The sequence below is a fragment of the Pleurodeles waltl genome, chromosome 3_1, assembly GCF_031143425.1.
Source record: "Pleurodeles waltl isolate 20211129_DDA chromosome 3_1, aPleWal1.hap1.20221129, whole genome shotgun sequence".
Lineage (NCBI taxonomy): Eukaryota > Metazoa > Chordata > Amphibia > Caudata > Salamandridae > Pleurodeles > Pleurodeles waltl.
In genome coordinates, this window is record NC_090440.1 from 8,103,220 (window position 1) to 8,391,577 (window position 288,358).

Below are 288,358 nucleotides of genomic sequence, written 5' to 3' on the forward strand. Positions count from 1 at the left end.
TTCACCCTCACACACACACACACACACACACACACACACACAAACCATGTATAATACAGGCAGCAGCCCTGCAATGTTCACACTCACACACAGACCATCTATAAGACAGGCAGCAGCTGTGCAATGTTCACACACACACACAGACCATGTACGACACAGGTAGCAGCCATGTAATGTTCACACACACAGACCATGAATAACACAGGTAGCAGCCGTGCAATGTTCACATTCACACACAGGCCATGTAAAATACAGGCAGCAGCCGTGCAATGTTCACCCTCACACACAGACCATGTATAACACAGGCAGCAGCCGTGCAGTGTTCACCCTCACACACAGACCATGTATAACACAGGCAGCAGCCGTGCAGTGTTCGCTGTCACACACAGACCATGTATAACACAGGCAGCAGCCGTGCAGTGTTCGCTGTCACACACAGACCAAACATACTAAATGTGGGCATGCACTATGTAGATAGTACGGCGACTCTTATTGTTTTACAGGGGTAAGAGTATTTGATCCCAAAAGCTCTCTTGTGTGGTAGTGTGGTTGAGCAGTTAGGCTTATCGGGGGGCAGTGTTCAGCATTTGTTGTACTCACAGAGGCAATAAAAGAATCACATACTGAAGACGGGACCCCCCCACACACACACCATGTATAACAGAGGCAGCAGCCCTGTAATGTTCACCTACCCACACAAACACACCACGTATAACACAGGAAGCAGCCCTGCAATGTTCACCCTCACACACACACACACACACACACACACACACACTCACACCATGTATAACACAGACAGCAGCCCTGCAATGTTCACCCACACACACACACACACATCATGTATAACACAGGCAGCAGCCTTGCAATGTTCACACACACACACACACTTCATCTATAACACAGGCAGCAGCCCTGCAATGTTCACACACACACACACACACACACACACACACATACACACCATATATAACACAGGCAGTAATCCTGCAATGTTCACACACACACACACACACAGACCATGTATAACACAGGCAGCAGCCCTGCAATGTTCACCCCCCCCCCCCACACACACCATCTATAACACATGCAGCAGCCCTGCAATGTTCACCCCCCACACATACACCATGTATAACACAGGCAGCAGCCCTGCACTGTTTACCCCCACACAATCACCATGTATAACACAGGCAGCAGCCCTGCAATGTTCACACTCACACACACACACCATGTATAACACAGGCAGCAGCTGTGCAGTGTTCACACTCACACACAGACCATGTATAACTCAGGGAGCAGCCCTGCAATGTTCACACTCACACACACACCATAACCGTGAGTTCCACACTCACATACACACATACACAGACCACGAAAAACACAGGGAGAAGAAGTGCAATGTCCACACTCACACAAATACCTTATATAACACAGGCAGCAGCCCTGCAATGTTCACCCCGACACACACACACACCATGTATAACATAGGCAGCAGCCCTGCAATGTCCACCCCTCCCCACACACACACACCATCTATAACACAGGCAGCAGTCCTGCAATGTTCACCTCCCACACACACACACCATGTATAACACAGGCAGCAGCCCTGCAATGTTCACCCCCCCAAACACACACACAATGTATAACACAGGCACCAGCCCTGCAATGTTCACCCTCACACACACACACACACACACACACACACACACACACACCATGTATAACACAGGCAGCAGCCCTGCAATGTTCACCCCCCCAAACACACACACCATGTATAACACAAGCAACAGCCCTGCAATGTTCACCCCCCCACACACACACCACGTATAACAGAGGCAGCAGCCCTGTAATGTTCACCTACCCACACAAACACACCACGTATAACACAGGAAGCAGCCCTGCAATGTTCACCCTCACACACACACACACACTCACACCATGTATAACACAGACAGCAGCCCTGCAATGTTCACCCACACACACACACACACACCATGTATAACACAGGCAGCAGCCTTGCAATGTTCACACACACACACACACACACACACACACACACACACACACACACACACACTTCATCTATAACACAGGCAGCAGCCCTGCAATGTTCACACACACACACACACACACACCATATATAACACAGGCAGTAATCCTGCAATGTTCACACACACACACACAGACCATGTATAACACAGGCAGCAGCCCTGCAATGTTCACCCCCCCACACACACACCATGTATAACACATGCAGCAGCCCTGCAATGTTCACCCACCACACATACACCATGTATAACACAGGCAGCAGCCCTGCAATGTTCACACACACACACACCATGTATAACACAGGCAGCAGATGTGCAGTGTTCACACTCACACACAGACCATGTATAACACAGGGAGCAGCCCTGCAATGTTCACACTCACACACAGACCATAACCGTGAGTTCCACACTCACATACACACATACACAGACCACGTAAAACACAGGGAGAAGAAGTGCAATGTCCACACTCACACAAAGACCTTATATAACACAGGCAGCAGCCCTGCAATGTTCACCCCCGACACACACACACCATGTATAACATAGGCAGCAGCCCTGCAATGTTCACCCCCCCACACACACACACCATGTATAACACAGGCAGCAGCCCTGCAATGTTCACCCCCCCAAACACACACACAATGTATAACACAGGCACTAGCCCTGCAATGTTCACCCTCACACACACACACACACACACACACCATGTATAACAGAGGCAGCAGCCCTGTAATGTTCACCTACCCACACAAACACACCACGTATAACACAGGAAGCAGCCCTGCAATGTTCACCCTCACACACACACACACACACACTCACACCATGTATAACACAGACAGCAGCCCTGCAATGTTCACCCACACACACACACACACACACACACACACACACATCATGTATAACACAGGCTGCAGCCTTGCAATGTTCACACACACACACACAGACACACACACACACTGCATCTATAACACAGGCAGCAGCCCTGCAATGTTCACACACACACACACACACACACACACACACACACACACACACACACACCATATATAACACAGGCAGTAATCCTGCAATGTTCACACACACACACACAGACCATGTATAACACAGGCAGCAGCCCTGCAATGTTCACCCCCCCACACACACACCATGTATAACACATGCAGCAGCCCTGCAATGTTCACCCCCCCCACACACACCATGTATAACACATGCAGCAGCCCTGCAATGTTCACCCCCCACACATACACCATGTATAACACAGGCAGCAGCCCTGCACTGTTTACCCCCACACAATCACCATGTATAACACAGGCAGCAGCCCTGCAATGTTCACACTCACACACACACACACCATGTATAACACAGGCAACAGCTGTGCAGTGTTCACACTCACACACAGACCATGTATAACACAGGGAGCAGCCCTGCAATGTTCACACTCACACACACACCATAACCGTGAGTTCCACACTCACATACACACATACACAGACCACGTAAAACACAGGGAGAAGAAGTGCAATGTCCACACTCACACAAATACCTTATATAACACAGGCAGCAGCCCTGCAATGTTCACCCCAACACACACACACACACCATGTATAACATAGGCAGCAGCCCTGCAATGTCCACCCCTCCCCACACACACACACCATGTATAACACAGGCAGCAGTCCTGCAATGTTCACCCCCCACACACACACACCAAGTATAATACATGCAGCAGCCCTGCAATGTTCACCCCCCACACATACACCATGTATAACACAGGCAGCAGCCTTGCAATGTTTACCCCCACACAATCACCATGTATAACACAGGCAGCAGCCCTGCAATGTTCACACACACACACACACACCATGTATAACACAGGCAGCAGATGTGCAGTGTTCACACTCACACACAGACCATGTATAACACAGGGAGCAGCCCTGAAATGTTCACACTCACACACAGACCATAACCGTGAGTTCCACACTCACATACACACATACACAGACCACGTAAAACACAGGGAGAAGAAGTGCAATGTCCACACTCACACAAAGACCTTATATAACACAGGCAGCAGCCCTGCAATGTTCACCCCGACACACACACACACACACACCATGTATAACATAGGCAGCAGCCCTGCATTTTTCACCCCCCCACACACACACACACCATGTATAACACAGGCAGCAGCCCTGCAATGTTCACCCCCCCAAACACACACACAATGTATAACACAGGCACCAGCCCTGCAATGTTCACCCTCACACACACACACACACACACACACACACACACACACACAAACCATGTATAAGACAGGCAGCAGCTGTGCAATGTTCACACACACACACAGACCATGTACGCCACAGGTAGCAGCCATGTAATGTTCACACACACAGACCATGAATAACACAGGTAGCAGCCGTGCAATGTTCACATTCACACACAGGCCATGTAAAATACAGGCAGCAGCCGTGCAATGTTCACCCTCACACACAGACCCTGTATAACACAGGCAGCAGCCGTGCAGTGTTCACCCTCACACACAGACCATGTATAACACAGGCAGCAGCCGTGCAGTGTTCGCTGTCACACACAGACCATGTATAACACAGGCAGCAGCCGTGCAGTGTTCGCTGTCACACACAGACCAAACATACTAAATGTGGGCATGCACTATGTAGATAGTACGGCGACTCTTATTGTTTTACAGGGGTAAGAGTATTTGATCCCAAAAGCTCTCTTGTGTGGTAGTGTGGTTGAGCAGTTAGGCTTATCGGGGGGGCAGTGTTCAGCATTTGTTGTACTCACAGAGGCAATAAAAGAATCACATACTGAAGAAGGGACCCCCCCACACACACACCATGTATAACAGAGGCAGCAGCCCTGTAATGTTCACCTACCCACACAAACACACCACGTATAACACAGGAAGCAGCCCTGCAATGTTCACCCTCACACACACACACACACACACTCACACCATGTATAACACAGACAGCAGCCCTGCAATGTTCACCCACACACACACACACACACACACATCATGTATAACACAGGCAGCAGCCTTGCAATGTTCACACACACACACACACTTCATCTATAACACAGGCAGCAGCCCTGCAATGTTCACACACACACACACACACACATACACACACACACACACACCATATATAACACAGGCAGTAATCCTGCAATGTTCACACACACACACACACAGACCATGTATAACACAGGCAGCAGCCCTGCAATGTTCACCCCCCACACACACCATCTATAACACATGCAGCAGCCCTGCAATGTTCACCCCCCACACATACACCATGTATAACACAGGCAGCAGCCCTGCACTGTTTACCCCCACACAATCACCATGTATAACACAGGCAGCAGCCCTGCAATGTTCACACTCACACACACACACCATGTATAACACAGGCAGCAGCTGTGCAGTGTTCACACTCACACACAGACCATGTATAACACAGGGAGCAGCCCTGCAATGTTCACACTCACACACACACCATAACCGTGAGTTCCACACTCACATACACACATACACAGACCACGTAAAACACAGGGAGAAGAAGTGCAATGTCCACACTCACACAAATACCTTATATAACACAGGCAGCAGCCCTGCAATGTTCACCCCGACACACACACACACCATGTATAACATAGGCAGCAGCCCTGCAATGTCCACCCCTCCCCACACACACACACCATGTATAACACAGGCAGCAGTCCTGCAATGTTCACCTCCCACACACACACACCATGTATAACACAGGCAGCAGCCCTGCAATGTTCACCCCCCCAAACACACACACAATGTATAACACAGGCACCAGCCCTGCAATGTTCACCCTCACACACACACACACCATGTATAACACAGGCAGCAGCCCTGCAATGTTCACCCCCCCCAAACACACACACCATGTATAACACAAGCAACAGCCCTGCAATGTTCACCCCCCCACACACACACCACGTATAACAGAGGCAGCAGCCCTGTAATGTTCACCTACCCACACAAACACACCACGTATAACAAAGGAAGCAGCCCTGTAATGTTCACCCTCACACACACACACACACTCACACCATGTATAACACAGACAGCAGCCCTGCAATGTTCACCCCCACACACACACACCATGTATAACACAGGCAGCAGCCTTGCAATGTTCACACACACACACACAGACACACACACTTCATCTATAACACAGGCAGCAGCCCTGCAATGTTCACACACACACACACACACACCATATATAACACAGGCAGTAATCCTGCAATGTTCACACACACACACACAGAGCATGTATAACACAGGCAGCATCCCTGCAATGTTCACCCCCCCACACACACACCATGTATAACACATGCAGCAGCCCTGCAATGTTCACCCCCCACACATACACCATGTATAACACAGGCAGCAACCCTGCAATGTTCACACACACACACACACACCATGTATAACACAGGCAGCAGATGTGCAGTGTTCACACTCACACACAGACCATGTATAACACAGGGAGCAGCCCTGCAATGTTCACACTCACACACAGACCATAACCGTGAGTTCCACACTCACATACACACATACACAGACCACGTAAAACACAGGGAGAAGAAGTGCAATGTCCACACTCACACAAAGACCTTATATAACACAGGCAGCAGCCCTGCAATGTTCACCCCCGACACACACACACACACACACACACCATGTATAACATAGGCAGCAGCCCTGCAATGTTCACCCCCCCACACACACACACCATGTATAACACAGGCAGCAGCCCTGCAATGTTCACCCCCCCAAACACACACACAATGTATAACACAGGCACTAGCCCTGCAATGTTCACCCTCACACACACACACACACACACACACACACAAACCATGTATAATACAGGCAGCAGCCCTGCAATGTTCACACTCACACACAGACCATCTATAAGACAGGCAGCAGCTGTGCAATGTTCACACACACACACAGACCATGTACGACACAGGTAGCAGCCATGTAATGTTCACACACACAGACCATGAATAACACAGGTAGCAGCCGTGCAATGTTCACATTCACACACAGGCCATGTAAAATACAGGCAGCAGCCGTGCAATGTTCACCCTCACACACAGACCATGTATAACACAGGCAACAGCCGTGCAGTGTTCGCCCTCACACACACACCATGTATAACACAGGTAGCAGCCGTGCAATGTTCACCCTCACACACAGACCATGTATAACACAGGCAGCAGCCGTGCAGTGTTCGCTGTCACACACAGACCATGTATAACACAGGCAGCAGCCGTGCAGTGTTCGCTGTCACACACAGACCAAACATACTAAATGTGGGCATGCACTATGTAGATAGTACGGCGACTCTTATTGTTTTACAGGGGTAAGAGTATTTGATCCCAAAAGCTCTCTTGTGTGGTAGTGTGGTTGAGCAGTTAGGCTTATCGGGTGGCAGTGTTCAGCATTTGTTGTACTCACAGAGGCAATAAAAGAAGCACATACTGAAGAAGGGACCTTTCCAGTTTTTGGAAAATAGTTACTTTGTTTATTTTATGTTTTAACACCAGAATACTTAAAAAGAAGTTAAGTAGCGCTGCAGTTTGCATTGTTTTAGCAAGTAACACTTTTACTTGGTAAAGGTTCCAAAGTAAAAAGCTGGCATTGGGGGGCTCTGTGGGGAGTGCGGGTGTTCTGGGATCGGTGGTGGGGGTCCTGGGAGAAAGAGCACTGTTGGTTGTCATGGACCTGGGCCGGGAAGCTCAGGTGCAGCGGGTCTTTGTTGTTGTTGCTCCTGCGTCAAGGCGCCCACTGTTCTGTGGTGGACCTGCAAGAAGGCAGCTGGACTCCGCTGGATGGTGCCCTCTGTGATGCAGATGTCGCTCGATGGCTGGTCTCAGGATGCAAAGATGGCTGCAGTACCGGTACTCAAGGTATTGGTGCAAGACGGCCCCAGTTGGTCCTGATGTTTTCTTGCTTGGTGGAGAGACGGGACTGTCCTCTTGAAGCACAGTGTACTCCTCCTGGACAGCTGTTGTGTCGGTGCACACGGTGGTCAGCAGAGCCGTCTACCAAGCGGTTGGTGCCTGCAAAAATGTGGAAGTGGCTCCTCCACTCCAAAGGAGATGCTAGCGAGTGTAGGAGAACCACCAAGGCTTTTGGAGTACCCACAGCTGCAGGACGAGTCGGGTTGCTGCGGATGTCGGGACAGGAGGAGGTAGGCAGGCAGGGCTTTGTGCCAAAAGTCCACCAGTTGTCCACAGTTCTCACCTCTTCGGCTCTTTTTGTCCTCTTCTTCTTGGGTCTGATGAATCTGTTCAGCTGATGTCAGACGGTCACGTAAATGCTCAATTTATGGGGGTTTAGGGGAGTGTAGAGTAGTAGCCAATGGTTACTTACCCTTGGGGTGACTACACCCTCTCCATGACAACTTCCTGTGGGGAGCAGGCATAACCCTGTCCTGCTTGGACCACACTGCTGTCTCCACCACCCATTCAACAAGGAAATGAAAGTCTGAAAAATCGAAGCAGCCCATCGGCATCGCTTTGTCGATATTCCTTCACAGTGGATCTCTAATAGGAGAAACGTGTCCGGGTGAACTGGCAAGATCCAAATGCCAATGTAATGTCTGATTTGCCATCGTGGCTTCTACAGCATTTGAATTCCATCGCAGTTCCTTGTCGAAGACACAGAACAAAGCCGAGCACCCGCTCCGATCAAAGCAGTCATTCCCTGTTCACCATCTGCCCCTAACACATGCTAGAGAAGCCCGAATGATCCTTTTATCGTATTTGGTATGATGTTTAAAGGTCATGTGATAAGGTTGGGAATCCGGCTCGCCAAAAAGGGCCTTGCCACACTTCCTCCTCCAGCTTCCTTCTGCAGCTTCGCCTTAACTGCCTCCGTCATGGCTTTTCAGGGACTGTAGTTTTTTTTTTTTATGTATCAATGATTTTATGGATAAAAGTAAGAATTGAGAAGTAACAGCATATACAGTGACATGCAAGTCTAGCTCATACCCATGTAGAGGTACAAATGTTGATTGTGGTACATGCAGCAATAGCAAAGTTTTAAGCCCAGTGACCCAGCTTTGGTTTGTCCAGGAGATCTTGTACCCAGGGTCCAATCCTTGATTCAAATGCTGGGCCGCCAACACATCCGGGTATTGTCTGAACACAGCTGCATTGTCTCCATACTAATTGGCATTCTGGCCCTCGCCGACAGTCCAGCTACCGTTCCCTCTGCCACAAAACCTTCCTCCTGTCCCAGAAACCACTGGACCAGTGGATGTTTCCTGTAACAAGTGGTAGCTCTCGTACCTGAATTTGTAAAGTTGTCTAAAGCAAGATCCTTTGTTAAAGTTCAGGCATAGACTGACCGTTCTGGGTTTGCTCCCGGGGGGGCCAAGCCAGAAAGGGCCCATGTGGCACCCACAGGCCACTCAGATGCACTGCTGGGAGGGGCTTAGTTGAGTCATAAACTGCAACCATAATTATTTGTCAATCTTGGTTCTTGGCTCCAAGACTTGGATGGGTTCATCCCCCTCGTCGCTGTGAACTCCTTCTTGTACATCAACCTTGCCAGTCATGGCAGCACCCCATAGCTTATGCGGTAACCCAGATCACGTCTGGGTATTTAAACAGAGCTTTGCTAGTCTCTTGATGTTTTTCACATAAATGGTGAATGTGGTTCTTCTCATGTCCATGTTGGTGTGCGGCCCAGGTACCCTCACCAACTCTTTCCTAAGTCTTCAAACTACACCTTGTCTCCTTGTGCAGTGATGTGTCCCTTCCTGTACATCAAAAATCTACAATGGCGATTTAGCACGTCTATGTGTGCTGCAGAGACACCATTATGCACATAAACAGTCATTCATGGCCTTTTGCTCTTTCTATGTGTGCTGCAGAATATAGAAAAAGCAAAAATGAGGAAAAATATTTCTCCTCGTTACGCCATGGTAACGCACCCCTGGGGCCACATATTCACGCCTTCTTGTAAATCTGTGGCAGCGTCAAAAGCAATGCGTGTTGGGGTGGAACACCCACAGCAACACCCATTGCATGACACTCTGATGCAGAAAACTGCGTAGGAGGGGCCTACATTTACAAGGTGGCATTAAGTGCACTGTACAGCGCCACCTGAGCGTCACGAAAAGTGACGCTACAATGGCACTAGGGCCTTGTAAATTGGGCCCTTTGTGCCATACTTAAAACAAAGGGAAACTGGATTTCAAAACAATTCTTGTGTAGCCACTGGCTGGTTGCAACAATTCCTATTTTGTTCTACTATATCTCTGTCTCTGGGTTTACTGTGGGTACAATGACTGCACCAGGATTACTATAGTACACTTCCCACACACACTCCCAGCACTCAGAGCCCAGGTTTAGTGTGGCAGAAGACCTTAGCCATCTTAAAAATGCCAAAAGTGGGTAAGGTTGGCACCGGGAATTTTTACCCCAAGAGCTAGGGCGCGCCCAGGAGTCTTTCCCAGCAATTAGCTCATGCCAGGCATTAATGTGGCATCTCCAGACACCTACTGCTAGATCTGAGGTAGAACAGAAGTGGGCTGGACCTGCTCCTTCTTGTACCCAGGACAAAGACGTGGACTCCAAGCTACGGACATGCAATAACCTGCAAGCCAGTGGCACCTGGACTGTATCCTGCTGTGTAGCCTCTGCCTGGCATTCTGCGAGCCTCCGAATGTTCCCTTTGAGGTCCTGTGGAACTTTAGAAACTTACTCAGGTGGTAGATTAGGACTAAAAGGACTAAGACAGTACATAACATCTTTCACCAGCATGAACATGGCTGGTGTATCCGAATTGCTGTCTATTGTGACAAGCCTTCAAGTTCCACCTAAGTCCCAGTCCACTGTGACCATTGACTATCATTGACACTTTGGGCCAGATTCAAAAGGCCCTATCGCCACCGAAGCATCACTTTCAGCGATGCTCCCGTGGCGTTATCCTCTGCGCCATATTTACAAGGTGGCATTAAGGACTTTGCATCAGAGGGGCATGCAACAAGTGTTGCTATGGGTCTCTAGGGTCTCTCTGGTGCTAAGACCTCCTTAGTGTTAAGATCTGCATAGTGCACACTCGTCACTAGTGCTAAGGTCTCTCCAGTGAGAAGTCCCCACTAGCTCTATGGTCTCTCTGGTGCTAAGACCTCCATAGTCTTAAGAGCTGCATAGTGCACACCCCTCACTAGTGCTAAGGCCTCTCCACTGAGAAGACCAGCCTTGCTCTATGGTCTCTCTGGTGCTAAAACCTCCATAGTCTTAAGAGCTGCATAGTGCACACCCCTCACTAGTGCTAAGGCCTGTCCAGTGAGAAGACCCTACTAGCTCTATGGTCTCTCTGGTGCTAAGACCTCCATAGTCTTACTAGCTCCATAGTGCACACCCCTCACTAGTGCTAAGGCCAGTCCAGTGAGAAGACCCCACTAGCTCTATGGTCTCTCTGGTGCTAAGACCTCCATGGTCTTAAGATCTGCATAGTGCACACTCGTCACTAGTGCTAAGGTCTCTCCAGTGAGAAGTCCCCACTAGCTCTATGGTCTCTCTGGTGCTAAGACCTCCATGGTCTTAAGATCTGCATAGTGCACACTCGTCACTAGTGCTAAGGTCTCTCCAGTGAGAAGTCCCCACTAGCTCTATGGTCTCTCTGGTGCTAAGACCTCCATGGTCTTAAGATCTGCATAGTGCACACCCCTCACTAGTGCTAAGGCCTGTCCAGTGAGAAGACCCTACTAGCTCTATGGTCTCTCTGGTGCTAAGACCTCCATAGTCTTACTAGCTCCATAGTGCACACCCCTCACTAGTGCTAAGGCCTCTCCAGTAAGAAGACCAGCCTTGCTCTATGGTCTCTCTGCTGCCAAGACCTCCATAGTCTTACGAGATGCATAGTGCACACCCCTCACTAGTGCTAAGGCCTCTCCACTGAGAAGACCAGCCTTGCATTATGGTCTCTCTGGTGCTAAGACCTCCATAGTCTTAAGAGCTGCATAGTGCACACCCCTCACTAGTGCTAAGGTCTCTCCAGTGAGAAGACCTCTCTAGCTCTCTGGTCTCTCTGGTGCTAAGACCTCCATAGTCTTAAGATCTGCATAGTGCACACTCGTCACTAGTGCTAAGGCCTATCCATTGAGAAGAGCAGCCTTGCTCTACGGTCTCTCTGGTGCTAAGACCTCCATAGTCTTATAAGCTGCACAGTACACACCCCTCATTAGTGCTAAAGCCTGTCCAGTGAGAAGACCACACTAGCTCTATGGTCTCTCTGGTGCTAAGACCTCCATAGTCTTAAGATCTGCATAGTGCACACTCGTCACTAGTGCTAAGGTCTCCCCAGTGAGAAGACCCCACTAGCTCTATGGTCTCTCTGGTGCTAAGACCTCCATAGTCTTATGAGCGGCATAGTGCTCACCCATCACTAGTGCTAAGGTCTCTCCAGTGAGTAGACCTCACTAGCTCTATGGTCTCTCTGGTGCTAAGACCTCCATAGTCTTACTAGCTGCATAGTGCACACCCCTCACTAGTAATAAGGCCTCTCCAGTGAGAAGACCAGCCTAGCTCTATGGTCTCTCTGGTGCTAAGACCACCACAGTCTTACAAACTGCATAATGCACACCCCTCACTAGTGCTAAGGTCTCTCCAGTGAGAAGACCCCACTAGCTCTATGGTCTCTCTGGTGCCAAGACCTCAATAGTCTTACGAGCTGCATAGTGCACACCCCTCACTAGTGCTAAGGTCTCTCCAGTGAGAAGACCTCTCTAGCTCTATGGTCTCTCTGGTGCTAAGACCACCATAGTCTTACAAGCTGCATAGTGCACACCCCTCACTAGTGCTAAGGTCTCTCCAGAGAGAAGACCTCTCTAGCTCTATGGTCCCTCTGTTGCTAATACCGCCATAGTCTTATAAGCTGCATAGTGCACACCCCTCACTAGTGCTAAGGTCTCTCCAGTGAGAAGACCCCACCAGATCTATGGTCTCTCTGGTGCTAAGACCTCCATAGTCTTACAAGCTCCATATTGCACACCCCTCACTACTGCTATGGTCTGTCCAGTGAGAAGACCAGCCTTGCTCTCTGGTCTCTCTGGTGCTAAGACCTCCATAGTCTTAAGATCTGCATAGTGCACACTCGTCACTAGTGCTAAGGTCTCCCCAGTGAGAAGACCCCACTAGCTCTATGGTCTCTCTGGTGCTAAGACCTCCATAGTCTTATGAGCGGCATAGTGCTCACCCATCACTAGTGCTAAGGCCTCTCCACTGAGAAGACCAGCCTTGCTCTATGGTCTCTCTGGTGCTAAAACCTCCATAGTCTTAAGAGCTGCATAGTGCACACCCCTCACTAGTGCTAAGGCCTGTCCAGTGAGAAGACCCTACTAGCTCTATGGTCTCTCTGGTGCTAAGACCTCCATAGTCTTACTAGCTCCATAGTGCACACCCCTCACTAGTGCTAAGGCCAGTCCAGTGAGAAGACCCCACTAGCTCTATGGTCTCTCTGGTGCTAAGACCTCCATGGTCTTAAGATCTGCATAGTGCACACTCGTCACTAGTGCTAAGGTCTCTCCAGTGAGAAGTCCCCACTAGCTCTATGGTCTCTCTGGTGCTAAGACCTCCATGGTCTTAAGATCTGCATAGTGCACACTCGTCACTAGTGCTAAGGTCTCTCCAGTGAGAAGTCCCCACTAGCTCTATGGTCTCTCTGGTGCTAAGACCTCCATGGTCTTAAGATCTGCATAGTGCACACCCCTCACTAGTGCTAAGGCCTGTCCAGTGAGAAGACCCTACTAGCTCTATGGTCTCTCTGGTGCTAAGACCTCCATAGTCTTACTAGCTCCATAGTGCACACCCCTCACTAGTGCTAAGGCCTCTCCAGTAAGAAGACCAGCCTTGCTCTATGGTCTCTCTGCTGCCAAGACCTCCATAGTCTTACGAGATGCATAGTGCACACCCCTCACTAGTGCTAAGGCCTCTCCACTGAGAAGACCAGCCTTGCATTATGGTCTCTCTGGTGCTAAGACCTCCATAGTCTTAAGAGCTGCATAGTGCACACCCCTCACTAGTGCTAAGGTCTCTCCAGTGAGAAGACCTCTCTAGCTCTCTGGTCTCTCTGGTGCTAAGACCTCCATAGTCTTAAGATCTGCATAGTGCACACTCGTCACTAGTGCTAAGGCCTATCCATTGAGAAGAGCAGCCTTGCTCTACGGTCTCTCTGGTGCTAAGACCTCCATAGTCTTATAAGCTGCACAGTACACACCCCTCATTAGTGCTAAAGCCTGTCCAGTGAGAAGACCACACTAGCTCTATGGTCTCTCTGGTGCTAAGACCTCCATAGTCTTAAGATCTGCATAGTGCACACTCGTCACTAGTGCTAAGGTCTCCCCAGTGAGAAGACCCCACTAGCTCTATGGTCTCTCTGGTGCTAAGACCTCCATAGTCTTATGAGCGGCATAGTGCTCACCCATCACTAGTGCTAAGGTCTCTCCAGTGAGTAGACCCCACTAGCTCTATGGTCTCTCTGGTGCTAAGACCTCCATAGTCTTACTAGCTGCATAGTGCACACCCCTCACTAGTAATAAGGCCTCTCCAGTGAGAAGACCAGCCTAGCTCTATGGTCTCTCTGGTGCTAAGACCACCACAGTCTTACAAACTGCATAATGCACACCCCTCACTAGTGCTAAGGTCTCTCCAGTGAGAAGACCCCACTAGCTCTATGGTCTCTCTGGTGCCAAGACCTCAATAGTCTTACGAGCTGCATAGTGCACACCCCTCACTAGTGCTAAGATCTCTCCAGTGAGAAGACCTCTCTAGCTCTATGGTCTCTCTGGTGCTAAGACCACCATAGTCTTACAAGCTGCATAGTGCACACCCCTCACTAGTGCTAAGGTCTCTCCAGTGAGAAGACCTCTCTAGCTCTATGGTCCCTCTGTTGCTAATACCGCCATAGTCTTATAAGCTGCATAGTGCACACCCCTCACTAGTGCTAAGGTCTCTCCAGTGAGAAGACCCCACCAGATCTATGGTCTCTCTGGTGCTAAGACCTCCATAGTCTTACAAGCTCCATATTGCACACCCCTCACTACTGCTATGGTCTGTCCAGTGAGAAGACCAGCCTTGCTCTCTGGTCTCTCTGGTGCTAAGACCACCATAGTCTTACGAGCTGCATAGTGCACGCCCCTCATTAGTGGTAAGGCCTCTCCAGTGAGAAGACCAGCCTTGCTGTATGGTCTCTCTGGTGCTAAGACCTCCACAGTCTTAAGAGCTGCATAGTGCACACCCCTCACTAGTGCTTAGGGCTCTCCAGTGAGAAGACCAGCCTTGCTCTATTGTCTCTCTGGTGCTAAGACCACCATAGTCTTAAGATCTGCATAGTGGACACCCCTCACTAGTGCTAAGGTCTCTCCAGTGAGAAGACCCCACTAGCTCTATGGTCTCTCTGGTTCTAAGACCTCCACAGTCCTACGAGCTGCATAGTGCACACCGATCACTAGTGCTAAGGCCTCTCCAGTGAGAAGACCAGCCTTGCTATATGGATTGGTCTCTGGTGCTAAAACCTCCATAGTCTTACGAGCTGCATAGTGCACACCCCTCACTAGTGCTAAGGCCTCTCCAATGAGAAGACCAGTCTTGCTCGATGGTCTCTCTGGTGCTAAGACCACCATAGTCTTAAGATCTGCATAGTGCACACCCCTCACTAGTGCTAAGTTCTCTCCAGTGAGAAGACCGCTCTAGCTCTATGGTCTCTCTGGTGCTAGGACCTCCATAGTCTTACAAGCTGCATAGTGCACCCCTCACTGGTGCTAACGTCTCTCCTATGAGAAGACCCCACTAGCTCTATGGTCTCTCTGGTGCTAAAACCTCCATAGTCTTAAGAGCTGCATAGTGCACACTCCTCACTAGTGCTAAGGCCTCTCCATTGAGAAGAGTAGCCTTACTCTATGGTCTGTCTGGTGCTAAGACCTCCATAGTCTTAACATCTGCATAGTGCACACCCCTCACTAGTGCTAAGGTCTCTCTAGTGAGAAGACCCCACTAGCTCTATGGTCTATATGGTGCTAGGACCTCCATAGTCTTAAGAGCTGCATAGTGCACACCCCTCACTAGTGCTAAGGCCTCTCTAGTGAGAAGACCAGCCTTGCTCTCTGGTCTCTCTGGTGCTAAGACCACCATAGTCTTACGAGCTGCATAGTGCACACCCCTCACTAGTGCTAAGGTCTCTCCAGTGAGAAGACCCCACTAGCTCTATGGTCTCTCTGGTGCTAAGAGCTCCTCAGTCTTAAGAGCTGCATTGTGTACACCCCTCACTGGTGCTAAGGCCTCTTCATTGAGAAGACCCCACTAGCTCTATGGTCTCCCTCGTGCTAAGACCTCCATAGTCTTTAGATCGGCATAGTGCACACCTCACTAGTGCTAAGGCCTCTCCAGTGAGAAGACCCCACTAGCTCTATGGTGTCTCTGGTGCTAAGATCACCATAGTCTTAAGAGTTGCATAGTGCACACCCCTCACTAGTGCTAAGGTCTCTCCAGTGAAAAGACCCCACTAGCTCTATGGTCTCTCTGGTGCTTAGACATCCTTAGTCTTAAGATCGGCATAGTGGACACCCCTCAATAGTGCTAAGGCCTGTCCAGTGAGAAGACCAGCCTTGCTCTATGGTCTCTATGGTGCTAAGACCTCCATTATCTTAAGAGTTGCATAGTGCATACCCCTCACTAGTGCTAAGGCCTCTCCAGTGAGAAGACCAGTCTTGCTCTATGGTCTCTCTGGTGCTAAGACCACCTTAGTCTTAAGATCTGCATAGTGCACACCCCTCACTAGTGCTAAGGTCTCTCCAGTAAGAAGAACACTCTAGCTCTATGGTCTCTCTGGTGCTAAGACCTCCATAGTCTTACGAGCTGCATAGTGCACACTTCTCATTAGTGCTAAGGCCTCTCCAGTGAGAAGACCCCACTAGCTCCATGGTCTCTCTGGTGGTAAGACCTCCATAGTCTTAAGATCTGCATAGTGCACACCCCTCACTAGTGCTAAGGTCTCTCGAGTTAGAAGAGCTCTCTAGCTCTATGGTCTCTCTGGTGCTAAGACCACCATAGTCTTAAGATCTGCATAGTGCACCCCCCTCACTAGTGCTAAGGTCTCTCCAGTGAGAAGATCCCACTAGCTCTATGGTCTCTCTGGTGCTAAGACCTCCATAGTCTTACGAGCTGCAAAGTGCACACCTCTCATTAGTGCTAAGGCATCTCCAGTGAGAAGACCCCACTAGCTCTATGGTCTCTCTGGTGCTAAGACCACCGTAGTCTTAAGATCTGCATAGTGCACACCCTTCACTAGTGCTAAGGTCTCTCCAGTGAGAAGACCTCTCTAGCTCTATGGTCTCTCTAGTGCTAAGACCTCTTTAGTCTTAAGAGCTGCATAGTGCACACTCGTCACTATTGCTAAGGCCTCTACAGTGAGAAGACCAGCCTTGCTCTACGGCCTCTATGGTGCTAAGACCTCCTTAGTCTTAAGAGTTGCCTAGTGTACACCCCTAACTAGTGCTAAGGCCTCTCCAGTGAGAAGACCAGCCTTGCTCTATGGTCTCTCTGGTGCTAAGACCTCCTTAGACTTAAGAGCTGCATAGAGCACACCCCTCACTAGTGCTAAGGTCTCTCCAGTGAGAAGACCCCACCAGCTCTCTGGTCTCTCTGGTGCTAAGACCACCACAGTCTTAAGATCTGCATAGTGCACACCCCTCACTGGTGCTAAGGTTTCTCCAGTGGGAAGACCCCACTAGCTCTATGGTCTCTCTGGTGCTAAGACCTCCATAGTCTTACGAGCTGCATAGAGCACACCCCTCACTAGTGCTAAGGTCTCTCCAGTGAGAAGGCCCGACTAGCTCTATGGTCTCTCTGGTGCTAAGAAAACCATAGTCTTAAGAGTTGCATAGTGTACACCCCTCACTGGTGCTAAGGCCTGTCCAGTGAGAAGACCAGCCGTGCTCTATGGTCTCTATGGTGCTAAGACCTCCATTATCTTAAGAGTTGCATAGTGCACACCCCTCACTAGTGCTAAGGTCTCTCCAGTGAGAAGGCCCGACTAGCTCTATGGTCTCTCTGGTGCTAAGAAAACCATAGTCTTAAGAGTTGCATAGTGTACACCCCTCACTGGTGCTAAGGCCTGTCCAGTGAGAAGACCAGCCGTGCTCTATGGTCTCTCTGGTGCTAAGACCACCTTAGTCTTAAGAGTTGCATAGTGCACACCCCTCACTAGTGCTAAGGTCTCTCATTTGAGAAGACCCCACTAGCTCTATGGTCTCTCTGGTGCTAAGACCACCATAGTCTTAAGATCTGCATAGTGCACACCCCTCACTAGTGCTAAGGTCTCTCCAGTGAGAAGACCTCTCTAGCTCTATGGTCTCTCTAGTGCTAAGACCTCCTTAGTTTTAAGAGCTGCATAGTGCACACTCGTCACTAGTGCTAAGGCCTCTACAGTGAGAAGACCAGCCTTGCTCTATGGTCTCTATGGTGCTAAGACTTCCTTAGTGTTAAGAGTTGCATAGTGTACACCCCTCACTGGTGCTAAGGCCTCTCCAGTGAGAAGACCAGCCTTGCTCTATGGTCTTTCTAGTGCTAAGACCACCATAGTCTTAAGAGTTGCATAGTGCACACCCCTCACTGGTTCTAAGGTCTCTCCTGTGAGAAGACCCCACTAGCTCTATTGTCTCTCTGGTGCTAGGACCACCATAGTCTTAAGGTCTGCATAGTGCACACCCCTCACTAGTGCTTAGGCCTCTCCAGTGAGAAGACCAGCCTTGCTCTATGGTCTGTCTTGTGCTAAGACCACCATAGTCTTAAGATCTGCATAGTGCACACCCCTCACCAGTGCTAAGGCCTCTCCAGTGAGAAGACCAGACTTGCTCTATGGTCTCTCTGGTGCTAAGACCTCCATAGTCTTAAGAGTTGCATAGTGCACACCCCTCACTAGTGCACACTTGTTACAGTGCCAAGGTCTTTGCTGCACACACTGCCCCCGATGCTAAGACCTCCCTAAAGGTAAGGGCTTCATGGAGCGAGACACTTTTCTAGGGCTTAGGCTTCCTTTGGGTTAAGGACTCTCTTTGCTAAGGGCTCAACAGTGCTAAGGCCTCCATAGTGCTAAGACCTCTACAGTGCTATGGCCTTCTTATTGCACCCTCCTCACTAGTCTTAAACGATCCGTACTGCTCATTTGTGCAATGGCCTCCATGATGCACGAGCTTCACCAGTGCCAATGTCTCTGTAATGTACATTAGTGCACGCTGCTCATTAGTGCAATGTTCTCCATAGTTCTCCATCTTCACCAGTGCCAATGTCTCTATAATGTACATTAGTGCACGCTGCTCATTAGTGCAATGTTCTCCATAGTGCTCCATCTTCACCAGTGCCCATGTCTCGATAGTGCACATTAGTGCACACTCCTCATTAGTGCAATGGCCTCCATAGTGCACCATCTTCACCAGTGCCAATGTATCCATAATGTACATTAGTGCACACTCCTCATTAGTGCAATGGCCTCCATAGTGCACCATCTTCACCAGTGCCAATGTCTCTATAGTGCACATTAGTGGACGCTGCTCATTAGTGCAATGGCCTCCATAGTGCTCCATCTTCACCAGTGCCAATGTCTCGATAGTGCACATCAGTGCTCGCTCCTCATTAGTTCAATGGTCTCCATAGTGCTCCATTTTCACCAGTGCCAAAGTCTCTATAATGCACATTAGTGCATGCTGCTCATTAGTGCAATGGCCTCCATAGTGCTCCATCTTCACTAGTGCCAATGTCTCTATAGTGCACATTAGTGCACACTCCTCAGTAGTACAATGGTCTCCATAGTGCACCATCTTCGCCAATCTCTCTATAGTGCACATTAGTGCACACTCCTCATTAGTGCAATGGTCTCCATAGTGCCCCATCTTCACCAGTGCCAATGTCTCGATAGTGCATATTAGTGCACGCTCCTCATTAGTGCAATGGTCTCCATAGTGCTCCATCTTCACCAGTGCCAATGTCTCGATAGTGCACATTAGAGGTCACTCCAGGGACATCTATGTTCTGTGAACACCCAAGTGAAACAGGCATCTGAGACCCTGAAACTCATGTTCTCGATCGGTTTTATCGGAGGCATCCTGTTGTTGCCCCCTCGCCCATTACTTGTCCCCTCTGACCCCCACCTAGGCTGATGCACCCTGTTGTTGCCCCCTCTCCCATTACTTGCCCCCTCTGACCCCCACCTGGACTGACGCACCCTGTTAGTGCCCCCTCCCCCATTACTTACCCCCTCTGACCCCCACCTGGGCACTGGTGCACCCTGTTAGTGCCCCCTCCCCCATTACTTGCCCCCTCTGACCCCCACCTGGGCACTGGTGCACCCTGCCAGTGCCCAGCCCCGTGGTTGCCTCCCTCCCACTGTCACACCCCGGCCCTGTTTATGCCCCTTTGTGGTCTTAACCTTCCACCCTTGCTGCCCACAAGTCGGGCAGACCACTGACAGGCTTCCACCCCCCCCACACCCCAGACATGATTGATACGTCCTGGGAGGCGTGGTGACGTCACTTGGGCTGAGAGAAGCTCCCTTCGTGGTGCTCTGAGCCTCGCAGAAAAGAAGGAACTTGGTGGAGAAACAGCGTCTTCCGTCTGAATCACTGAAGAGAAATAGAGAAGAAGAACTCAGCTCCCCTCCCCCACGGCACCAGCATCGAGGGGGGCCACTGGGCCTGGACCTCACGCTTTAGGGGTGCTGCTAAGCTTTCTCAACCTCTGGGGTGCCCTTCTTGGCCTTTGTGGTCATGAGGTCATGAGTGGTGGCCTTTGAGGTCTGGGGGTGTCCCATGGTCCTTTGAGGGTCTCTCGAGCCCGGTGAGGTGCCTCTTGTGGAGGTTTGTGGGCCTGTGGAGGTGTCTTCTGGGTCCTACAGGGCTTGTCTCAGCTGCAGTAGGGTGTTGTTGGGGTCCAAAAGGGCGCCCACAGAGTCCTGGATGGTGGTGTGGAGGTCCCGTGAGGTGCTTTTCAGGTGCTATAAGGTGTCGTTGAGGCCTTGTGGAGGTTTCTAAGCGATAGGTGGTGTCTCTGAGGTCCCATTGAGGATTCTACGCATAGATGGTGTCTCTGAGGTCCCATTGAGGATTCTACGCATAGGTGGTGTCTCTGAGGTCCCATTGAGGATTCTACGCATAGGTGGTGTCTCTGAGGTCCCATTGAGGATTCTACGCATAGGTGGTGTCTCTGAGGTCCCATTGAGGATTCTACGCATAGGTGGTGTCTCTGAGGTCCCGTGAGGTGTTTTTGAGGACCTGGAAGGTGCTGTTAAGGTCCTGTTGAGGTTTCTACGACATAGGTGCTGTGTCTGAGATGCATTAAGAAGTTGTTAAGGTCCTGTGGATGTTTCTACGCCATAAGTGGTGTCTCTGAGGTCCTGTAAGGTGTTGTTGAGGTACTGTGGAAATTCTGTAAGGTGTCGCTGAGGTCCTGTGGAGGTCCCATAAGGTGTGGAGTTCAGCAGAGGTTACTGGACTTTTCTGTAAGTTTTATCCTAGGTACCGTGGTCTTTGTGGTGCCTTTAAGCTCTAGTTACCCTCCCTCCATGGAGTTTTAGCAGCAGGGTCTCCGTGCCACACCCTGAAGTTCGCTGCGCGTGCTGCTCTACGTCGTCGCAAATGTTACCAGCTCACTCGATGGAAGGGTTCACTATCATCTCACCGGTAAGTGCCACAGTCTTTCTTCAGCCAGAATCCTTGTGAATTTTGGAAGTGGGGGAGCAGAATGCCTTAAGATTACTATGAGTTCTCAAAATGTATCTTTTCTTCCACTAGTGTGTGTTTGTGGGGTGTGTGGATTAACTCAGAGTGGGTTCTAGTGAAGATCTTGAAGGTGTTAGTCTCTCACTTGGGTGTTTTGAACATGCTGTGTCTGTTAGTGGATGCACAGTAAGTGCTGTTGGCTTTTTGGGTGTGTTTACGTACGTTTGTGAATACCTGGTGTGTTTAGATAGACGTTTGGTGAGTGTTGGTGGTTTGTGGCATGAGTTTAATGTAGAGCATGTTGATGATTCTGTGGGATGTGTTACTGAGCATACAGTGTCAGTTTCTGGTGGTCTTAGTGAACACAGTCTGTGTTTTGTTAATGTTTCTGTGTATGTTGGTGACTCTAGGACATGGTGGTGGACATGGGGTGACTTTTGGTTGAGGAATGGTAGGTGCTGATGACTCTGTAGGGTGTATTAGTAAAGAAGTGGTACATTTGTTGAAAGGTGTTGAGGAAACTGTGGGGTGTGGTAGTAAACCTGGGGTCTGTGCTTGGCGATGTATGCTGTCAAACACGCTGCATGTTTTGTGGTTGTGGTGGGGTGTGCTGGTAAACCTGGGGTGCGTTGTCAGTGATGTATGTTGTCAAACATGCAACATGTTTTGTGGTTGTGGTTGTGTGTGCTTGTAAAGCTGTAAACCTAGGGGTTTTGTTTGGTGATGTATGTTGTTGAACGCACAGCAAGATTTGTGGTTGTGTTGGGGTGTGCTGGTAAACCTGAGGTGTGTAGTTGGTGATGTATGTTGTGAAACATGCAGCATGTTTTGTGGTTGTGGTGGGGTGTGCTGGTAAACCTGGAGTGTGTTCATGGTGATGTATGTTGTCGAACATGCTGCATCATTTTTGGTTGTGATGGGGTGTGCTGGTAAACCTGGGGTGTGTGCTTGGTGATGTATGTTGTCGAACAAGCTGCATGTTTTGTGGTTGTGGTGGGGTGTGCTGATAAACCTGGGGTATGTGGTCGGTGACGTATGTTGTCGAACACACATCATGTTTTCTGGTTGTGGTGGGTAGTGTTGGTAAAGCTGTAACCCTAGGGTGTGTGTTTGGTGATGTATGTTGTTGAACTTACAGCATGTTTTGTGGTGGGGTGTGTTGGTAAACCTGGGTGAGTGTTTGGTGATGTATGTTGTCAAACATGCAGCATGTTTTGTCTTTGTGGTGGTGTGTGCTGGTAAAGCCGTAACCTTAGGGTGTGTTTGGTGATGTATGTTGTCGAACTTGCTTCATGTTTTATATTTCTTGTGGGGTGTGCTTGTAAATCTGGTGTGTGTGGTCAGTGATGTATGGTGGCAAACACACAGCATGTTTTCTGGTTGTGGTGGGTAGTGTTGATAAAGCTGTAACCCTAGGGTTTGTGTTTGGTGATGTCTGTTGTTGAAGTTACAGCATGTTTTGTGGTGGGGTGTGTTGGTAAACCCGGGTGAGTGTTTGGTGATGTATGTTGTCGAACACGCAGCATGTTTTGTGTTTCTGGTGAGGTGTGCCGGTAAACCTGGGGTGTGTGGTTGTGATGTATGTTGTCAAACAGACAGCATGTTTTGTCTTTGTGGTGGTGTGTGCTGGTAAAGCCGTAACCTTAGGGTGTGTTTGGTGATGTATGTTGTCGAACATGTTGCATGTTTTGTATTTCTGGTGGGGTGTGCTTGTAAATCTGGTGTGTGTGGTCGATGATGTATGGTGGCAAACACACAGCATGTTTTGTGGTTGTGGTAAGCAAGGGGTGTGTGTTTGGTGAGCGTGCGGTTGTCGGTGACTCAGTGGGGTGTGCTTGAGAACACACAGTGTGTTTTGGTTGAGATACTGTTGATGTTTGTGGATGTGGGGTGTGTTAGTGAATGTCACGCAGCTGCACCATTAACTCTGTACTGTGAGGTGCAGATGCATAGCGCCCCCTCCTGGCTGTGAAGCTCTGGCTCACAGTATTACAGCAGTAATGGACAGTAAGTGATAGGATGCATTGTACCAGGGGAAGCAGTGGTCATCAACCCCTCAGGCAGGCCACCCCACCATAAACACACAGACACAACATGGCATACCTATAATTATGAGGACCGGCCATTGACCGTAATGAAGAGCGTATTTACTATTCTAACTTCACACGCGCTTTGATAGTAGGGAAGGCTATAAAGTGGACCGAGGCAAATAAAACACACTATGGGGACCAGTCCTCCGAACGCACTGATCCTCACAAGGATAGTATTTGTCTGGAACTGACAGTGTTTACCCACGCTATGGGCTATACATGCCCACACGACACGCACACCCCACATATGCACCCAAACACACACACCCACACCACACAAACACCTCACATACACACACACACACATACACACACACACACACACACACACACTACACAAACATACAGCACGCACAGACACACCCACACACTCAGTCACCCTCCCACACACACACACACACACATCCATTCACCTCCTCACCCCCACACACATACATGCACACACACCATACACACCCACCCACCCCCACACAGACACCACCCCACACCACCACCCACTCACACCCACCCATCCACACACACACAGATACACACATACACACAGACATACATACATTCTGATACACACATGCACACACATCCACACACATACCATACACATGGTCACACCCATACACCCACACCTCACAGACAGACACACCCACACACCCACCCACCCCCACACACACCAACACATACACACACCCGCACATCTACACACACACACACACACACACACACACCACCCACACCCACATACCCCTTATCCTGTGGTTCCAGGCACAAAGGACAACAATGAGAGCAGCCCAGTGCACCTACCCTTCTCTAGTAGGCACATCCTGAGAGGGTAAGTGCTCTAGAGAGGTAAGTGGGTGTCAGTGCAGAACCTACTTCGAGGAGGGCCCCCCTTACAGTTGAGGCCATATAGGAGCTGCATACTGTGAGCTCCTGTGGGGCCTGGATAAGCCGTGCAAGTCCAAGGGCTGACACTAACTGACCATCAGATAGGGTTTGGCTGTAAGTTGAGGCCTTACATGGGCTGGGACAAATCCTGATAGCTGGGTAGAACCTTATAGGGACTGTGGCTGGTGGGGGGTATGTAAGGTTCCTTTAGGGCATCAGAACCCTGATAGCTATCTGAAGGCCTTATGGGGGCTGAAGCTGGTGGAGTCTATATGGTGTTCCTTTAGGGTCCGGTGGACCCCTTATAGCTGTCTGAGTTGGGAGCTTATAGAGACTGAATTTGGGTGACACCTTACGGGAATTAAGGCTAGAGACTGTTAGGGCTTGGGACCTAGAGACCTTTAGGGCTTAAAAGTAGGTGGGTGCCCAGGTAAGAGATAAGGCTGCATGGAGACTATATAGGGGATAAGGTGAGGCGGAGACCATGTAGAGGATAAGGCTGGATGGAGACCATTTTGGGGCTGAGACTGGTTGAATACACTATAGGGGCTGAGGCTAGTGGGGACCTTTTAGTGCTTGAACTTGGATGGCAGTACAAATAAGGCATAAGGCTGAGAGGAGACCCTAGAGAGGCTGAGACTGGGTGGAAGCCTCTAGGAGCTAAGGCTAGGTGGAGGCCCTATAAGGTATAAGGCTGGGTGGAGGCCCTAGAGAGACTGAGACAGGGTGGAGACCCTATAGGGGCTAAGGCTGAGTGGAGGCATTACAGGGGCAAAGCTGGGTGGAGTCTCTATAGGGGCTAATGCTGGGTGGAGGCCCCAAAGGGGCTAAGTTTGGGTAGAAGCCCCATAGGGGCTAAGGTTGGATGGAGGCCCTATAAGGGCTAAAGCTGAGGGCAAGCCTTACAGGGGCTAAAGCTGGATGGAGGCCCTATAGGGGCTAAGGCTGGGTGGAGGCCCTGTAGAGACTAAGGCTGGGTGGAAAACCTTTAGAGATTGAAACTGGGGGGCAGCAGAGATAAGGTACAACACTGGGTGATGAAATGTAATGTAAAGTGGATTTGTAGAGCGCTGCATATCATCCGTGAGGGTATCCAGGCGCTGAAAAGGTGATAGTACGGGTGTGGTGAAGCTGGACTGGAGTACAAGCAGTCACGATGGACGCGCAATAAGTCAAATTGAAAAGTCAGGTCTTCAGATACTGTGGAATTCAAATGAGGGGAGGCTCTGTTGCGGTGGGAGAGATCAGAGGCTTGGTAGCAGATGCTATAGGGTATGAGGCTGGGTTAAGACGCTATAGGGCATGAGGCTGGGTCAAGACACTATAGGGTATGAGGCTCAATGAAGACACTATAGAGTATGAGGCTGGTGCTATAGGGTATGAGGCTAGGTGGAGATGCCATAAGGTATGAGTCTGGGTGAAGATGGTATAGGGTATGAGTCTGGGTGGAGACGCTATAGGGTATGCGGCTGGGTGGAGATGCTATAGAGTATGAGGCTGGGTGGAGATGCTGTGGGGTATGAGTCTGGGTGGAGACGCTACAGGGGATTAGGCTGAGTGGGGACACTATAGGGTATGAGGCTGGGTGGACTCGCCAGAGAGTATGAGACTCCGTGGAGACGCTATAGGGTATGAGGCTGGGTGGAGATGCTAGAGTGAATGAGGCTGGGTGAAGACGCTATAGGGTATGAGTCCGGATGGAGACGCTCTAGGGTATGAGTCTCGATGAAGACGCTATAGGGTATAACTCTGGGTGGAGATGCTATAGGGTATGAGGCTGAGTGGAAACGCTATAGGGTTTGAGCCTGGGTAGAGATGCTAGAGGGAATGAGTCTGGGTGAAGACGCTGTAGGGTATGAGTCTGGATGGAGACGCTCTAGGGTATGAGTCTGGATGAAGACGCGATAGGGTATAAGTCTGAGTGGAAACGCTATAGAGTATGAGGCTGGGTGGAGACACTATAGAGCATGAGGCTGGGTGGAGACGCTATAGGGTATGAGTCTTGGTGGAGATGCTATAGGGTATGAGGCTAAGTGAAGACTCTATAGGGTAAGAGGCTGGGTGAAGACGCTATAGCGCATGAGGCTGGGTGGAGACCCTATAGGGTATGAGGCTTGGTGAAGACACTATAGGGCATGAGGCTGGGGGAGATGCTATAGAGTATGAGGCTGGGTGAAGACGCTATAGGGAATGAGTCTGGGTGGAGATGCTATAGGGTATGAGGCTGAGTGGAGACGCTATAGGGTAAGAGGCTGGGTGAAGATGCTACTGAGCATGAGGCTGGGTGGAGATGCTATTGAGCATGAGGCCGGGTGAAGACACTATAAGGGTATGAGGCTGGGTGGAGATGCTATAGGGTATGAAGCTGGGTGAAGATGCTATAGAGTATGATGCTGGGTGGAGATGCTATAGGGTATGAGGCTGGGTGGAGGCGATTTAGGGTATGAGGCTGGCTGAAGATGCTAGAGGAAATGAAGCTGGGTGAAGACGCTATAGGGTATGAGTCTGGATGGAGACGCTCTAGGGTCTGAGTCTGGATGAAGATGCTATAGGGTATGAGGGTGGGTGGAGACGCTATAGGGTATGAGGCTGAGTGGAGACGGTATAGGGTATGAGTCTGATTGGAGATGCTATAGGGTTTGAGGCTGAGTGGAGACACTATAGGGTATGAGGCTGGGTGGAGACACTATAGAGTATGAGGCTGAGTGGAGACGCTATAGGGTATGAGGCTGGATGGAGGCAATTTACGGTATGAGGCAGGGTGAAGATGCTAGAGGGAATGAGGCTGGGTGAAGACGCTATAGGGTATGAGTCTGGATGGAGACGCTATAGGGTATAAGTCTGGTGGGAGGCGCTATAGGGTATGAGGCTGAGTGGAAACGCTATAGGGTATGGGGCTTGGTGGAGACACTATAGAGCATGAGGCTGGGTTGAGACGCTATAGGGTATGAGTCTCGGTGGAGACGCTTTAGGGTATGAGGCTAAGTGAAGACTCTATGGGGTAAGAGGCTGGGTGAAGACGCTATAGCGCATGAGGCTGGGTGGAGACGATACAGGGTATGAGGCTTGGTGAAGAAACTATAGGGCATGAGGATGGGTGGAGATGCTATAGGGTATGAGGCTGGGTGAAGACGCTATAGGGAATGAGTCTGGGTGGATATGCTATAGGGTATGAGGCTGAGTGGGGACGCTATAGGGTAAGAGGCTGGGTGAAGATGCTATTGAGCATGAGGCTGGGTAGAGATGCTATAGGGTATGAGGCTGGGTGAAGGCACTATAAGGGCATGAGGCTGGGTGGAGACGCTATAGGGTATGAGGCTGAGTGGAGACGGTATAGGGTATGAGTCTGATTGGAGACGCTATAGGGTATGAGGCTGAGTGGAGATGCTATAGGGTATGAGGCTGGGTGGAGACATTATAGAGTATGAGGCTGAGTGGAGACGCTATAGGGTATGAGGCTGGGTGGAGGCGATTTAGGGTATGAGGCTGGGTGAAGACGCTATAGGGTATGAGTCTGGATGGAGACGCTCTAGGGTATGAGTCTGGATGAAGACGCTATAGGGTATAAGTCTGGGTGGAGACGCTATAGGGTATGAGGCTGAGTGGAAACGCTATAGGGTACGAGGCTGAGTGGAAACACTATAGAGCATGAGGCTGGGTGGAGACGCTATAGGGTATGAGTCTTGGAGACGCTTTAGGGTATGAGGCTAAGTGAAGACTCTATAGGGTAAGAGGCTGGGTGAAGACGCTATAGCGCATGAGGCTGGGTGGAGACGCTATAGGGTATGAGGCTTGGTGAAGACGCTATAGGGAACGAGTCTGGGTGGAGATGCTATGGGGTATGAGGCTGAGTGGAGACGCTATAGGGTAAGAGGCTGGGTGAAGATGCTATTGAGCATGAGGCTGGGTGGAGATGCTATAGGGTATGAGGCTGGGTGAAGACACTATAAGGGCATGAGGCTGGGTGGAGATGCTATAGGGTATGAAGCTGGGTGAAGATGCTATAGGGTATGAGGCTGAGTGGAGATGCTATAGGGTATGAGGGTGGGTGGAGACACTATAGAGTATGAGGCTGAGTGGAGATGCTATAGGGTATGAGGCTGGGTGGAGACACTATAGAGTATGAGGCTGAGTGGAGACGCTATAGGGTATGAGGCTGGGTGGTGGCGATTTAGGGTATTAGGCTGGGTGAAGAAGGTAGAGGGAATGAGGCTGGGTGAAGACGCTATAAGGTATGAGCCTGGATGGAGACGCTCTAGGGTATGAGTCTGGATGAAGACGCTATAGGGTATGAGGCTGAGTGGAGATGCTATAGGGTATGAGGCTGGGTGGAGACACTATAGAGTATGAGGCTGAGTGGAGATGCTATAGGGTATAAAGCTGGGTGAAGACGCTAAAGGGTATGAGGCTGGGTGGAGACGCTATGAGGTATGAGGCTGGGTGGAGGGGATTTAGGGTATGAGGCTGGTTGAAGATGCTAGAGGGAATGAGGCTGGGTGAAGACGCTATAAGGTATGAGTCTGGGTGGAGACGCTCTAGGGTATGAGTCTGGATGAAGACGCTATAGGCTAAAAGTCTGGGTGGAGACACTACAGGGTATGAGGCTGACTGGAAACGCTATGGGGTATGAGGCTGGGTGGAGACACTATAGAACATGAGGCTGGGTGGAGACGCTATAAGGTATTAATTAGTCTTGGTGGAGACGCTTTAGGGTATGAGGCTAAGTGAAGACTCTATAGGGTAAGAGGCTGGGTGAAGATGCTATAGCGCATGAGGCTGGGTGGAGACGCTATATGGTATGAGGCTTGGTGAAGACACTATAGGGCTTGAGGCTGAATGGAGATGCTATAGGGTATCAGTCTGGGTGGAGATGCTATAGGGTGTGAGGCTGAGTAGAGACGCTATAAGGTAAGAGGCTGGGGGGAAGATGCTATTGAGCATGAGGCACTGTAAGGGCATGAGGCTGGGTGGAGATGCTATAGGGTATGAAGCTGGATGAAGATACTATAGGGCATGAGACTGGGTGGAGACGCTATAGGGTATGAGGCTGAGTGGAGACAGTAGAGGGTATGAGTCTGATTGGAGACTCTATAGGGTATGAGGCTGAGTGGAGATGCTATAGGGTATGAGGCTGGGTGGAGACACTATAGAGTATGAGACTGAGTGGAGAAGCCATAGGGTATGAGGCTGGGTGGAGACACTATAGAGTATGAGGCGGAGTACAGATGCTATAGGGTATGAGGCTGGGTGGAGGTGATTTAGGGTATGAGGCTGGGTGAAGACACTATAGTATATGAGGATGGGTGGAGACGCAATAGGGTATGAGGCTGGGCAGAGATCTTTTAGTGTTGATGATGAATGGAGAGTTCTAGGGCTTAAAACTGGGTGGCACCACAGACAGAGGTTAAGGCTAGGCGGAGCCTTACCGGTGCTTTTGACTCAGGTAGGTGCTATAGGATCTGACAAGCAGCAGAGGCCCTGTGGGTAGTCTCCGTGTATGGGCTCAGGCTGGGTGGGGGCCCAACAAGGGCTGAGGCGTGGGGTCGACATATAGCGAGTGTAGGAAAATTGGTCCCTGTTGCAGTTACCCCCCACTTTTTGCCTGATATTGATGCTGACTTGACTGAGAAGTGTGCTGGGACCCTGCTAACCAGGCCCCAGCACCAGTGTTCTTTCACTAAAAATGTACCATTGTTTCCACAATTGGCACACCCCTGGCACACAGATGAGTCCCTTGTAAAAGGTACCAGTGGCACCAAGGGCCCTGTGACCAGGGAAGGTCCCTAAGGGCTGCAGCATATGTTGTGCCACCCTAAGGGACCCCTCACCTAACACATGCACACTGCCATTGTAGATTGCGTGTGTTGGTGAGGAGGAAAAAGGCAAAGTCGACATGGCATCCCCCTCAGGATGCCATGCACACAAAATGCTGCCTGTGGCATAGGTAAGTCACCCCTCTCGCAGGCCTTACAGCCCTACGGCAGGGTGCACTATACCACAGGTGAGGGCATAGCTGCATGAGCAATATGCCCCTACAGAGTCTAAGTCCATTCTTAGACATTGTAAGTACAGTGTGGCCATATTAAGTATATGGTCTGGGAGTTTGTCAAAAACAAACTCCACAGTTCCATAATGGCTACACTGAACACGGGAAGTTTGGTATCAAACTTTGCAGAATAACAAACCCACACTGATGCCAATGTTGGATTTATAAAAAAATGCACACAGAGGGCATCTTAGAGATCCCCCCTGTATTTTACCCAATACTTCAGTGCAGAACTAACTGGTCTGTGCCAGCCTGCTGCTGAGAGACAAGTCTCTGACCCCCTGGGGTGAAGGCCTTTGTGCCCTCTGAGGCCAGAAACAAAAGCCTGCTCTGGGTGGAGGTGCTTCCACCTAGCAGGAACTGTAACACCTAGCAATGAGCCTCAAAGGCTCAGGCTTCGTGTTACAATGCCCCAGGGCACTCCAGCTAGTGGAGATGCCCGCCCCCTGGACACAGCCCCCACTTTTGGCGGCAAGTCCAGGGGAGATAATGAGAAAAACAAGGAGGAGTCATCCACCAGTCAAGACAGCCCCTAAGATGGCCTGAGCTGAGGTGACCCGTGCCTTTAGAAATCCTCACTTTTGATTTTGGAGGATTCCCCGAACAGGAATAGGGATGTGCCCCCCTCTCTTCAGGGAGGAGGCACAAGGAGGGTGTAGCTACCCTCAAGGACAGTAGCCATTGGCTACTGCCCCCAGACCTAAACACACCCCTAAATTGAGTTTTTAGGGGCACCCCAGAACCCAGGACATCAGATTCCTGCAGCCTGAAGAAAGAAGAAGGACTGCTGACCTACAAGCCTGCAGAGAAGGAGGAAGACGACAACTGATTTGGCCCAGCCTTACCGGCCTGTCTCAAACTTCGAAAACCTGCTCCAGCTACGCATCCGACAGGGACCAGCGACCTCTGAAGCCTCAGAGGACTGCCCTGGACTACAGGACCAAGAAACTCCCATGAACAGCGTCCCCTGTTCAAAACCTGCAACTTCTTTGCAACAAAGAAGCAACTTCCACAGACTTCACGTTTCCCGCCGGAAGCGTGAGACTTCACACTCTGCACCCGAAGCCCCCGGCTCAACCTGCAGAAAACAAACACCCCAGGAAGGACTCCCCAGCGACTGTGAGCCTGTGAGTAACCAGAGACAACCCCACTGATCCACCACAGCGACGCCTGCAGAGAGAATCCAGAGGCTCCCCCTGAACGCGACTGCCTGTAACAAGGCACCCGACGCCTGGAACCAGCACTGCACCCGCAGCCCCCAGGACCTGAAGGAACCGAACTTCAGTGCAAGAGCGACCCCCAGGTGACCCTCTGCCTAGCCCAGGTGGTGGCTGTCCTGAGAAGCCCCCCCCTGTGCCTGCCTGCAACGCTAGAGTGACCCTCGGGTCTCTCCATTGTTTTCAACCTAAAACCAGACGCCTGCTTTTCTCACTGCACCCGGCCGCCCCTGTGCCACTGAGGGTGTACTTTGTGTGCCTTCTCGAGTCCCCCCCAGTGCTCTACAAAAAACCCCTGGTCTGCCCCCGAGGATGCAAGTACTTACCTGCTGGCAGACTGGAACTGGACCACCCCTGTTCCCCATAGGCGCCTATGTGTTTTGGGCACCTCTTTGACCTCTGCACCTGACCGGCCCTGAGCTGCTGGTGTGGTAACTTTGGGGTTGCCTTGAACCCCCAACGGTGGGCTGCCTATGCCCCAAAAATGAGACTTGTAAGTGTTTTACTTACCTTCAAAACCAACCTTTACTTACCTCCCCCAGGACCTGTTGATGTTTGCACTGTGTCCATTTTGAAAATAGCTTATTGCCATTTTCACAAAGACTGTATGTGATATTGCTTTCATTCAAAGTTCCTAAAGTGAAGTACCTTACATTTCAAGTATTAACTGTAAATCTTGAACCTGTGGTTCTTAAAATAAACTAAGAAAATATATTTTTCAATATAAAAACCTATTGGCCTGGAGTAAGTCTTTGAGTGTGTGTTCCTCATTTATTGCCTGTGTGTATACAACAAGTGCTTAACACTACCCTCTGATAAGCCTACTGCTCGACCACACTACCACAAAGCAGAGCATTAGAACTATCTACTTTTGCCAGTATCTTACTTCTAAGGGGAACCCTTGGACTCTGTGCATGCTATTTCTTACTTTGAGGCAGTATATACAGAGCCAACTTCCTACAGCGAGGTATCCCAGAGCCTCAAGGCTGGTGTCTCTCCTTTTACAACTCGCTCCTTCCTCTCTCTTCTTCATCACTGTCCAGCCCCAACTCTTCTCCCTCCGTCACTGCCCAACTCATCTCTTCTCCCTCTGTCACTGCCCAGCCCCATCTCTTCTCTCTGCCGCACTGTCCAGCCCCATCTCTTCTCCCTCCTCACTGTCCAGCCCCATCTCTTCTCCCTCCGTCACTGTCCGGCCCCATATCTTCTCCCTCCATCACTGTCCAGCCCATCTGTTCTCCCTCCGTCACTGTCCAGCCCCATCTCTTCCCCCTGCCTCACTGTCCAGCCCCATCTCTTCTCCCTCCGTCACTGTCCGGCCCCATCTCTTCTCCCTCCGCCACTCTCCGGCTCTGTCTCTGCTTCCTCTGTCACTGTCCAGCCCCGTCTCTACTCCCTCTGTCACTGTCCGGCCCCATCTCTTCTCCCTCTGTCACTGTCCAGCCCCATCTCTGCTCCCTCCATCACTGTCCAGCCCCATCTCTTCTCCCTCTGTCACAGCCCAGCCCCATCTCTTCTCACTGTCCAGCCCCATCTCTTCCCCCTGCCTCACTGTCCAGCCCCATCTCTTCTCCCTCCGCCACTGTCCAGCTCTGTCTCTGCTTCTTCCATTATTGTCCAGTCCCATCTCTTCTCCCACCGTACTGTCCGGCCCCATCTCTTCTCCCTCCGTCACTGTCCAGCCCATCCCTTCTCCCTCCCTCACTGCCCAGCCCCATCTCTTCTCCCTGCCTAACTGTCCAGCTCCATCTCTTCTCCCTCTGTCACTGTCCGGCCCATCTCTTCTCCCTCTGTCACTGTCCAGACCCATCTCTTCTCCCTTACGTCACTGTCCAGCTCCATCTCTGCTCCCTCTGTCACTGTCCAGCCCCATCTCTTCTCCCTGCCTCACTGTCCAGCCCCATCTCTTCTCCCTGCCTCACTGTCCAGCCCCATCTCTTCTCCCTGCCTCACTGTCCAGTCCCATCTCTTCTCCCTCCGTCACTGTCCAGACCCATCTCTGCTCCCTCTGTCACTGTCCAGACCCATCTCTGCTCCCTCTGTCACTGTCCAGCCCCATGTCTTCTCCCTCCGTCACTGTCCAGCTCATCTCTTCTCCATGCCTCACTGTCCAACCCCATCTCTGCTCCCTCCGTCACTGTCCAGCCCCATCTCTTCGCCCTGCGTCACTGTCCAGCCCCATCATTTCTCCCTCCGTCACTGTCCAGCCCATCTCTTCTCCCTCCTTTACTTTCTGGCCCCATCTCCTCTCCCTCCGTCTCTGTCCAGCCCCATCTCTTCTCCCTCCGTCACTGTCCAGCCCCATGTCTTCTCCCTCCGTCACTGTCCGGCCCATCTCTTCTCCCTCCGTTCCTGTCCAGCCCCATCTCTTCTCCCTGCATCACTGTCCGGCCCCCTCTCTTCTTCCTCCGTCACTGTCCAGCCTCATCTATTCTCCCTCTATCTCTGTCCGGCTCATTTCTTTTCCCTCCGTCACTGTCCAGCCCCATCTCTGCTCCCTCTGTCACTGTCCAGTCCCATCTCTTCTCCCTCCTTCACTGTCCAGCCCCATCTCTTCCCCCTGCCTCACTGTCCAGATTAATCTCTTCTCCCTCCGTCACTGTCCAGCCCCATCTCTTCTCCCTCCATTACTGTCCAGCCTCATCTCTTCTCCCTCCCTCACTGTCCAGCCCCATCTCTTCTCCCTCCGTCACTGTCCAGCCCCATCTCTTCTCCCTCCCTCACTGTCCAGCCCCATCTCTTCTCCCTCCGTCACTGTCCAGCCTCATCTCTTCTCCCTCCGTCACTGTCCGGCCCATCTCTTCTCCCTCCGTCACTGTCCAGCCCCATCTCTTCTCCCTGCGTCACTGTCCGGCCCCATCTCTTCTCCCTCCGTCACTGTCTAGCCTCATCTCTTCTCCCTCTGTCACTGTCAGGCCCATCTCTTCTCCCTCCGTCACTGTCCAGACCCATCTCTTCTCCCTCTGTCACTGTCCAGTCCCATCTCTGCTCCCTCTGTCACTGTCGGGCCCCATCTCTTCTCCCTCCATCACTGTCCAGCTCTATGTCTGCTCCCTCCGTCACTGTCCTGCCCCATCTCTTCTCCCTGCCTCACTGTCCAGCCCCATCTCTTCTCCCTTCCGTCATTGTCCAGCCCATCTCTTCTCCCTCCATCACTGTCCAGCCCATCTCTTCTCCCTGCCTCACTGTCTGGCCCCATCTCTGCTCCCTCCGTCACTGTCCAGCCCCATCTCTTCTCCCTGCTTCACTGTCCAGCCCCATCTTTTCTCCCTCTGTGACTGTCCAGACCCATCTATGCTCCCTCTGTCACTGTCCAGACCCATCTATGCTCCCTCTGTCACTGTCCAGCCCCATCTCTGCTCCCTGCCTCACTGTCCAGCCCCATTTTTTCTCCCTCTGTCACTGTCCAGGCCATCTCTTCTCCCTCCCTTACTTTCCGGCCCTATCTCCTCTCCCTCCATTACTTTCCAGCCTCATCTCTTCTCCCTCCCTCACTGTCCAGCCCCATCTGTATCCCTCCCTCACTGTCCAGACCCATCTCTTCTCCCTCCGTCACTGTCCGGCCCCATCTCTTCTCACTGCGTCACTGTCCGGCCCCATCTCTTCTCCCTCTGTCACTGTCCGGCCCATCTCTTCTCCCTCTGTCACTGTCCAGTCCCATCTCTGCTCCCTCTGTCACTGTCCAGCCCCATCTCTTCTCCCTCCCTCACTGTCCAGCCCCATCTCTTCCCCCACCTCACTGTCCAGACCCAACTCTTCTCCCTCCGTCACTGTCCAGCCCCATCTCTTCTCCCTCCGTACTGTCCGGCCCCATCTCTTCTCTCTACCTCACTGTCCGGCCCCATCTCTTCTCCCTCCCTCACTGTCCGGCCCCATCTCTTCTCCCTCCATCACTGTCCAGCCCCATCTCTTTTCCCTGGCTCACTGTCCAGCCCCATCTCTTCTCCCTCCCTCACTGTCCAGACCCATCCCTTCTCCCTCTGTCACTGTCCAGCTCCATCTCTGCTCCCTCTGTCACTGTCCGGCCCATCTCTTCTCCCTCCCTCACTGTCCAGTCTCATCTCTTCTCCCTCCGTCACTGTCCAGCCCTATCTCTTCTCCCTCTGTCACTGTCCAGCCCCATCTCTTCTCCCTCTGTCACTGTCCGGCCCATCTCTTCTCCCTCGGTTACTGTCCAGCCCCATCTCTGCTCCCTCCGTCACTGTCCAGCCCCATCTCTTCTCCCTCCCTCACTGTCCGGCCCATCTCTTCTCCCTCCTTCACTGTCCGGCCCATCTCTTCTCCCTCCTTTACTGTCCAGCCCTATCTCTTCTCCCTGCCTCACTGTCCAGTCCCATCTCTTCTCCCTCCGTCACTGTCCAGCCCTATCTCTTCTCCCTCCCTCACTGTCCACTCCCATCTCTTCTCCCTCCGTCACTGTCCAGCCCTATCTCTTCTCCCTCCCTAACTGTCCAGCCCCATCTCTTCTCCCTCCATCACTGTCCAGCCCATCTCTGCTCCCTCTGTCACTGTCCGGCCCCATCTCTGCTCCCTCCGTCACTGTCCAGCCCCATCTCTTCTCCCTCCGTCACTGTCCAGCCCCATCTCTTCTCCCTCCGTCACATTCTTCTTCTGTCTCAGCAAATTCTTTTAGAAACTTCACAGGTTCAGCAGTTAAAGCTCCAAGGTTTGTTCCAATTTTGCTCATAGTGTCATCACCCGTAAGAATATGTGCCTGGATAAGAACACTGGGCATCTCTGGGTCAAGTTTCTTGTGCAGAATATCAAGCAGGGTTAAAGGTATTTTCTTGCATGTTCCATAACGTATCTATAACTCTGACAGTCCTCGACTTACGAACATTGCAACAAATCTAGACCCCAGGCGCGTTCTTTTCGAACAACAGACGAACCGAGCACTGCCAATAAGGTACTCGTTTGGAGGCTTATCAGGGCTTTCTTGCCTTCTTCTTCTACTACTGGATGAACACATACTCTACTTGCCTGATCCAGTACACTCTTTCAACCTACCTACATACCAACTACGGTCGTACTTTCCTTGGCCGGACTGTCCCAGCCTTGATAAAGTCACTGTTGTGACGAAACACGTGTTGGCTGTTCTTCTGCAAAAATGAAAACTCACCTATGACAAACGCTGTCTTAAGGATTAAAGACTTTGATCAACACCAACTTGGAATCAGTGCTTTCTTCTCCGCTTCTGGATCTACATTACCAGGGACACATTCTCCCATTGATCTTACTGGACTGTACTCCTCTGAGTGCCTGGTCAATCTGTAGCAATTATCATTGTGTATCTGGGTACACAATTTTCAGTGCCCATTGGGTAGTTGGGCACTCGACCAACATGGCACCAATTTCTCGTATCTCTGACTTTGATATCCAATACAAACTGTAACGTTACGGAGGTGCGGCACCTTGACCGCCACTACCCCTTTTCATTGTGTGATTGCAACAAATCTAACCAGCACAATAATGCCATCTGTGTCATTTGAAAATACAATTACTCGATTGGAACCATTACGAACAGCCCACTCAACATGTGGCACAACACAAAGGTCAGGTTCCTCCAATTTGCTGTTAAGTTCTTCAACACTATGCCCGTACCTTTTGAATATATCTCTGCAGGTACCAACTCCTCATTGGCAATCATTCAACTTGCAATAATTGGAAATTCAGTGTTTGCTGAAGCATCAGCAATGTTTTGGCAAGCCAACATCTCCAAGTTCATCTTGTTTGATGTTGAGGACCAGAAGTTATCACATTGCACAGATGTAGGTATTGAATTTTTGATACAGGCAAAGTCAATTGTTCCACTTGTAGACATACGTCGAAGTCTCTCACATTCTTTGACAGATAGTTCAAGATAACTGTCAGAGACAATTTTAGTTCTTGCAAGGTGCACACTGACTAGATGCACAACAGTCTTAACGAACTCTCCAAAGTTTTGCATAGATTGAATCTTGACCATTCACAATTGTGAGATATAGTCCACAACAACAGCAGTTTTCAATGAGGACACCTCTTTGAATTGACATTCTTCAGAAGAGAAAGTTTTTTTTAACCTGTTGGACAAGTTTGTGCTTCACTGGTTTGGTTGCAGCATCGCCATCAAATAATGCGTTTGTTGGAAGAAGATCATGTGACAGAATGTCCTTGATAAATTTACCCCTTTCATTTGATACATCCATCTCTCTATGTGTTTACGAAATTCGTTTTTTGTAACCCTTTTGGTAGTGGCTGGCTGGGCAAAACACTTTCTGTGGCAAGGAAAGGGTGGAAGTTTAGCTTTAGTGATTATGTCAAACAGCCTTTTCTCTTTGAATACAAATCTCTCCTGTTTTAGTTCTGTGTATACTTTCGATACATGCTCGAGGACATCTAGTAGATGTGTTTTTATATTTTTATCCACAAAGTTGTGTAATCGCACAGGCGCAGTCATTTGAAAGGGGTTTCGCTGCTGCTGCGTGAGATGAAGAAGGCTGTCAACATGTTTATTAAAACGCTCCCCTCTCTTTCTCACAAGTTCGTGGTGAGGAACAGTTTCACAATGATCCATTCATTTTGATTTTTGTTTCTCTCTGAAAACATTGCAAATAGAAAGGACTTCATGGTAAACTGGCTGCCATTGAGCAACATATTCACTTCTACATGTCTGACCAACAGTCCCCCTGAGGTTTTCTGGACCGACTGCTCCAGTTTCATATCTGGAGCCGCAGCATTGAAACTTCCCTCTCTGTCTTTCACCACAAAATGTCTTTGGATTCATTTTCTGTAGAGCTACGGTTTTTCCCACCTCTACCTCCTTCACGCTTTCCAATTATCTCAGGTAGTTTATGCAATCGAATTCGTGAAACACAGTAATCAGTGACTCCAGTCTTCACCTGCAACTCCCAATCACCTTCCCGATCAGCAGGTACCAAGTTTTCAAAAGAGATATCATATGTAAAACATTTCCCCAGTACCTGCAAAGTTCTAATTTTTCTTCACATTATTGACAAACCCTACGGGCTTGGGGGCTGATTTAAGAAACGTCGCGCTGCGCCCAGTGCAGGGCCACTTTCCTCTCGCCCCTTAGTGCCACCCTACCGCCTCTAGGTGTGCGCCGTATTTAAAATACCTCACACCATGGCGCAGGGTGGGGGGCAATAGCATCAGAATTCATGACGCTATTGATGTACTCTGCAGGAGTAGTGCCAAAATGTTGGCGCTAAACCTGCAGAGTATATAGGGGGCCATTGTATTCAATGGCATGCCCCCGTTTAACGCCTGCTCTGAGCAGGCGTTGAAAGTGCTGAAAAAAATCTCTTCAATTTCCTTGTGCCATTTCTTCAGCCCCCCGTAACCGGGGAACACCCTGTTGCATACATTCTGCTTGCATAATGTGGCGCAAGGCTTTACAAAGTGCCGCAATGCATGAATTGTGCCACTTTCTAAATATGGCACATGTAAAAAGCCACTGTTAGGTCACTATGGCAGCTCTAAGGTGGCTTTAGGGCCTCTTAAATCAGGCCCTTGGTTTTCAGGATTTCGGATTTTGAACAGAGTGTATTGAACACTGCCTGGCTTTGCATTATGCCTTTTGAATAAAGTGCACCCCGTGCCTTGTTCACTTCTGAGATAAGATATGCAAAGTCTAATTTGTCATTCTTGTTCCAGAAAGCATTCCAATGCAATGTTTCTATAGCCTCAGATATGATGAGCCTACATGGTAGGGAACAAACATAATGAGTTCTGCTCAATACTGAGTGGATAGTTTGGCTTCCAAAGATTTCAGCCTCAATAAGTGCATCATTTATGCCACATCCATGAGATAACTTCCCTCACACCCCAACACATATTTTGTCATGTGGAAAATGCCCATCATTGGATTAAAATCATGAAATTCTAATGGACAGCTCATAAAAATGTCGAACACAATATGGAAAACAACTTCATCACAGAACATTGGCAGGACAGGCTGGTCTTCAAGCTGAGGACGCACATTTTGGAATTTTTTTGCACTGTGTATACTGTCGCGTACTTCGTGTCTGGAGATGTTATTACTGGTAAAAACCCAGCCTTCTTCTGAGGGACGGTATTCTGGGAGATCAGAGCAGGAATTCCAGCCCACGGAGGAACTGGCTTTTCTTCATCCTTCAGTCCGCACCGAATAAGCAATATGATAGATTCAGTGAAATGATCCTTGCGGACAGCAGCAGGTAGAATATGATCCAAGTCCTCAGCCACTTTGAAACGTTGTGGTAGGCTGGGACGTGTTGATGGCTCGTAGTGATTTTGCACACATTGGCAAGGCAGTTGGGTTATGAGTTTGATGCTTTGTTTGTTTATACCTACAGCTGGCACAGCTTGTTTTCCAGCAGCTACTTCATTGGTAGAGTCTTCAAGAAGCACTGTGGCAATATCATGTGTGCTGGATGCCAGACAAAGAAAAGCTGTCTTCAAAATATAAATTATCAAGAGCAGGAATCGTAAATACTTTTCTGATAAACTGACTTGGAAGTGGGGCACTGTTGGATTCAGAAGAGTTTACAGCATAAGCTGCTAGCAAGTTCCTCCTCTGTACGATATCATTACAACTTGTTGATACACCAATCCTGTTCATTGAACCGATTAGCTCTCTACTTTTGGACTTGTTAGAGTTTTCTTTTTACCGTGATGTAATTCATAAAATATGACTTGGAAAAGACAGTACATTGGCACAGCAGAAGCTTGTCGGTTCATGGGACTGTCTTACACTTCTTCCTTATATCTTCAAAGCCATCAACAATTTTGTCGGCTTCTGTTCCGAAGTTAAGAACTTTAGTTTGGAACAGTTCTGCTTTGCTGATATTAAACAATGATGTAAAAATATTTAAGACAACATCAGGCATTCTTGTTTTCTCACATGATTTGCAGAGCTCTGGGGCATCACAAAATGTGTTACTAAGTCCAAGATCTAAATCTTTCAGGACACATCTTAAAATGGTACCTGCTGATTTTACTGCATCCTGCGATCTAATTTTGGCAGCAAGAACCTCATGAGTCAAATCAGCTGAGAAAACCTTAAGTGGCTCATTCTTTTTGTTAAACTGACAAAAATGAATTCTGTCATTGTACATTCTCAGCGGAAAAATCTTTAATTTCATTATTATGAATTAAAACAGTTTCATCAAAGTTGACCATTATTTCTCTGATCTCAATGTGTGTGAATCCGTAGCCAGCACTAAAAAGTGGCTTTAAAACTTAATTTTCTTAATTTGCTTTTTCGAAGAGTGGAAGAGTGGTTACGTTGCTGCTGGGAGCTCATTGTACATTCGTAATTTAGAATGTATGCACGCATGCAGTTCGGGCAGGCATACAAATCTGCTGCAAATACATTCACCTCGCTGTTTAGATCGGCTACTTGGCTAAACACTTCATCTTGGAAGAAACTAGCGACAGATAAAACCATGTTTGGCTTTTGAGGCTCACATAGTCTGTACATTTGTTCTTTTGTCAATCCCTCTGGCTCATGTTCTGGCTAACCCAGAGATAACACATTGAAGATCCTCGGCTTTCTGATCAGTTGTTGGTGGTGGACGAGGGGTAGCCATTGATCTAAGTGGATGGGCATGGTGTCTGGTTGTCGTCGCTTTCTCAGAAGACTCAGATTCTTGTTGGAATTCACTAGTTTCTGCTATTTTTTGACAGTTTTTTTCCAGGCCTTTTTCCATTTTATACGACTTGTAACACTTGTTGTTACAAATATAAAATATTTGATCCTCTTCACTCATCAGTTTCAGTCTTTTCCAAACTTCGTCTTGCCTTATTTCTCCAGCATCTCAAACTCTCTTCTGTCCAGGCACAGTTTGCTCATGTTTATAAATTTGAATCAATGGAAAACCTGAAACAAAAACAATATTGAAATAAATTACCAATATGATGGCTAAAACACATCATTATAGAGCCACTATTTTGCAAAATGGCAGAAAGGTTGCTCAGAGGAGTTATTTCTGTCTCTATAAGACTACTTAAGTCCCAAAACCTCTGTTTTGACACCAAAATGAATTCTATAGGTCTCATGGTTCCTGAAATAATACATCATCGCTGCAACATATCCGCCATTTTTTACATTGTCATCCAGAAAAAATTGGCCCGGATTTGCAATGTCTGCCCAAGCTAAACTACTCTAATGATGCAAAAACACAAATCAAAAATGAAAATCTCTGGACAACACTTTTTTTTACGGAGGTATATCAAGGGGCCAGGACTAACCCCTGCCTCTCAGTCTCTCGCTCGTTCCTGTCTTCCATCTCTCACTCCTTGCCACCAGCTCCTAAGAAGTGGACCCCTCGGGTTTGAGGAGCTCAGGCCCAGTAATTATTAGAAGCAGATTTTGAAAAAGGGTCCCTACCGGGCCCTTTATTCATGTCCTTAAATTTAATGACAAAACACTGATTGACTTCTGAACAATGGATGTATAAACATTAAGGAAATCTTTGTCAGTGACTGAGTTTCTATTTGTGTTTCCCGTGCTTACTTAATCTTCCATTCTCCAGTGTTTGCTATTTACTGCCTGTATCTGTTTTCTGCTCGGATCTGAGGCTGAAGTCAGTGTGAGTTTCTCATGTACCTGTTAGTGGGTCAGAAAGACAGGACCATCCAGTCCTTGGCCTCTCTCTACAGAGCGCACAGACCACTGCTCACTTATTCCTGTTGCAATTATGATTCTGTGCAAAAAAAAGTGCTTTGCTTAGGGGTGAGTACGTTGTGTGTTCCAGGTGGTGAAGGGGACACAAGGTAGTGCCTTCAGGAGAGAGTAAAAAGAGGGGGCTGAAGAGGAAAGAGATGATGTGTAAGACATGCAGATGGAGGAGATATGTAGCTAAAGGGGGTGCACATCCCTGACAGACTGAACATAACAGGACTGACTGAGACAATGAAGACCTCCATCACTTCTGCAGGCCTCAGTGATGTCTAATCCACAATTTCAGGATTGAAACATTTTCAATATTATTGACAACAAATTCATTGTTGTTACTCATTTATCTTAAACAGGTAGCAACCATTGACAAAGCCAGTAGTCCTGGCTAGTGCTAGGTGTATGTCAGTTGTTGTGTATGTGTCTGGATGCAATACCAGAAAGCTCGCAGAGGAACCAAAATATTGGTCAGGTGGTACACTATAATAATAAAAAAGAAATTCATTAACATGTTTAAACCACATCCTTAATTACATACTGCACTGCCCTTTTTGAGATCCCCACTTCATTCATCCCACTTAAAGACCCAGTTTGGTGTTTATTAAGTTTCTGTTTCTGAATGTTCATACTACTTTTCTGAGTTTAGGAAGAATCTCATAATGTTTGTGTTGTGGGGTTAATTATACAGCATTAAAGAACAACATATGGACATAGTAGGAAAAGTTACACATTAGTCTTAGATTTCCATGGGGACAAAATTGAAATAAAGAATAGAGGAAAGAGGGGGGGCCTAGGCACAAATTAGCCTGGGTCCCACTGTTCAAAGTTGTCCATAAGCCGAAACCTGGTGAAAACGCTATTCTTGGGTTTCGGAACAGCGTGGTGTAAAGTGCTTCAACTCCTCGTCAGGGGTAGTCAGCGCTATATAAATGCAATCACAGTACGATATAATATATAACCCTCCTGGCCCACACTAATACCATAGCAGTCAGTGGTAGGGCAGTCGATTGCAGTTACTGATGATAGCTGCATTGCACCGCATGACACTCACGAAAGACTAAGCTATGGTTCATGTCCATCAGCTGGACCAGTCCAAGGCAAGAAAGCACCATCACCACGGAGCAGGCGCGCAAGAACCGGGACCACCCTGCAGCAGGCAGCTTCAGTGCCCCACTGAGGGGTAGGAAGCTCTAAGTAAATGTTCCAGTACAACACTATCCTAACTCCAGTCCAGCAGACAGTATGTAAAATGCATACATTAGGGGTGGGTGTGTGGGGGTGGGGTGGCAGCATATTTACTATTAAAACACCAGTCCAACAACACTGGGGGTAGCCTATATGTTTGTGGACGCGAGGAGGTTAGGGGTTCGGGGGCTAGGCAGATTTACTATTCTTACCCAAATCAATAAATATGGGTAAAACTGTATTCCTTTGGTGGGGCTCATTTTACTTTTCTACCTCCAGTCCTACAAAATGGAAGAAATTACATATATTTCTGCAGAGGTATCAGATGTCTTGTTCATTGCAAGGATACTTACTTAACTAGCACAGCTAAGTGCCAAAGGTAAGCCTCTCTCCACCCATCTGCAGCTGTCTGTGCCCACCTGTGCCTGTCTCTGCCCATCTGCACTTGTCTGTGCCCACCTGTGCCTATCTCCGCCCATCTGCACCTGTCTGTACCCACCTGTGCCTGTCTCTGCCCATCTGCACCTGTCTGTGCCCACCTGTGCCTATCTCCATCCATCTGCACCTGTCAGTGCCCACCTTTGGCTGTCTGCGTCCATCTGCACCTGTCTGTGCCCACCTGTGCCTGTCTCCGCCCATCTGCACCTGTTTATGCCCACCTGTGCCTGTCTCCACCCATCTGCAGCTTTCTGTTCCCACCTGTGCCTCTATCCGCCCATCTGCACCTATCTGTGACCACCTGTGCCTGTCTCCGCCCATCTACACCTGTCTGTGCCCACCTGTGCCTGTCTGCGTCCATCTGCTCCTACCTGACCCCATCTGTGCCCGTGGCGGGCGGTGGCCTTCAACAGTGGAGGGTCGTCGAGCCAGGCACCAAACCCGGTGGCAGGCACTGTAATAAATTAACAATATATTTAGGCTCAAAGCCCAAAGTTCTCAATCATGGCTCCTTGACAGATTCCATAAAGTGTTGTGACTGACAGCTCTGAAATTAAGGCTGAAGGCAATGCGAGTTTCTCGCAGTGCATGTCAGTGGGTGAAAAATGTAAAAATAAAATTAAAAAGGAATTTACCTTTTCGTCTTGATTGCAGTCAGCAGGAATCCTCCTGGAGCCTCAGCTTGCCCCCCCCTCCGAATCCCGACACCGCTCTCATGCTGCAGATGAGCAGCATGAGAGCAGTGCCGGGATTGGCTGGAGCAGGCTGCCTCGATGCTCCAGGAGGTACAGGGGCCCTGTGCCTGCTGTCCACCCAGGTCACGCTGGCCATTGCAAGACAGCCGGCCAAAGTGACACGCGCAGTATAAACATGGGGAGTGAGCAGCATTCACCTGCTGCTAGTCAGCAGCAATACCCCACCCCAGCACTCCCCTGCTGCTAGTCAGCAGCAATACCCCGCCCCAAGACTCCCCTGCTGCTAGTCAGCAGCAATACCCCACCCCAAGACTCCCCTGCTGCTAGTCAGCAGCAATACCCCACCCCAGCACTCCCCTGCTGCTAGTCAGCAGCAATACCCCGCCCCAAGACTCCCCTGCTGCTAGTCAGCAGCAATACCCCGCCCCAAGATACCCCGCCCCAAGACTCCCCTGCTGCTAGTCAGCAGCTATACCCCGCCCCAAGATACCCCGCCCCAAGACTCCCCTGCTGCTAGTCAGCAGCTATACCCCGCCCCAAGCACTGCTTGGACTGGGGGCAGTGAAAAATAAAATGGTAATTCATTTTATTTCCATGTTATTTTTCACTTCTGCTGCACTGGAAGCAGGGGTGACGCTCATCCACCCTAATGGGGGCCGCTGCTGGTCCGTGCCCGCCTGTGCCCGTCTGTGCCCGTCTGCTCCTGCCTGTGCCCCGATTGCTAACGTCTTATCAGCATGTCACCATGTTTATTACAGAAACTTGGCTTCATGAACGCTCTGCCCCTGACATCGGCACTGCCACCCCCACAAAATGTGAGGGTGAATACGACGGTGGCATTGCCATCATGCTTCTGCCACTTGCCCACTCACCCGAGTTACGAAGCTTGACCTGCGCGAGGCTCTGACCTGCACCTTCTGCAACAGCTCATCTTTCTCCAAGGCGTCTCTCCGGGCATCTCCCAGGAAACCCAGAATTTCCCCAGTAATAACCGCCTCACAGCAGTCCTCAAAGTTCATCTTCACTTGTAAGTTTTTTAAAAATAGGTAAACAGCTTTAAAAATAGCTATTTTAGGCACATAACTTGCACTACATTATAATCTAGTAGTGGACATACAAAGCCGGGAGGGAGGTGCACTGAAGAAGCCACTCATGGTTAAAACCTTAGTGAGTGGTTCATGATTGCAACATTACCTGAGACCCCCACACGAATGGCCTATAGTATTCTAATCCCCACACACACGCTAAAGCTTCCCGCTCTCTTACCGAGTATGTGTCTTCAGAGGAGGACAGTGAAGGGGGAGAAGCTATTACTGTAAACTGTGCATTTGTATAGCGCTCCTACTCACCCGTTAGGGTCTCAAGGCGCTGTACGCATACCCCTGTGGAACCCTGCCTGGCTTTTCCCTGTGAGGCGGCCACTCCTGGACAGGCCCTGGGTGAAGCTAGGCATCCAAGCGCTGTTGTGGAGATTAAGGAAGCTATTGCCCAGAGTGGGACCCATTAATTAGATTAGGCACCAAGGCAAGAATTATCTGGTCCAAGGGAATTGAGCCCAAGACCCGCCGAGGTGGGAATTGAACCCTGGTCCCGGGCCAGATCTCTGCTTCAGGGTCTGCGGCTCTAGCCATTGTGCCACACTTCTCCAACCCTAGCACTCTTCCCCTGCTCATCCATCAGGGTGAGAACTGCACCAGCACCCTTGTTGATCGTGTCTGGGTATCTGTGCTCTTCAGACTAGGGTCACGACGCTGAAACACAGGCATGCGTGCCACGTCACTTCTAATCAGCCGAAAACCACCCTCACGCGCCTTAGACCACTCAAGTTCAGCCATACTCTTCACACGTTGCCTTATGTGAGATGGTTTACTGGAAACATTATGTACACATCTAGAATAAAATTCCACCAGTCCCAAAATGCCTCACTTCACCCTTGTTGTGGGAGCTATGCACACTTTATGGCATCTAGCAAAGTTGATTTAAGTTCAATACTTTTACCACTTATTTCATGCTCTAAACGAGTAACGATTTTCTTTGTAATTTTTTACTTATTGTATTCCACAGTTAACCCCTTATTTGTCGATAAGTCGAGTGCCTTCATCAGTTTGGAGTCATGCTCTGCCCTTGTTCTACCCATCACCAGGCTGTCGTCCTCAAAAAAACACAACACCCCTGACCCCACCCCCTTGAATATCGTAAACATGAGTCTCTGGAAGGTAACCTCTGCCAGACCAAAAGGAACCTTAACAAATTGTAAAGCACTTGAAAGGGGCAGAGGGAATAGACTGAATATGAACAGCATTATTCATTACCGCTCCTGGCAGGCCATGGACGATTACATATCTGCATGTACAGAGTGCTGCGGCATTATGAGATCACAACCACTGCCGGCTTTACAACTACAAGCAACATCACTTTGCATCCTGGGACTTGTAGTTTCCTTCCAGTAGAAACATGGGCTTGAAACTGACATGCAAAGTGGTGCTGGCTAAGAAGCTGGCTCTGGCCCCTGGTGGCAGCAGTGGCTGAACTTATGACGCCTTTCTCACCACAAGCACAAGACTACGAGTGAATTAAAAGGAAAGAGGACTAGACAGGCTACTCAGACGTCAGACAGATGTGAAGCCAACCAAAGCACAGCAAAAACATTGCGCAGCATAAAAATAATGTACAGCAAAACACTTCACGAAGTACCTTCTCTGTTAGTAAATTTAAAGATCCGCAGCACAGAAAAAAGGTGCAAACCACACATGGTGCAAACCTTTGTACAGATAAAAATAAATGCTCCCCCGCCCCTCCATCCCACATCCTCAGTTAAAATGTACTGGAGTATCAAGTAATACTCCAAAAATACTCACTTCCCTACTAACCAAACGAGCCCCTCCCAGAATGCTTTGCAGCAGTCACACACAGGGTACCTCAGGGGGAGGGTGAAAGACGCTTGTAGCTCTCCGGGTACCGACCTGACAGTAACTCGGCCTCCTCTCGAGGAAGTTTGAAAGTTTGTTGGACTTCGAGTCCCAGAGCTTTCAGGGGTTCGGTTCGCCCAGACTGCCATCCTTAGCTGCAGAAGCTGCCAGACACATGCCAGCGCCCCCACTCAATCACAGCCTGTCATACTTCAAGCCATTATCGGTGCCAGTCTTCCTGTGCCAGCCTGCAGCGGAGACCGGTGCCAGGAGCTGGCAGGGCCCCCAGGCCTCCTGTGATGTGCACTCAGGAGCTGCCCCCTCGTGACAGCTCCAGAGAGAGCTCTGTCATCTCACCCTGTCCTGTGTACGACTGACTGGCACTAAGGGGCATATTTACAAGTGATCGCAGGGCGGTCACCTTGCTGCCACCCTGGGTCACACAGAAAGGGCAGAATGCACCTTATGTACACAGTTTGGGGTACCTCTGCCCTCTCCCCTGCGCTGCTGCACAGATTGCTGCCTGGTGCCAAAGCTGGCACCCATAGTCATGGTGCAAGCGTGCCTGTAGTGCAGACAGGATGGTTTCTGTGCAGGGAGGGGCACCTTCCTGCATACAAACAATCACAAGAGGCTTTTTGCTCTCTCTGTGCGCTGCAGAATGCAGCACCCATGGAAAGAGGGAAAACAAGGAGAAATGAAGACGTTTCCCCTTGTTGAGCCTTCCCTGGGGAGGGACACGTTTTTCATGCATGACCAGGTCTCCAGATCCTTGTAACTCTGGGAATGCGTCAAGACCCATGGGTGTTGTTTGGGAACACTCACCACAACGCCGATGCAACGCCGATGGAACGCCCCCACCTGACGCAGCGTTATGCAACACAGCGGCTTGCGCTGCGTTGCCTTACACCATAGCTACGAGGCCATGAAAAGCCACGCACAGCGGTTATGTGTGGCCTTCTAGATGTGGGCCTGCAGCCTGTGTCACCAGTGCATCACAAAAGGTGACGGGCGGCACAGGGGGCTTGTAAATAAGCCCCTTAATATTTAAAGTGAAGGCTGACATCTGCAACCAACTCAGGCGTCAGTTATTCAGAAGCAGGTGTTGTTGTGGACTTGCTACAGACAGCTTCAGCTCCTTGAGGCAGCCAGACCGTTAATCAATACTTGAAATATCTCCTCGGGGGGCTTTGGGTCTGCTCTGCTGGTGATTGGATAGCTGTAGCAGGCTGGCCTGGCTTGTAGTGGGTACCAAGGGGTACTTACATTCTGTACCAGGTCCAGTTATCCCTTATTAGTGTAGAAGAGGTGTCTAGCAGCTTAGGCTGATAGAAAATGGTAGCTTAGCAGAGCAGCTTAGGCTGAACTAGGAGACGAGTGAAGCTCCTACAGTACCACTAGTGTCATATGCACAATATCATAAGAAAACACAATACACAGATATACTAAAAATAAAGGTACTTTATTTTTATGACAATATGCCAACAGTATCTCAGTGAGTACCCTCAGTATGAGGATGCCAAATATACACAAGATATATGTACACAATACCAAAAATATGCAGTAATAGCAAAAGGAAGTAATGCAAGCAATGTAAAGTTACAATAGGATGCAATGGGGACACATAGGGATAGGGGCAACACAAACCATATACTCCAAAAGTGGAATGCGAACCACAAATGGACCCCAAACCTATGTGAGCTTGTAGAGGGTCGCTGGGACTGTAAGAAAACAGTGAGGGTTAGAAAAATAGCCCACCCCAAGACCCTGAAAAGTAGGTGTAAAGTGCACCTATATTCCCCAGAGAGCACAGAAGTCGTGATAGGGGAATTCTGCAAGGAAGACCAACACCAGCAATGCAACCAAAGTGGATTTCCGGACGAGAGTACCTGTGGAACAAGGGGACCAAGTCCAAGAGTCGCGACAAAGTCAAGATTGGGCAGATGCCCAGGAAATGCCAGCTGAGGTTGCAAAGAAGCTGCCACCGGATGGTAGAAGCTGTGGATTCTGCAAGAACGAAGAGGGCTAGAAACTTCCCCTTTGGAGGATGGATGTCCCACGTCGTGAAGAAGCTTGAAGAGGTGTTCCCACACAGAAAGTCCACAAACAAGCCTTGCTAGCTGCAAGGGTCGCGGTTAGGGTTTTTGGATGCTGCTGTGGCCCAGGAGGGACCAGGATGTCGCCACTTGGATGAGGAGACAGACGGGGTGCCCAGCAAGTCAGGGAGCCCTCACAGAAGCAGGCAGCATCCGCAGAAGTACCGGAACAGGCACTTGGAAGAGGAGTGAACCAGAGCTCACCCGAAGACACAAAAGGGAGTCCCACAACGCCGGAGGACAACTCAGGAGGTTGTGCACTGCAGGTTAGAGTGTCGGGGACCCAGGCTTGGCTGTGCACAAAGGAAATCCTGGAAGAGTGCACAGTAGCCGGAGCAGCTGCAAATCACGCGGTACCCAGCAATGCAGTCTAGCCTGGGGAGGCAAGGACTTACTTCCACCAAACTTGGACTGAAGAGTCACGGGACTGTGGGAGTCACTTGGACAGAGTTGCTGAGTTCCAGGGACCAAGCTCGTCGTGCTGAGAGGGGACCCAGAGGACCGGTGATGCAGTCTTTTGTTGCCTGCGGTTGCAGGGGGAGGATTTGGTCATCCCACAGGAGATTTCTTCAGAGCTCCTCGTGCAAGAAAGAGGCAGGCTACCCCCAGAGCATGCACCACCAGGAAACAGGCGAGAAAGCGGCAGGATCAGCGATACAAGGTTGCAGTAGTCGTCTTTGCTACTTTGTTGCGGTTTTACAGGCGTCCTAAGCAGTCAGCGGTCGATCCTTTGGCAGAAGGTGAAGAGAGAGATGCAGAGGAACTCTGATGAGCTCTTGCATTCATTATCTAAAGAATTCCCCAAAGCAGAGACCCTAAATAGCCAGAAAAGGAGGTTTGGCTACCTAGGAAGGAGGATAGGCTAGCAACACAGGTAAGAGCCTATCAGAAGGAGTCTCTGATGTCACCTGCTGGCACTGGCCACTCAGAGCAGTCCAGTGTACCAGCATCACCTCTGTTTCCAAGATGGCAGAGGTCTGGAGCACACTGGAGGAGCTCTGGGCACCTCCCCTGGGAGGTGCAGGTCAGGGGAGTGGCCACTCCCCTTTCCTTTGTCCAGTTTCGCGCCAGAGCAGGGCTGGGGGATCCCTGAACCGGTGTAGACTGGCTTATGCAGAGATGGGCACCATCTGTGCCCATCAAAGCATTTCCAGAGGCTGGGGGAGGCTACTGCTCCCCAGCCCTGACACCTTTTTCCAAAGGGAGAGGGTGTAACACCCTATCACTGAGGAAGTCCTTTGTTCTGCCTTCCTGGGCTAAGCCTGGCTGGACCCCAGGAGGGCAGAAACCTGTCTGAGGGGTTGGCAGCAGCAGCAGCTGCAGTGAAACCCCGGGAAAGGCAGTTTGGCAGTACCCGGGTCTGTGCTAGAGACTCGGGGGATCATGGAATTGTCTCCCAATGCCAGAATGGCATTGGGGTGACAATTCCATGATCTTAGACATGTTACATGGCCATGTTCGGAGTTACCATTGTGACGCTATACATAGGTAGTGACCTATGTATAGTGCACGCGTGTAATGGTGTCCCCGCACTCACAAAGTCTGGGGAATTTGCCCTGAACAATGTGGGGGCACCTTGGCTAGTGCCAGGGTGCCCACACACTAAGTAACTTCGCACTCAACCTTCACCAGGTGAAGGTTAGACATATAGGTGACTTATAAGTTACTTAAGTGCAGTGGTAAATGGCTGTGAAATAACGTGGACGTTATTTCACTCAGGCTGCACTTGCAGGCCTGTGTAAGAATTGCCAGATCTCCCTATGGGTGGCAAAAGAAATGCTGCAGCCCATAGGGATCTCCTGGAACCCTGGGTACCTCAGTACCATATACTAGGCAATTATAAGGGTGTTCCAGTATGCCAATGTAAATTGGTGAAATTGGTCACTAGCCTGTTAGTGACAATTTGTAAAGCAGAGAGAGCATAACCACTGAGGATCTGGTTAGCAGAGCCTCAGTGAGACAGTTAGTCATAACACAGGTAACACAGTCAGGCACACTTACGAGCACTGGGGCCCTGGCTGGCAGGATCCCAGTGACACATAACAAACATACTGAAAACATAGGGTTTTCACTATGAGCACTGGGCCCTGGCTAGCAGGATCCCAGTGAGACAGTGAAAACACCCTGACATATACTCACAAACAGCCCAAAAGTGGGGGTAACAAGGCTAGAAAGAGGCTACTTTTTCACAATAGCTTACTTGTCTCTTTCAGCTCCCTGCTCCTGATTGGGTGGCCCTTCTCCCTATTTTTTCTCTTCTTCTCACAGAGAGGATTATTTTTGTTTCACTTAGTTTTGATTGGAAGAGGTGAATGTTTCCACCTCTGATGTCAGGGTATTATTTAAACTTTTGCAGCATTTAATTTTTAATATTCAATGGAATCACACAGCTTTCCTCTCTCCCTCCAACTTTCCACGGGTCTCTCCCTCATTCCTGTTCATTTTGCACACATCACCTCCTCCCTCTCATCCTGAGCCTCTCTTCTTCCTCCCCTCTCTCCTCCCCGTTGCTGTCTATGCTCTATACACCACTCCAGGTATCGGCTACCTAATGTTTGTAGAACTGAGGCGCGCATTAGAAAAGCCAATAGCGAAGGAGATGTCACCTCAGAATGTTACTTTCAAAATGGGCACCACGTAACAATTTCTTATACCTTTTCAAGATGGGCATCACTTAATTTTTTTATACCTTTTCAAAGTGGCCCAGACATAACAATGTGTTATACCTTTTCAAGATGGCCATCACATAAAAATTTGTGGCCACCTCGGAAGTGCACAGAATAACATTGCAAGAGGGCTGCCTTCAGCTATTGGTGTTGTCAATGCTTCTAGTGCAATTCCACAAGCATTGGCAACTCTTATACCAGCAGGAAACAAGCATCAGCAAAGTGAGATCGATTGGCTCTGTCAATGTTTGTTTTTTGTGTGAGCAGGTGAGGATTTTGATTACACCTCCACTCGCCAAGTTTCCCTGCAACCAAAGTTAAAAAAATGAGCAGGTTTTAGTATTTTTCACTTTGGGCGGCTGAAGTTGAAGCATTACCTTCTAGGAGAGGTGCCCAGCTGTGAAACAACCTCAACCTAAGAGATATACCCTGGCTACAAATAATTTCCAGTGGAGAAACAAAATACAGCAGAGAAGGATGTCTCAATAGGAAACATCAACTTCAACAGACAAACAAAACCTGCATGCCTGTAGTAAACATGGTGCCAGATCCTGGTGCTCTCCTATTCCTACATAATAGAATGAGGTTTTAACCCTTTTGCCTGTAGTAAACATGGTGACAGTCCCTGGTGCACTCCTATTCCTACATAATAGGATGAGTTTTTAACCCTTTTGCCTGGAGTAAACATGGCGCCAGTCCCTGGTGCACTCCTATTCCTACATAATAGAATGAGGTTTTAACCCTTTTGCCTGGAGTAAACATGGCGCCAGATCTTGGTGCTCTCCTATTCCTACATAATAGAATGAGGTTTTAACCCTTTTGCCTGGAGTAAACATGGCGCCAGATCCTGGTGCTCTCCTATTCCTACATAATAGGATGAGGTTTTAACCCTTTTGCCTGGAGTAAACATGGCGCCAGTCCCTGGTGCACTCCTATTCCTAACTAATAGAATGAGGTTTTAACCCTTTTGCCTGGAGTAAACATGGCGCCAGATCCTGGTGCTCTCCTATTCCTACATAATAGGATGAGTTTTTAACCCTTTTGCCTGGAGTAAACATGAAGCCAGTCCCTGCCGCTCTCCTATGCCTTCATACTAGGATGAGATTTTAACCCTTTTGCCTGTAGTAAACATGGTGACAGTCCCTGGTGCTCTCCTATTCCTACATAATAGGATGAGGTTTTAACCCAATTGCCTGGAGTAAACATGGCGCCATTCCCTGGTGCTCTTCTATTCCTACACATTAGGATGAGGTTTTAACCTGATTGTGCACTCCATGTCTTAACCTGTTTGCTGAAGTAAACATGGCGGCAGTCCCTAGTGCACATTACCCCACTGCAATGCATCGAGCAATCAGCGCCTTTAGCACAAGTTTCTTGACTAAATGGCGGTAGCGTCTGAGGAGAACAGTTAAACTGGGAATTGAAGTGTGGTTCAGACCGTCAGCCATTGACACCTCATTTTATACTTAATAAAAACATTGCTCGCTGTCGCAACAAGAATTTTCAATTCTATTAAATACACAGAGGTGAGGATTACACGTCCCTTTCTTTACTGACATAAACAGCAGCTAATAAGAAGTTGAACAAGGAACTGCAAATCCCATGAACATCAAGAACCAATCATCACCCTAACAAGTCCTCAAAAGTAAGAGACTCCATCTTTCTGCTCCTTTCTTTGCCATATGACATCAACTCGAAATAAAAGTCCAAAATAGATTAATCCAACATCCACTGAGCCGAAGTCACTCCCACGTGACCGAAGCTCCTTAAGTTGCCTCTGGAAACCTCTGAGCCACATTCTGGAGACTACTGTTGTTACTGAAGAGAACCTGCAGCACAAGGTACACGTATGGTACAATCGTCATTCCTTACAGGATGGGTGGGTACACAATGTCATCCTATTCCAATGACATTTAAAACAAGCATAATCATGTAAAAACAGCATAACATGTATATCAACACACTGAATTGATATATTGCATCAACACATTGTGTGAACCTGGGTGGGATAATCCTCATCTCTGTGTCCTTAATAGAACTTAAAAATCTTGTGGTGATAGCAATTTCTGTGTTCCATGTCAGGACCAAAGGCTCAGGTTATTATTGTTTAAAGCTGATCCATCACCAGTGACGCCACATTAACAACAACAAGTTTATAATAACAATGTGTTGAATCGAAGATCAGTCAGGTGCCTTCAACAAATCTTCTAACATGGAACCCAGGGAGGAAGCTTCCGAGGCCGTGGCTCCCCTAGCAGACTGTGCTCCAAAAACCTGAGCATTAACAGCAGCCTCTGCCAGCACCCATCACACCCGTCTAGACAGGGTCGCTGACAAAACTGGTTTATAATGTTTTAGCAGTGCAATCAATAACTGACCACTGAGATCCGAACACAGACTTAGTACATTCTTCGTACACCTTCAAGCATTTGACAACACATCATTTATTATTATGCAGAAATGCAGGGTTTTCCATATATCTCAAAAAAGTTTTTGTTCACCTAGAAACAGAAAATGACCCTCCTTACAGGAAATATACTCTTCCTGCTAGGCACAGAGCTTTGACATTGGATAAACTCCTGCAGGTTACCAAATATAGCAACATGGCCAACTTGGCCGACAACTGTTTCTTCCACAACTGATACTTACCCGGCCAATGCTCAAACGATCTTCGCACCACATTCGCAATCCATAGATTACCATATTTCGGTTTAGGTGGATTAGACACACTGATTGCTTTACGTAATTTACGAATAAGAGGGTGCATACAAACTATAATTCATCGGCACATGCCATGCAGAAATTGCAGATACAAAATTATTTACCGACCTGTAAGATAATCCTCCTCCTGCCTTCTGAGTTCAGAAATTGATTTATCATTGTTATATCAGCTTCCATGAAATCCAGGTCCCATTCCTGGCACCAACTGACCGATCCTATACATACGGGAGTATATTGCTTGTGAGTAGAAGGTGCCCAGGTCTGCTTGATGTCACTCACAGCTTGTCCTGAAATCTCTGGCATCAGCCATCGCTGCCTGAAAGTTTTTCGGCCATAAGACTCAGCTGACCCAGCATCACTGTAGGGGAGGGGTCCACAACCTGTGGTCCAGGGACCACAGGGGTCCACGAAGCCTCCTCAGGGGTTTGTGACTGCCTAGAAATGTAACTAATATTAAAAGAATAATAAAGTGTATATAAATAAGGAGGCTAAGTGTACAATTTCAAATTTTAAAATGTACTGTAAATGTCAAGGAATTTGAAACTGAAGTCTAAAAATTAAATCAGTGTCCTCAGATTCATTTGTGGGATCAAACAGAATATAGTTTGGGCGATGCGTGGTTTCAATTGAATTTAGAAATAATATGTGTTATAATTTGTGTATGTGTTTGATGGAATGCTAGTTTCTGTATTGTTTGTGTATTTTTTTGCAACTCAAATCATTGACAGTGTTAATGTGTCCCAGGCTTTAAGTAATAGCTCAGTGGAGGGGTCCCTGGATTTCAATCCTGATTTAGTGGGGGTCCCCAAGTTCCAGTAATGATAAAGTGGGGGTCCACAGAAGTCAAAAGATTGGGAACCACTGCTGCAGAGTGTAACCCTTCCAGGGGACCCCTGAGAATCTTCGGCCCAGTGTGGTGTTGCAGTGTCTAGACAGCCAGGGTTCTCTGGGTCGCTGTGCTAAGCAACCAAGACATATCTGTAAGGCATGTGAAGCACTTTCAGTACCACAGCAGTCACACAGTAACTTATCACACATGAAAGGAACCACACAGTGTTGCAAAAAGTCAGGTACTTCACTATACACACACCAAACTAGAATACCAAGATACACATAGGGAAGTACTCAGTAAAAGCATAGATTAGCAAGGGCCCTATAGGGAGACCAAACCATATGCTAAAAAAATGGAATGCGAACATGTGTCCCCCACCAGAGTGTATGGAGTAGTTAGACAATGGCTGGGGAAGAGTGGAACCCCAAAAGGTAAGTACCCAGAAGATCCCCAGCGGCCGGGTGCATAGAGGCAAGTTACCCGGTTTTCCCATAGGCTAACTTGGGATCATTGCAGTTGGAGAATGCGGAAGCAGGACTGGACCAGTGGAATCCAAGGGCGAATTCTGGGTGAAGAGGACCTGCAAAAGAAGGGGACAGAGTCCTGATATGGCAGAAGCCAATGCCCACCCTTCTGAGCTGAAGATCTAGGTCGACGGTGATGGATGAAGTTCAGCTGTGGGGTCCAGGAGCTGCAGAGGAGTCCCTTAAGTCACCTACAAGTTGTCACTCGATGGTCGCTGGATTGCAGGTGGTCAGGATGGCCACCAACAAGCACAAGCAAATGCAAGAGGAGCTGTGGAGGACCAGCAGTTTCCTGGGTACTCAACACTTGGAGGTGAGTCAAGGCTAGGCCTCAGAAGATAGGATAGCCAGCAGAAGCAGTCAGAGTCCCCACAAGCAACCGATTGGCAGTAGGCACAGTAAGTCGCAGTGACGCCCAGTCAGCACACCTGAAGAGGAGTCCCATCTCGCTGGAGCAGCAAAGAGGAGACTGTCCTTGCAGAGGTAGCCACATGGAGCCTGCTGATCCCTTGGAGCACGAGTCAACAAGCCTTGGTTGGTGCAACAGTTGCGGTGCACAGGTATTCTGTCCCAGTGGAAGAGGCAAGGGCTTACCATCTCCCACATTGGATAGAAGGCAGAGAGGACCCAGAGGATCCCTAAGAGCCATCACCTGTGCTGGACAATTTCCGGAGATCTGGATGACAGAAGATCCCACCAGCTGTACGTTGTTGCCTTAGGGGCCTGCAGATGCAGGGGAGTGACTCCTTTATTCCAAGGGAGATTCCTAGTTGCTTCTGTGGTGCAGCCGAAGTCTTGCCGACCCCAGAGGAGGATGCATAGCCATGGAAATGTTGCAGATGGCTGACAGGAGCCGCGGAAATAATGTTGCAAGGAGAAGTCTTCACAGGCGCTGCAGTTTTGTTCGGTTCCAGTCTTGCCCAGCAGCGGTTCTGGAGGCCAGGTGCAGAAGATGTCTTTGCAGAGAGGCCTTGGTGGAGTCTTGCTCCACGAATCTGGGGACCGACCCTCAAGGGAGTCCCTAAATAACCCACAAAGGTGTTTTGGTCACTCTCTGGAGTGACCACCTATCAGGAGGGATCTCTGAAGTCAGCTATCTGCCCTACCCAGTCAGATGCTCCCAGAGGCCTCTGCCCATCTTGGTTACAAGATGGCGGAACCAAGTGGTCATCTGGAGGAGCTCTGGGAACCACCCTATGGGTGGAGCTGGACAACGGAGTCGACACTTCCCTTTCCTTTGTGTGTGTGTCGCGCCAGAGCTGGGACCAGTGGTCCCTGGACTGGTGCAAACTGGATTATGCAAGGAGGGCACCAAATATGCCCTTCAAAGCAGTCCGGTACCATGAGGGGGCTCCCCTCCCCAGACCAGTAACACCTTTTTCTAAAGGAGAGGAGGTTGCACCCCTCTCCCACAGGAAATCCGTTGTTCTTCTGTCCCCTGCATGAGCTGGTCAAGCACCGGGAGGGCAGAATTGTGTCTGAGGGGCTGCAGCAGCCAGGGCTACCCGCAGACCATAATTGACTGGTAGGAGCAGATCTGGGGGTTCTTCTAAGAAACCCCCAAGGTGCATGGAATCATGCCACCAATACTGGGATCAGTATTGGGGTATGATTCTGACATGTTTGATACCAAACATGGCCATGAAGAGAGTTACTATTATGTAGCTGGGCCACAGGTAGTGACCAGTGGCCAGTACATAGCTAAAATGGCTTCCACGCACTTACAAAGACCAGTGAATTGGAACTGGAGTTCCTAGGGGCACCCCTGCTCTTGTAGGGGTGCCCACACACATAGGGTCCAGCACCCTGCATTTTGGGCTGAAAGGCCCTACCATGGGGGTGACTTATAGTGACCCGGTGTAGTGACCAACAGTAAAAGGGTGCATGCACCATTTCACGCAGGGTGCAAAGGACAGGCCTGCAGATACAGTTTGCATGGGCTCCCTTGGGTGCCATAATACATACTGCAGCCTATGGGAGCTCCCAGGTGTACCAATGCCCTGGGTACTTAAGTACCATCTATTAGGGACCTACAGGGGTACATCAGTATGACAATTGTGAGGTGTAAGAAGCACCAAGACAACCAAATTTAGAGAAGAGAGCACAATCACTGGGGTCTTGATTAGCAGGATCCCAGTGAAAACAGTCTAAGCACACTGACATCAGGCAAAAAGTGGGGGTAACCATACCAGAAAGAGGGGACTTTCCTACATCTGGGAACATTGGTAATGCTACCAGATAATCCCAAGCCAATTCCAGGAGGACCGGGAACCATGGCTTTGCCATTCAAGTTGGGCTGCGTATTAGTAAATCTGCTCGTTGCCTCTTCTCTTGCAGCCCCAATCGTGATGTCATCGCAAATGGGAGAAACGCGTAATTCAAGTCTGTGGCCCAGTCCTGTAGAACAGCATCCATCTACAGCTGAAGAATTCTTCCAGTTGTCTGGATGCAAAGAGGTCTGTCCAGCTCTGGATTGAGAGAAACACCTGCAGGGATGTGGTTGCCTGTTGCTGGCGTTCGTAGGGTACCAGGAATTCCAATCCGCTGTCACACTGGTTTTCCCCGGGATGTGTTCTGCAATTAGTGAGATCCCCTGTTTGATGCAGAAGTATTAAACATCTTTGATATCTCCGCTACCATCCTGGATCCGGTACAGCTGAATTTGTTTATGTATCTGACTGCTGAAATATTGTCCGTCTTCAGCAGGATATAACAGTTGTTTTGATTTCATGGGGGAGTCTTTATAGCTATTTACCCCACCAGTAACTCCAGGCAATGATGTGGATTCCACCTCTGCTCGAGACCGCCCGCCCCCTGTGAGACACTGCTGCATCTTGCACCCTTTGGCTGACATCAGACTCCATCACTATGTCTGGACGGAATCCAAAAATGTCCCCGTTATTCCAAGCGTCTATATGACTCACCCCCAACTGAGCTCAGCCCTGGCCTCGCCCGATATAAGACTCTGATCCGTATGTCTGCCCTTTCTTACGGTGCTGAGTCTTAAGAAGCTGCGATCCTCTCTAGTGCAGAGGGCGTGGAAGTACTGCTTGAATCGAAGAGGCCAGGAGTAGTACTATTGTCACAATCAACCCCAACGAAGCAGTCTGCTTACTGAATGCTGACGTCTGTTCCTTCTTGAGGTCCCTTACCTTGTGTCTGAGCAACTGCAATTGCGCCTTCACTGAGTTGATTTGGAAACGCAAGAATTCTGGTGATTGAATTGGGAGAAGAAACTATTTTTTTCTCACTTATTATGAAGCCCAGACGCTGCATGAGTTGCAGTGCCCTGTCAAGGGCTGAGTCAACAGTTCCTGAGACTGCTCCATGATGACCACCTCTTCTAGGTAGATGATCAGACGAACACCGTTTCCTCTCAGACATTCCACCACTGGTTTCATTATCTTGATGACATACCAAGGCGCCACGGAGAGACCACAAGTTAGTCCTAAGAATTCGTACCATTAGTCTCTCCACCTGAACTGTAGAAAGTGTCTGTGGGAAGCAGATATGGGGATTGTTAAATAGACCTCTTTGTGGTCCAAATGTGACACCTGGTCTCCTTCCTGCAGGAGACCCCTCAAGAGATGGAAGCCAACGATTCAACTCTCTTAGATTGAAAACCAGTCTGTGACACCCACTATCTGCTGGACCAAGAAAATGGTGCTCCATAAGCCTCTGTGGTGGAAAAAGGAGGGTGCTATTGCCTGCTTGTGAAAAAGCTCTTGTATTTCCCAGTCGATAAAGCTTGATTCTTGTTGGGAAAAGACATTTGAGCGGGAATCCATCTTTTTTTAGGGTGTGGTAAAAATGTAATCAGAATCCCTGAATGATCTCTAACACGCAGGCATTCCGAGTTAATTCCCTCCAAATGTGGAGAAATGAGGTCAGTAGGACCCCCAGAATTGCTTGAGGCATGAAAAGAACTCTTACTTATATAGCCAGTGTTTGTGGCTGGCTGGAAGTTCCCTCTACATCTGCTTCTCTGGTACCCTGTTCTGGTGGTGAAGATGTCTTCGCCTCTGGTGCCCTCTAGTCAGCCACCTCTCTTGTGAAAGCCATATCCTCTCTGGGGGCCCTAATAGTGATGACAGCTTCGCAAGCCCCCACGGCTTAGCCCGTCCCTACCAAAATTATTGGGCTGAAAAACCTTCCTGAGAGAGGTCTGAGCTTTGTCTGAAGTCTTAAAGGTATAGGCACATTTTCCAGTGCCCTTGATGAACCTGTTACCGAACAGTAGCCTCTCAGCAAATGGTCCAGCTTCCACTGAGGTGAGATCCACCAGCTTATGATCGGTTTTTATGAGCACCGATTCTCAGTTCCCCAATGAGATAGTGTAATTAGCGTTTCCTAAGAGACACACAGCACGTTAGGACCACCTTGCCGGTATGCTTGGATGAACTGTCGCCCCCCTTGGCTTCTAGAACCATCTCCTGAATCTCTCCAGAGACCCCACAATATCCAGCAATGTGTCTTGCAAGCACCCGATTCCAGGTCTATACCCTTTTCAGGTACTTCACATACTGTTTTATTTTAGAAAAGTAATCATGCTGGTGTCTATGTCAGGGCTGACCAACACTTTGCCTATTTCACGCATCCTGATTGAAGTTCTTTCTCACCCTGGCCTGGAACTATTCAGTCAAAGCAGGGGCTAGAGCCCAGTTTGATGACCTTGGATGTATGATGTCTTCAGGATCAAAGGATAACAGATTTTGAGAAAGTGTCCTGCAGTCAGAAGTGTCAGCTGGGACTGCTGGTCTCTTGTGTTTGTGCCTCAGATTTGCTGGATTGATCTGTATCCATATCCATGTCTGTGCCCGTGGCTGAATCGGGCAGATTGGAAGCTTTCTGGGGATATTAGTGGCTGCACAGTATCCATGATTGCCCAGGTAATCCTGAGAGAATCTTGTCAGCACCTCCGTATGAGGCCAGGAGTTGACTTGGCTTTGCCCTTCTGGGGCTTGCTCGATTGTGTTGACCAAAGTCTTGGAGCAAGAATGCTGGTCTTACACCTCATAATGGGTTTAAGTACAGCAGCTAATGGTTTATTGACCGACTGATGGACTGAGTGATCTACAGCTCCTACCCAGTCATCCTCCAAGTAATGCTCCTGTGCGACATCAGTGGGATAGGGTCATATTTAGCCAAGTCAAGACTCTCATTCAGCTGTATTGGGATCCAATTTGCAGGAGGGTAGCCAAATTAACCCAAAGGGGCAGTAAGGGGGGAGTTGCCCCAATACACCAATGCACGTAGGAATGACTTGTACCTTTGTAGGGGAAAGCCTGTAAGTGAATTATTTCAGCCCCAGACACTCTGTAGGAGAAGGGCAGCAGTAGGGAGTTTTAAAAGTGGTTATGTGAGTGGTTATCTGGTCAAAACTGCAATGGCCTGTCAATCAATCAATCAATACATTTGTAGAGCGGGTCTCAAGGCACTGAGGGGGGAGGTGCTGCTACTGCTCAAATAGCTAGGTTTTGAGGCGCTTCCTGAAAGTCCTGTGACAATTATGGTGTTGGACCTGGCCCTTTTTGCAGGGTCAGCCCAATGTTTTTGACTTCCTCCTCCTATTTTTCTGAACTCTTTTTGTTGGCTTTAGGACTCTGGGCACTTTATCACTGCTGATCAGTGCTAAATGGCCAATGCTCTCTCTTCAAAACTTGGTATGATTGGCTTACACCTGATTGGCACCTTTCATTTGGAGCCCGCCGGCAGCCTCTCCCTGAGCGCAAGTGAAATGCTTACCTGTTGGGGACCCAAGGGCACAAGCCAGCCCCTATCTGGGGGAAGATCACCACCCAGGGAGGGTTCCTTGCTGATGGAGACCGCCCGTGTGCCCCCTCCGCCTTCTTTACCCCAAGAGAAAGGGCCGTGGTGATGTAGCGCCACCGATGAGTAGCAGGCCGGGGTGGCGACCCTCGACAGAGGTCCCCGGCTCTGTCAGCATTGTTGCTCATTTGCTGCATGTTTTCTGCTTGGATAGCAGGAGGTCCTGATGACCCCTTTCCCTCCAGTGCGTAGAAGCAGCGCAGGGGCGCGGTGCCCCCTTAATGAAAAGTGCTTACAGACGATCCAGTAATAATTACAGTTCAATGCAATAATCTGGCCCTCCTGTACGCTGCGTCCTTTCCCACCCTTTGTGAACTGATTATGTTTAGGTCGTGCCTGCAAAGTTGGGGTGGCCACATATTTTCAGGATCTGCCTTTTGTACAGGGGGAGGGTGTGTTCATGATACAGGCCAAATGGAGATGTTCCTTTCTAGGGGCACTCACGAGGAGGTTGTATGGTACATGTGCTCTTCTTTTTATTGGCATGCATGGTAATGTTTTACCTGACTCATGCAATATGGAAATGTTACCTTCATCTGAATCATGCTGATGTATTTGTCTTGACATGTACCTTTTTGATGATAATGTTTACCTGACTACTGCTTACCTTTGCAGAGTCCTAGTAACCAGTGTAATGTTCTGACAGCTGCTTGTGTAGCAGCATATCACTGATACATGTCACGTTTGGCCTAACAATGTTTTATGCAATATAGTTTATTTTTATGTAACTTGTTGTTGTGTCTCCTTTGTGGGGTAATTATTGTGTCACAGTGTTGCGTGTGTTGTGCAAACGCTTTAGACATTGCCTCTGGGATAAGCCTGACTCCTCGTGCCAAGGTACCAAGGAGGTGAGCTGGGGTTATCTTGGGTGTGTAGCCCTCTTGCATGACTAGAGTGGTGGTCCCTGCCTGGCTGACGTGCCTACCCTTGCCAACCAGGAACCCTATTTCTAACATTCGATTATTACAGTCTGGAGAGGTGCCCCAGAGTCCGATGTGTCGTAATTACGCGCCCACCAAGGGCCTCAGCCGAGTGCTGGTGCCATGGAGATAAATGGAGGACTGTGCTTGAATTGCCCAACTGGGTGATGAGCATGGTCCTCGCTCCTTTCATGTGTTGCCAGTGTTTAATTTGTGAAAGAAAAGGTTCTGGTGCCTAAAGCGCTGCTCAGAAGCCGGTGGCCTGTGTAATTAAACATCTGCTTGCAACATACCAAGGGTGGTAGTCTTCAATCTACTGCCAGACACTCCCTGCCCCCTTCTCTCATTCTTGCAGTTCCCTGCTTTCTCCCTTCGTGACAGTTTTGCTGCCTTTCCGTCTTCCATTCTTCCATTCCACTCAGAAAACACCTGATGCAGACAGATATGTGGCGGTGCCCGAAAATAAGTGACATGCCCCCCACAGGCAACCACCGACTCAAATGAAGCACTGTGGGCCTCATTATGACCCTGACGGTGACCAGGCTGCCAGGGTCACGGTCGCGGTCAGACCGCCACCAAAGTGATGGTCCAACCGCTGCATTATGACCATGACAGAGCCCCCGGGGGGCCCTGCACTACCCATGCACTTGGAATGGCCAGTGCAGGGGCCCCTATGCACAGCCCCATCGCACATTCCAATGCCCGAATTGCGGGCAGGGGAATGTGCAACGGGCGCTGCTGCACCCGAGGCACCGCCACATTGCAGCCGGCTCCATTAGGAGCCGGCTGCAATGTTAAGGCCCTGTTCCTGTTTCTACCCACTACCCTCAGTGAACTCCTAACAGGGCCAGCGGGGTGGAGGCCGCACATGCAGCCTCATGGCGGGAAGAGTTTGGTGGGCAGCCTACGCCGCCCACCAAACTCATAATGAGGCCCATAGTGTTGTGCCCGTCTACTAAAGGCAAGTGGGTGGTCTAGGTGCAAACATCTTCAAAGAGCACAATATGGGAATAAATGAAGGATGTTGTCAGCTCAAGGTCATATTCGAGATGGTCTTTGTCAGACGGCAGCTCATCTGGCCTGAGGAAAAACACTTGTCCAAACTGCCAAACATGGGAATAGTGTAATCTGAGCCTATGGTCCCGACATAGAATTTAATTTCCCCCACCAGCTTTCTTTTCCAATAGCCAGAGTAATGTTCCTTTTTAACTACAAAGACCTGACAAAGATAAAACTCTTTTAAGCACAACGCAATAAGGGCAAGAATCCAAGCTCTTGATTTATGGCCAACTAGAAGTCTCCAGGGTTAAGAGTAGAACACTGCTCCCCATTTTCTCCTCTTGGTGACCACTGGTACGTCAGCACCAGGTAGCTTGAGGGAACTCTTGCGTAAAGCGGTCTTGCTCATGGAGACTATAGAGAGGCTTGCAAATCCTACTTTCTTGGATTCTTTAGGGGTCTTCATTGGCACTGAAACAATGGCAGCTACTCCGATTAAACATGCCACAGTCCTCCCACTGCTGAAACAAACATCCGCAAACCTATCACCCATCAACAGTAGCCAACAGACCACTATTCCTGCTTCCATACCAGGTGAAAGTCCTAAAGAAACTCATCAACAAACACCTCTCAACCATTTCATTGACCACCACCACCTCGATTTTACATAGTCTAGCTTCAGACCCAACCACAGCACAGAAACAGAACTCATCGCCACCACAGAGGACATCTGCATGATACTGCACGGAGGAGACAGTGGGGCCTTCATCCTTCAGGGCATCTCCACAGCCTTCGACACTGTCTACCACCCAATCATATGCTTAAACGAGTTGGGAATTCAAGGACCTGCTGTCCAATGGATTAGCTTCTTCACGATTGGTAGGATACTAGCAGTCACCCTGGTCCCTCACACTTTCGACAGCTACAACCTCATCTGTGGAGTACCTGCAGGAAAGTACCATCTTGCCTGGCATGTTAGCCCCATTTTTACTTGTGTGTATGTTTGTTTTTGCCCTTGTGTCACTGGGATTCTGCTAGCCAGGACCCCAGGGCTCATAGTTTGTGGCCTGAATGTGTTCCCTGTGTGGTGCCTAACTGTCACTGAGGCTCTGCTAACCAGAACCTCAGTGCTTATGCTCTCTCTGTCTTTAAAATTGTCACTGCAGGCTTGTGACCATTTTACCAATTCTGATTGGCACACTGGAACACCCTTATAATTCCCCAGTATATGGTACCTAGGTACCCAGGGTATTGGGGTTCCAGGAGATCCCTAAGGGCTGCAGCATTTCTTTTGCCACCCATAGGGTGCTCAGACCATTCTTACACAGGCCTGACACTGCAGCCTGAGTGAAATAACGTCCACGTTATTTCACAGCCATTTTACACTGCACTTAAGTAACTTATAAGTCACCTATATATCTAACCCTCACTTGGTGAAGGTGCAAAGCTACTAAGTGTGAGGGCACCCTGGCACTAGCCAAGGTGCCCCCACATAGTTCAGGGCAATTTCCCCAGACTTTGTGAGTGCGGGGACACCATTACTTGCGTACACTACATATAGGTCAATATCTATATGTAGCTTCACAATGGTAACTCCAAATATGGCCAAGATCATGGAACTGCCCCCCCATGCCAAATCTGGTACTGGGGTGCCAATCCCATGCATCCCCGGGGCTCCAGCATGGACCCCGGGTACTGCCAAACTAGCTCTCTGGGGTATTCTCTGCAGCTACCGCTGCTGCCATCCCACAGACAGGCTTCTGCCCTCCTGGGGTCTGGGCAGCCCAGTCCCAGGAAGGCAGAAAAAAAGGATTTCCTCTGAGAGAGGGTGTTACACCCTCTCCATTTGGAAATAGGTGTTAAGGGCTGGGGAGGAGTAGCCTCCCCCAGGCTCTGGAAAGGCTTTGAAGGGCACAGATGGTGCCCTCCTTGCATAAGCCAGTCTACACCGGTTCAGGGATCCCCCAGCCCCTGCTCTGGCGCGAAACTGGGCACAGGGGTGGTGCCCAGAGCTCCTCCAGTGTGTCCCAGACCTCAGCCATCTTGAATGCAGAGGTGTGAGGGCACAATGGAGGCCTCATAACGAATGCAACCAGAGTTCCTCTGCATCTCCCTCTTCAACTTCTGCCAAGGATCGACCGCTGACTGCTCCAGGACGCCTGCAAAACTGCAACAAAGTAGCAAGACGACTACCAGCAACATTGTAGCACCTATTCCTGCCAGCTTTCTCAACTGTTTCCTGGTGGTGCATGCTCTGAGGGCTGTCTTCCTTCACCCTGCACTGGAAGCCAAGACGAAATCTCCTGTGGGTTGACGGAATCTTCCCCCTGCTAATGCAGGCACCAAACTTCTGCATCACCAGTCCTCTGGGTCCCCTCTCATCTCGACGAGCGTGGCCCCTGGAACACAGGAGCAGGATCCAGGTGACCCCGACAGTCCAGTGGTCCGTTTGTTCAAATTTGGTGGAGGTAAGTTCTTGCCTCCCCACGCCAGACAGTAATCCTGTGTACTGCGTAAACTGCAGCTGCTAGGGCTTCTGTCCACCTTTGCAAGGAATCCTTTGTGCACAGCACAGCCCAGGTCCCCAGCACTCCATCCTGCATTGCTCAACTCGCTGAGTTGACCTCCGGCTTTGTGGGACCCTCCTTTGTAGTGTTGAGACGACCAGTGTTCAAGTGCTTCTGCGGGTGCTGCCTGCTTCTGCATGGGCTCTCTGTGTTGCTGAGCGCCCCCTCCGTCTCCTCCTCCAAGGGGCGACCTCCTGGTTCTTCCTGGGCCCGGGCAGCACCCACTTTCTTCAACGGGGACCTTTGCAACTAGCAAGGCTTGTTTGTGGTCTTTCTGCGTGGAAACAACTCTGTATCCTCTAACACGCCGTGGGACATGTTCTGTGCAAAGGAGAAGTTCCTGGCATCTTCTGTTGTTGCAGAATCTTCAGCTTCTTCCACCCGGAGGCAACCATTTTGCACCTTCATCCGGGGTTTAGTGGGCTCCTGCCCCCCCTGGACACTTTCACAACTCTTAGACTTGGTCCCCTTCCTTTGCAGGTCCTTAGGTCCAGGAATCCATCTTGAGTGCTTTTCAGTCAGTTGTTGTCCTTGCAGAATCTCCTATCACAACTTTAGTGTGTTTCTGGGGAAGTAGGGTCACTTTACTCCTACTTTTCAGGGTCTTGGGGTGGGGTATCTTGGACACCCTTAGTGTTTTCTTATACTCCCAGCAACCCTCTACACACTACACTAGGTCTAGGATCCCTACGTGGTTGGCATTCCACTTTCTTAGTATATGGTTTGTGTTGCCCCTAGGCCTATTGCATCCTATTGTATTCTACAGTGTTTGCATTACTTTTCTAACTGTTTACTTACCTGATTTTGTTTTTTTGTGTATATTTTGTGTATTTTACTTACCTCCTAAGGGAGTATATCCTCTGAGATATTTTTGGCACATTGTCACTAAAATAAAGTACCTTTATTTTTAGTAACTCTGAGTATTGTGATTCTTATGATATAGTGCTATATGATATAAGTGGTATAGTAGGAGCTTTGCATGTCTCCTAATTCAGCCTAAGCTGCTCTGCTATAGCTACCTCTATCAGCCTAAGCTGCTAGAACACTACTAATAAGGGTTAGCTGGACCTGGCACAAGGAGTAAGCACCATTAGGTACCCGTTATAAGCCAGGCCAGCCTCCTACAGTACCACAAGAATCTTCACTCAGCTCGACCCTCTCCAACATGTTCATGACTCCTCTGGCCAGCGTTATCGTCTCCCACAGCACCAACATCCTCTCCTGCGGTGATGGAACCCAACTCATACTCTCCCTCTCCTTGAAAGACGCCAAACACCCGGGACAAGTTCATCCCCTGCATGACACAATTATATGACTGGATGAAGACTAGCTGCCTCAAACTCAACACTGACAAAACAGAAGTTGTGGTCTTTGGGACTCCATCTGGACTACGACTCCGACACACCTCTGGCACCCAAGCCAAGAACCTCAGGATAGGCAATGACTATAAACTTGACATGACCACCCATGTGTAGGAGGTTGGCCCTCTATGTAGCGTGCAAAGCTAGACACACTATCCAGGGGGTCCAGGCATCCACACGCTAGTTTATAGAGGTAAAAACTAGACCACCTAATGCCCTAATTTTTATGGTAGCTGGTCGAGCAGCTAGGCTAATCCAGGAGATGTGCTAAGTATTTGCTGTACTCACAAATCCAATCATGCACCACACACACTCAATGAATAACTCTGGACAGCAAAGGCACACAGAGGAGAAAGATCTGATATTAGTATCCTCAGGTACCCGATGATCAAGGGTACCCAACAGCAGAGGCACACAGAGGAAAGGGTCTGATCTTAGTATCCCCAGGTACCTGATGGTCAAGGGTACCCAACAGCAGAAGCACACAGTGGAAAGGATCTGATCTTAGTATCCTCAGGCACCTGATGGTCAAGGGTACCCAACAGAAGAGGCACACAGGAGAAGGAGCTGATCCTAGTGTCCCCAGGTACCTGATGGGCAAGGGTACCCAGCAGCAGAGGCACACAGAGGAAAGGCTCTGATCTTAGTATCCTCAGGTACCTGATGGTCAAGGGTACCGAACAGCAGAGGCACACAGAGGAAAGGGTATGATCTTAGTATCCTCAGGTACCTGATGGGCAAGGGTACCCAACAGCAGAGGCACACAGGAGAAGGATCTGATCTTAGTATCCTCAGGTACCTGATGGCCAAGGGTACCCAACAGCAGAGGCACACAGGAGAAGGATCTGATCTTAGTATCCTCAGGTACCTGATGGGCAAGGGTACCCAACAGCAGAGGCACACAGAGGAAAGGGTCTGATCTTAGTGTCCCCAGGTACCTGATGGTCAAGGGTACCCAACAGCAGAGTCACACAGAGGAAAGGATCTGATCGTAGTATCCTCAGGTACCTGATGGTAAAGGGTACCCAACAGCAGAGGCACACAGAGGAGAAGGATCTGATCTTAGTATCCTCAGGTACCTGATGGGCAAGGGTACCCAACAGCAGAGGCACACAGAGGAAAGGGTCTGATCTTAGTGTCCCCAGGTACCTGATGGCCAAGGGTACCCAACAGCAGAGGCACACAGGAGAAGGATCTGATCTTAGTATCCTCAGGTACCTGATGGGCAAGGGTACCCAACAGCAGAGGCACACAGAGGAAAGGTTCTGATCTTAGTGTCCCCAGGTACCTGATGGTCAAGGGTACCCAACAGCAGAGGCACACAGGAGAGGGATCTGATCTTAGTATCCTCGGGTACCTGATGGTCAAGGGTACCCAACAGCAGAGGCACACAGAGGAAAGGATCTGATCTTAGTATCCTCGGGTACCTGATGGTCAAGGGTACCCAACAGCAGAGGCACACAGAGAAGAGGATCTGATCTTAGTATCCTCAGGTACCTGATGGTGAAGGGTACCCAACAGCAGAGGCACACCGAGGAAAGGGTCTGATCTTAGTGTCCCCAGGTATCTGATGGTCAAGGGTACCCAATAGCAGAGGCACACAGAGGAAAGGGTCTGATCTTAGTATCCTCAGGTACCTGATGAGCAAGGGTACCCAACAGCAGTGGCACACAGGAGAAGGATCTGATCTTAGTATCCTCAGGTACCTGATGGTCAAGGGTACCCAACAGCAGAGGCACACAGAGGAAAGGATCTGATCGTAGTATCCTCGAGTACCTGATGGTCAAGGGTACCCAACAGCAGAGGCACAGAGGAGAAGGAGCTGATCTTAGTATCCCCAGGTAACTGATGGGCAAGGGTACCAAACAGCAGAGGCACACAGAGGAAAGGGTCTGATCTTAGTGGCCCCAGGTACCCGATGGTCAAGGGTACCCAACAGCAGAGGCACACAGAGGAAAGGGTCTGATCTTAGTATCCCCAGGTATCTGATGATCAAGGGTACCCAAAGCAGAGGCACAGAGGAGAAGGATCGGATCTTAGTATCCTCAGGTACTTGATGGGCAAGGGTACCCAACAGCAGAGGCACACAGAGGAAAGGATCTGATATTATTGTCCTCAGGCACATGATGGTCAAGGGTACCCAACAACAGAGGCACACAGAGGAAAGGATCTGATCTTAGTGTCCACAGGTACCTGATGGTCAAGGGTACCCAACAGCAGAGGCACACCGAGGAAAGGATCTGATCTTAGTATCCTCAGGTACCTGATGGTAAAGGGTACCCAACAGCAGAGGCACACAGAGGAAAGGATCTGATATTATTGTCCTCAGGCACATGATGGTCAAGGGTACCCAACAACAGAGGCACACAGAGGAAAGGATCTGATCTTAGTGTCCACAGGTACCTGATGGTCAAGGGTACCCAACAGCAGAGGCACACCGAGGAAAGGATCTGATCTTAGTATCCTCAGGTACCTGATGGGCAAGGGTACCCAACAGCAGAGGCACACAGAGGAGAAATATCTGATCTTAGTATCCTCAGGTACGCGATGGTCAAGGGTACCCAACAGCAGAGGTACACAGAGGAAAGGGTCTGATCTTAGTGTCCCCAGGTACCTGATGGACAAGGGTACCCAACAGCAGAGGCACAGAGGAGAAGGAGCTGATCTTAGTATCCCCAGGTAACTGATGGGCAAGGGTACCAAACAGCAGAGGCACACAGAGGAAAGGGTCTGATCTTAGTGGCCCCAGGTACCCGATGGTCAAGGGTACCCAACAGCAGAGGCACACAGAGGAAAGGGTCTGATCTTAGTATCCCCAGGTATCTGATGATCAAGGGTACCCAAAGCAGAGGCACAGAGGAGAAGGATCGGATCTTAGTATCCTCAGGTACTTGATGGGCAAGGGTACCCAACAGCAGAGGCACACAGAGGAAAGGATCTGATATTATTGTCCTCAGGCACATGATGGTCAAGGGTACCCAACAACAGAGGCACACAGAGGAAAGGATCTGATCTTAGTGTCCACAGGTACCTGATGGTCAAGGGTACCCAACAGCAGAGGCACACCGAGGAAAGGATCTGATCTTAGTATCCTCAGGTACCTGATGGTAAAGGGTACCCAACAGCAGAGGCACACAGAGGAAAGGATCTGATATTATTGTCCTCAGGCACATGATGGTCAAGGGTACCCAACAACAGAGGCACACAGAGGAAAGGATCTGATCTTAGTGTCCACAGGTACCTGATGGTCAAGGGTACCCAACAGCAGAGGCACACCGAGGAAAGGATCTGATCTTAGTATCCTCAGGTACCTGATGGGCAAGGGTACCCAACAGCAGAGGCACACAGAGGAGAAATATCTGATCTTAGTATCCTCAGGTACGCGATGGTCAAGGGTACCCAACAGCAGAGGTACACAGAGGAAAGGGTCTGATCTTAGTGTCCCCAGGTACCTGATGGACAAGGGTACCCAACAGCAGCGGCACAGAGGAGAAAGATCTGATCTTAGTATCCTCAGGTACCCGATGGTCAAGGGTACCCAACAGCAGCGGCACACAGAGGAGAAAGATCTGATCTTAGTATCCTCAGGTACCCGATGGTCAAGGGTACACAACAGCAGAGGCACACAGGAGAAGGATCTGATCTTAGTATCCTCAGGTACCCAATGGTCAAGGGTACCCAACAGCAGAGGCACACAGAGGAGAAAGATCTGATCTTAGTATCCTCAGGTACCTGATGTTCAAGAGTACCCAACAGCAGAGGCACAGAGGAAAGGATCTGATCTTAGTATCCCCAGGTACCTGATGGTCAAGGGTGCCCAACAGCAGAGGCACACAGAGGAAAGGGTCTGATCTTAGTATCCTCAGGTACCTGATGGGCAAGGGTACCCAACAGCAGAGGCACAAAGGAGAAGGATCTGATCTTAGTATCCTCAGGTACCTGATGGTCAAGGGTACCCAACAGCAGAGGCACACAGGAGAAGGATCTGATCTTAGTATCCTCAGGTACCTGATGGGCAAGGGTACCCAACAGCAGAGGCACACAGGAGAAGGATCTGATCTTAGTATCCTCAGGTACCTGATGGTCAAGGGTACCCAATAGCAGAGGCACACAGAGGAAAGGATCTGATCTTAGTATCTTCGGGTACCTGATGGTCAAGGTACCCAACAGCAGAGGCACACAGAGGAAAGGGTCTGATCTTAGTATCCTCAGGTACCTGATTCTCAAGGGTACCCAACAGCAGAGGCACAGAGGAGAAGGATCGGATCTTAATGTCCTCAGGTACCTGATGCTCAAGGGTACCCAACAGCAGCGGCACAGAGGGGGAGGATCTGATCTTAGTATCACCAGGTGCGATGCAAAGAGAGCAGACCTCACATAGGCAGGACATGCAAAGAGCACATGGGGGTACCCTTTGCCCCTGACCTTCCCATCAAGCCCTTCCACTTGGCAGTAAGCGCCTTAACAGGGAGTGTGCCAAGGGCGTATCAAAGGCCCCCTGGGGTGCAAGGGGGGGCGAGCACAGCACCTGGCCTGAGTGAGTCTGGAGGGGAGCCCCCATCCATGTTCTTTGCAGGGGGGTCACTTCCAGTTTTGTTACTCCACTGGAGTGTGCCAACTCTGAAATGATGCTATAACTCACCGGCGTAACAAAGGCCCCTGCTGTGACGGGTGTGGGGGCGCATGTGGTGAGGGGGGCAAAGCTCCAGGGGCCCCCTCAGCACAGCACCTAGCCTGAGTGAGTCTGGAGGGGAGCCCCCATCCATGGTCTTTGCAGGGGTCCCTTGGGGTGTGCCCAGTCTGAACTTATGGTATAACTGACTGGCGTAACAAAGGCCCCCGCGGTGACGGGAGGTAAGGGGGGGTAAAGCTCCAGGGCTCCCTCAGCACAGCACCTGGCCTGAGTGGTCCGGAGGGGAGCCCATCCATGGTCTTGCAGGGGGTCCCTCGGAGTGTGCCCACCCTGAACTGATGGTATAACTGACTGGCGTAACAAAGGCCCCCGCGGTGACGGGAGGTAAGGGGGGGTAAAGCTCCAGGGCTCCCTCAGCACAGCACCTGGCCTGAGTGGTCCGGAGGGGAGCCCATCCATGGTCTTGCAGGGGGTCCCTCGGAGTGTGCCCACCCTGAACTGATGGTATAACTGACTGGCGTAACAAAGGCCCCCGCGGTGACGGGAGGTAAGGGGGGGTAAAGCTCCAGGGCTCCCTCAGCACAGCACCTGGCCTGAGTGGTCCGGAGGGGAGCCCATCCATGGTCTTGCAGGGGGTCCCTCGGAGTGTGCCCACCCTGAACTGATGGTATAACTGACTGGCGTAACAAAGGCCCCCGCGGTGACGGGAGGTAAGGGTGGGTAAAGCTCCAGGGGCCCCCTCAGCACAGCACCTGGCCTGAGTGGTCCGGAGGGGAGCCCATCCATGGTCTTTGCAGGGGGTCCCTCGGAGTGTGCCCACCCTGAAGGACCCCCTGGGATCAGATGCCAACACTGCCGTGGCGCGCACCCCCTGCAGCAGTCGCCCGCAGCCCTCTGGTGAGAAGCCCCAGCTGTCTGTGTGGAGGGGCAGTCACCGGCTCCCTCAGTCTTACACCACACAGGCAGGAAGCTGCTTGTTGGGTTGGGGAACTGGATTCTGTAGCACAATTACTGTCACGAACCGAAACAGGAACAAGCAGCGGTCCCGAGGAGCGTGAGGCCGGGCTTGGGAAACAGGAAGGGGCTGGGGATTCTGGTTACTCAATGTGGGGCTTTCTGCTCAGCATGGGGGGGGTGGGGGCACAAAGGCAGCACCCTGGGGGGAGGAGTGTTTCCCACCTCTACTGCATACACACAGGACCTGCGCCCCCTGGGACCCCTGCCTGCCCAGAGCCTGGGCAGACTTCCTCTGGGGCCCTGTGGGAGGGGCATCACTTGCTGCAGATAGGAGCTGTACCCTGGGGAGCCCTGCCTGCTCAGAGCCTGGCCAGACTTCCCCTGGGGAGGCCATCACTTGCTGCAGATAGGAGCTGTACCCCTGGGGAGCCCTCCCTGCTCAGAGCCTGGCCAGACTTCCCCTGGGGCCCTGGGGGGGGGGGGGGCATCACTTGCTGCAGATAGGAGCTGTACCCCTGGGGAGCCCTGCCTGGCCAGACTTCCCCTGGGGCCCTGGGGGGGGGCATCACTTGCTGCAGATAGGAGCTGTACCCCTGAGACCCCCGCCTGCTCAGAGCCTGGCCAGACTTCCCCTGGGGAGGCCATCACTTGCTGCAGATAGGAGCTGTACCCCTGGGGAGCCCTGCCTGCCCAGAGCCTGGATAGACTTCCCCTGGGGACGCCATCCCTTGCTGCAGATAGGAGCTGTACCCCTGGGGAGCCCTGCCTGCCCAGAGCCTGGGTAGACTTCCCCTGGGGAGGCCATATCTGTACCCCTGGGGATCCCTGCCTGCTCAGAGCCTGGCCAGACTTCCCCTGGAGAGGCCATCACTTGCTGCAGATAGGAGCTGTACCCCTGGGGAGCCCTGCCTGCTCAGAGCCTGGCCAGACTTCCCCTGGGGAAGCCATCACTTGCTGCAGATAGGAGCTGTACCCCTGGGAGCCCTGCCTGCCCAGAGCCTGGATAGACTTCCCCTGGGGAGGCCATATCTGTACCCCTGGGGATCCCTGCCTGCTCAGAGCCTGGCCAGACTTCCCCTGGGGAGGCCATCACTTGCTGCAGATAGGAGCTGTACCCCTGGGGAGCCCTGCCTGCTCAGAGCCTGGCCAGACTTCCCCTGGGGAGGCCATCACTTGCTGCAGAGAGGAGCTGTACCCCTGGGGAGCCCTGCCTACTCAGAGCCTGGGTAGACTTCCCCTGGGGAGGCCATATCTGTACCCCTGGGGATCCCTGCCTGCTCAGAGCCTGGCCAGACTTCCCCTGGGGAGGCCATCACTTGCTGCAGATAGGAGCTGTACCCCTAGGACCCCCGCCTGCCCAGAGCCTGGGCAGACTTCCCCGGGGATGCCATCACTTGCTGCAGATAGGAGCTGTACCCCTGGGGAGCCCTGCCTGCTCAGAGCCTAGACAGACTTCCCCTGGGGCCCTGGGGGGGGCATCACTTGCTGCATATAGGAGCTGTACCCCTGGGACCCCCGCCTGCCCAGAGCCTGGGCAGACTTCCCCTGGGGAGGCCATCACTTGCTGGATATAGGAGCTGTACACCCTGGGGAGCCCTGCCTGCTCAGAGCCTGGTCAGACTTCCCCTGGGGCCCTCGGGGGGGGCATCACTTGCTGCTTATAGGAGCTGTACCCCTGGGACCCCCGCCTGATCAGAGCCTGGCCAGACATCCCCTGGGGAGGCCATCACTTGCTGCAGATAGGAGCTGTACCCTGGGAGCCCTGCCTGCTCAGAGCCTGGCCAGACTTCCCCTGGGGGCCTGGGGGGGCATCACTTGCTGCATATAGGAGCTGTACCCCTGGGACCCCTGCCTGCTCACAGCCTGGGTAGACTTCCCCTGGGGAGGCCATTGCTTGCTGCAGATAGGAGCTGTACCCCTGGGGAGCCCTGCCTGCCCAGAGCCTGGGTAGAATTCCCCTGGGGAGGCCATCACTTGCTGCAGATAGGAGCTGTACCCCTGGGGAGCCCTGCCTGCCCAGAGCCTGGGTAGACTTCCCCTGGGGAGGCCATATATGTACCCCTGGGGATCCCTGCCTGCTCAGAGCCTGGCCAGACTTCCCCTGGGGAGGCCATCACTTGCTGCAGATAGGAGCTGTACCCTGGGGAGCCCTGCCTGCTCAGAGCCTGGCCAGACTTCCCCTGGGGCCCTAGGGAGGCCATCACTTGCTGCAGATAGGAGCTGTACCCCTGGGGAGCCCTGCCTGCTCAGAGCCTGGCCAGACTGCCCCTGGGGAGGCCATCACTTGCTGCAGATAGGAGCTGTACCCCTGGGGAGCCCTGCCTGCCCAGAGCCTGGGTAGACTTCCCCTGGGGAGGCCATATCTGTACCCCTCGGGATCCCTGCCTGCTCAGAGCCTGGCCAGACTTCCCCTGGGGAGGCCATCACTTGCTGCAGATAGGAGCTGTACCCCTGGGGAGCCCTGCCTGCCCAGAGCCTGGGTAGACTTCCCCTGGGGAGGCCATATCTGTACCCCTGGGGATCCCTGCCTGCTCAGAGCCTGGCCAGACTTTCCCTGGGGAGGCCATCACTTGCTGCAGATAGGAGCTGTACCCCTGGGGAGCCCTGCCTGCTCAGAGCCTGGCCAGACTTCCCCTGGCGAGGCCATCACTTGCTGCAGATAGGAGCTGTACCCCTGGGGAGCCCTGCCTGCTCAGAGCCTGGCCAGACTTCCCCTGGGGAGGCCATCACTTGCTGCAGATAGGAGCTGTACCCCTGGGGAGCCCTGCCTGCTCAGAGCCTGGCCAGACTTCCCCTGGGGAGGCCATCACTTGCTGCAGAGAGGAGCTGTACCCCTGGGGAGCCCTGCCTACCCAGAGCCTGGGTAGACTTCCCCTGGGGAGGCCATATCTGTACCCCTGGGGATCCACGCCTGCTCAGAGCCTGGCCAGACTTCCCCTGGGGAGGCCATCACTTGCTGCAGATAGGAGCTGTACCCCTAGGACCCCCGCCTGCCCAGAGCCTGGGCAGACTTCCCCGGGGAGGCCATCACTTGCTGCAGATAGGAGCTGTACCCCTGGGGAGCCCTGCCTGCTCAGAGCCTAGACAGACTTCCCCTGGGGCCCTGGGGGGGCATCACTTGCTGCATATAGGAGCTGTACCCCTGGGACCCCCGCCTGCCCAGAGCCTGGGCAGACTTCCCCTGGGGAGGCCATCACTTGCTGGATATAGGAGCTGTACACCCTGGGGAGCCCTGCCTGCTCAGAGCCTGGTCAGACTTCCCCTGGGGCCCTCGGGGGGGCATCACTTGCTGCATATAGGAGCTGTACCCCTGGGACCCCCGCCTGCTCAGAGCCTGGCCAGACATCCCCTGGGGAGGCCATCACTTGCTGCAGATAGGAGCTGTACCCTGGGAGCCCTGCCTGCTCAGAGCCTGGCCAGACTTCCCCTCGGGGCCTGGGGGGGCATCACTTGCTGCATATAGGAGCTGTACCCCTGGGACCCCTGCCTGCTCACAGCCTGGGTAGACTTCCCCTGGGGAGGCCATCGCTTGCTGCAGATAGGAGCTGTACCCCTGGGGAGCCCTGCCTGCCCTGAGCCTGGGTAGACTTCCCCTGGGGAGGCCATCACTTGCTGCAGATAGGAGCTGTACCCCTGGGGAGCCCTGCCTGCCCAGAGCCTGGGTAGACTTCCCCTGGGGAGGCCATATCTGTACCCCTGGGGATCCCTGCCTGCTCAGAGCCTGGCCAGACTTCCCCTGGGGAGGCCATCACTTGCTGCAGATAGGAGCTGTACCCTGGGGAGCCCTGCCTGCTCAGAGCCTGGCCAGACTTCCCCTGGGGCCCTGGGGAGGCCATCACTTGCTTCAGATAGGAGCTGTACCCCTGGGGAGCCCTGCCTGCTCAGAGCCTGGCCAGACTTCCCCTGGGGAGGCCATCACTTGCTGTTGATAGGAGCTGTACCCCTGGGGAGCCCTGCCTGCCCAGAGCCTGGGTAGACTTCCCCTGGGGAGGCCATATCTGTACCCCTCGGGATCCCTGCCTGCTCAGAGCCTGGCCAGACTTCCCCTGGGGAGGCCATCACTTGCTGCAGATAGGAGCTGTACCCCTGGGGAGCCCTGCCTGCTCAGAGCCTGGCCAGACTTTCCCTGGGGAGGCCATCACTTGCTGCAGATAGGAGCTGTACCCCTGGGGAGCCCTGCCTGCTCAGAGCCTGGCCAGACTTCCCCTGGGGAGGCCATCACTTGCTGCAGATAGGAGCTGTACCCCTGGGGAGCCCTGCCTGCCCAGAGCCTGGGTAGACTTCCCCTGGGGAGGCCATATCTGTACCCCTGGGGATCCCTGCCTGCTCAGAGCCTGGCCAGACGTCCCCAGGGGAGGCCATCACTTGCTGCAGATAGGAGCTGTACCCCTGGGGAGCCCTGCCTGCTCAGAGCCTGGCCAGACTTCCCCTGGGGCCCTGGGGGGGGCATCACTTGCTGCATATAGGAGCTGTACCCCTAGGACCCCTGCCTGCTCAGAGCCTGGGCAGACTTCCCCTGTGGGGGGAGGAAAAGGGGCTCACCTCTGTGGCACACAGGAGGGGCACCCCCTGGTGGGACATGGCTGCTCAGAGCCTGGGCAAACTCCCTGAGGAAGCTCTCACCAGCTGCAGATAGGAGCTGCACCCCTGGGGAGCCCTGCCTGCTCAGAGCCTGGGCAGGTCTTTCCTGGGGGAGCCCTCACCTGATGCACACAGGAGTTGCACCCCCTGGTGGGAGATGGCTGCTCAGAGCCTGGGCAGACTCCCTGAGGGAGCACTCACCAGATGCAGATAGGAGCTGCACCTCTGGGGAGCCCTGCCTGCTCAGAGTCTGGGCAGACTCCCTGAGAGAGCTCTCACCAGCTGCAGATAGGAGTTGCACCCCTGGGGAGCCTGGCCTGCTCAGAGCCTGGGTAGACTCCCTGCGGGAGCTCTCACCTGCTGTAGACTGGAGCTGCACCCCTGGGAGAGGGGCACCCACTGGTGAGCCCTGCCTTCCCTAAGGAGGGGCACCCCCTGTTGAGCCCTGCCTGCTCAGAGCTTGCGCACCCGTCCCCTAGGGGTCCTCACCTCTGCTGCAGACAAGAGGGTCACCCCCTGGAGAGCTCTACCTGCTCAGAGCCTGGGCACAACTCTCCTGGGGAGCCCTCCTTGCTGCAGACAGAAGGGGCACCCCGGTGAGCCCTCCCTGCTCAGAGCCTGGGCACACCTCCCCTGGGGGTCCTCACCTCTGCTGAAGACAGGAGGGGCACCCCCTGGGGAGCTCTGTCTGCTAAGAGCCTGGGCACACCTCCCCTGGGGAGCCCTCCTTGCTGCAGACAGGAGGGGCACCCCCTGGGGAGCCATCCCTGCTCAGAGCCTGGTCACACCTCCCCTGGGGGATCCATAGCCCTGGAATGTGACTGTGAGTGGATTGGGATCCATCAGTGTGTGGAGGTCACCACTGGCCAGAAGCTGTTGCAGTGTCAAACAATTCAGTGTAATCAATAAAAACAGCCACAATGCAATGTAGCAACATGAAGATGAATGAGAGGATGAGGATGGAAGTTGCATGAAGTTAGACTCTTGCTCTAGAGCAGCAGGGGGTCCTGGCAGCATCTCCCCGGAGCTCCCCAGGCTTCTCAGTGTCTGTGCAGCACCAGAGCAGGTGGCTTCACTCCGCTGCTGACCCAGGCCCAGAGCTACAAAACTTCCAGTATCTCCCGGGAGCTCTGCAGGCTTCTCGGCGTCTGTGCAACACCGGAGCAGGCGGCTTCACTCCTCTGCTGACCTAGGCCCACAGCTACGAAACATCCAGCATCTCCCGGGGCTTCTCAGCGTCTGTGCAGCACCGGAGCAGGCGGCTTCACTCCGCTGCTGACCCAGGCCCAGAGCTACAAAACTTCCAGCATCTCCCGGGAGCTCCCCATGCTTCTCAGCATCTGTGCAACACCGGAGCAGGCGGCTTCACTCCTCTGCTGACCTAGGCCCAGAGCTACAAAACTTCCAGCATCTCCCGGGAGCTCCCCATGCTTCTCAGTGTCTGTGCAACACCAGAGCAGGCGGCTTCACTCCTCTGCTGACCTAGGCCCACAGCTACAAAACTTCCAGCATCTCCTGGGAGCTGCCCAGGCTTCTCAGCGTCTGTGCAACACCGGAGCAGGCAGCTTCACTCCGCTGCTGACCTAGGCCCAGAGCTACAAAACTTCCAGTATCTCCCCGGAGCTCCCCAGGCTTCTCAGCGTCTGTGCAACACCGGAGCAGGTGGCTTCACTCCGCTGTTGACCTAGGCCCAGGGCTACAAAACTTCCAGTATCTCCCCGGAGCGCCCCAGGGTTCTCAGTGTCTGTGCAACACCGGAGCAGGTGGCTTCACTCCGCTGCTGACCCAGGCCCAGTGCTACAAAACTTGCAGCATCTCCCGGGAGCTCCCCAGGCTTCTCAGCATCTCTGCAACACCGGAGCAGGCGGCTTCACTCCTCTGCTGACCTAGGCCCAGTGCTACAAAACTTCCAGTATCTCCTAGGAGCTCTCCAGGCTTCTCAGCATCTGTGCAACACCGGAGCAGGCGGCTTCACTCCTCTGCTGACCTAGGCCCAGAGCTACAAAACTTCCAGTATCTCCCGGGAGCTCTCAAAGCTTTTCAGCATCTGTTCAACACCAGAGCAGGCGGCTTCACTCCTCTGCTGACCTAGGCCCAGAGCTACAAAACTTCCAGCATCTCCCGGGGCTTCTCAGCGTCTGTGCAACACCGGAGCAGGAGGCTTCACTCCTCTGCTGACCTAGGCCCACAGCTACAAAACTTCCAGCATCTCCCGGGAGCTCTCCAGGCTTCTCAGCGTCTGTGCAACACCGGAGCAGGTGGCTTCACTCCGCTGCTGACCTAGGCCCACAGCTACAAAACTTCCAGCATCTCCTGGGAGCTCCCCGGGCTTCTCACTGTCTGTGCAACACCAGAGCAGGCGGCTTTGCTCCTCTGCTGACCTAGGCCCACAGCTACAAAACTTCCAGTATCTCCTAGGAGCTCTCTCCAAGCTTCTCAGCATCCGTGCAACACCGGAGCAGGCGGTTTCACTCCTCTGCTGACCTAGGCCCAGAGCTACAAAACTTCCAGTATCTCCCGGGAGCTCTCAAAGCTTTTCAGCATCTGTGCAACACCAGAGCAGGTGGCTTCACTCCTCTGCTGACCTAGGCCCAAAGCTACAAAACTTCCAGCATCTCCCGGGGCTTCTCAGCGTCTGTGCAACACCGGAGCAGGAGGCTTCACTCCTCTGCTGACCTAGGCCCACAGCTACAAAACTTCCAGCATCTCCCCGGAGCTCCCCAGGCTTCTCAGCGTCTGTGCAGCACCGGAGCAGGTGGCTTCACTCCTCTGCTGACCTAGGCCCACAGCTACAAAACTTCCAGCATCTCCCGGGAGCTCTCCAGGCTTCTCAGCGTCTGTGCAACACCGGAGCAGGCGGCTTCACTCCGCTGCTGACCTAGGCCCACAGCTACAAAACTTGCAGCATCTCCCGGGAGCTCCCCGGGCTTCTCAGTGTCTGTGCAACACCAGAGCAGGCGGCTTCGCTCCTCTGCTGACCTAGGCCCACAGCTACAAAACTTCCAGTATCTCCTAGGAGCTCTCCAGGCTTCTCAGCATCTGTGCAACACCGGAGCAGGCGGCTTCACTCCTCTGCTGACCTAGGCCCAAAGCTACAAAACTTCCAGCATCTCCCGGGGCTTCTCAGCGTCTGTGCAACACCGGAGCAGGAGGCTTCACTCCTCTGCTGACCTAGGCCCACAGCTACAAAACTTCCAGCATCTCCCCGGAGCTCCCCAGGCTTCTCAGCATCTGTGCAGCACCGGAGCAGGCAGCTTCACTCCTCTGCTGACCTAGGCCCACAGCTACAAAACTTCCAGCATCTCCCGGGAGCTCTCCAGGCTTCTCAGCGTCTGTGCAACACCGGAGCAGGCGGCTTCACTCCGCTGCTGACCTAGGCCCACAGCTACAAAACTTCCAGCATCTCCTGGGAGCTCCCCGGGCTTCTCACTGTCTGTGCAACACCAGAGCAGGCGGCTTTGCTCCTCTGCTGACCTAGGCCCACAGCTACAAAACTTCCAGTATCTCCTAGGAGCTCTCTCCAAGCTTCTCAGCATCCGTGCAACACCGGAGCAGGCGGTTTCACTCCTCTGCTGACCTAGGCCCAGAGCTACAAAACTTCCAGTATCTCCCGGGAGCTCTCAAAGCTTTTCAGCATCTGTGCAACACCAGAGCAGGTGGCTTCACTCCTCTGCTGACCTAGGCCCAAAGCTACAAAACTTCCAGCATCTCCCGGGGCTTCTCAGCGTCTGTGCAACACCGAAGCAGGAGGCTTCACTCCTCTGCTGACCTAGGCCCACAGCTACAAAACTTCCAGCATCTCCCCGGAGCTCCCCAGGCTTCTCAGCGTCTGTGCAGCACCGGAGCAGGTGGCTTCACTCCTCTGCTGACCTAGGCCCACAGCTACAAAACTTCCAGCATCTCCCGGGAGCTCTCCAGGCTTCTCAGCGTCTGTGCAACACCGGAGCAGGCGGCTTCACTCCGCTGCTGACCTAGGCCCACAGCTACAAAACTTGCAGCATCTCCCGGGAGCTCCCCGGGCTTCTCAGTGTCTGTGCAACACCAGAGCAGGCGGCTTCGCTCCTCTGCTGACCTAGGCCCACAGCTACAAAACTTCCAGTCTCTCCTAGGAGCTCTCCAGGCTTCTCAGCATCTGTGCAACACCGGAGCAGGCGGCTTCACTCCTCTGCTGACCTAGGCCCAGAGCTACAAAACTTCCAGTATCTCCCAGGAGCTCTCAAAGCTTTTCAGCATCTGTGCAACACCAGAGCAGGCGGCTTCACTCCTCTGCTGACCTAGGCCCAAAGCTACAAAACTTCCAGCATCTCCCGGGGCTTCTCAGCGTCTGTGCAACACCGGAGCAGGAGGCTTCACTCCTCTGCTGACCTAGGCCCACAGCTACAAAACTTCCAGCATCTCCCCGGAGCTCCCCAGGCTTCTCAGCATCTGTGCAGCACCGGAGCAGGCAGCTTCACTCCTCTGCTGACCTAGGCCCACAGCTACAAAACTTCCAGCATCTCCCCGGAGCTCCCCAGGCTTCTCAGCATCTGTGCAGCACCGGAGCAGGCGGCTTCACTCCGCTGCTGACCCAGGCCCAGAGCTACAAAACTTCTAGCATCTCCCGGGAGCTCCCCATGCTTCTCAGCATCTGTGCAACACCGGAGCAGGCGGCTTCACTCCTCTGCTGACCTAGGCCCAGAGCTACGAAACTTCCAGCATCTCCCGGGAGCTCCCCATGCTTCTCAGTGTCTGTGCAACACCAGAGCAGGCGGCTTCACTCCTCTGCTGACCTAGGCCCACAGCTACAAAACTTCCAGCATCTCCTGGGAGCTGCCCAGGCTTCTCAGCGTCTGTGCAACACCGGAGCAGGCAGCTTCACTCCGCTGCTGACCTAGGCCCAGAGCTACAAAACTTCCAGTATCTCCCCGGAGCTCCCCAGGCTTCTCAGCGTCTGTGCAACACCGGAGCAGGTGGCTTCACTCCGCTGTTGACCTAGGCCCAGGGCTACAAAACTTCCAGTATCTCCCCGGAGCGCCCCAGGGTTCTCAGCGTCTGTGCAACACCGGAGCAGGTGGCTTCACTCCGCTGCTGACCCAGGCCCAGTGCTACAAAACTTGCAGCATCTCCCGGGAGCTCCCCATGCTTCTCAGCATCTGTGCAACACCGGAGCAGGCGGCTTCACTCCTCTGCTGACCTAGGCCCAGTGCTACAAAACTTCCAGTATCTCCTAGGAGCTCTCCAGGCTTCTCAGCATCTGTGCAACACCGGAGCAGGCGGCTTCACTCCTCTGCTGACCTAGGCCCAGAGCTACAAAACTTCCAGTATCTCCCGGGAGCTCTCAAAGCTTTTCAGCATCTGTGCAACACCAGAGCAGGCGGCTTCACTCCTCTGCTGACCTAGGCCCAGAGCTACAAAACTTCCAGCATCTCCCGGGGCTTCTCAGCGTCTGTGCAACACCGGAGCAGGTGGCTTCACTCCTCTGCTGACCTAGGCCCACAGCTACAAAACTTCCAGCATCTCCCGGGAGCTCTCCAGGCTTCTCAGCGTCTGTGCAACACCGGAGCAGGCGGCTTCACTCCTCTGCTGACCTAGGCCCACAGCTACAAAACTTCCAGCATCTCCCGGGGCTTCTCAGCGTCTGTGCAACACCGGAGCAGGAGGCTTCACTCCTCTGCTGACCTAGGCCCACAGCTACAAAACTTCCAGCATCTCCCCGGAGCTCCCCAGGCTTCTCAGCGTCTGTGCAGCACCGGAGCAGGCGGCTTCACTCCTCTGCTGACCTAGGCCCACAGCTACAAAACTTCCAGCATCTCCCGGGAGCTCTCCAGGCTTCTCAGCGTCTGTGCAACACCGGAGCAGGCGGCTTCACTCCGCTGCTGACCTAGGCCCAGAGCTACAAAACTTCCAGCATCTCCCGGGAGCTCTCCAGGCTTCTCAGCGTCTGTGCAACACCGGAGCAGGCGGCTTCACTCCGCTGCTGACCTAGGCCCAGAGCTACAAAACTTCCAGCATCTCCCGGGAGCTCTCCAGGCTTCTCAGCGTCTGTGCAACACCGGAGCAGGCAGCTTCACTCCGCTGCTGACCTAGGCCCACAGCTACAAAACTTCCAGCATCTCCCCGGAGCTCTCCAGGCTTCTCAGCGTCTGTGCAACACCGGAGCAGGCGGCTTCACTCTGCTGCTGACCTAGGCCCAGAGCTACAAAACTTCCAGTTTGCATTTCCTAATTAGTGAATCTGAAGAAATCGCTATTTAGGAAATGCAAATTGGAATGCACTAATAGCGATTCCTATAGAGTCACAATCGCTTTTAGGAAATCACAATTTTGAAAATGCAAAATCATTCGTACCTATGGGCCTCAGGCCCCCCTTAAATCTAAGAGAAGAAAAAGTGGGGGGTTCATGGAAAGCACGCCGATGCCCTGGAGACTAGTGAGTACTTCAAGGCACTGCAAAAAGTGCATTTTGGATGTCTTTTTGGAATTTCGCACATGGTTACCATTGAATTGAATTCAATGGTAATCGCATTTCCTAAATACATATTTTGCATTTAGGAAATGATTTTTACATGCGATTAGGAAATCGCAAATAGGAAATCCCTACTTGCGATTTCCTATTTTGGTAATTGCAAAATGCGATTTGTGCGAGGTAGAAATCTCAACTTGTGATGCCACAGAGGCCTTTGTACACATCGAAAGCCTACTCAGCATTTCTTAATGGGCCAAAATAGCGATTCTTTTGATTGAGAAATTTAGATGGCTTTGTTCATATGTGCCCTAAACTTTTTCCCATTCCTCTCCATTTTTGAATCTCTCAAACAATTAATTCATTTTTCTACTCATGCGACCAAACATGGTCAAGTTTTGTTAATTCTAGGAATTGGGGGACATCATCGTATCAGGCTCACAATTGCTTCAGTCTCCCTTCTCGGCTCCTCTGAGACGGGTTTTCCTCAAACACTCAGAAGCAGCCACTCGACGTCACCACTCCCCTCTTACACCTCACTTCCTTGCTGATCTCTGATTGGATGTCACCACTGGTCATAGGAACAACAACTGGATCCTTAATGGCCCTCAGAAGAGGAAAATCACCCCGAACCCCTGCGGCCTGTGGGGTACCGAAGCTCTAAGATCACCATGGCGCATTGGCAAAGCGCTTGGAAGACCCTAAATCGAATACTGTCATGACGTCAAAGAATATACAACATGAGCTCAATTAGTAGGGTGACCATCTGGCACGGAGGCAAATTCTGGACAAGACTGTCAGAAATTCAGGGCAGATGGTCAACATTCAGGGCAAAAGGACATGAAGACATTTGAGGAGAAGGTGACCTCTTTATCAGTGCCTTTTTCATATACACAATATTGTTTTCCATCTACAGTTTATTCACTGTGTTCTGCATAGGATTGCCTCTTGGCCTTACGTCCTTCTTCAATAGTAAATTGACTCCCTTGAGCACAGAGCCAAGGGGATCAGCCCTGCCAGAATCTCCCCAGTCTTTCTTGAAGAGAAAAGTTACTGCAACTTTATGATTAAGTTTCTAAACACTTTAAAACCCATTTTTGGAAACATTAAGGTAAGTAACTTTTTCACCTTCCGCTAGTTAAGACAAGTTGAACAAAGTTATCTGGCTTGCTCACCCGCCATTAGTAATGAATCCTAAAAAGATAATCAAGGATATCAAAGGAGCACATTCAAGAATGTGAAAAATCTTATAAGGTTTCTATGGTACTAATATCATGGTGTGCCAAACAGGACACTTTGAGGTGTCGCACGCCTGAGGTCAGTGGCTCTCTTTGTCTTAGTTTCTGCTGAAGGAGAGCTAACCAGACAGCTGGGCCACTCACAATGTGGGTCTCACTGTCCCTGGAGTCTCATGTGCGAGCAGGTCAGTTTTCCTCGGCTTTGGTGCCCGGTCTGGACACAACAAGCCCTGGCTGCTGCAAGGAATCAGGTACCCCATGTATTGGTGTGGCTTCTTTTGGTTCCGGTGGCAGCAGGGGAGTTGGCAATTGATGAAGCACTGGCAGCCCTCTGAGATTCTTGGAGTCTGCACAGCGGCAGAATGAGTTGGTTGTTCCACGAGGGTCGGGTGCATCAGGCAGACTGGCAGGGTTGGCGCCAATCAGTCATGCTCCTCGGTTCTCAGGACTGCAGTCTTCTTTGTACACTGCTTCTTTTGTGTCCATCAAAATCTGAAGCCCTGGTATCAGGGGGTCCCCTAAATACTCAGTTTAGGGCGTTAAGGGGAGTGAAGGGTAGTGGCCAATGGGCTACTTGCCCTTTGGGTCACTACACCCCCTAGATGACTACTTCCTGTGGAGAGTGGGAATCACGCTGTGCTAGAATTCCTAATTCAACCACACACTACATGGTGAAAGCCTTAACTTCATGTTCACTTCAGGCACTCAAGAGGTGTGTCCAGCCTGGCAGTACAACACGCCTCCTGCATAGCTAATTTCCCACCTGTCCTGGTGCCAGATGGGCCTCAGGGCAGGGGTTTGCCTCTCCCAGGACTGGAAGAAGCTGGAGGTCGCATACCTAAGGCGGCAGGGACTTTGAAGTCCCTGGCCTTGGTATGAAGATTTCCAGTCATCCTGCTTGGAGGAGGTGACAACACCTCCTGTCAGCGCAGGCTGTTTCCAACCTCAGAGAGCGTGGGCTCTCACCTCCAGGAGGTCAGAAACACGTCTGGGGTGGCAGGTTGGCCCAGACCAGTGAGCCAACACACTAGAGGTCGGTAGCTTTTCAGGGGGTATCTCTAGGTACTGTCTGGGTGCATATATTAATAAATCCATCACTGGAATCAGTGAGGGTTTATTACTACGAGGTGTTTGATACTAAACAGCACAGGTTTCAGTGAAACCATTAAGTAGCTAGGGAACTTGTTTTGACCAGTGCCCATTACATACCTTAAAATAGCTTCCCTGTTCACTTGTACTGTCAGTTATTGAACTGGACAGCATAGAGGCATATCAGCACATGCAGATATGCCCTCACTTGTAATATAATGCACCCGACTTAGGGCTGTAAGTCCTGCTCTATGGGTGACTTACAAATGTTATATGCAGTGTTTAGGGGACATGACAAACGAGTGTGTCATGCCATGTTTTCACTTTTTAAACCTCCTTGTAAGGCAGACTGCAATGGCAGTCTCTATGAGTTCAGTGGTGGGTCCCTCAGAGTGGCTCAAGTGGTGCTGCAGCTCTTGGGGGCCCTCTTCAGTACCCATGCCCTAGATAGTGGGGTACCATTTACTAGGGACTTAGAGGGGGTTGAGGGGCCTGGTCACTTGGGGATCAAGTGACCAGTTGTCTTATTTTTGGGAAGGAACGCTGGTACTGGGGACGGGGTTGGCCGGGACCCAGTGCACTTCAGTCAGAGCTGCATCAAAAACCCAGCACAAAGTGGGGGGCTACTGCAACAAAAACCTGGTTTCCTACAGCTTTTCTTCAGAGCACTGCCTTTTTGTGAATATTAGAGGTGACAAGTGGACTACAGACTCTGGTGTGAAAGGTGAGGAAGTCTTGAATTGACGCCTGTCCTTTTGTCTTTCTCTAATTACTCCTTTAGTTGGGCTACTGAGAGCCAGGAGCAGAAAGCTCACACCTCTTCTGGGTGCTCCAGGATGTAGACAGCCCCAGTACGAGCTGTTGTTGGAAGCATCCCTCTACAGCCTGAAGATCACACTTCCGTTGCTCTGGGAAGCGTCCCTCTACAGCCGGACGATCACACTTCCGTTGCTGCGGGAAGCGTCCCTCTAAAGCCTGAAGATCACACTTCCGTTGCTGCGGGAAGCGTCCCTCTACAGCCTGAAGATCACACTTCCGTTGCTGCGGGAAGCGTCCCTCTACAGCCTGAAGATCACACTTCTGTTGCTCTGGGAAGCGTCCCTCTACAGCCTGAAGATCACACTTCCGTTGCTGCGGGAAGCGTCCCTCTACCCGTTGCTGCGGGAAGCGTCCCTCTACAGCCTGAAGACAATAATTGAAAGTAGAAATACCCCAATTTGATTCTGCAGTTTTACGCAGTAGATCCACCCTCCCTGTCTACAAGTTGTGTGTAAAATTGGGACCCAAACTACCTCACTTGGTTCCAGTTAGTGGTCCTATATGACCAAGGAAAAGAGCTCTCAGTAAATTACTCAAAGGGTTGCTGCTTAACCCGTGCTAGTGTCTGCCCAACAGCCAGACTCCTGAACATGAAGTTTCATCAGCTGGAGCCTTTTACCTGCCATGAAGCACCTAGAAGCCTGCCTGCTGCTGAGAGAGGGAAGAAGACTGCCTGACTGCACGGGGAGAAAGTATCTAGGAAGGGTGGGGTCCAGTGCATGCGCAGTGACTGTGGGGCATGCAGAAGGAGACAGACTACTCAAGAATGTTCTAGAGAGAATCAGGGTGCCAGAGGCCCCTAGTGTCTCACTTTGGTTCCCGGGGTGAACCATGACACCGGAACTCCAGAACTGCAAGGTCTTGTAGGCAAATGTCACTGTTGGCATGGTTACCCCCTTACTTTCTGCTTTGATTGAAAGTGTGCTGGGACCCTGCTAACCAGGCCCCAGCATCAGTGTTCGTTCCATAAACTGTACCTTTGTTCCCACAATTGGCACAGCCCTGGCACACAGTTAAGTCCCTTGTAAAAGGTACCCCTGGTACCAAGGGCCCTGTGGCCAGGGAAGGTCCCTAAGGGCTGCAACATGTATTATGCCACCCTGGGGACCCCTCACTCAGCACATGCACACTGCCTCACAGCTTGTGTGTGTTGGAGAGGAGAAAACTATACCACACGTGAGGGCATAAGTGCATGAGCACTATGCCCCTACAGTGTCTAAGCCAATTCTTAGACATTGTAAGTGCAGGATAGCCATAAAGAGTATATGGTCTGGGAGTCTGTCAAACACAAACTCCACAGTTCCATAATGGCTACACTGAAATCTGGGAAGTTTGGTATCAAACTTCTCAGCACAATAAATGCACACTGATGCCAGTGTGGAATGTATTGTAAAATACACCCAGAGGGCATCTTAGAGATGCCCCCTGAATACCAGTCCGACTCCTAGTGCTAGGCTGACCAGTTTCTGCCAGCCTGCCACAACCAGACGAGTTTCTGGCCACGTGAGGTGAGTGCCTTTGTCACTCTGTGGCCAGGAACAAAGCCTGTGCTGGGTGGAGCCTCAAAGGCTCATGCCTTTTGTTACAGCACCCCAGGGCATCCCATCTAGTGGAGATGCCCGCACCTCCAGCCACTGCCCCCAGCGGCAAGGCTGGAGGAGATAATAAAGAAATCAAGGAGGAGTCACCCACCAGTCAGGACAGCCCCTAAGGGGTCCTGAGCTGAGGTGACCCCTGCCCTTAGAAATCCTCCATCTTGAGTTTGGAGGATTCCCCCAATAGGAGTAAGGATGTGCCCCCCTCCCCTCAGGGCAGAGGCACAAAGAGGTTGTAGCCACCCTCCAGGACAGTAGTCATTGGCTACTGCACCCCAGACCTAAACACGCCCCTAAATTTAGTATTTAGGGGCGACCCTGAACCCAGGAAATCAGATTCCTGCAACCTACAACAAGAAGAAGGACTGCTGACCTGAAAGCCCTGCAGAGATGACGCAGACAACAACTGACTTGGCGCCAGCCCTACCGGCCTGTTTCCAGACTGAAAGAACCTGCACAGCGATGCATCCAACAGGGACCAGTGACCTCTGAGGACTCAGAGGACTTCCCTGAACCCAAAGGACCAAAAAACTCCCAAGAACAGAGGCACTGTTCAAAACCTGCAACAACTTTGAAGAAACAACTTTTAAAGAACACTCTCTTCCCGCTGGAAGCTTGAGACTTCACACTCTGCACCCGACGCCCCCGGCTCGAGTTCAGGAGAACCAATACTGCAGAGAGGACTCCCAGGTGACTACGTCGACGTGGGCACCCTGAGTCGACCTCCCTACACCCCCACAGCAACGCCTGCAGAGAGGATCCAGAGGCTCCCCCTGACCGCAACTGCCTGGTAACAAAGGAACCCGACGCCTGGACCAAGCACTGCACCCGCAGCCCCCAGGACCAACAGGAAGCACCTACCAGTGCAGGAGTGATCAACAGGCGGCCCTCATCCTAGCCCAGTTGTTGGTTGGCCCGAGAAGCCCCCCAGTCCCCTGCCTGCATCGCCAGAGTGACCCCTGGGTTCCTCCATTGCTTTCAATAGCAAACCTGATGCCTACTTTGTCTACTGCAGCCGGCCGCCCCTGTGCCGCTGAGGGTGTGTTTTGTGGGCTTGTGTCCCCCCCCCCCACCCAGTGCTCTAAACCCCCCCCCCCCGGTCTGCTCCCTGAGGATGCAGGTACTTACCCGTAAGCAGACTAGAACCGGAGCACCCTGGTTCTTCATAGGCGCCTATGTGTTTTGGGCCCTCCTTTGACCTCTGCACCTGACCGTCCCTGTGTTGTTGGTGCTGTGCCTTTGGGGTTTCCTTGAACCCCCAACGGTGGTCTGTCTATGCCCAGGAGACTGACTGTGTAAGTGCTTTACCTACCTGAGAAAGCTAACCAAACTTACCTCCCCCAGGAACTGTTGATTTTGACACAGTGTCCACTTTTAAAATAGCCTATTGCCATTTTAACCAAAACTGTGTGTACTACTGTTTTAAATCAAAGTTCTATACTTACCTGTGTGAAGTACCTTGCATTTTATGTACTTACCTCAAATCCTGAATCTTGCGGTTCTAAAATAAATTAGGAAAATATATTTGTCTATTTAAAAACTATTGGCCTGGAGTAAGTCTTTGAGTGTGTTTTCCTCATTTATTGCTTGTGTGTGTACAACAAATGCTTAACACTACCCTCTGATAAGCCTACTGCTCAACCACACTACCACAAAATACAGCATTCGTTTTATCTAATTTTGCCACTATCTTACCTCTAAGGGGAACCGTTGGACTCTGTTCACACTATCTCTCACTTTGAGATAGTATATACAGAGCCAACTTCCTACACGTCTATTAGGTATGGATGTTATAAAAATTAAGGCCTGATTTAGATGTTGGCGGAGAGAATTCTCTTTCACAAACATGATGGATATCATGTTAAGATGGATGGGATCGTAAGATGGCAGACGGGATATCAGTCAGATTCATGACGGAGTATTCCTCTCCACCAAGATCGAAATCAGGCCCTAAATATAAAACTAAGAACAGATTTGTACCCCTCATGATCCACTGGCTGAGCAGAAAACTTCCAGGGGTCCTAAGCTGGATGCCAAATGGAGACCAGGAGAGGTAATCAGGACATCGCTGAACAGATCTAATGATAACTTACAAGACCACCTTGTGCTCTGGAAAGCATTGCACCGTGGACTGATTTACCCCCGGAATGAACGCCCTCCTTGAAACTATGTACACCTCACACCTTTGTGCTGTGTAATCACAAAGTTTACTGTCTCCTGTTGTGATGTGTCTGAGTTGTCTTTCCCACTGTTGAGCCACCAACGTGCAATATATGTTGTGACTCCTTATAGGATGAGAACCCACAGAATATGTGTATGTTCTATTGCAAGACCCTATAAAAATCATTTTTAAATATGTAGTATTTGTACAACTGTGTGGTTAAAGTAGTTTTCCTCTTGTAAACATAAGAACTGAGCTGGAAATCAGCTTTATGGTACCTGTTGGTAGATTGTTGAGTTCTGAACTGCTTCCTGAGAAGCCTGTGACTGCTCGCCCTCGGTACCCAGAGAGTCTAGTACAGAAGGGGTTCTACTTGGCCCTGTTTGCACAGAGATAGTTGGGTGGACCCCAGGGCATCGGTGGCAAATGAGCTCAACCTCCACGGCTGCGGCCCAGTACCTCCTGCCCGACTCAGCGGTCCTAAATGGAATCTGGCTCCAGGGGTTTCAGGCAAGCAGCTGTATATTTCAAAGCTGGGTCAACAGACATTCAGCCATGAACCATCACAAGCACCTTGAGAGCTGTGTATGGGGGCGCCATGGTCTGTGTTACTTCGAAAAGCCACGGTGGTGCAGAGGCTACATCTGCGATGGTCCTCTGAGAAATCACTGGGCCTGAAAGGGACAGATATATTGCAAGACCCCACGACACATGGCTGCCTCTATAAATACTGCATGTGAAGACAAGGCAGAGAGATGGCGTGGGAACTATCTGACACCTCATGTGTGGATGTGAGATCCCCACAGCTCTGTGGCCTCACACCACCATGAAGGGTGCCTGCTGCGTAAGATTGCGTGCCAAGGACTCTACATTTATCTCAGAAGTGGGAGCCCGGACCCTGCACCCCAGACCAAGACACTGCAACAGCAGCATGAACTCACGATCAGATGGGAGATCCTCACCACTGATGATATGTTGGGTGCTCAGGACGGGGGGACACATCTCTCACCATGCAGAGGACATTTCCATCCCAAAACACTGTGTCAAATAAACACAGAGATCAGATGGTTAACTTAATCTGACTCAATATAAAAAGTAGACAGTGAAGGTGAGGGAAGGCGGGACACCATATACTAATATCTCTGGGTGTCTCAGATGTCCCACAGTGACTCAGCACCCAGTAAAGGTCATTACACTCACTGGTCTTCTGCTGGAAAATGGCCTCGAGGAAAGCTGGAGACCTGCTGTCCTGGCTGCATCTTACCTGAAGCAGGAGGTCAGGATCACTGGAAGCAGCACAGACCCCTGCACTGGACTCTCTCTCTCTGGCCTCCAGCAGAGCGGCCACTGAGTCCCGGGCTCTAGTGCAAGGAAGGGAATGAACCCCTTGGCTGCTGTTTGAATTATGAAACACAGCAAGTACCAGAGTCCAGTGGGACCCTCAGTAACTTCAGTACCAGACAACGGATATTAGGCATCATTTGGAGACAGTAATCGATGGGCGCTCACCCTAGCTGGATCCAAGTTGTGTGCTGTTCGCAGTACATCTGCTGATGATCATTCTGAAGAACTATCTAACACTGTGGAAGAATCAGGGAATCCTGCGTCCTGTGACAATCCAGACTCCTCAGTAGCCCACGTCAGCCTCATTCATCCGCCTTTCTTTCCACCATCCAAACTATTGCGATTACCACCGGGCTACCTGGAGATGTGAAGTCTGAGAAAAGTTTTATTTTCTTCAAACTTTTGTAACTTTGAAAATGTGATGTACAGTGCAGTAGACATGCAGAGTAGTAAAGTGTTAAACTTTGTCACAGCTTAGAATTCTGTGCTGGACGGATACCCTCCACTATGAAACCTATGCTTCACATCACCTACCCACCCTTGTACTAGAGTGCACAGGTATGGGTACTGGTGCAAGGAACACTAAGGTTTGCGCTGTCCCTGTTTGCTCCACAGAGCCCCTTTAAACAGATACGGCGGTTGCAAACAGGGACACTGCACCTTATTACAATAAATGTGCTGCCCACGGGACAATTGTGAAGTTGCGGTGCCCTGCGTGTAGCGCCTTCTGTGCAATATCGAGTGGCTGCTTCAAAGCCGCTCTGTGTTTCTCTGTGCAGGTGGCAACCCACACCCCAGACATTACCCTGTACCCACCAGCAAGGGGATGTCTGGGGGTTCCATTGGAACGCTTCTCACCCCTCCACAGGGCTGTTTTTGTGGCACACTGCAAGTGCGCCTCATAAAGACCTGTTTAATACAGCACCGGTGCAGTGGCAAAGAGGTTCCCTCATTCAGATGGGGCCACTCGTCCTTGCAAATGAGGGCACGCTGTTTCACGATAGTGCTGGCGTTACATCTGTGCCACTGCTATCAGTATTACAGAAAGGTCCGCACAAGCGTCTGCTGCCCCTTCTGTAGTACCATCTGTAGCTCCGGGGGTCACACGGGGGTGCATTAAGCAAACACACATGCCCATTGCACCCCTGGGGCACAATATGTAATGCGGCCCATGATGTGGTTGTGCTCCCTCCTTGTCACCCAACACAGTGCGGCAACTGTCTTACTGCGTTGCGTTGTGTGAAAACTTACTAAATCTGCTCTTTTGTTCTCTAGACTACGCACTCTTAATATATAGTACCGAGCAGTATGGATGACACGTGGCGCCTACACCCTGTAGTCTTCATCGCCTTAAGTAATATTTCCTATACATTGGTTTACACACTCTTCACACTCATTGCCTGGGTATAATATTTGCAATGTAAGGCAGTGGCATCAGTAGCACTATAAAATAAATAAATGTGAGAGGGGCTAAGGAGAGGTTAGGCGTACCATTGAAGGGCGATAGTGAAGGAATCCGCGGAGGAAGGGGGTCACCAATGCTACAGCTTTTCATTAGTGCCGGCTACAACAAGGAATTTTCAATGCAAACCCAGATCTGGTGACCTTAGTACATCAGGCTTCGATTCAGACACTGTAGACGGTTGCACTAATCTGGTCAAGATACCCTCAAGTAAAGCTCCTTTGACCCAAACCAGCGCAGAGCACCATTGGAGCTGAGAAAAAGGCACCTTCCTATGCAACAGGGGACACATTCAGGCCACAAACTATGAGCACTGGAGTCCTGGCTACCAGGATCCCAGTGAGACAGGCAAAAACAAACTGACAGACATGTAAAAATGGGGGTTACATGCCAGGCAAGATGGTACTTTCCTACACACCGGAATGCAAATACCCTTGCAGGAGATTGCACCCTTGGCAAGCTTTGCGTGACTTTGCCCTGGCGCAAACCTCTAATAACTATGGCCCTAGGTTTCTGTTAGGTGTGCTTGACTCTGAAATTAGAAAAATAAGCTTTTTTTTATGAGCAGATTAGTTATGGCAGGTATTTTAACTGTCCCACTCACTATACCAGGGGTCCCTTTGAAGGTAGGGCTGGGCAACTGCCCACTTTGCCCATGCCTTAAAAGGTCTCTGCCGGTAGCTGCTGCATGTCTGGTGCCAGTGCCTGGAATGTGGTGTCCGTACCTGTATGAATAATAGCAGCCACTGACGTGTACATGTGATGGGAGCACCAGGGCACTGGAGCTCACTTCCGGTCACGTGGTGAGTGTATCCGGATAAACATCATATTACATGAGAACACCTGAGCATATGGGGCCAGTGAGTGGGAGGTGATAGGACTACCTAAACATTTGATAACAATACCAGGTTTATGGTGGGATTAAGACCAGATGTGAGAGGGATGTGTGTACAGATATTGGGAAAAAGCATCAGATTTGGAGAGGAAAGGGGCAGTGGCGCAGGGCACCAGATCACCTCTTCTTCTGTGGCATGGGTGTATGTCCAGTGTGGCCATGGGTTGCACAACATTCTGACACACACCTAGGGCCTGAGAGTGCCTTGGCAGAGTGAGGGGTTGGAGCTCTACTACACACTAGACATCACCGGGGAGCTTCAGTGGGGGTTGATATGTTGTATGAACTACTGGCCTTGACCCCACCTCTGGGTCGATTGAGAGGGGGTGGAGATGTTGTACCCGGTGGCCCTGGTCCCACCTGTTGGTAGGCTCAGAGGAAGTGGACATCTTGTGCCCACTGGCCCTGGTCTCATCTGTAGGGAGGCTAAGAAGGAGTCAGAGATCTTGTGCTGGCTCGTTCTGGTTGCCCACTGGCCCTCACCCAAACTCTGAGGAAACTGAGAGGGGGTTCAGACATAATGCCCACTGGCCATAGTCCACCTCTCGGGAGGCTGAGAAGCAGTTGAGATCTTGTGACCACTTTTTCCAGTTCTGGCCCACCTCTAGGGAGGATGAGGGGGTTGAGAGCCTGTGCCCGCTGGTGCTGGGCCACTTCTGAGAAGGCTGAGGGGAGATTGAGATCTTGCAGCCACCGGCCCTTGTCCCACCTCTTGGGAGACTGAGAGGGGGTATGGGTTGAGATCTTGTTCCCACTGGTCCTGGACCATCTCTGGGGAGGCTCTGAGGAGGTGGCCGTCTTGTGCCCAAATGCCCTAGTCCACCTCGCGGGAGGATGAGCGGGTTGAGACCTTGTGCCCACTGGCCCTGATCCACCCCAGTCCACTACCAGGAGGCCCAGAACATGTTTAGACTTATTGCCCATCGGTCCTGGTCCTAGCTGTTGGCACGCTTCCCTGCTCATGTCTCGGCTATGGGCATGCTTGCCACCTGATACAGATTTACTGGAGTCACCCTGCAACTCTGGGGAAGCTGTGGATTGAACCAGTAAAAGGTGAGTCTTAACCTCATGCACAGGAAGAGAATTACCGATAACCCTCTAAAAGTCTCTTCATATCTTGAAGTTCACGCCTTGCAGCACCTGCAGGGTTCCGTTAGTGAGGGTAGGGCTGGAAAACATGCTTTAAAAGTCCCCCGTTTGTGTCAGTCTTGCTTCTATTGCGGCATGCCATCTCGGTCTTGAGCCGCACTACCATTTTCTCTGATATATGATTAGATTTCATGTTATGGCATTACCAGACCTAAATACATATTATGTTATTTCCACTGTGGTCCTCATTATGCTGTTTTTAGGTTGTATCCTATCAGACTCTAAAGATAAAGGATATTCTGAAAGCGTCCCTGCACATGCATTCCATCCATGTTTACCATTGGCTTTGGGGTTTATAACTCACAGTTGCTAGCTTTCTATTTCCTGGCTTTATTTACTTTAGGTTGTCCAGCTTATCTTTGTCCCTTCCATGGAGCATAGCCTGTTTACTATTTAGCACTCACTTTCTGTAGGCAGGCCTTTAAATTTCATTCTTATCTGGTCACATTTGCTGTGCATTCAGAGACCAAGGTCAAATGTCAGGCTCTGTCTTCAGAGGGAGCTCAGTGTTTTCTTTCTTTGACTTCAAAGTGAGAGCATTTATCTGACAATCTGGGGATGTGAAAGGAGAGGCTTTTTTTCTAGCATGCAATAACATTTAAATGTCAGTAAATGAACTGTGCAAATATTTCAGAATATAGCACAATTATTAAAACCCAATTGAACTACATTTTTTTGTAATTCTGAATTGTGCTGGAAAGAAACATCTAAATACAATAAAAACAAATCAATACACTAGGTGATGCAGTTTCCACACATTATCCTTTGTGTGTTGTATTCTTTTATCAGTAAAACTGTGTCTGTACAAATGTAATGGTTGCTCAATTGGAAATGGCAGTGCGCTACCACACTACGCATTCTCCTTTCTATTCAACTCCTCTCTATGCCATTCTGCACCACTCCACAACACTCCACGCCACTTACTCTAGGCCAGCCTACTCTACACCCCTCTGCTCTATGCCAATCCACGAAACTCCATGCCCTTCCACACTACACCCCTCCACTCCATCCACACCCCTCCACTCTACGCACCTCAACTCTATGCCCCTCTGCTCTATGCCACTTCACGTCACTCTATGACACTCTTCACCTCCCCTCTCTGCCCCTCCATTCTTTGCCCCTCCACTCTACGCACCCCCACCTCTAATACTTTACTCCACTCCACTGTACACCTCTCTATTCTATGCGCTTCTACTTTATGCCCTTCCACTCTACACCACTCTATGCCACTCTACACTGTTCCACCCTAAAAGTCTCCATGCCACTTTACAACACTATACAACACTGTACTCTACCCCACTCTTACACTTTATTACTCACTTCACTCTGTGATACTCTACACTCTACAACGCTTTACTCTACGCCACTCCGCTCCACTCTACCTCACCCTACTCTACTCCACACTATGACACTCCAAGTCTATGACCCTGCAGTCTGTGACCTTCCACTCTTGGCCACTCCACGCCACTCTCCTCTACGCCACTAACTTTTAGCCATGCTGAAGAACAGCCAGGCTACTGAATAACATGGCTAGAAGACATTGGGAAAGCCAATAACTCCTGCGTAGGCGAGACCTGTTGGATTTGCCAATACTTGTTTTTCTTTGGCCGGTTCTGAGATGACAGAGGTTTGCCCTCTTGGAGGGCTGGGGAGCACAAGGGGGGGGGGGGGGGCGCTGTTCATGAGGATTCAGGTGTCTTCTCTCCTTCTCTCCAGCCACACTCCGAGGACATCATACCCTACGAGCATGAGCTGTACCGCCAGCCCCACGACTACTACCAGTATCTGAGCAGCGATGGGGACAGCCGCAGCGGTGAGTGCACCGGCAGGGAGCACCAAGGAGGGCTACGGAGGGGTGAGTGAGAGAGGGCACAGAGGAGGGGTCAATGTGAGAGGAGGGAGGGCTGGAGAGGGGTGAATGAGAGAGGGCAGAGAGGAGGGGTGGGAGAGAGAGGTCTAGGCAGAGAGGAGGGTTGGGAGAGAGAAGTCTAGGCAGGGAGGAGGGGTGGGAGAGACAACTCTAGGCAGAGAGGAGGGGTGGGAGAGAGAGGTCTAGGCAGAGAGGAGGGGTGGGGGAGAGAAGTCTAGGCAGAGAGGTGGGATGGGAGAGAGAGGTCTAGGCAGAGAGGAGGGGTGGGAGAGAGAAGTCCAGACAGAGAGGAGGGGTGGGAGAGAGAAGTCTTGGAGAGAAGAGGGGTAGGGGAGAGAGGTCTTGGAAAAGAGGAGGGGTGGGGGAGAGAGGTCTAGGCAGAGAGGAGGGGTGGGAGAGAGAAATCTTGGAGAGAGGAGGGGTAGGGGAGAGAGGTCTAGTCAGAGAGGAGGGGTGGGGTAGAGGTCTAGGAAGAGAGGAGGGGTGGGAGATAGAAGTCTAGGCAGAGAGGAGGGGAGAGGGAAGTCTAGGTAGAGAGGAGGGGAGAGAGAAGTCTTGGTAGAGAGGAGGGGAGAGGGAAGTCTAGGCAGAGAGGAGGGAGAGGAGAGGAGAGGAGGGGGGGAGAGAAGTCTAGGCAGATAGGAGGGGTGGGGGAGAGAAGTCTAGGCAGAGAGGAGGGGTGGGGAGAGATGTCTAGGTAGAGAGGAGGGGTGGGAGACAGAAGTCTAGGCAGAGAGGAGGGGTGGGAGACAGAAGTCTAGGCAGAGAGGAGGGGAGAGAGAAGTCTAGGCAGAGAGGAGGGATGGGAGAGAGATGTCTAGGCAGAGAGGAGGGGTGGGAGAGAGAAGTCGAGGCAGAGAGGAGTGGAGAGAGAAGTCTAGGCAGAGAGGAGGGATGGGAGAGAGAAGTCTAGGCAGAGAGGAGGGGTGGGAGAGAGAAGTCTAGGTAGAGAGGAGGGGAGGGGGAAGTCTAGGCAGAGAGGAGGGGTGAGAGAGAGAAGTCTAGGCAGAGAGGAGGGGTGGGAGGGAGAAGTGTAGGCAGAGAGGAGGGGTGGGGGATAGATGTCTAGGTAGAGAGGAGGGGTGGGAGAGAAGTCTAGGCAGAGACGAGGGATGGGAGACAGAAGTCTAGGCAGAGAGGAGGGGAGAGAGGTCTAGGCATAGAGGAGGGGAGAGAGAAGTCTAGGCAGAGAGGAGGGATGGGAGAGAGAAGTCTAGGCAGAGAGGAGGGGTGGGAGATAGAAGACTAGGCAGAGAGGAGGGGAGAGCAGTCTAGGCAGAGAGGAGGGTTGTGAGAGCGAGGTCTAGGCAGAGAGGAGGGGAGAGAGAAGTCTAGGCAGAGAGGAGGGATGGGAGAGAGCAGTCTAGGCAGAGAGGAGGGGTGGGAGATAGAAGTCTAGGCAGAGAGGAGGGGAGAGCAGTCTAGGCAGAGAGGAGGGGTGGGAGAGCGAGGTCTAGGCAGAGAGGAGGGGAGTGAGAAGTCTAGGCAGAGAGGAGGAGAGAGAGACAGAGGTCTAGGCAGAGAGGAGGGGTGGGAGGGAGGGAGAAGTCTTGGCAGAAAGGAGGGGTGGGGGAGAGATGTCTAGGCAGAGAGGAGGAGAGAGAGAAGTTTAGGCAGAGAGGCAGGAAGAGACAAGTTTAGCAGATGGAAGGGCTGGGAGAGAAGTCTACCAGATGCAAGGGTCGGGAGAGAAGTCTACCAGATTGAAGGTCTGGAAGAGAAGCCTAGCAGATGGAAGGGCTGGGAGAGAAGTCTAGTAGATGGAAGGGCTGGGAGAGAAGTCTAGCAGATGGAAGGGATGGGAGAGAAGTCTAGTAGATGGAAGGGCTGGGAGAGACGTCTAGGAGATAGAAGGGCTGAGAGAGACGTCTAGCAGATGGCACAGCTGGGAGATACGTCTAGTAGATGGAAGGGCTGGGAGGGAAGTCTAGCAGATGGAAAGGCTGTGAGAAACGTCTAGCACATGGAAGGGCTGGGAGAGACATCTAGCAGATGGAAGGGCTGGGAGAGAAGTCTAGCAGATGGAAGGGCTGGGAGAGACATCTAGCAGATGGAAGGGCTGTGAGAGACGTCTAGCAGATGTAAGGGCTGGGAGAGAAGTCTAGCAGATGGAAGGGCTGGGAGAGACGTCTAGCAGATGGAAGGGCTGGGAGAGACCTCTAGAAGATGGAAGGGCTGGGAGAGACGTCTAGCAGATGGAAGGGCTGGGAGAGAAGTCTAGCAGATGGAAGGTCTGGGAGAGACGTCTAGCAGATGGAAGGGCTGGGAGAGACGTCTAGCAGATGGAAGGGCTGGGAGAGATGTCTAGTAGATGGAAGGGCTGGGAGCGATGTCTAGTAGATGGAAGGGCTGTGAGAGACGTCTAACACATGGAAGGGCTGGGAGAGACATCTAGCAGATGGAAGGGCTGGAAGAGAAGTCTAGCTGATGGAAGGCCTGCAAGAGACATCTAGCAGATGGAAGGGCTGGGAGAGAAGTCTAGCAGATAGAAGGGCTGAGAGAGAAGTCTAGCAGATGGAAGGGCTGGGAGAGAAGTCTACCAGATGGAAGGGCTGGGAGAGAAGTCCAACAGATCGAAGGGCTGGGAGAGACATCTAGAAGATGGAAGGGCTGGGAGAGAAGTCTAGCAGATGGAAGGGCTGGAAGGGAAGTCAAGCAGATGGAAGGGCTGGGAGAGACATCTAGCAGATGGAAGAGCTGGGGGAGAGGTCTGGCAGATAGAAGGGCTGGGAGAGATATCTAGCCTATGGAAGGGCTGGGAGAGACATCTAGCAGATGGAAGGGGTGGGAGAGATATCTAGCAGATGGAAGGGCTGGGAGAAAGAATGTTCTTAAGATGGAAACACAGGAGAACAGAGAATTAAAGCTAGCCAGAGGGTGGATTTGGGAGATGTCTAGCAGACAAAATAGTGGAGAAAGATGTCTGGCATATAAAGGGATTGCTAGAGAGAGGTCTTAACAGATAAAAGTGTGGAGAAAGATGTCTGGGCAGATAGAAGATTGGAGGAAGATGTCTGGCAGATACAGGGATTGTTAGAGAGTGGTCTGGATAGATGGAAAAGTGGAGAAGAATGTCTGGGCTGATAAGGGGATTGCTAGAGAGAGGCCTGGGCAGATAAAGGCATTGAGAAAGATGTCTAGGCAGATAAGGAGATTGTTAGAAAGAGGTCTGGGTAGATAAAAGACTGGAGAGAGATGTCTGAGCAGATAAAGGAATTTTTACGAGTAGTCTGGAAAGATAAAGGCATGGACAAAAGGTACCCAGGCAGACAACAGGATTGTTAAAGAGAGGTCTGGGAAGGTAAATAAGTGACGAAATATGTCTGGACAGGTAAAGAGATTTTTAGGGAGAGGTCTGGGAAGATGCAGAATTGGAGAAAGATATCTGAGCAGATAAATACCTTGTTAGAGGTCTGGGCAGATAAAGGAGTGGAGATACATGTCTGGGCAGAGAAAGGGATTGCTAGAGAGAGGTCTGGATAGATGGATGAGTGGAGAAGGATGCCTGGGCAGACAACAGGATTTCTAGAGAGAGGTCTGGGCAGATAAAGGAGTGGAGAAAGATGTCTGAGAAGTTAGGGGATTGCTAGAGAGAGGTCTGGATAGATGGAGGAGAGGAGTGGAGAAGGATGTCTGAGCAGTTAAGGGATTGCTAGAGGGGTCTGGATAGATGCAGGAGTGGAGAAGGATGTCTGAGCAGTTAAGGGATTGCTAGAGAGAGGTCTGAATAGATGGAGGAGTGGAGAAGGATGCCTGAACAGTTAAGGGATTGCTAGAGAGGGGTCTGGATAGATGCAGGAGTGGAGAAGGATGTCTGAGCAGTTAAAGGATTGCTAGAGAGGGGTCTGGATAGATGGAGGAGTGGAGAAAGATGTCTGGGCAGTTAAGGGATTGCTAGAGAGGGGTCTGGATAGATGCAGGAGTGGAGAAGGATGTCTGAGCAGTTAAGGGATTGCTAGAGAGGGGTCTGGATAGATGCAGGAGTGGAGAAGAATGTCTGAGCAGTTAAGGGATTGCTAGAGAGAGGTCTGGATAGATGGAGGAGTGGAGAAGGATGCCTGAGCAGTTAAGGGATTGCTAGAGAGGGGTCTGGATAGATGCAGGAGTGGAGAAGGATGTTTGAGCAGTTAAAGGATTGCTAGAGAGGGGTCTGGATAGATGGAGGAGTGGAGAAGGATGTCTGAGCAGTTAAGGGATTGCTAGAGAGGGGTCTGGATAGATGGAGGAGTGGAGAAGGATGTCTGAGCAGTTAAGGGATTGCTAGAGAGGGGTCTGGATAGATGGAGGAGTGGAGAAGGATGTCTGAGCAGTTAAAGGATTGCTAGAGAGAGGTCTGGATAGATGGAGGAGTGGAGAAGGATGTCTGGGCAGTTAAGGGATTGCTAGAGAGGGGTCTGGATCAGTGCTTGAAATGGAAAAATTAAAGTGCCGGTACTCTATATCAGAGTACCTGCTTGTTTCTAAGAAGTGCCGGTACTCTCCAATTGAAAGTATTAAGTTTTTCTTGAGATGTGCCGGTACTCTCCCTCTCAAAATAAAAAAGTGCCAGTACTCAGTACCGGACAGTACCGGCCCATTTAAAGCACTGGTCTGGATAGATGCAGGAGTGGAGAAGGATGTCTGAGCAGTTAAAGGATTGCTAGAGAGAGGTCCGGGCAGATAAAGGAGTGGTTAAAGTTGTCTGAGCAGTTAAAGGATTGCTAGAGAGAGGTCCGGATAGATGGAGGAGTGGAGAAGGATGCCTGAGCAGTTAAGGGATTGCTAGAGAGGGGTCTGGATAGAAGCAGGAGTGGAGAAGGATGTCTGAGCAGTTAAAGAATTGCTAGAGAGGGGTCTGGATAGATGGAGGAGTGGAGAAGGATGTCTGGGCAGTTAAGGGATTGCTAGAGAGAGGTCTGGATAGATGGAGGAGTGGAGAAGGATGCCTGAGCAGTTAAGGGATTGCTAGAGAGAGGTCTGGATAGATGGAGGAGAGGAGTGGAGAAGGATGTCTGAGCAGTTAAGGGATTGCTAGAGAGAGGTCTGGATAGATGGAGGAGTGGAGAAGGATGTCTGAGCAGTTAAAGGATTGCTAGAGAGATGTCTGGGCGGATGGAGTAGTTGCTGAAGTGAACAGATAAAATAACCTGGACAGAGAGAATACTGACCAGGAAGAATGGATGTGACAGAGAAATATGAGATATAATTGGGTTGGGCGAGGCAGGTCTGGGCAGAAAGAAGGATTGTGAGAAAAAAAGTTTGGCATTTAGGGCCAGAATTACAAGCCCTAGCGCCTCCTTGCTCCACATTTTCTTACGGTAATGTGGCTCGATGAGGCAAATATCACTGCACCATATATACAAAGTGGCGCAATGCGTGCATTGCACCACTTTGCAACCCCTTGTGCCACATTATGCCTGCACCAGGTATAATGTATGCAAGGGGGGCGTGCCGGCGTTAGAAGGCCCGAAACAATGGCATAATGAAATCTACAACATTTCATTACGCCATTTTTGGCGTCATTTTTAACCCCTGCTCAAAGCACGCACAAATTGAAATCAATGGGCCTCCTTGCACTTTGCTCCACTATCAATTTGTTTACGCTAGTGATGCAAAGCACCACAAAAGCATCAAAAATGTTGATGCTATTGGCCTAATGCATACCATGGTGCGTCGTATTGTAAATACGGTGTACCCATGGTGTCAGGTGGCGATGGGGTGGGCAGAAGAAATGTGGCACATCAGTACTGATGCACCGGATTCTTATAAATCTGGGCCCTAGTAGGGTTGGGAGATAGAATGGGGCAGGAGGTGAGACATCCAGGCAGATAACAGTTTTGGGAAGGAAAGAGTTTGACAAAAAGTAGGGTTTGGGAGAGAGATAGCTGGGCAGATACCTGGACTAAGAAACAGGAGGCTGGGCAGGTGAAGAGGCTGGAAGGAACTTTTGGGAAGTTGAAAGAGTTTTGACGAAGCTAGGTTAGCAGATGACTAGATTGGGGGATTGAATGCTGGGCAGGACTAGTGCTGGGAGATGTAACCTCGCCTCTTCCCAAGTACCAATGATATCTGGAGTTGAGGATAGGCCTGGGGTGTGAACAGCAATGAGGGAGCTGGGGCTCCAGGAGATTTTAAACCTGTTGTGACCGTGTGATGAGACTTCTCTTTGTCATCAAGAAGTGACCTCTCCTATCCCCTCGTGTACCCTAGATCACTACTGGGAGTGCCATGCCCCCCACATACACAGCGAATTTGATGTCTTCTCTGACAACCACTTCACTGAGCTGCAGAGCGTCCAACCACCTCAGTTGCAACAGCTTTACCGTCACATGGAGCTGGAGCAGATGCATGTCCTGGAGCCTGCTGTTTCCACCACCCAGCTCAGCCTCAACCAGCAGGTACGTGCACACATCAGAAAGAATGCTTCAGGGAGCACACATCAGCCTCAACCCAAGTGACTAAATTCAATACAAAATCTCATGATTCCACCAGTTTTGGGAGTCAGAACTACTGGGAATATCCAGTTGCTGCTAGACTTGGTAATGACTCCTACCTCTAACATCTCTTCCTTCTCTCTCTGTATGCCACGGGGCTTCCTTGGAGTAGCCGCGTTCTCTATAAGTGGTTTTATTCATGGCTTTCAGACTGCAGATGGGGCACCCTGCCTGTCTGGTTAAAGTTTTAAATAGTACATTCTACAACTCCCAGTCTCCGAGAGTCCCTTCCGAATATTCATTGAGTTAAAGGCAGAGCCCTAGGCTGGGTCAGATAACTAAAGAACAGCAGGGAACCATGTATGTTGATTCACCAAAAAGCCAGTAGTAGCGGAAGTGACGTCACGCACCCTTTTGCCTTATTGACATCAAAGAAAGTGAAATCAAATGACCTTTGACCCTGAATCCCAGGAAGCAGTGAGGCTTGGCCTTAACCCAGATGACATCACAATAATTTACATCACTGAAGTTACCCTATATGTGTCATTAATGGGAAAATACAACACAAATGTCTGGGGTGCTTGACATAACATTTGAAAGTGGTGGGGTGGTCTCCCCACCAGAAACTTCTGAACAAATCGATCAAAAAGTGCATTTTTAAGCACATTTTTCACATATATTTGCTAAAAATCCATGGGCTATGAATGGGTACTCGTTAAATATGTGTCCTTTCACGGTGTGTCAAGCCAACAAAACCTGAATCATCACAAGTGTGCACTTCCTTTTTTCATAATTTTCAATGAATGGCCTTGTATGCCAAAAATAGTCTCCACTGTGCCAGGGTGAGCTTTTTGCCATGGGTGCCCCCTATAAGACATGGGTGCCCCCTTATGCCATTAATTGCAAATAACATTAACAGCCCTTCAATTTTGCTATTAGTGTTATCCATGTCTCATGGGTGACCCTGATGTCAAAACGTACCTCTAGTATGATAAGGTCAGCATGATGTCATGTTTGTCCCCCTCCTATATGCCACTGCCATCCTTCATGCCAAGAACCACCTTCAGCGTGCAAGCACAAGGGTTCTGCCATGGGTGTCCCATACCAAGAATTACCTCTAGTGTGTCAGGTCCCTGTCTGTTAATAAATGTCCCCAGAATGCCAACACCAGTAGGCAAGTTGGCAAAGGCCAAAAACAGATGCGCAAGCACACCCCATTTTTACTCATCCTAATTTACTTTCACTATCTCACACTCATTCTTACCTATTCACTCTTACTAAATCAACCATTGTCACCCAGTTGCACTCGTTCATCATCACTCTCTTGCACTCAGACTTACACTCCAAGTCACTCATTCATATACTGATTCACTAACAGCTACTCACTCACACTGACTTGCACCCACTTCATCATTCTTACTCACCCTGACTCAAGCATACTCTTTTACTGACATTGAATTTCATTTACTGCCACTCCTATCATTGCCTGCCACTTTCATTCTCACACACATGCTCACATGCACACGAGCTCACACATCAACAGTCCCTCTCTCACACAAACACACTCACCCACAAGCATGCATTCAGCAAACATTTACAAACATTTTACTTACCTGGTACTCCGGTTGCTATCACTCTAGTAGTGAATAACATACAACTACTCACTGTTAGCATACATGAAAAGGAGCTATAAGCAAGGAGGGTGAAGCCAGCCCTGTCCTCTTGCACTGATCTGCCACCTCTGAGTCCAGGGATCACAATGAGCAAGCAGGGGGGACCCCTAGTGGCCCCTAAGTAATGTCCATGCAGGGGCACCTTGGTTTACTTGTGGTACATACAGAGGATTGATTATTTCACAAGATAGATAATGTGGGCATCTAACATGTCCTCTCCAGCAGCCATATAGTTGGTGTCAGTGGCATTATGGAGAGACCTGTCTAGGAGCGGGTGATAAATTCTTCTCCGCCAGCAGAGTGGGACACATTTTGGCCTCTGTGCCTTATGCTCGGAATGCTGAAACCTGTCCAAATTCCACCAACCGCCACATGGTGGAGAATTGGAATCCCCAGCACAATTTTCGGGTGCTAGGAGGGCACTTGGCGAGATTTTCTCACTGCGAACAGTCGCGGGCTGTCATTTTTCCCCCAAATATTTTCTTGGATTTTACATTATACATCCACGTTGCCTCTGATAACATGTTACAGATAATGAGCACAGCAAAAAACATAGGCGTCCATAACAATGTAGGAGACTGTAATCGTGTCCGCGTTCAATAGTCTAGCGTTCTCTACCTTCTGCTGTCCATGTGGGTAGTGACGGTATTGGCGTCTTGCAAGGCTTGAGTGGGCATTAAGTGAGGGTGAGGTTCCTGAACTGGGAGTATTGGGAAGGAGGTATTAACAGGGAACTGAGGTCGGGCAATGCATCTGTCTCCCATTGGGTGGATTACCAGGTGATAGTGTGATTGGGCGCTGGAAGAATGCAAGGGCTGTCTCACCTTTGGGGGGATCCTAGATATGGGGTGGCAGGGAGGGATTGAGGTGTCTCGGAGTCAGTGTGGAGGGGAGCTATGAGGAGAACTCTCTGTTGTTAGCTATTTAAACTGTAGCAGCACTGTAGACAATGCTGTCGCTATAGGATGTCGCTGTATGCGGTGAGCTTCTTCCCAGTGTGATGTGGACCTTTCTGCCTCCCCCCAGCGGAGGGCGTGGCGTGCCATTGAGCCAGAGTGGGAGGGTGTGGGTCCTTCCAGTGCATTGCTAGAGAACATTTGGCCAGCAGGAGTGCCAGATTGGTGAAGCAGGCCCTTACTTTGTGATGTTTCTGTTGGGAGACTAGACCCAGTGCAGTGGCTTTCCATTTTTTCAGTGAGTTGAGGTCTGTGACCGTGGCTAAGGTGGTATGAATGTCATCTCAGTAGCTCTGGAGCGATGGACAGAACCAGAACATGCGTTGGTGGTCTGCCGTGGTTTGACAGCAGCTTGGGCAGGTTAAGCGAGCCGGTGAGAATAGTTTGTTTAAGCAGGTAGGGGTCAGGTAGGCTCAATGTACAATCATATACTGAATATTTGAAAGCATACATTTCTGTATACTGTTGTGGGGGATTCCAATGCTCTGGCCCATTCTGATGCGTGGAGTGGTCTCCCGATGTCATCCTCCCAGCTCTGTCAGAGGTGTGTTAGTGGAGTGTCCACATGTACTCGAATGGCTTTGCAAAGTCATGTAATGGGATGGTGCCCATGGCCCATTAAGTGCAGGGTGTGTATGACTTCATGCCAAGATGGTTCTTCTGTAAGGGGTCCCCATTGCGAACGCATGGAGCTGCCCATACATAAGAAATTGCCTGAGGGGAGGGCATAATCCTGTTGTAGCTGGTCAAATGTCAGGAGCTGACCATCTCAAAAGAGATCCCCCACTGTTTCACTGCTGTGTATTTGCCATTCCACTAGTTGGTCTGTTGTGAAGCACCTGTTGTGCTGGGGAATCCCAGCAGTGGGATATTAGGGGCATAAGATTTCATCCTGCTAGTCGGGCGGAAGGTTCTGGTGAAGTATTTTCGGGATATCCAGCCCATAAGTGACCAGGCGCGGTGCAGTTTGATGGTGGGCTGAAGGAGCTGTCTGAGCGTGTACGTGGGATGCAGGCTGCTGTCAGTGGAAGTCTCAAAGGTGTTTTGTCCCCAACCAATGGGCCACCCATTGAGGTTGGGCTGCTAAGTAATAGGATTCAAAAGAGATAAAGAGGGGGCACCAAGACCTGCGCGAGTTACTGGTAGTTGTAGTTAGCGAAGAGCTACCCGGTGTCTGCCTGCGCTCCAATATAGGTCACCTAGCAGCTGATTAAGGGCTCGAAAGATGCTTTTTGGAGGGAATATTGGTAAATTGACAAAGAAATAAAGCAGCTTGGGAAGGAAGATCATTTTGGACAACGCGATTCGTCCAGTAAGGGGCTGGGGAAGCTTTTGGCAAAAGCGCACCTGAGAGCGCAAGGAGGTGTAGGTCTTAAAGAGGTTGCCTTCCAATAGGTTGTCTTGGGAGTGGTATAACCAAACTCCCAAGTAGTGGGGGCCATGGCATGGCAGGTCAGGGGTGCGGGGCTTAAGGCAACAGGGTGTGGTCTGGTCTCTTTGCGGAGTGGAAAAATGTGTGACTTTCCCCAGCTAATTCAAAGCCCAGCCGCTCCTTCAAATTCTTGCAAAGCGGCCTGCAGAGAGGTTGTGTCTACCAGTGTGTCCTGAATGTAATTTAGAACGTCATCCACATATAAGGACACAGCATGAATGTCACAGTGGAGCGGTATTCCCCAGATGGGGCTGCATTGTCTGAGACAATGTGCGAGTGGCTCCATGGCAATAGAGAAGAGGACTGGGGATAAGGGGCAGCCCTGGCAGGTGATGCAGCTGTTTGGACATGAAGGGGAGAGGAGCTGTGTAGGAAAGTACCCTCTTTTTAGCATGTTACCCCTAATTTCTGACTGATGTCACTGTGTTTTTGACTGTGTCCCTGGGATCCTGCTAGTCAGGACCCCAGTGCTTATGGTTTATGTCCCGCTTGTCAGTGTGTTTCACTGTTTTCTAAATTGTCACTGGAGTCCTGCTAATCGACCACCGGAAGCAGATCCTTCTCCCACCTCGCCGCCAAGACCTGGAACACCCTTCCTTTGCTCCCACGACAGACCGAAGACCTGCTGACTTTCAGGAAGCGCCTCAAAACCTGTCTATTCGAGCAGTAGCAGCACCGCCCCTCCCCTCAGCGCCTTGAGACCCTTATGGGTGGGAGTGCACTCTACAACTGTATTGATTGATTGATTGAGTAATCAGAACTCCAGTGCTCATGCTCTCTCTGTCTCTAAATTTGTCACTACATACTAGTGACTCTGTATTTCACTCCAGATTCGCATACTGGACCCCCCCCTTATAAGTCCCTAGTATATGGTACTGAGGTACCCAGGGCATTGGGGTTCCAGGGAATCCTTATGGGCTGCAGCATTTCTTTTGCCACCCATAAGGAGACCAAAGCATTCAGGACTGCCATTGTAGCCTGTGTGAAATAGTGCATGCACTATTTCACAGCCATTTTCACTGCACCAGGTCACGTATAAGCCACCTATATGTCTAACCTTCAGACCCTGAAGGCGAGGTGCATAGTACCTGAGTGTAAGGGCACCCCTGCACTAGCAGAGGTGCTGCCACATCATCCAGGCCCATTTTCCTGGACTTCGTGAGTGCGGGGACGCCATTGTAAGTGTGCACTATACATAGGTCAATACTTATATTTAGCTTCACAGTGGTAACTCCGGATATGGCCATGTAAGGTGTCTAACAACTGGGAATTGTACCCCAATACTGATTCTAATATTGGTTGCACAATCCAACGCACTCTGCGAGCTCCACCATGGCCCCCCAGTACTGCCATACCAGCCTTCTGAGGTTTCCACTGCAGCCCCAGCTGCTGCCACCTCACAGACAGGTTTCTGCCTTCCTGGGGCTTGAGCAACTCAATCCCAGGAAGGTGGAACAATGCATTTCCTTTAGGAGAGGGGTGTTAAACCCTCTGCCATTGGAAATAGATGTTATAGGCTGGGGAGGGGTATCCTCCCAGAGCCTCTGGAAGTGCTTTGAAGGGGACAGATGGTGCCCTCCTTGCATAAACCAGACTGTACCGGTTCAGGGGCCCCCAGTCCCTGCTCTGGCACAAAACTGGACAGAGGGGAGTGACCACTCCCTTGTCCCTCACCACCCCAGCGGTGGTGCCCAGAGCTCCTCCAGAGTGTCCCTGGGTTCTGCCATCTTGTTTTCAGGATGGGCAGGAAACTCTGGGAGCATCTGAGTGGCCAGTGCCAGCAGGTGACGTCAGAGGCCCCTCCTGATAGGTGCTTATCTGGTTAGGTGACCAATCCCCCCTCTCCGGGCTATTTAGGGTCTCCCCTCTGGGTATTTCTTCAGATTCGGATTGCAAGACTCTAGCAGGTATCCTCTGAATCCTTTACTTCATCTTCTACCGATGGATCACACGCTGCCTGCTCCAGGAACTCTACAAAACTGCAACAAAGAAGCTAAGACGACTTCTGCAACATTGTGTCTTCAGGTCCTGCCAGCAACTGCAACAGTTTCCAGGTTGTGCATCCTCCGAGAACTGCCTGTCTTCAGCCTGCACCAGAAGAACTGAATGAATCTCCCATTGAGTGACGGAGTCACTTCCCTGCTTCAGCAGGCACCTCTCTGCAGCGACGACTGGTGGCTTGGGCCCCCTCTCTAGATGACAGACGTGGATCCAGCGACACAGGTGGTGAACTAAAGTGACTCTGTCAGTCCCAACGTCCAGCTGTCCAATTTTGGTGGGGGTAAGAGCTTGCCTCCCCTCGCAAGACAATACCCACTGCACCACATGACTTGCAGTTGCCAAGGCTTATATGCAACCTTCCAAAAAGTCTTCATGCACAGCACAGCCTAGGCCCCCAGCACTCCATCCTGTGACGCACAGCTTCTTGAGTGGTTCTCCGGCGGCGTGGGAATCCTTTGTGGCGTGCTGTGTGGGCCTCCATTTGCACCTTCTTTGTCCCCGTGCTGTGGGACTCCTGTGCATACTGCCTGGTTTTCTGAGGGCTCTCTTAGTTGCTGAGAGCACCCTATGTCTCCACTTCCTGGGTAGAGGCCACCAGGTCCATCCTGGTCCCGAGCAGCGCCATTTTCTGCTAACCATAAGCTTTGCGTTTACCAAGGCCTGTTGGCGGAATCTAGTGACACAAACCAGACTGCATTCATCCATCCGGCGTGGGACATCTTCTGCACCAAACAGGACCCCGCATCTGTCTTCTTTGGTGCAATACTGACTTCGTCTTCTCACCAGTGGTTCCACTTTTGCACCTTCATCCGGGTTAGCAGGAGTTCCTGTTCGTCCTTAACTCTTCAGTGCTTCTTGCTCTTGGTCCCCTTCTTCCACAGGTCATCAGGTCCAGGAATCCATCATTAGTGTCTTGCAGTCTCTACTGGTTCTTGCAATATCTTCTATCACGATCAAGTGTGTTTTAGGAAAGTTGCTGTGTTTTACTCCTGTATTCCTGGGCTCGGGTGAGGTATTTTACTTACCTTTGGTGTTTTCTTACACTCCCAGCGCCCCTCTACACACTACACTTGCCTAGGCGGGAAACCGACTTACGCATTCCACATTTTAGTATATGGTTTGTGTTCCCCCTAGGCCCATTGCAAGCTTTTGTGATTTTCACTATTTGCACTGTTTTCCTACTGTGTACTTACCTCTTTCTAGTTACTAGTGTATAAATTGTGTGATTTACTTACTCTCTAAGGGAGTATAGCCTACAAAGTATTTTTGGCATTTTTTGACTAATATAAAGTACCTTTATTTTTGTAACACTGAGTATTGGCTTTCATGTGTGTACGTACTGTGTGACTACAGTGGTATTGCATGAGCTTTGCATCTCTCCTAGAAAAACCTTGGCTGCTCATCCACAGCTACCTCTAGACAGCCTGGCTTCTAGACATTGACTACATTTCACTAATAAGAGAGAACTGGACCTGGTATAAGGTGTAAGTACCTTTCGTACCCACTATAAACCAGGCCACACTCCTACAAGGTGGCCAATTCGGACTGGCAATGAGGGGGTCGCATATAGTAGTTTGGTGTGTGCGAGGAGGCAGGATCCAAGTTCGACTGCCTGGAGTGTTGTAAACAGGTATTCCAAAGAGAGGGAATTGAAAGCCTTCTCTATGTCTAGAATCAGGCAGGCTGTCTGGGGTTACTGCAAAGAAACCTGGTCCATCACATATATTACAGGAGGTGTTGAAGCCTGGCACAAAGACATTTTGGTTGGAGTGAATCAGTTTTGGAAGCACCTGCTGGTACTGTTTGGCTAGGATTCTGCTTAGGATCCTATAGTCGGCGATTGGATGGTAGGAGGGGTTGGTAGGGTTTCGGCCAGGCTTCAACAACGAGATTAGCAGAGGCTCCTGCATGGAGTGGGGGAGCGATCCTGCCGCTAGGGTTTTATTGTAAACCGCTGCTAACCAGGGGCCAGCATAGTCCTGGATGGGAAGCCTGGGTCTTGTTGTGGGCAAGCACATGTATGGCCTGTTTCACCTGCTCTACAGTAATGAGGTTGTCAAGTTCGCCTCGTTGAGCCACGTTAATGGTTGGGAGGGAGAAGGGGGCCAGAAAGCCATTGATTGCTACTGTTGAAGGGGTAGCTGATCGTGTGTAGACAGATGAACAATAGATGTGGAAATCTTGCAGTATGGTGGGCTGGGTGCGCAGCTTCTGCCCAGAAGGAGTGGAGATATCTATGACTGTGGGGGACTGCAACTCTTGCTGGACCAGCCATGCCAGTAGGAGACCGGATCTGTCTCCCTGCATGTGGATTCAGGTTGTTGTGAGGAAAGGCCTCTTTGTGACAGCTGAGAAATTGTTAGCGCCCAGGGCCCCTGCTAACCAGGTTCCCTGGGCCAGAGCTCTTTCCCTAAACTGTTGTGATGCATTAGCACAACCGGATACACCTTTAGCTACCACTATAAGTCCCTAGTAAAAGGTATCTAGGTACCAAGGGCATGTGGTACTAAGGGTAGGCCCCTGAGGGCAGGAGCACTATTTGTGCCACCCTCAAGGGCCATGCATCCAGATGCACCCTGTCATACCATTGTAGACTGAGTACTCGGATGCAAACCAAAATCACAAACTCGACGTGGCACACTGCCTGTGTGCCCTGTGCACCATACACTGAATGCACTTTGAGTAAGACACACCTCTGGCAGGCCGTCCGTAGGGTAGGGAGCACCATACTGCATGGGAGGGCATAGCTGCTTGAAACAATATGCCCCCACTGTGTCCTTACCAAACATGGGACATAGTGAGTAAACAGAGCAGCCATCTTGATACGTGTGCTGGACACCGGTCAATTCAAGTTTCACAGCTACATGATGGCCACTCTGAACCCTGGGTTGCTTGGTATCAAACAACTCAGAATAATAAATCCAAACTGGCACCAGTGTTGGATTTATTATAAAATGTACCCAGGGGTCACCTTCGAGGTGCCTCCTGCAAAAGCTAACTAGCCTTGTATCGTTGATGACTGATCCTGACCAGCCTGCCACTGCTAGACACAAATATGTACCTATGGGGTGAGGGCCTTTTCCCTTTGGGTTGTAGAACAAAGCCCTTTCTGGGTGGAGGTGCTAACACCCCCTCCCTCAGGAATGTGCACTGCCGTGCTGATGAGCTTCAAAGGGCTTACCATCTTTGAAACTCGACCTCCAGGCACGCAGATAGCAGCAGATGGCCGCCACAATTGCAAACCCCCACTTTTGGTGGGAATAATGGTGGGAAACTTAAACAAAGGACAGGTGGAATGGCCCCACCTAGCATCCACCATCCCTAAGGTTTTGCATGTGAGGTCGACTCTCCATTTCATTTTCCTCCATCTTGGATGGAAGGAAAATAGCCAATCAGGTGTAGGGAAGTGACCTCTGCCCACCGGAAGTGGCCACTTAGTGGGTGTAGCCAATCTATAATGTAGATGACCCATTGGTCACTACCAGGTTCCCCCTAAAATGCCCACTAAATATAGTATCTAGTGGGCATCCCTAGACCAAAACATCGGATTTGATGGACAGAAGAAGACCAGCACCGAGGAGATCCAAGGCACGAGAACTGAGGCTCTGCTGCACCAAAGAAAAGGCTGCACTCAGGACCCTACAATTGCCACTGAGGAGCTGCTGGACAACTGGAAAAACTCTAAAGAATGTCAGAGGACCTCCAGGCTTCACACATTTCCAGAGAACTCCCTCCAGAGTGGAGGTACCACTCTAAATCCACAAGGAACCAACAAGTGAAGTTCACTTCACTGACTGGTTGCTAACTCTGGAACCAGACGCCGCAGCCAGACTGAACATCACACCAATGACTGAGAGGAGAGACCCCGGCAGTGTACCAAGTTTGGTGGCACTGCACCCTCTAGCGACTGAATCATTCAAATACTCTGGGTATTGGCCACCTGACTTCGCACACCAAGAAAGACAGCCCACCCGGAACTGTAAAAGAACCAGGCAGAAGCCCCAGTCAAGAGACCTCAGAACCAACCCGGACTTTACACCAGAATGCCCCCGTTGTTCTACAATTGATCCTTGAACTGACCTACCTCCTGCTTTTGAATGCATCCTTTCTCACAGCTTCTGGCTCACCAATCTGCTCTGCACCCGGCCGCCCTGTGCCCTGCGCGGAAGAACCAGCTGTGCCCTAAGGGTCCTCCACCCATTGCGACCTCGAACCTCCAAAAGGACCCCCAGGATCCACCTTTAAACTTACCTGTGCAGTGCTTTTCCAAGTGATCCCCCGCAGTGGACCTTCACCAGCTCAAGAAACCTTTCCCCGCTGCTCCCGCCTGAACTGGGAGCCAGCCAAACTTTTCCAGCTGGCACAGTGGGTCCACCGATGTCCTTGACCAATCTGTAAAAGAAATACTTGGTAAACCTATTGTACCTAATTTTATATGCATTTTTAAAGTTATTCTCCATTGATTCCTATGGTGTGTAATGACGCACAAAAAGACCATTTATATTAAACTTCAAAAATCCATATATCGAAAAATAGTTAACCAATTTTGATGATCTTGGTCTTAAAAATTACATAAGAATCTGAAGTATTTTTATAAATTTGTCTTGAGTTCTTCCTTTAAGTGTGTGAGTTTCAAGATTGATACTGTGAGCACAACAAATGCTTTGCACTTCTCCAAGATTGGCCTAACTGCTCGACCAAGCTACCATAAAAATTAGAGCAGTGGTTCCCAACATGTGGTTCATGGACCCGTGGGGATCCGCAAAGCCTCTTCAGGGGGTCCACGAATGCTTAGAAAATTAAATAACATTTAAAGATTAATAAAGTGTATATAAATAATGTGGCTATATGTACAATTTAACATTTTAAAACATACTCTAAATGTCAAGGAATTTTAAACTGGTGGCTAAAAATTAAATTAGTATCGTAAGATTGATTCATGGGAGCAGCGCAGGCGCGTCAAACAGAATATAGCATGGCTGATGTTATATTTAAAAAAGCTCCAACCTTCCTATTACAACTATTTTTAATTTTTTTTTTTTTTGCATATTTAAAAAATGTGTTATCATTTGCATGTGTTTGGTGGGATGCTTGTTTCTATATATTTTTGTGTATTGTTTTGCATTTCAAATCTTCAACAATGTTTAGGCCGGGGACCCCAGCTTCCAGTAATGACTCAGTGGGGGGGTCCCCGGATTCCATTAATGATTCAGTGGGGTCCTTAGCTTCCAGTAATGATAAAGTAGGGGTCCACAGAAGTCAAAAGATTGGGAATCACTGCATTAGAGCATTAGGTGATCTAGTTTTTACCCCTGCAAACCAATGTTTGGTTTGTGGATTCACTGGAGAGTGTGCCTAGCTTTGCACACTACATAGAGGCCAGCCTCCTACAGACAATAAGTAATCACGAAAGGGTCTCCTATGAAGTCCATGAACATGATGTAAGCAGGTGCTTACCTGCTACACACCATCCTGCCACTGTGGGTGAAAGATGCCCAGCCTTGAAGACCCAGAACAGAGGACGAATATTAGAGGTCCCAAAGCACACTGAAAATAATTAGTCTAATAGTTAAATAGTCACATTTCATCAAATGCAAGTTTATTTCCCAGAAGAGTGCTAGTAAGTGAGACAATGTCCTCACAGAGCAGCAGCCGACACGTGTTTCGCCCCTTGGACTTTTTCAAGGCTGAGATGTCTGATATATTTCAGAAGTGCAGCTAGAGTTTTCAAGTCAAAGATTTTCCTATGGGTTACCTGTGACATGGATGGATCACATGTAACAGGAATTGTCCATGCAGGGTCTCAAAAAACGGCATTTCAGATGAAGAGGATGCCCAATATAAGGCTTGTACCTAGCGCCAGTGTAAACCGCAACCTTCTGTCATAAAATCTTATTATTATTATTTTCATGGTGCTTCAGGATCCTGACCTTAAAACATGTATGTTAGAGTGGCTTATACCGAGTTGGTACAGGATAACTTACATATATGTCAGAAGGATGTGGTACCCAGGGTCACCTTAGGGATTGCAGCAGTGCCACGCTGAGTGTGACAGAGAGAAAATGAGTCTCCCAGTCCACCAGTGCAGACTGGAAGAGTTTTAAACTGCTAGAACAACTTTAGCCATTTAAAAGCATGGCCAAATCCAAACCTCCCTTGTGAATCTATGAGTCACCCCTACGGCAGGCCTATCGAGCCCTAAGTCAGGGTGCAACATACCCAAAGAGCAGAACATGTAATTTAACTCTTCTGATGATAAAAATGCGAAATTGCAGTTTTTACTGTGGGGGACTTGGCAACTCCAATGGTGACTATAGGATTAGCACGCTGACCCTGAGCTGTGATAACTCCTGAATAGTGTGACCAAAGCTGATACTCTGAGGTATCAAACAAACTCACCACATTAAGCCTGGCTTGATCCTCATGTCGAAACTGATGGAACTTGCTGCAGTGTGCAACTTTTACAAAGTTACTATTTTCTTCCCTATAGTCTCCTGTCTCCCTTCATGGTTGCACAGGAGACGTGCAAAGGACTCCCATGCAAGGAAACAATAGAGGCCTGCAAGGGGGAGAAGTGTTACCTCTCTGTACCAGGAAGCCACATCTGTGTTAGCCCAAAAGGTGAGCTTCAAAGGAGAAATCCTGTTTGAAGGGCAAGTGGCCAACATTTGGGAGAGGGTCTTCTCTATTGCTTTGGTAGGCAGGCTGGCACTAGGGAAATGGAGGGGAAGCCATTTGCCAAACCAGCTTTCCAGGGGCGTGTAGACCCCTTGATAGACACACTTCTGGGTTCAGCTAGGGAGCTCTGCACGCCAAAAGAGGGATTCTGACTGACAAGTTGAAAGTGGGTAGAATGGAGAATTTTGGGATAGCCAGATGCCACACTTCGCAGGAAGTGGTCATCAAGAGGGAGGTAACCTAGTAGCCCATTGGCTACTGACTGCATTCTACGCTGAGGGTATTTTCAGGGGTATAAAAAGGGCAACCCTGGCACCCAAAACTCAGAAGTCTTTGGACTGGATAAGAGGACCAAAGAAGAACTGCTACACCAATGACCCGATGAAGGGAGGCTCACCAACGAAGACTGCGCCCGCTGAACATAGTGGCTAGCAAAGGGGAAAGGCCCATGGCAGCTGTGTCCTACTCAAGTCAACTCCTGAGCCCAGCCGAAGCAAGAGATTCCACGGGACAGTTAACTGACCTCCTTTTCTTAGCACAGGGTCACAGCAGCCGAAGAAGCCTGCTCGAGCAAGTTGCTAGCCTCGATTCCAGAATGGCCCCTCCACGCTGACGTGCAGCACAAAGTTCTATGACCCAACACTCAAACGTTGCCCTTGAGTCTGCTGGATCTGAGAGTGTCGTCGGAGTGCAGTTTGATTGCCCAGAAGGCAAAGCAAAAGAAGAGAATTACTGAAAACTGTTGCACTGGACAACTGATATCCCAGTGGCAACTGAACTTCAGCTAGGCTCGAGGACATCAAGGAATGTCAACTCCTGCGGCCAGGATCACCTCACCAAGCCCCTGGGCTGAAAAGTAGCCCAAGGAAGACCCTTGTTGCTGCAGCATCTTCAACATCCTTCAGCATCTTCAGCATCCTGTATCCCTTGCATCAGGACCACTCTATAGAAGTCAACGGCAAAGAGCCACTGATGCTGGAACTGGACTGAAGACTGCTTTTCTTCTTGAGGAAACTGTTTCTGAGGACCTTACTGATCCCTTTGACTGGTTCCTGCTGGAGTTAGTCACCCAAAGTAACTCTAAGTGACTGGAATACAACTAACCTAAGTTTTCCCTGAAAATGGTTTCTAAGCATCGAATTCATTGAATTTGCCAACGTTTGTTCGCGGTTAAGTCAAAAGTGCATATTTATATTTACCTTGTAAAATCTGTATCTTTGGATCATTTTCGTGTTCTGGCCTAAAAATATATAAATACCTACTCTATTTTTATAAATTGATGTCTGATTCTGTGAGTGTTGTGTTGATTTCTTCTTCAATTGTTTCGGTGCTGTTTAAATGCTTTACACGTGTTCCTCTGTGTAAGCCTTGCTGCTCTGAGGCACAGCTACCCCACTTCCTCACATCAAAGTGTCGCAATCCGCCTGCCTCTTGGATTGTTATGAGGCAGTAATTTGACTGTTACTCTTTGTATAAAGACGTGCTGGGGTGAAGGTGTGCATGGGACAGGTGGCCTCCATTAAAGTACTGCAATCACACAGCCAGGATTTAAGTCCAAGGGGGTCACAGCGCCAGGAGCCCTGGCACATTGTGAATGCGGCATCGTGGAGGGAATGTGTGGTCCTTTGGACTACTTTCCCCACCTGCAGATGATTGTATCCTGCACTACCAAAGTCTACTCTGTCAAAGAGTACCAAGGAATTTGTATATTCCATGGTATTCTTTTAGCCAGCCTGGCAGGACACCCCCTAGTCTCCATAGAGGAGACACATTTTAGCCTCCCTTGGATGGATATCCCTTAAACTCCCTTGAGGAGACACCTATAGCCGTCCTGGGGTGGGTGCCTTCTTGGCCACCCTAGAGGTATGTCATATATCCTGCATGTGGGATGACCCTTAGCGTCCCTAAGGGGGGACCCTTGGTGGATGCCCTTTAGTCTTGCTTTAGCTTCCCTGGGTGGATTCCCTTTAGTCTCCTGGGGGTGGGTAGCTTCTTAGCCTCCCTAGTGGTGACAACCTTACTCAGCCTTGGTGGGACACCCATTAGGGCTCCCTTAGTTTCCTTGGGTGGGGGGGTCACCCCTTAGACTCCCTATGGTGACGCCCATTGGCCTCCCTCTTACCCTAATGAATTGCAAAGGATTCCATTGCGTAAATCAGGATTCATAACATCAGTTATGAATCACAAACCACGTTCGTGCATTGCAGATTGATGTTTTGTATTTGCAAAGTGAGTTGCATTGACTTCAACTACTATGGGCCTGATTCTCAAAGGTAAAGTTAGACTTTTGGTTTAAGTTTAGACTAAAAGTCTAAGGGGCTCGTTTACAAGTCCCTTGCACTGCCAATGCATGACTTTTTATATGGGAAAGTGCCGTAAATAAGCCCCGAAGTTTACTACTTTTTGGTCTTCATAAAGGTCACTTACGAGTAGTATCTTTACATCCGCACTCGGGTGAAATCTCTGCACTAGGGGTGGAACTGCCACACTCCGTCCTGAGTGCTGATGTAAAGATGTTACTCCTAACTTACCTTTGTAAATACAGAAAGTCATAAACTTGGAAGTTTACATTTGTGAATCGGGCCCTTAGACTTTTGGTCTACTGTTTACCTTTGTGAATCTGGCCCATAGCTTTTGTGCATCAGACCACTGTGCTTATTTTAAGTGACATACTTTTTCTTGTGTGCTTTGTATGTAATAAACTGTATTCAAGACCCTATAGTTGTGCTACTGGTCCATGTCCTTCCCCTGTCTAGCATCCCATCTATCTGAGAGCCATGGCTCAACGAGTGGTCTTGGCATTAGCAAGGTCTGCAGTAGGTATCATCCTAGGAGGTCCCAGGGAGTTCACACTGACTGCCCACTGTCTCAGAGTCACCTGGGAGCTTGATGGAAAACCTGGTAACACCTATGAGACACCTGTTACCCTTCCAGTGCCTCACTTTCTACGACTGTCCCCATAAAGTACCCTGTCTCTTTCCTGTGCCTCTCTCCCTCCCACTGCCCCTCAAGAATGCTTTGTTCCTAATATGTTTGCCACTTTCCCACTGGCTCCTCCAGCATTCTTGTGTCCATAATGTGTCTCCCCAACTCCTATTGGCTCCTCAAGCATCCTTTCTCCATCATGTGCCTCTCTATTTTTCATTGGTCCCTCAAGCATCATTTGTTCTTCAAATGTCTCTTATTCTCTGATTGGCCCCCAAACACCCCTTTGTCCTTCATATGTGCCTCTTTCTCCCATGAGCCCTTGAAACATCCCTTTGTCCTTTATATGTCTCTACCCCTCCCATTCATCCCTCATACATGATCTGCTCTTAAAGTGCCTCTTTTTTCCTATTGGCCCCTCAAACACCACTTTGTCCTTTATATGTCCCTCGTTCTCCCATTGGCTCAGGAAAGATTATTTGTCTTTCATATGCCTGTCGCTCTCCCACTGGCCCATGGAACAACCTGTGTCCTTCATATGTCTCTCGCTCTCCCACTGGACCATGAAACAACCTGTGTCCTTCATATGTCTCTCGCTCTCCCACTGGACCATCACACATCCTTTGTCCTTCATATGTCTCTCGCTCTCCCATTGGACCATGAAACATCCTGTGTCCTTCATATGTCTCTCGCTCTCCCACTGGACCATGAAGCATCCTGTGTCCTTCATATGTCTCTCGCTCTCCCACTGGCCCATGAAACAACCTGTGTCCTTCATATGTCTCTCGCTCTCCCACTGGACCATGAAGCATCCTGTGTCCTTCATATGTCTCTCGCTCTCCCACTGGACCATGAAACATCCTGTGTCCTTCATATGTCTCTCGCTCTCCCACTGGACCATGAAGCATCCTGTGTCCTTCATATGTCTCTCGCTCTCCCACTGGACCATGAAGCATCCTGTGTCCTTCATATGTCTCTCGCTCTCCCACTGGACCATGAAACATCCTGTGTCCTTCATATGTCTCTCGCTCTCCCACTGGACCATGAAACATCCTGTGTCCTTCATATGCCTGTCGCTCTCCCACTGGCCCATGGAACAACCTGTGTCCTTCATATGTCTCTCGCTCTCCCACTGGACCATGAAACATCCTGTGTCCTTCATATGTCTCTCGCTCTCCCATTGGCTCAGGAAAGATTATTTGTCTTTCATATGCCTGTCGCTCTCCCACTGGCCCATGGAACAACCTGTGTCCTTCATATGTCTCTCGCTCTCCCACTGGACCATGAAACATCCTGTGTCCTTCATATGCCTGTCGCTCTCCCACTGGCCCATGGAACAACCTGTGTCCTTCATATGTCTCTCGCTCTCCCACTGGACCATGAAACATCCTGTGTCCTTCATATGTCTCTCGCTCTCCCACTGGCCCATGGAACAACCTGTGTCCTTCATATGTCTCTCGCTCTCCCACTGGACCATGAAACATCCTGTGTCCTTCATATGTCTCTCGCTCTCCCATTGGCTCAGGAAAGATTATTTGTCTTTCATATGCCTGTCGCTCTCCCACTGGCCCATGGAACAACCTGTGTCCTTCATATGTCTCTCGCTCTCCCACTGGACCATGAAACAACCTGTGTCCTTCATATGTCTCTCGCTATCCCACTGGACCATGAAACATCCTGTGTCCTTCATATGCCTGTCGCTCTCCCACTGGACCATGGAACAACCTGTGTCCTTCATATGTCTCTCGCTCTCCCACTGGACCATCACACATGCTTTGTCCTTCATAGGTCTCTAGTTCTCCCATTGGCCCATAAAACATCCTTTGTCTTTCATATGCCTGTTGTTCTCCTGTTGACTCCTCAAAGGTCCTTTGTCATTCGCATGTCTCTAGTTCTCCCACAGGCACCACAAACATCCTTTACCCTTCATGTGTCTTTCATTCTGCCACTGGCTTCTCAAACATCCCTTGTCCTTCATATGTGTCTAGTTCTCCCATTGGCACCTCAAACATCCTTTGTCCTTCATGTGTCTTTCATTCTGCCACTGGCTTCTCAAACATCCCTTGTCCCTCATATGTCTCTAGTTCTCCCATTGGCATCTCAAACATCCTTTGTCCCTCATATGTCTCTAGTTCTCCCATTGGCATCTCAAACATCCTTTGTCCCTCATATGTCTCTAGTTCTCCCATTGGCACCACAAACATCCTTTGTCTCTCATATGTCTCTAGTTCTCCCATTGGCATCTCAAACATCCTTTGTCCCTCATATGTCTCTAGTTCTCCCATTGGCATCTCAAACATCCTTTGTCCCTCATATGTCTCTAGTTCTCCCATTGGCATCTCAAACATCCCTTGTCCTTCATATGTGTCTAGTTCTCCCATTGGCACCTCAAACATCCTTTGTCCTTCATGTGTCTTTCATTCTGCCACTGGCTTCTCAAACATCCCTTGTCCCTCATATGTCTCTAGTTCTCCCATTGGCATCTCAAACATCCTTTGTCCCTCATATGTCTCTAGTTCTCCCATTGGCATCTCAAACATCCCTTGTCCTTCATATGTGTCTAGTTCTCCCACTGGCATCTCAAACATCCTTTGTCCCTCATATGTCTCTAGTTCTCCCATTGGCATCTCAAACATCCTTTGTCCCTCATATGTCTCTAGTTCTCCCATTGGCACCACAAACATCCTTTGTCCCTCATATGTCTCTAGTTCTCCCACTGGCTTCTCAAACATCCCTTGTCCTTCATATGTGTCTAGTTCTCCCATTGGCATCTCAAACATCCTTTGTCCTTCATGTGTCTTCCATTCTGCCACTGGCTTCTCAAACATCCCTTGTCCCTCATATGTCTCTAGTTCTCCCATTGGCACCACAAACATCCTTTGTCCCTCATATGTCTCTAGTTCTCCCATTGGCATCTCAAACATCCTTTGTCCCTCATATGTCTCTAGTTCTCCCATTGGCATCTCAAACATCCTTTGTCCTTCATATGTCTCTAGTTCTCCCATTGGCATCTCAAACATCCTTTGTCCTTCATATGTCTCCAGTTCTCCCATTGGCTCTGGAAACATCCTTTGTCCTTCATGGGTCTCTAGTTCTCCCATTGGCCTATGAAACATTCTTTGTCTTTCACATCACTGTTGTTCTCCTTAAAGATCCTTGACCTATATATGTCACTCGTTCTCCCATTGGCTCCTTAAACATCCTTTGTCCTTTATGCATCTCTAGTTCTCCCATTGACCCATGAAGTATCCCTTGCCCTTCATATGTCTCTCGTTCTCCCATTGGCTTCTCAAACAACCCTTGACCTTCATATGCCTCACATTCCTCCACTGGCCCATGAAGCATCCTGTGTCCTTCATATGCCTCTCATTCTCCCATTGGTCCATGAAGCATCCTGTGTCCTTCATATGTCTCTCGTTCCCCTATTGGCCCATGAAGTATCCCGTGTCCTTCATATGTCTCTTGCTCTCCCACTGACTCCTCCAACACCCTTTGGCCTTCGATGCCTCTCATTTCTCTCTTTTTGTCACCAACAGTTGAACTATTTGCCCCGCATGTGCCTCCAGTACACGGTACCGCCCAGTTCTGATGATGATGACGTTGAGAGGGGGCTGAGCCCTCCCCTGGAAGTGTCCGATGGAGAAGTGGACACCAATGACCCAAGTCCTGTGAATATAAACTTGGACCCAGGTGAGACGGGCTTTATGGGATCCCAGGACAAAAAGTGGTTCATTTGAAACTAAGTGGAAAGAGGACTTTCCAGTTCAACAGGGATGAGCAGAGGGCTGAACGCTCTTCGATCACTAGGGCTGAGGACTGACCGTGTGGGGCCAGGGGAGGGACGAGCAGAAAGAGCCTGAAGAATGGCCTAAGCAGGGAAATATAGTGGTATCTATGCTCTACCCAGGCCTGCCACCCATTCATCGTTCATCAACCCGCCTTTCAATTGTCGATCACTCTATTGCCTCACCATTGCCTCGCCCCCCCTTGTAATCTTACCAGGTACCCACTGTCAAAGGTGGTCACTGGATTCCAGCATCCCAATATGCATTGTCTCATTACCTCTCACCTCTCCAAGGGAGCCCAGGAGTCTCGCCTCCTGATGCCTCTCACTGCCTCACATCACTCAAAGGTGGTCACTGGATTCCAGCATCCCAATATGCATTGTCTCATTACCTCTCACCTCTCCAAGGGAGCCCAGGAGTCTCGCCTCCTGATGCCTCTCACTGCCTCACATCACTCAAAGGTGGTCATTGGATTCCAGCATCCCAATATGCATTGTCTCATTACCTCTCACCTCTCCAAGGGAGCCCAGGAGTCTCGCCTCCTGATGCCTCTCACTGCCTCACATCACTCAAAGGTGGTCATTGGATTCCAGCATCCCAATATGCATTGTCTCATTACCTCTCACCTCTCCAAGGGAGCCCAGGAGTCTCGCCTCCTGATGCCTCTCACTGCCTCACATCACTCAAAGGTGGTCATTGGATTCCAGCATCCCAATATGCATTGTCTCATTACTTCTCACCTCTCCAAGGGAGCCCAGGAGTCTCGCCTCCTGATGCCTCTCACTGCCTCACATCACTCAAAGGTGGTCACTGGATTCCAGCATCCCAATATGCATTGTCTCATTACCTCTCACCTCTCCAAGGGAGCCCAGGAGTCTCGCCTCCTGATGCCTCTCACTGCCTCACATCACTCAAAGGTGGTCATTGGATTCCAGCATCCCAATATGCATTGTCTCATTACCTCTCACCTCTCCAAGGGAGCCCAGGAGTCTCGCCTCCTGATGCCTCTCACTGCCTCACATCACTCAAAGGTGGTCATTGGATTCCAGCATCCCAATATGCATTGTCTCATTACCTCTCACCTCTCCAAGGGAGCCCAGGAGTCTCGCCTCCTGATGCCTCTCACTGCCTCACATCACTCAAAGGTGGTCATTGGATTCCAGCATCCCAATATGCATTGTCTCATTACCTCTCACCTCTCCAAGGGAGCCCAGGAGTCTCGCCTCCTGATGCCTCTCACTGCCTCACATCACTCAAAGGTGGTCATTGGATTCCAGCATCCCAATATGCATTGTCTCATTACCTCTCACCTCTCCAAGGGAGCCCAGGAGTCTCGCCTCCTGATGCCTCTCACTGCCTCACATCACTCAAAGGTGGTCACTGGATTCCAGCATCCCAATATGCATTGTCTCATTACCTCTCACCTCTCCAAGGGAGCCCAGGAGTCTCGCCTCCTGATGCCTCTCACTGCCTCACATCACTCAAAGGTGGTCATTGGATTCCAGCATCCCAATATGCACTGTCTCACTACCTGTCACCTCTCGCGGGGGGTCACAGGATCCTGCCTCCTGATACCTGACACACATCATCAGACATGCCATTGCCCAATGACCATATGACCCTACATAATTGAAAAAATGAATGTTGCTAACAGCTGGTGTTGACGTGTCAGGGTGACACGCCTGAAGGGGGAGGGTCTAGTGTTGGTATGGGGTCATCATTCCAGCAGCATGTTCCAACTCCCTTTGAGCTCTGCCCCTGACTTGTAGGGACAGTGCAGGTTGTCATGTCTTGTGAGTATGTATGATTAAACCTTTTTGGATCCTGAAAGACTCCGTAGAGTGATGACATAAGTGTTTGAATGTGTGGCAGTGAATGCAGGTTTAGAATGTTGAGTTTGGGGTTACACGCTGAAGAATATAGACGTGTAATACATAGCTCCATGTGTGGTGTGTTCACTGGCGGGTCCCAGGCTGGGAAGGACACTACACAGGGCATGATGGTGACTGCCCGGAGTGGTGATGACTATATCACTTGAAATGTGTCATTCTTCAATTCTTCAAGACATTGGAGTTCTACTAGTCAGCTGTTGCCATGTTGCTGGACATGAGTGATGTACCCCTGCCCAGGGGGCACGTAGAAATCCTTTCTGAGACCTTCTCCTAAGTCCAGGGAGAGCTTGGCTCTGAGGTGGGCCCAGCCTGGCAGAAATGCCAAGTGGCACCTGAGGCTGTTGTGAGCCTGTGAGACCGTTGTGGAGTAATGAGCATCTGAGGCACCATCTCAGGGCCCACCCCGCTCCTTCGCCCAAGTACTGTGACTGCAAGCAGTGGTTGGAAACACCCAGACATGTTTGTTATCTTAAGATCCTGTTGCCTTATGTTTTGGGAGGAACATTGTGCTGCCCAAGCTCACCACTTGGGTGGTGCCCTGTTGGTGCCCTGTTGGGGGAGGGAGTTAAGAAGGTGGACCCCGCTGTTTATGCTTGTGTTGGTTTGAAGCGCGTAACAGGGTAACTGCAGCCCGTGCTTAGGACCAGTGCAGTTAACAGAGTGCTTAGTTGAGCAGGACATTTATTCTGGTGCCCTGGGCCATATACCAGTTAAAGGCAAAACTGAACCTATCTGACAAGTTACAGCCTTGGAATAAACTAGGCCATCTGTCACCTTTTCAAAACTGGGGAATAAAGGTGCCTCAAGACCCTGTCTGAACTTGTAACCTGAAAGTATATGTTCTCAAGAGGGGCTTAGGTGGCCATCCCTGTGCCCCATGCCCTGGTGGCCTTTTCTGTTTATTTATGCATTTTTATATAGCATGGACATTACCCAGAGGTATCAGAGCGCTTTACAATAGCACGAAAGAAAGAATTACCTGCGAGATTTAGAGTAATATGGTACTAGGAGACAATATGTATAGCTACTACAGTTAATCATGGTGAGAGTTACGTATTTTCAAAATTACATAATCATTGCAAATTACATATTGGAAAAGTTAAATCAATCATGGTTACATAAACATATATTATATATATTTACAGAGTTGGAGCGAAAGATCATTACAGCTCTCAATGGTGTAATTTAACAGTCATGACCTTGCCATTACATGTGAGGGTGTATGCCTGCTGGGGGGCATTGGCGAGGAGTCCCACTGACAAAAATTTCTTTAGAAGGAAAGAGTTTTAAGGTCCATTTTGAAGATCGAAAAGAGGTTGTGGTGCGAAGGTTTGGAGGTAGCGAATCCCAAATGCTAGTGGTGTTGCCTGAGAAAGATTGCGCCATGAGTCTTATCTCTTTTGAAAGTTTGGGGTTTAAGCGGCAGCTTTTCAGTGTTTTGTGAGGGCCTAGAGCCACATGATATCATCAGTTTGTTATGTAGGTAGCGAGGGGTGGAGGTGTGAAGGCTTTGTAGGTGATACAAGCAGTCTTGAATATAGTTCTGGCTTCAAAAGGAGGCCTCTTGTGTTAGTGTCTGCATTCACTTCCAGGCTCCCATGACTGACGCTCTCTGTGCATGGAACTTTCTTCAGTTTGCCGGTGTCAGGGTAAGGTGCCAGGACCTGGTAGCCCTGTCGTTCTGTTGGCCGCAGCCCACATGATGCTCTCTGTTGCAGACAGAGTTAGCTGCCCTGAGACTGGCAGCTGCTGCTCCATAACATGACAGTCAGAGACCGGACAGTGGGACATCCTCCATGACCTAATTCTGGAATGGGGGCTGTGGTGACACCTGATCCCAATGCCTGGCTGCCAGGAAATCACTGCCCCCTTTTGGAGTACACTGTAGTACAGCGGTGAGTCACCCGCCAGCCATCAGTCGCACTCGGGGCTGCGCTGCACTGTGCCCCCCAGTGTTTGGAGGGCAGGAAGGACAAGGCCTACACCTTCCTTATGGGCAGTGCGTGGCCCAGTCAGCGACTAGAGGGCCATGTGATTGGGATGCCATTTCAAGAGACTGGCTCTCCTGTCACTATGTAACACCTTTGTGCCAAGGCAGGCCCTGGCACAGATGGTATGTATGGCACCTCTTGAGGCCTGGGCCAGGCTCCCACCTGAGCCTTGCCTGTGACACACAGTATGGCTGAAGTATGGAGTGCTGCTGTACTGGTGCTCAGGGAGATCTATGCTACAGCCTCATTGTGCAACTCGTAGCGATCCGTAAGTTTGCCTGACACAACATTTTAATGTGGTGATACGGACACCAGCATAAAAATATGTGATTCTAACCTGCAATTCGTGGCACCTGACAAGGCCGCACCAGCCACTATGAATGTGGGGAGAAGTTAGCCACAGCTGTTAAACCTCAGCAGTAGCAATACGCATGGGAGGAGAAAGCCCCATCTCCTCTTTAGTTTTGCAGGAAAGCCTATGATCATGAGTTTTATAGTTTTGTTGAACCTTTCAACTAAACCATTGCCTTGGGGATGGTATTGGGTGTTCAACTTGTAAGTCATCCCACATTGCCTTCAGGTAGGTGGACATGAAATGTGTGCCCCTATATGAAATAACTTTGTTAGGGAACCTCACCCTGGTGAAGATTCCAAGGAGGGCTCTAGCCACTGCAGTGACTGTCCTAAGTGGGACAGCCTCAGGGTATCTTGTCTCATCGTCCACTACCACTAGGATGTACCTGTTCCCTGAAGCTGTGGGTGGTCCTAATATCTCTCTCCACCCTCTTAAAGTTCATCCCCACCACTGGCAGTGGTATCAGGGGAGCCTTTGACTTGCCCTGTGCCTTAACACTGACCTGGCAGGTCACACAGGAACAACAAAACTCCTCAACCTTCTTGGACATTAGGGGCCAGTAGAAGTGGTTGACCAGCCTTTCACAGGTCTTGGTTTGCCCCAGGGTGCCAGGCCAAGGGGATACTGTGGGCCAGGTCAAGGAGGAACTCCCTGTACTATTGCAGGACCATCAGCCTCCTGGAAGCCTTGGGGTCCCTTGTCTCACTGTACAGGACCCCCTCTTCCCAGTATACCATATAGGTACCACTGGTATCCTCTTGTGTCTGTTTAGCAGACAACTGTCGCAGGCCTTCTAGGGTGGGACAGGTCCTTTGTCCATTCCTCAGGTCCTGCCTTGAGGGGACCTTTTTCAGGTACCAGGCGTTCCCCCCGATGGTTGGGATCCCTTTGGGCCTGTGGATGTTTGGTGGCTGGCCTTCCAGCCTTCCTGCCCCTCCTCTTGGTTTCAGAGAGTTGGGCCAGAGTGTCAGGGATCCTTGACTCTCTCTCAGGGCCTTCTGTCCTCTGGTTATGACACACATCTATTCAGGGAAGCCAGCATGGCTGCATCTCTACTTGTGCCCAAACAGACGTTTCTAAGTCATTGCAAAGCAAACACTTCACTGGGATAGCAGGATATATAGCTACCTTCCTTTAGGCCATTAACTCCTCCTGACTCAAAGTCAATGTAGGAGGTTGGCCTGGTTTGTAGTGGGTACCTAAGGTACTTATACCAGGTCCAGTTATCCCTTATTAGTGAAATGTAGACAGTGTCTAGAAGCCAGGCTCTCTAGGGGTAGTGTGGATGAGCAACCAAGGCCTATCTAGAAGACATGCAAAGCTCATGCAATACCACTGTAGTCATACAGTACTCACACACATGAAAGAAAACACTCAGGCCCTGATTTATACTTTTTGACGCAAACCTGCGTTACCGCAGGTTTGCGTCAAAAAGGATACCCCCGGCTATGCCATTCCTAGAAGGCAGCTGGGCTTCATATTTAAGGAATGACACTAGCTGTTGCTAAGGTCCGGTTAGCGTCAAAATAAATGGCTCTAACAAAATTTTTTACTCTAACCTGACTAGCGTCATTTTTTGACGCTCAACCCCCATGGACATTACTCCTGTCGTCATGTCCCCCAGCCCAATGTCCAGGCCCAGGGGACATCTGTCCCCTGTGCCTGGCCATTCGGTACAGTGCCATGTAGGGGGGCCCAAGTTAGGCCCCCCTATGGCACTTTGAAAAAAAAAAAAAACTTACCTGGACTTACCTTGGATGGGCCCCTCCATCCTTGGGTGTCCTCCAGGTGTGGGTGGCTGGGGGTGTCCCGTGGGGCAGGGAAGGGCGCCTGTGGACTGCTTCCATGGTCTCCGACCATGGAAACGAGCCCACAGGTCCCCTAATGCCTGCCCTGACCCAGGTGTTAAATAATGGCACTAAACAGGCTTAGCACCATTATTTAAGGCCCCCCTCCTCCTATGCAGAATTTTTGCACGGGAGGATAAATAAGGCGCCAAGGCCTTAGAGTCATTTTTTTGCCCAGGAACGGCTACCTTGCACCTCATTGACGCAAGGTAGGTTTCCACGGTAAAAAAATTACGTTAACTCCAATATTTTGACGCTAGACGGGTCTAGCATCAAAATATAAATATGGAGTTAAGTTTGCACCGGATTTGCGTAAAAAAAATGACGCAAATCCCACGCAGAGTCTAAATATGCAACTCAGTGTTACAAAAATAAAGGTACTTTATTTTGGTGACACAAATGCCAAACATACCATAGAGACTATACTCCCTTAGGAGGTAAGTAATACACACATTATGTACACTAGTATGCAGAAATAGTAAGGTGTAAGTACCCAAGGTACCCACTACAAACCAGGCCAGCCTCCTACACTTATAAGTGACCTGGTGCCGTGTAAATGGCAGTGAAAGGGTGCATGCACCATTTCACACAGGTTGCAATGGCAGTCCTGTAGACGCCTGTGCATGGGCTCCCTATGGGTGGCAAAAGAAATGCTGCAGCCCATAGGGATCCCCTGGAACCCCAATGCCCTGTGTACCTAGGTATCATATACTTGGGACTTATAAGGGGGGACCAGTATGCCAATTTTGGGTGAAATACTGGGTTAGCAGCATGCAGTGACAAAATTTAGATGAGAGAGAGCATAATCACTGTGGTCCTGGTTAGCAGGATACTAGTGAACACAGTCAAACACACTAACATCAGGAAGAAATTGGGGGTAACATGCCAAAACAAGGGCACTTTCCTACAGTTAACTGTAGGTGGCTGGCCTGGCTTATAGTGGGTACCTTGTGGTACTTACACCTTGTGCCAGGTCCAGTTATCCCTTATTAGTAGATTAGAGGTGTTCTAGCAGCTTAGGCTGATAGAGGTAGCTATAGCAGAGCAGCTTAGGCTGAACGAGGAGACACGCAAAGCTCCTACTATACCACTTATATCATATAGCATAATATCACAAGAAAACACAATACTCAGAGTTACTAAAAATAAAGGTAATTTATTTTAGTGACAATACGCCAAAATTATCTCAGAGGATATACTCCCTTAGGTGGTAAGTAATATACACAAAATATATATACACAAACCAAAATCAGGTAAGTAACAGTTAGAAAAGTAGTGCAATCAATGTAGAACACAATAGAATGCAATAGGGAGAAATAGGCCTAGGGGCAACACAAACCATATCCTCCAAAAGTGGAATGCGAACCACGAATGGACGCCAGGCCTAGTGTAGTGTGTAGAGGGTCACTGGGAGTGTAAGAAAACACTAAGGGTGTCCAATATACCCCACCCCAAGACCCTGAAAAGTAGGAGTAAAGTTACCCTACTACCCCAGAAAGACAGTAAAGTCGAGATAGGGGATTCTGCAAGGACAACAACTGACTGCAAAATGCTGAAGACGGATTCCTGGACCTGAGGACCTGTAAAGGAAGGGGACCAAGTCCAAGAGTCACGCAAGTGTCCAGGGGGGGCAGGAGCCCACTAAACCCCGGATGAAGTTGCAAAAGGGCTGCCTCCGGGTGGATGAAGCCGAAGATTCTGCAACAGCGGAAGGTGCCAGGAACTTCTCCTTCGGTCAGAAGATGTCCCACGGCGTGCTGGAGGATGCAGACTTATTTCCACGCAGAAAGACCACAAACAAGCCTTGCTAGCTGCAAGAGTTGCGGTTGAGGATTTTGGGTGCTGCCAGGGCCCAGGAAGAACCAGGAGGTAGCCCCTTGGAGGAGGAGACAGAGGGGGCGCTCAGCAACACAGAGAGCCCGTGCAGAAGCAGGCAGCACCCGCAGAAGCACCTGAACAGGCACTTAGAAGATCTGAAGACAGTGGTCAACTCTGAGTCACAAAAGAGGGTCCCACGACGCCGGAGTCCAACTCAGCGAGTTGGGCAATGCAGGACGGAGTGCTGGGGACCTGGGCTAGGCTGTGCACAAAGGAAGTCTTGCAAAAGTGCAGAGAAGCCCTAGCAGCTGCAGTTCATGCAGTACACAGGATTACTGTCTGGTGTGGGAAGGCAAGGACTTACCTCCACCAAATTCGGACAGAAGGACCACTGAACTGTCGAAGACACTTGGACACAGCTCCTGTGTTCCAGGGACCACGCTTGTCGGGATGAGAGGGGACCCAGAGGACCGGTGATGCAGACGTTTGGGGCGTGCGTTAGCAGGGGGAAGATTCCATCGACCCACGGGAGATTTCTTCTTGGCTTCCAGTGCAGGGTGAAGGCAGACAGCCCTCAGAGCATGCACCACCAGGAAACAGTTGAGAAAGCACAATGTTGCTGGTAGTCTTCTTGTTAATTTGTTGCGGTTATGCAGGCGTCCTGGAGCAGTCAGCGGTCGATCCTTGGCAGAAGTCGAAGAGGGAAGTGCAGAGGAACTCTGGTGAGCTCTTGCATTCGTTATCTGGTGAGATGACCACAGGAGAGACCCTCAATAGCCCACACAGGAGGATTGGCTACCGAGAAAGGAGTGGTCTCTGATGTCACCTGCTGGCACTGGCCACTCAGAGCTGTCCATTGTGCCTTCACACCTCTGCATCCAAGATGGCAGAGGTCTGGGACACACTGGAGGAGCTCTGGGCACCTCCCCTGGGAGGTGCTGGTCAGGGGAGTGGTCACTCCCCTTTCCTTTCTCCAGTTTCGCACCAGAGCAGGGCTGGGGGGATCCCTGAACCGGTGTAGACTGGCTTATGCAAGGAGGGCACCATCTTTGCCTTTCAAAACATTTCCAGAGGCCAGGAGAGGCTACTCCTCCCCAGCCCTTCACACCTATTTCCAAAGGGAGAGGGTGTAACACCCTCTCTCAGAGGAAATCCTTTGTTCTGCCTTCCTGGGACAAGGCTGCCCAGGCCCCAGGGGGGCAGAAACCTGTCTGAGGGGTTGGCAGCAGCGGTAGCTGCAGAGGAGAACCCGAAAAGTTAGTTTGGCAGTACCCGGGCTCTATGCTTGAGACCCGGGGGTGCATGGAATTGTTCCCCCAATACCAGAATGGTATTGGGGTGACAATTCCATGACCCTAGACATGTTACATGAACATGTTCGGAGTTACCATTGTGAAGCTACATACAGGTATTGACCTATATGTAGTGCACGTGTGTAATGGTGTCCCCGCATTCACAAAGTCCGGGGAATTTGCCCTGAACAATGTGGGGGCACCTTGGCTAGTGCCAGGGTGCCCACACACTAAGTAACCTGGCACCTAACCTTCACCAAGTGAGGTTTAGACATATAGGTGACTTATAAGTTACTTAAGTGCAGTGTAAAATGGCTGTGAAATAACGTGGACGTTATTTCACTCAGGCTGCAGTGGCAGTCCTGTGTAAGAATTGTCTGAGCTCCCTATGGGTGGCAAAAGAAATGCTGCAGCCCATAGGGATCTCCTGGAACCCCGATACCCTGGGTACCTAGGTACCATATCCTAGGGAATTATAAGGGTGTCCCAGTGTGCCAATCAGAATCAGTAAAATTAGTCACTAGCCTGCAGTGACAATTTTAAAAGCAGAGCCTCAGTGATACAGTTAGGCACCACACAGGGGACACATATAGGCCACAAACTTATGAGCACTGGGGTCCTGGCTAGCAGGGTCCCAGTGAGACAGTAAAAACACCCTGACATATACTCACAAATAGGCCAAAAGTGGGGGTAACAAGGCTAGAAAGAGGCTACCCTCCTACATTAACCACAGCCATAGGATGTGACTATGTGACACTGAAAAGGCCTAATTTACAAGGGGCCTCTGCAGTCACAGTAGGGGTCCCGCACTGGTAGTGCAACCTCCATAAAGAGGTTTTCCATTGCGATGGTCCTGCCACAATTGCCGGGCCCCTGCCGCTACTGCGGGCCTCCGCATTCAACAGTGGAGGCCATTTGTACATTCAGTGCTGACAAACTCATGCACCTCCTCAGGCCGGATCTTGTTTGGGAAATCAGTAGCTCTGACTACGGTTATACTGGCTCCTGTGTTCCCCAGAGCCTTCACATCCACCCCATAGATTTTTGGTCACTGCCTGTACTTCTCCATGCTCGGAGGGCAGAGAGCCAAAGGCTGAATGTTCTTTCCACCCAAGGAGACTAAGGTGGCCTCTGTGTACCCTTTGGAATCTCCAGAGGCCACTTCTCATCCAAACCATAACCTAGCCAACCCCTTGTATTGGTCACCAGTGGATGCCTTTTCTGTGCAAACTGCATCCCCTCTTTTGTGCCCTGGCTGGTTATGGTCAAAGCACACCCCTGCCTTCAAGGGTCAAACTTCTTTCCCTGATACCTATATCCCCTTTGTTGAGATGTGGCTTGGGAGCCCCCCCACCATAGGCTATTTGGGGACACTTTGGAGCTATCTTTCTTTTTTATCCTTCCCCCTCACTCCCCTGAGACGGGACCTGACCACTTTTCTTCCGGTCACCTCTCACGGTCTTCTTAGGGACCCTGATTCTTACCCACTCATCGGCTCTCTTGCCTAGTTCACTGGGGCTGGACACCAGGTGATGGTGCAACTTCTCTGAATGACAGTTTGTTAAAATGCGCTCCTTAACCAACAGATTGTAGAGCACTGCAAATGCCTTTAATCCTCTCATTTAGTGCCTTATCCGAGGTACCAAAGAAGTCTACCCAGGTTTGTGTGTTACCTTCCTGAAGGGATCTACGCTTCGGCCTATACTCTTCAGGAGTTAACCCAAAAAGCTCAACAAGGGCTGCCTTCAAGTGGGTGTAGGATTCAGCTACCTCCTCCTCTAATGTGGGTAGCCTATATCTATCACCCCCCATTACTAACTCCCACAGAAGTGTTCCCCAGTGTTGTGCCCCCCCTTCCTCATCTTGAGCGCTCTCATATCAGGCCATCCACTTGTCAATGTCATCCCCTTGAACATAACTAGGGACAACTCCTTTGGGCAACTTTACACCAAGGGCAACCCAGCGAGCACCCTAGATCTGCTGCCACAGTCGTCTCTGGACTCCAAGCCCAACCTGGCCCACCTTTCATCTAGGGCCATACTTCTTTCAGCCAGAGCTAGGGCCCTCTCTTCCATGCCTAGGACTGCCATGCTCTCCTGTATGGATCTTTGGCTGTTTTCAGAGCTAGCGACACTGTGCACCCAGGGGACCCTCCTGGGGTCCCCAAGGGTTGTGGGGAGTGATAGGTTTCTGCCTGTCCCACTGACTCTACTCAACAGGCTGTGATTGTCCTCCAACTCCATCCCCACTACTTTGAGGTAATTTCTTCCTCAGGCATGGAGGTACCCTGTCAGCCACCTCCAAGGCTCTCAGGGCTCTAAGCACAGCAGGTTTCTTGTCTTTAGCTCCCATGATGACTTTCCTTTGTGCACAAAATGCCCTCAGATCAGCTCCATATCTCCTGTGTCAAAAGGTAGCACCTGAGTTGTGTTCAAGAACTTTTGGAATGTGTTTTCTTCCTTTACTCGAACTTGTAGGAAAGCTTGCCAAACTTTTCAAATTCTCCTCCACTCTATAGGAAAGTTTTTGCTGTACTTGGAGACAGTACTCTGGGGCTCAACAATGTACATTGAAAATACTTCTTGAGAGCAAGAACTTCTTTTCTAGGTTTTTAACTATGTGAATTCTCAGAGGCCTTAAATTCAACAACTGTATGGTACTGGTAAACACAAGTTCTGAACCTCAGTGCTAGGCAGAAATGTGAGGAAATGGGGTGGAATATATGGTGTGGTTGTGCAATCTTATTATGTACTACCCATACCAGCCTTTTAAGGATGCTTGGGTTTCATTTGTCGAACCCTCAGCTCAACCCTGGGTAGCTGTGGCACTGAGTAGAAAGGCCTACACAAAGGGGGTCATTCAGACCCCGGCGGGAACCGGCGAATGACCGCACCGCAGTCAAAAGACCGCGGCGGCCATTCTGTGTTTCCCGCTGGGCTGGCGGGCGACCGCCAGAAGGCCGCCCGCCAGCCCAGCGGGAAACCCCTTCCCACGAGGACGCCGGCTCCGAATGGAGCCGGCGTAGTGGGAAGGGTGCGACGGGTGCAGTTGCACCCGTCGCGAATTTCAGTGTCTGCAATGCAGACACTGAAATTCTATGTGGGGCCCGCTTACGGGGGCCACTGCAGTGCCCATGCCATTGGCATGGGCACTGCAGGGGCCCCCAGGGGCCCCACGACACCCCTCACCGCCATCCTGTTCCTGGCGGTCGGAACCGCCAGGAACTGGATGGCGGTGAGGGGGTCGGAATCCCCCATGGCGGCGCAGCAAGCTGCGCCGCCATGGGGGATTCCTCAGGGCATCGGAAAACCGGCGGGAGACCGGCGGTTTTCCTGTTCTGACCGCGGCCAAACCGCCGCGGTCAGAATGCCCTGCGGGGCACCGCCAGCCTGTTGGCGGTGCTCCCGCCAACCCCGGCCCCGGCGGTCCTTGACCGCCGGGGTCGGAATGACCCCCAAAGTGTAAAGCATTCAAATGCCCCAAAACAATGGAAGAAGAAATGGACACAATCAAGAAATCCAACAGCAGTATATCAAAATAGACTTATGTTTAAAATAGTTTAGGCACTAGAATGAAAAAGATCCACCTGAGGGTTCAAGACATATAGGGGGTCATTCCGACCCCGGCGGTCCTTCCGGGGTCGGCGGGAGCACCGCCAACAGGCTGGCGGTGCTCCACAGGGTATTCTGACCGCGGCGGTTCAGCCGCGGCCAGAAAGGGAAAACCGGCGGTCTCCCGCCGGTTTTCCGCTGCCCTGTAGAATCCTCCATGGCGGCGCAGCTTGCTGCGCTGCCATGGGGATTCTGACCGCCATCCTGTTCCTGGCGGCTTCGGCCGCCAGGAACAGGATGGCGGCATGGGGTGTCGTGGGGCCCCTGGGGGCCCCTGCAGTGCCCATGCCAATGGCATGGGCACTGCAGGGGCCCCCGTAAGAGGGCCCCACCCTGAATTTCAGTGTCTGCTCAGCAGACACTGAAATTCGCGACGGGTGCTACTGCACCCGTCGCACATCCTCCACTCCGCCGGCTCCATTCGGAGCCGGCATCCTCATGGAGGGGTGTTTCCCACTGGGCTGGCGGGCGGCCTGTTGGCGGTCGCCTGCCAGCCCAGTGGGAAACCCAGAATACCCCGCGGCGGTCTTTTGACCGCGCAGCGGTATTCTGGCGGTTCCCTCCAGGCGGGCGGCTCCCGCCGCCCGCCGGGGTCAGAATGACCCCCATAGATTTTACAGGCAAAAATAAATCAATGCAATTTTACTCAACCACGAACAAACCTTGGCAAAGTCAACTAATTGGACTCTAAGAATTTGTTTTAAAGAAAATTTAGGTAAGTGTCACTGACGTTGGTTGAAAAACTTTGGGTGACAAACTCCAGCAGGGAGCTAGTCTGGGAGACCAGCAAGGTCCTCAAGACTAGGGGAAGCAGTCCCTGAGCAATTCCAGGTGTTTTATCTGCATTACAACAGATTCCTATGGAATGGTCCTGATGCAAGGGATATAGGATGCTGGGGATACTCTAAGGATGCTGTGGTTGCAGCACGGTCAACAGGGGTATTCCTACACGGATTCATCGTCCACGAAGATGGTGCTGGGGTCCTGTTGTCATTATCGATGTCCCACAAAGTCCTCTCCGGTCTGACCGAGTCCCGTAGCTAATGGTCTACCAGTTGCCCATTCTCACAGTCACAGGCCAATCCTTCTAGAGTTGAGAACTCACTTTCTGAGGGTCCCAGCAGCGCTCTGACACCACTCCCAGGTTCAGCAAACTCCGTTGTAACTCTGTGCGTTGGGTCTTGGTCCTCGATGCTGCATGGCGGCAGTGGTAGCAGCTTGAAGACTTTGGGTAACCAACTTGCCCCAGCATTCTTCTTCGGTTGTGTCCCTTTGATGCGAACAGGAGGCCAGCCAGTTGGCCCTGGGAGTTCTCTTGGCCTGACCAGGCTCTGGAGACAACCTTTCCTTGAGCAGGACTCAGCAGGCACAGTCTCTCTTCCCTTGCCACGAGGGGCAGTCAGTGCAGCCTCTCTTTGCTGGTCCCTCGGTACAGCAGGGTGGTCTTTGTTCAGTCCTTCTTCCAAGTCAGTCAAGATCTGAGGTCTCGGTGCCAGAGGTGCCTCGCTTATGCTCAGAAAATGTCCTCAGGGACAGATGTGGTTGGTCGTTAATGGGTTACGAGGTTCACTCTCTCCTAGTGACCCCTTCCTGCGGAGTGTGGCATCTGGCTATCCCGGGATGCGCTATTCTACCTTCTCCCGAGATGGCGATACCCCTCTCTTGGTTTACAGACCTCCCTAGCCCATCTCCAGAGTGTGGCTACCTCAGGGCTACACGCCCTTAGGGAAGACAATTTGGCAACTGGATTCCCCTCTCTACTTCCTGTGCCAGACTGTCTCCCTCCACAAGGGGGCAGTTACCACGCTCCCCCCAATCTGGTGCTACACATCTGCCCTTCAAAAGGGCTTCACCTTTGAAGCTGCCTTTTGGGGCTAACACCCAAGCGTCTTCCTGCAGGAGGGCAGTGAAGCCTCCCTGGCTTGCAATCCCTCATTGTTCTCCTTCCTGAGAGGGCAGAAAGTTGTCTCATGGAACAAGCTCCATGTGTGCCTGGGGAGGCATTGGACAAGGTGGGAGCTTTGTAAAAGCTGCACCCTACAACGTTACATTAGTTTCAACTTCAGATACAAGTTGGGCTTAATGTAATGAGTTGTTTGATACCTTGGAGTAGTTACTTCAGGAGTTGGTACAGCTGAGGGGTCAGCGTGTAATCCTGTATTCGCTAATTGAGTGACCAAGTCTTTCCTCAGTAAAACGTTTGCTTCACATGTTTTACTGTCAGGGCATGTAAAGTACATGTTCTGCCCATGTCATATGTCTCACCCTGCCTTTAGGCTTCGGTAGGCCTGCTAGAAGTGCGGGTAGCTCTGCCAGTCTGTAGTTGCGGACAGGGGAACCTGTTTTAGTTGGGGACCTCCATGGTGGCACAACCAGTGCTGCAAGCTTTAGGGTACCCCTCTAACTTACATGCCCTGGGTACCAGGGTACATATGCTAGGGACGTACAGGTAAGTCAGCCATTACCAATTGAGTACAGCCAATTTGACACACACTTTAGGGTCAGGGCACTGGCACTTACGTCTGGTTAACAGGCCTCAGGGCAAACTCAGAATCGAAAAACCAGCAGCATGAGTCAAAAAACATGGTGGTGACCATACAAAAAGAGGCATTTCCTTACACATGCCATATTAGGTCTCAGGCCTCGTAAATCACATATCCGCCACTTCAAATGACTGAGTGAAGACAGAATACAGTGAGAGCCATCTATGACTACCATTGTGTGTCACTGTTCGAAATACATTTGTAAAGTTTCATGATATATAATCCAGTTACTTTCCTAGATACACATAGGGGGTTATTCCAACTTTGGAGGAGGTGGTAATCCGTCCCAAATGTGACGGATTTACCACCAGCCGTATTACGAGTTCCATAGGATATAATGGACTCGTAATACGGCTGGTGGTATATCCGTCACTTTACCGTCACTTTTGGGACGGATTACCACTTCCTCCAAAGTTGGAATAACCCCCATAGTTTCTTATCTAAAAAGCAGCAGGGTAGTCTGTCATGCATATGAACCCCATACTAATTAGATACTGGGGATCATTATGACCCCATCAGTAGGCTATAATATGGTGGTAGTAACACCAACAGGCTGGCGGTACAAACCACCACATTATGATATTGGCGGGTTGGCTGCAGCCAACCTGCCAATTTACCACTCTGACCACCATGGCGGTAGCAGCCGCCGGGCCGGAGATGACAATCTCCATCCCAGCGGCAGCTATTGTACCGCCGGCGACATTTTGACCCTGCCTACCGTCATGGTTTCCGTGGCGTTCGTAATGCTACGAAAACCATGGCGGTAGGCCCTACCAGTGATAGGGAATTTCTTCCCTGTCACTGGTAGAAGGCTCACCCACCCCCCAAATACTCCTCAGACGCCCCACACCCTTCCATCCACGCTCCCCACCTTCCGATCCCCCAACCCCTGATTCACGCAAACACGCACCACGCATACACACACTCACTCCCACTGGTATCATGCATTAATTCACGCATGCATCCATTCATTCTCACATACATCCATACACACATTCACACTGACACACAGACACGCATTCACATTTCCATTCTTAAACGCATTCTCACACATGCATACACCCACGCAAACAACACTACACACACAGTCGCATTCATGCACACACACACATTCATGCACACAACCCCCCACACACACACACACACTACACCCCCTCCCCTGTCGGAAGCCCAACTTACCTGCATCCAGGGGGTCTTCCGGCAGGGAACGGGACGGGGCTCTGCTACTGCCAGCAGAACACCGCCAGGCCGTATTATCTGTCATAATACGGCTGGCAACAGTCTACTGGTGTGGCGCTGCTGGTGGTAGCAGCACCAACTTAACACCATCCGCCAGTATGGCCACAGCCGGATTTCCGCCCTTCTTGTGGCAGGAATCCGGCTGTGGTCATAATCTGGCGGACGGATGTTAGCCGCGGCGACAGTCGTTTTTATGGCCGTCGCCGTGGCGGTAGGCAACATTTACCACCATTTGTAAAATGAGGGCCTATGTCACTTCACCTTCTGCAAGTGAGACCCTGTCTAGGGGAGCCTCTCTTTTGTAGGTGAATCACCCTTGCTGAGGTCACTCTGGAGCTGTGAGGATCATCTTGGCTCTGGAGCACACCAGCTTGAGAAGGACAGATGGGATCTGGGGTGCTGGGGGAAAGGCCTACAGAAAGCTTCCTTTCCTCAGTACTAGTGAGCAGAAGGATGTCTTCCTGGTTTGTAGTTGGTTTTGTTCTGACCTGAAGCCTTCCCACTAAAATGGTGCTGAACAAGACATTCCAGTCTCATATCACCTCATCTTCCCATCTTCCTACAGCTGCCTGTTTGTACCCTCTGTACCTTATAGGACCACAGCATCCCCCACTGCATCTAAGCTCTATTCTCCTGTCCCTCCAAACTTTCAACTTCACCATCTCACCATAGTCCACACTCTCTCACCATTGCTGCATTGGAACTACCGCCCATTATCCCTCAACGATTCTCGACCCCCATGTCTGGTGCACACTGTTAGAAATGGGGTTTATGGTTGAGCAACACACTGGCACCAGTGACACATTAAATACACCACAAAAGAGACTCCACACAGGATTATATAACAATATCATATATTGTATATAACAAAAGACCAAATCGACATGAACCAATAATCACTTTGCCAAACAGGCAAATCAGAGCTGTCAAAGCCCTTTCATACTCCTGCAGCCACTGACATATATCATCGCCCTCCTTGAAGCTAGGTACCAACTCCGTGGGTATGTGGGTGTTCTTGGTACTAGTCTCCTGACCGCTGCCACCACTGGACTCCACCTGCGGTGCTGGTGAGTCCAGAACTCTAACACTGTAGGCAGGGGTCAGCTTACTTCCCTCAAAGGTAAGCTTTTCCCTGGTGATGGCCCTTTCACCTTCCGCTGTCCTCTCCTGCGCTAAGACCTCTCAGTCTCTAGACTTCTCTCCTCCACAGCCAGCTGTGTCAGCTGCAACCTCAGGTGCCTCTCAGCCTGTCTGTCTCTGAGCTTCTCAGGGGACAGAGTATGGGAGGTGGCACTGCTCCTGGCATTAGACACAGCAAGGGACTCCCTATCTATGGGGCCCTCATCATCTACTGGTGTCTCTGCCTGGTCATTTTCTTCCTACTCCTTATCTTCCTCAGGGTCACTGCCTTTCGGGTGTGCGGACTGGGAACTGCCCCACCCAGAGTCCTCATTAATTTCAGGGTCCTCCCCAGAACCCCCCCCCCGTTTCTCTTTTGATTCTTACCTCCAAAGTGCTATTTGAAAGTCAAGGAGGGTTTTCTGAAGGTCAGACCGGTTGGATTCCTCACTCCCAGCTAATCCCATCCCAATGTGGAACCCCTTGAACTCCTCCACTGTGTAAAGCACCAGGTATTTTATGGCAATGGTAGATTCCATTTTGGCAAGGTACCATCCCTAAAGTAAGTGACAAGAGCCTCAAGAGCAAGAAAAATGAGGTAGGAGTAAACAATAAAATTAACAATATGAGAAAACAGGGTCAAAATCAACAACAAATAATGATCTGAGTGTAGAGATTGTAGTGCAAAAATGAGTCACTGTGGTGTTGTGCAAATGCAAGTCCTATCCTCACCGCTGATGAATTTTAGAAATGGGGTTCCTGGTTGGCTAGGGTGTGCACCTCAGCCAGGCAGAACCCACCATTCTAGTCAGGGTGAGTAAGTTACACACTAAAGATAACCTGTGTTCGCCCCCTGGTAGCTGGCACAGAGCAGTCAGGCTTATCTTCAGAGGTCGTGTGTAAAGCGTTTGTGCAACACGCTCACACCAGTGACACAATAAATACACCACAAAAGAGGCTCCACACAGGATTATATAAAACTATCATATATTGTGTATAACGCAAGACCAAATGGACATGAACCAATAATCACTTTGCCAAACAGGCAATGGGCAAGCCTCACAATGAGTGCAATACATGAACAAAAAGCTTATATGTTGCAAGCATCATGAAGGACACTACTGTGCATATTAGGCACTTACTGAAGAGTAGGTTCTTATGTCAGTGTAAGCATAAATCAAAGAAAATGCAGCAGTTTAGTTAGGAGGCTCACATCAATTACCATTCATCTCCCTCCCCCAAGTTCACAAATCATCAAGTATCATGATCAGCGCACCAATAGTACTGAGCCCACCTAGCTACAGGGACCCCTGCCCCTCCTACTAGTGGGGTTATGGTACTCCTAAGAGAGTCTGGTGGTGAGAGAAAGGTAGGGCCCAGTGGCACCTACTACGGGTACTATGGTAATGTTCCTTTGCATGGTGCTCCTGGATTAACAAGGTTTGGTTGGTGACCTCAGCCGAGGACTTCACCCATAGAGCGACAGCGGTTCCAAGGCACCCCCCCCATCATAAGGTACGTTCCAACTTGGGGGAATGGAACACATACACCCTGCAGGCCAAAGCGTGTAGACCTCTCTGGGTCCCTCACCTTCGTAGGTGTAGAGGCGGATGCCCGCAAGTGCTTGGCGAAGCAGCCTGATCACAGTACCTACAATTGGGTGCTGTCACGCACCGGAGAAATGTCCCTCCTGAATGATGTGGAGGCATCGGCAGCTGGGTCCCGCCCCCGTTGATGCTGGCAGAGTGTTGCTGGGCAACCTGTCCCGTGAGGCTGGAGCGTTCCTTTGTGCCCCAGTGCTTCTCCTAGCTTGGGGAGCGCAACTCTGAGGGAGAAGCTAGTGTGCTGACACTCGCTGTACAAGTATCGCACAAACTGTGCTGATTGGACCCAAAAGTATTTCAACACGCACCACCACAGTTTGGGCAGCAATGATCAAGGGAACGCTCTTTATGCATTATACTCATCTGGAGATACAGGGGAAGTGTGAATTGCTCACCAGGGTCTACCAGAAGTGACAGGAAACGCTCCTTGCACGCTAGGAGGCAAATAAAGTGCTGACCATGCGCTCAGCAGAGGGCAAATACAGAAAGAAGCGCCCACCAGACGCTAAGGTAAATAACAAAAAAACGAAGACACTCCTTATGCACTAAGAGGAGGAAACAGCGCTCCCCAGTTGCTGATTGTAGAACATGGTAAGGAGCTAGAAACAGCACTTCTCCATGCGGTAGGCTCCTTGGGAGGCACTAAAGGAGGGCTCAAGAGGGGCTGGCAGGCCGGCACAACAGGGCAAGCGATGGCAGTTCCTCCTGGCAGTCCCAAAGCAATGTCCAGCCAGATCAGAATCAGGGGGCAGCTGGCAGAGGGTACCAAACAAAAAAGCCCTCCAGTGAGTCCTTTAGGCCACCCAGTACTTCAGGCAGAAGGGTAACAACAGAAGAGCAGTCCAGATGAGCCCCTCATTGCAGCAGTCCCTCTGGCAGAGATTTGGCCTCAGGTCCAAAAGTGCTTTAAGTATCAGGTGGCAAGAGCCCTTGTACCTATACTCCAATTCCCAGCTTCTAGAAGGTGGGAGAAGGTTTCAGCCAGATCTGTCCCCTTCCAGGAATGTCCCTTCTCTCATACTCTGGCTCCAGACATCGGTAGGGGGTAAATAAGTCCTTTGTGTGAGAGCAGGACACAGCCTATTCAAGTGTAAAGTGTGAATGACCCTCCCTCTCTTCCTGCCCAGCAATAACATCAATATGTAACTGTATGGAGATATAACCCTGTCACACCTACCTCTCCCTGATGGGTGGCTGTCTGGAGAGTATGCACAAAGTGGAGGTGTCCCCCTGCCTAAACGTGGATTGGAGTCATGCTGCAAAGCATCAGAGTTATAAGCACAGAGAAATGCCCACTTTCTTATTGTGGCATTTCTGAAATAGTAATCCACCAGCAGGATTCCTCACTACCATTCCAAACATACCAAACATGCCAACGCTATTCCTCAAAGATCAAAAATTACAACTTAGACATGTATAAGGGAATTCCCAATGCAAACCTATGAGAGGAGCAGCACTCACAGCAGTGAAAAATGAAACAGGTTTTTTGTCACTACTAGGACATGAAACATAAGAATATATGTCCTACCATTTACATACACAACACCCTGCCTATAGGGATATCTAGGGCTTACTTTAGGGGTGACGTAGGTGTAATAGAAATTGAGTTTAGGCCTTCGCAAGAAGTTTGAGTTGCCAAGTCAGTGTAGCAGTAAATTGTACACACAGGCCCGGCAGGCCTGGGACAAGTTGGAAAGGCTACTTCTGTGGGTGGCACAATCACTGCTGTAAGCCCACTAGCAGCATTTAATTTCCAGGCACTGGGTATATGCTATACCAACTTACAAGGGACTTACAGGTAAATTAAGTAAGCCAAACAGGTGTAAGTCAATTATAGCAAGTTTTAGAGGTGAGAGCACATGCACTTTAGCAGTGATTCGCAGTGGTAAAGTGCCCAGAGTCCTAAAGCCAAGAAAAAGAGGGTCAGATAAATAGGAGGAGAAAGGCAAAAAGTTTGGGGATAACCCTGCAGAAAGGGCCATTTCCAACACTCCCCCATGTCACTCTCAGCGTCTTCTGCACTCCTGCTTTCTGCACCCCTTGTTTGCGCACCTTCACATTCGTGCACCCCTATATCACTCTCAAAGTCCCCTTTGACATTTGTAGTGTCTTCTCTTCCTCTTGCTATCTCCCTTCTTTGTTCCATCAACCTGACCTTCATGCACCTATATCACAGTCAGTCGAAATAACTTTATTTCGGCCACCAGGGCCATAAAAGTGTCCACCTGCCCCCCATTGTTCATAGACCCCAATCTTCATCAACCCCCATACTACTCTTGGTGTCCTCTCTGGCCTCCTGTCCCCACTTTGTTCATGTAGTCCGATCTTCATGCACCCCCATATTACTCCAAATGTATTTCTGGCCTTCTGCTACCTGCACCCCGCCTTGTTTATTCACACTAAACTTCACGGACCCCCATATCATTCTCAGTGTCCCCTCTGCCACTTGCCCCCACTTTGTTCATGTACCCTAACTTTCCTGCACCCCCATATCACACTCAATGTCTCCTCAGGCCCCTTGCCACCTGCCCCCTTGTTTCTTCACCCTAATCTTTATGCACCCCCCATACCACCGTCAATGTCTTCTCTAGCCTCCTGCCCCCACTTTGTTCATGCACCCTTGACTTCCTGCACCCCATATCACTCTCAGTGCCCCCCTAGCCTCCTGCCCCCACTTTACTCAGGCAACCTTGACTTCCTGAACCCCCATTTCACTCAGTGTCCTCTCTGCTCCCTTCCATTCTGCAGGCAACAAGAAGAAGATCCGCCTGTACCAGTTCCTGCTGGACCTGCTGCGCAGCGGGGGCATGAAGGATAGCATCTGGTGGGTGGACAAAGAGAAGGGCACCTTCCAGTTCTCCTCAAAGCACAAGGAGTCCCTGGCGCACCGCTGGGGCATCCAGAAGGGCAACCGCAAGAAGATGACATACCAGAAGATGGCGCGCGCCCTGCGAAACTACGGCAAGACCGGGGAGGTCAAGAAGGTGAAGAAGAAGCTGACCTACCAGTTCAGCCCAGAAGTTCTGGTCAAGGCCTACTCTGAGCAGAAGCACTTCTTGCACTGAGAGGTGCGGGGGGGAAGCTTGGTAGGGGCCCCCAGCTTGCTTCTGCTCCTTACCCATGGCACCTCTCTGCTTCCTGAGGACAATACTGCAGCCTCATACTTCCGGTACGAAAGACTTCCTGTTTCCCCTGGGGTGCCACTGTGTTCGGCTGAAAACATGGAAAAGCCCCAGGGGTAACAAATTTTCTGAACATTATAAATGTTGTTGTAATTATAATGATAGGTGCAGAAGACATATTGTGGGACCTCTGCTTCTATGCGCAAGATGCCAGCAGCCTCTGACCAAATGACATACGATTTAGTCGAAACATGTCAGTGACTATGGGCTATCTAGAAATCTACTCTTCTCTGAAATCTGTGTCTTCATCTCCTGAACAATATGGAGGCTGCAAGGGGACTCCAACATGGCTACTTGTATTGTAAATCACTCCAAGAACCAACCAGATTATTGCTCAAAGACCAGCCTCAACTCACGCAAGGTGTCCACAGCGAACACATGCTGGGATCCAGCAGGTCACTTTTCCAGAGCTAGTGCCTTTATAAGTGACAAATGCCACTCCATGGGGTGATGTGTAGGGTGCCCTGGTTCACACAACCAGCATGTGCCACCTGTCTGAGGACAGGGGGTCTTTTTCTAAAGCTGTGCTCAGCATTTGAGGCCTGTACCCATCACAGGGGCCTGGAGTTGATGCATTTAGAGTTACACACCCTTGCCTTTCCCTTTAGGTTTTTCTGTCTCTCTGTCTCTGGGGGCACCTGCTGGGTCCCCAGCCTCACAGGTGATGATACCCCTTGAATTGCCTCCTATGAGTTTCAGCTATCTGGATCTTAGGTTGATTATAGATAATGAGCTGCTACAATGGAATCAAAGATTTACACATAATAAAGAATACAACGAAGCAGCTCTGGGAAAGTTCTCGAATGTGACATGCTAAGCAGAACACACCGATCCACCAGAGCCCACTCCTGTGTCTGCTGCAGTCTGATAAAATCATCAAGGGTTTTAATACCAAAACACTGTCCATTCCCAGCCATGACGTGACCCATGAATTCTCCATTCCAGGAAATATTGGAAACATTTCACTGAAGCACACCTGGAATATAGCAAAAGCAACTCCTGACACGTGTTTCGCTCATAATGCATATCACTGAGGATTCTCTCGACCAGAAATGGGAGCTTCCCCAGAGTTTCTTCTTTGGGTTTGCATAATTTATGCTATTTTTTAAGCTTGTGAGCAGTTTTCATTTATTAAATAAATGTTTCACTTTAAGCTCAGATTGATTTCCCATTATTGTCTCTGACGTCATTGTGAAGGAGTAAGCGCAGCAGTCAAGCAGTCAAGCAGTCAAGTATGTATCAAGGATGCTATATGTGCCCAACCTACAGAAGCCGCGGAGGGACATGAGGGAGGCGGTGACGCATTGGCCGAGGGCGTGAAAGTGATACAGGAAGGGGAGAATGAGGTCTGGTGACAGGTACCCTACAGGAGCAAGAAAGGTGCAGTGGGGACACAGTAATGAGGGACTGGGCTTGGGGGTGCAGATATAGAAAGATGGAGAACATGACCTCTGACCTGTAGGGTGTGGGTCGGTGACAAGTACTCCTAATACATGCCCTCCCCACACAGACACAGAAACCACCCTCAGGCCCTAAAGGTGCAGAGGAGCCAAGGGCTGTGCTCACTGTAAGAGAACTCCTGGAGGTCTGGAGACCCTCCTGCCCCTGGGCAAACACAGACAGGCACAGAGAAATCTCAGGATATACATTGACAACCACAACCGCAGAAGGCAGGCGACACAGCTGCAGACTATACGTCAACTCATCGATGCTTCTGGGATGGTGAAGCCTGGGACGACGTAACATTCTGTCATGTGGCAAAGAACCTAGGAACAACATGGGTATAATGTGCTCTGTGTCTATCATTTCCTACCACATACGTACCACATACATGCACCCTGTCCTTTGGTCATGGCACGGCAAATCATGCTATGATGTTTTACATGTGCTGTTTCACACCCCCTCCTGGTTATTCATTCACATGTGTTTGAATTATAAAGCGAGCTGTAAAGGATGAGGGGGTTCCAGAGGGTAGTGTAAAAGATCGAAAAGAGGGGTTACACCATTAACAGTTGAGAGGGGGGACGGTATGTGTAGGAATCTGCCCTTTCTATAGGATCATCCCAATGTTTTACCTTTTTTCTGAACCCTACTTTTGCTGGCTATAGAACTCTGCACTTTACCCCTGCTAAGCAGCATTGAGTGATTCTGCTCCTCCTTTCAACATGGTAAAATGTGGAAACTCCTGATTAGCATATCTAACTTGACTATAAGTCCCTGGTATATGATCTCAAGGTGTACTCCAGGGCTGTAAGTTAAATGTCACAAGCGGATTGCAGCACTCACTGTGCCGTCCACTACAGTGACGGTGTGACCTTGAGTGCCGGCCTGGCTGTAGGAGGCTGGACTGGCTTGTAGTGAGTACCAAGGGGTACTTACACCTTGCACCAGGCCCAGGCATCCCTTATTAGTGTATAGGGTGTCTAGCAGCTTAGGCTGATAGATAATGGTAGCTTAGCAGAGCAGCTTAGGCTGAACTAGGAGACAAGTGAAGCTCCTACAGTACCACTAGTGTCATATGCACCATATCATAAGAAAACACAATACACAGATATACTAAAAATAAAGGTACTTTATTTTGATGACAATATGCCAAAAGTATCTCAGTGAGTACCCTCAGTATGAGGATAGCAAATATGCACAAGATATGTACACAATACCAAAATATACATTAATAGTATTAGAAAACAGTGCAAACAATGTATAGTTACAATAGGATGCAATGGGGACACATAGGGATAGGGGCAACACAAACCATATACTCCAAAAGTGGAATGCGAACCACGAATGGACCCCAAACCTATGTGACCTTGTAGAGGGTCGCTGGGACTATTAGAAAATAGTAAGGGTTAGAAAAATAGCCCACCCCAAGACCCTGAAAAGGGAGTGCAAAGTGCACTAAAGTTCCCCAAAGGACATAGAAGTCGTGATAGGGGAATTCTGCAGGAAAGATACAAACCAGCAGTGCAACAACGATGGATTTCCAGTTGAGGGTACCTGTGGAACAAGGGGACCAAGTCCAAAAGTCACAAGCAAGTCGGAGATGGGCTGATGCCCAGGAAATGCCAGCTGTGGGTGCAAAGATGCTGCTACTGGACAGTAGAAGCGTAGGTTTCTGCAAGAACGACAAGGGCTAGAGACTTCCCCTTTGGAGGACGGATCCCTCACGCCATGGAGAGTCGCGCAAAGGTGTTTTCCCGCCGAAAGACCGCCAACAAGCCTTGCTAGCTGCAAATCGTGCGGTTAGTGTTTTTGGATGCTGCTGTGGCCCAGGAGAGACCAGGATGTCGCCAATTGCGTCTGGGGACAGAGGGGGCGTCGAGCAAGACAAGGAGCCCTCTCAGCAGCAGGCAGCACCCGCAGAAGTGCCAGAAACAGGCACTACGAGGATGCGTGAAACGGTGCTCACCCGAAGTCGCACAAAGGAGTCCCACGTGGCCGGAGAACAACTTAGGAGGTCGTGCAATGCAGGTTAGAGTGCCGTGGACCCATGCTGGACTGTGCACAAAGGATTTCCGCCGGAAGTGCACGGAGGCCGGAGTAGCTGCAAAAGTCGCGGTTCCCAGCAATGCAGTCTGGCGTGGGAAGGCAAAGACTTACCTCCACCAAACTTGGACTGAAGAGTCACTGGACTGTGGGAGTCACTTGGACAGAGTTGCTGGATTCAAGGGACCTCGCTCGTCGTGCTGAGAGGAGACCCAAAGTACCGGTGATGCAGTTCTTTGGTGCCTGCGGTTGCAGGGGGACGATTCCGTCGACCCACAGGAGATTTCTTCGGAGCTTCTAGTGCAGAGAGGAGGCAGACTACCTCCACAGCATGCACCACCAGGAAAGCAGTCGAGAAGGCGGCTGGATCAGCGTTACAGAGTTGCAGTAGTCGTCTTTGCTACTATGTTGCAGTTTTGCAGGCTTCCAGCGCGGTCAGCAGTCGATTCCTTGGCAGAAGGTGAAGAGAGAGATGCAGAGGAACTCGGATGAGCTCTTGCATTCGTTTTCTAAGGAATCCCAAGAGCCAGAGACCCTAAATAGCCAGAAAAGAGGGTTTGGCTACCTAGGAGAGAGGATAGGCTAGCAACACCTGAAGGAGCCTATCAGAAGGAGTCTCTGACGTCACCTGGTGGCACTGGCCACTCAGAGCAGTCCAGTGTGCCAGCAGCACCTCTGTTTCCAAGATGGCAGAGGTCTGGAGCACACTGGAGGAGCTCTGGGCACCTCCCAGGGGAGGTACAGGTCAGGGGAGTGGTCACTCCCCTTTCCTTTGTCCAGTTTCGCGCCACAGCAGGGTTAAGGGGTCCCTGAACCGGTGTAGACTGGCTTATGCAGAAATGGGCACCAAATGTGCCCATGAAAGCATTTCCAGAGGCTGGGGGAGGCTACTCCTCCCCTGCCTTCACACCATTTTCCAAAGGGAGAGGGTGTATCACCCTCTCTCAGAGGAAGTCCTTTGTTCTGCCATCCTGGGCCAGGCCTGGCTGGACCCCAGGAGGGCAGAAGCCTGTCTGAGGGGTTGGCAGCAGCAGCAGCTGCAGTGAAACCCCGGGAAAGGCAGTTTGGCAGTACCAGGGTCTGTGCTACAGACCACTGGGATCATGGGATTGTGCCAACTATGCCAGGATGGTATAGAGGGGGCAATTCCATGATCATAGACATGTTACATGGCCATATTCGGAGTAACCATTGTGAAGCTACATATAGGTAGTGACCTATATGTAGTGCACGCATGTAAGGGTGTCCCCGCACTCACAAAGTCCGGGGAATTGGCCCTGAACAATGTGGGGGCATCTTGTCTAGTGCCAGGGTGCCCTCACACTAAGTAACTTAGCACCCAACCTTTACCAGGTAAAGGTTAGACATATAGGTGACTTATAAGTTACTTAAGTGCAGTGTAAAATGGCTGTGAAATAACGTGGACGTTATTTCACTCAGGCTGCAGTGGCAGGCCTGTGTAAGAATTGTCAGAGCTCCCTATGGGTGGCAAAAGAAATGCTGCAGCCCATAGGGATCTCCTGGAACCCCAATACCCTGGGTACCTCAGTACCATATATTAGGGAATTATAAGGGTGTTCCAGTAAGCCAATATAAATTGGTAAAATTGGTCACTAGCCTGTTAGTGACAATTTGAAAGAAATGAGAGAGCATAACCACTGAGGTTCTGATTAGCAGAGCCTCAGTGAGACAGTTAGTCATAACACAGGTAACACATTCAGGCACACTTATGAGCACTGGGGCCCTGGCTGGCAGGGTCCCAGTGACACATACAACTAAAACAACATATATACAGTGAAAAATGGGGGTAACATGCCAGGCAAGATGGTACTTTCCTACACAACCCCCCCCCAAACGAAGGACAATCAGACTAGCCATGACCTGATGAGTCTTCATTGTCTAAGTGGAAATATCTGGAGAGTCCATCTGCATTGGAGTGGCTACTCCCAGGTCTATGTTCCACTGTATAGTCCATTCCCTGTAGGGATATGGACCACCTCAACAATTTAGGATTTTCACCTTTCATTTGTTTTAGCCAAAGTAGAGGTTTGTGGTCTGTCTGAACAATGAAGTGAGTGCCAAACAGGTATGGCCTCAACTTCTTCAGTGCCCAGACTACAGCAAAGGCCTCCCTCTCAATGGCAGACCAACGCTTTTCTCTAGGGGTCAACCTTCTACTAATAAAAGCAACCGGTTGATCCTGGCCCTTAGAATTAAGTTGTGATAGGACTGCCCCTACTCCTAATTCAGATGCATCAGTTTGGACATAGAATTTTTTAGAGTAACAAGGGCTTTTCAGGACAGGTGCAGAGCACATGGCCTGCTTCAGCTCCTCAAAAGCTTTCTGACAGTTTGCTGTCCATAATACCTTTTTAGGCACCTTTTTGGATGTGAGGTCATTAAGAGGGGCTGCAATGGAGCCATAGTTCTTAATGAACCTCCTGTAATACCCAGTGAGGCCTAGGAAGGCTCTCACCTGAGTCTGAGTAGTAGGGGGAACCCAATCTATAATAGTTTGGATTTTCCCCTGAAGTGGTGCAATCTGTTCCCCACCAACAAGGTGTCCCAGATAAACCACCTTCCCCTGCCCTATCTGGCACTTTGAAGCCTTGATAGTGAGGCCTGCCTTTTGCAGGGCCTCTAAAACTTTCCATAGGTGGACCAGGTGATCATCCCAACTGGAGCTAAAGACAGCTATATCGTCCAGATATGCTGCACTAAAAGCTTCCAGCCCTTGCAGGACTGTGTTCACCAACCTCTGAAAAGTGGCAGGTGCATTTTTCAATCCAAAAGGCATTACTGTGAATTGGTAATGGCCTCCAATGGTTGAAAATGCAGTTTTAGGTTTAGCATCTTCTGATAATTTGATCTGCCAATACCCTGCAGTCAAATAAAAAGTGCTTAGATACTTGGCAGATGCCAGTGTATCTATGAGCTCATCTGCCCTGGGTATAGGGTGAGCATCAGTTTTGGTTACCTGGTTGAGACCTCTGTAATCAACACAAAACCGCATTTCTTTCTTTCCATCCTTGGAATGAGGTTTTGGTACAAGTACCACAGGAGAAGCCCATGGACTTTCAGAGTGCTCAACCACTCCCAGTTCTAACATTTTCTGCACCTCTTGCTTTATGCAGTCTCTGACATGGTCAGGCTGCGTATAGATTTTACTTTTGGCAGGCAAGCTGTCTCCAGTATCTATAGTGTGCTCACACCAAGAAGTGGTACCTGGCACAGTAGAGAAGAGTTCAGAAAACTGACCCAGGAGATTTATGCAATGGTCTTTCTGCTCAGCAGTAAGACAATCAGCCAAAACTACATCTTCCACTAGAGCATCTTGTTCTGTGGAAGAGAAGAGATCAGGTAGAGGATCACTGTCTTCTTCCTGTCCCTCATCAGTTGCCATGAGCAGGGTGAGATCAGCCCTGTCATAGTAGGGTTTCAGGCGATTGACATGGAGCACCCTAAGGGGACTCCTGGCAGTGCCTAAGTCAACTAAGTAGGTGACTTCACCCTTTTTCTCAACAATTGTGTGGGGTCCACTCCATTTATCCTGGAGTGCTCTTGGGGCCACAGGCTCCAAGACCCACACTTTCTGCCCTGGTTGGTACTGAACCAAAACAGCCTTCTGGTCATGCCATTGCTTCTGGAGCTCTTGGTTGGCCTGAAGGTTTTTACTGGCCTTTTTCATATACTCAGCCATCCTTGATCTGAGGCCAAGTACATAATCCACAATATCTTGCTTTGGAGCTTTTAAAGGTTGTTCCCAACCCTCCTTGACAAGTGTTAGTGGACCCCTAACAGAGTGTCCAAAGAGGAGTTCAAAGGGGCTGAAGCCCACTCCTTTCTGGGGTACCTCCCTGTAGGCAAAAAGGAGGCATGGTAAAAGGATATCCCATCTCCTGCGGAGTTTTTCAGGGAGTCCCATAATCATGCCTTTGAGAGTTTTGTTAAATCTCTCCACCAGTCCATTTGTTTGTGGATGATAGGGTGTAGTGAACTTGTAAGTCACACCACACTCCTTCCACATGGCCTTTAAGTAAGCAGACATGAAATTGCTTCCTCTGTCTGATACTACTTCCTTTGGGAAGCCCACCCTAGAAAATATTCCCAGGAGGGCCTTTGCCACTGCAGGTGCTGTAGTGGTCCTTAAAGGAATTGCTTCAGGATATCTTGTGGCATGGTCCACTACCACTAAGATAAACCTATTGCCTGAAGCAGTAGGAGGGTCAAGGGGGCCAACTATGTCAACCCCTACCCTTTCAAAGGGAACCCCAACCACAGGCAGTGGAATAAGGGGTGCCTTTGGAGTGCCACCTGTCTTGCCACTGGCTTGACAGGTTTCACAGGACTTACAAAATTATTTTGTGTCCTCAGACATTCTAGGCCAATGAAACAAGAGAACAAGCCTGTCCCAAGTTTTCATTTGTCCCAGATGTCCAGCTAGGGGAATGTCGTGGGCTAGAGTTAGGAGGAACTTTCTGTACTCCTGAGGAATCACTAACCTCCTGGCAGTTCCAGGTTTAGGATCCCTTGCTTCAGTGTACAAGAGGTTGTCCTCCCAGTAAACTCTGTGAGAGTCACTGACATCCCCATTAGCTTGTTTGACAGCTTGCTGTCTTAGACCCTCTAGTGTGGGACAGGTTTGCTGTGCCACACTCAGCTCCTCCCTGGCAGGCCCCCCTTCACCCAAAAGCTCAGCAGTGTCTGCTTCCAGCTCCTCTGGTGTAGGTTCTGCACAGGGTGGAAATTCTTCTTCCTCAGAAGTAGAATCCACTGTAGAGGGAGGGATAGTAGGAAGTGCTTTACTTCTACTAGCCCTAGCTTTAGGGAGCACTTGGTCCATTGTTCCAGGATCCAAGTTTCCCTATCCTTTTTGCTTTTTGGCCTGAGCCCTGGTTAAAGCAAAAATATGCCCTGGGATGCCCAGCATTGCTGCATGGGCCTCTAACTCCACATCTGACCAAGCTGATGTCTCCAAATCATTTCCTAGTAGACAGTCTACAGGTAAATCTGTGGCTACCACAACTTTCTTTGGACCAGAACCCCCCCCAGTTGAGATTTACAACAGCCATGGGGTGGCTAAGTGTGTTGTTGTGAGCATCGGTTACTTGGTACTGGTGACCAAGTAGGTGTTGTTCAGGGTGGACCATTTTCTCTATGACCATAGTCATACTGGCACCAGTGTCCCTGTAGGCCTGAACCTCAACACCATTTATTAGGGGTAGTTGCTTGTACTTATCCATATTAAGGGGACAAGCAACTAAGGTGGCTAAATCAATAGCCCCCTCAGAGACTAACACAGCCTCTGTGGTCTCCCTAACAAGACCAACCCCAACTAAGTTACCAAAAGTGAGCCCAGCTACTCCCTTGGATTGGCTATTAGTAGGTTTGCTCCCACCACCACTGCTATTAGTAGGGACACTAGGTGTAGCAGTAGGGGTTGTAGTGGTAGGAGGCTTGGTGCTTTTCTTTGGACAACTGGGATCTGTTGTCCAATGGCCTTTTATTTTACATAAATAGCACCATGGTTTCTTTTCTTTGTTTTGATTAGAAGAGGATTTGGGCCCACCACCCCCACCAGAGTGCTTTTGTGGGCCTGATGAAGACTCATTTTTAGATTTGTCCCCACCCTTGTCAGAAGACTTACCATCCTTCTTCTTGTTGCCATCTTTGTCACCCCCTGTATGAACTTTTCTGTTCACCCTTGTTCTGACCCATTTGTCTGCCTTCTTTCCCAATTCTTGGGGAGAGGTCAGATCAGAGTCCACCAAGTACTGGTGCAACAAATAAGACACACAATTATTAAGAATATGCTCTCTCAGGATCAAGTTATACAGGCTGTCATAATCAGTAACTTTACTGCCATGTAACCACCCCTCCAAGGCCTTCACTGAATGGTCAATTAAATCAACCCAGTCTTGTGAAGACTCCTTTTTGGTCTCTCTGAACTTTATCCTGTATTGTTCAGTGGTTAAGCCATAACCATCCAGGAGTGCATTCTTAAGAACTTTGTAATCATTGGCTTCACTTTCTTTCACAGTAAGGAGCCTATCCCTACCTTTTCCACTAAATGATAGCCATAGGATAGCAGCCCACTGCCTTTGAGGGACATCCTGTACAGCACAGGCCCTCTCAAGTGCAGCAAACCACTTGTTAATGTCACCCCCCTCCTTATAAGGGGGAACTATCTTGTGCAGATTCCTGGAATCATGCTCTTTTGCAGGATGACTATGGGGAATACTGCTGCTGCCACCATGGGTTTCTAAACCCAACTTCTGTCTCTCCTTCTCTACTTCTAAAGTCTGTCTATCCAAATCCAGCTGTTGCTTCTTGAGCTTCAGTCTGGTTTGTTCCACTCTCAATCTATTGAGCTCCCTTTCTAACAATCTGTCATCAGGGTGGGTGGGAGGGACATGTCTTGAAACAGAAGTATGATGAGAATGGACAGAAGGAGACCTGTCCCTTACAGAAGGCACCCTAACAGCTTGGTTAACAGAAACATCACTTCTACTGTGGTGAGAATGAATGCTCTTGCTATGATGTGAGACAACACTATCTGTATGGTGTGACTCTACATCAGTACCAACTATGCTAGACTGTCTAGTAATGGGTAGGCTCTGAAGTTTCTTTCCTGAATCTTTTCCTAGGGGGGTCCCTGGATCAGATTGGGAACCATTAGCTGCTTTTTCAACAGATGGGGCCCTTCTGGCCTTATCTTGTTCTCTAAGCATGTTAAGCAATAATTCCAAGGAAGGATTCTTCCCTACACTCAAACCTCTTTCTACACAGAGACTCCTTGCTCCTTTCCAGCTAAGGTGGTCATATGCAAGTTTGGACAGATCAACATTTTGGCCTGTACCAGACATTTTAGAAAGAGTTTAAATGACAGAGAAAGTGAGAAAAAGTTTTTAGAGCTTTTAGAAAGACAGAAAAAAAAAACTTTTAAAACTTTTAAGAACTTTTAGAAAGTTTAGAAGTACTTTTCAGCACTTTAGAAAAGAGTGAAAAGAGGAAATGCAAAACTTTTTGGTTATGTGTACATACACTGAACTTGTTTTGTATATTTTTCTCTTATGAAAAGTACAATGACAAGAGTGGTAAGTAGTCTCAAAGCACTTATCCCACCGCTGCACAACCAATGTAGGAGGCTGGACTGGCTTGTAGTGAGTACCTAGGGGTACTTGCACCTTGCACCAGGCCCAGTTATCCCTTATTAGTGTATAGGGTGTCTAGCAGCATAGGCTGATAGATAATGGTAGCTTAGCAGAGCAGCTTAGGCTGAACTAGGAGACGAGTGAAGCTCCTACAGTACCACTAGTGTCATATGCACCATATCATAAAAAAACACAATACACAGATATACTAAAAATAAAGGTACTTTATTTTTATGATAATATGCCAAAAGTATCTCAGTGAGTACCCTCAGTATGAGGATAGCAAATATACACAAGATATATGTACACAATACCAAAATATGCAGTAATAGTATTAGAAAACAGTGCAAACAATGTATAGTTACAATAGGATGCAATGTGGACACATAGGGATAGGGGCAACACAAACCATATACTCCAAAAGTGGAATGCGAACCACGAATGGACCCCAAACCTATGTGACCTTGTAGAGGGTCACTGGGACTATTAGAAAATAGTAAGGGTTAGAAAAATAGCCCACCCCAAGACCCTGAAAAGTGAGTGCAAAGTGCACTAAAGTTCCCCAAAGGACATAGAAGTTGTGATAGGGGAATTCTGCAGGAAAGACACAAACCAGCAATGCAACAACGATGGATTTCCAGTCGAGGGTACCTGTGGAACAAGGGGACCAAGTCCAAAAGTCACAAGCAAGTCGGAGATGGGCAGATGCCCAGGAAATGCCAGCTGTGGGTGCAAAGATGCTGCTACTGGACAGTAGAAGCGTAGGTTTCTGCAAGAACGACAAGGGCTAGAGACTTCCCCTTTGGAGGACGGATCCCTCACGCCGTGGAGAGTCGTGCAGAAGTGTTTTCCCGCCGAAAGACCGCCAACAAGCCTTGCTAGCTGCAAATCGTGCGGTAAGGGTTTTTGGATGCTGCTGTGGCCCAGGAGGGACCAGGATGTCGCCAATTGTGTCTGGGGACAGAGCGGCGTCGAGCAAAAGAAAGAGCCCTCTCAGCAGCAGGCAGCACCTGCAGAAGTGCCAGAAACAGGCACTACGAGGATGCGTGAAATGGTGCTCACCCGAAGTCGCACAAAGGAGTCCCACGTGGCCGGAGAACAACTTAGGAGGTCGTGCAATGCAGGTTAGAGTGCCGTGGACCCAGGCTGGACTGTGCACAAAGGATTTCCGCCGGAAGTGCACGGAGGCTGGAGTAGCTGCAAAAGTCGCGGTTCCCAGCAATGCAGTCTGGCGTGGGGAGGCAAGGACTTACCTCCACTAAACTTGGACTGAAGAGTCACTGGACTGTGGGAGTCACTTGGACAGAGTTGCTGGATTCAAGGGACATCGCTCGTCGTGCTGAGAGGAGACCCAAGGTACCGGTGATGCAGTTCTTTGGTGCCTGCGGTTGCAGGGGGACGATTCCGTCAACCCACGGGACATTTCTTCGGAGCTTCTAGTGCAGAGAGGAGGCAGACTACCCCCACATCATGCACCACCAGGAAAGCAGTCGAGAAGGCGGCTGGATCAGCGTTACAGAGTTGCAGTAGTCGTCTTTGCTACTATGTTGCAGTTTTGCAGGCTTCCAGCGCGGTCAGCAGTCGATTCCTTGGCAGAAGGTGAAGAGAGAGATGCAGAGGAACTCGGATGAGCTCTTGCATTCGTTATCTAAGGAATCCCAAGAGACAGAGACCCTAGATAGCCAGAAAAGAGGGTTTGGCTACCTAGGAGAGAGGATAGGCTAGCAACACCTGAAGGAGCCTATCAGAAGGAGTCTCTGATGTCACCTGGTGGCACTGGCCACTCAGAGCAGTCCAGTGTGCCAGCAGCACCTCTGTTTCCAAGATGGCAGAGGTCTGGAGCACACTGGAGGAGCTCTGGGCACCTCCCAGGGGAGGTACAGGTCAGGGGAGTGGTCACTCCCCTTTCCTTTGTCCAGTTTCGCGCCAGAGCAGGGCTAAGGGGTCCCTGAAACGGTGTAGACTGGCTTATGCGGAAATGGGCACCAAATGTGCCCATGAAAGCATTTCCAGATGCTGGGGGAGGCTACTCCTCCCCTGCCTTCACACCATTTTCCAAAGGGAGAGGGTGTAACACCCTCTCTCAGAGGAAGTCCTTTGTTCTGCGATCCTGGGCCAGGCCTGGCTGGACCCCAGGAGGGCAGAAGCCTGTCTGAGGGGTTGGCAGCAGCAGCAGCTGCAGTGAAACCCCGGGAAAGGCAGTTTGGCAGTACCAGGGTCTGTGCTACAGACCACTGGGATCATGGGATTGTGCCACCTATGCCAGGATGGTATAGAGGGGGCAATTCCATGATCATAGACATGTTACATGGCCATATTCGGAATAACCATTGTGAAGCTACATATAGGTAGTGACCTATATGTAGTGCACGTGTGTAATGGTGTCCCCGCACTCACAAAGTCCGGGGAATTGGCCCTGAACAATGTGGGGGCATCTTGGCTAGTGCCAGGGTGCCCTCACACTAAGTAACGTAGCACCCAACCTTTACCAGGTAAAGGTAAGACATATAGGTGACTTATAAGTTACTTAAGTGCAGTGTAAAATGACTGTGAAATAACGTGGACGTTATTTCACTCAGGCTGCAGTGGCGGGCCTGTGTAAGAATTGTCAGAGCTCCCTATGGGTGGCAAAAGAAATGCTGCAGCCCATAGGGATCTCCTGGAACCCCAATACCCTGGGTACCTCAGTACCATATACTAGGGAATTATAAGGGTGTTCCAGTAAGCCAATATAAATTGTTAAAATTGCTCACTAGCCTGTTAGTGACAATTTGAAAGAAATGAGAGAGCATAACCACTGAGGTTCTGATTAGCAGAGCCTCAGTGAGACAGTTATTCATAACACAGGTAACACATTCAGGCACACTTATGAGCACTGGGGCCCTGGCTGGCAGGGTCCCAGTGACACATACAACTAAAACAACATATATACAGTGAAAAATGGGGGTAACATGCCAGGCAAAATGGTACTTTCCTACACTGGCCTGCCACCAGAAGCCTTGCTGAGCAGGTTTTAACTTCACATTAGACGCATCAAAAAGTAACCCCTTTTGAGAGTCCTAACCCTTCCTTTTAAATATGTGAGTCACCCCTAGGTAGGCTCGGTTGCCCATAAGGCAGGGTGCATGATATGTAAAAGTAGGACATGGAAAAGTTCATGTTAAACGTGCTTACAGTGAAAATGCCTCAAAGCTATCTGCACTGTAACAGTTTTGGATGTTCCAAAGGAAAGCTCTAGGATGCAATATTAAATACTAATCCTGTATTCCAGGAATGAGACTAGAAAGGAAAATATTTGAAGCACTATTTTTAACAGTTGTTACAAAATTCAAATTCAACGGTGAAGTCGACTTTCTTCTAAATATTACAGAAAGGTTACTTTAAAAAGGCTACCTTTTCCCTGCCTGAAGCCATTAGAAGATAAACCTGATTTTGATCTTCCACTTTTGCCAGCCAATAGTTATCATTTATATAGGTGTAAATGAAGTGTGACCTTGCTCCCAGGGGCAAAACAATAGACTGACCTGAATGGGAACCGATGTCCCCTGAACCTGATAGATTATGCAAGGAAGCCTGAGAAGATCTGTTCTGACATAAAAATGTAAAGTCCTCCTTGAATGTCACATCCTACTTGACACTTCTGCTAGGGCGCACTTAGAAGGGGCCTCCCCTGATACAGGCAAATATTAGCGGACACTTGGGCAGGGCCCTTAAGTTGTCTTCCCAGCGCGATAGACCCCAATCACAGTGCATGTCCTTCGTCATTACAGTGTCACAACCTGTTGACAGGTCTGCTGTATAACAACTGAGGCACACTTCTAAGGAGGGAAACAGAATGCCAAAACAATTTGTGTATATCCAATGTTTGGTTGGTGAAAGCTTAGTTTTGCTAGAACAGACTTCTGTCTTTGAGGTTGTTTTGGGAAGAGGGACTCCATCAAACTGAATTTTGATGTTAGATGTGGGGGGTGTAGGAACCTTTCTCTCTATATGGTGCACAAAAAGAAGTGCACTGTAGAGAGAGTCCAGTAGATCCCCAATAGATCTGCAGAAGCAAAAGTAGATCGCACTAATGCTCTGTTTTGTGGTAGTGTGGGTGAGCAGTTAGGTTTATCAAAGGGTAATGCTAAGCATTTGTTCTGCTCTCAGAGGTAATGAGGTGCACACTCAGATATTAAATCTGAGACCAATTTAGAAAAATAACACTTCTTTGTAAGTATACTTTGAGTGCAAGACCTTTGTTATAAGGTAAGTATGTTTTTAAGTACAAATTCTCTTCAGTTGCAAAAATCAACACTAAGTGCAATTTCAGAGTTCTTCAATGTGAACCTATAGAAGGAAAACACATTCAGCAAATACGCACTTTACGACAACTCACAGGACCAATCTTGTAGACTTAAGGTGAGTACTGGACAATGGTCAGGACCACACCAACAGGTCACTCTGGGAAGCACTGGGACGACTGTGTGCAGAGGTGCAGTACGGCATTGGGTGCCCAATGTATTTCAATGGGGATTGGTCCCCGTGGATTTAGGCTGCAGGCTCTGGCTGGGGGGGGCACTCAGGGACAACCAACAGATAAGTTCCAAACATGGGGTGCTCAGGGATGTGGGTGCTCCTTGGTCCTCTTCACCAGGGCCCGGGTGACGGATGCAGGGCTGTCCTTTGGCACTGGCTTTCTATGTCCTGTAGCACTCGCGGTTGGGGGGTCCTGTGGTCTGAGGCTCCAGGCGTTGTTGTGGAGTCAAGGAGGGTTGAAACCACAATGGGCTCGAGCTCAGGACTGCTCGGGGACATTGTTGACCCCAGGGGTCCACTTCAACTCAGGCCAGTGGCGACGGGTGCAGTGGTTGCTTGAGGCTTTGGATTTCACTCACCACAGAGGCTACGGGAGAAGGGGGCCTGTGCGCAGAGGCTGCAGGCGACTTCAGGGAGTCCAGGAGGGGTGAAACCACAATGGACTCAGACTCTGGACAGCTGGGATATCTTGTTGGCACAGGAGGTCCACTCCCACTCTGGTCGGTCACAGCCGGTTGGTTGGGAAGCAGGCCTGCTGCTCACAAGAGTCTAGAGTCTTTTACAAAGGCAGGCAGTCCTCCTGGGTTTTCTGAAGGCTCAGCTATAGGACACAATGGGGGTTATTCTAACTTTGGAGGAGTGTTAATCCGTCCCAAAAGTGACGGTAAAGTGACGGATATACCACCAGCCGTATTACGAGTTCCATAGGATATAATGGACTCGTAATACGACTGGTGGTAAATCCGTCACTTTTCCGTCACTTTTGGGACGGATTAACACCTCCTCCAAAGTTAGAATAACCCCCAATGTCTTCCGGTGCAGAGTTTGTCGAGGAGTGCAGACAGGCTGGCTGGGTTGGTACCAGGTCAGCTCTTTGCTCAATAAAATGTCTCAGAGTTTAGAGAACTACAACATGACTACTATCCTCTTGGTCTACACCTGACCTCTTTTCCAGAGACGTCTCTGAGCTCAATAAACTGGGTGATAGATCTCCCAACCTGACGCACGATTACACATTAGGGTTTATGATGAGTCCTTCCTCGCTTTCCATGACTTTATGTTAAGCTAGGTTGTCTTTTTTCTGATCCCATAACCCCCAATCATGTGCTCCGCGATACCCAATCAGCCGTACCGGAAGGAATCCTTCTTCCGGGTTGCAACGCCAGTTTATACGTTGCTGACAGCGTTCCGAAGTTCTATTCAGGAAACGCTGCCTCAGGGGTAGGTCTTCAGTGTAGGATCGGTTGCCCAACAGTAAGTATTCAGGTATGAATATTTGTTCATGGCCTGGTACCCACGGACCCTTTATTTATTCATTTCTAGACGCGCCTCTGTTAGCGCTTACACTGCTCGTCCTCCTGGGACTACTGTAGTGTCCACGAAGGCTCGCATTTAAAGCGTGAATGTGTTTTTGTGCTTGATAACACACATTTTGACTGCAGACTATTTTTCTACTGCAAATCGATTACCATATGCATATTGTATGCAGTATGTTTACCTGAGCCATGCATACATGATAAGTGGTCACAGCTAGAACATTACTATGATTATAATTGTTACATGACTACCTGTATATATTATTTTAGGATTATGGTTCTCTTAATTTTACCAGCATAGCTTGATCAAAAGTAATGATACCCTGAGTTTCCCTATTGCTTGCGACTCGATTTTTTCGTGGCCTCTTCAATTGTTCCCCCTCTTTCCCTTTCCCCCACATGACAGATTAGGACGGACTGGGCAATCTTGGGCGATGAGGTTGTGTATTAAAGAGACTTCGATATGGGTGTTGGACCTACTGCTTGGACATTTGTCCGTTTTTAGGTCCATTGATTACCTTACATCAGGTAGTAGACGTACCTCCTGTTTTTAATATCCGCACTAATATCCTTCTGAATAGGTGTTATATTGTCTTGGCTAGCGCAACAGTCCTATGGCAAGTGTTCCCTAGGGAGCCGTTTACAAAATCTGGGACGGTAAGCCATTTCGTCTACTTGTTGCCACACTGCCACTCACTATTATTTTCACTTATTCTTTCACTTGTTTGCTCACTGCACATCACCCACAATTGTGCGTGCATGAAGAGTTGGGTCACTATTAATGTGACGCTTATTGATGTGTATTTTTTTCCATTTGCAGGGCGACACCTACATACTAGATTCATCTATAATACATAGTCTAGAAAGTAAGTGACCGTAGCCAAGTTGACTGATGTTCACAGACACATGTAGGTCTCTACAAACTTCCATTAGGAGAAGTATTTTGTTTTGGTCCTGAAGAAGAATTGTTGGATCCTTTTGGACCAGTTAGATGCGAAACATGTTGACCCATTAGAGAGGGAGTCACATAATGGTTCTTTTCCCCTCTGTGTTTTCCTGATTCACTGAGTGGTTGAGCATTATCTCAAGACACTCCATTTGTGCTCTTTTTAACCTTGGCCTCAACCTTTGTCTGATTCAATAAATTTATGATGAATAGAAGGGTTCTGAGACAATTTTAACCATATTTTTCTGCTCTCCTTTTTGACTTTGTTAGGCGGTAGTGTCCGGCTTTCTATCTTTCAAGGCACTATGACACCATAAAAGAACTCCGGCAAAGAGCCCCCTTTTATGGGGAGCCCGTCAGACACTGCAGCGCCGGTCTGACGAGGAGCATGCCCTATGATGAAGCATGACATCCAATTGGATGTGTGAGGGCTTGTGCTTCTAACAGTAGGGTCACCCTGTGTCTTCTTCCCCCTTTTCTCTGGAACAGTGTACTGTACATATGCATAGACTACATCCAGAGTATAGCCAGCCTGGTGGTGGCCGCAGGGAGTTCACACTGAAGGAAGGACAGGTGAGAGTGGATTCAAAGGAAATGCTCTGTTCTGACTTCCTGGGACTGAGCTGCTCAAGTCCCAGGAGGGCAGAAGCCTGTCTGTGAGGTGGTAGCAGCTGGGGCTGAAAGTGAGAACCTCAGAAGTCTGGTATGGCAGTACTGGGGGTCCATTGTGGAGCCCCCAGAGTTCATGGGATTGTGCAACCAATACTGGAATCCGTATTGGGGTACAATTCCCAGTTCCTAGACACCTTACATGGCCATATTCGGGGTTACCACTGTGAAGCTGTACATAGGTGTAGGAAGTTGGCTCTGTATGCACTATTTCAAAGTAAGGAATAGTATGCACAGAGTCCAAGGGTTCCCCTTAGAGGTAAGATAGTGGCAAAAAGAGATAATACTAATGCTCTATTTTGTGGTAGTGTGGTCGAGCAGTAGGCTTATCATAGGGTAGTGTTAAGCATTTGTTGTACATACACACAGGCAATAAATGAGGAACACACACTCAGAGACAAATCCAGCCAATAGGTTTTGTTATAGAAAAATATATTTTCTTAGTTTATTTTAAGAACCACAGGTTCAAATTCTACATGTAATATCTCATTTGAAAGGTATTGCAGGTAAGTACTTCAGGAACTTTAAATCATTACATGAGCATGTATACTTTTTACATAAAACACAATAAGCTGTTTTAAAAGTGGACACAGTGCAATTTTCACAGTTCCTGGGGGAGGTACGTTTTTGTTAGTTTTCACAGGTAAGTAAGTCACTTACGGGTTTCAGTTTTTGGTCCAAGGTAGCCCACCGTTGGGGGTTCAGAGCAACCCCAAAGTTATCACACCAGCAGCTCAGGGCCGGTCAGGTGCAAAGGTCAAAGAGGTGCCCAAAACACATAGGCTATAATGGAGAGAAGGGGGTGCCCCGGTTCCAGTCTGCCAGCAGGTAAGTAACCGCGTCTTCGGAGGGCAGACCAGGGGGGTTTTGTAGGGCACCGGGGGGGACACAAGTCCACACAGAAAGTACACCCTCAGCAGCGCGGGGGCGGCCGGGTGCAGTGTGCAAACAAGCATCGGGTTTCCTTTAGTTTTCAATGGGAGACCAAGGGGTCTCTTCAGCGATGCAGGCAGGCAAGGGGGGGGCTCCTCGGGGTAGCCACCACCTGGGCAAGGGGGAGGGCCTCCTGCGGGTCACTCCTGCACAGAAGTTCCGTTTCTTTAGGGGCTGCGGGTGCAGGGTCTTTTCCAGCCGTCGGGAAATGGAGTTCAGACAGTCGCGGTCAGGGGTAGCCTGGGGATTCCCTCTGCAGGCATCGCTGTGGGGGATCAGGGGGGACCACTTTGGTTACTCACAGTCGTAGAGTCGCCGGAGGGTCCTCCCTGAGTTGATTGTTCTCCACCAGTCGAGTCGGGGTCGCTGGGTGCAGTGTTGCAAGTCTCACGCTTCTTGCGGGGAGTTGCAGGGGTCTTTAAATCTACTACTTGAAACAAAGTTGCAGTTCTTTTGGAGCAGTGCCGCTGTCCTCGGGAGTTTCTTGGTCTCTTGGAAGTAGGGCAGTCCTCTGAGGATTCAGAGGTCGCTGGTCCTGGAGAAAGCGTCGCTGGAGCAGGGTTCTTTAGAAGGCAGGAGACGGGCCGGTAGGACTGGGGCCAAAGCAGTTGGTGTCTTCTTTCTTCTTCTGCAGGTGTTTTCAGCTCAGCAGTCTTCTTCTTCGGTAAGTTGCAGGAATCTAAATTCTTAGGTTCAGGGGAGCCCTTAAATACTAAATTTAAGGGCGTGTTTAGGTCTGGGGGTTAGTAGCCAATGGCTACTAGCCCTGAGGGTGGGTACACCCTCTTTGTGCCTCCTCCCAAGGGGAGGGGGTCACATTCCTATCCCTATTGGGGGAATCCTCCTTCTACAAGATGGAGGATTTCTAAAAGTCAGAGTCACCTCAGCTCAGGACACCTTAGGGGCTGTCCTGACTGGCCAGTGACTCCTTGTTATTCTCATTATTTCTCCTGGACTTGCCGCCAAAAGTGGGGGCTGTGTCCAGGGGGCGGGCATCTCCACTAGCTGGAGTGCCCTGGGGCATTGTAACACGAAGCTTGAGCCTTTGAAGCTCACTGCTAGGTGTTACAGTTCCTGCAGGGGGGAGGTGTGAAGCACCTCCACCCAGAGCAGGCTTTGTTTCTGTCCTCAGAGAGCACAAAGGCTCTCACCGCATGAGGTCAGACACTCGTCTTTCAGCAGCAGGCTGGCACAGACCAGTCAGTCCTACACTGAACAATTGGGTAAAATACAGGGGGCATCTCTAAGATGCACTCTGTGTGCATTTTTTAATAAATCCAACACTGGCATCAGTGTGGGTTTATTATTCTGAGAAGTTTGATACTAAACTTCCCAGTATTCAGTGTAGCCATTATGGAGCTGTGGAGTTCGTTTTTGACAGACTCCCAGCCCATATACTCTTATGGCTACCCTGCACTTACAATGTCTAAGGTTTTGCTTAGACACTGTAGGGGCATAGTGCTCATGCACATATGCCCTCACCTGTGGTATAGTGCACCCTGCCTTAGGGCTGTAAGGCCTACTAGAGGGGTGACTTACCTATGCCACAGGCAGTGGGAGGTTGGCATGGCACCCTGAGGGGAGTGCCATGTCGACTTAGTCATTTTCTCCCCATCAGCACACACAAGCTGGCAAGCAGTGTGTCTGTGCTGAGTGTGGGGTCCCTAGGGTGGCATAAGACATGCTGCAGCCCTTAGAGACCTTCCCTGGCATCAGGGCCCTTGGTACCAGGGGTACCAGTTACAAGGGACTTACCTGGGTGCCAGGGTTGTGCCAATTGTGGAAACAATGGTACATTTTAGGTGAAAGAACACTGGTGCTGGGGCCTGGTTAGCAGGGTCCCAGCACACTTCTCAGTCAAGTCAGCATCAGTATCAGGCAAAAAGTGGGGGGTAACTGCAACAGGGAGCCATTTCTTTACACAAGCCCCCCCCCAGCCCACAGGCCAGGAGACTCAGCCAAAGCTGGGAGAGTCTTCCTAGTCTGTCAGGCGAGGAAGAGTAGAGGAAATAGGCTGGTTTGTTGCAGGGCCTACTCTGCCTTACATCCTCCTGTTCAGGTCATTCCCTCTGGGGAACTGACCCACTTCCACAGTGATAGGACCTAGTCTGAACTGCCTCTTGTCTGTGCTTTTTATGTCTTCACCCATTCTCTCTATTTTGGGGTTAGAGCTATCCACCTCTGCTAATCTTATCTTAGCCAGGGTCACCCCTAGCCCCTGTCACCCCTGACAGCTGTCAGTGCCCAGAACCACACCTTTAGCTCTTCACCTACAAGGGAAGGGGCTAAGTTACAGGCTTCTTTGGGTTCAGGGTGCCTGTCTGCTGTATTAGAGTGGGGGGTTACCACATCTTGTAATAAACACCCTTCTTCCACTCTTTCTTCTGTTAGCTGAGGAGCCACCCACTCAGACTTAACAGTTGCCTGACTAGCCAGGACTTCTTGTGGGTCAGGTTGGACTTTATCAGAGCCACTTTTAGAGTTCTCCCCTACTGGAGCAGAATCTCCTTGGCTTGCTGGAACCTTGGCTAAAGGTTGTCCACCTTTCCTACTCTGTTTCCTTTTCTTTTTCTTCTGGGGCCTACTTGCATTTACTGCAGAGGCAGGAACTCCAGAATCCTTGGGAGAGGACTGGCACTGGACCAGTTCCTCTCTTGGGCTCTGACTAACCTCTGGGTAGTCATTTCCAAGGAGACAATCGAGGGGGAGGTCTGTACTGACTACCACCCTTCTCCAGCTAAAAGTCCTACCCACTTCTATGGGCACAAACGCCACAGGCCTATCAGTGACCCTGTCTGGGCTAACTCTTACTCTGGCAGTCTCACCTGGTATGTACTGGTTTGAGAACACCAGCCTGTCATGCACAATAGTGTGACTGGCACAAGTGTCTCTCAGGGCAGTGGCTGGGATTCCATTCACCAGTAGGTGGTGGAAGTGTCTACTTCCCTCTGGAATCTCCAACTCACCTGTTGGGCCCTTTTTCCAGTTGAAGGCTATGAAGACCTCCTCATCTGAGGAGTCATCTCCAATGGCTACACTGGTCACCCCTGGGATTTTGCTAGGGGGTTTGTTTTTGGGACAAGAAGTGTCCTTGGTGTGGTGCCCTGTCTGTCTACAGTTATGGCACCATGCCTTAGTGGCATCCCAGTTCTTACCCTGGTACCCACCTTTGTTTTGGGTTGTGTCTCGGGGCCCACCCACCTGGTCTGATTTTTGGGGGCCTACAGAGGACTCTTATTCTTTGTTTCTAGTGTCACCCACTTTCTCCTGAGGAGGTTTTGTAACCCCTTTCTTTTGGTCACCCCCAGTGGAAGTTTTGGTTACCCTAGTCTTGACCCAGTGGTCTGCCTTCTTTCCCAATTCTTGGGGAGAAATTGGACCTAGGTCTACCAGATACTGATGCAACTTTTCATTGAAGCAGTTACTTAAAATGTGTTCTTTCATAAACAAATTATAAAGCCCAACATAGTCATGCACTTCATTTCCAGTTACCCAACCATCCAGTGTTTTCACTGAGTAGTCTACAAAATCAACCCAGGTCTTTTGAGCCCCCCTGAATCTAATCCTATACTCCTCAGTGGAGAATCCAAAGCCCTCAATCAGGGTACCCTTCATGAGGTCATAAGATTCTGCTTCTTTTCCAGAGAGTGTGAGGAGTCTATCCCTACACTTTCCTGTGAACATTTCCCAAAGGAGAGCACCCCAGTGAGATTTGTTCACTTTTCTGGTTACACAAGCCCTCTCAAAAGCTGTGAACCATTTGGTGATGTCATCACCATCTTCATATTTAGTTACAATCCCTTTAGGGATTTTCAACATGTCAGGAGAATCTCTGACCCTAGTTATGTTGCTGCCACCATTGATGGGTCCTAGGCCCATCTCTTGTCTTTCCCTTTCTATGGCTAGGATCTGTCTTTCCAAAGCCAATCTTTTGGCCATCCTGGCTAACTGGATGTCCTCTTCACTGGAGTTATCCTCAGTGATTTCAGAGAGGTTGGTCCCTCCTGTGAGGGAACCAGCATCTCTGACTATGATTTGTGGAGTCAGGGCTTGAGAGGCCCTGTCTTCCCTAGATAGGACTGGTAGGGGGGAATCACCCTCCAAGTCACTATCATCATCCTCTGAGTTGCCATCCTCAGAGGGGTTGGCTCTTTCAAACTCTGCCAACAGCTCCTGGAGCTGTAGTTTGGAAGGTCTGGAGCCCATTGCTATTTTCTTTAGTTTACAGAGTGACCTTAGCTCTCTCATCTGTAGATGGAGGTAAGGTGTGGTGTCGAGTTCCACCACATTCACATCTGTATTAGACATTATGGGGGTCATTCTGACCCTGGCGGTCGGGGATAAAGCGGCGGCCAACCCGCCAACAGGCCGGCGGTCCAAAATATGCAATTCTGACCCTGGCGGGAACCGCCAACACAGCCCGCCGCATTAACACTCCGACCGCCACGGCGGGACAAACAAACAGCGCGGCGGTCACCGCCAACAGCCAGGCGGCAGACAATGTACCGCCCACCCTATCACGACCCACCAATCCGCCACCTTTTCCGGGGCGGGAGCACCGCCGATAAAAACACGGCGGAAACAGACTACGAACGGGAAAACGCTCACCTCCACATACTCCACGCGAGATTACGGCAGTATGGAACCCGAGTTACAGGTCATCCCCGCACTCCTATACCTGCTCCTGTACCAGGAGCATGCCCGGCGGCGCGGAAGACATCGGTGAGTACTGCACCTACGACACAGGGGAGGGAAAAGATTACCGGCACACACCCACCCACCCACACCCACTACAACACACACATCAATGCATTCCCACAGATCACTGTCACAACCCACAAACCCCCCCCTCCGAAATAATGCAAAGACCAAAAGAAGAGATCCTAAACGGGCAGATATATTGAAAAATGGACAGCAGTAATCCAAATAAATAAATAAACTATGTACAAAATATATACATCAACTATATGTAGTCCAACCACTGTCCGTGGACCACAGGGGTCCTGAGCAAAGGGGCAAGGCCCAGTCCCACGACAAGAACTCCACGGAGAGAACACTGCAGGGGCATCAGAAAGAAAAAAGGACAGGCACCTCAGGGGGAAGGGAAGGGGGGGCACCTCAGCCACTTGAGTACACGACGCCAGATCCACGAGGGGACTCCATGACCACTGGCCCATCCTGGGGAGAGCAAAGCCACAGTCCATACAGTCCATACAGTGGGTGGCCTGCCCACTGGGCCATCCTGGGGAGAGCAAAGCCACAGTCCATACAGTCCATACAGTGGGTGGCCTGCCCACTGGGCCATCCTGGGGAGTGCAAAGCCACAGTCCATACAGTCCATACAGTGGGTGGCCTGCCCACTGGGCCATCCTGGGGAGTGCAAAGCCACAGTCCAAACAGTCCATACAGTGGGTGGCCTGCCCACTGGGCCATCCTGGGGAGTGCAAAGCCACAGTCCATACAGTCCATACAGTGGGTGGCCTGCCCACTGGGCCATCCTGGGGAGTGCAAAGCCACAGTCCATACAGTCCATACAGTGGGTGGCCTGCCCACTGGGCCATCCTGGGGAGTGCAAAGCCACAGTCCAAACAGTCCATACAGTGGGTGGCCTGCCCACTGGGCCATCCTGGGGAGTGCAAAGCCACAGTCCATACAGTCCATACAGTGGGTGGCCTGCCCACTGGGCCATCCTGGGGAGTGCAAAGCCACAGTCCAAACAGTCCATACAGTGGGTGGCCTGCCCACTGGGCCATCCTGGGGAGTGCAAAGCCACAGTCCATACAGTCCATACAGTGGGTGGCATGCCCACTGGGCCATCCTGGGGAGTGCAAAGCCACAGTCCAAACAGTCCATAACAGACTCCACTGCCACTGGAGGAGGCATGTTGGCCAGAGGACATCCTGCAGCCCTGCCCGAGACAGATCCTGCCCTGCCACGTCTGCCAAAGGGCCAGCGGTTCTTGCCTGGAAGGGCCCAGTTTAGCGGTTCTTGAGACGGCGGTCCCCAGCGGAGCGGTGCTGGAGCCGGCGGAGCCCAGTTCAGCGGTTTTTGCCTTGAAGGGCCCAGTTCAGCGGTTCTTGAGATGGCGGTCCCCAGCGGAGCAGTGCTGGAGCCGGCGGGGCCCAGTTCAGCGGTTCTTGCCTTGAAGGGCCCAGTTCAGCGGTTCTTGAGACGGCGGTCCCCAGCGGAGCGGTGCTGGAGACGGCGGGGCCCAGTTCAGCGGTTCTTGCCTTGAAGGGCCCAGTTCAGCGGTTCCTGCCTTGAAGGGCCCAGTTCAGCGGTTCTTGAGACGGCGGTCCCCAGCGGAGCGGTGCTGGAGCCGGCGGGCCCAGTTCAGCGGTTCTTGCCTTGAAGGGCCCAGTTCAGCGGTTCTTGAGACGGCGGTCCCCAGCGGAGCGGTGCTGGAGCCGGCGGGGCCCAGTTCAGCGGTTCTTGCCTTGAAGGGCCCAGTTCAGCGGTTCTTGAGACGGCGGTCCCCAGCGGAGCGGTGCTGGAGCCGGCGGGGCCCAGTTCAGCGGATCTTGCCTTGAAGGGCCCAGTTCAGCGGTTCTTGAGACGGCGGTACCCAGCGGAGCGGTGCTGGAGCCGGCGGGGCCCAGTTTAGCGGTTCTTGCCTTGAAGGGCCCAGTTTAGCGGTTCTTGAGACGGCGGTCCCCAGCGGAGCGGTGCTGGAGCCGGCGGGGCCCAGTTCAGCGGATCTTGCCTTGAAGGGCCCAGTTCAGCGGTTCTTGAGACGGCGGTCCCCAGCGGAGCGGTGCTGGAGCCGGCGGGGCCCAGTTCAGCGGTTCTTGCCTTGAAGGGCCCAGTTCAGCGGTTCTTGAGACGGCGGTCCCCAGCGGAGCGGTGCTGGAGCCGGCGGGGCCCAGTTCAGCGGTTCTTGAGACGGCGGTCCCCAGCGGAGCGGTGCTGGAGACGGCGGCCATTCTATGGCCAACTGCTCATTGCCTGGTGGTGCCCTCCTGGCCAGCTGGGCTGGGTCCTCCCTGGGCAGCGGCTATGGGGGTGGTGGGCTCTCCCTGGGCAGCTGTGACGGTTCCTCCCTGGGCAGCGGCTATGGGGGTTGTGGGCTCCTCCTGGGCAGCTGTGACGGGTCCTCCATGGGCAGCAGGCCTGCTGCCTGACTTCTCCGCCTTGCTGCCCTTGCCCTCCTTAGTCGGGAGTCTGTGGCCCTTTCCTCCCTTTGGAGCTGTGGCTGTTGACGGTGGCTGGCTAGTGTCCTGGGGGGATATAGAACCCCGGCTCCTGCGGCGGCCCTTCCGCCTTCTGCTCCTCTTCCCAGGGGGTGGGCTGCCTGTCCCCTTGCTGCTGGGCGAAGATCCAGACATGCGGGCTGGTGGGCTCCAATACCCCTGCACCCTTGTCAAGGGGGCTGCAGGGCTGGTGGTGGCTGAGGTGCTCTTTTTACCCCGACGAGAAGGAGGGGGGGGCTCAGGGTCAGGAAAGAAGTTAGCAGTAGAGAGATAGATTTTCTTGGGACAATGGAGAGTGATAGGTACAGTGGGAATGGGAGTGAAGGGAGAGGATGTGGTTGTAGGTGAGTCACGTTTGCTGTCGTTGGGTGCAGGTGCAGGAGGGATAGGCTGTCGTGAGGTGGATGGCTGTTGGGTGGGTGGGTGGCTGCGTTTGTGTGGTGTGGAAGAGGGGGTGACAGACACAGTGGGAGAGGACACAGGGGACGTGTAAATGGCAGTGGGGGTGGTGACTGCACGTGTGCGGACTGTTCTGGTGGGTGTGCTGGTGATGGAAACACTGGCTGATGGTGAGGTGAATGAAGGTGTGAGTGTAGACGTCACAGGGAGGGAGGAGGGAGACGAGGAGGTGGGGGTCACAGAGGTGGAAGTGACTGTTGGCATGTCTGCATCGGAATGTTGCTCGTGTGAATGTCTGCGTGATCTGTGGTGCTTATGTTTGGATGAGCTGCTCTTGGGTGTTGAGGTGTGTGCAGGCTGGTCTGATGGTGTGGGTGGGACAGGCAGAGAAACAGGAGACTGGGAGGAGGGAGTTAGTAGAGGGAGGCAGGAGACAGGGACAATGGCTGCCGTCAGTGCTGAGGCCAGAGCCTGGAACGATCGTTGATGGGCAGCCTGACCCGAATGAATGCCCTCCAGGTACGCATTGCTGCGATGAACCTCCCTCTCCACCCCCTGGATGGCATTCAAAAGGGTAGTCTGCCCAACAATGAGCGTTCGGAGGAGGTCAATGACCTCCTCACTGAGGGCAGCGGGGGTAACAGGGGCAGGGCCTGAGGTGCCTGGGGCGAAGGAGATGCCCGGCTTCCTGGCAGAGCGGGCACGGGGCGAACGCTGAGGGGCTGCTGGGAGGGCGGAGATGGTGCGCTGGGTGGCGGCTGTACCTGTAATGGCGGGGGCACGGATGTTGCCCCCCCCGCAAGGGAGCTCCCTTCCGAGGACGTGTCCGTGTCGCTGCAGGGTCCAGTCGTCCCCGTTGTGGAGCTCCCCTCGCCCTCCGTCTCACTGGTCCAGTCAGACTCTGTGGCATGGCCCTCCTGAGCCATGTGAGATGCAGCTCCCTCCTGCCCCGATGCCACTTCTCCTCCGCCTGATGATGCTGATGCACACAAGCACAGAAAGACAAACAAAAAGGGGGGGGGAGAGAGAAATAAAGAGGTTTTGAGTACATGGATCACCGGTACAGTTAGCGGACATGACAGACACAGATGCCCCCTGCACTAAGTTGCGCACTTGGGGTCCGCTACGCATTCCGTGGAACATGCCCTACACGCCTAGAGTTGACAACTGCACCCATGGATGACACGGCCCAGGGATGGCTGTACTGACACACTACTGAGGGTGGTGGCTGGGGACACAGGGGCTTACGGGGGTGCCCAGCCTACAGATATCGCCCTGGCCTAGGGGGACCCACAGCCCTCCTCCCCCACCCAGACACCTCCACTGCGCGACAACAGAGTATATTATGCGTGTACTCACCCCCTTGTGTCTGCTGTGCTGCCCTCACGCGCCCATCCAAATCAGGGTAGGCCACCGCCAGGATCCGGAACATCAGGGGGGTCAGTTGACGGCAGGCACCCCGCCTACGTTGGGAGGCCATCCCCAGCAGAGACTCGGCGGTCTTCTTGGTCCCGCGGCGGATGTCCTCCCACCTCTTGCGCAGTGGGTGACCCGTCGATGGTGGACCCCCAGGGTCCGGACTTCCTTGGCGATGGCACGCCAAATCCCGATCTTCTCATGGGCGCGGACCTATGTGACACGTACAGGGAGGGAGAAATACCACGTTCAAGTTTGTCTGCATTTTCGTTGCCAGTGGCCCAACGCCCCCCATCCCCACCAGGCCCCCCGCCATGCCCCCCGCCAGGCCCAACATGCCCCCCATCCCCGCCATGCCCCCCGCCATGCCCCCCGCAAGGCCCCCCGCCAGGCCCAACATGCCCCCCATCCCCGCCATGCCCCCCGCCAGGCCCCCCGCCAGGCCCAACATGCCCCCCATCCCCGCCATGCCCCCCGCCAGGCCCAAGATGCCCCCCATCCCCGCCATGCCCCCCGACAGGCCCAACATGCCCCCCATCCCCGCCATGCCCCCCGCCATGCCCCCGCCAGGCCCAACATGCCCCCCATCCCCGCCATGCCCCCCGCCAGGCCCAACATGCCCCCCATCCCCGCCATGCCCCCCGCCAGGCCCAACATGCCCCCCATCCCCGCCATGCCCCCCGCCAGGCCCAACATGCCCCCCATCCCCGCCATGCCCCCCGCCAGGCCCAACATGCCCCCCATCCCCGCCATGCCCCCCGCCAGGCCCAACATGCCCCCCATCCCCGCCAGGCCCCCAAGCCAGCCAGTGGCCCCAAATCCATATTGAATTAAACTCACTTGTTGGTCTGGAGGACCGTAGAGTAGCGCATACTGGGGGAGGACCCCATCCACAAGTTTCTCCAACTCTTCTCCAGTGAAGGCAGGGGCCCTTTCCCCAGGCGCAGCAGCCATTGTCCCTTCCAGACCGAGGTCACAGCAACACTTGCAGTATAGGTCCTCTCCTGTGAAAGTTCAAGTCGCGAGTGAATAAGTAGATAGAAAATGGCGGTCACGCCCGCGGCGGTGCGTACCGCGGCGGTGCGTACCGCCACCGCCGGCGCCCTTCGCCATTGGCTCCTGAAACCCATAGACTTCAATGTTAACCAATGCGGCTTCGCGCCGCGGTCTTCGACCGCCGACCGCCGCGGTGTGCCACGCCAGCGCATTGACCTCACATCCCATTGTCACACTTCACAGGTCAGGCAGCCGCCATTTCGAGGGTCCACATGGCTCAATTTCAACTGCGTCACACAGGCCTAGGCCTTGCATAGCCACTCATACACGCCATTCACTGCATAGAGAATCGTTTACTGTGCAAGCTGTGAGTACGTACCTGTGGGTTGCTTGACTCTGTGCTCCATGTTGTCCTTCCTAGGCACTGTCCGCTGGGTTTGGCGAGGAGAAGGAGGAATCCTCCCGTGTACAGACCGCTGGTGGACCTGTCGACAATGGAAGAACGCCACGTTATACTGACCTACCGGCTTGACCGTGCCACTATACATGAACTGTGTGCCCAGCTGGAGCCCGACCTGATGTCCCCCATCCGCCAACCCACAGGGATTCCCCCTCTGGTGCAGGTCCTGTCAGTACTCCATTTCTTGGCAAGTGGGTCATTTCAGACAACAGTGGGAATTGCTTCTGGGATGTCGCAGCCCATGTTTTCGAAGGTGTTATCCAGAGTGTTGTCTGCCCTGATGAAATACATGAGGAGCTACATTATTTTCCCTGAGGTGGGCGAATTGGCTACAGTGAAGGGTGATTTCTATGCCCTTGGACATATTCCCAACGTCATTGGTGCCATTGATGGGACCCATGTGGCTTTGGTTCCCCCAAGAGACAGGGAGCAGGTGTACAGGAACAGAAAAAGTTACCATTCCATGAACATCCAGGTGGTGTGTTTGGCTGACCAGTACATTTCGCATGTAAATGCCAAATTCCCTGGGTCAGTGCATGACGCCTACATCCTAAGGAATAGCAGCATCCCTTACGTGATGGAACAGCTAGAGAGACACCGTGTATGGCTATTGGGGGACTCTGGGTACCCCAACCTGTCGTGGCTACTGACCCCAGTAAGGAATCCCCGGACCAGGGCAGAGGAATGGTACAATGAGGCCCATGGGCGTACTAGGAGGGTGATCGAATGCACCTTCGGCCTCCTAAAGGCCAGGTTTCGGTGCCAGCATATGACAGGTGGATCCCTAATGTACTCACCTAAGAAGGTGTGTCACATCATCGTTGCCTGCTGCATGCTTCACAACCTGGCTTTGCGCCGCCAGGTGCCTTTCCTGCAGGAGGATGGTTGAGACGGTGGTGTTGTGGCAGCTGTGGAACCTGTGGAGAGTGACGAGGAGGAAGACGACGGGGCTGAAACAGACAACAGGGACAGAATCATTGAACAGTACTTCCAATAGGACACAGGTAACAATTCAAACATAATTTAGTAAATGTGAACTACTCTCCTGCATCTCTGCTGCCTGTCTATTTGCCCCAGTGTATGATGACTGAGTTGTGGATTTTCCCTCCCTATTTCAGATCTGGGGTCCCCACTACGAGTCCTGTGCTTCGTTTCCCCATGGACTACAGCTTTGTGGCAGCTGTTTGTTGACTTCACTATGTACAAGGACATATTTGCACTGTCATGTCAATTACAATATTTTGAAATCACAGCCAGACTCCAGATAGTTTTGTGCAAAATAGGTGTTTATTTCAGTGCTCAAAATGGGATGGGTGGTTTCAAGTGGGTGGGGGCTATGGTGAAGGAATGTCCATGGCAGAGTCCAGAGTAACAGTCACACAGGTGCATTGTCCATAGGCCTGTGGAGAGATGGAGCATGGGCAGTTCAAGGATGGACAGGGGGACAATGTGGGACAGTGGGATGACATCAGGTGGTATCCTTTGCTGGCGGGGGTCTTGACATCCTACTCTGTCTTCTTGCAAGATCTCAGGGCCCTCTTGCGGGGTGGTTCTTCTCCTGCAGGAGGTGGGGGTCTGGTGGGCTGCTGTTGTGCGGGGGCCTCCTGTCCACTAGCGCCGGCGGAGGTGGTTGGCTGTTCTTGGTCCAGGCTAGTGGCAGGGGCCCTTTGTTGTTGTTGAGTGTCCGTCCTGGTGTTGATGAGTTCCTGCAGCAGCCCTACCATGGTAACCAGGGTGGAGGTGAGGGCTCTGATGTCCTCCCTGTACCCCCGATAGTGTTCCTCCTGCAGTACCTGGATCTCCTGGAACCTGGCCAGTACCGTCGCCATCGTCTCCTGGGAGCGGTTGTATGCTCCCATGATGGTGGTGAGGGCCTCGTGGAGAGTGGGTTCCCTGGGCCCGTCCCCCCCCTGTCGCACAGCTGCCCTCCCAGTTCCCCTGTTTCCCTGGGCCTCTGCCCCCTGGCCGGTGTGCCCACTACCACTGCCCCCAGGTCCCTGTTGTTGTTGGGGTGGTGGGTTATCCTGGGTGCCCTGTAGTGGTAGACACACCGCTGATTGACGCGCCCTGGAGACAGAGGCATGGGCCCGCTGGGTGGGAGCTGTGCTGGTGTTCCCGGAGGGGTTTGGGTCTGTAGTGGCCTGTGGCTGTCTGAGGGGAACCGACTGTCCAGAGGTCCCCGATGGTCCGGGCTGGTCATCAGTGTCCAGGTCGACAGAGCTGCTGTCATCGCTGACGGCCTCTTGGGTGGGGGGTGTGGAGAATTCTGGGCCCTCCGTGGCGGTGTGTTGGCGGTCGGGTCCTGCAGGGGTATAGAGGTATGGTTATAGTTTCAATGTGTGCCATATGGGTGTATCTGTGGGTTCCCGTGTCCCCAAGTGCTGGCATTCGTGTGTGGGGGCTTTGGTGAGGGTGGCTTGTGGGGGGGATGTGTATATGCATTGGGCATGCTTTGGTGATGGGTGTCCATGCTTAGTGGACGCATGCAGGCCTAGGTTTTGGGATGTGTGGGTTGTGATGGTGAGACATTGGCAGGGAATAGGTGTGCTGGGGGTGGGGGTGAGGATGGTGGTGGGGGTGTGGGTGGGGTTCGAGGATGGGGGTGAGGGTTGGGGTATGATTTGGCATGCAGGTGGGGGGGAAGCAGTATTGAAGCTTCAACTTACCAGAATCCATTCCTCCGCCGACTCCTGCGAGGCCGTCAGGATGCAGGATGTTCAAGACTTCCTCCTCCCATGTTGTAAATTGTGGGGGTTGAGGTGGGGGGTCCTCCGCCAGTCTTCTGCACGGCGATGTTGTGCCTGGATACCATGGAACGCACCTTCCCCCGTAGGTCGTTCCATCGCTTCCTGATGTCTTCCCGATTTCTGGGGTGCTGTCCCACAGCGTTGACCCTGTCGACAATCCTCTGCCATAGCTCCGTCCTCCGGGCAATGCTGGTGTATTGGACCTGTGTGCCGAAGAGCTGGGGCTCTACCCGAACGATTTCCTCCACCATGAACCTGAGTTCTTCGTCTGAGAAGCGGGGGTGTCTTTGGGGTGCCATGGAGTGGTGTGTATGATGTGTGGGGTGGAGTATGTGTAGTTAAGTGTGTTGAGTGTGGTGGTGTGTGTTGTTTTGTGTGTGGATATTGTGTGGGTGATGGTGTAGTGTGCCTCTGTGTGATGGTGTTCTGTGATCGCTGCTGTGTCTCTCAGTGCTTCTTTTTAGATTTTGGTCGAAGGGGTTTGTGGGTGATGTGGGTGTGTGTTTTATATTGTATTGTGTGTGTGGGAGTGGTGTGTGTATGTGTATCAGGTGTGTGGAATTCAAATCGTCCAATGTGGCTGAGTTTTGTTCGTTTGTGTGTATTCTGACCGCGGCGGTGTGTACCGCCAATGGAAAACCGCGTTTGAAAGACCGCCGCGTGGATTCGTGGGTCGTACTGGCATGGGCGTATTTCTGTTGGCGTGACGGTGGAGGTTTGGTCACCTCCACTTTTCCGCCGACCGCTGGTCTGGCGGTCTGTTGTGGCTGTCGGATTTTCGGAGGTTTGGCTGCTGCGGGTCAGAATGACCGTGGCGGATAACCGCGACCGCGGCGGAATTATGGAGGATTTCTGACCGGCGGTGGGCGCCTTTTACCGCCGAGGTCAGAATGACCCCCTATGTTTCTAAAAGTTGGAATACTTTTTAAGAATCTAAAACTAGTTCTAGGATCTAATTCAAACTTTTACCAAACTTTTAAACTCTAAAAGGAAATGCTAACAGGGACTAACACAAGGCCCTAGCAGGACTTTTAAGAATTTAGAAAAATTTCAAATTGCAAAAACTATTTCTAATGACAATTTTTGGAATTTGTCGTGTGATCAGGTATTGGCTGAGTAGTCTAGCAAATGCAAAGTCTTGTACCCCACCGCTGATCCACCAATGTAGGAAGTTGGCTCTGTATGCACTATTTCAAAGTAAGGAATAGTATGCACAGAGTCCAAGGGTTCCCCTTAGAGGTAAGATAGTGGCAAAAAGAGATAATACTAATGCTCTATTTTGTCGTAGTGTGGTCGAGCAGTAGGCTTATCAAAGGAGTAGTGTTAAGCATTTGTTGTACATACACACAGGCAATAAATGAGGAACACACACTCAGAGACAAATCCAGCCAATAGGTTTTGTTATAGAAAAATATATTTTCTTAGTTTATTTTAAGAACCACAGGTTCAAATTCTACATGTAATATCTCATTTGAAAGGTATTGCAGGTAAGTACTTCAGGAACTTTAAATCATTACATGAGCATGTATACTTTTTACATAAAACACAATAAGCTGTTTTAAAAGTGGACACAGTGCAATTTTCACAGTTCCTGGGGGAGGTAAGTTTTTGTTAGTTTTCACAGGTAATTAAGTCACTTACGGGTTTCAGTTTTTGGTCCAAGGTAGCCCACCGTTGGGGGTTCAGAGCAACCCCAAAGTTATCACACCAGCAGCTCAGGGCCGGTCAGGTGCAAAGGTCAAAGAGGTGCCCAAAACACATAGGCTATAATGGAGAGAAGGGGGTGCCCCGGTTCCAGTCTGCCAGCAGGTAAGTACCCGCATCTTCGGAGGGCAGACCAGGGGGGTTTTGTAGGGCACCGGGGGGGACACAAGTCCACACAGAAAGTACACCCTCAGCAGCGCGGGGGCGGCCGGGTGCAGTGTGCAAACAAGCATCGGGTTTCCTTTAGTTTTCAATGGGAGACCAAGGGGTCTCTTCAGTGATGCAGGCAAGCAAGGGGGGGGCTCCTCGGGGTAGCCACCACCTGGGCAAGGGAGAGGGCCTCCTGCGGGTCACTCCTGCACAGAAGTTCAGTTTCTTTAGGGGCTGGGGGCTGCGGGTGCAGGGTCTTTTCCAGCCGTCGGGAAATGGAGTTCAGACAGTCGCGGTCAGGGGGAGCCTGGGGATTCCCTCTGCAGGCGTCGCTGTGGGGGGACAACTTTGGTTACTCACAGTCGTAGAGTCGCCGGAGGGTCCTCCCTGAGTTGGTTGTTCTCCACCAGTCGAGTCGGGGTCGCCGGGTGCAGTGTTGCAAGTCTCACGCTTCTTGCGGGGAGTTGCAGGGGTCTTTAAATCTGCTACTTGAAACAAAGTTGCAGTTCTTTTGGAGCAGTGCCGCTGTCCTCTGGAGTTTCTTGGTCTCTTGGAAGTAGGGCAGTCCTCTGAGGATTCAGAGGTCGCTGGTCCTGGAGAAAGCGTCGCTGGAGCAGGGTTCTTTAGAAGGCAGGAGACGGGCCGGTAGGACTGGGGCCAAAGCAATTGGTGTCTTCTTTCTTCTTCTGCAGGGGTTTTCAGCTCAGCAGTCTTCTTCTTTGGTAAGTTGCAGGAATCTAAATTCTTAGGTTCAGGGGAGCCCTTAAATACTAAATTTAAGGGCGTGTTTAGGTCTGGGGGGTTAGTAGCCAATGGCTACTAGCCCTGAGGGTGGGAACACCCTCTTTGTGCCTCCTCCCAAGGGGAGGGGGTCACATTCCTATCCCTATTGGGGTAATCCTCCTTCTACAAGATGGAGGATTTCTAAAAGTCAGAGTCACCTCAGCTCAGGACACCTTAGGGGCTGTCCTGACTGGCCAGTGACTCCTCCTTGTTATTCTCATTATTTCTCCTGGACTTGCCGCCAAAAGTGGGGGCTGTGTCCAGGGGGCGGGCATCTCCACTAGCTGGAGTGCCCTGGGGCATTGTAACACGAAGCTTGAGCCTTTGAAGCTCACTGCTAGGTGTTACAGTTCCTGCAGGGGGGAGGTGTGAAGCACCTCCACCCAGAGCAGGCTTTGTTTCTGTAGTCAGAGAGCACAAAGGCTCTCACCGCATGAGGTCAGACACTCGTCTTTCAGCAGCAGGCTGGCACAGACCAGTCAGTCCTACACTGAACAATTGGGTAAAATACAGGGGGCATCTCTAAGATGCACTCTGTGTGCATTTTTTAATAAATCCAACACTGGCATCAGTGTGGGTTTATTATTCTGAGAAGTTTGATACTAAACTTCCCAGTATTCAGTGTAGCCATTATGGAGCTGTGGAGTTCGTTTTTGACAGACTCCCAGCCCATATACTCTTATGGCTACCCTGCACTTACAATGTCTAAGGTTTTGCTTAGACACTGTAGGGGCATAGTGCTCATGCACATATGCCCTCACCTGTGGTGTAGTGCACCCTGCCTTAGGGCTGTAAGGCCTCTCCATTGGGGTGACTTACCTATGCCACAGGCAGTGGGAGGTTGGCATGGCACCCTGAGGGGAGTGCCATGTCGACTTAGTCATTTTCTCCCCATCAGCACACACAAGCTGGCAAGCAGTGTGTCTGTGCTGAGTGAGGGGTCCCTAGGGTGGCATAAGACATGCTGCAGCCCTTAGAGACCTTCCCTGGCATCAGGGCCCTTGGTACCAGGGGTACCAGTTACAAGGCACTTACCTAGGTGCCAGGGTTGTGCCAATTGTGGAAACAACGGTACATTTTAGGTGAAAGAACACTGGTGCTGGGGCCTGGTTAGCAGGGTCCCAGCACACTTCTCAGTCAAGTCAGCATCAGTATCAGGCAAAAAGTGGGGGGTAACTGCAACAGGGAGCCATTTCTTTACAATAGGTATTTGACCTACGTATAGTGCACACTTATTATGGCGTCCCCGCACTCACGAAGTCTGGGAAAATGGGCCTGGACGATGTGGGGGCACCTCTGCTAGTGCAGGGGTGCCCTCACACACAGGTACTTTGCACCCAGGCTTCAGGATTGGAATACCTGACATATAGGTGACTTATAAGTGACCTGGTGCAGTGAAAATGACTGTGAAATAGTGCGTGCATTCTTTCACACAGGCTGCAATGGCAGTCCTGAAGAAGCCTTTGTATGGGCTCCCTATTGGTGGCAAAAGAAATGCTGCAGCCCATATGGATCCCCTGGAACCCCAATGCCCTGGGTAAGTAGGAACCATATACTAGGGACTTATAAGAGGTTCCAGTATGCCAATTTAGAGTGAAATACTGAGTTACCAGTATGTAGTGATAAATGTAAAAACAGAAATAGAATGAGCACTGGAGTTCTGGTTAGCAGTACTCCAGTGACAATTTAGAAAACAGTGAAACACACTGCAAGCAGGCCATAAACCGTAAGCACTGGGGTCCTAACTAGCAGGATCCCAGTGACACAGTCAAAACATACTCACAATCAGACAGAATTCGGAGGTAACATGCCAGGAAAGAAGGTACTTTCCTACATTCACGCTGAAGGAAGGACAGGTGAGAGTGGATCCAGCCTGGTGGCTGGAGGGAGTTCACACTGAAGGAAGGACAGGTGAGAGTGGATCCAGCCTGGTGGTGGTCACAGGGGGTTCACGCTGAGGGCAGGGCAGGTGAGAGTGGGTCCAGTCTGGTGGTGGCCACAGGGAGTTCACACTGAAGGAAGGACAGGTTAGAGTAGATCCAGCCTGGTGGTGGTCACAGGGAGTTCACACTGAAGGAAGGACAGGTTAGAGTGGATCCAGCCTGGTGGTGGCCACAGGAAGTTCACGCTGAAGGAAGGACAGGTGAGAGTGGATCCAGCCTGGTGGTGGCCACAGGAAGTTCACACTGAAGGAAGGGCAGCTTAGAGTGGATCCAGCCTGGTGGTGGCCACAGGAAGTTCACACTGAAGGAAGGACAGGTGAGAGTGGATCCAGCCTGGTGGTGGTGTCCGCAGGGAGTTCACGCTGAAGGAAGGACAGGAGAGAGTGGATCCAGCCTGGTGGCGGCTGCAGGGAGTTCCCACTGAAGGAAGGAGAGGTGAGAGTGGGTCTAGCCTGGTGGTGGCCACAGGGAGTTCACACTGAAGGAAAGAGAGTTGAGAGTGGATCCAGCCTGGTGGTGGTGTCCACAGAGAGTTTATGCTGAAGGAAGGACAGGTGAGAGTGGATCCAGCCTGGTGGCGGCCGCAGGGAGTTCACGCTGAAGGGGGGACAGGTGAGAATGGATCCGGCCTGGTGGTGGCCACAGGGAGTTGATGCTGAAGGAAGGACAGGTGTGAGTGGGTCCAGCCTGGAGGTGGCCACAGAGGGTTCACGCTGAAGGAAGGGTCATCAAGAGTGGAGCCAGCTGGTAGTGCCCGCAGTGAATTTGCGCTGAAGAAAGGGTCATCAAGAGTGGATCCAGCCTGGTGGTGGCCGGAGGGAGTTCACGCAGAAGGAAGGGTGGTCATGAGTGGATCCAGCCTGTTGGTGGCCGCAGGGAGTTTACACTGAAGGAAGGGTGGTCAAGACTGGGTCCAGCCTGGTGATGGCCGCAGGTAATTCACACTGAAGGAAGGACAGGTGAGAGTGGATCCAGCCTGGTGGTGGCCGCAGGGAGTTCGCGCTGGAGAATGGTCATCAAGAGTGGATCCAGCTTGGTGGTGGCCGGAGGGAGTTCATGCTGAATGAAGGGTCATCAAAAGTGGAGCCAGCCTGGTGGTGATTGCAGGGAGTTCATGTTGAAGGGAGGACAGGTGAGCGAGGATCCAGCCTGGTAGTGGCCGCAGGAAGTTCATGCTGAAGGAAGGACAGGCGAAAGTGGATCCAGTCTGGTGGTGGCCGGAGGGAGTTCATGCTGAAGGAAGGGTCATCAAGAGTAGAACCAGCCTGATCGTGGCCACAGGTAGTTCACACTGAAGGAAGGGCATTTAGGAGTGGAGCCAGCCTGGTGGTGGCAGCAGAGAATTCACGCTAAAGAAGTGGTGGTCATTAGTGGATCCAGCCTGGTGGTGGCCAGAGGGAGTTCACTCATGGAAGGAAAGGGTGGTCATTAGTGGATCCAGCCTGGTGGTGGCCGCAGGGAGTTCACACTGTAGGAAGGACAGGTGAGAGTGGATCCAGCCTGGTGGTGGCCACAGTGAGTTCATGCTAAGGGAAGGGTCAACAAGAGTGGATCCAGCCTGGTAGTGGCTTGAGGGAGTTCACGCTGAAGAAGGGTCATCAAGAGTGGATCCAGCTTGGTAGTGGCTTGAGGGAGTTCACGCTGAAGGAAGGGTCATCAAGAGTGGATCAGGTCTGGTGGTTGCCGGAGGGAGTTCACGCTGAAGGAAGTGGTGGTCATTAGTGGATCCAGCCTGGTGGTGGCCAGAGGGAGTTCACTCATGGAAGGAAAGGGTGGTCATTAGTGGATCCAGCCTGGTGGTGGCCGCAGGGAGTTCACACTGTAGGAAGGACAGGTGAGAGTGGATCCAGCCTGGTGGTGGCCACAGTGAGTTCATGCTGAGGGAAGGGTCATCAAGAGTGGATCCAGCCTGGTAGTGGCTTGAGGGAGTTCACGCTGAAGGAAGGGTCATCAAGAGTGGATCAGGTCTGGTGGTTGCCGGAGGGAGTTCACGCTGAAAGAAGGGTGGTCATTAGTGGATCCAGCCTGGTGGTGACCACAGGGAGTTTACGCTGAAGGAAGGGTGGTCAAGAGTGGATCCAGCCTGGTGGTGGCCGCAGGGACTTCACGCTGAAGGAAGGACAGGTGAGAGTGGATCCAGCCTGGTGGTGGCTGCAGGGAATTCACGCTGAAGGAAGGGTCATCAAGAGGGGATCCAGCTTGGTGGTGGCTGGAGGGAGTTGACACTGAAGGAAGGATCATCAAGAGTGGATCCAGCTTGGTGGTGACCGGAGGGAGTTCATGCTGAAGCAAGGGTCATCAAGAGTGGAGTCAGCCTGGTGGTGGCCGCAGGGAGTTCACACTGAAGGAAGGGTGGTCAAGGGTGGGTCCAGCCTGGTGGTGGCCACAGGGAGTTCATGCTGAAGGAAGGACAGGTGAGAGTGGATCCAGCCTGGTGTTGGCCGCAGGAAGTTCACGTTGGAGGAAGGACAGGTGAGACTGGATCCAGTCTGGTGGTGGCCGGAGGGAGTTCACGCTGAAGGAATGGTCATCAAGAGTGGAACCAGCCTGATCGTGGCCACAGGTAGTTCACACTGAAGGAAGGGCGGTCAGGAGTGGAGCCAGCCTGGTCGTGGTCACAGGGAATTCACGCTGAAGGAAGGGCGGTCATGAGTGGATCCAGCCTGGTAGTAGCATCAGGGAGTTCACGCTAAAGAAGCGGTGGTCATTAGTGGATCCAGCCTGGTGGTGGCCAGAGGGAGCTCAATCGTGGAAGGAAAGGGTGGTCATTAGTGGATCCAGTATGGTGGTGGCCGGAAAGAGTTCACGCTGAAGGAAGGTTGGTTGAGAGTGGATCCAGCCTGGTGGTGGTCACAGGGAGTTCACGCTGAAGGAAGGACAGGTGTGAGTGGATCCGGCCTGGTGGTGCCCGCAGGGAGTTCATGGTGAATGAAGGGTCATCAAGAGTGGATCAGGTCTGGTGGTGGCTGGAGGGAGTTCACGCTGAAGGAAGGGTGGTCAAGAGTGGATCCAGCCTGGTGGTGACCACAGGGAGTTTACGCTGAAGGAAGGGTGGTCAAGAGTGGATCCAGCCTGGTGGTGGCTGCAGGGAGTTCACGCTGAAGGAAGGACAGGTGAGAGTGCATCCAGCCTGGTGGTGGCTGCAGGGAATTCACGCTGAAGGAAGGGTCATCAAGAGTGGATCCAGCCTGGTGGTGGCTGGAGGGAGTTCACAGTGAATGAAGGGTCATCAGGAGTGGATCCAGCCTGGTGGTGGCCAGAGGGAGTTCACGCTGAAAGAAGGGTTGTTATGAGTGGATCCAGCCTGGTGGTGGCCGCAGGGAGTTTACGCTGAAGGAAGGGTGGTCAAGAGTGGATCCAGCCTGGTGGTGGCCGCAGGGAATTCCCGCTGAGGAAAGGACAGGTGAGAATGGATCCAGCCTGGTGGTGGCCGCAGGGAGTTCACGCTGAAGGAAGGACAGGTGAGAGTGGATCCAGCCTGGTGGTGGCTGGAGGGAGTTCACGCTAAAAGAAGGGTGGTCATGAGTGGATCCATCCTGGTGGTGGCCGCAGGGAGTTTACGCTGAAGGAAGGGTGGTCAAGAGTGGGTCCAGCCTGGTGGTGGCCGCAGGAATTCTCGCTGAAGAAAGGACAGGTGAGAATGGATCCAGCCTGGTGGTGGCCGCAGGGAGTTCACGCTGAAGGAAGGACAGGTGAGAGTGGATCCAGCCTGGTGGTGGCTGGAGGGAGTTCATGCTGAAGGAAGGGTCATCAAGAGTGGATCCAGCTTGGTGGTGGCCAGAGGGAGCTCATGATGAAGGAAGGGTCATCAGAAGTGGAGCCAGCCTCGTGGTGGCCGCAGGGAGTTCACGCTGAAGAAAGGGCGGTCAGGAGTGAAGCCAGCCTGGTGGTGGTCACAGGGAATTCACACTGAAGGAAGGGCGGTCATGAGTGGATCCAGCCTGGTGGTGGCCAGAGGGAGTTCACTCATGGAAGGAAAGGGTGGTCATTAGTGGATCCAGCCTGGTGGTGGCCGCAGGGAGTTCACACTGTAGGAAGGACAGGTGAGAGTGGATCCAGCCTGGTGGTGGCCACAGTGAGTTCATGCTGAGGGAAGGGTCATCAAGAGTGGATCCAGCCTGGTAGTGGCTTGAGGGAGTTCACGCTGAAGGAAGGGTCATCAAGAGTGGATCAGGTCTGGTGGTTGCCGGAGGGAGTTCACGCTGAAAGAAGGGTGGTCATTAGTGGATCCAGCCTGGTGGTGACCACAGGGAGTTTACGCTGAAGGAAGGGTGGTCAAGAGTGGATCCAGCCTGGTGGTGGCCGCAGGGACTTCACGCTGAAGGAAGGACAGGTGAGAGTGGATCCAGCCTGGTGGTGGCTGCAGGGAATTCACGCTGAAGGAAGGGTCATCAAGAGGGGATCCAGCTTGGTGGTGGCTGGAGGGAGTTGACACTGAAGGAAGGATCATCAAGAGTGGATCCAGCTTGGTGGTGACCGGAGGGAGTTCATGCTGAAGCAAGGGTCATCAAGAGTGGAGTCAGCCTGGTGGTGGCCGCAGGGAGTTCACACTGAAGGAAGGGTGGTCAAGGGTGGGTCCAGCCCGGTGGTGGCCACAGGGAGTTCATGCTGAAGGAAGGACAGGTGAGAGTGGATCCAGCCTGGTGTTGGCCGCAGGAAGTTCACGTTGGAGGAAGGACAGGTGAGACTGGATCCAGTCTGGTGGTGGCCGGAGGGAGTTCACGCTGAAGGAATGGTCATCAAGAGTGGAACCAGCCTGATCGTGGCCACAGGTAGTTCACACTGAAGGAAGGGCGGTCAGGAGTGGAGCCAGCCTGGTCGTGGTCACAGGGAATTCACGCTGAAGGAAGGGCGGTCATGAGTGGATCCAGCCTGGTAGTAGCATCAGGGAGTTCACGCTAAAGAAGCGGTGGTCATTAGTGGACCCAGCCTGGTGGTGGCCAGAGGGAGCTCAATCGTGGAAGGAAAGGGTGGTCATTAGTGGATCCAGTATGGTGGTGGCCGGAAAGAGTTCACGCTAAAGGAAGGTTGGTTGAGAGTGGATCCAGCCTGGTGGTGGTCACAGGGAGTTCACGCTGAAGGAAGGACAGGTGTGAGTGGATCCGGCCTGGTGGTGCCCGCAGGGAGTTCATGGTGAATGAAGGGTCATCAAGAGTGGATCAGGTCTGGTGGTGGCTGGAGGGAGTTCACGCTGAAGGAAGGGTGGTCAAGAGTGGATCCAGCCTGGTGGTGACCACAGGGAGTTTACGCTGAAGGAAGGGTGGTCAAGAGTGGATCCAGCCTGGTGGTGGCTGCAGGGAGTTCACGCTGAAGGAAGGACAGGTGAGAGTGCATCCAGCCTGGTGGTGGCTGCAGGGAATTCACGCTGAAGGAAGGGTCATCAAGAGTGGATCCAGCCTGGTGGTGGCTGGAGGGAGTTCACAGTGAATGAAGGGTCATCAGGAGTGGATCCAGCCTGGTGGTGGCCAGAGGGAGTTCACGCTGAAAGAAGGGTTGTTATGAGTGGATCCAGCCTGGTGGTGGCCGCAGGGAGTTTACGCTGAAGGAAGGGTGGTCAAGAGTGGATCCAGCCTGGTGGTGGCCGCAGGGAATTCCTGCTGAGGAAAGGACAGGTGAGAATGGATCCAGCCTGGTGGTGGCCGCAGGGAGTTCACGCTGAAGGAAGGACAGGTGAGAGTGGATCCAGCCTGGTGGTGGCTGGAGGGAGTTCACGCTAAAAGAAGGGTGGTCATGAGTGGATCCATCCTGGTGGTGGCCGCAGGGAGTTTACGCTGAAGGAAGGGTGGTCAAGAGTGGGTCCAGCCTGGTGGTGGCCGCAGGGAATTCTCGCTGAAGAAAGGACAGGTGAGAATGGATCCAGCCTGGTGGTGGCCGCAGGGAGTTCACGCTGAAGGAAGGACAGGTGAGAGTGGATCCAGCCTGGTGGTGGCTGGAGGGAGTTCATGCTGAAGGAAGGGTCATCAAGAGTGGATCCAGCTTGGTGGTGGCCGGAGGGAGCTCATGATGAAGGAAGGGTCATCAGAAGTGGAGCCAGCCTCGTGGTGGCCGCAGGGAGTTCACGCTGAAGAAAGGACGGTCAGGAGTGAAGCCAGCCTGGTGGTGGTCACAGGGAATTCACACTGAAGGAAGGGCGGTCATGAGTGGATCCAGCCTGGTGGTGGCAGCAGAGAGTTCACGCTAAAGAAGCAGTGGTCATTAGTGGATCCAGCATGGTGGTGGCTGGAGGGAGTTCATTAGTGGCAGGAAAGGGTGGTCATTAGTGGATCCAGCCTGGTGGTGGCCGGAAAGAGTTCACGCTGAAGGAAGGTTGGTCGAGATTGGATCCAGCCTGGTGGTGGCCTCAGGGAGTTCACGCTGAAGGAAGGACAGGTGAGAGTGGATCCAGCCTGGTGGTGGCCACAGGGAGTTCATGCTGAGGGAAGGGTCATCAAGAGTGGATCCAGCCTGGTGGTGGTTGGAGGAAGTTCACGCTGAAGGAAGGGTGGTCATTAGTGGATCCAGCCTGGTGGTGGCCGCAGGGACTTCACGCTGAAGAAAGGACAGGTGAGAGTGGATCCAGCCTGGTGGTGGCCGGGGGGAGTTCATAAGTGGAAGGAAAGGGTGGTCATTAGTGGATCCAGCCTGTTGGTGGCCGGAAAGAGTTCACGCTGAAGGAAGGCTGGTCGAGAGTGGATCCAGCCTGGTGGTGGCCGCAGGGAGTTCACGCTGAAGGAAGGGTCATCAAGAGTGGATCCAGCCTGGTGGTGGTTGGAGGGATTTCACGCTGAAGGAAGGGTGGTCATTAGTGGATCCAGCCTGGTGGTGGCCGCAGGTAGTTTACGCTGAAGGAAGGGGGGTCAAGAGTGGATCCAGCCTGGTGGTGGATCCAGCCTGGTGGTGGCCGCAGGGACTTCACGCTTAAGAAAGGACAGGTGAGAGTGGATCCAGCCTGGTGGTGGCCGCAGGGAGTTCACGCTGAATAAAGGACAGGTGATAGTGCATCCAGCCTGGTGGTGGCTGCAGGGAATTCATGCTGAAGGAAGGACAGGTGAGGTTGGATCCAGCCTGGTGGTGGCCACCGAGAGTTCACGCTGAAGGAAGGGTCACCAAGAGTGGAGCCAACTTGGAGGTGCTCGCAGGGAGTTCACACTGAAGGAAGGGTCATCAAGAGTGGGGCCAGCCTGGTGGCCGCAGGGAATTCACGCTGTAGGAAGGACAGGTTAGAGTGGATCCAGCCTGGTGGTGGTGTCCACAGGGAGTTCACGCTGAAGGAAGGACAGGTGTGAGTGGGTCCAGCCTGGTGGTGGCCACAGGGAGTTCATGCTGGAGGAAGGGTCATCAAGAGTGGAGCCAGTCTGGTGGTGCCCGCAGGGAGTTCACGGTGAATGAAGGGTCATCAAGAGTGGATCCAGCCTGGTGGTGGCCGGAGGGAGTTCACGCTGAAGGAAGGATGGTCATGAGTGGATCCATCCTGGTGGTGGCCGCAGGGAGTTTACGCTGAAGGAAGGGTGGTCAAGAGTGGATCCAGCCTGGTGGTGGCCGCAGGGGGTTCACGCTGAAGGAAGGCTGGTCCCATGCCATGGCTGGCTCCATGTGCAATGCATGTTGCCTTATGTATTATGTATGCTGCACTGAGAGCCAGGATTTGAGGGTTGATGAAAGACAGATAAAAGGGAGGATGAAATGCGCCTCCAGGAACGAGCTGTCATACGGATGTATCCTAACTCTCTTCCATTTATGAATGATAAAAAGATTGTTTCTAATCTTCCATTTTGTTGTTATAATCAAAGGGGAGGGTAAGCACCAGGTGTCTAATGGCTAGCATCTTTTGATAGAAACTTATTCAAGGTAACTTAGCGTATACATTGCATATTATAAAATGATCTTTTCAATATCTAGTCGTTTCGTTCAAGTGATGAATTTGGTGATAAACTTAATTTGTTTTTGCGTTGCATGTCACCATTTAACTTCAATTACATTTATATATTTTTTTTAAATGCATAAAATAATCCTCACTGTGTCTCTAGTTCTTGCAGTACAGTCTGAGCAACCGCTGAAGGATGTAATAAAAAGAACGGAGCACACAGACGAAGTAACAAGAAGAAGTAAAGATTTTTCTCCTCATTATCCTTCTCCTGGGAAGGTGCATCTTTTTGGCACATTCCCAGGTTTACGAGTTCTGGTACATCTGGGAATGCATCAAAAACCATGGGAGTAGCGTGGGAACACCCATGCAATGCCCATGGAATGCCAGATTTGTGGAGACACTCAGGACCATACAAAGTGGCCTTGTGTGGCATCACAAATCAGACATAAGGTTTGTGTCACTCTTGCAACACGTGGCGTGGTGCAGGAGAGATGCAAATCAGCGCGTCAATAGGCCCCAAAATAACTTTCACGTCAGTTACGGAACCCACATTGGGTCTAAGCAAACCATAGAGGACTAGTCCCCATTTATGTTTTTACTGAGGACAGAACCCTTGATGTCACAAACACCCCATACCCTGGCAGTTTACTCGCAGCACATGAGGGATGTATCAGGCGTTTGTTGTGTCCAGGACAAACATGGCTCCCAAGACAGGTCCTGCAAGACAGATATTGGTGAGAGTGGCTTTGGAGCCATTACAAATAGTCCAGCCTGTCCACCACCATTCACTCCACCCGGGTCTGGTGCCATGGTAGTCCCCATGGCGGTGCCACCAACACCTGTGCCTTTGGGAACACTAGTGTTGCGGGATATCTAAATGAGGTGGCTGAACCAAGAGAACAGCAGACAGGGTATTTGACAGTCTTTAGGGGATGTCCTATTTCTCCTCCCTCGACATTAAGTGATGCCCTTCACTCTCAAAGTGTTTGTGAATAAATGAGATATCAGAATACAGGTATCCAATCCAGACAACAGGTGTAGGGCCAGATGTACATAGTTATTTGGCTATCGCACACCCCACAAGTTCCAAAATCACAGGATTTGCAACTGCCAAATGTCTTATTTCTATTTACGAAACCCTATTATGAAAAGCCTTTTTTGTGATTAATTCCAAACTGCAGTTGAGGGGGGCGTGAATGGAGCATCGCCTGCCCCCTGAAGGTCACAATGGCATTTATCAGTGGTTTGTGTTGCCGACACCTAAAAGATGGCAGTCTCTGATTCACAGAGGGAAAGGGGTACCCCAGCACTCATCAGTTGGGGGACCTCAGGGGAAGCAGCCAGGGGTCCAGATGATCACCGCATGGGCCTCACCGCATACTCAGAAACTGGAAACTTTTTAAAAAGCAGCACCGGCTCCTTTAAGGATGAAGAGATGCTTTAAAAAAGTTACCCTTCTGGGAATGCAAACCTCTGGGTGGGGTCTGCTGGACCTTGTACACCACCATCCCTCTGCTGTGTGATGATGAGTAACATGGTTACCAAACACCCTCAGGAAAGGAGCCGCACATTTCCTCTACATCACAAAACAGTTGGGATTACACAACCTGCGGCCAGATGTCTAGCTTCCTGTGCACGGCAGAGCAGGGACAGAGTGCAGAACAGCATGACTCCTGCAGCATCCTGTGCAGAGCAGGGAGAGCCCATGATCTCCAGGGACCGATTGCAGGACAGTATGACTCCTGCAGCTTCCTGTGCAGCGCAGGGAGGGGCCCGTGCTTTGCAGGGACAGAGTGCAGGACAGCATGACTCCTGCAGCATCCTGTGCAGCGCAGGGAGGGCCCGTGCTCTGCAGGGACAGAGTGAAGGACAGCATGACTCTTGCAGCATCCTGTGCAGCGCAGGGAGAGCCCATGATCTCCAGGGACAGAGTGCAGGACAGCATAACTCATGTCTGCACCAGCAGCATCCTGTGCAGCGCAGGGAGAGCCTGTGCATTGCATGGACAGAGTGCAGGACAGCATGACTCCTACAGCATCCTGTGCAGCACAGGAAGAGCCTGTGCTCTGCAGGGACAGAGTGCAGGAGAGCCTGACTCCTGCTCCTTCCTTCACCAGCAGCATCCTCTGCAGTGCAGGGAGAGCCAGTGCTCTGCAGGGACACGGTGCAGGACAGCATGACTCCTGCAGCTTCCTGTGCAGTGCAGGCAGAGCCTGGGCTCTGCAGGTACAGAGTGCAGAACAGCATGACTCCTGCAGCATCCTCTGCAGCGCAGGGAGAGCCCATGCTCTGCAGGGACAGAGTGCAGGACAGCATGACTCCTGCAGCATCCTGTGCAGTGCAGGGCAGGTACCACGCTCTGCAGAGACAGAGTGCAGGACAGCATGACTCCTACAGCATCCTGTGCAGCACAGGAAGAGCCTGTGCTCTGCAGGGACAGAGTGCAGGACAGCATGACTCCTGCAGCATCCTGTGCAGTGCAGGGCAGGTACCACGCTCTGCAGAGACAGAGTGCAGGACAGCATGACTCCTACAGCATCCTGTGCAGCACAGGAAGAGCCTGTGCTCTGCAGGGACAGAGTGCAGGACAGCATGACTCCTGCAGCTTCCTGTGCAGTGCAGGCAGAGCCTGGGCTCTGCAGGTACAGAGTGCAGAACAGCATGACTCCTGCAGCATCCTGTGCAGAGCAGAGAGAGCCCATGCTCTGCAGGGACAGAGTGCAGGACAGCATGACTCCTGCAGCATCCTGTGCAGTGCAGGGAGAGCCTGGGCTCTGCAGAGAGAGCCCGGGCTCTGCAGGGACAGAGTGCAGGACAGCATAACTCCTGAAGCATCCTGTGCAGCGCACGGAGAGCCCATGCTCTAGAGGCACAGAGTGCAGGACAGCATGACTCCTGCTCCTTCCTTCACCAGCAGCATCCTAGCAAGCGCAGGGAGAGCCTGTGCCCTGCAGGGAAAGAGTGCAGGACAGCATGACTCCTGCAGCATCCTGTGCAGTGCAGGGACAGAGTGCAGGACAGCATGACTCCTGCAGCATCCTGTGCAGCGCAGAGAAAGCCTGTGCTCTGCTGGGACAGAGTGCAGGACAGCATGACGCCAGCAGCATCCTGTGCAGCGCAGGGAGAACCCATGCTCTGCAGGGACAGAGTGCAGGACAGCATGACTCCTGCAGCATCCTGTGCAGCGCAGGGACAGAGTGCAGGACAGCATGACTCCTGCAGCATCCTGTGCAGCGCAGGGAGAGCCCGTGCTCTGCAGGGACAGAGTGTAGGACAGCATGACTCCTGCAACATCCTGTGCAGCGCAGGGAGAGCCCGTGCTCAGCAGGGACAGAGTGCAGGACAGTATGACTCCTGCAGCTTCCTGTGCAGCGCAGGTACCATGCTCTGCAGAGACAGAGTGCAGGACAGTATGACTCCTGCAGCTTCCTGTGCAGCGCAGGGCAGGTACCAAGCTCTGCAGAGACAGAGTGCAGGACAGCATGACTCCTGCAGCATCCTGTGCAGCGCAGGGAGGGCCCGTGCTCTGCAGGGACAGAGTGAAGGACAGCATGACTCTTGCAGCATCCTGTGCAGCGCAGGGAGAGCCCATGATCTCCAGGGACAGAGTGTAGGACAGCATGACTCCTGCAGCTTCCTGTGCAGCGCAGGGCAGGTACCATGCTCTGCAGAGACAGAGTGCAGGACAGCATAACTCATGTCTGCACCAGCAGCATCCTGTGCAGCGCAGGGAGAGCCTGTGTGTTGCATGGACAGAGTGCAGGACAGCATGACTCCTACAGCTTCCTGTGCAGCGCAGGGAGGGGCCCGTGCTTTGCAGGGACAGAGTGCAGGACAGCATGACTCCTACAGCATCCTGTGCAGCGCAGGGAGAGCCTGTGCGTTGCATGGACAGAGTGCAGGACAGCATGACTCCTGCTCCTGTCTGTACCAGCAGTATCCTCTGCAATGCAGGGAGAGCCCGTATTCTGCAGGGACAGAGTGCAGGACAGCATGACTCCTACAGCATCCTGTGCAGCACAGGAAGAGCCTGTGCTCTGCAGGGACAGAGTGCAAGAGAGCCTGACTCCTGCTCCTTCCTTCACCAGCAGCATCCTCTGCAGTGCAGGGAGAGCCAGTGCTCTGCAGGGACACAGTGCAGGACAGCATGACTCCTGCAGCTTCCTGTGCAGTGCAGTGCAGGCAGAGCCTGGGCTCTGCAGAGAGAGGAACTCCTGCAGCATCCTCTGCGGCGCAGGGAGAGCCCATGCTCTGCAGGGACAGAGTGCAGGACAGCATGACTCCTGCAGCATCCTGTGCAGTGCAGGAAGAGCCTGGGCTCTGCAGAGAGAGCCCGGGCTCTGCAGGGACAGAGTGCAGACAGCATAACTCCTGAAGCATCCTGTGCAGCGCAGGGAGAGCCCATGCTCTAGAGGCACAGAGTGCAGGACAGCATGACTCCTGCTCCTTCCTTCACCAGCAGCATCCTGGCAAGCGCAGGGAGAGCCTATGCCCTGCAGGGAGAGAGTGCAGGACAGCATGACTCCTGCAGCATCCTGTGCAGCGAGGGACAGAGTGCAGGACAGCATGACTCCTGCAGCATCCTGTGCAGCGCAGGGAGAACCCATGCTCTGCAGGGACAGAGTGCAGGACAGCATGACTCCTGCAGAATCCTGTGCAGCGCAGGGACAGAGTGCAGGCCAGCATGACTCCTGCAGCATCCTGTGCAGAGCAGGGAGAGCCCATGATCTCCAGGGACAGATTGCAGGACAGTATGGCTCCTGCAGCTTCCTGTCCAGCGCAGGGAGAGCCCGTGCTCTGCAGGGACAGAGTGCAGGACAGCATGACGTCAGCAGCATCCTGTGCAGCGCAGGGAGAACCCATGCTCTGCAGGGACAGAGTGCAGGACAGCATGACTCCTGCTCCTTCTATCACAAGCAGCATCCTGTGCAGCGCAGGGAGAGCCCGTGCTCTGCAGGGACAGAGTGCAGGACAGCATGACGCCAGCAGCATCCTGTGCAGCGCAGGGAGAGCTCATGCTCTGCAGGGACAGAGTGCAGGACAGCATGACTCCTGCAGCATCCTGTGCAGCGCAGGCCAGCCCATGCTCTGCAGGGACAGAGTGCAGGACAGCATGACTCCTGCAGCATCCTGTGCAGCGCAGGAAGAGCTCATGCTCTGCAGGGACAGAGTGCAGGACAGCATGACTCCTGCTCCTGTCTGTACCTGCAGCATCCTGCGCAGCGCAGGGAGAGTCCGGGCTCTGCAGGGACATTAAGTAGGGTGCACACTTTCTAAACCCCACAGCTACTTCTGGGAGTAACTTACCTTAAATCCATACATCTGAAGGGAGTACTGCAGCTCCCCTCCCAGCTCTGCACCCTTCTAAAAGCCGCCTGCCTTCGGCCTCATGCCTGCACCCCCTCAAAAGACCCTGTCACTGATTATACCACAGGGTGCGGGGTCACCCCTCTGTGGTATACACAGGGTACAGGGTCATCCCTCCCATCCCTGGTACACACAGGGTACAGGGTCACCCCTCCACTCCCTGGTACACACAGGGTACAGGGTCACCCCTCCCATCCCTGGTACACACATAGGTACAGGGTGGCCCCTCCCATCCCTGGTACACACAGGGTGCAGGGTCACCCCTCCGTTCCCTGGTACACACAGGGTACAGGGTCACCCCTCCCATCCATGGTACACACATAGGTACAGGGTGGCCCCTCCCATCCCTGGCACAGACACGGTGCAGGGTCACCCCTCCGTGGTATACACAGGGTACAGGGTCACCCCTCCCTGGTACACACAGGGTACAGGGTCACCCCTCCCATCTCTGGTGCACACAGAGGTACAGGGTCACCCCTTCCATCTCTGGTGCGCACAGAGGTACAGGGGTCACCCCTCCCATCCCTGGTACACACAGGGTACAGGGTCACCCCTCCCATCCCTGGTACACACAGGGTACAGGGTCAACCCTCCAATCCCTGGTACACACATAGGTACAGGGTGGCCCCTCCCATCCCTGGTACACACAGGGTGCAGGGTCACCCCTCCCCTCCCTGGTACATCACAGGGTACAGGGTCACCCCTCCCATCTCTGGTACACACGGGGTACAGGGTCACCCATCCCTGGTACACACAGGGTACAGGGTCACCCCTCCCATCCCTGGTACACACAGGGTGCAGGGTCACCCCTCCCATCTCTGGTACACACAGGGTACAGGGTCACTCATTCCTGGTACACACAGGGTACAGGGTCACCACTCCCATCTCTGGTACACACAGGGTACAGAGTCACCCCTCCCCTCCTTGGTACACACAGGGTGCAGGGTCACCCCTCCCATCTCTGGTACACACAGGGTACAGGGTCACCCCCCCCATCTGTGGTACACACGGGGTGCGGGGTCACCCCTCCCATCTCTGGTACACACGGGGTACAGGGTCACCCATCCCTGGTACACACAGGGTACAGGGTCACCCCTCCCATCCCTGGTACACACAGGGTGCAGGGTCACCCCTCCCATCTCTGGTACACACAGGGTACAGGGTCACTCATTCCTGGTACACACAGGGTACAGGGTCACCACTCCCATCTCTGGTACACACAGGGTACAGAGTCACCCCTCCCCTCCTTGGTACACACAGGGTGCAGGGTCACCCCTCCCATCTCTGGTACACACAGGGTACAGGGTCACCCCCCCCATCTGTGGTACACACGGGGTGCGGGGTCACCCCTCCGTGGTATACACAGGGTACAGGGTCACCCATCCCCTCCCTGGTACACACAGGGTGCAGGGTCACCCCTCCCATATCTGGTACACACATGGTACAGGGTCACCCATCCCTGGTACACACAGGGTACAGGGTCACCCCTCCCCTCCCTGGTACGCACAGGGCTCAGGGTCACCCCTCCCATCCCTGGTACACACAGGGTGCAGGGTCACCCCTCCCATCTCTGGTACACACAGGGTACAGGGTCACCCCTCCGTGGTATACACAGGGAACAGGGTCACCCTTCCCCTCCCTGGTACACACAGGGTACAAGGTCACCCCTCCCATCCCTGGTACACACAGGGTACAGGGTCACCCCTCCCATCTCTGGTACACACAGAGGTACAGGGTCACCCCTCCCATCCCTGGTACACACAGGGTACAGGGTCACCCCTCCCATCTCTGGTACACACATGGTACAGGGTCACCCATCCCTGGTACACACAGGGTACAGGGTCACCCCTCCCATCCCTGGTACACACAGGGTACAGGGTCACCCATCCCTGGAACACACAGGGTACAGGGTCACCCCTCCCATCTCTGGTACACACAGGGTCACCCATCCCTGGTACACACAGAGGTACAGGGTCACCCCTCCCATCCCTGGTACACACAGGGTGCAGGGTCACCCCTCCCATCTCTGGTACACACAGGGTACAGGGTCACCCCTCCCCTCCCTGGTACACACAGGGTACAGGGTCACCCCTCCCATCCCTGGTACACACGGGTGCAGGGTCACCCCTCCCATCTCTGGTACACACATGGTACAGGGTCACCCATCCCTGGTACACACAGGGTACAGGGTCACCCCTCCCATCCCTGGTACACACAGGGTACAGGGTCACCCCTCCCATCTCTGGTACACTCAGGGTCACCCATCCCTGGTACACACAGAGGTACAGGGTCACCCCTCCCATTCCTGGTACACACAGGGTACAGGGTCACCCCTCCCATCTCTGGTACACACAGGGTACAGGGTCACCCCTCCCATCCCTGGTACTCACAGGGTGCAGGGTCACCCCTCCCATCTCTGGTACACACAGGGTACAGGGTCACCCCTCCCATCTCTGGTACACACAGGGTCACCCATCCCTGGTACACACAGAGGTACAGGGTCACCACTCCCATCCTTGGTACACACAGGGTACAGTGTCACCCCTCCCATCCCTGGTACACACAGGGTACAGGGTCACCCCTCCCATCTCTGGTACACACAGGGTCACCCATCCCTGGTACACACAGAGGTACAGGGTCACCCCTCCCATCCCTGGTACACACAGGGTGCAGGGTCACCCCTCCCCTCCCTGGTACACACAGGGTACAGGGTCACCCCTCCCATCTCTGGTACACACAGGGTACAGGGTCACCCATCCCTGGTACACACAGGGTACAGGGTCACCCCTCCCATCCCTGGTACACACAGGGTGCAGGGTCACCCCTCCCATCTCTGGTACACACAGGGTGCAGGGTCACCCCTCCCATCTCTGGTACACACATGGTACAGGGTCACCCATCCCTGGTACACACAGGGTACAGGGTCACCCCTCCCCTCCCTGGTACGCACAGGGCTCAGGGTCACCCCTCCCATCCCTGGTACACACAGGGTGCAGGGTCACCCCTCCCATCTCTGGTACACACAGGGTACAGGGTCACCCCTCCGTGGTATACACAGGGTACAGGGTCACCCCTCCCCTCCCTGGTACACACAGGGTACAAGGTCACCCCTCCCATCCCTGGTACACACAGGGTACAGGGTCACCCCCCCATCTCTGGTACACACAGGGTGCAGGGTCACCCCTCCCATCTCTGGTACACACATGGTACAGGGTCACCAATCCCTGGTACACACAGGGTAAAGGGTCACCCATCCCTGGTACACACAGGGTACAGGGTCACCCCTCCCATCTCTGGTGCACACAGAGGTACAGGGTCACCCCTTCCATCTCTGGTGCGCACAGAGGTACAGGGGTCACCCCTCCCATCCCTGGTACACACAGGGTACAGGGTCACCCCTCCCATCCCTGGTACACACAGGGTACAGGGTCAACCCTCCAATCCCTGGTACACACATAGGTACAGGGTGGCCCCTCCCATCCCTGGTACACACAGGGTGCAGGGTCACCCCTCCCCTCCCTGGTACATCACAGGGTACAGGGTCACCCCTCCCATCTCTGGTACACACGGGGTACAGGGTCACCCATCCCTGGTACACACAGGGTACAGGGTCACCCCTCCCATCCCTGGTACACACAGGGTGCAGGGTCACCCCTCCCATCTCTGGTACACACAGGGTACAGGGTCACTCATTCCTGGTACACACAGGGTACAGGGTCACCACTCCCATCTCTGGTACACACAGGGTACAGAGTCACCCCTCCCCTCCTTGGTACACACAGGGTGCAGGGTCACCCCTCCCATCTCTGGTACACACAGGGTACAGGGTCACCCCCCCCATCTGTGGTACACACGGGGTGCGGGGTCACCCCTCCCATCTCTGGTACACACGGGGTACAGGGTCACCCATCCCTGGTACACACAGGGTACAGGGTCACCCCTCCCATCCCTGGTACACACAGGGTGCAGGGTCACCCCTCCCATCTCTGGTACACACAGGGTACAGGGTCACTCATTCCTGGTACACACAGGGTACAGGGTCACCACTCCCATCTCTGGTACACACAGGGTACAGAGTCACCCCTCCCCTCCTTGGTACACACAGGGTGCAGGGTCACCCCTCCCATCTCTGGTACACACAGGGTACAGGGTCACCCCCCCCATCTGTGGTACACACGGGGTGCGGGGTCACCCCTCCGTGGTATACACAGGGTACAGGGTCACCCATCCCCTCCCTGGTACACACAGGGTGCAGGGTCACCCCTCCCATATCTGGTACACACATGGTACAGGGTCACCCATCCCTGGTACACACAGGGTACAGGGTCACCCCTCCCCTCCCTGGTACGCACAGGGCTCAGGGTCACCCCTCCCATCCCTGGTACACACAGGGTGCAGGGTCACCCCTCCCATCTCTGGTACACACAGGGTACAGGGTCACCCCTCCGTGGTATACACAGGGAACAGGGTCACCCTTCCCCTCCCTGGTACACACAGGGTACAAGGTCACCCCTCCCATCCCTGGTACACACAGGGTACAGGGTCACCCCTCCCATCTCTGGTACACACAGAGGTACAGGGTCACCCCTCCCATCCCTGGTACACACAGGGTACAGGGTCACCCCTCCCATCTCTGGTACACACATGGTACAGGGTCACCCATCCCTGGTACACACAGGGTACAGGGTCACCCCTCCCATCCCTGGTACACACAGGGTACAGGGTCACCCATCCCTGGAACACACAGGGTACAGGGTCACCCCTCCCATCTCTGGTACACACAGGGTCACCCATCCCTGGTACACACAGAGGTACAGGGTCACCCCTCCCATCCCTGGTACACACAGGGTGCAGGGTCACCCCTCCCATCTCTGGTACACACAGGGTACAGGGTCACCCCTCCCCTCCCTGGTACACACAGGGTACAGGGTCACCCCTCCCATCCCTGGTACACACGGGTGCAGGGTCACCCCTCCCATCTCTGGTACACACATGGTACAGGGTCACCCATCCCTGGTACACACAGGGTACAGGGTCACCCCTCCCATCCCTGGTACACACAGGGTACAGGGTCACCCCTCCCATCTCTGGTACACTCAGGGTCACCCATCCCTGGTACACACAGAGGTACAGGGTCACCCCTCCCATTCCTAGTACACACAGGGTACAGGGTCACCCCTCCCATCTCTGGTACACACAGGGTACAGGGTCACCCCTCCCATCCCTGGTACTCACAGGGTGCAGGGTCACCCCTCCCATCTCTGGTACACACAGGGTACAGGGTCACCCCTCCCATCTCTGGTACACACAGGGTCACCCATCCCTGGTACACACAGAGGTACAGGGTCACCACTCCCATCCTTGGTACACACAGGGTACAGTGTCACCCCTCCCATCCCTGGTACACACAGGGTACAGGGTCACCCCTCCCATCTCTGGTACACACAGGGTCACCCATCCCTGGTACACACAGAGGTACAGGGTCACCCCTCCCATCCCTGGTACACACAGGGTGCAGGGTCACCCCTCCCCTCCCTGGTACACACAGGGTACAGGGTCACCCCTCCCATCTCTGCTACACACAGGGTACAGGGTCACCCATCCCTGGTACACACAGGGTACAGGGTCACCCCTCCCATCCCTGGTACACACAGGGTGCAGGGTCACCCCTCCCATCTCTGGTACACACAGGGTGCAGGGTCACCCCTCCCATCTCTGGTACACACATGGTACAGGGTCACCCATCCCTGGTACACACAGGGTACAGGGTCACCCCTCCCCTCCCTGGTACGCACAGGGCTCAGGGTCACCCCTCCCATCCCTGGTACACACAGGGTGAAGGGTCACCCCTCCCATCTCTGGTACACACAGGGTACAGGGTCACCCCTCCGTGGTATACACAGGGTACAGGGTCACCCCTCCCCTCCCTGGTACACACAGGGTACAAGGTCACCCCTCCCATCCCTGGTACACACAGGGTACAGGGTCACCCCCCCATCTCTGGTACACACAGGGTGCAGGGTCACCCCTCCCATCTCTGGTACACACATGGTACAGGGTCACCAATCCCTGGTACACACAGGGTAAAGGGTCACCCATCCCTGGTACACACAGGGTACAGGGTCACCCATCCCATCTCTGGTACACACAGGGTGCAGGGTCACCCCTCCCATCTCTGGTACACACATGGTACAGGGTCACCCATCCCTGGTACACACAGGGTACAGGGTCACCCCTCCCATCTCTGGTACACACAGAGGTACAGGGTCACCCCTCCCATCCCTAGTACACACAGGGTACAGGGTCACCCATCCCTGGTACATACAGGGTACAGGGTCATCCCTCCCATCCCTGGTACACACAGAGGTACAGGGTCACCCCTCCCATCCCTGGTACACACAGGGTACAGGGTCACCCCTCCACTCCCTTGTACACACAGGGTACAGGGTCACTCCTCCCATCTCCGGTACACACAGGGTACAGGGTCACCCATCCCTGACACACACAGAGGTACAGGGTCACCCTTCCCATCCCTGTTACACAGAGGGTACAGGGTCACCCCCTCCCATCCCTGGTATACACAGAGGTTCAGGGTCACCTCTCACATCCCTGGTACACACAGGGTACAGGGTCACCCGTCCACTCCCTAGTACACACAGCTCCCCTATAACCAAGCAGCAGTCCTCCCTCCGGCCGCCGGGGGGCGCTGCTGCCTCACACTTGCAGCCACCGCCCGGACTACGCGGCCTCCCTTATCCCAAGAGATTATTTATTTCTTAAACTCATTACTCAAATTCCTCTACCCCTGCTTAATTTCACCGCCCGTTGCTCATTCACCCCTCCACCTGTGGTGCTCTCACTTTCTCCCCCTCTCTCCTCTTCCTCACTCTCCTCTCCTCCACTCCCCATCCCTCTCCTGTCTCTTTTGGCTCTCTTGCTTCTCTCCATCGTCTCTAGTAATCCTGCCTCGTTCTTTCTTTCGTTCCCTTCTCCTGTTCTGCCCCCTCTCTCTCTCTCTTCCTCTCTGCCCCTCTCTGCCCCACACTCTGCCCTCTCCCTCTCTGCCCCTCGTCTTCTCCTCTACCCCCTCCTCTCTCGCCTTTTCATCCAGTTTTGTTCTTTTCCGCACCTGTATCTGTCCTCCTTCCTATTCCTTCTCTCTCTCTCTCTCTCTCTCTCTCTCATTCTTTTCCCCTCTCTCTCACCTGCATCTTCTCGTCCCATCTCCATCCCCTGCTTTCTTCCTCTCTCCCCATCTTCCTTCCCATTGCCTCCCCCACTAACATCCTCCCCTTTGACCTTTGCTGTCGCTCCTTTCTCCCTGCTCCTCTCAGAGACATACTCACTCTCTTGTTACCGCTCCCTCCTCCCTCCAACACACTTTCTTCTGGTCCCTCCTTTCCACTCCCCCCTCCCTTAACTCTCTCGTACCCTCTATAGGTGTTTGTTGGACTCTGTGTTTCTCCATCATTAAAGATGTGGCCCTGGTCTCTGGTGAACTGTCTCACTTCCTGTGCGCCACATCCGCTAAAAGGCAGGCTCCCCCAGCAGACCACGCCTCTTCCGCTAAACAACACCTACCCCATTAAACCACACCTCCTACATTAAACCACAAGCCGCCCCCATTAAAGCACATCTACCCCATTAAAACACACCGCCTACATTCAACCACACCTTCTACATTAAACCACACACCTCCCACATTAAACCACACCTTCTACATTCAACCACATCACCTACTTGAAACCACACCTTCTTCATTAAACCACACACCTCCCCATTAAACCACATCTACCCCATTAAACCACACCTTCTACATTCAACCACACACTTCCTGCATTAAACCACACCTTCTACATTCAACCACACCACCTACTTGAAACCACACGTTCTACATTAAACCACATACCTCCCCCATTAAACCACATCTACCCCATTAAACCACACCTTCTACATTCAACCACACCTCCTACTTGAAACCACACATTCTACATTAAACCACACACCTCCCACATTAAACCACACCTTCTACATTCAACCACAACCACCCATTAAACCACATCTACCCCATTAAACCACACCTCATCCATTCAACCACACCTCCTACGTGGAACCCCACCTTCTATATTCAACCACACCTTCTACACTAAACCACACCTCCCTATTAAAAACACCTTCTACATTAAACCACGCCTCCCTATTAAACCACACCTTCTACATTAAACCACACCTCCTACATACACCACACCTTCTACACTAAACCACACATTTCACATTAAACCATGCCTCCCCATTAAACCACACCTTCTACATTGAACCACACCTTCTACATTAAACCACACACCTCCCCATTAAACCACATCCACCCCTTTAAACCACACCTCCTACATTCAACCACACCTCCTACATTCAACCACGCCTCCCTATTAAACCACACCTTCTACATTAAACCACACCCCATTAAACCACATTTACCCCATTAAACCATACCTCCTACATTCAACCACACCTTATACTTGAAACCACACCTTCTATATTCAACCACACCTCCTACTTGAAACCACACCTTCTACATTAAACCACACATCCTACATTAAACCACACCTTCCTATTAAACCACACCTTCTACATTAAACCAGACCTCCTATATTAAACCACGCCTCCCTAGTAAACCACACCTTCTACATTAAACCACACACCTCCCCCATTGAACCACATCTACCCCATTAAACCACACCTTCTACATTCAACCACACCTCCTCATTGAAATCACACCTTCTACATTAAACCACACCTCCTACTTGAAACCACACTTCCTACTTTAAACCACACCTTTCACATTAAACCATGCCTCCCCATTAAACCACACCTTCTACATTGAACCACACCTTCTACATTAAACCACACACCTCCCCATTAAACCACATCTACCCCTTTAAACCACACCTCCTACATTCAACCACACCTCCTACATTCAACCACGCCTCCCTATTAAACCACACCTTCTACATTAAACCACACCCCATTAAACCACATTTACCCCATTAAACCATACCTCCTACATTCAACCACACCTTCTACTTGAAACCACACCTTCTATATTCAACCACACCTCCTACTTGAAACCACACCTTCTACATTAAACCACACCTCCTACATTAAACCAGACCTTCCTAATAAACCACACCTTCTACATTAAACCAGACCTCCTACATTAAACCACGCCTCCCTAGTAAACCACACCTTCTACATTAAACCACACACCTCCCCATTGAACCACATCTACCCCATTAAACCACACCTTCTACATTCAACCACACCTCCTCATTGAAATCACACCTTCTACATTAAACCACACCTCCTACTTGAAACCACACTTCCTACTTTAAACCACACCTTTCACATTAAACCATGCCTCCCCATTAAACCACACCTTCTACATTGAACCACACCTTCTACATTAAACCACACACCTCCCCATTAAACCACATCTACCCCTTTAAACCACACCTCCTACATTCAACCACACCTCCTACATTCAACCACGCCTCCCTATTAAACCACACCTTCTACATTAAACCACACCCCATTAAACCACATTTACCCCATTAAACCATACCTCCTACATTCAACCACACCTTCTACTTGAAACCACACCTTCTATATTCAACCACACCTCCTACTTGAAACCACACCTTCTACATTAAACCACACCTCCTACATTAAACCACACCTTCCTATTAAACCACACCTTCTACATTAAACCAGACCTCCTACATTAAACCACGCCTCCCTAGTAAACCACACCTTCTACATTAAACCACACACCTCCCCCATTGAACCACATCTACCCCATTAAACCACACCTTCTACATTCAACCACACCTCCTCATTGAAATCACACCTTCTACATTAAACCACACCTCCTACTTGAAACCACAGTTCCTACTTTAAACCACACCTTCTACATTAAACCACACTTCCAACATTAAACCACGCCTCCCCATTAAACCACACCTTCTCTACTAAACCACACACCTCCCCCGTTAAACCACATCTACCCCATTAAACCACACCTCCTACATTCAACCACACCTCCTACTTGAAACCACACCTTCTACATTAAACCACACCTCCCTATTTAACCACACCTACATTAAACCACACACCTCCTCCATTAAACCACATCTACCCCATTAAACCACACCTTCTACATTCAACTACACCTCCTACTTGAAACCACACCTTTTACATTAAACCACATCTCCTACTTGAAACCACACCTTCTACATTAAACCACACACCTCCCTCATTACACCACACCTTCTACATTCAACCACACCTCCTACTTGAAACCACACCTTTTACATTAAACCACATCTCCTACTTGAAACCACACCTTCTACATTAAACCACACCTTCAACATTAAACCACACACCTCTCCCATTAAACCACACCTTCTACATTAAACCACACATCTCCCCCATTAAACCACACCTTCTACATTCAACCACGTCTCCTACTTGAAACCCCACCTTCTACATTAAACCACACCCCCCCCATTAAACCACACCTTCTACATTCAACCACACTACCTACTTGAAACCACACCTTCTACATTAAACCACACACCTCCCCCATTAAACCACATCTACCCCATTAAACCACACCTTCTACATTAAACCACACCTCCCTATTAAACCACACCTTCTACATTAAACCACACCTCCTACATTAAACCAGGCCTCCCTATTTAACCACACCATATATATTAAACCACACACCTCCGCCATTACACCACACCTCCTCCATTCAACCACACCTCTTACATTTAACCACACCTCCTACATGAAACCACACCTCCTACATTCAACCACACCTCCTACATAAAATCACACCTCCTACATTAAACCACACACCTCCCCCATTAAACCACACCTTTACATTAAACCACAACCCCCATTAAACCACATCTACCCCATTAAACCACACCTCCTACATTCAACCACACCTCCTACTTGAAACCACACCTTCCATATTCAACCACACCTTCTACATTCAACCACACCTCCTACATGAAACCACACCTCCTACATTAAACCACACACCTCCCCCATTAAACCACACCTTGACATTAAACCAGAACCCCCATTAAACCACATCAACCCCATTAAACCACACCTCCTACATTCAACCACACCTCCTACTTGAAACCACACCCTCTATATTCAACCACACCTTCTACATTAAGCCACACCTTCCTATTAAAAACACCTTCTACATTAAACCACACCTCCCTATTAAACCACACCTTCTACATTAAACCACACCTCCTACATAAACCAGACCTTCTACACTAAACCACACCTTTTACATTAAACCATGCCTCCCCATTAAACCACACCTTCTACATTAAACCACACCTTCTACATTCAACCACACCTCCTACATTCAACCACGCCTCCCTATTCAACCACACCTTCTACATTAAACCACACCCCCTTTAAACTACATCTACCCCATTAAACCACACCTCCTACATTGAACCACACCTTCTACTTGAAACCACACCTTCTATATTCAACCACACCTCCTACTTGAAACCACACCTTCTACATTAAACCACTCCTCCTACATTAAACCACGCCTTCCTATTAAACCACACCTTCTACATTAAACCACACCTTCTACTTGAAACCATACCTTCTACATTAAACCACACCTCCTACTTGAAACCACACTTCCTACTTGAAACCACACCTTCTACATTAAACCACACTTCCAACATTAAACCATGCCTCCCCATTAAACCACACCTTCTCTATTAAACCACACATCTTCCCCGTTAAACTACATCTACCCCATTAAACCACACCCCTCCATTCAACCAGACCTCCTGCTTGAAACCACACCATCTATATTCAACCACACCTCCTACTTGAAACCACACCTTCTACCTTAAACGACGCCTCCCCAAAAAAACACACTTTCTACATTAAACCACACCTCCTCATTAAACCACACATCCTACATTAAAGCACACCTTTTACATTCAGCTATGCCTCATACAATAAACTACACCTCCCTATTAAACCACACCTCCTAGATTAAAGCACACTTCTACACTAAAGTACACCTCCTAGATTAAACCTCGCCTCCGTGTTCAACCACACCTCCCTAACTAGACCAAGCATCTTCTACTAAACCACACCTCCTATATTACACCACACCTCCCCATTAAACCAGACCTCCTACATGAAAACACACCTTCTACATTAAACCACTCTCCTATATTAAACCACACCTCCCCATTAAACCACACCTTCTACATTAAGCCACGCCTCCCACTAAACCACACTTCCTCCATTAAACAATATCTCCTTCACTAAACCATACCAAAACTACTAAACAATACCTCTTCTATTAAAGGACACCTCTCCAACTGGACCACACCATTTCAATCAACACCTCCTCCCTTAGGCCACCCCTTCCAGACTTGACAACACATCCCCCTCTAAACCACACCAGCTCAATAGACAATGCTTCTTCACTGTATCAGCCATCCAATGCTTCTTCTGCACCAAGATCAGGCCTCCTCCTAAGACCATGCCTCCTCTGCAACCAGATCAGGCCTCCTCGTAAGACCATTCCTCGTCTGCTACACCTAGATCAGGCCTCATCATAAGACTATGCCTCCTCTGCACTTTTATCAGGCCTCTTCATATGACCATGCCTTCTCTGCATACAGATCAGGCTTCCTCATAAGAACATGCCTCCTCTGCTACACCTAGATCAAGCCTCATCATAAGACCATGCCTCCTCTGGTACAACTACACCACACCATCTCATAAAACCATGCCTCCTCTGCAACTAGGTCACACCTCCTCACAAGACCATGCATCTTTTGCACCTAGATCAGGACTCCTCATAAGACCATGCTTCCTCTGCTACACCTAGATCAGGCCTCCTCATAAGACCATGCCTCCTCTGCACTTAAATCAGGCCTCCTCATAAGACCATGCCTCCTCTGCACCATGATCCCACCTCCTAATAGGACCATGCTTCCTCTGGTACATCTAGATCACACCTCCTCACAAGAACATGCCTCCTGTGCACCTAGACCATGCTTCCTCTGGTACACATGGATCACGCCTTCTCATAAGACCATGCCTCCTCTACACCATGATCATGCCTCCTCATAAGACCATGCCTTTTCTGCCAGACCTAGCTTACGACTCCTCATAACACCATGCCTCGTCTGATACACTTAGGTCAGGCATCCTCAAAAGACCATCCTTCCTCTGCACTTAGATCCGGCCTCCTCATAAGACCATGCATCTTCTGCACCAAGATCATGCCTCCTCTTAAGACCATGCTTCCTCTACACCAAAATCAAATCTTCCCATAAGACCATGCATCCTCTGCACCAAGATTGTGCCTTCTCATAAGAGCATGCATCCTCTGCACCTAGAACAGGCCTTCTCATAAGAACATGCATCCTCTGCATCAAGATCGTGCCTTCTCATAAGAGCATGCATCCTCTGCACCTAGAACAGGCCTCCTCATAAGAACATGCATCCTCTGCACCTAGATCACACCTCGTCATAAACCCATACTTCTGCTGGTACAAGCAGATCAAGCCTCCTCTTAGGGCCATGCCTCCTCTGCACCTGGATCAGGCTTCCTCATAAGACCATGCCTCCCCTGCTAGACCTAGATCATGCCTCCTCATAAGACCATGCCTCCTCGTCACCCAGATCAGGTCCCCTCATAAGACCTGGCTTCTCCTGCACCTAAATCAGGCCTCCTCATAAGAACATGCATCCTCTGCACCTAGACTAGGCCTCTCATAAGACCATGCATTCTCTGCACCTAGATCACGCCTCCTCATAAGCCCATGCCTCCCGTGCTAGACCTAGATCAGACCTCCGCATAAGTCCATACCTCCCCTGCTCGACAATTATCAGACCTCCTCAAAAGACCATGGCCCTCATTACAATATTGGCGGTAAAAGCCGCTTACCGTCGTGCAGAAGACCGCCAACACACCGCCGCGGCTGCGGAAAACCGCCACAGCTATTATGACCCACATTTCGGAATCCGCCAAAATTCAGGCACCCACACAAGTCCGCCACACCAAAGGTCAGTGATAAACTGGCGAAAACAAAACCTCCACCGTCACACCAACAGAAATACGCCCACACTATCACGACACACGAATCCACGCGGCGGTCTTTCAACCGTGGTATTCCATTGGCGGTACACACTGCTGCGCTCAAAATACACATTCATTTACAAAACCCTACCACATTGGACAATTCGAAATACACACACCTGATACACATACACACACCACTCCCACACACCCATTACAATATAAAACACAAACCCACAAACCCCCACGACAAAAAATTCAGAACAAAGGCCAGAGAGAGACACCACCGGCAAGAACAACAGCATCCACAGGCACGCAACACCATCACCCACACAACTTCCACGCACCTCACACAACACACCACTACATATCAGCACACTTATCACCACACTATCCACCCCACACATCACCTACACCACCCCATGGCATGGCAAAGACACCCCAGATTCTCGGAGGAGGAGCTCAGGATCATGGTGGAGGAAATCGTCCGGGTAGAGCCACAGCTTTTCGGATCACAGGTGCAGCACACCTCAATTGCAAGGAAGATGGAGCTATGGCGAAGAATAGTGGACAGGGTCAACGCAGTGGGACAGCACCCAAGAAATCGGGAGGACATCAGGAAGAGGTGGAACGACCTACGGGGGAAGGTGCGTTCCGTGGTCTCAAGAAACCACCTGGCGGTTCAGCTGACTGGCGGCGGACCCCCACCTTCTCCCCCACAACTAACAGCATGGGAGGAGCAGGTCTTGGCGATTCTGCATCCTGAGGGCCTCGCAGAAGTAGGTGGAGGAATGGACTCTGGTAAGTCAAATCTTAACTATTACATCCCCCACCCTACCTGCATGCTATCACATACCCCTGAGAAAATGTACATAAAGTTAATCATACACCATAGCTGCTAGGCATCTGTTTATCTTTATTATGTTGCCATGTGCTCGACAAACCTCTTGAACTTTGATGATTGACCTTGTGCTCGCAGCCTTGGTCTGCAATCTGCTTATCGTTGCCATTTACTTTTTCCAATTACAGTTCAGAGAATTGTCGTGCTTAATCAGTAACTGCCAGAAGAAGTTTGTACAGGTCGTTGCCACCTCCTGCCAGCTGCATCTGTACCTTCTCCCACCACACGTGTATCCCTGAAATATTCTGAAGACCGCAGAGGACCTTGAATACGCTAGGGGTGGAGTTGTCCTCTGACTAAGCAGTTTTGTGTGTATATAAGGTTGGGTGCCCCAGAGTGAAGGGGCAGTCTCCGTAGGATAGTCACTTGACTGTCCTGGGACTCTGTATTAGCTCGAGCTATAATCCATGTAATAAACGTCTCTTTATTCCTCCAGTTGGTGACTCCGTCTGATTTGTGAACTCTCTGCTAAACTGACCCTGAGGACAAGGGTGTCCCTACACCACTGGGAAGAAGACCCCGGGTGGGGGTCTAATCTTTCCTGGTTCCTCAGTTGGCGCCCGAACAGGGACCCGAGTCAGGCATCCAGGGGACCGACCAGGTGACGGAGGACTCACGATTGAACTTCCAAGGGAGGCACCCCACACCAGATTCTGAGCTTCGTTCTCTGTCGTGGACCTGCGGATCTCCACTGTGTGTCTTCCAGCCGGCTCGACTTCTCCTGGCGCTGTCTGAATTCGGGTCTCTGTTTTCCGTGAACTACTGGAGTCCCCAACTGTCGGACTATAACAGAAGTGTCAGGTAAGGACGGGAGTTGAAAGATTCCTGTCTAAAAATAGGTCTGTGAGTATTGTACCGTTTCTATCGCTCTTTGCAAAGACCGACGTCAGTGGTAAGACTGACCTCAGTTGTCATTTAATTATATAGGAAGCAAAGGGCATATTTGCCACTCATTTGGTGTATTTAAACCACTGGTGTAAGATTATTATTTTTTTTTTAAATACTGGAAGAATGCCAGCGTTCAGTTGTTGCAGGAAATTGTGTTGTTGTCTCTGCAGTAGGGACTCCCGCCTGGAGGAAACATGCCCCGCTCCTCCGGCCGGGACTCCGAATCATGATATATATGTTAAATATGGCATAGGTCCGATTATCTGGTCTGATATATGGAGAAAAAGAACCAAAGGTAGTTCTGATTTGCAATGGTCTATTCACGGGACGTTTGATAAAGATAAATTAGACTATTTACAGGAACGTTTGTTTGTGACAAAAAGTAGACCAGGGATGTTTGATTCACTACGGACTTGGCAGAAAGAAGCAGACCAAAGACGTAGGAAGGCAGAGAAAGAATTACAGAGACATAAGACCAGGACGGTGACTGAAAAGGTATATGACTCTGACGTAGCTGAACATCAACAGAAAATTTTAGAACATGACCGAAGGCTTCACTTACAAACTGATAAGTGTTACCCTTCCAGGACAGTAGTGGATAAGCCACAAAAGGAAGACCCCCTTTTAAATGATAAGTTAGATAAACCCCCGTTATATACTCCACCAATATATCCTACACTACACCCCCAACCTGCACCAGGTGACCCTATTGTGCCACCCCCGGTTGGATCTCAGGCGAGTGCTCCACCACCCACCACCACCCCTCCTGTCACCAGACCTATAGAGGATACACCCCGCCCGACTGTACCCACCCTTCGACTGGCCCCTGTTTGGCCCACCCCTGACTCCTGTTTAGACACCACACATACCCCCCGCCCCATGACCCCGCGAAAGCGCACCCTGCGCGGACATTTGTTCTCTAATTCACAAGAGGAAGATGTCATTGAAGAAATGACACAGAGGTGGATGACTAATTGGAATGACTATGGGGTCAGGGACATTGTCCACACTATGAAACAATGGGATAGTTTAGTTCAGTTACATGCAGCTACCCTTATGTGCAACATTATAATACAAGAATATGAGGATGATGGCTCCTCAGCTCCCCCGGGACTGGTGAACCTCCGAAAACGCGCCTCTACTGGGCTGCCGTTTGGTTCTGGTCTACATGATTATGGTGTTACTCTTCTTGTATATAGGGACCGCCTGTGGACATGTAGCCCTTCTATGTTTCCCATGAGAGAGGTTCCGCCGGTTTGGCGAGAACCGGTGACGGATGACGCTGCCAAGCTATTACCGCAGGGCATTGTCAACAAATGTGGGTACACACCCCATGGAAAAGATCTGAAACATATACCCTAAAAGCCGCCTTACCTGACCCCCGTAAGAACCCTGCAGGATATTATAAAGAATTGCAACAAATTCTTGAATCATGTACTATGACGTTGTCCGATATTGACATGTTAATGGCAGCAGTAGTCCCGCAGGAAGTATGGTCAAAAATACGGAGGCACGACCATGCTGAACTAGGGGGCACGTGGGACCAATTGCAAGCAGCAGAAAGAGACAGGGTTGGGGGAGCGAAACCAGACCCACTTATATTGGCTCTCCCACTGCGTATTTTGGATTTAATGAAGACCATACTTGCACCACACAGGATAAATTGGGATAAATTGGCCCCCTGTAAACAGAAAAAGGACGAGGGTGTTTCAGACTTTTATACAAGGTTTGAGGGTGTCTTTTCTGATTACAGCGGCCAAGACATGACTACTGAAGGGGGGATAAGACTCTTTGTTGACAAATTCGTGGACAATTTATTACCAGACATAAAGGGAAAATTGAAATTGTGTGAAAGTACGTGGCCAGTCTCTACTGCCACTGGAATACTGACAATGGCCCAATATTATGAGAACAGGGAGATGGAAGAACAAGAAAAGAACGAGAAAAAAACAATGGAGTTGAAAACAAAGGTGTTATTTCAGCAGGCCTACCCTCAGCCCCGTCAACAGCAGTACAGATCAAGGTCACAAGGACCTCCCAATGACAGAAGGCAGTCCCAACGCCCTCCCCGTTCTTCCCACATCCTACAATCAGTGTGCCTATTGCAAGCAGGAGGGCCACTGGAAGAGTGACTACCCCAATAAGGACAACTCCACAGGCCGCCCCATGCCCCCACCGCAACAGGACTACAGACCACGTGGTAGGTCTGGTCCTGCAGACAAACCCCCCCAGCAGGCCCCTTCACGGTCCCACAGTACCCCCCTGTAGGAGGCTGGACTGGCTTGTAGTGAGTACCAAGGGGTACTTGCACCTTGCACCAGGCCCAGTTATCCCTTATTAGTGTATAGGGTGTCTAGCAGCTTAGGCTGATAGATAATGGTAGCTTAGCAGAGCAGCTTAGGCTGAACTAGGAGACGTGTGAAGCTACTACAGTACCACCTAGTGTCATATGCACAATATCATAAGAAAACACAATACACAGTTATACTAAAAATAAAGGTACTTTATTTTTATGACAATATGCCAAAGTATCTTAGAGTGTACCCTCAGTGAGAGGATAGGAAATATACACAAGATATATATACACAATAGCAAAAATATGCAGTATAGTCTTAGAAAACAGTGCAAACAATGTATAGTTACAATAGGATGCAATGGGGAAACATAGGGATAGGGGCAACACAAACCATATACTCCAAAAGTGGAATGCGAACCACGAATGGACCCCAAACCTATGTGACCTTGTAGAGGGTCGCTGGGACTATTAGAAAATAGTGAGAGTTAGAAAAATAACCCTCCCCAAGACCCTGAAAAGTGAGTGCAAAGTGCACTAAAGTTCCCCTAAGGACAAAATAGTCGTGTTAGAGGAATAATGCAGGAAAGACACAAACCAGCAATGCAACAACTGTGGATTTCCAATCTAGGGTACCTGTGGAACAAGGGGACCAAGTCCAAAAGTCACAAGCAAGTCGGAGATGGGCAGATGCCCAGGAAATGCCAGCTGCGGGTGCAAAGAAGCTTCTACTGGACAGAAGAAGCTGAGGTTTCTGCAGGAACGAAAAGGGCTAGAGACTTCCCCTTTGGTGGACGGATCCCACTCGCCTTGGAAAGTCGTACAGAAGTGTTTTCCCGCCAAAAGGACGCCAACAAGCCTTGCTAGTCGCAAATCGTGCGTTTGTCGTTTTTGGACACTGCTGGGGCCCAGGAGGGACCAGAAGGTCGCAAATTGGACCTGAAGAGAGAGGGGACGTCGAGCAAGACAAAGAGCCCTCACTGAAGCAGGTAGCACCCGGAGAAGTGCCAGAAACAGGCACTACGAGGATGCGTGAAACGGTGCTTGCCGAAGTTGCACAAAGGAGTCCCACGTCGCCGGAAACCAACTTAGAAAGTCGTGCAATGCAGGTTAGAGTGCCGTGGACCCAGGCTTGGCTGTGCACAAAGGATTTCCGCCGAAAGTGCACAGGGGCCGGAGTAGCTGCAAAGTCGCGGTTCCCAGCAATGCAGCCCAGCGAGGTGAGGCAAGGACTTACCTCCACCAAACTTGGGCTGAAGAGTCACTGGACTGTGTGGGTCACTTGGACAGAGTCGCTGGATTCGAGGGACCTCGCTCGTCGTGCTGAGAGGAGACCCAAGGGACTGGTAATGCAGCTTTTTGGTGCCTGCGGTTGCAGGGGGAAGATTCCGTCGTCCCACGGGAGATTTCTTCAGAGCTTCTGGTGCAGAGAGGAGGCAGGCTACCCCCACAGCATGCACAAGCAGGAAAACAGTCGTGAAGGCGGCAGGATCAGCGTTACAGAGTTGCAGTAGTCGTCTTTGCTACTATGTTGCAGGTTTGCAGGCTTCCAGCGCGGTCAGCAGTCGATTCCTTATCAGAAGGTGAAGAGAGAGATGCAGAGGAACTTGGATGAGCTCTTGCATTCGTTATCTAAAGTTTCCCCAGAGACAGAGACCCTAAATAGCCAGAAAAGAGGGTTTGGCTACCTAGGAGAGGCTACTAACACCTGAAGGAGCCTATCAGCAGGAGTCTCTGACGTCACCTGGTGGCACTGGCCACTCAGAGCAGTCCAGTGTGCCAGCAGCACCTCTGTTTCCAAGATGGCAGAGGTCTGGAGCACACTGGAGGAGCTCTGGACACCTCCCAGGGGAGGTGCAGGTCAGGGGAGTGGTCACTCCCCTTTCCTTTGTCCAGTTTCGCGCCAGAGCAGGGGCTAAAGGGTCCCTGAACCGGTGTAGACTGGCTTATGCAGAATTGGGCACCTCTGTGCCCAACAAAGCATTTCCAGAGGCTGGGGGAGGCTACTCCTCCCCTGCCTTCACACCATTTTCCAAAGGGAGAGGGTGTCACACCCTCTCTCAGAGGAAGTTCTTTGTTCTGCCATCCTGGGCCAGGCCTGGCTGGACCCCAGGAGGGCAGCTGCCTGTCTGAGGGGTTGGCAGCAGCAGCAGCTGCAGTGAAACCCCAGGAAGGGCAGTTTGGCAGTACCAGGGTCTGTGCTACAGACCACTGGGATCATGGGATTGTGCCAACTATGCCAGGATGGCATAGAGGGGGCAATTCCATGATCATAGACATGTTACATGGCCATATTCGGAGTTACCATTGTGAAGCTACATATAGGTAGTGACCTATATGTAGTGCACGCGTGTAATGGTGTCCCCGCACTCACAAAGTTCAGGGAATTGGCTCTGAACAATGTGGGGGCACCTTGGCTAGTGCCAGGGTGCCCTCACACTAAGTAACTTTGCACCTAACCTTTACCAGGTAAAGGTTAGACATATAGGTGACTTATAAGTTACTTAAGTGCAGTGTAAAATGGCTGTGAAATAACGTGGACGTTATTTCACTCAGGCTGCAGTAGCAGGCCTGTGTAAGAATTGTCAGAGCTCCCTATGGGTGGCAAAAGAAATGCTGCAGCCCATAGGGATCTCCTGGAACCCCAATACCCTGGGTACCTCAGTACCATATACTAGGGAATTATAAGGGTGTTCCAGTAAGCCAATGTAAATTGGTAAAAATGGTCACTAGCCTGTCAGTGACAATTTGGAAAGAAATGAGAGAGCATAACCACTGAGGTTCTGGTTAGCAGAGCCTCAGTGAGACAGTTAGTCACTACACAGGTAACACATTCAGGCACACTTATGAGCACTGGGGCCCTGGGTTACCAGGGTCCCAGTGACACATACAACTAAAACAACATATATACAGTGAAAAATGGGGGTAACATGCCAGGCAAGATGGTACTTTCCTACACCCCCGCCCGAATTATTTTGATGCTTCATCCCAGCGTCAATATTTTAATGACGACTATGATGCGTATGAAGGTCAGGGGTCCTCCTTTGACTAGGACAGCCTTCGACAGAGGGGGGTGGGACCAGTTTCTATTCATGTTAGGCAGAATGGCTCTCACGTTGAGGTACAATTAGATGGTACTCCACATGATTTTTTGGTAGATACTGGGGCCACCAAAAGTTCTGTTAAACAGGAAGAGGTCCAAGGGGTCCCTCTGTCTGGCAATATTAACGTCTCTATGGGTTTTTCTGGTGTTCCGGTGGCTAACCCCGTCTCCCAGCCGCTGCATGTTGCTATAGGTCCTTACACCATTAGCTCCCCTCTCATTCTTTCTTCGGCCTGTAGTAAGAATTTATTGGGTTTGGACTTATTAAAGAAATTGTACACCACCATTTATTGCTCTCCGGATGGAGTTCATGTCACTTTAGGTCCAAATATTTCCCCGTCACAATTTTTGGCACAACCACTTCCACCCGAACTTCAAGATTTGCCAGACATTTTATGGGCCACACATAAAGACGATGTTGGATGTCTGGACATACCACCGTATGTCATACGCTTGAAAGCCAATGCCAAATTGCCCCGTCTTCCCCAATACAAATTATCCCAACACATTGAACAACAACTCAAAAATATTGTGACCCAGTTGATTGATTTGGGTGTCATTGAAGAAACGCGTGGTAATGATTGTAACAGTCCTGTCCTTCCTGTTCATAAAAAATTATCTGATGGCACCGCGTCTCCAGGACTCCGTTTTGTTATTGATTTACGGGCGGTCAATAAGATTGTAATACCCCAGTTCCCTGTTGTTCCTGACATTACGACATTATTAACAATGATAGCTGCCTCCGCTACTTGGTTCTCTGTTATCGATCTTAAGAATGCATTCTTTAGCATTCCCATTCATCCAGATAGTAGACACATCTTTGGGTTTTCACTGGGTGGTCGCAGTTTCCGGTTCTGTCGCGCTCCACAAGGCTATACTGAATCGCCTAGCATTTTTAGCCAGGCCCTCCAGGGTCAATTAGATGCCCTTGTTTTTCCTTGCTCCTCAACGCTGGTTCAATATGTGGATGACCTTTTAATAGCATCCACTTCAGAACAAAATTGTAAAACAGATACTGTAGCCTTATTGAAACATCTTGCACACCATCACCATAAGGTCTCCCTCTCCAAATTGCAATATTGTACGATATGTAATGTACGAGGGAAATTGTGCCCTCGGGGTAGTTCGCCAATATTATAAACGTGCTTTATTAATCATGAAGAATTGAAAATTGTAGTAATCCGTCGTAATTGCAAATGTGTGCCATGATTTCTTATTGAAACTGTTTATGCTTAGCTTAAATTTAGTAGAGGCTTTGGCCTAGTTGCTTGACCTCAAATTCAACTGTATGGTTTTTTTCCTTTCCTTACTTTTAAAAGAACCTTATTCTGTATTTTTCCAGTAGAGATGACTAATGTACTTATCTCCAAAGTTTCGTACTAGGCCGGTTTCATCCCCTCTGATCCAAGGTGAGTCTGCAGGTGCGGACAATGAGGGTACAGATACCAAAAATAATTGGCAAACCTTGTTACAACTTGTGTTCCAAGGCTCCAAGGACAATGTATGCATAAATGAGTACTACTAGAAAGACATTTTTCATTGGTCAATTTGAAGCCATATTATGAACCCTCCAATGGAAGACCCTGCAGAATTTGGAATGTTTCTTACTTAAACCCACTGGACAAAGAGAAGTCAGCCATTTTCTACGATGCCATTTTGAAGTTTGACCCGAGACGCCATCTTAGACAAACATCCTGATGCCCTTTTCTCTATTCCAGAGAAGGAGACTTTGAGAATTCTCACCCTAGAGACTTTAATTTTAATTTCCCCCGTCTCGCCCATGCAGTAACTTTGCCCCATTTTCCTCGCTGCCACAAGTAAACTTGCCCTTAACTCGCCCCTTTGAAATTCTGCCCCATGCCGATCCAACCGGTACCTGAAGGACGAAGACTTTCTTGAATGCTGATTGTAATTGGTAATTATGAAAGGATAATTGTATTATGCATTGTGTTTTTCCTTTTAGGTACCAACTGCTATTTTTATAGGGCCCAAGCTAGAAGTTTTCCAAATTGGTGTTGACTAAATTCGTTTTGCATGAAGCCCCACATGCCAATGCTAATTAGAGGTTAGTCGAGGTATAAACTTGATGCACCATGTTGAATAGAAATCTTGTCATGCTGACCGATGTATGCAATTAGTCAAATTCAATTACTCATATTAGTGATTTGTATTGCCATAACTGAATGTATCATAATTCAGATTTTGCGTAGATTGCGTTTCTTCCGCCGCTATGGACAGATAGTAATGTTCGTATACATATATCATTTGGTCTTGAGACTTATATACATTGTGCTAGCTTTGTTAATATAGAAAAATAAATTCACTAACTTTTAATTAAACTGGTGTGGTTATTCATGACTGAAAGATCATGGTGCGTCGAAATACCAACTGTTATTGATTCCTAATGTATTACTTTGATCTAATAATTGAATATTGGCTATCGCGTACAACAGTTATTGATTATTGATTTAAGTGACCCCACTATTCAAGGATGAGGAGAGCCCAACTCGGCTAAAAGGTTCACCGACCTCCGACGTGTCCAGGTACAGGTAATTTATAAGGACTGGACACGTTATCAGTAGATGGTAGCAGAGATTGATGGTTTCGCCCTTTGGGACCCCATCCGAGCAATAGACGGAGTTAAGTTAGAATTTTCTTTGATAAAACAAGTTGAAGAGATGATGATGCCCTAAGTCCCCAATGACTTTCCCCGGATCTCGGAGCTTGCGAATGGAGGACATGGAGGTGTGAGAATGTTTTCGGCGTCTCTAGTGACGGTATGAATGAAGTTAGGGTTTTGCACTTGCACAGCTTATTGCTGCAGATTAATTGAGAAGTTTGTGAGGATCTTAGGGGGGTTACGGACAGCAGTTGAAGTTTTAGAGGAGTGTGACTCCAAAGTGTGAGAGTAGGGAAGTCGTCGAACTTCACATGTGTGTAGCGCTTTGTGCAGGAAAAATTGCCCACGTGGTTGTTGTTGTTGAGACGGGTCCTGCGAGGTCAAGAGACTCCGGAGTATGTTGAAAAGTGTATGAGACACTTGATTGATGTTGTAATCTGTTCGGTTTAGTAGGTTGATCGGGCGTGGTCAACAAGTCGGTATGAATATTGAGGCATGAAAGGAAATTTTCGACTTTGAGATTTGACGAATTCTAAGGCGCGCTAGAATAGTTCATTGATCAGTTGAGAGTAAAGTTTGCGGGTCAAATTTTACTTGCGAAAGTGGGAAACCGAGAAAGATGGAATAACTGCCGAGGCTAGTGAAAAATCCCTAAGGTTTCTGAAGCGATTGTGTTACCTTTCCTGTAGTAAACCGACAGATTGTTTTCTTCTCTTTGGTTAGTGCTCGTGATATATTGCAGAAATTAGTTTTGAGTGAAGCTGAATGAAAGAGGACAACCCGCAGGACTTTGTCAGCCGCAGTGTGTGGGTGTGACGTCACTAGGAGCCGCGCTGGGATAGGTTGGTTGGTGAGAAGGGTCGCGCACGGATTGGACGCAGTCCGTGAAGCGCAATTGGTAGGGGAAAGGCAAGCGAAGAGTATTCCGGGAATTAAAGTCACTTATTGATTACTTATTTTAGAAAAATAAAAGACGGAAAGATGAAATTTTTCAAAGCATTTAAGAGTGCCATGAGGGGAGATGTTTATATTAAAGCAAATGTAGGAGAAGAAACACCACCTGAGGGTACACCAGCTTACATCGTGATTGAGGAAAAGGGTGTAGCACCATGTCTTTGGCTAAAGCAATGGTGCAAATTAACAGAGAAGCATGGAAGTGTAGCGTTCCCTATTCATGGGTTGTTTAACCTAAGGGTTTTGGAGAATCTAAGATTCGTGCTATAAGACATGAAAGTACCTCCAAGGCCGGCACAGTTTGAGGCACTTGCAATTTGGGAGCTAATAGCTAGAAACCAGCAACAAAAGAAATTTGAGACAAGGATAAGAAAAGTAGAAAAGACACTAGCGGATGCTAGATGGGATAGCACACAGAAGGTTTGGAGATCAGACATACTACAGGGAATTAAACTGTTTCCAGCAATTACTGATGAAACAGAGACGGAAGGAAGGAAAGCTACCTATAAAACAAATAGGAGTCAGTCCAGAGATAGAGAGAACAACAGAAACTCGAAAAGGTCAGACGAGTCAGACGATGAGGAGTTTATTATACAATTGCTGAATGATCGCACGCCACCATATGTGGAAAGCGAAAAAGCCTCAAGAATTAGTACTGCCCCTCCAGAACCAACCCAGGGTAATGTGGCACCGAATCTGAGAACATCGCAAAGACAGAGCGGTCCCGACATGCCATTTTCACCACAAATACCACAAGTCCAGAGAATATATTCTGACGTGCCTAGATTGAAACCTGTCGATACTTATCGGCCGAAGGTTCAAAGACACTGCTGTGATGAGCATGACTTGGGAACAACTTCTGGCTTAGGGGCTCAGGGAGGACAGAGTTATCAAAACCCGATGTTGATTCAAGCCGAATCAACACAATTTTTGATGCCTCAAAAACAGGCACAAGAAGTGCCGAGGTACACTCTAGTAACAGAAAGCCAATCAGGTATGCCAGCAATGATGAACCATAATGTGGGGATTAACATGCCACAGAATTCAGGGAACAGACAGAATCCAGATGCAATATCTCTGCCTATTACTGTGGGTCCGCCAGTACCATTATATATACAGGCAAACCCAAACGTATGCGATCAAGGGGTAATGACACAAATTGAGACAGGGAGAAGATGCATAGAAATTACTCCAGAAACAACTCCGATAGCAACACTGCCAAATGGATCTGGGTTGTTGTCGGAATTTAGTCCAATTCCAATTTGTGCTCCGTCGACTGTGGTAAGGTCAAGTCCACCACTATTAATACCGTTAACTTCAAAGACTGAAACGTTACCGCAACCATCAGTAGCAGTTGATGTAAGTGCTACATTGATGGGACTGAACGCGCAACAGCTAACACAATGGTTCAACAGTCTGAACTCCCCAGAGAGTACATCCAGTGGGAAGGGAGAAGAATACCTGAATAAAATAAGATTGGGCATGGAGGCAGATGAACTAGTGGAGGGAACAATGGGCCTGAACAGGTTAGAATCATACACAGAAGAAGAGCTGAGGTACATGTGCCCTAGGATTACAAGAGAAATGAGCAACATACATAAGAAATTACAAGAAATTGCAGACAGAAACGAGATCGATATAGGTAAGACCAAACACTTGAGCAGAAGCTACAGGTTAGACTTCGAGACAAAAGATTTTGAACACATGAGATCGACAGGGATGAAAACGCACCTTAAGGAGATACTGCAGAGCGCGCAGGTCTGGAGATGTCTGGATAAATGGGAAAGTAGATGGGTTAAGAAAAAGGACAAAAATAAAGAAAGTACCCCAGATCGGAATGAAAAGGCACAACAGAATGACGACCTGATAACCATGTTGCCAATGAGAGAAACAGCAGGGGGAAAACTTGTACATGTACCGTGGCACAGGTGCGATATTCAATCCTTTACGGATGATTTCCCCAAGTTGAGAGAGAAACCGATCGAATGGTATCAACAAACGGACAGATTTGTAAAACTCGCAAAATGTCTCTGGGAAGACCTGAATACCTTGTTGGAAATTGTGGTTCCGGCAGATTTATGGGAAGATTGTAAAAGGGCTGTAGGTTGGCCGACGAGTGAACCAGAAAGAGATAGGGACACAGGTGCACCATCGCCTACGGTAATGAGTTTATACCATAAGGTGATCGAGCACTTGAAGACCGAGGTTGCGTCAAAAAATGTGGATTGGCAGAGGATCGACAGAACAGCACAAGAGGCTAAAGAATCGATACATGCGTACTATGAGAGATTGTTGAAAGCGTTTAAAAATTACAGTGGCACGGAAACGATTGAGGCGAAGGACATGCTCCATTTCGTGTTCAGATTTGTGGAAGGGCTGAGACCTGAGGTCAGTCAGATGATTAAAATGCATTTGATTTGTTGGCAGTCAAAATCGATCGATGAAGTATTGAACTATGCAAAATATTGCAGTGATGAGACTGAGACAAAACAGAAAAAGTTGAAGGAAAAGGTGATGGTGATGCAGCTTAGAGCTGCTCAGACAGGTTTGCAAGGTTTGCAAGGTTTTCAACAACAGATGCCGCAGCAGCAACAGCAGGGAAATGCTATGTTTCAGCCGCAGATGAGAGGCAGAGGTCGAGGAGGTTTTGTGAATAATGGTTCTGACATAAATACTGTTATGATTCCAAATGGTATACAGGCAATGAAGAAGGTGATGCCATGTCACACGTGCGGAATCGTCGGGCATTGGAAACGGAGTGCCCAATGATGGTGCAGGAAGGTGTAGGTCAGCAAAACAATGATGTCAATGCATTTCAGAATATGAGAGGACCGAAATTGAGAGGTCCAAATCCAAATTTTCAGAATAATGTAAATCAGATGCAGGGTTTACAACCCATACAACCGCAGCAGGTGCAAATGCCTCGTGCACAAATGGCACAGTTGCAGCAAATGCAACAGCAGTTTCCTATGGTACCTAATCAGCAAATGCAAATACCCTTAGCACCAATGAATCAGCAACAAGTAATGCTTCCTCCACAGGTCACGGGTCAAGGAATGAACCAAAATGGCACAGTACACCAATTCCCATTACACAGTGAGAATGAAATAAACGATGTATGGAAGAGTGAAAGTTCAGATGAGGAGGGAAATTGTATGCTTGCAGCATCTTTGGAAGTTGATCAAAAGGGCCCGTATGTGGAAGGAAGAGTTATGAGTCACCACATTTCATTCTTGGTTGATACTGGAGCTACAAGCTCTACTGTTAGAAGCATCGAAGTACCAAGGCCCGTATTTATACTTTTTGACGCTAAACTGCGCTAACGCAGTTTAGCGTCAAAAAGTTTCGCGCCGGCTAATGCCATTCTGAAGCGCCATGCGGGCGCCGTATTTATTGAATGGCGTTAGCCGGCGCTAGCAGACCGGCGCTGCCTGGTGTGCGTGGAAAAAAACCACGTACACCAGGCAGCGCCGGCGTTGGGGAAAATGGCGTTAGGGCGTCTTAAAATGGGGCAAGTCAGGTTGAGGCAAAAAAATCGCCTCCACCCGATTTGCGCCATTTTTAACGACGCCCAGACGCCATTTACATGACTCCTGTCTTAGTAAAGACAGGAGTCATGCCCCCTTGCCCAATGGCCATGCCCAGGGGACTTATGTCCCCTGGGCATGGTCATTGGGCATTGTGGCATGTAGGGGGGCACAAATCAGGCCCCCCTATGCCAAAAAAAAATATTTAAAAAAAACAAAATTATACTTACCTGAACTTACCTGAATGTCCCTGGGATGGGTCCCTCCATCCTTGGGTGTCCTCCTGGGGTGGGCAAGGGTGGCAGGGGGGGTCCCTGGGGGCATGGGAGGGCAGCTGTGGGCTCATTTTGAGCCCACAGGTCCCTTAACGCCTGCCCTGACCCAGGCGTTAAAAAGAGGCGCAAATGCGGGGTTTTTTGCCCCGTCCACTCCCGGGCGTGATTTTTGCCCGGGAGTATAAATACGACGCATTTGCATTGCAGTCATTTTTTTAGACGGGAACGCCTACCTTGCATCTCATTAACGCAAGGAAGGAGTTCACGCAAAAAAATGACGCTCATTCCTCATACTTTGGCGCTAGACGCGTCTAACGCCAAAGTATAAATATGGCGTTAGTTTTGCGCCGAATTTGCGTCGAAAAAAACGACGCAAATTCGGCGCAAACGGAGTATAAATATGCCCCCAAATTTGCCACTTTCAGGGAGAACAGTTCAAGTAGTGGGAGTAGCAAATAGGTACCTGACAAACCCAATCACTGATCCAGTGCAAGTCAGAATTGGTAACTATCAAGGGTCACATAAATTTGTGGTGTGCGACTCAAGCCCGATATCACTATTAGGGAGAGACTTATTGTGCAAATTGGGGTGTTCGATTATGTGTTCAAACGATGGAATTAAAATCCAGACAAACAGTGATGGGGAAGAAGAGGACAGTGTAGGAAAGGACGAAATGGAAACTGTTGATGAAGAGTATCCTCTGATTACTCTTTATCCAATGCTCACTGAAGCAGATATTCCTGCTGAGTTACAGGAAACAGTTGGAAAGGAAGTGTGGGATATGACAGGGAAAGAGGTAGGATTGGTCAAAGGAGTAGAACCAGTGAAAGTGACTGTAAAACCCAATGTAACCTTTCCCCAGACCCCACAATACCACATGGCACAAGACACCCTCATGAAAGTCGCCCAACTCATCGATGAGTTTGTAAAACAGGGAGTACTGAAAGAAGTGTTAAGCAGCCCATGTAATTCGCCAATTATGGGACTGATAAAACCGAGTGAAAAAGTCTGGATTGTTCAGGATTTGAGGAAAATAAATGACATAATAGTCAAATGTTGTCCCGTAGTACCAAATCCAGCTGTGATAATGTTTCAAGTTCCCTGTGATGCTGAGTGGTTCTCAGTTATCAATTTGTCACAAGCATTCTTTTCTGTGCCTCTTCATGAGGACAGCCAATTTCTCTTTTGTTTCAAATTCCTGGACAGAGTCTACAGTTGGTGTCGAATTCCTCAAGGGTTTTTGGAGTCACCATCAATTTTCAATAAGATTCTAAAGAAAGATTTGGAATCGTTAGAATTACCGTTTGAATCAACCTTGGTGCAGTACATTGACGATTTGCTAATAGCATCTAAGACAGAAAGTGACTGTACAGCAGATACCATTGCCCTATTGAACCATTTGGGAAGGAACGGACACAAAGGCGGTCATTCTTGCGGTTACCGCCATATGGCCGCTCCGCGGTCAAAAGACCGCGGCGGCCATTCTGGCTTTCCCGCTGGGCCGGCGGGCGACCGCCAAAAGAGCGCCCGCCGGCCCAGCGGGAAAGGCCCTGCAACAAGGAAGCCAGCTCCGAATGGAGCCGGCGGAGTGGCAGGGGTGCGACAGGTGCAGTTGCACCCGTCGCGATTTTCACTGTCTGCTAAGCAGACAGTGAAAATCTTTATGGGGCCCTGTTAGGGGGCCCCACGACACCCGTTCCCGCCATCCTGTTCCTGGCGGTAAAAACCGCCAGAAACAGGATGGCGGGAAGGGGGTCGGAATCTCCATGGCGGCACTGCTTGCAGCGCCGCCATGGAGATTCAGCCCATGCAGGGGAAATCCGGTGGGAAACCGCCGGATCCCCTTTTGTGACCGCGGCTTTACCGCCACGGTCAGATTGGGCTGGGAAGCACCGCCAGCCTGTTGGTGGTGCTTCCGTGGTCCCCGGCCCTGGCGGTCTTGGACCGCCAGGGTCGGAATGACCCCCCAAAGTGTCCCCTTCGAAATTACAATTCTGCCAGAAGAAAGTGAAATATTTGGGTCACCAAATAGAGAAAGGGTCGCGAAGAATTATGAAAGAAAGAATAACAAGTGTACTTCAGATGAGTCCACCGAAGACGAGAAGAGAGGTGAGGAAGTTTTTGGGAATGGTGAGTTATTGTCGCCAATGGATTCCCAGTTTCTCAACTCTAGCAAAACCATTACTGAAACTGACCAAGAAAGATGCGCAGGATGAAATAGAGTTGAAAGGAGATGAGATGGATGCTTTTATTGAATTAAAGGAATGCATGTGCAGGGCTCCAGCGTTAGGTATGCCTGATTACACAAAGCCTTTCACATTGTTTTGTCATGAACGTGATGCATGTTCCTTGTCTGTCTTGACTCAAGCCCATGGTGGCGTAAACAGACCAGTGGCATATTTTTCAGCTACTTTGGATCCGGTCGCAGCAGCACTGCCAGGGTGCTTGCGTGCCGTAGCAGCAGTTGGTATCAGCCTAACCCAGAGTGAAGGAATAGTGATGGGACATCCTTTAACAGTCATGGTCCCTCACTCAGTCGAGATACTTTTGACACGTTCCCGAACACAGCACATGACTGGTGCTAGGCTTAAAAGGTACGAGACAATAATTTTGGGTTCACCAAATGCACATCTGAAAAGGTGCACTACGTTGAATCCAGCAACCTTGTTTCCCAGTGAGAATGTCGAAATTGAGAACGCTGAAGACGTCGAGCACGACTGTCTTCAGGTGACTGAATTTTGTACAAAACCAAGACCTGACATCAAAGACACCCGATTGGAAGAAAATGATCAAGTCCTTTTTGTTGGTGGTTCATGTTTAAGAGATGCACTGGGAATATTGAAAGCAGGATATGCTGTATGTACGATAACAGGTGTTCTGGAAGCATCTTGGCTTCAAGGAGTTTACTCTGCACAAGTAGCGGAATTGGTAGCACTTACTAGAGCTTGCCAACTTTCCGCATTGATGAAAGTCACCATTTATACTGACAGTCAGTACGGATTTGGAATAGTGCATGACTTTGGACAGTTGTGGTCACAGAGAGGCTTCATGACCTCTTCAGGATCACCAGTGAAAAATTGTGAAAGAATAAGGGAATTGTTACATGCCATCCAGTTACCAGGAGAAGTAGCAGTGGTAAAATGCAGTGCACACTCGAAATCACAGGATTACATTTCTTTGGGAAATGGGTATGCAGATCAAGTCGCAAGGTTTTGCGCATTGAACTGTATATTGCTCAGAGATGAATGGAACTTGATAAATGAGCCAGAACTCAAACAAAGTGAAGCTTTTGCTCTAAAGGTTGTTTATACAATGGATGAATTGAAGTCCTTACAGAACGATGTTAGTGAGGATGAGAAACTTTCATGGAGCAAATTACAATGTGTAAAGAAACCAGATGATTTGTGGGTCTCAAGTGAAGGGAAATTGGTTCTGCCAAACAGTCTGTTGACGTAATTGGCCAGATTCTACCATGGACAGGCTCATCTTGGAAGGGACGCCATGGTCAGACTATTCAAAACTGATTGGTTTAACCCCAAATTCCGTCAAGTTGCTGAAGCAGTTTGCCATCGTTGCGTTATTTGTCAACAAATGAACGCAGGGAAAGGAACAGTAGTACATTTGAGCCACATTGGGAGAGCCGGAGGTCCATTCAGCAGGATGCAAATGGATTTTATTGAAATGCCTGTGCATGCAGGCCTGAAGTATGTGTTGGTGATTGTGTGTGTTTTTAGTCACTGGATTGAAGCATACCCCACATGTAGAAATGACAGTCTCACAGTTGCCAAACTACTCTTGAGGGAACTAATACTACGTTTCAGATTCCCGATCTCCTTAGAATCAGATAGGGGAAGTCACTTCAATAACGAAGTAATAAAATTATTGTGTGCAGCGCTGAACATTGAGCAAAAGTTGCATTGTAGCTAGCGCCCTGAAGCATCAGGTCTGGTGGAGCAAATGGATGGCACATTGAAATCAAGGGTGGCGAAAATATGTGCATCAACATACTTGAAATGGCCTGACGCATTGCCCTTGGTGTTAATGTCTATGAGAAACACCCCTGATAGGAAAACTGGACTGTCCCCGCACGAGATCCTCATGGGCAGAGCCATGAGGCTTCCAGCAGTTCCCGCAAATGCTCTGTTGAATATTACAGATGATATGGTATTGGACTACTGCATAGGTCTAGCTGATGTGGTACGCTCTTTTTCTCACCAGGTGGAGGCAACCACCTTGCCACCGATCCAAGGTCCAGGACACACCCTGAAAGCAGGTGACTGGGTCGTGATAAAGAAACACGTGAGGAAGTCGTGTCTGGAACCCCGTTGGGAAGGACCTTTCCAAGTGATTCTGACGACTACTACCGCTGTGAAGTGTGCGGGAGTTCCCAACTGGATTCACGCCAGTCACACGAAAAGGGTGACGTGCCCCACAGAAGAGGAAGTTGAAGCACTGAAATCACCATGTGGAGAAGTGTGGCACAATGGTTAGAGCGGCAGACCCTGAAGCAGAGATCTGGCTCAAGACCAGGGTTCAAGTCCCGCTTCGGCAGGTCTTGGGCTCAATTTCCCTTGGACCAGATAATTCTCGCCTCGGTGCCTAATCTAATTAATGGGTCCCACTCTGGGCAATAGCTTGCTTAATCTCCACAACGGCCCCACCAGCGCTGGGGTGCCCAGGAGTGGGCACCTCACAGGGAAAAGCCAGGAGGGGTTCCATAGCGGTATGAGTACAGCGCCTTGAGACCCTAACGGGTGAGTAGTGCGCTATACAAGTGCAAAGTTTACAGTTTTACCAGTGACTGACAAGAAAATACCAGGCACCGAGACAAAGCAACGAGAACCTGGAGGTGAACAAGCAGAATTAGAGGAGGGAGAGATACTCTCTGAGGAAGAAACAGCTGATCCATTTGAGGAGAACGGGGGAGAGACATCAGAAAGTGACGGAGACCCTGCAGGTGACAAAGAGCCTGCGACAAGTGAAGAAGCAGGAGAGCCTGATCAGAGGAGGCCTTTCCCAGAAGCAGACGATACAGGAAAAGAAAAGGAAAATCTGATCGACCTCCTGGAGGAAGAAAAAGAGGAGGGACAAAGTGAAATCGCTCAACCCCTTCCGAAACCGGTTGCAGGTCCCTCAGGTAAAAACAGTGCGAAACGGAGGCAAAGTATATCACCAGTGAAACTAAGGATTAAAGAAATACCAAATGAGAATGAAGAGCCAAAGTTGAAAGAGAAAAGAAAATAAGTGTCTGTCGCAATAGCAACACCAAGTGAAGAGAAAGACCTGACCAAGGAAGAAAGCACCCGTGAGAGAGAATCAAAGGGAGATGCAAAATTGAAAAGAAAAAGAATACCGAGCAGAAGGTATTCTGGTCCGGAGTGGGCATACATAGCCGCTAACGATTGGTCAGACGAATTCCTATCTCTCAGTCTTGAGAATGAAGAGGCAGAACTTCACTTTGGCACTTGAGAAGTGAAACTCCATGAACTTTACCGAATAAGACATTGAAAACCTGATTGACTTTTAAACCGGCTATGACATTGCTAACTTGATTGACTCTGAAACCGATTTTAAGACAAAGCTGCTAACCGATAAGAGACTAAGGGCCAGATGTAGCAAACGGTTTGTGAGTCGCAAACGGCGAAAATCGCGGTTTGCAAGTCACAAACCTGAGTTTGCTATGCAGAAATGCATTTTGCGAGTCGGGACCGACTCGCAAAATGCATTTCAGAGTCGCAAATAGGAAGGGGTGTTCCCTTCCTAATTGCGAGTTGGAGTGGTATGCAACTCCATTTGCGACCGCGTACGCGGTCGCAAATGGAGTCGCAGTTACCATCCACTTGAAGTGGATGGTAACCCACTCGCAAACGGGAAGGGGTCCCCATGGGACCCCTTCCCCTTTGTGACTGGACCCCAAATTATTTTTTCAGGGCAGGTAGTGGTCCAATGGACCACTACCTGCCCTGAAAAAATTCTGAAACAAAAGGTTTCGTTTTTTTTTTTAAGTGCAGCTCGTTTTCCTTTAAGGAAAACGGGCTACACTTGAAAAAAAAAAAACTGCTTTATTTAAAAGCAGTCACGGACATGGAGGTATGCTGACTACAGCAGGCCTCCATATCCGTGAGTGCCCATAGTCGCTATGGGGCCGCAATTTGCGACCCACCTCATTAATATTGATGAGGTGGGTCTTTGCAACCCCACAGCGACTCGCAGACGGTGTCTGAGACACCGTTCTACATTGAAAATTGCGAGTTGCAATTTGCGAGTCGCTCGGACTCGCAAATTGCAAGTCGCAATTTGCAAAGTTGCTACATCTGGCCCTAAGCTGCTAAAGAAAACCGTGTGAACATTGAACTCGTTCAGCTTTGTATATATCTGCAAATCCGATTTGATAAAGTGTCTTCAACGTTCTGATTCTATACAGATCATGACAGGCTACACTACACAGGTGGCATAAAATGAAGTGTTGTAAATACATGTGTATGGGTCTAATAACTGCATGCGTACTAATCATTGTAGCAATAGTTCTTGGGATGCATGGAAAGGATGAGAAAGGGATGAATGATGCTTTTACTTCTAGACCTATTACTACTATTGAACTAACAGCTTTAAAGAGACTCGAACAAGACGAAAGACATGATAAAAAGGAACTTTCGTCTAATGTTTTCTATCGCTTGTTGAGTGAGTATGTTGAGACCATGGATGCGAAAGATTGTTATGTGTGCACACAAATACCTACCTCAGTAGTGGAACGGGTGACGTATCATAGTATGCCTCTTACGTACGGAATTACATGTAGTATAATAACGTCCAGATTTTATGGTCAGGAGTACATTCATTATTTTTACTCTAATTATGATGTTACATTTGCATATGTCCCCATAATCGAGTACCTGAGTAAAATAGCCAGAGATTATTATATAAAATTGATGAGAGGCTTCTTTGAGCCGTTGTCACCTTTTCACACAGCTCACGCACATAGAGAGAACCTTACATGCTTCTTAGACCGCACTGACGATAGGAGGAAAGAAATGAAGGAGGAATTAGAAAGGGAATTACATAAAAGGACATCTGTAGATAACTATGCTTTTGCCGCAATAAAGACACAAGGGAAAATAGCTTTAGATACATTACACGTAGGGAGATTCTGTCTACATAGACATAAATCATATTATGACACAGTCTTTGTGGGAACGAGTGAATGTAAGCATACGTATTTGTTTCAACCTAAATGGACATTCATGCTAAATGGACAAGACCCAGTTATTCCAGGGGTATATTGCATTTGTGGACTCAACGCCTATTATCGTCTTCCTAAAGGATGGTATGGGAGATGTTATTTGGGAATAGTGTTCCCAAAGATTTACCAACTAGACGACTTAAAGAAATTTCCAAAGCTGTCTAAATCACATCATGTTCAGAAGAGAGAGATGGCTTCTGGTGTAGTAGGAGATATATTTGGAGCCTTGATTCCTTCAGTGGGAGTCATCCTGAACTCAATTAAGATACGAAAGTTGTCTACTATTGTAGATAACATGCTGACAAAATTCTCTGGAGCTATAATCCTGATGGATGCTGAACTTGCTGCAGAAAGGGCTATGACTCTTCAAAATCGGCTTGCCTTAGACATTCTTTTAGCAAAGGTTGGCGGCATTTGCAAAATGCTTGGTACACGTCACTGTTGTACATATATACCAGACAGCAGCGGGCAAATCAGAAAGATGCTTACAAACTTAACCAACGAAAGTACGGATTTGAAGGAATTGAAAGAACCTGGAGTATGGGAGAAGGTTGGGAAAGGATTTGCTTCTGTGGGAAATTGGCTCAGCAACGTTTGGAACGGATTATTACTGAAAATAGTAAAGGGAATATTAATAATATTAATTTGTTTATTAGGCATTTGGGGAATATGGAAAGCTATTAAAATGTTGAGAACAAGAAACAAAAGGAGAAGAGGAGAGAAAGAACAAACCAAAATGGTAGAAATATACAGAGAAAAATCTAAAGGAACCAAAAGAAAGAGGGAATTGACTGAAGTGCCAAATTACTAGGACAGAATTTTAATGGGATAACATTTGTGGGTAGATTTGATGTGATAACATAATTAGTCATCAGAGGAGGGATTGATGACGCAGAAAAAGAGGGTCCTACATATATTCATATATCATGTAACCGAAATCGCATAATGTAGTGTGATTTTAGGACAAAAAAAAAAATGTGCGAGGGAAATTGTGCCCTCAGGGTAGTTCGCCAATATTATAAACGTGCTTTATTAATCATGAAGAATTGAAAATTGTAGTAATCCGTCGTAATTGCAAATGTGTGCCATGATTTCTTATTGAAACTGTTTGTGCTTAGCTTAAATTTAGTAGAGGCTTTGGCCTAGTTGCTTGACCTCAAATTCAACTGTATGTTTTTTTTCCTTTCCTTACTTTTAAAAGAACCTTGGGCCAGATGTAGGAAAATTGCAAATTGCGACTTGCAATTTGCGAGTCCTTCCGACTCGCAAATTGCAAGTCGCAATTTGCAATGCAGAACGATGTCTCAGACACCGTCTGCGGGTCGGTATGGGGTCGCAGAGACCCACCTCATTAATATTAATGAGGTGGGTCGCAAATTGCGGCCCCATACCGACTATAGGCACTCGCAAACATGGAGGCCTGCTGTAGTCAGCAGACCTCCATGTTCGTGACTGCTTTTAAATAAAGCAGTTTTTTTTTTTTTTTTAAGTGTAGCCCGTTTTCCTTAAAGGAAAATGAGCTGCACTTAAAAAAAAAACGAAACCTTTAGTTTCGGTATTTTTTCAGAGCACGGAGTGGTCCCTTGCACCACTACCTGCCCTGAAAAAATAGTTTTGGGTCCATTCACAAAGAGGAAGGGGTCCCATGGGGACCCCTTCCAATTTGCGAGTGGGTTACCATCCACTTCAAGTGGATGGTAACTGCGACGCCATTTGTGACCGCATATGCAGTCGCAAATGGTATTGCATACCACTCCGAATCGCAAATAGGAAAGGAACACCCCTTCCTATTTGCGATTCTGAAATGCATTTTGCGAGTCGGTCCCGACTCGCAATATGCATTTCTGAATAGGAAAATGCGATTTGCGAGTCGCAAACGGCAATTTTTGCCGTTTGCGACTCGCAAATGCTTTCCTACATCTGGCCCCTTATTCTGTATTTTTCCAGTAGAGATGACTAATGTACTTATCTCCAAGGTTTTGTACTAGGCCGGTTTCATCCCCTCTGTTCCAAGGTTAGTCTGCAGGTGCGGACAATGAGGGTACAGATACCAAAAATAATTGGCAAACCTTGTTACAACTTGTGTTCCAAGGCTCCAAGGACAATGTATGCATAAATGAGTACTAGTAGAAAGACATTTTTCATTGGTCAATTTGAAGCCATCCTATGAACCCTCCAATGGAAGACCCTGCAGAATTTGGAATGTTTCTTACTTAAACCCACTGGACAAAGAGAAGTCAGCCATTTTCTACGATGCCACTTTGAAGTTTGACCCGATACGCCATCTCAGACGAACATTCTGATGCCCATTTCTCTATTCCAGAGAAGGAGACTTTGAGAATTCTCACCCTAGAGACTTTAATTTTAATTTCCCCCGTCTCGCCCATGCAGTAACTTTGCCCCATTTTCCTCGCTGCCGCAAGGAAACTTGCCCTTAACTCGCCCCTTTGAAATTCTGCCCCATGCCGATCGAACCGGTACCTGAAGGATGAAGACTTTCTTGAATGCTGATTGTAATTGGTAATTTTGAAAGGATAATTGTATTATGCATCGTGTTTTTCCTTTTAGGTACCAACTGCTATTTTTATAGGGCCCAAGCTAGAAGTTTTCCAAATTGGTGTTGACTTAATTCGTTTTGCATGAAGCCCCACATGCCAATGCTAATTAGAGGTTAGTCGAGGTATGAATTTGATGCACCATGTTGAATTGAAATCTTGTCATGCTGACCGATGTATGCAATTAGTCACATTCAATTACTCATATTAGTGATTTGTATTGCCATAACTGAATGTATCATAATTCAGATTTTGCGTAGATTGCGTTTCTTCCGCAGCTTTGGACAGATAGTAATGTTCGTATACATATATCATTTGGTCTTGAGACTTATATACATTCTGCTAGCTTTGTTAATATAGAAAAATGAATTCACTAACTTTTAATTAAACTGGTGTGGTTATTCATGACTGAAAGGTCATGGTGCGTCGAAATACCAACTGTTATTGATTCCTAATGTATTACTTTGATCCATTAATTGAATATTGGCTATCGCGTACAACAGTTATTGATTATTGATTTAAGTGACCCCACTATTCAAGGATGAGGAGAGCCCAACTCGGATAAAAGGTTCACCGACCTCCGACGTGTCCAGGTACAGGTAATTTATAAGGACTGGACGCGTTATCACCTCCTTCTGTCGTTAATGGATTCCTGATTATTCTCTTTTGATATAACCGTTTTTGCATCTCACCCACAAAGATTGTCCTGAAAAGACTGAATGGAATGAGGATTTTCAGTCTGGTTTTGATGAATTGAAAAATACACTCTGCACAGCACCTGTACTGGGTACGCCTGATTATCGTAAAGATTTTCAGTTATATGTGAGCGAGAGAAATGGATGTTCACTATCAGTGTTAACCCAAGAGCATGGCGGCAAACAACGCCCCTGTGCTTATTTTTCGGCCCTACTGGATCCAGTGGCCCGTGCACTCCCGAGTTGTCTACGGGCAGTAGCCGCGGCAGCGGTCGCAGTGCGCCAGTCGGCCGGGATAGTCATGGATTCACCCCTCACCCTGTTGGTCCCACACACTGTTGGCGCACTATTAAACAAAACAAAAACACAGCATCTTACTAATGCACGAATAACTACTTATGAACTGACACTTTTAGCTAGTCATATAACATTAAAAAGGTGCAACACGCTCAATCCTGCCACTTTATAGCCAATTACTGAAAAAACTGAAGATTCTTATGATGACATACATGACTGCATTCTCCGGACGGAGGATGAAACAAAAGGGAGAGTGGACTTACAGGACACTCCACTGAGAGACCCTGATGGCATATTATACGTAGATGGCTCATGCATCAAGCTACCCAATGGCACTACCTCTGCAGCCTATGCAGTTACAACAGCTACCACTGTAGTTGAAACAGCTAGAATACCACATAACTCTGCTCAGGCCGCAGAATTAATAGCTCTAACACGAGCCTGTGATTTAAGTAAAGGACTTAATGTGAATGTTTACACGGACAGTCAGTATGCATTTGGCGTAGCACACAATTTTGGTCGCTTGTGGGCAGAACGAGGATTCCTCACCTCACATGGGACACGTATTCAACATGGGAACCTTATAACTAACTTACTTTCTGCCCTGGCATTGCCCAAAACAATGGCTATCATGAAGTGTAGTGCACACAAAAAGGTGACAGATGAAACTGGACGGGGCTACGCCCTAGCCGATCAGACAGCAAAAGATATTGTATGCAAAGACAGGACACATGTATGCGGTAGATAGTACAGAGAAGGTTCGTCCCCATGAAATATTTGGGAACACGGTAGAGAGTGTCAGGAAGATACAGGATGAGGCAACTGAACAGGAGAAAAAGGAATGGGAAGAAGGGAAGGCCAAGTTAGATGAAAATACGCTGTGCTGGACAGATCTGTCACAGAGGGAAAGATGGATGTTACCTGATGCATTCGTTCTGCCAGTAGTGACTATGGCCCATGGTCCTGCACACCTTAGTCCGAAAAACATCTGTGATTTGCTTGATCCGGTTTGGTCTAATAAAAATATCAGAAGAGTAGTTGACCAACTGGTTCAATCCTGCATGATTTGTTTACAACATAACATAGGGAAGGGTGCCTCAGTCCCCGCTGGGCATTTTTCCCCACCAATGTATCCCTTTGAAGTACTACAAATGGATTATATTGAGATGGAAAGGTGTAATAACTTGAAATATGTCCTAGTTGTGGTCTGTATGTTTAGTAAGTGGGTAGAAGCTTACCCTACTAAAGATAATACTGCCCTTACCACCGCAAAGGTACTTCTGAGGGAGTTCTTCCCACGGTTTGGGGTCCCAAGGTGTGTCTGGTCAGATAATGGGAGTCATTTTGTAGGGCAGGTGATGAAAAGGGTGTGTGAAGGGTTGGGCCTCCGCTAGAAGTTTCATGCAGCTAACCACCCCCAGTCAGCAGGACTAGTTGAAAAATATAATGGCACACTTAAATTGAAGATGTCAAAAATATGCGCAGAACGCGGTATACGGTGGCCGGACGCGTTGCCCCTGGCTTTAATGTCTGTCAGGATGACGCCTCACTCTAGATCAGGGTTGTCACCCCATGAGATAGTGATGGGTAGGCCAGCAAATGTCTGGGGGGTCCCTCGACCTCACAAGTACTCAGAACTAGAACATCCTGTTTTGATGGACTATTTAAATGAACTCACTAATTCTTTGCGTTCTATTCACCAACAGGTGCGTGAAGCACTTCCATCTGTATCCACTGATCCAGGCCACAAGATACTACCTGGAGACTGGGTCCTCACAAAGAATTTCCAGTGGAAAAAGAGTCTCAAACCTCAATGGAAAGGTCCGCGACAGGTCCTCCTTGCTACTCGAACAGCAGTTAAAGTCGAAGGAGCTAAGAATTGGATACATGCATCCCACTGTAAGAAAGTACCCCTACTCGTACCCTCTGATGAAATAAAAAGTGGTTACCACCCGACGACTGAGGACCATTTCAGCAACACTACGCGGAGTGATAAAAAACAGAATGACAGTGTGCTGCAGGAGGTTCCCTCAGATTTTGGTCACACTGAACAATTGTTTCCTGACCATACCATACCACAGACCACAAGATACAATTTCCGCCCACGAAAATAAGAAAATGAACAATGAACTGATTGCTTGTCCCCTGTATTAAGTCTGACGATAGCTGCAGGGCCGTGATTTTGACTGCCGGGGCGGACCAGAGTGTGTCAATCGGACTGCTGGAATCACCCCACAGTGAAGCAACCACCAGTCACGGGCAGGACCTAGGTTGGACTGAACTGCTAGTGGGACAAGCAATAAAGAGAAATGGGTGTTATAGAAGAAGACAAGAGGAAAAAGAAGAAAATAAGTAATTTAAAAAGACTATTAGGCCCACGTATTGCTTGTCTCACCATAACAATACTATTTTTGGTACTTCTGTCCTGCATTGGGTGGGTAATACATGATTCTGACTCAGAGGTCTCACCAACTACGCCACTGCCTCCAGAACACAGCCATGTTTCCTTACCACCCCATGAGGAAGGACGACGTAAGGAATATGAAAACAATACCTTCATATCTATGTTACATCAACATCAGCTGGCTGTAAATAGAACAAATTGTTGGATATGTGGCTTGCTACCGAGTTCCGTGCAAAGAAGGTTGCCATATATTGCATTCCCTTTTTCTTTTGATGGCTCTTGCAGCGCCTGGTATGAACTATCAGCCATTTGGGCTACCTCAATGGATGCTACTAATTCCGGACCTATACCGGTTATGCTGGCCCACTGGAACGAGAGTTTATGGAACAAAGGAAGAAAAGTCAGAATATGCTGACCGACGAAATAGGTCTACTGACATATATTTTTTATCCTTTAATACCACACCCCGGATTGGCCGAAGATTTTTTGTAACACAGGTCAAGGCTCCACTTTGTTTTCAGAAAAGTGGTAATAGAAGTGTAGGTACCAGTAACTGTAATGTTACAGTAATATTGAATGGAACTAATTGGCCTACCATGATACCATCAAGAAACTCGTATTTTGCTTGTGGTAATAATGCCTACACCTCCTTGGTACCCACCTGGACCGGCACGTGTTACATTGCTTGGTTACTACCACCAACTTACACAGCTGGCCCTCAACACCACAGGACTCGGAGAGGGGTAATATCTGCAGAAGATATCTCAGCACAAGAAGCATTGGACTACTTTAAAGGAGTCCTTCCATTTTGGGGCCCTATGATGAACAGTAGGAATATCAGACATCTCACACGAGTCGTGGAAGCAACAATAAATGAAACAGCAGGAGCTCTGAGTAACATCACTGCAGAGCTCGCTGCTGACCACCTTGTTTCTCTTCAAAACAGAATGGTTCTTGACATTATCTTGGCGGACCGTGGTGGAGTTTGTACTTTGATCGGATCGAGCTGCTGTGTTTATATTTCAGACAATGCCCCTTCAGTGTATAAAGCTATTCAAAGGTTGCATACAATAGCTTCCACAATGCACCAAGACGAAGGAACATGGTCCTTGACCGACTGGTTTTAGGGCTTGATTTCCCAATGGGGCTGGAAGATACTAATATTCCTTTTTGTGCTTGCTGCTTAATTCCTCACCTGTTGTCTTTGTGTACAGTGCCTACCTGCTTTGTGCGGTTGCTGTACGGCATCCCTTGCCCCCTGGCCTGTTCGCCTTCCTGAACACACGGCTATGCTGTCCCTTGAGCAGGAGATAAAAGACCTTATGTCCATCAACATAGACACGAATGACGTTCAAATTTGCCTCACAATGGCAAAAGGAGGGATTGAGAAAATGTACATAAAGTTAATCATACACCATAGCTGCTTGGCATCTGTTTATCTTTATTATGTTGCCATGTGCTCGACAAACCTCTTGAACTTTGATGATTGACCTTGTGCTCGCAGCCTTGGGCTGCAATCTGCTTATCGCTGCCATTTACTTTTTCCAATTACAGTTCCGAGAATTGTCGTGCCTAGTCAGTAACTGCCAGAACAAGTTTGTACAGGTCGTTGCCACCTCCTGCCAGCTGCATCTGTACCTTCTCCCACCACACGTGTATCCGTGAAATATTCTGAAGACCGCAGAGGACCTTGAATACGATAGGGGTGGAGTTGTCCTCTGACTAAGCAGTTTTGTGTGTATATAAGGTTGGGTGCCCCAGAGTGAAGGGGTAGCCTCCGTAGGATAGTCACTTGACTGTCCTGGGACTCTGTATTAGCTCGAGCTATAATCCATGTAATAAACTTCTCTTTATTCCTCCAGTTGGTGACTCTGTCTGATTTGTGAACTCTCTGCTAAACTGACCCTGAGGACATAAAGGGTGTCCCTCCACCGCTGGGAAGGAGACCCTGGGTGGGGGTCTAATCTTTCCTGGTTCCTCACCCCCACCCAAACCCCCAGGACCCCAACTCCTCACATATGTCCCAACATCACAAACCACCCATCCCAACACCAAGCCCTGCATGCAACAACAAAGCATGGACACCCATCACTAAAGCATGCCCACTGCACATACCCATACAACCCCCTAAACCACCATCAAACAAGCTCCCACACAGGAATGCAAGGACTGGGGTACACGGTCACCCACCCATTGCACACCATGACACATACAGATGTAATAACCATCCTTTTATACCCCTGCAGGACCCCTACCCAACGTCACCGGACAGGAGGGTCCACACATGTCCACACCACCAACAGAAGAGGCCCACAGTGATGACAGCACCTCTGTCCAACTGGATCTAGATGACCAGCCCGGCCCATCGGGGACCTCGGACAGTCGGTTCCCCACACTGGCACAGGCCATCACAGACCTTCCCCCCTCTGGAAACACCAGCACAGCACCCACCCAGCGGGCCCATACCTCCGTCCCCAGGACATGTCAATCAGCAGTGTGTGACCACTACAGGGAACCTAGGATAACCCACCACCCCAACAACAACAGGGACCTGGGGGCAGTGGTAGTGTGCACATGGTCCAGGGGACGGAGGCCCAGGAACACAGGGGAACTGGGAGGGCTACTGTGCGACAGGGGGCGGACAGGCTAAGGGATCCCACTCTCCACGAGGCCCTCGCCTCCATCATGGGAGCCTCCCACCACTCCCAGGAGACGATGGCAACGGTACTGGCCAAGTTTCAGGAGACCCAGCTCCTGCAGGAGGAACAGTATATGGGCTTAAGGTTAGGAACTCAGAACCATCAGCTCTACCCTGGGCACCATCATAGGGGTGCTGAAGGAAGTACTCAACACCAGGAGGGACACTGTGGCACTACAAGGGGCCCCTGACACTAGCATGGACGATGAACTGCCCACCACCTCCGCCGGCGCTAGTGGACAGAACGCCCCGCCACAAGACCACCACACCAGCACCCCACCCCCTGCAGAGGGAGAACCACCCCGCAAACGGTCCCTGAGATCCAGGACAAAGACAGAGCACGATGCCAAGACCCCCGCCAAGAAATGAGACCACCGTGATTGTCATCCTACTGTCCCACTTTGTCACCCTGTCCATCTTTAAACTGCCCCAGCTCCACTTCCCATGCCCATTTGGGCAATGCACCTGTGAGACTAATAGACTGGACTCTGCCATGGACATTCCTCCGCCATCACCCCTCACCATTTCACTACCCCCTCCAATATTGAGCACTTAAATAAACACAATTAAAACACAAAACAATCTGGAGTCTGTCTGTGATTTCGAAATAGTGTATTAGCAATTACAGTGACAAAATGCTCTTTCAATTGTAATGTCAACATACCTATGTCACACAGCTCAAGTCCATGAGGAATCAAAGCAGATGTCACACAGTGGGACCCACATCTGTGAAATTGTAAGGGAAAGTGACAACTCAGTGACCATACACTGGGTGAAAACGACAGACAGTAGAGAGGTAGTAGTGTTTAAGTTCATGTAGTAGGCAGGTCTGTAGTCTTACCTGTGTCTCACTGGAAATATTGCTGGATCACTGAGTCCCTGTTGTTCATGTCTTCTTCCTCTGCTTCCTCTCCTTCACTATCCACAGGCTCCACAGCTGCAACAACACCGCCATCTGGACCATCCTCCTGCAGAAAAGGCACCTGTCGTCGCAATGCCAAGTTATGAAGCACACAGCAGGCCACGATGATCTGGCACACCTTCTTTGGTGAGTAGAATAGGGATCCACCTGTCATATGGAGGCACCGGAACCTGGCCTTCAGGAGGCCGAAGGTCCGCTCGATCACCCTCCTAGGTCTCCCATGGGCCTCATTGTAGCGTTCCTCTGCCCTTGACCTGGGATTCCTCACTGGGGCCAGTAGCCATGACAGGTTGGGGTAACCAGAATCAACTGCAAATGGCGAGGGACAAGTATTAGACACACACTGACCTGTAGGGTAACCCCAGACAACCATTCCCACTGACTTGCCTCCAGGTGCTCACCTAATAGCCACACACGGTGCCTCTGGAGTTGCCCCATCACATAAGGGATGCTGCTATTCCACAGGATGTAGGCGTCATGCACTGAGCCAGGGAACTTGGCATTCACATGGGAGATGTACTGGTCGGCCAAACATACCATCTGTACATTCATAGAATGATAACTCTTCCGGTTTCTGTACACCTGTTCACTCCTGCGGTGGGGGGGGGGGTACCAAAGCCACATGTGTCCCATCAATGGCACCTATAATGTTGGGGATATGTCCCAGGGCATGGAAATCACCTTTCACTGTAGGCAAATCCTCCACCTGGGGGAAAACGATGTAGCTCTGCATGTGTTTCAGAAGGGCAGACAACACTCTGGACAATACGTTGGAAAACATAGGCTGGGACATCCCTGATGCTATGGCCACTGTTGTTTGAAATGACCCACTTGCAAGGAAATGGAACACTGACAGCACCTGCACTTGAAGGGGGATTCCTGTGGGATGGCGGATTGCTGACATAAGGTCTGGCTCCAACTGGGTACACAGTTCCTGGATTGTGGCACGGTCAAGCCTGTATGTGATTATAACTTGTCGCTCCTCCATTGTCGACAGGTCCACCAACGGTCGGTACACCGGAGGATGCCGCCATCTCCTCACATGTCCCAGCCGACGGTGCCTATGAAGGACAACAGCGAGCACAGAGTCAAACAACTCAGAGGTACGTACCCACAGTTTATCCAGAACACCAATCATACACAAAAGGTGGCCTGTATGTGTGTTGAGTCTAGGCCTAGGTATGTGTGACGCAGTTGGAAATGAAGCCATGTGTGCCCCTGAAATGGTGGCTGCCTGACCTCTAAAGTGGGACAATGGGATGTGAGGTAACTGCACTGGCGTTGTACACCGTCGTGGTAGGCGGTCGAAGACCGCGGCGCAAGGCTGCATTGGTTAACATTGGACCCTATGGGTCCCAGGAGCCAATGACGATGTGCGCCAGTGGTGACGGTACGCACAGCCGCGGACGTGACCGCCATTTTCTATCTGTTCAATCACTCGATACCTGATCTTTGACAAGAGAGGACCTTAACTGCAAGTGCTGCTGTGACCTCGGTCTGGAAGAGACAATGGCTCAAGTGTCTGGGAAAAGGGCCCCTACCTTCACATCGGAGGAGTTGGAGAAGCTCGTGGATGGGGTCCTCCCCCAGTACAAGCTACTCTACGTTCCTCCAGACAAACAGGTATGTACACAGGGAGCATGTTGTATGGGCTATGCCTGTGTGGAGAGGGCTGGATGTAAGAAGGAAGGGGGGAGAGTGCTGCATGCATGAAAGACGGTGAATGCACGCGCCACATGGCAAGGGTAGAGATGGGGGCCAATCACTTTGATGGTGCAGTTGGTAATAACTTCTCTTTTTCCCCTGTACATTTCATGTAGGTCAGCCCCCACCAGAAAAAAGATATTTGGCGTGCCATCGCCAAGGACGTCCGGACCCTGGGGGTCTACCACAGACGGAGCACCCACTGCCGTAAAAGATGGGAGGACATTCGCTGCTGGAGCAAGAAGACGGCAGAGGCTCAGCTGGGGATGACCTCCCAACGTGGGAGGGGTGCCCATCGCACCATGACCCACTGATGTTCCGGATCCTGGCAGTGGCCTACCCGGAGTTGGATGGGCGCTTGAGGGCATCACAGCAGACACAAGGGGGTGAGTACACTCTCATTCTGCTGAGTTCCGTAGGCAAGGCCCCTCCGTAAGGCAGGCCATGTGGCACCCCAGCCCACCTCTGTAGAGTGCCAAGTACACCTAGTCATGCCCCTGTGTCATCTATGTGTGCAGATGTCTGCACACATAGATGACACACATAGCCTTGTAGACCATTTCCCAGGAATTGAACAGTGGAGCCCAAGAGCGCGGCGTAGTGCAGGGGGCTTCTGTGTCTGTCGTGTCCGCCAGCAATAGCGGTAATGCATGCACTCAACATGTCTCTCTTCTGTCTCCCCCCCCCCTTTTTGTGGTCTCCCTGTTCTTGTGTGCATTAGCATCATCAGGCGGAGGAGCAGTGGCACAAGAGCACGAGGGAGCTGCATCCCACATGGCCCTGGAGGGCGACATTACAGAGTCTGAATTCACCAGTGGGACAGAGGGTGAGGGGAGCTCCACGGCGGGGACAGGAGCTGAGACCAGCGACATGGACTCATCCTCTGATGGGAGCTCCCTTGTGGCGGCGGCAACATCTGTGCCCCCTGCATCTACAGGTACAGCCGCCATCCCCCCTACCAGCACCGCCCTCCCAGCAGCCCCTCAGCCTTTGCCCTGTGACCGCTCACCCAGGAGGGTGGGCATCACCTTCGCCCCAGGCACCTAAGGCCCTGCCCCAGTCAGCCCTGCTGCCCTCAGTGAGGAGGCCATTGAATTCCTCAGGTCCCTCACTGTTGGGCAGTCTACCATTTTGAATGCCATCCAGGGTGTAGAGAGGCAGTTGCAACAAACCAATGCATTCCTGGAGGGCATTCATTCTGGTCAGGCAGCCCTTCAGCGAGCTTTTCAGACTCTGGCCTCAGCACTGATGGCAGCCATTGTCCCCGTCTCTAGCCTCCCCCCACCAACTTCCTTCACCCCGACCCAATCCCCTGTACCTCAGCCTATCCCAAGCACACCTACAGACCAACATGCACACACGTCAACACCCAAGGGTAGCTCAGGCAAACATAAGCACCACACATCCCACAGGCATTCACGCAAGCATCACACACATGCAGACACAGCAACATCCAATGCCTCCACTGTGTCCCCCTCCTCCTCGTCTCCCTCCTCCCTCCCAGTCTCGTCTACACTCACACCTGCATGCACTACATATACAGCCACTACGTCCCTCTCCAGCACACCCACCACCACACCCCGCTCACGTGCAGTCACCACCCCCACTACCATTCACACGTCCCCTGTGTCCTCTCCCAGTGTGTCTGTGCACAGACAGTCCCCCACCTGTGAAGCATCAGAAGTTCGCCAGTGCCCGGCAGGAGATGGGGAAGACTCCAGCCACCAAAGCCGCTCCCAGGGGTACAGGTGGGAGTGTGGAGTCAGCTATGACACCTTCCAAGGTGGGGAAGGGCCACAAGAAACCCGGCAAGTCTGGGAAGAGTAGCACGGCGGAGAAGACCGCCATCATCCCCGCTGCCTAGGAGGCCACAGCCAGCACCATCACAGCTGCACAGGAGGCCACCGCCAGCACCAGCCCAGCTGTCCAGGAGGCCACCACCAGCACCATCCCAGCTGCCCAGGAGGCCACCGCCAGCACCATCCCAGCTGCCCAGGAGGCCACTGCCAGCACCATCACAGATGCCCAGGAGGCCACCGCAAGCACCAGCCCAGCTGCCCAGGAGGCCACCCCCAGCACCATCACAGCTGCCCAGGAGGCCACCGCCAGCACCAGCCCAGCTGCCCAGAAGGCCACCGCCAGCACCAGCCCAGCTGCCCAGGAGGCCACCGCCAGCACCAGCACAGCTGCCCAGGAGGCCACCGCCAGCACCATCACAGCTGCCCAAGAGGCCAGCACCATCACAGCTGCCCAGGAGGCCACCGCCAGCAAAAGCCCTGTTGGGCCATCTCAAGCACCGCTGAACAGGGCACCGCCATCTCAAGAACTGCTGAACAGGGCACCGCCATCTCAAGCACCGCTGAACAGGGCACCGCCATCTCAAGCACCGCTGGCCCATGAGCGGCAAGGGCACTGATGCAACTGAGTCCATCACGGGGTGAATGATGCACTCTGGGCATTAAGCCCCCTCCAGAACCAGTGGAGAGATACATCCACTACCTCAGTCCTTAGCAGGATGAAGCACTCTGGGCACAAAGCCCCCTCCAGAACCAGTGGAGAGATACATCCACTACCTCAGTCCTTAGCAGGATGAAGCACTCTGGGCACAAAGCCCCCTCCAGAACCAGTGGAGAAAGACATCCACTACCTCAGTCCTTAGCAGGATAAAGCACTCTGGGCACTAAGCCCCCTCCAGAACCAGTGGAGAAAGGCATCCACTCCCTCTGTCCTTGGCAGGATGAAGCACTCTGGGCACAAAGCCCCCTCCAGAACCAGTGGAGAGATCCATCCACTACCTCAGTCTTTAGCAGGATGAAGCACTCTGGGCACAATGCCCCCTCCAGAACCAGTGGAGAGATTCATCCACTACTTCAGTCCTTAGGAGGATGAAGCACTCTGGGCACAAAGCCCCCTCCAGAACCAGTGGAGAAAGGCACCCACTTGTGAGACTGTGGCTTTGCACTCCCCAGGATTGAACAGTGGGCAACCCACCCACTGTAGAGACTTGAGAGACTGTTGCTTTGCACTCCCCAGGATTGAACAGTGGGCAAACCACCCACTGTAGAGACTTGTGAGACTGTGGCTTTTCACTCCCCAGGATGTAACAGTGGGCAACCCACCCACTGTAGAGACTTGAGAGTCTGTGGCTTTGCACTCCCCAGAATTGAACAGTGGGCAACCCACCCACTGTAGAGACTTGTGAGACTGTGGCTTTGCACTCCCCAGGATTGAACAGTGGGCAAACCACCCACTCTAGAGACTTGTGAGACTGTGGCTTTGCACTCTCCAGGATGGAACAGTGGGCATGTGGCCCCCTCGTGGATTTGGCGTCGTGCACTCAAGCGGCTGAGGTGCCCCCCCTTTCCCTCCCCCTGAGGTGCCTGTTTAGTTGCTCTCTGATGCCCCTGCAGTGTTCTCTCCGTCATGGTCGGGGATCTTGTGTGGGCCTCGCCCATACCGTGTGGTCCCAGTGTTCCACGGACTTTCTTAGAACACTACCTGGACTACTATGCTTGGTATATATTATGTACATGGTGTATATATACATTTCTGCCTACTTGCTTTTAATATATTACAATGGTTACACTCATTTTCTATTGTCTTTGCATTCTTCCGGGGGTTCGGGGGGTGTAACTGTGATGTATTGAAATGCATTAGTGTGTATGTTGTTGTGTGTGAGGGTGGAGGTGGGGGTGTTGCGTGTGTGTGTCCCTGTTTTTTCCCTCCCCCTCCCCTGTGTTGTAGGTGCAGTACTCACCGTGGTCTTCGCCGCCGGCGTTCGCGCTCCTGGTAGAGGAGCAGGAAGACTATTGCAGGGAGAATTTGGAGTCCCGGGTCCATGGCGTCCTCGTTCCTCGTGGAGTGTGTAGAGGTGTGCGTTTTCCCTTCGGGATTCCTGTTTCCGCCGTGTTTTTATCCGCCGTGAATCCGCCCCGGAAAAGGTGGCGGATTGGCCTGCCATAATAGTGTGGGCAGTACATTGTCTCCCGCCTGTCTGTTGGCGGTGACCGCCAAGCTGTTTGTTTGTACCGCCATGGCGGTCGGAGTGTTAAAGTGGCTGTCTTTGTTGGCAGTTTCCGCCACGGTCGTGATTCCACATTTTTTACTGCCGGCCTGTTGGCAGTCTTACCGCCGCTTTAACACCGACCGCCAGGGTTGTAATGACCACCCATGTCTCCTCCACACCTAGATCAAGTCTCCTCATGAGACCATGCTTCCTCTGCACCTAGATCAGGCCTTCACATAAGACCATGCCTCCTCTGCATACTGATCACGCCTCCTCATAAGACCATGCTTTCTCTGGTACACCTGGATCACGTCTCCTAATAAGACCATGCTCCCTCTGCACCAAGATCAGGCCTCCTCATAAGACCACGCTTCCTCTGATGCACATAGATCAGGACTCTTCATTAGACCATGCTTTCTCTGGTACACCTAGGTCAGGCCTCCTCATAAAACCATGTCTCCTCTAGGACACCTAGAGCACGCCTCCTCAGAAGACCACGTTTCCTCTGCACATAGATTGCATCTCCTAATAAAACCATGCCTCTTCTGCTAGACCTAGATCAGGCTTCCTTATAAGACCATGCCTCCTCTGCTAGGCCGAGATTATGACTCTGCATAAAACCATGCTTCCTCTACACCTAGATCCTGCCTCCTTGTAAAACCATGCTTCCTCTACACCTAGATCCTGCCTCTTTGTAAAACCATGCTTCCTCTGCACCTAGATTGCACCTCCTCAATGGACCATGCCTTCTCTGCAGTTAGATCAGGGCTCCTCATAAAACCATGCTTCCTCTGCACCAAGATCAGACCTCCTCATATGGTGAGACCTCTACTGCACCTAGGTCAGGCCTCCTCATACGATCATGCTTCCTCTGCATCTAGAACAGGGCTTCTCATAAGACCATGCCTCCCCTGCACCTAGATCCAGCCTCCTCATTTGACCATGCCTCCTCTGCACCTAAATCATAACTCCTCATAAGACCATGCCTCCTCTGCACCCATAGCAGGCTCCTCATAAGACTAGGCTTCCTCTGCACCCATAGCAGGCTCCTCAGAAGACCATGCCTCCTCTGCACCCATAGCAGGCTCCTCATAAGACCATGCCTCCTCCGCACCCATAGCAGGCTTCTCATAAGATCATTCCTCCTCTGCTAAACCAGGCCTCCTCCTCTACACCACGTCTTCTCCATTATGCGTCTGTCTCTAAAACACTCCTCCTCCACTGAACCACGTCTCCTTCAGCAGATCACACCTTCTCTATCAGGTAAAAACTCCTTAGTATAGAATGCCTCTTCCACTGGACCACGCCTTCTCCACTGGACTGCGGCACCTCCACTAGACCACGCCTCCTCCAGTGGACCACACCTTCTATACCAGGTAAAAACTCCTTAGTATAGAATGCCTCTTCCACTGGAACACGCCTTCTCCACTGGACTGCGGCACCTCCACTAGACCGCGCCTCCTCTAGTAGACCACACCTTCTCTACCAGGTAAAAACTCCTTAGTATAGAATGCCTCTTCCACTGGACCACGCCTTCTCCACTGGACTGCAGCACCTCCACTAGACCACGCCTCCTCCAGTAGACCACACCTTCTCTACCAGGTAAAATCTCCTTAGTGGAGAATGCCTCTTCCACTGGACCACGCCTTCTCCACTGGACTGCGGCACCTCCACTAGACCACGCCTCCTCCAGTAGACCACACCTTCTCTACCAGGTAAAAACTCCTTAGTATAGAATGCCTCTTCCACTGGACCACGTGTTCTCCACTGGACTGCGGCACCTCCACTAGACCACGCCTCCTCCAGTAGACCACATTTCCGGTACCAGGTAAAAACTCCTCAACAGACCAAGCCTCTTCCACTGGACCACACCTCCACCTTTAGGCCATGTCCCCACCACCAAACACTCCCCCTCCACCGAACGCTCCCCCTCTACTCGACTGCTTCTCTTTCACTAGTCCACATCTCAGAAATATTTCATCTCTTTTACTAAATTGTATCTCACTGCTGTGTGCGGGTGGAATGTCATTCTATGGGGGGGCAAAAGGGGAGGAGAGAGAAAAAAACAAGCATTGGCATAGCCAATAGGTCTCGCCTTTGGGTCCTTATAAGTGTTTAGCTAGAGCTACTGGTTTTGCCAATGTTTGTAAGCTATGTTGTAGAGTATTGTCAGCTGTGCAGCATGTTTATAAGTTAGAATAAAAAAGTGTGCTGAGCAGTTTTATTACTTTATATATCACCAAGAAGATGCTGTGTAGAACTGGCTAACCTTATTAAAAAATATTAATTATTGTTATCTATATTTTTTGTCCTTGCAATAGTGGCATCTTCTTTCTGCCTGATGTAATGCTTGTTTGTTATAATGTGTTTTGTTATGGAGTGGGAGATTCAAATAATGGGAGGATGAAGTTTTGGAAGTAGTATTAAAAGTATAATGTAAGCAGCGGACGTCCACTAGGAGAGAATTAATAGATGCTATAATCCAAGGGCATATTGCAGCATTTTATTTGTGTTTATCAATCAATCAGTAATTTGTTAAGTGTGCTACTCATCCGGTAGGGTCTCAAGGCACTGGGGGGGGGGTGTTACTGCTCGAAGGTCAGGAGGTCCTGGGTCAGACGTAGGTTGACGGGGAGGGAGTTCCAGGTTTTGGCGGCAAGGTGAGAGAAGGATCTGCCGCCGGTTGTGGTCCGGTGGATGCGGGGGACGGTTGCGAGGGCGAGGTTGTTGGAGCGGAGCTGGCGTGTCGGGATGTGGAAGTTGAGATGCTTGTTGAGGTAGGCAGGTCCGGCGTCGTGGACAGCTTTGTGAGTGTGGATCAGGAGTTTGATGATGGGGAGCAAGTGGTGGTCTATGAGGTGGGCTGAGATGTGTTAATGGCGAGGGAGGTTGAGGTTGATTCGTTCTGAGGCGTTCTGGATGCGCTGGAGTTTCCTCTGGAGCTTGGCCATTGTTCCCGCGTAGAAGGTGTTGCCGTAGTCCAGTCTGCTGCTAACGTGTGCGTGGGTGACCATTCTTCTGGTTTCAACAGGGATCCATGTGAAGGTCTTGAGAAGCACGCAAAGGGTGTTAAAACATGAGGATGAGATGGGTCATAGAGAGCAATGAGTCCAGTATGAAGCCGAGGTTGCGGGCGTGGGTGGTGGGCGTTGGGGCAGACCCCAGAGTGGTAGGCCACCAGGAGCCATCCCATGCTGATCTGTTGGAGCCAAAGATGATGATCTCGGTCTTCTCCAAGTTCAGTTTGAGGCGGCTTGCTTCCATCCAGTTGGCAATGGCTTGAAGTCTGGTGTGGAGGTTGGTCTTAGCGGTTGCGGGGTCCTTCGTGAGAGAGAGGATGAGCTGAGTGTCATCAGCGTAGGAGACGATGTTGAGGCCGTGGGATCGACGATCGGTGCCATGTAGACATTGAAGAGGGTGGGGCTGAGTGAGGATCCCTGGGGGACTCCGCAGATGGTCTTGGTGGCTTTTGACAGGAACGGGGAAAGGCAGACTCTTTGGGTTCTGCCAGAGAGAAAGCATGTGAGCCAATCCAGGGCTCTGTAGCGGATTCCAGCATTGTGGAGGTGTGTGTGAAGGGAGTGGTGACAGACGGTGTCGAAGGCTGCGGAAAGATCAAGGAGGATGAGGGCAACGGTTTCACCTTTGTCGAGCCTGCTCCTGATGTCGTCGGTGCAAGTGATAAGGACGGTGTTGGTGCTGTGGTTCTTGCGGAAGCCAGACTGGGAGATGTCGAGTAGGCTGTTGTCCTCCAAGAAGCAAAATAGTTGGTTGTTGACTATCTTCTCGATGACCTTCATAAGGAAGGGGAGTAGGGAGATGGGCCTGTAGTTTTTGAGGTCTTCAGGCGTGGCTTTGGGCTTTTTGAGCAGAGCGTTGACTTCAACGTGTTTCCAGCTCTCTGGGAAGATGGCGGTGTCGAAGGAGCTGTTGATAATGGTCTGGAACTGGGGAGCGATGATTTGGCTGGCTTTATTGAAGATGTGGTGAGGGCAGGGGTCGGCGGGTGAGCAGGAGTGGATGGTGCTCATGGTCTTAGTGGTTTCCTCGTCGTTGGTGGGGGTCCTATAAATGTATATGAGAGCTTTATTTTATTGTGGACGTAGGTACCAAAATAATACTATTTAAAGTGTGCCAAACATATTATTTAATTAATTACAGCAGCAATACGTGTAAAAAACAAATGCTACAATGTAGCCTCTGTGCGGTACATCTACACTCAATGTACCAGCACATTCCCTTTTGTAGTTAAATAAACTTTTAGAACCCTAACTAAATAAAGGAATTATTTTTAGCAAAAATATTGTATCTTGTTCTTCTGTCACAAAGTAGATCATCACACAATAACTTATTTCATGTAGATTTATTTGTGAAACCCATTAAATGCGCCAACAAAAAGACACTTCCACGCTGTGCCAAGTATGCAACACGATCATATGTTATCCACTGTGTTCCGTGTATCAGCTTAGCCAAGACAGGAAGAGAAGCTGCCAGAAGTCATACACTTTCTGCAGTCATACACTTTCTGTGGTGTTCCATTTGTTAGCTTAGCGAAAGCGCAATGCAGAGCCAAGGAGAAGAAAGGAAGCACAAACATGCGGTACTAAATAGTGCTCAAAAGCACATAAATAAGCCTTTTTTTTTTCAAAAATTGTATATTGAGAAAATGCATCGCCCAAAAGCCCTATCTGATTTAGAGGCAGGGAGGACTACAGGGGATTCACAACAGGGAGAAAAGAATGCGCACACAGCCACTAAAAACACATAAGGCATAAAAAAAACTAACATTAACAAAACGCATCACCCAAGAACCCTCTGTCATTCAGAGGCAAGGAGAAAAGGAAGCACAGACAGCTGCTGACAAATTCTGCTTAATAGCAAAGAGGAGCTGCCACAAGTCATACACATTCCACGATGTTCCATCTGTCAGCTAAACAAAAGCACTCAAATATCTCAAAAGCCAACATCCCTCTGTCATTTGGAGGTAGGGATGTCTAGAGGGAATTCATCAAATGAAGAAAGAAAAGTAGTAACAGCTACTGCCAAATCGTGCTCAAAGGCAAGAAGAGCTGCCAGAAATTGACCACATACAGCCACGAGCTACGAAGCCTCTACCAAATCGCATCAAAGGCATGAAGAGCAGCCACAAATCAACCCCATACAACAACAAGCTATGAAAAGTCACTTAAAAATGAAGCAATACAAGCCACTGCCAAATTCTGCTAAAAGGCAAAAACAGCTCCCACAAATTGACCACGTACAACAACGAGCTATGAAAAGCCTCTTAAAAATGAAGCGATAACAGCTGCTACCAAATCGTGCTCAAAGGCAAGAAGAGCTGCCACAAATCAACCATGTACAACAACGAGCTACAAAAAGTCACTAAAAGAATGAAGCGATAATAGCATGTGCCAAATCATGTTAAAAGGCAAGAAAAGCTCCCAGAAATCCATCACATTCAATGAGCTATGAAAAGTCACAAAAAATGAAGCAATAACAGCCACTGCCAAATCGTGCTCAAAGGCAGGAAGACCTGTCACAAATCGACCAGGTACAACAAAGAGCTATGAAAAGTCACTAAAAAAGTGAAGCAATAATAGCTGCTGCCAAATTGTGCTCAGAGGCAAGAAGAAGCTACAAATCAACCATGTACAACAACGAGCTACAAAAAGTCACCAAAAAAAATTAAGCTATAACAGCAGCTGCCAAATCATGTTCAAAGGCAAGAACAGCTCCCACAAATCACCCACACACAACAAGTTACAAAAAGTCACTAAAAAATGAAGCAATAACAGCGGCTGCCAAATTGTGTTCAAAGGCAAGAAAGCTTCCACAAATCACCCACATACAACGAGCTATGAAAAGTCACTAAAAAAGAGTACACACAAAGTGTAATAAATAACATAAAGAGTAAGAGCACATGTAACGGGGCAGTCCTCATGGAAGGTTACTGAAGTACAAAAGAAAGGACTTCTAAGCATATTAACCAAACAAAAGCAGGTATTTACCAAATACAGTAAAAGGAACCAATTAAAAAGAAGGGTGGTGCTTGAAGCTCATATTGTAGGTACAGCATGTCTCGAAGAGACAGCGCGCATTTGCTGCCTAGGCGAGACCTAAAAACCAGCCTCCATGAAAGTTGTCATTTTACTCTTACAAGAGTTGAACAGTCTGATCCCCAGATGTGAATTGTAGTTTGAGATGACTCCTTGTCTCATCCTTGAGACTTTAATTCATACATCAGCCCTTCATCACTGAAAAAGCATTTGAGGTGTGTGCCAAATAACAATACAAAAAAAGTACTTATAAAGGTGAAGAACAAAACAGTTACAGTTATAAACACACATTATACTAAAAAGGGGTTAAAATGAAAAAATGGGACAGCTGGAATCAAAAGCTATCATGAAAATAAAAATTGCATCGTAGGAAATAATTAGAAAAAGTAGTTCCATGTGATATCAAGGGAAATAGGACAATTGTAATGGCCGTGAGCTGACATCCAACATCTCATACATCAAGCCATCACCAAGACCACCGGCCTAGACTCAACCGTATCTGAAAGTGAAGATCTCGAGGAACATGAAAACTGGTCCAAGAGCGACCACGTAATGGGGAACCCAAGTCAACCACGATGGGTGAGAAGTACACTTAAAAAACTCACGAGTCAATGAACAAATGTAGCCCGGATTCTCACCAACCTTTATTTTTTATGCATTTTTATATAGCGAGGACATTATCCAAAGGCGCTAGAGCCCTTTACAAGAATGGATCCTTACATAAAGGACATAAATTACATTACACAAAGATGTGGGGACATTTACAATAATCCCAGAGTATTAGAGTAGGTTCAATTGCAACAGTCATAAATGCTGAGTAACAGGATGTCGTCTAGCGCCAAGTACACAAAAGAGTCCAATTAAATCAAGTTAGAGAGGTAGAGAGGTAGAGAGGAGAAGAGTTAGAGAGCTCGAGAGGTAAGTGCCAAGGCATAAATCAGTGCAGAGACTAAACCAACAAGGTCTGGGCTGAAGAAGGGAGAATGATTCAAAGTGCTATTTAAATAGTGGGGCTTTCAACTCAGATTTAAGGATAGCCCCAGAATTGTAGTGTAAGGAAACTTGAGGAGGCCCCCTGGCAAAGTATATGGAGATCCTCCCCCCGAACTAACTCAGGAACTCTGAGGCCAGGGTACTGTGATGAGAGTCCCCCTGGAGCTCAGGCCCCCCGTACCACGGGGGCTGTCTGGCCTTTGTTAGACCACTGCCCTAGAGGCAGTGGGGCATGGGGAATGGGTCACATGTCTGTCCCCTTCTTCTCATCGGTCATTCTGCAAATAGACTGCATGGTTCATGTTAGCTGCCCCTGTGATCTATTAACGTAGGGGCACTGGGAGTAGCAAGTGACAGGAGCTGGACAGGTTCCATGACGGCAAGAGGAATTAATCAATGGCTTAATACCAAGTTGCTTAAGTTCAATGAGGATAAGACAGAGCTGCTGTGCTGTCCAGGTCAGAAGGAGCCATTCAGCCCCCCCTTCGAACTTCTGACTTTTTCCATCTGATGGTAACATCTTTCTGGTGGATTCGGTTCAGAATCTGGGAGTTTTGATTGACAGCAAGCTCAGTCTAGAGAGACATGTAAACAGAACAGCAAATATCTGTTTTGGATTGCTGAGAGCCTTACGAAAGATTCTTCCAAATCTTCCCCCCACAGTCAGGGCTTTGGTAACATGTAGTGTTATTCTTAGTTATCTGGATTATTGCAATGCATTATTGCTTAGTGCTCCAGACTATCTGTTGCATTGACTTGCTAGGATCCAAGTCCTGGCAGCAAAGCTAGCGCTGAATAGGTCAAGAAGGGATTCTGCAACCGCAACCCTGAAGGAACTACACTGGTTTGCCTATTAAACAGATCATTCATTTCAAGTCCCTATGTATTGTGTTTCATGTCTTACAGGGGAGAGGGCCTGCCTCTCTACATTGTAGCCTGAGGAGATATACATCTGCCAGGGAACTCCATTCCTTCATAGCAAATTTGATCCAGGTAGTAACCTTTGGTAAGAACAACAGTGGAAAAATGCACAACATCTAGGAGGAGTGGACACCCTATGCCTACAACACCCCTCAGGTATAGCAGGCGAGGTGATCTTTCCATTTCATTTTACTCCATCTTGCATGATAGGAAAATCCCCAATCGGGGTTAGGAATGTGACCTCTCCCCTCAGGAAGTGGTCACATAGTAGTTGTAGCCACCCTACGGTAGATAGACGGTCTATTGACCTCTGCCAGGGGTTACACTAAATGCCACCTAAATGAAATATTTAGTAAGCATCCCTAGACCTGCAGATCAGATTGATAGACACAAGAAGGCCACCGACAAAGAAGATGCAAGGGTCGAGAACAGAAGTTCAGCTGCAAGAAGAAAAAGGCGCCAAACCCTGCCTGCTGCACCCAGGACTCAACAATCACCACTGAGGGGACAACTGGACATCAGACAGACTCTACAAAACCCAAGAGGACCTCCAACCTTCTAAAAATTGCCAAGGACCTCTCTCCAGAGTGAAGGCATTACTCTCTGCAACCAAGATGCAAGAACCAGTGAAGTCCAGTTCACTGACCAGCCGCTGACAACTGAACCGGAGAGAGCAGCTGGACCAAATTTCACCCGACAGGCCCAGAGGACAAACCCTGCAAGTGTGCCAAATTTAGTGGCACTGAAACCTCCAGTGGCTGAACCGTGTGATAGCCAGGGGTACTGGACCCCCATCATTGGACACCCAGAAGAAAAGTCCACTCTGGACACTCCATGGACCAGAAGCTAGCACAGGTCGAGGGACTTGAGGAAACACAAGAACCACCCCACAGAGTGGCCCTGTTGACCTGCAAACCACCCTCAAAGTGACCTGCATCTGGCTCCAAGGACCTTAGGATGCACAACCCTAGGCTGACCAATCCACACTGCACCCAGCCTCCCTGGCCCCTGCATCGATAAACCAGCTGTACTCTAGGGGTTCCCAACCTCTTGCGACTTCTACACTCCAAAAGGACCCACCAGAATTGCCTTTAAGTCCGCCTGTGCAGTGCATTTCAAAGTGCCCCCCCTGCTTGTCCTGCACCAGCTCCAAGACTTTCAGCCGCTGCTCCCACTGGAACTGGCATTCACCTGAACTTCTCTGGTTGGCCCACAGTGCAGCTTAATGACCTCGACCTAAAAACAGAAGGTGACATTTGTGGAGGCATTGCCTTATTTTATATGCATTTTACAAGTTTTTTCCTATTGATTCTTATAGTGCGTAATTACTCACAAAATTACTATTTTTGCTAAACTTTGAAAAATCATAACTTAAAAAGCACTTACCCAATTTTGATCATCTTGGTCTTAAAGATTTTATGAAAATCTATAGGATTTTTGAAAATTGGTCTCGAGTTATTCTTTTGAGTGTGTGTCCACATTTATTGATACTGTGTGTACAGCAAATACTTAGCACATCTCCTGGATTATCCTAACTGCTCGAACAAGCAACCCAAAAATGAGAGCATTAGGTGGTCTAGTATTACCTCTGTGAACCAACGTGGGGTTGCTCGGACTCTGCACAGTGCACACTTTTTTGTACACTGTTTAGAGAGTCAGCATCCTACACCCTTCACCTAAAAACAAAAATGGGGAACCCTTGTGTACAACAATGTGTTATTGGTTGAGGGGGTAAATCCCTACACAACAACCACAATCTTGTTCAGGGTGATCCAAAAAAAGCACTAAATGAGCATGTGCTTAACCCTCTGGGAACTTGGCACAAAAGCTGTCAGGCTTAACTTGGCGGTGTTAAGTATTTATGCAGCACACCAACAGTAATAAAGGGGAGTTACCAATTTAGAAAACTAGAATACAATCTATTAAACAAAATGAGATCAACAAAAATCCAATCAGTAGAACCGGAGATTTGCAGTATTAATGGTTTAAGTGAAAATAGTGCCAAGGAGCATAAAGTGCTAGCTGTGAGTATCTGCTTGCGCTAGACTTGGCCAAAGTCACAAGTTCAGGCCAAGTGTGGTGGAGTGTGGGCTGGATACATGGACCAGGTTAGTCCCACTGAAAAGTTACCTTCTTAAGGATTTCACAAGAAGAGCTCAACTGATGCCAGCCAAGGGTCCAGCACCTTGGGGATCAGGAACTCACTACAGCAGAGGCCAGCAGGGCTTAGGCAAGGCCAGTTGCCGGTGCAGGCAGGGCCAGTTGCAGCAGGTCAGCTAGGCAGTTGCAAGTAGACCTGTGGAGCGTGTTCTCTCCGCGTAGCTCAGAAAAGGAGGCCAGCCAGCTGATCTTTGGAATCACTCTGGCAGTCCTGGGTTCAAGGAGATAGTCCTCTCTCCTTCAAGCAGCAAGACAGGCCTCAAGCAGCTGGCAGTCTTCTGAAGAAAAGCATTCCTCTGGAGCAGCAGGGCCGTCCTCTAAGACCCAAGGCAGTCCTTCTAAAGTCTTCCACCGGTCCAGGAGTGAACTGAAGATTGGGTCGGGTCTGAGGGTCCTATTTTTATACCTGATGCCAGCTTTGAAGTGGAGTACAGTAGTGTACGGTGGATTAGCACATTCTGGTGTAGCGTACAGTAGAGTGGCATGGCATAGACTCGAGTGGCATACAGTGCAATGTGATAAACTGGAACACCCTGTCAAGGAGTGGCATACAGAGGAGTGGCAGCTTCTTCAGTTTTCTTCCCACAGTTGGGTCTGGTATTTTCTTACTCCCCAATTTAGGAGTTTGTCACTACCAGGATATGTAAAAGTTAAAAGTACATGTCCAACTTTGAAAGTACTATTCACCCTGCACTATCAGGTGTTCAAGGCATGCCCAAGGGGTGACATATGTGTATTCAAAAGGGAGGTTCAGGCCTGGCAGGTCGAATTAGCAGAGTAAAACTGCACATAGGCTGCAATGACAGGTCTGGGACATGTTTTGTTAGGTTGCATTTAGTAGGTAGCACAATGAGTGCTGCTGCCACGTACTTTACAGGCCTTGGTAACCGTGGTATAAAGTACAATGGACTTACACCTAAATGAAATGCACCAATTAGGTGTCAGCCAATGGTACTATGTTTTAGGGGGAGAGCATAAGCACTTTATCACTGGTGGCAGTTGTAAAGTGCACAGGATCCTAAAAGCCAACAAACATGAGATCAGAAAACAGGATGGATGAAGGCAAAAGGTTTGGGGCTGTCCATGCAGTGAGGGCCAAGTCAACCATCCTGCCTCAGCTGTGTAGATGTGTCTCAATTCTCCAACCCAAGACCTTGTCATCTCAGTTCAGCCCCTAATCTTCCATGGATGTTTCACCCCCTAAGCCAGCACCTGGCCAAAGCCTCCTGCTTTGTAGCAGTGGGGAAGGTGCTACAGGTGTTTACCTTGGGGGGCTCTCTACTTTCTACATTCCCATCATGGGTATTAAAAGGACAGTGCTTCAGATGGCCGCTGGCGAGAAGATCCATCGAAGCTTGTGAACGGGTGGAGTCCCAGACCGAAATATGCAATCCTTCAGCTGAGCACAGGCAAGATATAGTTAACATTTCAAAATTTAAATGAAGATTATAGATAGGATTAAGTTAATTTCACCTCACAAATTACCTAGATGCTGCAAAGATGAGTTTGATATCACGTTCCACTCAAACGTTAACATTGTAAAGTCATGTTACATTTTACACAGCAGCAAATAAGTCAGAGGATGCTAGGAAACTATGTAATCTGTATATTATAATGTATGTGAGAAAGTGGATTATAAATTGGGGAGATTGTGAGACCTTGCCAAGAAGAGGTATCACTAATCTGTATCAGGTGCAGTTGGGTTAAACTTTAGAGCGGTCCTGGGTAGCTTTATCTCAGCGCAGTCAGGTTTAACTCAATGAAAACAAGTCTAAAGCGTTTAGTGGTACCAAACAGTTAGTAAGTACAAAAAGCAATGCAATAGAAATCCCAGTCCAATTTATAAAAACAATATGAATTTTTCTGATAAAACAGACACCAAAACAACAGAAATCAGTCTGGGGCACCGGAGATATGAGATCCAGGAGTTTTATAGCGTTCTAGCTCAACTGCAGGTATCTGGTTGCACAAGACCGGGTCAATCTCAAAAGTTAAGGCTGAACACAATGGAGGAGCCAGGCTCGTCCTTGTGAAAAGTTTATCTTTTCACTTATTCTGGAGGAATGTTCTCATCAGCTGGGGGGCTGCCTGGTGGATCTAACGGAGGGTTTCCAATGGCGGTTTGCTACCTGGCTTAGGCTTCTGCGAAATCCTCCACGTTGGGACCTGGAAACGTTTCTGGAAGTTGAGCAGCTTTCAGTGGTGCAAACCAACAAGTTGAATCTGACTGGTAGTGTGAGGACGGCATGCGGTGTGGCCTCTGGTTCTTTTAGGAAAAGGTTCAGGAAAGGTAAGTGTCCACTGCCCCATCTTGAGAGGGGCAGAGTACACTCTAACGCCAGCCAAGGGTACAGGCCCTTTTAGGCAACACTTGGTGAGTTAAAATTCAAACTCCCAAAAGCCACCAGGAGGCTCCAGGCAAATACAGGTGAAACTGGTCAGTTCAGCTCTTCTGGGCTTCTTGCAGCTTTTGTGTTCCTGGAGCTCGACAGCAGGCAAGTCAGCAAGTTTGTGGAGTCCACTCTTCTGTCCTGGGCTTGAGTGGGAGCAACTCCAGCCCTTGGGGTTTCTCTCCACTGGTAAACAGCAGACTCAGCCCTTCTTCTGAGTTCGAGGCCTTTGGTTGAGCAGATGTAATCCCTCTGTTTTCCCAGGTCCAGCGGTGTTCTGAGGAAGGTAGCCAGGGGTGCCCCTTTTATGCCTGGCAATACCTTTAGAGTGGAGTAGACCCCCTGACCGATTAGAGAAACATTTCTATGGACTACACTACCCACTCCTATATCACGTCTGGGGGTTTGGCACCAAATAATCCCACAGTGCAGCTCTCTGCTCAAATCCAAGATGTTGTGAACTTCCTTCCTTGGGATAAAGCTATGGGTATACCCCTGAGGTTGTGTAGGGAAATGAGGAATTCCCTCTGCAAAACCAGTTATGGGACAGGGTCCTCCCACCCACTAGCACTGATGCCACCCTGGCTACTTAGAAACAGGCAGGGGCAGGCCCAGGTGTGAGTTACATCTACATGTGACATGGACTGCCCCTTTGAAGCTGGTACAGCTAATGGCCGCATCCCCCAAGCTATCCTGTCAGGGGAGGGCAGATCTCTTCCTATCCGAGGCCCTTTTGTTCCCCTTCCTAAGAGCAATTCACACCCCCGGCACGCTGCCGGGCAACAGATTGGGATTGTCTATGAAGGGGCTGGTGGAAGTTGTAACAGGGGGAGACCTGGAGGACCCAATATAGTTCCAGGAGGGCAGGATGAAAGCTAGATTTCCAGGTTTTCCGCAAAAGATGCACAAAAGATACATTTACCTGCAATAAACCTTAATTGAACCCATTGGCATAGCCTGCAGTTATCCTGCAATGATGGCCCTCCTCGCTCTACAGGGCACTCCCATGGAGCATCATTATTTGCCGAACTTACATCCTGTACAGGTTTTCCACTTCTACGCTATTTGGAAGGCCTTCTTGCTGTAGAATACTGATCCACAGTACTTCTGTTATTTTACTGTAGTCACTTTAGGTGCTTACATGGTCCAGATTTAGCTCCAAGAAGCAATCAGGCAATTTATGTAGGCACATATTTAGAGTTGCACATGTGACACAGGCGTGTCCGCGGAATAGTCTTTGAATAGAAGCTCTGAGGACAAGATGGCCAGTGTTGTGTGGCCAGCAGTGTCTGCAGTGTGTCCCAAGTGCTTGGCCATCACTGTTGTCCAGATTCTGACTGCTTTGTGGGTCACTTGGGGGGTGGGTCTGGTTCTACGTCAGTAGTCTTCAAACTTATGAATGCCGCCGACCCCTCCAGTAAATAAGACTCCCACTGGGGCCCGCCAGAATTGTTCACAAATTTTCTATTAACCTGGCAAGGTTTAAATATGACTACACTTATTTAAAGAGGGCATTTAAGTTTTGGTACCTATTTTAAAAATGCACTCACATACATGATTGCCAAACATGCTATTCTGGTTAACTAGGCCTCTCTAATATGTAGAAGTATGCACAATGTGATTCTCGGAAATGGGAGGGGGAGGTGTGAAGCCTATTTGGAGTCCCCTCCCCTTTGGGCACATACTCCAGCCAGGTGTAAATGCCAAAGGGCGTTAGTAATGGCCCATTACAGAGCGGTTCAGTATCACTCATTGTTTCCTGCTTAAAACAAAGCACTGTTACCAGCATGATACCTCTTTTGGCCAGAGCTTGCCTTGGGGGGGCGCACCCCAGTTTGAAGACCCCTGTTCTACATGGAAAGAGAGAGGTAAGATGGAGAGATGGTACAGGTACATGTTTAACTGCAAAAGTAGCTTGTTAAAGCATCTAGGGAAATAAACTGACAGCCCTCGTTTCTGATTTTTTTTTTTTTTATTGAAAAAGGGCACATTTTATGCTAAAACACTGGAAAACTGCCAATGTTTGGGCCACCCTCCAATGGCAGTCAAGAGCCAGATAAATGTATTCTGATTGGCTGCCAGCAGCCAGTAAGAAAGGTCTGAACACAAGGTTACATTCTGATTGAATGAAAAGGGGGGCAATCATATAGATTTACCCACATCAATCTGATTGGCCACCCTTTCATCCAATCAGAATAGGGTCCTTTGTTAGGCTGCTGGCTGGCAATGAAAAATGCTCTAGTTCTTGTTTCAAGAATTTTCAATTCTATTAAGGACACCGAGGCGCCGATTATGCTGCTCTTTCTTTACTGAAAACAGCAGCCAATTATAAATAGTAAACACAAAACTACATTTCCTGTGCTTTAACCAAGAGCAGTCCACCAATCACCGCTCTTTCTGCTCCTCAAATGCAATCAGCACCATCTTGGCTGACTCTTTCTTGGTTTGGACAGTTCCAAACAGTCCAACCATGATCAACAGAGTCTCCAGCTGAAAACTCTGCGTCTTCGACCAACTCAGAACACTGCAACGGACAACAGATTCCAGTTTCCTAGGCGCAGGGCTCCCAGCTCCGGGGAATCCATACGGGGTAGCTCACTCCTGCTTCTGTTCCACTCCTAGGAAAAGAAAACATCGCCTAAACACTCTTATATTATAGATTTAAAACAGTCTAAGACAATCCTGTGATACTAACACAATATTCACAAAATATTATGCGGTGTGCAACACTTTTATCGATTCCCAACATAAAGATGCTCCGCATCCTATCGGGTGGGATAATCCTCGCCTCTGTATTCTTAATAGGAGTGAGTGTGTGAGTGAGTGAGTGAGTGAGTGACACATCAGCTAGAACATTTTCCAGATGATCAGATTATACTTGTTGGAAAAAGATGTCCCTCAACAACAGATGCCTCATCCTCAGGTTTCTGATAAAATGTACTAAAGCGGATTTGGCAACCAATCTGGAGCTTTAATGATATCCTCAATCGCGAACCCAAAGTATATGCCTTGTACACCATTCACCCATATCAAATGAGCACCACACGCAGAAACATCGACTCCTGCCTTCGATAGGAGCACCTCAACCACCAGCCAACACTGAAGGCCAAACTGGTCAAAGCGACCTCTGCAGGGCAACCAACAACTGTCCTGGAGAATCCCAGCTGTACATCCTGGTGACTTCCTCACATTCTCTCAAGCAACAAACAACACAACCACCAGCTAACACTGCAGGCAAAACTAGCCACAGCGACCTCAGCAGGGCAACAAACTGCCCTGGAGAATCCCAGCTGTACATCCTGGTGACTTCCTCACATTCATAAAAGCATCAAACAACACACAATTGTAAATATTGTGGAAAGGAGGACAATGGACACTTTTAGTATTAGTTTTTGTACTGTTAGAAATACGGAATAACGCTCCATCAGGAGGAAATATTCCATCTGTAAGACTCACTGCATGACCCTTGCAAACTCTCTCAACCGACATCAGACATAATAGCATACTCAATTAGCTGACAATTACATAACAGCATCGTCAATTAGCCGACAACTGCTTGCGAGAGAGAACTGAATTATCAGGAAAATGTTCCAAAAACTTCTAAACAACATTCACATCCCACATTTGAGAATAGCATGTTTGTGAGGGTTGGATAATCTGATTCCTCTCAGTTACTTACTGAATCACCAACTGGATGACCCTCCAGAGAATCCAGTTGAAATTGCAGACCAGAAATGAATAAATGTTCTATAGGCTTGACTGCTAGCTGGCAGTTCAGATGGAAAACGTACCACCATCCTTACAGGCGCTGCCACAAGGCCTATATTCCACTCGCCATACCAATGTAACCTAGCCCAGGCTAAAGAATATCTTCTACATATATACCAGCAGACCAAGCTTGCTGAATAAAGAAAGAAACCTGTTCCGAAAGTCCTGGCACTTGCCTCCAGGCCAAAGAAGACTGGACTGGACCAGCGGGTGCCAGAGCCGCACTGGATCCAGGAGTAGCATCACGAGGAGGAGGACCAGCGACTCGCAGGACATCTGTAGAAGAACCAGGAACCATCCCTGCGTCCTCCATGTCAGAGTCACCACAATCAGCTCCACATCTTAATTCCTCACCTGAGTAACTACTCCAGGAATCATCATGAATGGAGGGAACGCATAACACAATCTCCTTCCCCAGTGCTGAAGAAATACAGTGGTCGCCAGAGATTACAGATCAAGCCTCCAACAAAAAAAATATTTCTGTTGGCTGTTCAGCCTCTATGCAAATAGGGCCACCTTCCATGGACCCCATTGTTGACTGAGCTCCTTGAAAACCTGAACATTTGGCTTCAGTTCTAATCCGCCGTTTTGTTCTCACAGCTCGGCAGATTCACCGATATCACCAAAATGCAAGGTTGAAAGCAGAAATGCCAAAGGTCCGTGGCTATCTCCACCAACATGCACCGCTTCATTCTGCCCAACGTGTTCATCCAACGGACAGCACAGATGTTGTTCATCCTCAACAAAATAGAACTCGCTCTTTGCGACACAATGGGCCTCATTTAGAGTTCGGCAGCCGAGTTACTCTATCACAAACTTGACAGATATCCTGTCCACCGTATTACAGGTATCGTTGGATATAACGCACTTGTAATACGACGGACAGAATATCTGTCACGTCTGCGATGGAGTAACCTCTCTGCCGAACTCTAAATCAGCCCCAATGTCTTAACTGCAAAAACGCCCACCGGCCGTCCCAAGCAGTTGATGCGCATCTTCAATTCCTCTGTTGACCATCGGCCCCTCTCCCCGAGGAGAGAGTGCCAGAGGGGGCACTCCAACCCCAGCGGCTGTCATCTGACCCTACTGTGACAACCAGCAGACATCCAAAGATTGCCCTGTTGTTCCACATTTACATGTGCTCAGGCCACCACGTCAGCTCCGTCTTGGCCTCGACTGATGACAGAAGTTGATCGACATATGCAAAATTTTTGTGAAGATGCAGAATCTTCAACTGTTGTAGCGCTCTGTAATGAAGTGTGCCAGGACGTGTTGCCTGAATCAAAGAGACCAAGAGCCTTGCTATCCTGGCCAGTAAGCCCAGAGACATTGTCTCCCTTCCTAATGCAAATCGTACATATTACTTGAGTGCTTTCAATTTGTGACTGTGAAGTCATAATTGTGTCGTCAGTAAGTCCATAAAAAAGCATAGAAACTGTATAGAATGCACTGGTGTCAGTCATGACCTTTCTGAGTTTACGACAGATCTCAGGTCCTGAAGTAACTAGATCGCACAGAATAGGTGCTGCATCACTGTGTTCTGATTCTGAGCAAGGATGATTGTGAGAGGCGGCCTCTTTTTGCATGGTTACCCCCATTTTTTGCCTGATGTTGATGTGTTCTAGAAGTTGGTAGTGCCAGGGCCCCTGCTAACCAGGTACCCTGGTCCAGAGCTCTTTTCCTAAATCTGTTGTGATGCTTGGCACAATTGGATTCACTCTTAAATATCTCTATAAGTCCCTAGTAAATGGGTACCCCAATACCCGAGGCATGAGATATTAAGAGTAGACCCCTGAGGGCAGAAGCAGTGATGGTGCCACCCTCTAGGCCCAGATGCACTCAGCACTTCCACTGCAGGCTGAGTATACTGGGGCAAAACTAAAAAGACAAACTCGACATGGCACACCCTCTGTGTGCCCCGTCTACCCTACACTGCATATGTTATGGGTAAACCACCCCCCTAGCAGGCCTTACAGCCCTAAGGCAGGGTGCACCGTACTATGGCCCTCATTATGACATTGGCGGTAAATCCCACTTACCGCCATGCTGACTGCCGCCAACATACCTCCGTGGATATCCGTTCACCATATTATGACACACACACACATCAATCCGTCACTATTCAGCCACATACACAATTCCGCCACACCAAAGTTCAGTGATAAACTGGCGGTATCCAAACCCACACCGTTACGCCAACAGAACAACGCCCATCACATTATGACCCACGAATCACCACGGCGGACATGCAACGGCAGTAAACCATTGGTGGTACATATCGCCGCGCTCAAAATACACACACACAAACAAAATAACACCACATTGGACAATTGAAACAACACACAACTGACACTCATACACATACCACACCCACGCACCAACACCACTATAAAACACACACCCACATTACCCACAACCCTTTATGACTACAAACAATTGCCACCAGAGACATCAAGACCACAGACACAACTAGAGCCATACACCACTCACACCTGTACACCACTCACGCGCCCCACATCACACACCCCAACACATTACCCAACACACCCTCACCTACACACCTCACACAACACCCATAGCACCACAAAGACACCCCCGATTCACAGAGGAGAAGCTAAGGGTTATGGTGGAGGAAATCATCATGGTAGAGCCACAGCTCTTTTGAGCACAGGTGCAGCAGATATCGATAGCTAGGAAGATGGAGCTATGGCGGAGGATCGTGGACAGGGTCAACGCTGTGGGACAGCACCCCAGAACTAGGGATGACATTAGGAAGAGGTAGAACGACCTACGGGGGAAGGTACATTCCATTGCAGCAAGACACAAACTCGCTGTACAGAGGACTGGAAGTGGACCCCCACCTCCTCCCCCACAACTAACATCACTCACAGCCCTGCATGGACACTCATCACTAAAGCATGCACGCTAGCGAGAACTTCCTATCCCACCATACACCAACGTACAAGTGAAAGCTGCCAGGGCAAATACAACCAAAGAGGGCAACCCACTGATGCACAATATGTCAGACACAGAAACAATAACACATCATCTGCATCCCCACAGGTATCCCAGCCAATGTCACCGGCGAGGAGGTACCAGCACTATCCAGTCCCCCAAATGAAGAGGCCCACAGTAATGACAGCAACTCTGGTCGCCTGGATCTGGATGGCCAACCTAGCCCATCAGGGACCTCTGGACAGTTGGTTACCCAAGCCCATTCACAAACAACCACAGAGCCTCCCCCATCTGGAAACAGCACCACAGCACCCACCCAGCGTACCCACACCTCTGTCCCCAGGACACGTCAATCAGCAGTGTGTCCCTCTCTACAGGGACCCCAGGACACACCTCATACCTAAGACAATCAGGGACCTGGGGTCAGTGGCAGTGGGCACACAGTTCAGAGGACAGAGGCACAGGACAACAGGGAAACTGGGAGGACTGCTGTGCGCCGGGGGAGGACAGGCCCAGGGAACCAACTCTCCAGGAGGCATTTGCAGAGGTCCTCGGAGCATATCAACATTCCCAGAACACGTTGGGCCAGATCCTGGACAATGTGCAGGAGAACAGGTGGCTGCAGGAGGGATAGTACCAGGGAATCAGGGAGGACTTGCAGGCCATCAACACCACCCTGGGTGCTGGCAGACATGGCCAACACCATGAGGGAGGCAGTAGCACACCACTGGGCCCCTGACACTAGCCACACCGATGAACAGCCCTCCACCTCCACTGACGCTAGTGGACAGGAGGCCCCACCACAGAAACAACAGGCCATCAGCACCCCTCCCCGTGCAAAAGGAGAACCACCACGCAAACGGTCCCTGCGATCCAGGCAGAAGCCAGAGAACATTGACAAGACCCCCGCCACGAAATTCGACTCTCCTGAATGTCACCCTTGTGTCCCACTATGTCACCCGGTCCACCTTGAACTGCCATTGCTCCACTTCCTATGCCCCCTTAGACAGTGCACCTGTGATACAAATAGACTGGAACTTTTCCCTGGACTCTCCTCCACCACCACCCCAGCCTATAGCATTACCCCATCCACTTATTAGCACATAAATAAACAAGTACAAGTATTGAGTCTGTCAATTGATTGAACTATGTATTCGTTTAACAATTTGGAAACATTGCAACTCAACTGTACAGTAATGTATACATAGGTATGACCTGTAGTTTGCTGCAGTCAACACACCAGGAGCCAGAGTGGGGCTACAGTACGTGGCCACAGTAGTGGGAATATCAGCCTGTTAGTGACACTATCCAATACAAAACTGTCAATGGAAGGTGAAGTTATAGTGTCTTACCTGTGTGTCACAGGAAGTACTGTTGTATGATTGATGTTCTATTGTCCACATCCTCATCCTCTGCCTCCTCTTCGTCACTGTCCACAGGCTCCACCGCTGCCACACGCCCATCTCCGGCCTCATCCTCCTGCAGAAAAAGCACCTGGCGACGTATGTTGTGCAACATGCAACATGCCACAATGACCTGGCACACATTCTTGGGTGAGTAGCACAGGGAACCACCTTTTAGATGGAGGCACAGAAACCTGGCCTTCAGGAGGCCGAGTGTTCGCTCTATAATTCTTCTTGTTCACCCATGTGCCTCATTGTAACGTTCCTCTGCCCTTGTCCTGGGATTCCTCACTGGGGTCAGTAGCTATGAGAGGCTGGGGTAACCAGAGTCACCTGCAAATATCGAGTGATACCTGTTAGCCAAACACTAACCCTTAGGGCCAACCCCATACCCATATACCAACATATACTGGGTGGGAACCATGGGCTCACCTATTAGCCACACCCGGTGCCTCTGGAGATAAGCCATCACATGTGGGATGCTGCTATTCCTCAGGATAAAGGCATCATGCACAGAGCCAGGATACTTTGCATTGACATGGGAGATGTACTCATCCGCCAGGCACACTATCTGCACATTCATCGAGTGAAAGCTCTTTTGATTTCTGAACACCTATTCATTTCTCTGGGGGGGGGAGTCAATATGTGTACCATCAATAGCCCCAATAATGTTGGGGATATGTCCCATTGCATAGAAGTCAGCATTCACTGTGGCCAAATCCTCCACCTGGGGGAAAACAATGTAGCTGTGCATGTATTTCATCAGAGCCGACACCACTCTTGTTAGCACTATTGAGAACATTGGCTGTGACATTCCTGCTGCTAAGCCCACTGTCACTTGGAAATAACCAGTTGCCAAGAAATGGAGCACAGATAGCACTTGCACAAGAGGGGTAATCCCAGTGGGGTGACGGGTAGCAGAGATCAGGTCTGGCTCCAACTGGGCACACAGCTCTGTGATTGTGTCCCTGTCCAGTCTATAGGTGAGGATAATGTGCCTGTCCTCCATTGTTGCCAAGTCCACCAGGGGCCTGTACACAGGAGGATCTGCAGCAGTTGCAATCTAGGGGGCAAAACAATGAGCATCTTGTCAGTATTCAACATTTCCAAAATGTACAGTGCATTGCATGTTGTGACTGATCAGCATGTTGTTGTATAGGCCCAAATGGTGCCTATGTGTGCTGTGACGCAGTTAGGTGCCATGGCCTGTGCCCCCCTGAAATGGCGTCCCGCTGTCCTGGGTGGATGGACAGGTGGAAATGAGGTAATGCAGCTGTTGCGGGAGGCGGTCGAGTACTGCGTGCAACTCCTCATTGGTTGTAATTGGGCCCTATGCATCGCCGCGGACGTGACCGCCATTTTCTATCTGTTCACTCACTTGCTACCTGACCTTCAACAGGAGAGGACCTACACTGCAAGTGCTGCTGTGACCAGTGTCTGGAACGGCCATGGCTCGTGTTACTGGGGAAAGGGCCCCTGCCTTCACCACTGCAGAGTTGGAGAGACTGGTGGATGGGGTCCTACCCCAGTACCGAATGCTGTATGGGCCTCCAGACCAACAGATGAGTACACTGTGAGCACGATGCATGGGGCATGAATGCATGGATGCTGTATGTTAGGGCCTTGTGTAAGGGGGTTGGTTGAAGGGTCCTGGGCAGCAAGCTGCATGTATGGTGGGCAATGTCGGTGCATAAGGGGATGGGAGGGATATGGTGGGCCATGAGTGTAACAGGCAGGACGGTATGACTGATACCTTTTTACTATGTTTATTTCTCTGCAGGTCAGCGCCCATCAGAAAAAGGGTATATGGCGTGCCATTGCCAAGGATGTGCGGTCCCTGGGGGTCTACGGCAGGCGGCGCACCCTCTGTCGCAAATGGTGGGAGGACCTGAGACTCTGGGCAAGGAAGATGGTGGAGGCCCAGCTGGGGATGGCCTCCTAACGAGAAAGGGGTGCCCATCGAACCCTGACCCCCCCCCCGATCTTCTGCATACTGGCGGTTGCCTATCTGGAGCTGGATGGGCACTTGAGGGCATAACAGCAGCCAAAAGGGGGTGAGTACAGTTTCACATTATACTACTTGTGCATGGTGGGGTAGTCTTCGGGTGGGGGATGTAGGCCTGTTGGTGCCCCTAGGCCAGGCCGCACATTGCAGGGTAGGTTCCATGTTGGGCAGGGGCTGATGAACACCACCTCCAACCAAGCTAGTAGGCATCCACTACTGGGAAGGGCTCTGTGGGTCTTAGGTATGCTGCAATTGGCGTTAGGTATTCCTGTCCATGGCCTGGTGACTAGCATTGTGACTGGTAGTGCATTGCCTAGCGCGTAGGGAGGTTCCTTGTTTTTGTATGTGTCGTGTACGCCAACGGTGGTGTTGTTGCTGCCACTGACCAAGTGCATCCTGTGTCTCTTACCCCCTTTTTGTTTTGTCACCCTGTCCTTCTGTGCATTAGCATCATCTGGCGGAGGAGCAGAGGCACTGGCGACGTAGGGAGCTGCATCTCACACGGACCATGATGCCGAATCCACCGACGGTGAGGGCACCAGTGGGACAGAGGGCGAGGGGAGCACCATGTTGGAGACAGGAGGGGACAGTTCTGACAGTGATACCTCCTCGGATGGAAGCTCCCTGGTGGTGGCAGACACCTCTGTGGCCACCCCAACTACAGGTACAGCCGCCACCCCCCTGTACCAGCACCGCCCTCCCAGCATCCCCTCAGCGAGTTTCCCGTGCCCACTCACCCAGGAGGGTGGGCATCTCCTTCGCCCTAGGCACCTCAGGCCCTGCCCCAGTTAGCCCGGCTACCCTGAGTGAGGAGGCTATTGACCTCCTGCGATCCATCTCTGTTGGGCAGTCAACCATAGTGAATGCCATCCAGAGGCTGGCAGGCCATTTGCAACAAACAAATGCATTCCTGGAGGGCATTCACTCTGGAATGGCGGCCCAACAGAGATCAATCCAGGCTCTGGCCTCTACTCGATCAAATCTTGGTGGAAGGGATCGATATTCTCTTCTTCTTTCTGCTCTTCGTTTTGTTAGTCGATGGTCAATTTGTAATACCAGATCAATTAATTCTGAAATCTCAGTAGGTCTATTTGGAACTTGTGCCAATGCGTCTTTTAACTCATCCTTCAACCCGCAATAGAATATGGCAGCTCTCTTTGACTCTGGCCAATTGGTTTCTGTAGGAAAGAACCATCTTGCCAGGCATGTTACCCCCATATTTCACTGTATTTATGTTGTTTTAGTTGTATGTGTCACTGGGACCCTGCCAGCCAGGGCCCCAGTGCTCATAAGTGTGCCCTGTATGTGTTACCTGTGTTATGACTAACTGTCTCACTGAGGCTCTGCTAATCAGAACCTCAGTGGTTATGCTCTCTCATTTCTTTCCAAATTGTCACTAACAGGCTAGTGACCAATTTTACCAATTTACATTGGTTTACTGGAACACCCTTATAATTCCCTAGTATATGGTACTGAGGTACCCAGGGTATTGGGGTTCCAGGAGATCCCTATGGGCTGCAGCATTTCTTTTGCCACCCATAGGGAGCTCTGACAATTCTTACACAGGCCTGCCACTGCAGCCTGAGTGAAATAACGTCCACGTTATTTCACAGCCATTTTACACTGCACTTAAGTAACTTATAAGTCACCTATATGTCTAACCTTTACCTGGTAAAGGTTGGGTGCTAAGTTACTTAGTGTGTGGGCACGCTGGCACTAGCCAAGGTGCCCCCACATTTTTCAGGGCCAATTCCCCGGACTTTGTGAGTGCGGGGACACCATTACACGCGTGCACTATACATAGGTCACTACCTATGTATAGCTTCACAATGGTAACTCCGAATATGGCCATGTAACATGTCTAAGATCATGGAATTGCCCCACCAATGCCATCCTGGTATTGGGGAGACAAACCCATGATTCCCCGGGTCTCTAGCACAGACCCGGGTACTGCCAAACTGCCTTTTCAGGGGTTTCACTGCAGCTGCTGCTGCTGACAACCCCTCAGACAGGCTTCTGCCCTCCTGGGGTCCAGCCAGGCTTGGCCCAGGAAGGCAGAACAATGGACTTCCTCAGAGAGAGGGTGTTACACCTTCTCCCTTTGGAATAAGGTGTTAAGGCAGGGGAGGAGTAGCCTCCCCCAGCCTCTGGAAATGCTTTCATGGGCCCAGATGGTGCCCATTTCTGCATAAGCCAGTCTACACCGGTTCAGGGATCCCTCAGCCCTGCTCTGGCGCGAAACTGGACAAAGGAAAGGGGAGTGACCACTCCCCTGACCTGCACCTCCCCTGGGAGGTGCCCAGAGCTCCTCCAGTGTGCTCCAGACCTCTGCCATCTTGGAAACAGAGGTGCTGCTGGCACACTGGACTGCTCTGAGTGGCCAGGGCCAGCAGGTGACGTCAGAGACTCCTTCTGATAGGCTCCTACTGGTGTTGCTAGCCTATCCTCTCTCCTAAGTAGCCAAACCCTCTTTTCTGGCTATTTAGGGTCTCTGCTTTGGGGAATTCCTTAGATAACGAATGCAAGAGCTCATCAGAGTTCCTCTGCATCTCTCTCTTCACCTTCTGCCAAGGAATCGACTGCTGACCGCGCTGGAAGCCTGCAAAACTGCAACAAAGTAGCAACGACGACTACTGCGACACTGTAACGCTGATCCAGCCGCCTTCTCGACTGTTTTCCTGGTGGTGCATGCTGTGGGGGTAGTCTGCCTCCTCTCTGAACTAGAAGCTCCGAAGAAATCTCCCGTAGGTCGACGGAATCTTCCCCCTGCAACAGCAGGCACCAAAGAACTGCATCACCGGTCCTCTGGGTCTCCTCTCAGCACGACGAGCGAGGTCCCTTGAACTCAGCAACTCTGTCCAAGTGACTCCCACAGTCCAGTGACTCTTCAGTCCAAGTTTGGTGGAGGTAAGTCCTTGCCTCCCCACGCCAGACTGCATTGCTGGGAACCGCGTGTTTTGCAGCTACTCCGGCTCCTGTGCACTCCACGAAGATTTCCTTTGTGCACAGCCAAGCCTGGGTCCACGGCACTCTAACCTGCATTGCACGACCTCCTGAGTTGTCCTCCGGCGGCGTGGGACTCTCTTGTGCAACTCCAGGTGAACACCGTTTCACTCCACTTCGTAGTGCCTGTTCCGGCACTTCTGCGGGTGCTGCCTGCTTCTGAGAGGTCTTCTCGTCTTGCTGGGCACCCCCTTTGTCCCCTGACGCAATTGGTGACATCCTGGTCCCTCCTGGGCTACAGCAGCATCAATAAAACCCTAACCGCGAGCTTTGCAGCAAGCAAGGCTTGTTTGCGGTCTTTCTGCGGGAAAACACTTCTGCACAACTCTACACGACGTGGGACATCCATCCTCCAAAGGGGACGTTTCTAGCCCTTGTCGTTCGTGCAGAATCCTCAGCTTCTACCATCCGGTGGCAGCTTCTTTGCATCCACAGCTGGCATTTGCTGGGCATCTGCCCACTCCCGACTTGGTCGTGACTTTTGGACTTCGTCCCCTTGTTCCACAGGTACCCTTGTCTGGAAATCCATTGTTGTTGCATTGCTGGTGTTGGTCTTTCCTGCAGAATTCCCCTATCACGACTTCTGTGTTCTTTGGGGAACTTAGGTGCACTTGGCACCCAATTTTCAGGGTCTTGGGGTGGGCTATTTTTCTAACCCTCACTGTTTTCTTACAGTCCCAGCGACCCTCTACAAGGTCACATAGGTTTGGGGTCCATTCGTGGTTCGCATTTCACTTCTAGAGTATATGGTTTGTGTTGCCCCTATCCCTATGTGCTCCCATTGCATTCTATTGTGACTATACATTGTTTGCACTGTTTTCTATTGCTATTACTGCATATTTTGGTATTGTGTACATATATCTTGTGTATATTTGCTATCCTCATACTGAGGGTACTCACTGAGATACTTTTGGCATATTGGTGGTCATTCTGACCGCGGCGGGTGGCGGTCGCCGCCCGCCATGCGGTCACCGCCGAATGACCGCACCGCGGTCAAAAGACCGCGGTGGCCATTCTGGCGTTCCCGCTGGGCCGGCGGGCGACCGCCAGAAGGCCGCCCGCCGGCCGGCCCAGCAGGAAACCCCCCTCAACAATGAAGCCGGCTCCGAATGGAGCCGGCGGAGTTGTAGGGGTGCGACGGGTGCAGTGGCACCCGTCGCTATTTTCAGTGTCTGCAAAGCAGACACTGAAAATCATTATGGGGCCCTGTTAGGGGGCCCCTGCACTGCCCATGCCGGCAGGAACAGGATGGCGGGAAGGGGGTCGGAATCCCCATGGCGGCGCTGCAAGCAGAGCCGCCATGGAGGATTCCCTGGGCCAGGGGTAAACCGGCGGGAAACCGCCGGTTGCCCTTTTCTGACCGCGGCTTTACCGCAGCGGTCAGAATGGCCCAGGAAGCACCGCCAGCCAGTTGCCGGTGCTTCCGCGGTCCCCGGCCCTGGCGGTCATGGACCGCTAGGGTCGGAATGACCCCCATTGTCATAAAAATAAAGTACCTTTATTTTTAGTATATCTGTGTATTGTGTTTTCTTATGATATTGTGCATATGACACTAGTGGTACTGTCGGAGCTTCACTCGTCTCCTAGTTCAGCCTAAGCTGCTCTGCTAAGCTACCTTTTCTATCAGCCTAAGCTGCTAGACACCCCTCTACACTAATAAGGGATACCTGGGCCTGGTGCAAGGTGTAAGTACCCCTTGGTACTCACTACAAGCCAGTCCAGCCTCCTACATTGGTTGTGCAGCGTGGGATAAGTACTTTGCAACTACTTACCACTTTTGTCATTGTACTTTTCATAAGAGAAAAATATACAAAACAAGTTCAGTGTATGTACACCTAACCAAAAAGTTTTGCTTTTCTTCTCTCACTTCCTTTCTAAGTGCTGAAAAGTACCTCTAAACTTTCTAAAAAGTTCTTGAAAAGTTTAAAAAGTTTGTTTCTGTCTCTCAAAAAGTTCTGGAAAACTTTTTTCTCACTTTTTCTATCCCTTAAACACTTTCTATAATGTCTGGCACAGGCCAAACTGTTGATCTGTCCAAGACTGCTTATGGTCACCTTAGCTGGAAGGCAGCAAGGAGTCTCTGTGTAGAAAGCGGTTTAGGGGTAGGGAAGAATCCCTCTAGAGAACTATTAGTTAACATGCTAGTTGAACAAGACAAGACTTTTGTTGGTACTTCTGGTGAGAAATTAGCTGATGGTTCCCACTCTGATTCTGGGGCACCCCTAGCAAAAGAGATGGGAGGGAATCTTTCCAACCTGCCCCTTAGCAAGCCACCTAGCATGTCTGGTACTGATGTGAATTCACATCACAGTAAGAGTGTTGTCTCACATCACAGTAATAGTGTTGTTTCTCATCATAGTAGAAGTATCACTTCTGTAGGCCAGAATGTTAGTGTGACATCTGTTAGGGCCAGGTCTCCTTCTGTTCATTCTCACCATTCTTCTGTTTCAAGACATGCCCTAACCACCCACCCTGATGACAGAGTGTTAGAAAGGGAGCTCAATAGATTGAGAGTGGAACAATCCAGGCTGAAGCTCAAGAAGCAACAGCTGGATTTAGATAGGCAGTCCTTAGAGATAGAAAGAGAAAGACAGAAATTGGGTTTAGAAACCCATGGTGGCAGCAGCAGTATTCCAAATAGTCATCCTGCAAAAGAGCATGATTCTAGGAATCTGCACAAGATAGTTCCCCCTTACAAGGAGGGGGATGACATTAACAAGTGGTTTGCTGCACTTGAGAGGGCCTGTGTTGTACAGGATGTCCCTCAAAGGCAGTGGGCTGCTATCCTATGGCTATCTTTCAGTGGAAAGGGTAGGGATAGGCTCCTTACTGTAAAAGAAAGTGAGGCCAATGATTTCAAAGTTCTTAAGAATGCACTCCTAGATGGTTATGGCTTAACCACTGAACAGTACAGGATGAAGTTCAGAGAAACCAAAAAGGAGTCTTCACAAGACTGGGTAGACGTTGTTGACCATTCAGTGAAGGCCTTGGAGGGGTGGTTACATGGCAGTAAAGTTACTGATTATGAAAGCCTGTATAACTTAATCCTGAGAGAGCATATTCTTAATAATTGTGTGTCTGATTTGTTACACCAGTACCTGGTAGACTCTGATCTGACCTCTCCCCAAGAATTGGGAAAGAAGGCAGACAAATGGGTCAGAACAAGGGTGAACAGAAAAGTTCATACAGGGGGTGACAAAGATGGCAAGAAGAAGGATGGTAAGTCTTCTGACAAGGGTGGGGACAAATCTAAAAATGAGTCTTCATCAGGCCCACAAAAACACTCTGGTGGGGTTGTGGGTCCAAATCCTCTTCAAATCAAAACAAAGAAAAGAAACCATGGTGCTATTTATGTAAAATAAAAGGCCATTGGACAACAGATCCCAGTTGTCCAAAGAAAAGCACCAAGCCTCCTACCACTACAACCCCTGCTGCTACACCTAGTGCCCCTAGTAATAGCAGTGGTGGTGGGAGCAAACCTACTAATAGCCAATCCAAGGGAGTAGCTGGGCTCACTTTTGGTAATTTAGTTGGGGTTGGTCTTGTTAGGGAGACCACAGAGGCTGTGTTAGTCTCTGAGGGGGCTATTGATTTAGCCACCTTGGTTGCTTGTCCCCTTAACATGGATAAGTACAAGCAACTACCCCTAATAAATGGTGTTGAGGTTCAGGCCTACAGGGACACAGGTGCCAGTGTTACCATGGTAATAGAGAAACTGGTCAACCCTGAACACCTACTTGGTCACCAGTACCAAGTAACCGATGCTCATAACAACACACTTAGCCACCCCATGGCTGTCGTGAATCTCAACTGGGGGGGGGGTTACTGGTCCAAAGAAAGTTGTGGTTGCCTCAGATTTACCTGTAGACTGTCTACTAGGAAATGATTTAGAGACATCAGCTTGGTCAGATGTGGAGTTGGAGGCCCATGCAGCAATGCTGGGCATTCCAGGGCATATTTTTGCTTTACCAGGGCCCAGGCCAAAAAGCAAAAAGGACAGGGTGACTTGGATCCTGGAAGAATGGACCAAGTACTCCCTAAAGCTAGGGTTAGTAGAAGTAAATCACTACCTACTATCCCTCCCTCTACAGTGGATTCTACTTCTGAGGAATAAGAATTTCCACCCTGTGCAGAACCTACACCAGAGGAGCTGGAAGCAGACACTGCTGCGCTTTTGGGTGAAGGGGGGCCTGCCAGGGAGGAGCTGAGTGTGGCACAGCATACCTGTCCCACACTAGAGGGTCTAAGGCAGCAAGCTGTCAAACAAGCAAATGGGGATGTCAGTGACTCTCACAGAGTTTACTGGGAGGACAACCTCTTATACACTGAAGCAAGGGATCCAAAACCTAGAGCTGCCAGGAGATAGGTGATTCCTCAGGAGTACAGAAAGTTCCTCCTAACTCTAGCCCCCAAGAGCACTCCAAGACAAATGGAGTGGACCCCACATAATTGTTGAAAAGAAGGGAGAAGTCACCTACTTAGTTGACTTAGGCACTGCCAGGAGTCCCCTTAGGGTGCTCCATGTCAATCGCCTGAAACCCTACTATGACAGGGCTGATCTCACCCTGCTCATGGCAACAGATGAGGGACAGGAAGAAGAGAGTGACCCTCTCCCTGATCTCTTCTCTTCCACAGAACAAGATGCTCTAGTGGAAGGTGTAGTTTTTGCAGATTGTCTTACTGCTGAGCAGAAAGACCACTGCATAAATCTCCTGGGTCAGTTTTCTGAACTCTTCTCTACTGTGCCAGGCACCACTTCTTGGTGTGAGCACACTATAGATACTGGAGACAGCTTGCCTGTCAAAAGTAAGATCTATAGGCAGCCTGACCATGTCAGAGACTGCATAAAGCAAGAAGTACAGAAAATGCTTGAACTGGGAGTGGTTGAGCACTCTGAAAGTCCATGGTCCTCTCCTGTGGTACTTGTACCAAAACCTAATTCCAAGGATGGAAAGAAGGAAATGCGGTTTTGTGTAGACTATAGAGGTCTCAACCAGGTAACCAAAACTGATGCTCACCCTATACCTAGGGCAGATGAGCTAATAGATACACTGGCATCTGCCAAGTATCTAAGCACTTTTGATTTGACTGCAGGGTATTGGCAGATCAAGTTATCAGAAGATGCAAAAGCAAAAACTGCATTTTCAACCATTGGAGGCCATTACCAATTCACAGTAATGCCTTTTGGATTGAAAAATGCACCTGCCACTTTTCAGAGGTTGGTGAATACAGTCCTACAGTCCTGCAAGGGCTGGAAGCTTTTAGTGCAGCATATCTAGATGATACAGCTGTCTTTAGCTCCAGCTGGGATGATCACCTGGTCCACCTATGGAAAGTTTTGGAGGCCCTGCAGAAGGCAGGCCTCACTATCAAGGCTTCAAAGTGCCAGATAGGGCAGGGGAAAGTGGTTTATCTGGGACACCTGGTAGGTGGAGAACAGATTGCACCACTTCAGGGGAAAATCCAAACTATTATAGATTGGGTTCCCCCTACAACTCAGACCCAGGTGAGAGCTTTCTTAGGCCTCACTGGGTATGACAGGAGGTTTTAAAATGAACTATGGCTCCATTGCAGCCCCTCTTAATGACCTCACTTCTAAAAAAATGCCTAAAAAGGTATTGTGGACAGCTAGCTGTCAGAAAGCTTTTGAGGAGCTGATACAGGCCATGTGCTCTGCACCTGTCCTAAAAAGCCCCTGTTACTCCAAAAAATTCATTGTCCAAACTGATGCATCTGAATTAGGGGTAGGGGCAGTCTTATCACAACTTAATTCTGAGGGCCAGGATCAACCTGTTGCTTTTATCAGCAGGAGGTTGACCCCTAGAGAAAAGCGTTGGTTTGCCATAGAGAGGGAGGCCTTTGCTGTGGTCTGGGCACTGAAGAAGTTGAGGCCATACCTGTTTGGCACTCACTTCATTGTTCAGACAGACCACAAACCTCTACTTTGGCTAAAGCAAATGAAAGGTGAAAACCCTAAATTATTGAGGTGGTCCATATCTCTACAGGGAATGGACTATACAGTGGAACATAGACCTGGGAGTAGCCACTCCAATGCAGATGGACTCTCCAGATATTTCCACTTAGACAATGAAGACTCATCAGGTCATGGCTAGTCTTATTGTCCTTCGTTTGGGGGGGGGGGTTGTGTAGGAAAGTACCATCTTGCCTGGCATGTTACCCCAATATTTCACTGTATATATGTTGTTTTAGTTGTATGTGTCACTGGGACCCTGCCAGCCAGGGCCCCAGTGCTCATAAGTGTGCCCTGTATGTGTAACCTGTGTTATGACTAACCGTCTCACTGAGGCTCTGCTAATCAGAACCTCAGTGGTTATGCTCTCTCATTTCTTTCCAAATTGTCACTAACAGGCTAGTGACCAATTTTACCAATTTACATTGGCTTACTGGAACACCCTTATAATTCCCTAGTATATGGTACTGAGGTACCCAGGGTATTGGGGTTCCAGGAGATCCCTATGGGCTGCAGCATTTCTTTTGCCACCCATAGGGAGCTCTGACAATTCTTACACAGGCCTGCCACCGCACCCTGAGTGAAATAACGTCCACGTTATTTCACAGCCATTTTACACTGCACTTAAGTAACTTATAGGTCACCTATATGTCTAACCTTTACCTGGTAAAGGTTGGGTGCTAAGTTACTTAGTGTGTGGGCACCCTGGCACTAGCCAAGGTGCCCCCACATTGTTCAGGGCCAATTCCCCGGACTTTGTGAGTGCGGGGACACCATTACACGAGTGCACTATACATAGGTCACTACCTATGTATAGCTTCACAATGGTAACTCCGAATGTGGCCATGTAACATGTCTAAGATCATGGAATTGCCCCACCAATGCCACCCTGGTATTGGGGAGACAATCCCATGATTCCCCGGGTCTCTAGCACAGACCCGGTACTGCCAAACTGCCTTTTCAGGGGTTTCACTGCAGCTGCTGCTGCTGCCAACCCCTCAGACAGGCTTCTACCCTCCTGGGGTCCAGCCAGGCTTGGCCCAGGAAGGCAGAACAATGGACTTCCTCAGAGAGAGGGTGTTACACCCTCTCCCTTTGGAATAAGGTGTTAAGGCAGGGGAGGAGTAGCCTCCCCCAGCCTCTGGAAATGCTTTCATGGGCACAGATGGTGCCCATTTCTGCATAAGCCAGTCTACACCGGTTCAGGGATCCCTCAGCCCTGCTCTGGCGCGAAACTGGACAAAGGAAAGGGGAGTGACCACTCCCCTGACCTGCACCTCCCGTGGGAGGTGCCCAGAGCTCCTCCAGTGTGCTCCAGACCTCTGCCATCTTGGAAACAGAGGTGCTGCTGGCACACTGGACTGCTCTGAGTGGCCAGGGCCAGCAGGTGACGTCAGAGACTTCTTCTGATAGGCTCCTTCAGGTGTTGCTAGCCTATCCTCTCTCCTAAGTAGCCAAACCCTCTTTTCTGGCTATTTAGGGTCTCTGCTTTGGGGAATTCCTTAGATAACAAATGCAAGAGCTCATCAGAGTTCCTCTGCATCTCTCTCTTCACCTTCTGCCAAGGAATCGACTGCTGACCGCGATGGAAGCCTGCAAAACTGCAACAAAGTAGCAACGACAACTACTGCGACACTGTAACGCTGATCCAGCCGCCTTCTCGACTGTTTTCCTGGTGCTGCATGCTGTGGGGGTAGTCTGCCTCCTCTCTGCACTAGAAGCTCCGAAGAAATCTCCCGTGGGTCGATGGAATCTTCCCCCTGCAACCGCAGGCACCAAAGAACTGCATCACTGGTCCTCTCGGTCTCCTCTCAGCATGACGAGCGAGGTCCCTTGAACTCAACAACTCTGTCCAAGTGACTCCCACAGTCCAGTGACTCTTCAGTCCAAGTTTGGTGGAGGTAAGTCCTTGCCTTCCCACGCCAGACTGCATTGCTGGGAACCGCGTGTTTTGCAGCTACTCCGGCTCCTGTGCACTCCACGAAGATTTCCTTTGTGCACAGCCAAGCCTGGGTCCACGGCACTCTAACCTGCATTGCACGACCTCCTGAGTTGTCCTCCGGCGGCGTGGGACTCTCTTGTGCAACTCCAGGTGAGCACCGTTTCACTCCACTTCATAGTGCCTGTTCCGGCACTTCTGCGGGTGCTGCCTGCTTTTGAGAGGGCTCCTTGTCTTGCTGGGCGCCCCCTCTGTCCCCTGATGCAATTGGTGACATCCTGGTCCCTCCTGGGCCACAGCAGCATCCAAAAACCCTAACCGCAAGCTTTGCAGCTAGCAAGGCTTGTTTGCGGTCTTTCTGCGGGAAAACACTTCTGCACGACTCTTCACGACGTGGGACATCCATCCTCCAAAGGGGAAGTTTCTAGCCCTTGTCGTTCATGCAGAATCCTCAGCTTCTCCCATCTGGTGGCAGCTTCTTTACATCCACAGCTGGCATTTCCTGGGCATCTGCCCACTCCCGACTTGGTCGTGACTTTTGAACTTGGTCCCCTTGTTCCACAGGTACCCTCGTCTGGAAATCCATCGTTGTTGCATTGCTGGTGTTGGTCTTTCCTGCAGAATTCCCCTATCACGACTTCTGTGTTCTTTGGGGAACTTAGGTGCACTTGGCACCCACTTTTCAGGGTCTTGGGGTGGGCTATTTTTCTAACCCTCACAGTTTTCATACAGTCCCAGCGACCCTCTACAAGGTCACATAGGTTTGGGGTCCTTTCGTGGTTCGCATTCCACTTCTAGAGTATATGGTTTGTGTTGCCCCTATCCCTGTGTGCTCCCATTGCATTCTATTGTGACTATACATTGCTTGCACTGTTTTCTATTGCTATTACTGCATATTTTGGTATTGTGTACATATATCTTGTGTATATTTGCTATCCTCATACTGAGGGTACTCACTGAGATACTTTTGGCATATTGTCATAAAAATAAAGTACCTTTATTTTTAGTATATCTGTGTATTGTGTTTTCTTATGATATTGTGCATATGACACTAGTGGTACTGTAGGAGCTTCACTCGTCTCCTAGTTCAGCCTAAGCTGCTCTGCTAAGCTACCTTTATCTATCAGCCTAAACTGCTTGACACCCCTCTACACTAATAAGGGATACCTGGGCCTGGTGCAAGGTGTAAGTACCCCTTGGTACTCACTACAAGCCAGTCCAGCCTCCTACAGTTTCCACTATGCGTTTATTACAATGGGCCAAATAAGCTACTAAATCTTTATTGCCTTGCTTAATTTCCAATAGCTCATAATCTGTGGCCTGGGCTGCAGCTCGGCGTTCAAATATTCTTAAGAACCCTTCCTTAAAATTATACAGAACTTGGCCGTTTCTAGAAACAATTGGCATGGACCATGCTGCTGCGTCACCAGTCAGATAAGACAATGTAAATGCCACCTTGGATTGGTCTTCAGAAAAAATGATGGGTTAAAAATGCAATGAACATTGGGTTAAAAAAAAAAGCGCTTTATTTGATCTCCACCAAAGCGCCCTGGTTGAGCTAGCGGAATGATAGGGAGAACAGCATGAATTATTTGAGTAGATATACCTGGGGACGTGGAGGGGCCAGGGGTCTCTGAAAATGCAGAGCTACTAGACTTGGAAGTGTTTCCTAACTCATTTATTCGCTGTTTTATTTGGACTGTTTTAATTATTTTCGCAGCCCTTCTAAGACGGTGGCTGATGCTTTTACATCTATTCCTTCTGCCATTCTGCTCAGGAGGTAATCTGATTTCCCCGTAAATTGAGGAAGGCACTTCAATCTGTCAGATACCTGGAGTTGATTTCCTCAGGAGCAGAAAATTGGTCCCCTAGCCCAACCCAGACTGCACGCAATCTCCGTATTGAGCACCTGGAAGGGGAAGGGGGAAAGGGATTTAGAGAGACTGTCTCAGAGATGATGCTTCATCAAGGCGCGGACTGCCACCGCACTGTTGGTTTAGCTGGTGAACGGCACCTGGAAGATTATTGTCACAATTAATAAGGACACACTATTATATACCAAACAACTTAACAGCTAATCGTTTCAACCCAGCAATACTATAATCACTCACCCTGAGCTCTCTGTGAAATTTGCCTCTCTCTCTTTTTTTCTTATTGTTGTTATTGAAATGGAAATAAGTTTCTTAGAAAATAAACTCTCTCAGTTTAATAGAAGAATTGTCCGCTTCTTAACTGAGAAATGTTTTGAGTCTTTTTTCCTCTGCATACTTTTCTTTTCCTTTGCTCAAGAATGTTGATATATATATATATATATATATATATATATATATATATATATATATATATATATATATATATATATATTTAAAGCGTAAATATTGTCTGTGTAGCTTTTCTTGTGTTTAGTTCATTATGTCAATCAAACTATATTATTGAGTCGTTAATATATTTATATTCTCTAAATGCTCTTTGAATTGTTGTATATTTTCTTACCGCAGAATTTTCATAACCCTTCAATAAAGTTTGTTTTCAGAATTTGCTTTCTGCTTCCTGGGTTTTCGTTTGCTGTGATGCTTGTGTTTTCTTTCTTTATCAAGATACTTGCAAAGACAAATTTTCCTCACAGAATGTTTCTTCACAGATGCGCTCTCTCTCTGAAACACCTGACTCCTGTCAAAGCGCAGTTGAAGTGCGAAGCTCTCAGGCTTTGCCCGCTTATCCTAGCAACTGGACTAATGCAACACTAGAGCAGCAACTTCACTGTCTGCCTAAACGGTGGACATCTTGGATTCCTGTTCTCGACCTCCTTTCTGTAAAAGGAGCAACACGACTTGGCAGATCTTCCTCCAGCCTGAACAACGCTGTCTCCACTGAGAATACTTCTTCGTCTGCATTCTGATTACTTTTCTGGCACCTTTCGTAGTCATGGCATGACAGGTTTGAAGGGTCTTGACAGGCAGTCAACCATTGTGAATGCCATCCAGGGGCTGGCAGCCCAGATTCAACAGACTAATGCATTCCTGGAGGGCATTCACACTGGCTTGGAGGCCCAACAGAGATCGATTCAGGCTCTGGCCTCCTCTCTGATGGCAGCCATTGTCCCTGTTCCTACCGTCCCCCCTCCAACTTCAACTGCCCGGTCCCATTCCCCTCAACCTATCCCAAGTACACATACAGACGGGCATGCACACATGACAACACCCAAGAGTGCCTCAGGCAAACACAAGCAACACACATTATCCCACAGGCATTAACACAAACACCATCCAGTTGCATACATACCAACATCCACAATTTCCACTGTGTCCCCCTCCTCCTCCACCTCCCTCCCAACCACATCTACACTCACGCCTGCATGCACTACATCATCATCCACTACCAGCATCACCACCACACCAAGCAGAACACACACCTCACTGGCAGACACCTCCACAACAGCCATGCACACGTCCCCTGTGTCCTCTCCCACTGTGTCTGCCCCCTCTCCTAAAGTACACAAACGCAAGCACTCAGACACCCAACACCATCCACCTCACAACAGCATACAGCCCATGCACCTGCACCCAAAAGCAACAGACAGATACCTCCTACAACCACTCCCTCTTCCTCTATTCCCACACCTTCTCCCTCTTCCCACACCAATGTCCCTAAAAAGCTTTTCCTATCCACCATTGACCTCTTCCCTACCCCTCCCCGGTCCTGCACGTCTGGCCACGGTGAAAAAAACCCAGCCAAGCACTTCAGCCACCCAGTCCACAAGCCCAGTACTCCCCACACCCACTCGTGGTGGGAAAGATCCAGGGCACATGTCCTGAGGGTGAAGGAACCCTGCAAAAGGCAGCCTCAAGAGTAAGGAGCCTGCCCCAGTTGCTGCCAGGAAGAGCAAGGAGCCAGCACCAGCTGCTGCCAGAAAGAGCAAGGAGCCTGCCCCAGTTGCTGCCAGGAAGAGCAAGGAGCCAGCACCAGCAGGCAGGAAGGGCAAGGGGCCTGGGGCAGGGATTCAGACAGAGCCCCCACCCCCAACCATGGTTGCGCAGCCATCTGAGGGTGCAGGGGTTGGGCTGGAGCCTCCTCCCACCAGCAGCAGCAGCACCACCACCAGTGGGCAGCCATCCGAGGCTGCAGGCAATGGGCAGGACCCTCCCCCCACCAGCAACAGCAGCACCACCACTACCACCACTGAGCAGCCGTCACCGCCGGCAGACGGTATGTAGTCCTGCATCAATGGGCTGCTGTGTGGCCTGCCCCCTGCAAATCCAGTGGGTATGACACCCACCTGAGAGACTGTGACCTTGCACTCCCCAGGATCAAAAGCACAGGGCATGATGCCCCCTCCAGAACCAGTGGGTAGCACACCCACTAACCCCACCTCCCCAGGATCAAGAGCACAGGGCACAATGCCCTCTCCAGAACCATTTGGTAAGACACCCACCAACCCCAGCCTCCCCAGGATCAAGAGCACAGGGCACGATGCCCCCTCCAGAACCAGTGGGTAGCACACCCACTAACCCCACCTCCCCAGGATCAAGAGCACAGGGCACAATGCCCTCTCCAGAACCAGTGGGTAAGACACCCACCAACCCCAGCCTCCCCAGGATCAAGAGCACAGGGCACAATGCCCCCTCCAGAACCAGTGGGTAGCACACCCACCAACCCCAGCCTCCCCAGGATAAAGAGCACAGGGCACAATGCCCTCTCCAAAACCAGTGGGTAAGACACCCACCAACCCTGGCCTCCCCAGGATCAAGAGCACAGGGCACAATGCCCCCTCCAGAACCAGTGGGTAAGACACCCACCAACCCCAGCCTGCCCAGAGCAAGTGGGCAAGTCACCCACCTGAGAGACTGTGGCCTTGCACTCCCCAGGACCAAACACCAGGCATGTTGCCCCATCCAGAGCATGCGGCCAAGTCACCCACCTGAGAGACTGTGGCCTTGCACTCCCCAGGAACAAGCACAGGGCATGTTGCCCCATCCAGAGCACGTGGGCAATTCACCCACCTGAGAGACTGTGGCCTTGCACTCCCCAGGACCAAGAACAGGGCATGTTGCCCCATCCAGAACCAGTGGTCTTGTTTCATCTCCCAGCCGAGGTGCCCTTCCGTACCCCGTCCCCCTGCCTATTTACCAACTGATGCCCCTGCAGTGTTCTCTCTGTGTTGATGCAGGTGACAAGTGAGGCCTTGGACTTTGGCCTGTGGTCCTGTGGCCCACGCAAACTGAGGACTGGGCAGTGTCACTTGACCTGTACAATAGTATATTTATGTTACATTGCATAATTCTTATTTCTACTGTGTTGATCTTATTACACTCACTTTAGTAAAATGGTGTTGTCCTTGCATTATTCAGCCGATTTAGGTGGATTACCTTGTTTTCTTGTGAAGCTGGTTGTGTGTATGTCGGTGTGTGTGTGTCACTCTCTCCCCCCCTCTTGTGTGCTAGGCGGCTGTACTCACCTTCGTCTTCGCTGGCGTTGATGTTCGTGATGGAGCAGCACGTAGATTATCATCGGGAACACTTGCAGCTCTGATTCCATGGCGGCGTGGTTGTTCCCTGTGTCTCCAATGGTGAGTCCTTTCACTTCTGTGTCCAGGCTTTTGATGTTGTTGGTACTGCCCCGGAAAAGGTGGCGGATTGTGTTGTCATAATATGGTGGGCAGAACTTTGACTTCCGCCTGGCTTAGGCGGCTACTGCCGTGGTGCCTGTTGTTTCTGCCCTGGCAGTCGATATGGTAAAGTGTTTGACTATCTGTGATCTATCCGCCATGGTCATAATTTGGTGGTAATTACCGCCAGCCCGTTGACGGTATTACTGCCACTTTTACACCAACCGCCAGGGTTGTAATGAGAGCATATATGTGAGGGCATAATTGCATGAGCAATATGCCTCCACTGTGTCCTTGCTAAACCTGGGACACGGTGAGTGAACAGAGCAGCCATTTCAAATACATGTACTGGACACTGGTCAAACACGGGTTCCCCAGCTACATGATGGCCACTCTGCACCCTGGGTTGTTTGGTATCAAACAACTCAGAATCTTAAATCCAAACTTTTACCAGTTGTGGATTTAACCCTAAATGTACCCAGGGGTCACCTTAGAGGTGCCCACTGCAAAAGCTTACCTTAACTGGTATAGTTGTTGACTGGTTCCATCCAGCTTGCCACTCCAGACAGCCAATATACAAACCTGGGGGAGAGCCATGGCTCTCTGGTTTGCATGACAATGCCCTTCCTGGGTGGAGGAGCTAACACCCCCCCTCAGGAATGCGCAACACCAAGGCGGTGAGTACTGCCCCTGAAACCTGAGCCTCCAGGCCTGCTGCTGGCAGCAGAGGGCTTCCCCCCCTGCAAACCCTCACTTTTGGTGGGAGCCAAGGCAGGAAACCAGATAAAGGGTAGGAGATGTGGCCTCGCTGAGCATGCACCACCCCAAGGGGCTCGCAGGTGAAGTGGACCC

General features: G+C 50.3%; 1 protein-coding gene across 2 annotated transcripts; it reads left to right on the forward strand.

Annotated features, from left to right (window-relative positions):
* Nucleotides 1-20,713: 20,713 nt before the first annotated feature.
* On the forward strand, nt 20,714-148,230 carry SPI1 (Spi-1 proto-oncogene). 2 transcript variants are annotated; one of them, XM_069221627.1, is made up of 5 exons: nt 20,714-21,814; nt 98,568-98,664; nt 104,911-105,098; nt 124,336-124,489; nt 146,644-148,230. In XM_069221627.1, the coding sequence occupies exons 1-5, from the start codon at nt 21,770-21,772 to the stop codon at nt 146,958-146,960; spliced, it is 801 nt and encodes a 266-aa protein (XP_069077728.1). In that variant the 5' UTR covers nt 20,714-21,769; the 3' UTR covers nt 146,961-148,230. The 2 variants fall into 2 exon arrangements, with proteins under 2 accessions (XP_069077728.1, XP_069077727.1); XM_069221626.1 differs by having other exon boundaries at nt 20,742-21,814; nt 98,568-98,706.
* Nucleotides 148,231-288,358: the final 140,128 nt, after the last annotated feature.

Coding starts and splice junctions, on each gene's coding strand:
- SPI1 (XM_069221626.1), top strand. CDS start 21,770: ATGTTACCAGCTCACTCGATGGAAGGGTTCACTATCATCTCACCG. Junction 21,815..98,567: donor GGTTCACTATCATCTCACCG/GTAAGTGCCACA, acceptor CCTTCTCTCCAG/CCACACTCCGAGGACATCAT. Junction 98,707..104,910: donor CCAAGGAGGGCTACGGAGGG/GTGAGTGAGAGA, acceptor CGTGTACCCTAG/ATCACTACTGGGAGTGCCAT.